Raw genomic sequence first — 279,806 nt, 5'->3', positions numbered from 1 at the left:
TTTGGGTCTCCCAGATGATACCTAGAGATTATTTATTCCCACACTGCATCATAACAGTACTAGGATCTGCTTGTTTTTTATCGTTAGTCCAATCAGTTGATAAGCACTGATGTACTGTTAGAGGACTGCCTGAAGCCTCTAGCTGAGTGGTAGGGCATATGGTTGCAAACATGTGATGGTTGTGGATGTGTGGTTAACTGGTTATTCTCAACTCTTTTGAGAAAAATATCTCACTAACAATTGGATTGCAAAGGTTTTTACATAGGAAAATACATCCAGGATTGGCTAGTGAGGAACTGAGCCTAGCTCAGTTGGTCGATGGTGTGGATGTACGCCTAGACCACCCAATTCCGATTCCTTGTTGAGGCAAATTTGGGTGCCAATTTTCTTGTTAGTACAATGTTCCCTAGTTCCTGCTAGGTTGATCCCTAGTTTTGTTAAAGATTAGCAGGTACGGTCTTGGACACTTGTCAGTTAGACATTATGTTTTTTACTTCCAGTATGCAGAATCTTTGTAGCTTTCTAGAGCACAAGATCTTTGTTTAATCAGATAAATCGGGACTACAATAAGAACTTGGTACAGCCATTTAGAAGTTCTGTGCACTATTTTGACCTAGGTCATTTGTGCATATTGCTTATGGCCTGTCCCCTTGAACATTCATATCCTTCAGTATCAGCGCCTCTCCTGACTTGGCATGCTAGAAAACTCTCAATACTTCTGCTAAGTTCTTGTGCACAATCTTTGTATTTTGTAGTGCTTTTGCTCACCACGCCCTTTGCAAATGTAATTCCTTTTTTGGTGGTTAGTTTGAATAGATGGCACTCAAATTTTTAATTCATGTGATAGATGCCGTCGCATAACTAAAATGTATATCTGCTAACAGACCAAATTAATAGTGTAGGTTTGTTGCTCCATGATACTTTGTCCAATATATGAAAAGAGAATTATTGATTGATCATAGTCATAGATATTTGAATGAACACATTTGATGTATCTTTATGTTTTCCCTGTTTGTAGTGATAACTTTTGTCCCATATCTGGAAAGGGATTTTTTTTCAGATCTTTGAATCAATACGTTTGTTGCATCTTCATATATTTCCCCTGTTTCTAGTGGTAATTTTGTTTTTTTTTTGGCAGACTGGTGCAAAGAAGGCTTATAAGAAATTTAAACATTTCAAGGGCACCACAGTTGATCAGAGATGCGGACCAATTACATATAGATGTGGTCTTTGTGGAGCTTCATCAAAGTCGTTCGAGTTGCTGCCTGTTGAACCTGAGCAAGAGATGAAAAAACATGATGTGAAAGATTCAGAGTTGAGCTTACCTGATAAGGTCAAACTGGCAATAAAATTGGTTATTTACTGTTCTGAATAAATTAGCCTAAAACAATAATTTTTTTTGGGAGATGAATGCAGGATTGTGGTGCTGCTTTTGTATTTTTCAAAACTCGGTATGCAGCCCTGGTCGTATCAGAAATTGTTCAGACATCCAATCCTATGGAATGGGTTACTAGTCTTGCTCCAGATCGAGATGACGTATATTGGTCAAATCTTTGGTTACCCTACAAGCAGCTTTGGATTCGCCGTATAGTTACACTTTCGGGTTCTATTGTTTTTATGTTCCTGTTTCTCATACCTGTGACATTTATACAAGGTCTAACTCAGTTGGAGCAGCTGCAGCAAAGGCTCCCTTTCCTAAATGGCATATTAAAAAAGTAAGTAATCTAAACGCTCAATGCCTACCTACTGCTTCTTTGCTAGGTGTCATAAAGAAAAAAAAAAGATTGATTTTCGCATCGAGCATGTCAGAGATTACTTGGATGTGTTTATGTACCCTAACTATTACCTTATTTGATTGGAGAGATATGGCTATGTGAAAGTACATTTTTACATCATATATATGTGATAATTATGTCATTTTTTACCTTTCCATGTGAAATCTGGAAGTCCAGGGTTGGGAGGTAGACTTGCTGTCATTACCGATTTCTTCTCCATTAGCAGTTTATTATAGTAACATATACATTTTTCTAGATCTACTATTTGGTGCTCAGGGCGTCCCCTGTCTGTTTACAGTCACAAGTCACAGGGGACGCATTTACTACTTTGGGGGATGCTTCTACTGTCGCTGAATATTTACTACTTTGGGGGATGGATTTACATTCTCAGGGGTGGGTCACTGTTAGTTCCCTTGATGCTAGTTAGCACTTCCATGTATCTTTGTTTGTGTTGCCATGCAACATTCAATCTGTTTTTTAGGCTTTAAAGTTGAGGTAACATTATAATTATTGCACGCACAGTATTATCTTCTGGCATGTTATTTTATTCCTTTATTCATTTGTAGAGGAACATAAAAATGTCTATTTCTCTTGCAGGAAGTACATAACCCAGCTAGTGACCGGATACCTTCCCAGTGTCATCTTGCAAATATTTTTATACACTGTTCCCCCAACCATGATGTTTTTTTCTACATTAGAAGGACCCGTGTCCCACAGTGAAAGGAAGAGAAGTGCCTGCTGTAAAGTATTATACTTCACTATTTGGAATGTATTCTTTGTGAATGTCCTATCAGGTTCTGCAATTAGCCAAGTGAATGCGTTATCAAGCCCAAAGGACATTCCTATGGTGCTTGCTAGAGCGGTACCTGTACAGGTGAATTGCATGCTCACTTATTTTGGCTATCAGGATGCAGCAAGTATTTCTGTTACGCATATACAACTTGTTGATTTGTTAATAGTGTTGTTCAATTTTACTATAATTTTTTAATACTGTTTTTATTTGTCTCAGGCTACATTCTTTACCACCTATGTACTGACTTCTGGTTGGGCTAGTTTATCATCAGAACTTATGCAACTCTTTGGTCTCACATGGAACTTTATAATGAAGTATGTTTTGAGAATGAAAGAGGATAGCTACTTTGTCCCGTCATTTCCCTATCATACTGAAGTGCCAAAAGTTCTGTTGTTTGGACTACTGGGATTCACATGCTCTGTATTAGCACCTCTCATCTTGCCCTTTTTACTGGTGTACTTTTTTCTTGGTTATGTTGTGTACCGCAACCAGGTGAGAAACTAGAGATTAAATTTTGATTCCAAATCAATAAATTATCTGTGATTATGAATTTTGTTGAACCTTAGTTATAGTGAAGATGACCAGACTAACTAATTATGGGAAGTTGGTATGAGTGCTTATGCATTTGTACTTTTTAGGTGAAAATGCAACTGATGCATTTTACATATACATGCTTCTAATTTTGTGTAAATTGTTGTTTCCTGGTTCATGAATGTAAATTCTCAGAGTGCAAAGTTTTGTGAAAGATTGGTCTGTTGTGCTTCTTTTCCCCGTTCCTGCAATCTTTTTTTGACGTAACCGTTCCTACAATCTAATGGGTTAACTTTTTTTCATTTGCAGTTCCTCAATGTTTATTGCACGAAATACGACACAGGTGGTCTGTATTGGCCGATTGCTCACTATACAACAATCTTCTCTATTGTGCTCACCCAGATCATCTGTCTTGGTGTCTTTGGGCTTAAAGAATCCCCAGTAGCTGCAGGCTTCACTGTACCTCTCATCATCCTCACTCTTTTATTCAACCAGTATTGCAGCAATCGTCTTCGGCCATTATTCAAGACTCTCCCTGCACAGGTTAGTATGAATTCACCTTTATATATTCTTGGAGGGATTTACGCTAAACTTCTTGCCAGTTTACATTTATGTGCTCTCTACTGAGAGTACATATCTTGCACTTCTCTTCTGCAAATGCCAAAAAGTCCTATGTCGAAGCATTATCCCTGGCTACCTGAAATGAAATCTCTTACATTAGTTCTCTCTTTCTATTACATAGGATTTAATTGACATGGACAGGGAGGACGAGCAATCGGGAAGAATGGATGACATTCACCACCGTCTTCATTCTGCTTACTGCCAGTTTGCTGACACTGACGACATACCTCTGAAAGGAGTTCACGTTGACAGAGATGCAGATGCAAGCGGAAGTTCCGGTGAATCTAGCTGCAAAGAAGACACCAACCAACCCACAACCAGTGACATTTCTCACCCTACACTGGAAGGACTCCCTGTAAACCGGCTACGGCATGCAGTGAGGTCGCTCAGTTCCATCATCAGGTTACAGAAGAGAGGCCTGTCACCACAGCCCGCTGGACCCTCCGCCGATGTAAATCCGCAAACTGCATAAGTTTTGCAGATAGGACATACATACAGTGACCAAAGAAGCATACAAATGAATATACAAAAAAAAAAGGCATAGAGATGCATATAAAAGAAAAGAAGCATAGAAATGAAAGAGAGCGCCATCTGTCCTAGTTGCTAGGGTAAAATTTTGTTTGTTTTAAGTTTTAACTAGTGCCTGAGCAACTTGTGTCAGATCCTTTTGGCCATACAAAAGTTCTGATTCTTCAATTGATTGGTGATACTTTTGGTCATATACTACTACTGTCTTCCACAACCTGGTGATGCAGTTATCTGGTTTCTTTTAAAATTTATTAAACCAGTTTCTTGCGCTTCTGTTTGCTGGGGGGCATATGATGTTTCAGAGTTCAGACATACGGGGAAGCTTTGAATACGGTGTAAACCAACTGGAAAAAAGGCACAGAAATTTTCACATGGTTTTGAGTACTCCTGAAATCCATTTATAACGGAATAGAATGGAGCATACAATTCACAGGGACTAATCACGCAAGTGGTTAAACGAACAAAAGATTTTTCCATTAATTGAAACCCGATACTACTACACAAGCACAAATCGCAGACGACGACGACGGCGAGCGGATGTTTATTCGGTGGCGGCGAAAGTCACATGATGGCGCAGAGGCTGGACGACGGGGCCTCGCCGGCGGCGTCGGTGGCGGCGGCGGCGGCCTTGTCGGCGACGCCCGGCCAGGCGCGGCAGGCGCAGTGCTGGCCGTCGGCGATCTGGCTGTGCACGGACGCCACGTGGCGGCCGCACCCGGCCCACGTGGACTTGCCGCACGTCCCGCACTTCACCTGGTAGCACATGCTCGCTCGCTCGCCCAAGCTTCTCTCCTCTCCTCTCCAGATGCAGCAGAAGAGACGACGACGACGAACACGATGACTTTGTGGTGGCGATGGGGGCGTGGCTGAAAGGGGGATAATATTGGGGCTTATTTATACACACTGACGCTGTGTCCATTCATTTTTTTCTTTCCCTCGTTTTGTTTGCTATTGGTGCTTTGTTTGTTCCGTCCAGTTTGACCGATCTGTTCGTAGCTTGCTACTCCAATACTAGCATGGTCTATAGAAGTGTCCGATCCTGTGAATCCAAGGTTGGTTCTGGGCATCGGTGTGGCTGGCCGGCTGGCATATGCTGTCCAAGGCTGACTGACTTCTAAAGATCAGCTGTTTCCCTTTTTTTAAAAAAAAAAATGAGTACGCTTTTAGAACTATTAAACAATATGTTTAGTTAAAAAATTTCTTTAAGAGAGAAAAAAAATCAAAATTACAAATTTATTGTAACTCAGCTCTATTAATCACGCGCTAATAGCTTGTTTTGTTTTACGAACCATTAAAAAAAACCAAAACAAAAGGTAGTAACAAACTTTGGCAATGTTGTCCGTTTTGCACAGTATGTTTTCTCCTCTCAAAGGGATACATGGAGTCGGTTCTTAAACAAACGCAAAGATTGTAAGCTTAAGCTGAAATGAGTTGGTGCTTCATCGAGTTATTTCTAGAAAATGAGATCATTGAATCGTGAGTTAACATTAATCCAAATTGGACCAGAGGAAAAGAATCCGTAGAAGATCCGGCCAAGAAACTCATTGCTGACATCACACACACAATTTTCGGGCAGTTGGGGTGTATTTAATCCAAATTTCCAATTCGTCCATACACGCGTTGACATAAAAATAGTGTTAGTAAAGGCAACGAAAAAGGTGGGGAGACAAACCCAGCCGTCCAACAACGGTAGCTACACATGTGTATAAATGGCCGACCTCTGATTGGTACAGTGGATTGCCACTGTCAGGCTGCGTTTATTCCTCGCTATTTTGGGAACAAATCTCTTACGCACCTAAAACAAAATAACACATTAGCACATAGTTAATTAAGTATTCACTATTTCTTTTAAAATAAATTAATTTAATTTTTTGAATCAACTTATTTTTCTCAAAAGATGTACTCCTATCTTTTAGCAGGTTGGGAAATGTGTGAGTGAAAAACGAAGTTGAGAACTTAGCAAAAGTAGAAAACCTAAAGCCCAAAAAAGGCCATCGTCTTGTGGAGGTTAGGACACATGAAGATTCACAGGATGTCCCATTTGAGGTCGTCTGCATTTTTCGATCAAGGCTTGGCCCAACCATCGGGGACACGGGCGGCGGCGTCGCCCGTTAAGGCTCAGCTAAGAAAATACTCGTTGGGAGGAAATCCTATTTTTTTTTATGGTTTGTTCATTTGATTTCATGAGAATGGGATTTGAGAAAATTGAGAGAACTAATGACACGGATTAACCGTACAAGATCTTTGGGCTTATTTCGCAGGCCATTCCCGTGAAGGGAGGCCCACTAAGGAAACATTTATGGGCTGGATAAAGTGTCCCATGAGGGCGTGCGGCCCGACCCGTCCGTTTCCATGGCTCTGCCTGAAAATTTCTCTACTAGAGCATAGCGTCGGTTCACTGGTTCAGTTGTTCATTTGTACGGCTGTTATAAACCAGTTAAACTGCCAGTTCAATTGTTTTGAACTGTATGAATTGAACCGGCCACAACTACTTGTAAATGTTCGATCAATGATCATAGATAAAAGTAGGCTCATAATATTACTCTTTGCAACAGCCGTTTGAGTACAAATAATCACGAGTTCGTGCATGCTGCAACTTTGAATCTCCAAATCTCTGAAATCTGAATATAACTAAGAATTTCACTAATTTGATGTCGCAATTTTTTTTATCCGAACTGAATGGACATTTGGGTTAAAAAAGGACTAATCAATTTCTGTTCGATCACACATGGCCGATCTCTTTGACTCTAACCGATAGCCGATTGATGATCAACAATCACTTATTCGAAGTCAAAGAACAAAGACTAGCAGAAATTAAGTACATGTGTGTAGCATGCTCTGCACATATTAGCCAGCTCTGACGGCTGAAGAACGTTCTTGCCAGCCGGCGTTGGCGAAGAACGGACGGGGAACGAAACGACGACTAGGAGTGGCCATTGGCGTTGGCAAGATGTTATTCTTCTGCAATGAAGAGACTGACCAAGTCGAGAGCTAGAGAGAGTAAATGAGATGTTCAAAGGGTGAAGCTAACGCCTGCCTCACCCATGTAGTTAAGCTATTTCTTTCATTTCTAATAAGACCCACATAACTAGATTTATGTCATTCGGCCAAGCTTTGTTAATTCACGCATTAAGTAAATCTATTCATTGTTAACCAGAACTTACCGTTACGCTAGGGCCAGTGCTCCAGTCTCTCTAACCCTACGGAGGATCCAGAAAAATTCTTAAACCCGGGCAAATTTTACTACATCGAGTATTTAATATAAAAATATTGCAAATTAAAAAAACAATATTAGTGGCTCACCTTTAAGGGTCTACCCATGCCTGCAAACAACCCCTCCTCGACCTTACCTATTTAAGAGCATCACCGACTTGTTTTCATTTTAAAATTTAGGGATTATTGGTGAAAAGTTGGATCTAACAGTTCCCCTAATTAACTGCTCAAAAATTGAAATCCCCTTCATCTTCTCTTCATTAATTAGTTGGACATCATTGGCTCTCAGTCCACCATGACCAAATCGCGCACACGGAGGGAGCGGAGATCAACAACTTTGATAGTAAATTTGGAGGTGGCCTAGGCTTTAAGGAGTCAAGTATAGACTATTTCTTGAAGAGAAATATATCTATTATTTCTTAAATCCTCACTAGAGATTTCAAAAGGTGTTTTATAGGATATAATTTTGAATAACTGTAGAGGATACTCCAATCCTCCCCTCACCCGATCTGTACGGGGGCTGCTAGCTAATTGGCGCCTGCGCGCTAGTAACGGAACTGGCGCCCGCGCCAACTAGCGCCTGCCACGCGCTGGCGCTTTCTTTTTTTTTTCACGTTTTCTTTCTTTTTTTTTTGCCATCATTTTCGTTTATCTTTTTTTCGCTTTCCCTCCCCTCACGGGTTTTCTTTTTTTCGTGTTTTTCCGACTTTTTTAATCGCTAGCATACGTGTTTTTAAAAATATTTGAATCAAAAATTTTCAAATTTTAACTTGAAAGTTTTCAATTTGAAGAAAGTTTCAAATCTCGAGTTGAAAGTTTTCAAATTTGAATTGAAAGTTTTTCAAATTTGAGATGAAAAGTTGAAAGTTTTCAAATTTTGACTTCAAAAAATTTAAATTTCGAGTTGAAAGTTTTTAAATTTGGGTTGAAAGTTTTCAAACTTTAACTTCACGTATATATTTCTTTTCAATCTGTTACTTCAAAAAATCTTTAAAAAGAAAAATCTTATTTTTATTATCGTCATTATCTAAAACTAACAGATTAGTTACATTAGATATACTCGTCTTCGGGGAAAAAAAGTCATGGAAAAAAGGAAATCCGCCGTGCCACGTGTGTATTGCCGGCGCATACGCGCCAGGTAGCTTTTCCGGATCCATGTAAGTATTACTGCTCAAATAAGACAAACAAAGGGTCCTAATCTGAAGGGAAAAAAACAAATCATCCTCAACTACCAAGAATAATTAGCAACAATATTTTCATCTTGAAGGTTTTGGAATCTTGGCCACAAAACAGCCGTCTCCCAGAGACAAAGTAATCCTGCTGTCAATTATTAATCAAGTGTCAACCCACATCAACCGTACAAGTGGCAGTCGTCGCCGTCAGTTGATAATAACGAGACCTAGCTTGGCTCCCGGCCAGTTTCTATTCCACGTGGTCGGCTGGTCGTGAACCTACAGGGTGACCGATCAGCGGCGCCTGTGCCTGCCGGCCATCAGTTTCACTTCGCCGTCGACAGTGGCGAACCTAGAAAAAAAATTACCCGAGGTCCACTATATAGTAGTCATCTAATTATTCACTAGTATACTAATCAAAATAGCATAAAAGTTAGAATTTAATAATTTTATCCGGTGTCTTGTGACACCAGTAAGTTGTACGTGGGCACGCCACTGGCCGTCGACGTACGCAGCCTCTCTCTCGCGGGCGCGCGCGCAGCGACGTCCCGACGGCGCCGATCGAGGAAGACGGTGACCGCGCAGCGTGTGAGACGGCGACGTATCCTAGCAACCCACGAATGGTGACCACAGACGTGCTAGCTAGCTGCCTACTTGATCCAAGGGACTGCGACGTATATGCAAACAACCATTGGCTAGAAGAAATACAACTACTATTTAGTGACAGACATAGCATCCTCCAGAAAATGAATGCCATCGCACTAGAACAGGATAGATATTTTCATGGACGCCGCCCCCTTTTGTTTCCATGCGGTCTGTACGTGGAACCGCATGGAAAAATAAGGGGACCGGCGGCGAGATATCGCCCGCACGAGAAAATCGATTTTCCCGTGTGGGCGTCCTAATCCGACCGCATGGGATAATCCTCATTATCCCGTGCGGTCGACTTAAGAGGACCGTAGGGAAAAATCGATTTTCGCGTGTGGGCTTTTTAAGTGAACCGTATGAAAAAAATACCTCCTTCCTTCCCTCCCACTCACTTCAAAATTTTCACATCCTCTCTCATCATTTTTTCCCTTTTTCTCCTTCAACCACTCCCCTCTCTCTCTCTACCTTATCTCTTCCTTTTATTCTCCTTTCTTAGCCACACACCCAGATTCCCCACACCTCTCCCCACCTTAACTCCTCCCCCCCTTCCCCTTCTGTTGGGCCGGTGATGGCGGCGGCCGGGTGCGGCGGCGACCGGACGAGGCAGCGAGACCTCCTCCTGGTCGTCGTCCTCGTCGTGCACGTCGTCGCTCGGCTCCGTCAATGACAGTGCCGTCGTCGCGTGCGTCGTCAAGGCAGCGAGCGGGCGTCGTCAAGGCAGCGGACGTCGTCGTCGTCTCTGCGGGGAACGTCCCCGCCGCCAGCCACTTCCTCACCGCCATCCACAACCACCCTCTCCACGCCCTCGCCGCTGCCCCTCGCCACGCTGCTCCTGGGCCACCTCCTCTCGCGCCGTCGCGTCCGCGAGGCCGCCTCCGTCGTCCGCTGGATCTGCCGCCCGAACTCCCCGCAGCGGCCCAACAACGCCACCTTCACCTTCGTCGTCGCGGCAGGCGGGCTCGACGGCGACGACGGCGACCGGGCGAGCGTGGCGTGGTGACGACTAGCGAGGCGGCGGCGAGCGGGCCCCGCCCAGATCCGACGAGTTGCGGCGGCCGGTTGCGTGCGGGCCGGCGATTTCCGCTTTTTTTTTTTTTTGTTTCGTGCGGGCGGAATAATTTGACCGCACAGGATAATCGATTATCCCGTGTATCCCATACGGTTGGCCCATCCGCACACGAAAATATTGATTTTTCCAGACACTTGGGTGTAGACGGACAAATCATCCGCACGGAAAAATCATTTTGACTGCACGGAAAAATCATTTTGACTGCACGGAAAAATGTTTTACATAGTAGTGTCGACGAAACCAACTTTCTAGAAATGCCACTGTACAAGCGTCTTTGCCCTAGAAATACTATCGTCGTTATGTTTCCGTTAGCACCCCTTCGTTAAGTGCTACAAAAAGGCCATTTTACCCCTACGAATTGCTAAAAAGTAAATTAAAACTTTTGCTCTTTTCATAAGCTTACACTAATATATAGGTTGTTCTTTACACTAAATTATTATAAATTATTATAGGTTGACTGGAAGAGCAAAAGTTTAATGGGCTTTCAGCATTTTGTAGGGGTAAAATTGTCTTTTTTATAGTACTTAACAGAGGGCTACTAACGAAAATCTAACGGTGATGATATTTTTGGAACAAAGACGCTTCTATGATGGCATTTCCGGAAAGTTGGGTTCGTCAGTGCCATTTCTTGGATTGAAGCTTCTGTTGATGAAATTGTTTTGATTTTCTCTATAAAATAAGGATGGACTAGAGATATTCGATAAAAATAACCAAACACAACACAACTATATCATATTTACATTGCAATCGTATAAAAAGTAGAGAACAATCACCAAATTAAGATAAAAAAGGAACATTCAACATACCAAATATAGTATAATTAATAATACCAGAGTCGCTTATCCATGCCGACTGTTTTCTAGGATACGGGATAGGCGGGTACCATATTACAGTATACAATGCAAGCGGACGGGATAGAGGCATATGACAAACGCCTACCGGATGGCTGGCATAGTCATTGGCGTAAAGAAGTGGACATGCTCGAGACGAAGGGGTATATATATAGTCACAAAATCCAAAAGATGAAACAACTATTGATTGTCTCATACATGGTCAGGATATACTTTAATTATCTATTTTATGGGTTGTTTATGGAATGTTGGGTGATGGTTAATATAGGCAGCTTGGTATTAAAAGGATGTTCTTGGGGATGTGGGCCGAAGCGGGATGTAGCTGGACCAGCCAACCTACCTCGCCTAATGAATAGGTCCCTCCGTGCTACTATTTACATACCTCTATCTCCTTAATCACTCATTATTTTTGCCAAACTTTCCTTATATCGTTTTCTCTAGCTAGATATCTATAGATCATATGTCTGATTCTTGAACGAATTAATAGCTTGCCCGTCGACTAGCCACCCTTCCATTTTCTAAATTATTTCTCTAACTAGAAAACTTATTTAATTTGTACATCTCATACTTTTATTATTGTGCGAGTTTAATTGGTATGGCAGGCCAATGCTATCACACTGATAAGAAAAAATCATGGCATGGCAAAGATTTTGCCACGCCTCTCGCGGTGGCGCCATGAACAATGACGAAGTTGCACTATGGAGCTTGGCACGACTGAATTATTCTGCCAAAATCCTGTGATTGCAACATATATTTTTGAAATAAGAGTATGAAAGGATTATTTTAATATTAAGAACCAAAAGGCATAAAAATAATAAATTCCATTCTTCATGTTACAGTGTTGTCGTTGATGCGGGGTAGGCCAGCCCAACAATCATCGCGGAATTGATCGGTCGTCCATTCGTCTAGTGATGTAACAGGGTGCGATGCCTACTTTCTCTATTATATATTGTAAGTTGTTTTAGTTTTTTTTTTCTAAATCAAAATTCTCCGGTTTTGGTAGAGTTTATAGTAACAATATAATATCAAACAACTTATATAATGTTATAGACACTAGTGTATTTGTCTGTAAATCCAGTTAAAGTTAGAGAAATTTAACTTAGTCCATAAGCTAAAACAGGTTACAATATGAAACGAAACAGAGGGAGTATTTATATGGGCCTGACTGCGAGAGCGACTGATTTGGGCAATGGACCTGCATATGTCCTTGCCTGAATGTTCCCTCCTTGTCAAGCATGAATGATTAACAAGCATGCTCAGATCGACCTCACACTGCTAGGATGGGAGATTAGTCGTCATGCTGATTTCGCGCGTTAATTTACTGGTTTTTGTTTTGATTCCTCGCCAGGAAATTAACACGATTGTTCAGTTAATTTGCGCATGAAATTAAATTAACTAACGTTTCACATAGATATCACTGTAAAAGTAGCTTGCGAAAGGTCTCGATCACACTGAATAAATTGCAGGGATAAAAAGTCGATGTACGATCGATGTTGAGAGGGTCAAATTAATTAAGCTGGTTTGCAAGAGCTTAAATCTGAAATGAGAGACTATTCAGCGCGTCTGAGTTAGTTCACCGTACCACTTTCAATTAATTTGATCGATTTAGAAAGCTGATCACCTTCAGATGCCACTGTAATGTGGACCACCTTTTATACATGCTATACCTAGGAGCATTCCAAATTTACAATGCACGCAAGCATATATAATATGCAAGCTACACTGTGAGAGAGTCATTATCTAAAAAACATGACCATACGCATTGGATATGATGAATAATTTTGGTTGCAAGATGCTTTGATTTGGAAAACTTAGGTGCACTAGCTAGTCAATATCGATGCCTTCTTTTGGCTAGCTAATAAGCAATCCGAAGCTGATTTTAAATTTTAGGATTTGAGTTTAAGATCAATTAATTGATCTATAAAATTCGAAGTCATTTTTGGGTTATATAATCCAGAACTAAAATAATATGCCTATATGCAATTCGAGGTTTCTCGTTCCAGTGTCAAGGTCTTTACTCCCTCCGTCCAAAATTATGGGGTGGCCTTTTTTTTTTCCTTAGAGAAATCAAACTCGGTGGTTTTTAACTAATAATTATACTAACAATATACTCCCTCCGTCCCTAAATATTTGACTCCGTTGGCTTTTTTAAACATGTTTGACCGTTCGTCTTATTCAAAAAGTTTAAGTAATTATTAATTATTTTCCTATCATTTGATTCAAATATACTACTACTACTCAAGTTTTTGAATAATATTCAAAAACTTTTGTGAATATTATTCAAAAACTTGAGTAGTAGTAGTATATTTGAATCAAATGATAGGAAAATAATTAATAATTACTTAAACTTTTTGAATAGGACGAACGGTCAAACATGCTTAAAAAAGTCAACGACGTCAAATATTTAGGGATAGAAGGAGTATATACTAAATATTATGCATGTTAGATCATTATATTCATATTTGGACTACTTCTTGTGATGTTAATTTCATATTCGTTGGGAACAAAACATGAAATAAATTATTAGTCAAAGTGTATGTCAGTAAAAATCATGTAAAAAATATATACCTTATAATTTGGGATGGGGAGGAGTATATCGGTAACCAATATGCATGCCACATAAATATGAGAACTGTCGACAACACTTTCTCTGTCAGTGGATAATAAGGAAGTAAATTGCAATTAGACGCTAGAAGCAATATCTTTAGCACATATTAATTGACATGCTCAATGGTAGATGGAGCCTAAGTTTGACCGTCCATCTTATTTAAAATTATTTTATTATTAGTATTTTTATTTTTATTAGATAATAAATTAAATACGAATAGTATTTTATGCATGACTTATTTTTTTTTCTTTTAGAAAATTTTGAAATAAAACGGACGGCCAAACGTTAGATAAGAAAACCCATAACTACATTTAAAATGGGATGGAAAAGTAGTATTAGATAATAATACAAGATTATTTCGAGACTATATGGTGTTTGGATCCGGATATTTAGACGCTAATTCGGAGTATTAAACATATAGAAACTAATTATAAAACTAATTGCAAGAGCTAATTTGGTAGACAAATTTTTTTAAGCCTAAGTAATTTATAATTAGCTTTGAAGCTTAAATTAAGCTCTTTCTATATGCTTTCCTTGAATTGAATCTCCTTGCTGACAGTACTGACTCACTCATAATTGCTCTTGTGATCTTTGTCATCGAATAAAGTGCATTTATGATTTCATGTCGTTGAATCGGTTGCCAAGTTAGCACTGTTCAACTGAATCGGCTGCAGGTCGATCGCAGAGACGACAATGCACGAATGGGACCATGCATGCGCTCCCCAGATGGCAAGCTAGCTTCCGCTGTCCTGCAGCATGCATGGATTTTGTCACGGTCGTACAGATGGCTATACACACACGCAAAAAAAAAAAAAAACAAACAAACAAACTTTCCGTGTCCAAGGTTTGACTGTCCGTCTTATATAAATTTTTTTTATAATTAGTATTTTCATTGTTGTTAGATGATAAAATATGATTAATATTTTATGCGTGACTTGTCTTTTTAATTTTTTTCATAATTTTTTCAAATAAGACGGACGGTCAAACATTAGACACGGAAACTCAAGGTTTGTCTTTTTTTTTTAAGGACGGAGGGAGTAAGCTGTGACGCTCATTAGAGCTAAAAGATAATTTATAAGCAAATATTTATTTATATATGTATTAACGATAATTAATGCTAAAATAATACATAAAATCATCGGAATTAATACTAAATTTAAGATTTAAATTTAAAAATATGATTGCGACTTATAAGCTAAGAAGCAATTAAGGCGCTGTTTGATTCAGTTTAGAATTATTATAATCTGGATTATTAAAAGTAAGCTGAAACAAACAAATAACTTATTATGATAGATTATTACAATCGATAAGCCAGATTACTATAATCTGGTAATCCACTCCAAAGGTGGTTTTTTTGATTATTGGGTGACTAACAACGAGCAAACAGTTAATAATCCAGATAAACAAACAGCTAACAACTTATTATATGTCAGCTTTTTATAATACAGCTTGTAGTAATCTAGCTCAATAATCTTATTCTGAAACAGATTATTGAAACAAAAAGGAGCCGAAACATATGCAGATTATTGAGCTAGATTAAACAGGATCTAAATTAAACTATGTTGCGGCTATGGTTTACTCCCTCCGTCTCATAATATAAGGGATTTTGAGTGGATGTGATATAATCTAGTACAATGAATCTAAGTTGTGTCACATCCACTTAAAATCCTTTATATTAAGGGACAGATCAGGAGTAGTATATATATGCATACACGGTTAACGTAGGTTGATAGATGATGATCATCAGACTGAATGACATTATTAAGCTCACTGGCAACTTTAATAAATCTGGATGAGTTTTTTTTTTTTTTTGGATGGAAGGAGTATATGTGTGGCGCCGTACGAACTGAAGAATGGTCAAAACGTTCTTGCAGATATGCTTTATGTCAAAAGAACAATTGGAAACAGTGTAGGAGTACATGATTCTTCCCCTTTTGGCAACCCATCCAAAATTAAAATAGCTTTTCATATCTCAGCCAGTGAATTATAGCCACGCGTGCGATGTAGTACAGTACATTTTCCGTCGGCAAAAGAAAAGGTAAGTACATTTATATATTTGTTGACGGTGTAGTGACGACTGAATTAATTAAGGCGATAGCAGGAATTAACGGCATTGATTAATTTAGTGGTGATATGAGATATATGTGCGTGCTGAGCTAGCTGACATATTTGTTGTGTAATAATATCTCTGCACTACAAAAGCTGGACCCTCTTGTGGTAAAAAAAAAAAGAAAAAGCCAGAGGCCTTGTCTTATATATACTCCAGAGTATTTAGGGGGGAAGACATTGATCAAATAAAGTTGGCAACTAGTTTTTTCTCTTTCTGTTTTTTAAACCAAGCCATCTCTCCTGTAATATCAATTTGTCTGAAAATGAAGCTTTTCATAGTATTGCATTCCTATGGTTCACTTTCATATATAGGGAAAATAGTAAGAGGTATTACAATTTTGTATGGAAATGTAAATCCTGTAGTATTGGACATGCATACCATTTTAATTCCTATGTTTTCTTTACTCTTGTGTTTTTATTATCCTATGAATTAAAAGGGGACTTAATTACGTGTGTGTTTCTATCCTCCGAGAGATACTTTTAAAGGCACCACAATCTTTGATGTAATTTTAGCATGTATTGAGGAGGAAAACGATGTAGTTTTTTTTTTCACGTAGCTGCTTGTTTAGTGTAAAATTTGCTAGAATTACAAATAATCTAAACGAATGGAGTATATACCTTCTCGGTATCACCTAAAAGACATAAAAATCTCCTAATACAATTAATAATGGAACTATAAAGACTAGTAATTTGCCCGTGCTAACGCTACAGTTATATTTAGTTTTATTTGGTAAGTTGGATATAAAAGACAAATGTATTTCAGCACTTACACATAAAAAAAATATAGTGAGTTATGTATTATTCTGGTCTGAAAAGACACGTAACTCAACTCATGAGTAGATCTTTTGCAAGTAAATTCCAACACAATTTCTGTCATGTTTTCATGTTGAAACACTCTATTTTTCATCATAAGTTTTTATTTAAAAATTTCTTATGGTCAGGCATTTTTAAAAATGTCTTTCATTTTTTTAGTAATTTTAAATCTATAAAAGATTCCTTTCATCCTAAACTCATTAATTTGTAAATGAAAAAGGCCCAAGTAATTGTACTCTAGCTACTTTCAACCGCAAACAGATCAAGAGCATTTCTACAAAAGTGCTAAAAGTGGCAGGGATATAGCAGTAATATTGCGGCACTCCCACGTGTTTGGAGGGGAGAAAATATGCTATAGTACCTACTACTAGCTAGGTTTTCCATGTGAGTTAGATGATGTGATATAGTACTGGATGGTGGGCAGCTTTGACATTTCAAGAAAGGAACATGATTACACCCTCGGTTCTAAAATAAGTTTATTTGTGGGTTTTTGTGCTTAACATTTGACTGTCCGTCTTATTTTAAATTTTTTATGATTAGTATTATTGTTGTTATTAGATGATAAAATATGAATATTACTTTATACATGACTTATTTTTGTTAGATTTTTCATTATTAGATTTTTCATTAATTTTTCAAATAAGATAGACGGTCAAACATCGTATATAAAAACCCAATGTTAAAATGAACTTATTTTGAGACGGAAGGTGTAGCTTACTTGCATTTGCTCATTTCCTAACTGGTGAAGCTTTACTGGATATAGGAAACTAAAAGACAACAATTACTAAGCAAATACCCTTAATTGAACAACCACCAAAATTGATTATTAATTACTCCCCTTATTAATTTTGGAGCACAATTTTTTTCCCTTATTTTGTAAGCACAAACCATGTCCTTTCCCTCTCAATCACTCAATATCTGATCCAAGTACTAAGAAAGGTGACCCAATGTACAGAAAGCTTCTCCTTGTTGCCCTAATGTTCCAATATATTGTCTCTAACCTCCTACCACAAACAATATTAATGTGTAAACCTCAGTGAGATAGCCTGGATCGATTGTCCCAAGAAGATAATTCACAGATCACACTCACATGGAGCAACTTCATCTTCTCCTTGCAAGCGGTGGCGGATCCAAGGCCAGCACCACAATTACTCCCTTCTGCCTCGCTCGAGATCATGCGTCCACTTCTTCGCCATCGCCGGCCGCCGTGGCGGCGCCGGCGCCGCCGCCAGAGGCGACCTCAGGCTCTGAGCAATCCATCCATGGCAGCGGCACCGGCCTGCAATCATCGGAAGCAATGATCAAGGCCAAGATCATGTCGCACCCTCTGTATCCGTCTCTCCTGAGAGCCTTCGTCGACTGCAAGAAGGTATATAAATTATATATACGTAACGCCGTTTTTGTTGGTTTCTCTTGTGTATATTTAATTTCCATGCGAAAAAATTGTGTTCGTCATGCATTAATTCTTTGTTGTACTACTGTGTGTTAAGGTCGGAGCGCCACCGGAAGTTGTTGGCCGGCTCTCCTCCCTCGCCGTCGTCACCGACGTCCCGCAGTACTCCGGCGACCGGTGTCTTCCTGCACAACAGCCGGCGGCTGACCCTGAGCTCGACCAATTCATGGTAATGGATGATACATGTGTTGATCTGTCATCTGTGTCTTATATATATACTACTACATCCGTTTCAGGTTATAAGAGGTTATAAGACTTTCTAGCATTGTCCATATTCATATAGAAATGTGGGCAATACTGGAAAGTCTTATAACCTGAAACGGAGGTAGTACTAACTAATTAAATACCCATACGATGCAACGGGCAGGATAACAGCAAAGCGAAAAGGGCAAAATAAAATCATTCACTCTCTAATCGTCGTACCATCTTTGATACAACTTTTTACAAGAGTATGTCGAGCTAAACAATTGCTCATAGTAATGAACAATTAATTGATATAAATTATACACATTTGTATTTGATTTATATGATGAACACTGATATCATGGACCCACACAGTAGTGGTAACGACGGTCAACATTTAAAATAGTATAGATATATATATTCTTAAGCATGATGCTGGAGCTATAATGCTATGTATCATAAAAAAAGTACTTTCTTTTTTTTTATCTTTTGTGCACAGGAAACGTAGCTACTGTTACATCAAATTAAGTATTTATTTTGTCTTCTGTGCACAGGAAACCTACTGTTACATGCTGACGAGGTATGGGCAGGAGCTAGCGAGGCCAATCCAAGAAGCTGAAGAGTTCTTCAGGGGCATAGAGGAGCAGATCGACTCCTTGGCACTAGGTGCATATACTCGCACTATTTGTCAATTGATCATTGGCTTTTCCCTGTTCAGATCTGAATAATGTTGCGACAGTGCGTGCCAGCAGCTTTTGCTGTGCAAATATCGTCCTAGTACACACGCTTATTTGTCGATTAAATTAAAAGGAACAAAAAAAGAAACCACTACATAACATAGTCCGTGGTCCCTTATCTCTAACAGTTCTAGTACTGAGTTATTTGGCTTTAAATCCACAAGTGAGCTTTGATTTACGCTAGTCTATAACAGTTTAAAACATGCATGAATCATTATTAAATAATCAGTTTTTTTAATTATGAACGGTTAACTAGAGATGCGCATATGGTCCCTTAATCTAGAATGGTTCTCAGAGAATTATTAAGCTGATAAAAACTAAACCCATGTGGCTCTAATCGTTAGAGGTCATGGTGGAGTGATAGATGAACCACGAATATCTATGATCTATCTCGTCATATATAGTCAACAAACAAATTAAAGTAAATTTTACAAAATTACAAGTACTTTAATTGAACAATCGCAAAACAATACATTTTTAGCCAATGTATCAACTACAGTTTTAATAGTAAATTTATCACGAAACTATACATTTAAGATAGAATATGATAAAACTATAGATGATTTAGTAACAAAACTACAAGTTTTACACCAATGTAATCACAAAACTATAACATATGAAGATAGTATAATTAGTGCTAAGGATTTAAACTAAAAAGTTTGTAGTTTTGTGACAATTAGTATTAAATAAATAGTTTTGTGATGAATTTAGTGCTAAATCTGTAGTTTTACGATACAACGTCTTAAATTTGTAGTTTTGTGCTACTTTGGTCAAAGTACATGTAGTTTCATGAAATTTACTCAATAAATTAAGATTATGTTGCTTAGATATAGTGTGCTCATTCACCCAAAGCTCTTACAAATCATTGTTGTACTTTGATCTAAGAGTTAAAATTACTCTTACCTCTCAGGTGCGTAGAGTGCATGTGTCAACGTACCATGACATGTGACATTCTACGAGTAGTAAATCGCACTTTGCACATGATAAAACGCATCATACACGCATGTTTTCCTTTACACCAACGTTAGTATATGTATTTCATCACTTCGCACAAGATGTTGTATTAAGTTTTTACTATATTGTCCTATGAAAAATTTGGGTGAAACCATGAAAAATAAAGTGTAAAGACTAATGGACCACGTGAAAGAAGTCTTATGAGATAAGATCTAGTCATTTTCTCGATTTGTGGAGAGAGAGAGAGAGAGAGAGAGAGAGAGAGAGAGAGAGAAAGAGAGAGAGAGAGAGAGAGAGAGAGAGATCTTGCTATACGAGGTTTCCACATGACATAGCAAGAAATTTGACTTGTTTTGATAATTTGACATATTGTGCAAAGTGAGAAAGTGCGTGTTAATTAATTGGTCAGGAGCAATGTGACACAAACAACAATTTACCTCGTGCAAGATCAAGTCAATTTGAGTTTTGGTTTTGCGATCGAGATTATATTGTCTCAGAGCCCATTGAATATATATTAAGAAACCAATTAATTAGATTTGATAAATCTACTACATGTTTGCACCATATATTTTTTAGGAAACCCTATACATATAAGAATCCATAATTTTCTTGATCGCTAAATCCGCCAAAATCTTCAAAGAGCCTCATAGCCAAAAATTCTCAAGCAGAGAAGCCATTTCTTTCTCTCTTTGATACAAATTCCCATCTCATGAAATTTCTATTCAATTTTATTTAAAAAAATATAGGGCTGGCCTTTAAGATAGGATTCCATAATTGCAAATTATTTTTTACTCAAAAAGAAAGCAATATGACTGAAAAGTGGATTTTAGACCTGGCTGACTGACATGTTTACGTCTCATATTGGCTAATGTATTTGGAAGCCCTAGGAACGTCTGTCAAATCATATTAAAAAACTTTCCAGGGCCATGCTGAAAAAGAGAAATTGATTATGGTTGTCCGTCCTCTATGGAGAGATACACTTAAACCAACCGCAAAATATATTTTGGGGGCCAGCCGCCAAGTGAAACCATCGATTTTAGAGTGACAGGAAAATACGTATTTGAATTGTAGTTTGATTTGCATCCATATGCAATTATGCATGCTTGTCATTTTGCTGGCATGACCCGTACGTGGTCCACCCAAATCACATGTCCAGTCATAGACTCATGGGTTTATGCATATAAGTATATGCTAGCTGGATCATATAGAGGCTGTGTTTAGTTCACGCTAAAATTCGAAGTTTGGTTCAAATTAAAACGATGTGATGGAAAAGTTAGAAAGTGGAGTATATCGTTATACCTCTGCAGCAGCAGCAGCAGAAACACTGTGCTTGACGTCATGGCATTAGCTCTCAAGCGCCCCTTTTCTTTGCCGGCCAAATCTGTGCATTATTAATTACTGCATCTAATATAATCGATGATTATTACTCTGTCCCCTGCATGTCCGCATGCATGATTAAATATTGGAGGTAGCTAGCTACAGAATTGGCTTGATTCATGCACGCATGAGCTCTCACGTTGCTATATATGGATCCATGCATGGGAATGGGGGTGTGCAACAGTGCAAGATTGAGTTTAAGTTCGGCATGTCTGGATTGGTTTGGGTATTTATATATTAATTAATGCGACAGTTTTGCAGATAGCAACAGGGAGGGGTTACTAATTGTAAACTGAAATTTGGCTTGCTAGTTTTATTTGCACCACTACAAATGCTACTTATATACTTTCCTTATTCCAAAATATAAGAGGTACGAGTACCATTAACACAAAGATTAAGAAAAAATACTATTATCTTCACCTTTGGGTAACCCTAATAAATATAATTTATATGCACCCAATGAGATAATTGAGATCTTAATAAGGGTGAAGGATTAAAATAAATAAACTTATGGAAGGGAAAGGTACTAGTTAATTGAATGCACACTTTATATTATAAAACACTGAAAAAATAGTTTACGCCATATATTTGTAAAATGGAGGATCAAGGGATTATGACACAAAATCAATATGAGAGTACAAGTTACTTTTGTTTTCTTTGCTTTTAAAGAAATGCAATTTCAAGAGGAATTTGACATTAATTCTTAATTGCTTTATCATGGTGATGGAGATACCTTTTTTTTCTCTCTCTCTCTCCTTGTGTACAAATTGCAATAGTATATGTACTCAATCATCATTAATATTCCTTCATAATAACACACAGTGCAGCTAGAGGATATATATACTTATCCAAAATATCATTGATCTGTCGTGATGAAGCGTATGTATATATATATATATCTCATCTGCAGACGAAGACGTTAGCTACGACTACGAGGACGAGGTCGCCGGCGGCTTGCCGGAGAAGAGCGCCGCATTTGGAGAGAATGAGGTGACGACGACGACGAGGAGGCACCTCATGAACAAGTACAGCGGCTACCTGAACAGCCTATGGACGGAGATCTCCAACAAGAAGAAGAACAGCACGGGGCATCTTCCCCGTGACGCTCGCCACAAGCTCCTCCAATGGTGGCACCTTCACTACAGATGGCCGTACCCATCGGTACGTATATATATCACACCACGCCATGGCTCTTAGCTGCTTTTGCTAGCTTGAGCTCGCGCTAGCTAGGTAAATGATAGTACTCCATACACTGATCTAGCCGGCCGGCATGGTGTACGTAACGTGTATGTGTTGTGCAGGAGGCGGAGAAGGCGGCGCTGGCGGAGTCGACGGGGCTGGACAAGAAGCAGGTCACCAACTGGTTCATCAACCAGCGGAAGCGCCACTGGAAGCCCAAGCCGGCGGCGGCCATGGACGCCGGGTTCTTGCAAATGCACCCGCGGTACGGCGCTTCTTCCAGCAGCTCTCCCGCCGCCGCGCTCCGGGTGGAAGACGGAGGAGGACGACGAAGTGCGTATCATCCGCGTGGTGGACCGTGATGCGAGAACACGTATATATGGCGCACGTACGTACGTACGTCGTGTGATCCACGTATAGTACGACGCGGGCGCGGCGCCATCGCCATGTTTTGCGCGCGAGCGCGGTGCGCGCGGCGGCCGCGGATCAGATGCATATTCTCCTAAATAATTTGCTTGACTAATGCTAGTAATAATGTTAGTGTCTATCTACAAAGCTGTACTAATTAACACTAGGGGAAAACTCCACCGGTGGAGAAATGCTTTTTAAGTCCCGGTTCGTGACCCCCGTTTTTAAATCGGGACTACTAATACGGGACTAAAGATAGCGATCTTTAGTCCCGGTTGGTGTTATCAACCGGAACTAAAGAGAGGGTAGCGGCAGTCCACCAGCTGGTCTTTTTTTTCTTTTTTATTTTCTCGCGAATCGAGTGGTATGCATATCGTCAAATCAAACCCCAAATCCACATCACAACTCCACAGCACGATTCACAGATTCATCACAAATTCATTCACAATATCCATTCACATATTCATTCACAACATCACAAATATATTCACAATATTGATTCACAGGTTCATTGACAACATCGAGTCACATACTCATTCACAACATCACAGATTCATTCACAATATTGATTCATAGATTCATTCACAGATCAAAACATCCAAACCACAAATTAAAAAAAATAAAAAAAATTCGACTCACCGGCCGGCCTCCCATCCCGCCGCCGGCCGGCCACCCATCCCGCCACCACCGGCCGACTGCCGTCAGGCCCAGCCCGCGCCCGGCCGCCATCCCGCCGCCAGCCCACGCCCGGCCGCCGCCGCCAGCCGCCTCTGCAAGGGGAGGAGGGGGATGGAAGGAGGAAAGGGGGTGAGAGAGGAGCAAGGGGAGAGGATGGAAGGAGAAGGATGGAGAGGATGGAGATAAGGAAGGAGAAGAAAAGGAGATAAGGATGGGAGAAGGAGAGAGAGAGGCTGCGCATGCTCTTGTGCGTGGGCTGGTGCGTGCGATTTCTTCCCGGTTGATGTTATCAACCGTGATTAAAGATCCCCGGGATCTTTAGTCCCGGTTGGTGTTACCAACCGGGACTAAAGATAGGTGTCACCAACCGGGATTAAATATTCTGGGGGCCCTGACAAGGACTGACAGGTTTAGAACCGGGACTAAAGATCATCACCAACCGGGACTAAAGATCAAATATGCCCGCTGTAGCCACCAACCGGGACTAAAGATCATCTTTAGTCCCGGTTTTTAGTGGAACCGAGACTATTGTGGATTTCGACCGACCGACCAAAAATGATTTCTCCACCAGTGCTCCCACGTGGTAAAAGTTATGTTCTGGTCCATGGATCATATTGTCATCACCATATACACTACTTAAAAAACTTTTCTTTTTTATGGCACCAACTTTTTATTTTTACAGGCAGATTGAAAAAAAAACAAATGCTTGTAAAAATGTATTGGACATATTCCTCACAAAACGTCAGCGAAAATTAATTTTTCCATGTTGTTACTTGAAAGGTCCGCTAGTAATAATAGAGTTATTTTTTTATGTTGATTTTTATCACTCAAGGGGACATCCCTCGTTATTTGCATGTCATCTAAATAGTTATAACAAAATTTGAAGAAAAATGACAATATAGATTAATACAAAATGACAATAATTTGCTTGACTAATGCTAGTAATAATTGTTACACAGTCAGGTGGCTTAATATACCCGTTTGGAAATACCGATTTTTGCAAGCGACCCTCTTAAGGAGACTGCCTATGAAAATTATTTTCACAAACAGTTACGATGCCCGCTACAAGTAGTTGTTGTGATGTAGCCGTGACCGTCTGCGTAAAACTATTTTGACTGTTTAGGTAGATCTTTTTTTAGTAATGAAAAATATTAGAATGTGTTATGTATATAATTTTGTAAGCGTTGGCTTCAAATTTTGGAATAGAACGAAACTGTACTGTTATTAAATAAATAAAAAAAGCAAAGTTCACAACTCCACATGTACACAAAAGTTATACTACCTCCATATTTTTATACGTGACGCCGTTGATGTTTTCATAACGTTTGACCGTTCATTTATTTTTAAAAAATAGTATAAATATAAAAAAATATAAGTTAAGATTAGAGTTTCTTTTGATAATGCAATATTTGATTAAAAATAGGTTGATAAGATAAAAGCCCTTGCATTAGCATAGCAGCCTTCAGTTAGCGGCGGCCATGTTATGACCGTCGCGCAGCTCGGCCCGTATGATTCCTCGTGGGCCGCCAGACGGCTGGCCGGCCCGCGCGCTACAAAGGGAAAAAAGAACCAAGGAAAGCAGGTCAACCGTCAAGGTTGTTGGAGGAATTGGTTATGTACATCGGCGAATCGATGAACAAATTAACAAACTTCCATACAAATAATATTACTCCCAACTGATCGAAAACGAAAATACATCACCGTTCACAGGTTAATAAAAAATCAAAAGTATACACGGACAAGCCAAACCAAACAACGTGCCAGCAGCACACGTCATTAATTATTCGTCCTCGTACATATATGTTGCTTGATTAATTAGGCGGAAGACGAACGCTCCCCGGCGGCGGCAGAGGTCGTCTTCCCGCCGGCCGTCTCCGCCGCTGCTGCTGCGGCGGTGACAGCGAGGTCCTTCTCGCCGGCTGCGGTGGCGACGCCCGGCCAGGCGCGGCAGGCGCAGTGCTGGCCGTCGGCGATCTGGCTGTGCACCGACGCCACGTGGCGGCCGCACCCTGCCCACGTCGACTTGCCGCACGTCTCGCACTTCACCTGCCGGCACATCCTGATCCTGCTACGGTTTCGATCGATCGATTGCTCTCCTCTTTGGAAGCTCGCTCGATTCCTCTCTTTGAATCCTATTTGATACTCCAAATTTGATTGCAAATTTGCAATGGTTGGGATGGCAAAGAGATTTTGGTGTTGGAGAGCTATTTATAGAAGAAGATGCCACGCAGGCGCAGCCATTCTTTTCTCCCCCCAACTCGCTCGGTGCAGTTGACAACTTTTTTTTTTTTATTATTTTTTGTTCGCGGTTTTGCTTCGAGAGGAACGTACGAATCCCGGATCCAGTGAAACCATTCTTGGACCAAGACATCTGTGTGGCTGGCTGACACGTACAAGTCACACAAACACAAAGAAAAACCTGTTGTTTTGGATATAGGCCCCGTCTGATATTGCTGAGTTTTAGTTTATTTTCAAACGGAAAAATAGATTTATCTGATATTATAGAGAAAATTCGATTTAAAATTTTCACACGAAATATGCACACTACTTCCGTTGTTACAGGATATTTTAGAGCAAATAGTACTACGAATCTAGCTGTCCTATATAGTATTGGTATCCTATGTAGTATTGTATTCTTATATTATGGGAAAGAGTGAGTAGTATTAATAAATAGTTTTCAAAACGCGCTAACAAAAGCGAAGGTTTTTTTTTTATAACAGGTAATTGATTGCCCGGCTTTTGGGAGAAAGCGAAAACAGAACAAGGTCTGAATACAGGAACTGGAAAAGAAAAGAGAAACGAAGGTATATGTTTTAATCAGTTTCAAACGGGCCAGTTAAGCAGATAGAAATACGAGGCCGCAGAGGATCCCACCATGCCACTCATCGCTGACGCCGTGTTGCGTCTCTCGCATTCTCTCCCTTTTTTTTCTTCATTTTTTGAAACGAGCGTCTCACGCATTCTCTCTCTCTCTCTCCCTCTTTCTTCATGCGGTTGTGCGTTGTGCCGTATTGAATTGTTCGTCGATCTACGGCGAATTCTTTCACACGACACGACCAACGTTTTTGTGAATGAATATCGCGAGTGCGTGCGATTCTGCGATGGCCTTTCTGAACCACAAGGCGACCAGGCTCGTGGTCTCGTACACAGGCCATGTTTCGGAGCGCCTGATGGGCCTCGGCCGCGTCTCCGTCTCGCCTGATTTTCTGGGCCATTAGGCCGAGCTGCACAAACTAGGCCCGTTGCACATCGTTCCTCCACCCCCATTGGGCTCCGTCCCTGCGCACAGTTTCGCTAGCAGAGGATCTTTTTTAATAAGAGCAAGTTTAATAATTGTACAGCCAACTACTATCTCCAAATCATCTATAACCAATGTAATAGCCAATTCATACATTAGTTGCTTACTATACTATTAATATATGGTCCCACCTGTCATACACACATTACGTCTTGGAGTCTATGCTGCAGCTGGCTACAGATCTGTAGCCAGCTGCTCCTCTCTCTCTTCTTTTTATCTCTTTAAAATATGTTTATAGTCTTCTCTCTCTTCTTTTATCTCTTTAAAATATATTTATAGCTGGCTTATAATCTACTATTGTACCTGCTCTAATCACATAAGCCAAAAACAGTCGTACTATCGTACTCTCTCCGTCCCAAAATACAAGTATTTCTGTGTGTCCAAATTCATAGCTAAAATTTATTATATTTTGGAACGGAAGTAGTACCTTTTGTTATAAAATTCATCGTTAGCCTTATTAATAAAAAATATGCAAATCTTAAAAATATAAGTATTGCTTAAACCTCCTTTAGTGATAAATTAAGCTACAACAAAAGAAAACATATTTAATTGAAATTTCCTATAAGACGAATGATCAAAAAGACGATCGCGTCATATATTGAAAAAGAGGCAGTTACCAACAAAGTCATGAGTCGTATATATTTCCTTCGTACCATGGCGCTATTGGATTTTCGACTTTTCGTATAATGTTTGACCATTTGTTTTATTAAAATTTTAGTATAAATATGTAAAAGTGTGAGTCAAGATTATAGTTTATTTGATGACAAAAAAAATCATGATAAAATAAATGATATTTTTTATATTTTTAGATTATATTTTTTTATAAACGATAGTCCAACGTTGTGCGAAATGTCAACGCGCGTCATACATTTTAGGTCGGAGGAAGCATTTCACTCCCTATTTCATACAACAAGAAACGGTTTGTCCAAGATGGAAGAATATATTTCCCTAGCTAGATTTGCCTGCTTGGTGATGATTAATAAATCGCTCAAGTTTTACTCTAATGGCCGCCCTAACATAGTAAAAACCCCAACAGCTATGCAATAATATCCACTCCATCTGCTGCAAAATATCTGCGTATGTCAACAGAACACTGAAGTAGATCATCTGACTTTAAGAATATAAATACAAGGACACACACCGTGAAAGACTGAATGGAGCATAGTATGCTACTATGGTTTGCAGTTGCCACAGTTAAGATACGGCAACAATATACAGTACTCCCTCCGTATTTTAATATACAACACCGTTGATTTTTCGACCAACGTTTGAGCATTCGTTTTATTTAAAATTTTTGTGCAAATATGAAAATATTTATGTCATGTTTAAAGAATATTTGATGACAAATCAAGTCATAATAAAATAAATGATAATTACATAAATTTTTTAAATAAGATGAATGGTCAAACGTTGAAAAGAAGTCAACGGCGTCATACATTAAAATATGGAGGTAGTATCATTATTGTGCCAATTCATTGTTTCACTGCAAATACTGTACAATAGTAAATATCGATCTCATCTGCTCGATACCAATCAGACTATAAGACCTCCTAAAATCACGGTATATTATACTACACCTTTGGCTTTACTTAAGTCAAGCTAAGGATCCAAATTCTACCTTTACACACCCAGCACATACCGTAATGTCTTGTAACCCCAAAACTAAAACAAAGACGTAAACAGTAAAGTAGTCCCCCTCTCGAAAATATGCTAGAGTGATTTTTTGTGTTCACGAATTTTGTTAGTCCCCAAAATTTTTTTTACAGTAAATTTTATAAAACCATAGATGTTATAGTTTAAGATTCACAAAACCACACATAATTTTCAACACATGCCACATTAGCTCAGGAATTATGGTCTTATAGTTTCACAATGCCACACATTTGACCAATTATCATTTAACCCACCATTTAACTGATTGACTAGCCGAAAAAGCTAATCCCTCCATACGAATCAAAAAATACAAGCAAAAACAAGATAGATGTAACTCAATTGCAGATGAATGATTAAGCACTCGAAATTGGGGTCGACGAATTGAAATGGCCTGAAGTAATATAGCAAACCCCAACTCTAAATTATGACGGCTACTGAATAAATATAATTAGAGATATTCTATGGTTAGCCTTAGGGCGTCCACCTCTTGAGCTTAGTCCACAATACAATTACAAGGCATAAGGCTCAAATCAGACTTAGACTGATGATGTATGTGGCTTATTTTACAGATTCCCGATAGCTCGATAGAAAAATTAATTTGACATGGAACTAAAATCATATAAAAGTAGACTCCATAAGCTTTCCAACAAGTAATTATGGGCCCCGAGATTCTTTCTAGATCCACGGCTAGATTCATTTAAAGTTGATACTGTCAGGAGGCCAAACTTAATCCAAAACGTGCAATACTTCATCTCTGGGTTCTATGGACAAAAAGTAACGTGGTAATGTTGGAGTAGGGAAGGTCTTGGTTTGGTCCCAATCAATTTTTTTTTGATTATACATGTATTCCTTTCTCTCGATATATTTCCCTTTACCTAAGCAAGTACCTCTACAAATGAAAATATACAAAACTCGCAGTGTTGTTTAAATATATAACACGTAAATCACACATAGAAAGCGTGTACCATTGATCGATGAATACATAAAATAACCATAATCATATCCGAGCTAGTGACGTCCTCATCAGGAAGGAGTATATAGATCGGACGGTGGAGAAGTGGTGGTGCCGGTACAATGAGGATCAGGGAGTAGACGAGGTGTAAAGGTTAGGAGGTACAGCATGAATCTAAAAGCGATCTAACGGTACAATATTCGCAAGAATTTTTTTGACATGTCAAATAGGCTATCCTAAAAAAAGATCTCCTTTTGCCTATATGCATGATGTATGGTCGTGTTTCACAGACAATCCTTGGGCTCCAACAAACCTTATCTCTTGGATGACCTAATGAGAAACTGAAACTTTCGCCTCTCCTTACGAAATCCGGATTTGGTGTTGCCACCGTACGTGCTAAACCTAGCTAGCTTGCTCCAACTAGGTCGGTCGATCGTCTCAGGGTTCGAATTCGCGCTGTTGAAAAAAAGGGACGGTGCACCGGAACCAGTACTGTACGTACACACAGCCAACAAGGATGAAACAGTGCCCGTCGTACTCACACGTTAATTGGAAGGGAATGTGAGGAGGAAGAAGGAAGCTGCAGGCTGAAGGAAGCTAGCTAGCTACATCGATCGATCGCCTGGCTAGCTGGCCGGCCGGGGCCCGGGTCGTCGTACGTTGGACCGGGCGCGCGCTGCGGCGGGTGGAAGGCAACAGCTAGCGTTAGCTAACTCCTCGATCGATCGATCGATCTCTCCTCCTTTTTTGCTGGGACACGGCGCGACGCGTACGTGCGCGAGGCCGGGGCGCGAATGTTCCTGCCGGCCGCGGCCCGGGGGCGTGCGTACGGATGGCGCGGCGGGTGGCGCGTCGCTGGTAGGCTCTTTTGCGCGCGGCTGCTGTCGCGCGCGCTGGCTACAGGAGAGGGGGTGCATCATTCCTGTGAGTTGTGACTGATTGATATCGCATACTCTCGTTTTCTTTTTTCTTTTCTTTTTTTTGGGAAGGATGGCGATTGCGATGACTTAATTTCAACCCCATTAACTATTACACAATCTATTCCAAAATATAAAGGATTTTAAATGAATGTTACACATCATATACTAATACAAAACATATTCCTTCAAAATCTCTTATATTTTGGGATAGAGTGAGTATGTTGATTAGGAGCTAGCTAGGGTGGTGCCCTGCGCATTTGCACAACTTAGATTTATTAAAAAGATTCTACAAATCAATATTGTATTGCATTTTAATTAATTAGATCACTGCTAAGCCCCTGGATGGGAAAGCCCATCAATATGTTTTTGATGCCTTTCCCAACCAGCACTACCCCTATAGACACCATTAGATTATAAGTGCTGGTTTTTTAGAGCACTAATTCACGTCCACAACCCCCACCCCACCCCCCCCCCTAAAAAAGTTTGAACCCCAAGCCCACAAAGCAAAACACAGAACTACGTAGCTAAATTCATGGATGAATCAATCACTAAAACACATATTAATCAATAACCAAATCGAATATTCATGGACGAATTAATCACCAAATCATAAAACTTGCAAAAAAAAAAAGTTCACCGCGAATCAATCACCAAAACACGGAAAGGGGATCTGGTGGCCTCCGCCGTCGAGCTCATGGATCTGGTGACCTCTAACGGAGGGGGATGAGGAGGTGTTGCCTGCTAGGGACCGCCGCTTCTCCTGCCCATCGTCATCGCAAGTGAGTCAAACAACTTAGCTCAGCTCGGGCTAAGTCATTGGTGCTGGTTCCTCTCAAAAACATTGTTTTAGTGTGTCAGTTTGCATAAATAATCAACAACGAAGTATATAGTCGGTTCATATAATAAATTAAACCCGCGCTGATGTGGGGTCATGATTGCGATGCTTCTTTTCCCGTGCATAGATGGGTGTAGAGGCCGGAAACCCTTATCAATGTTAGTTTTTGATTGGACCATAGAAAAAACACATGAATTTGAGAAGAGATAAATACTCAAAGGATTTTTTATGAGGTTCTACCTCCTGTTAAATTTCCTCCAAAACTTGTATGGGAATAGGCATTCTATAGGAATTTCATAGGATTCTATAGGAATCATTCCTTTGATTCAAAGGGCTTTGTAGAAAAAAATACTATGGTAATGAAATCCTCTAAAATTCCTATGAATTTTCTTTGAATCAAAGGGGGCCTTAATGTGTAAAAGGTACCTGCATAGTATTCCTATGTTGTAATACTACGTAGTTGGAGTATATCCAATTATTACTACATGTCTACGTAGACGTACGCAACGTACTACATGCATGCCCTTAACTCCTATGTACTCCCTCGTCCGTTTCATATTATAAGCTGCTTTAGTTTTTTTTATTTTTTTCTAGTTACATTTTTTTTAGTTTTAGAAAAATTTAGTAACATCTACTATCACACTAAACTAGTATCATTAAATATAACTGAATATATTTTGATTGTTTTGTATTGAAAATGTTACTGCGAACTTAATCAAATTTATAAAATATTTGACTAGAAAAAAAATTAAAACGACTTATAATATGAAACAAAGGGAGTAGTAGTCTAAGTTAGCTCATCAGCTAATAATCAGGTATTTATGTATCTTTTGCACAACTTGAATCAAATTAAAGCTCAAGAAGAACTTCATCGAGACGTTGCTCTCTCGATCCTAAAATATAGGTGGGGTGTTAGTTGTTTCCTTGTTGGTTTACGGGCAGCACACAAAACTTAATTTTGTTAAATTTGATTGGGTTTTTTAATTGTAGTTTATTTTTAAAATTAGATTTTAAAACGTTAAAAACAGAAGTATTGTTGATTTTTTTTCTCATTTTATCATGGAGGGGTAGATTAATTAGGAACGTTGTCGTCTAGTCGATCCACTACTAATTAGGAGTACGCCGTGGCAGATATTTAGGAAGAAATAACAGTGGAGCTGAAGAAACAAGACAAAACTTTAACCTCTATTTTCTACGGTTTAGTGGAGTGATCTCATGATCAGAGCGTAGTAGTGAGGACTCCGCGAGCCCCTCCACCCTTAGACCTTGTTCGATTAATCCCTATGAGGGAGGGATTCGAGGGGATTTATTTCCACACCTATTATAGTGTGGAATTATTCCTCCTTAATCTTCTATAATTCTCTTCAATCCCCTCTAAACCGAACTAGGCCTTTAAGGTCATACTTGACACTACCATGTGCTGCTTGTGCTGATGATCACGTGCCAACACTGAAGTGACCAGCAATGACGACGGAGCGAGCGACCTAGCTAGCTAGCCCTAAGGAAGCCGAGAGATGATAGATCGAGATGAGCAGCAGCAGGCAGCACCCGCGAATCGCGCGCTCGTCTCCGCTCAGGTCCCAGGCACTCGCATCTCGCGCCCTTTTGCCCCCCAAGAATATATACTCCCTCCGTTTCAAATTATTTAACATCGTTGACTTTTTAGCACATATTTGACCGTTCATCTTATTAAAAAAATTATAAAATATGTAAAACTATATGTGCACATGAAAATATATTTAACAACGAATCAAATAATATAAAAAGAATAAATAATTACTTAATTTTTTTAATAAGACGAATGATCAAACACGTATTAAAAAGTTAACGATGTCAAATATTTTGAAACGGATGGAGTAGTATTAATCCACTACTGGACTGGACCAGCCTGCAGCTAGCCTCCGCGCCCACAGATCGATCCATCCATCCATCGAGACGCCGCCATCGCCATGCACACGGCCGGCCGGAGACGGAGGTATTATGTGATTATTACTATGTCCCAAGATATATATACGTTGGTCCCGTACGTCTATCACAGGTGCCACTGTACTCAAGTGTGCTTCCATCCGCTGATTGATTGATGGATCCAATCGACGTGTTCTGCGGGTTTCTCCCCCCTATATATGGCTTTCTTGCTCTCTTTGCTTTGGATCTCGATCTCTACACATGGACCCAATACAAACTCCACCCATTTGTCGATCGATCGTCTATCATGGATCAACACACATATATCATGGATCGTCCCTGTCGATCGACCAGCTAGGCGCCGGCCGGCCGGCCACCACCCACCCGACAATGACTGATTGACACCAAGTATATATGCAACCTCTTACTCCTGTTCCTCCTCCCTCAATGCCGATGCCTCAACCATCATCCCTACCTCTAAATTTAACGCCCCGGCCCTCCTCATCGCGGCCATCCCTACCCTACTTACACCTACTCCTTCCGGCTTGCACCCCTAACACGAAAAAAAATTAATCTGCCGAATCTACTGCATGTCATTTGAAATTCATCCTTTTAACGTCAGAATGATCAAGTTCGTCGCTCGAGTTAATTGATCGAAGCAAATCCATATTGACGATATTTTTCTACCTCTTACTCCTAGCTAATACAACCTCCATTCTAATATAATTATACTTTTTTAGGTTATCTAACAAATACTAAGGTTAATGATGTATTTCCCTCGGCTCCCCAAGCACCTGATTGACTAAAGTGCGTACATCATAATCCGTGATAAAAATTACTTATGTTGTAGTACTAATTGTTTATCCTCATTGCTCGAGAAGTGGTTTTTATCACCAGTTTGTAACCCTCTCTAGTTCCGGTTATACAACTGGAGCCACGAATCCGGGATTAAAGATACCCATCTAAAGATGCCTAGACCCCCTCTAGGCCAGGTGTAACATCAACCGGGACTAAAGATGGTAGCGCCAGGTGGCGCTACCATCTTTACTCCCGGTTGCTACTAATTTTTTTCTTTTTCTTTCATTGTTTTGTACTGCATCCATCAATTAATTTTCACCCCAAATCCCCACAAATCATCCACAACAAAATCATATACAATATACAAATCATACACAAAATCATCCCCAAATCTACAAATCATTCACAAAATCGTTCACAAAATCTAGAAAAATGCCACAGCCCGCAGATGGGGGAGAGAAGGAGGAGGGCTCCTACCGCCCGCTGACGACGCTGCCCCAGCCGCCACCGCTCGACCGCCGCCTCCCCTCCCACTGGATCTGGCGGAGGGGAGGCCGCCACGTTGTTAACGCCAGAATTTGGTAAGCCCAAAATAATCATCGATCTAGAGTCAGTATCGGCTTCAGAGTCTTGGAATCGGCCGATGGGAGTCGTCAAATCGCCAGCAGTTGTGTTCTTGGTGGAGTCGGATCAATTAAAGGAAATTTATCTAGAAGAGTCCGAGTTCAAGGAGGATGCGGCATGGCAAGTGTATCTATTAATTAGGAATAGTTTGTTAAATTTTTTTTATCTTTAGGAAAGTGTGTTTAATGTCCGATAAGGACTTTATGTTTTTCTTTTATCTTTAGGAAAGTTTCTTTCTTATCCTATAAGGAATAGTATCTTCCCATGGGTATAAATATGTACACCTGGGGTCGTTGTAAGATATCTCTCGATCAATAAAACTACTCTCGGCGCATCGCCACCCTCTTTACCGAGGTTTTTACTTATCATCCGACGGAACTTGGCACCTGACGCATGGCTGCATCGGTTCAGTTAAGATGGGAGAAAGAAGACAATAGAAAAGGAAGGAGATAGATGGAAAACGTGACGGCAGTTGCACAGTCTTAATTTTGTAAAATTCCAATGGTGCGGTTAAAAATAGACGAATTATAATAATATTTTTAAGAATAGACAAATTTACAATGACATGAATCCAATTAACTAAGTAGACGAAATATTTTTTTTGCTCTTCGTTTATAGCATATCAGAAAAGATAGATCATTTATTTGCACGAGAGGTAGCATCTATTTTAGAAGGGAAAAAAAGGGGATATAAATAAAGTAGGAAAAAAGACATAATACCATTGGAGTACGTTCCGACAAAAACATACGTACTCGGTGATCTGCATGCTTATCTTTGGGCCTTAGTCTGACAATAATACCATTGATTAGGTTGCAGAGACGGTTAGGCATTAAACAACCATGTCTGAAGCGTCTCTCTCTCAGTACTCTCCCTCTACATCAGATTCAAATGATGATGGATGAGTAGGGCCTCCGCTTCTGAGAGCCTATGGGCGACACATGCATGCAACATTTGCTCCCTTTGTCCGTATAGTACTATTGTTTGTATATGTCTTGTATCCCCCTTCTTCTGTGTTTCTACTACTTCTAGACTGAGTTCGGAAGATGGAGTTAAACCCTGTTTAGATGTGACTAAAACTTTTAAGTCCTATCACATCGGATGTTTGACACTAATTATAAATATTAAACGTAGACTATTAATAAAAATGCATCCATAATCTTAGACTAATTCGCGCAACGAATCTATTGAGCCTAATTAATCCATGATTAACATATGTGATGCTACAATAAACATTCTCTAATTATGGGTTAATTAGGTTTAAAGAATTTATCTCGTAAATTAGCTTTAATTTATGTAATTAGTTTTGTAAGTAGTCTATATTTAATACTCTAAATTAGTGTCTAAATACAGAGACTAAAGTTAAGTTCTTGGATCCAAACACCATCTTAGACTTCTCGTACGAAAAACAGTGTTGTATATCAAATTAACGCGTGATTAGTTAAGTATTAGTCTAAAAAAATTGAGATTTTTTAAGCAATTTTCCTATAGAAAACCTTTGCATAAAAAGCACACCGTTAGCAGTTTAAAAAATATGCGCACGAAGAAGAGAGGTGAGAGTAGGAAAAGAAGGGATAAGAACACAGCCTAAATTCGAGCAGGCTCTAGGATGTTAGCTCTAGTTTGTACCACTAAGAGCATTTTCAACAGTCTCTCCAAATCTAACTCTCCAACTGTCTATTTGCCCAACTCTCCATCTAATTTAGCTAGTCAAACTCGTGTTTACTCCAACAGCCTCTCCATCTACTATCTCCATTATAAGTCTATGACAAATAAGACCCATATGTCAGTCTCTTCTACCCTTCTTCCACCCGAATCCCCCATACATCTCCCTTGTTCATCCCCTCTACCTCGGATGTGGTCACGCAGCGACGGGCCGACGGCAGAAGTCGACGGCGACGGCAACTCATGGAAGGCAGATCGCGCGAGGTGACGGCGGATGGCGGTGGTGACTCGTGGGCACGCAGGCGACAGCGGACGCGGGAGGCGGGCCGAGGGACAGTAGCGAGCGGCGACGGCACTGAGCCGGCGGGCTACAGCGTGTGGATCCGCTCCTCGCCGGCCTCCCTCGCTCCTCCCTCACTGCCGCCGCTGCTTGGGCCACGTCCCCATCCGCCGCCGCTCAGGCCGAGCTCGGGCTCCATCCCCATCCGTCCATCGCCGCCGCTCGGGCTCCTCCTGCCAGTGCCGCTCTAGCCGAACTCGCCATCGAGCAACACCGCGACCGCCACCGACCTCGCCGTCGAGCAACGCCTCCACCGCCACTCCCTCCATCCTCGCCCCAATCTCGTCCTTCCACAGGTTGATGCTGGGTAGAGGCGGCGGTAGGAGGCCGGCACCCACCACCGTGCCGTCCCGCCCTCGCCGTGCCACCGCTGTGCCGTCGGTGCGCCCTCCCGCTCTTGTCCTCGCCATGCTGCCGCCACCGCCATCATGGACTCGTGGTGGATTCGACTGGAACCTTTTGATGGGAGAGAGAGGGGGATAGAGTTGTGGGGCCCACGTTGGCCAGTGAGTTTGGATGGCCAAATTTGGCCAGGGAGTGGAGAGATTTGGCCAGCTGGATGGCTTGGCTATCCGGTTGGAGTGGCTATTGGAGCATATATTTTTTTGCTAGAGTTGTTAAATTTTAATTTGGAGAGGTAATTAGAGAGGCTGTTGAAGATGCTCTAAATGGTTGTGTGTTTTTGCTGATGAAAAGCGTCATGTATCTTAAGTAGCTCTATGCATGGGAAAAATATAGTTTAAAACAATAGAAACCCGAAATTAAACTGCTGTAGGATGTAATAGGCGTCTGAGATTCGTTTACTTCATCCAATTATTTTACAAATGGTTGAATATGATAGAACCATTTTACTCATAGTTTTTTTAAAAAAAATCAAACTATGTTTTTATTTTGAAATTTACTCACAGTGAAGTGGACAAATATTGTACGTCCATTGCTGCATCCTTGTGATATTGTGATCCACTGTGTTTTGTTTTCTATTTAATATCTTCATGCATATAATCAAGGTAATCAGTATCGAGATACTAGGTATGATCGTTTTTCGATTTGTATTATCATCGTATCATATTTTGGAAAGTACATATTTTTATATAAAATATATACGGAGTAATATGTTGTATAAATTAAAGCATATAATATTGATTTTGATAAATTTAATTGGTTTTTAGTAAACTTGAGCATATTTATCCATATTATTTTCAATCCACCTTATTTTAAATAATATTTGTTACTCCTTCCGTTACAAAATATAATGGATTTGGGGTGGATGCGACACATCCTAGTACAATGAATCTGGACCGAGAATATGTTCATATTTATTGTACTATGATGTGTCACATTCACCAAAATCTCTTATTTTTTAGACGGGGGAATATGATTGTAGGGATCGTAGTATCGGGATACTATCTAAGATTTATTAGGATGATGTGAAAATAAAAGTAAGATCGAGATACTACGAAAATTAGAATACTAGGTAGGATTGGTATCATTTCGGTTTCGTAGGATCATACTATTGTAAGATACTAGGATATGGATCGGGAAATTAACAATCTTGCATATAATCCCTCTAATTATCCTTCGGGCTTCTGCGCTTGTATATATAGTTGAGACGAAACTCTCCCGGTTTGAAGTAATATATTCATATGGACACACAGCAATCCGAAAGTGTTGTCTCCTTTTGAACACACATGCTTAGGACATAGAGGACCACGACCAATTTATAAACCCCGGCCCTATGGATATTTAATTAGACCAAGTACTCTTTTCTGCCTTTTTCACTGCTGTCATTTAAGAAAAATCACTACTGGGATATTTATCTATGGGGCCAAATTAACCTACATGGATCGGATAAGCCTCCCATAAGGAAATCAGAAAAGATATGTACTGTATTGTAAAGGTGATATAGCATCTTGATCGCCTGAAAACAGTAGGAAAACGATTTGAAAAAAAAAATATCTTGTACCGACACAATTCTTAATTTCCTTGTTCCACAATTACGGCATAGAGCACGACATTACACTGCACATTGAGTCCGACGTGCAGACAGAAACTCCAGATAATTAAGGCCGCAAGATGCACGGAAATGAGATGTGATCAAATGGCCATGTCGATCGATCTCGATCGACCAAATATTTCAGTTCTGTCCTAACTTTAATAAATCCAAGCTCTCGTGTGATTGGCGACCGGTCAGAATGGCCCAACCGTTCAATTAATCGATCGAAACTATCGCATAAATGCATGCAGTGCGATTAATTAGCTTGGTCGCTCTGTTAACTGATTGTTGGCCCAAGAAAGAAATTGATAAAATATAGCGTACGGCAAATTTATATAATATATAAATTTAGGACAGAATATAAAAATTAATTAATTAATGAACGTACGCCAACAAAAAATATTCACATGCACCGTCCTTTCTTCGATGGTACAAGGATATCAGATCGAACTAATTAACCTGTCTCGTCTGTGTGCCCACTAACCTTTTTCTTTCTTTTTGACGTGATGTTATATGACTACTCATCTGATGTATGTTACTAATTTCTTAATATTATCTGATTTAGTCCTGCTGTTTCTAGTGACAGTAAGGGAATTAACGTGACCGTGCGTACCAGCAGCACCGCTTTCAATGTACAAAACATGTCTCGATCCGTATACTATACGTTGCAAACAAAGAAAAACATACAGAAATTCTTAACCACAAAAATATAAATTACGCGATAAAAATGGATTTTCGCTTCTGTTTTTTCATAAATAATTATAGTTCCGATGACCAAAGCTCACACAGATACACACACATCACACTTTCGTCACACCACACGAACACTCTTGCATATCTATCCGGCTGGTACACATGATTGATTAGAATATGAAACACAGGTGTTATTAAGGCATGAAACACCTCTCCAGAATGCAACCTAAGCCCATATGCACTAAAACACAGGTGCACGCGTGGAAATTATCCAGTCACCGATTTTAGCCGCACAACCTAAATATCTACTAGCAATGGATTTTAGCCACCTATGAAAATTATGCAGCATTCCCGCATGCCTTTGGTTAGAGGCAATGAGCTTAATCACTTATAATGTAGTCCCCTGTGAAAACTGTTTTTAGGTTCTTGAAATTATAAGGGGTTGAATCCATGCACCGCCTCTAACCAAAGGCGTGTGGAAATGTTGCATAATTTCTATAGGCGGCTAAAATCTATTGGGTTGTCAGGTTATTGAATACTTCCTTAAAAAAGGTTCTTGAATGCTTGTTTATATTCTCTGTTGATTAATTCAGTGCAGTGCATGGTTTGCACTTAAAAGACACTAATTTGGGATATACTCCCTCTGAGGAAAAAAAAGGCAGCTTTTAAGGATGAATGTATAGCCATATGCATATCCACATTTATCCCAGACATTGTCTTTTTTCGATAGAGGAGTACATGTTCTTCGAGTGAAACCTCGCATCCAAGAAAATAAAATAATGAATACATATAAGCCTAAATATTATTATACAATAATGTCATCACAAGATAATTAAGTGCATAAATTTTCTTGAATAAATGTATAAATTATATATATTATATTACTAAGAGTGGTTGAAAAAGAGTTATCATGTTTGCTCCAAAGGACCATTTGGATTGTGGTAAACCCAGATTATAACGGTGTAGACTAATCTCATAGTTATATATAAAATAAAATTGTGTTCATAAAAACATAAAAAATTGTTATATGCTAATTAAACAATTGTATTTATTTTATATAATCGCATACAAAATACAAATTAATATATGGAAACGTAAGCAACAGTAATAGAAAAATAGATGTAATTATGTAAACATAAGCTAGAGTTACATATCATATATAATTCTATTTTAGTAGTAGCTAGCTCCGCAGAGTACTGCAAGGAAAAATCTGCATGTTTAATTTAATTAATAGTAGAAACTACAACAAAAATTGTGCTCCCTCTATTCCCAGAGCTGCACAATCCTAACACTTAAATTTTATCTCACAAAGATTGTAATTATAGAGTACTATTTATTTCTCAAATCACTCATCATTGAAATTTCTTTTATCTTTCACCCTAAACTAGGGCTGTCAAAAAAGCTCGAGACGCACAAGTTGCTCGAGCTCGGCTTGAGCTCCAAACGAGCCGAGCCCGAGCCTCTCCCAAAGCTCGTGAGCTTCTTCGAGCTGAGCTTGAGTTTTCAACGATTCTAGTAATATATGGTTTTTGTTGTTATTTAATAAATTATTATATTAAATATGTTATTTCTATACCTTGTATTGACGTTATATATTTATTTTATTTTTTTTCTTCTTCTATTAATATGATGAACTAGAAATTAACTATTTTTCAAAAAATTATTCTTAAAATATACATTGTTCTATTTAAAAATCAAGCTCGATAGTCGAGCTCGAACCGAGCCCGTCTGAAAGCTCGAATATTTTATAGGCTCGGCTCGTTGACAGCCCTACGCTAAACTACCCCCGCTCTCTACAACTCCTCATTTAACGAGAGACATCCAAGCCATTTTCATTCGTACTAATTTCTCTTTCAAATGCTATAATTTCAAATTTTTTTGTACGACAGAAAGTAATATACTAATATATTAGGGTGGGGATGGATTTCAGTTGTGGGACAGAAGAAATAATATTTTTTTCCCTTCAGGAACAGCAATTCCCTACTCCACAACAACTATTGTTCCCTTCCATTATTGGCCCCCTTTTCTCATCCGCATTACTGGCCGGCCACTGTATCTAGATTTTAAGTTCAAACCACACCCTCTCTCTCTATCTCTCTCTCTCTCTCTCTCTCCTCTCTCTCCCCTTCTCTCTCACACACACTCTGATCCAGGATTGGAAGACAATCCTATAGACGACTAGATTAGTGCCCCTTCTTCCCCTCCTTGCTCCCTTTAATCCCCCTCACTAGTAGATAATTTGGGATATTGTGATTAGCTTGGAGATAAGTACACCCATGGAGCAGCAGCTTCCTCTTCTTGCACCTGACTCTAAGGCTGCCACGTCGTCCCCCTTGTGCCTCACCTTGGACAACCCAACCTCCACATCCACCTCGCCGGCGGTGCCGTCGTCGGCGCCGCCGCCGGCAGCCGCCTTGGAACCTTCTAGACAATCTTTCCATGAGAGGGAAACGGATGCAATCAAAGCCAAGATCATGTCGCACCCCCTCTACCCGGCTCTCCTCAGAGCCTTCATAGATTGCCAGAAGGTAAACTATATATACTGAATTCCTCACATCCTAAGCACACACATGCATGTGATTAATATAATTCATGGCAATTGTTGCCTCTCTTTCAAATTCTTTTTTCTTCCCATCTTCTTTTTGAATTTATGTGTGTGTGGAACTGGTTTTGATTTTGTGAAACCTAAGGTCGGAGCTCCGCCGGAGGTCGTCGGCCGGCTTTCCGCCCTCGCCGGCGAGCTCGACTCGCGTGCAGAAGACAGGTACCTTCAAGGGCAGTCGTCAGACCCGGAGCTCGACGAGTTTATGGTAATAATAAGAAGATGAAGATCTCTGCATGCTCTCAATTGTCAAATATAGCCAGTTATAGAGTTCTCCCGAACAAAATACTACAAAATTCACCATTAATTAGTACTGTTTAATTTACAACTAACGCCTTATTTCACAAGAAGAAGGGGGGGTTAAATTTGCGCATATATTCGTGAGCAGGAAACCTACATTGATATGCTGGTGAGCTACAGGCAGGAGCTGACAAGACCAATTCAAGAGGCCGACCAGTTCTTCAGAAACATGGAGGCACAGATCGACTCGTTTACACTAGGTGATTATGCTTGCACTTGAACAGTTTTTCTCTTTCTCTTTTCTTTTCTTTTCTTTTCTTTTCTTTTCCTTTTTCTTTTCAGAGATGTGCAGTTTCTGAAAAGGATATATCCTGTTGCTGAGCAGGCATCCTAGTACATGTTTATTTGTTTGTTTCAGAAAACGAACACGCTATATATAGTGCTGCCTATGTAGCGTGCCGTGTGACCTGTTATCTGCGCACATATTTTGAAGTGGTTTTCAAAGCAAAAAAGGAACAAAATGCTTGTTTTGAAACCGCGATTCAGGTGGGCTATGAAATAATAAAGTGAACAGTTATGCGCCATTTATGATGTTTAAAACGATCTTATCCCTTGATAAATTCAGAGCGATGTAGAATGGTTAATTAATGTGAAGACATATAAGCCACTCAGGCATATGCATCTTTTTGTCATAGAACTGCTTAGCAAATTATGCTAGCTAGGGCATTTTGTTTGGACATTTGGAACGAAGAGAGTTCAGAGAATCATATCCCAGAGCAACCATTTCCTATAAGTAATATAAATAGTCTTTTCTCCAATGAATCGATGTCGCATGAAATTATTGAGCATATATACATAGTCCCCCTTTTGCAAGCCAATTAATTAAGAGATCTCCGAAGAGAAACGCACGTTCTAATTTTCTTGAACCGCTTGCATGCATGAATGCCTAGACGTACGGCTCCTCTCTAGAACTCCCGCCACAAATATAACCCCTTTTGCTCCAAAAAAAAGAGTCTGAATTCTGAAATGATCGCATCCCCTTTTAATTAATTTACTTGCTGCTTTCTCTGGCTCGCATGTGGATCAGTTCCCAGGAAATGGGTCCAACCGATGCTGCAGTCATGCACAGTATCACCCTGACGATTCTTGCAACAACTCCAGCTATTTCTCTGTGAATTAGCAGCAGCATACCTGCAGTGTATCTGCAGCTGGGTTGGGAGCCCCAGCTGATAAAGAAAAAGAAGTCCTAGGAAAACATCTGCAGAGAAAGAGAGAGAAAAGTAAATTAATTAAGGACGACACATCCATCACGAGTTCACTGCCTAGCTCTGGACTCATGTCATGCATGCGTTTCATTAATCTCCAAATTAATGAGTGATCTGTGCATGCGTTTACAAATTAATATACATGGATATGATGCATGCATATATGCATAGCCGGCCATATGTACATTGGTCATCAGCGCACACACACAGACACACACAATATATGATAAGTATATGCAGCCATGAGAGATAGTATTCAGAGATAGATCGACGTACGAGCTAGCACTGTGCACGTTGCCGGGCAGTGCAGTGCAGGCCGGCGTGGCTGATATCTGTCTCTGCACTGATCATGGCATGTGAATCCCTGATTGAGATGTTCGCTGCCCGTGCTCTCGTGTTGTCTGGCCGGCTCCGACCGTTCATTAGCCTAGCTTTGCGTGTGATTACTATTGGATCGCATTTGATAAGCCTGTTGCATATTGCAGGCTGGTGTGGGGAGCCACACTGACTCAGCTCTCTTTGGATTGTTTATATATGTACTAGTGTTCAGTACTCCTAATAGGGTGGTAATGACATGCAAGTTATAGGCTTATATATATATAGTATGTACTAGCAGTAATTGGATGGTAATGGCATGCAGTTCTGCTATATATATATTGCTTATAGACTTATTTGGCATTCAGAAAAGGATTTTAATTTATGGGGAAAACGCCGTAAACAGAAATGAAGTTGCTATAAAGCTAGTTAATGCTTTTATTTGCATGTACAGTGATCATGCGCATGCATATTTTTCAAGATCAGTTAAACCTTACAGTACTCCTCTGAGGCTCTAACAGCTAGCTAGGGCTTCCCAAAATCAACATTACACCCTAGCTGATGATCATTCTCGAAAAGATTACATATACCGTGGAGACCATACCTCCAAAATATTGCACACATCTAGCTAGCAGTTTTTATGTTTTGTCAAAAAAAAAAGCTTGCTAATGTGGCATTGCAAATAATTAGATAATGTTAATTAATGTACAAGCTAGTAATGCATATATGCGACAAAGAAAGATGCATGTAGAAGCACAGGTAATGTATATTACAGATCAAAGTTCAGATACTATATCTGACATATTAATTACGTTGTTAGGGCATATACTTATGTGTAGTGAAAACAGTATTCACTTGAAAACATATGAAAAACCAATTATTTTAAGCACAAAATCCATAACGCTGTAAACTTGAGTACATAATTAATCTATAGCATACACTAACTTAAAATTCAAGTCTACACTTAAAACTAGTTATAGGAGAAGAGAAAAGAAATTTATGTGATTAGTACATTTGTCATTTTTATGATCCTTTTAAGTTATATTATGTTAGTAAATTCCCCTTAGGGCTTGTTTGGTTAATCCCCATGAGGAAGGGATTAGAGAGAATTTATTCCACATCTACTGTGGCATGGAATTTTTCCCCCTCAATCCCCTCCAAACCGAACAAGGTCTTACTGTTTCCGTAAACACTGGTAGAATTTGAGCTCTAAGTTTGCAATAAAGGATGGTTGCTAAATTAAGAACTAATTTCAATAAAGGATGGTTTCCATTAAAAATTTATTTCATGTTCATATATTTTGTGTTCATTTTATATAGTTAGACATGCATCTAGGGGGTCACCATATATACCAATTGCATGTCCATTAAATGATATACTAGAAATTCTATGTTGAAAACAAACTTCAAGTATGATTTGATGTGCTTAATTATTTATCCACCCATGCTTGCCCTCATCGCAAGAAGGAGATTTTTTATCCCACAAGAGTATGTCCCTTCTTTTTTGTGCTATAAAAAAAAGTTGAGAATATAGATCAATATGTAATATTTCACTTCACAAATATAAACGTTTGAATTTGACTAATACAAGCTGAGGAAAAACAAATTGAATGTGAATAGTTCTTATGCAGTTATGTTCTAGCTAGAGTTCAGTTTTTTTTTTGCAACTTGTACTCCGTCTATTTTATATTATAAGTTGTTTTCATATATTTTTTTCAAACCTTTTTAAGTTTCACTAAATTTATAGAAAAAAAATAGCCACATCTAAAACACCAAATTAGTTTCGTTAAATCTAGCATTGAATATAAATTGGTAATATATTTGTTTTGTGTTAGAAATGCTATTATATTTTCTATAAACTTGGTCAGACTTAAATAAGTTTAACTAGAAAAAAGTCAAAATTACTTATAATATAAAATGGAAGGAGTATATATGTCGAATTCAAACTTACATGTTTTTACATTATCAATATTTTTATACCTAATTAAATAACCAGCAAGAAACGCGACCGATATATATCAAAAAGATTTCCCCCTGATCGCAAAAACATTACGTGCAGATGACAACGGCTCAGAAGGTGGCAATTCCTCCGAAGACGAGCAAGAGGCCGGCGGCGGCGACATGGCGTCGGCCGGCTTGCCGGAGATCACCAGCCCCTGCGCGGAGGACAAGGAGCTGAAGAGCCACCTCCTGAACAAGTACAGCGGCTACCTGAGCAGCCTATGGAGGGAGCTCTCCAAGAAGAAGAAGAAAGGCAAGCTGCCCCGGGACGCTCGCCAGAAGCTCCTCCACTGGTGGCAGCTTCACTACCGATGGCCCTACCCATCGGTACGACGATCTTGCTTAATTTTGATCTGTGTAAGAAGAAGAAGATGGCTGATCGATTGCAGTTGCTGTGGCGGTGCAGGAGCTGGAGAAGGCGGCGCTGGCGGAGTCGACGGGGCTGGACGCGAAGCAGATCAACAACTGGTTCATCAACCAGCGGAAGCGCCACTGGAAGCCGACGCCGCCGGCCATGGAGTACAGGTCGTTGCAGCCCGCAGGCGCCGCCAGCTACGGCGGCGCTAGCGCCGGCGCTTCCACGAGCGGCGGCGGCTCCGCCGTCGTCCGCGGCATGGAAGGGCAGCACTTCACCGGAGGGGGCGCCTACCCCCGCGGTGACCCGTGATCGATCGATGGCCCGCATTCATGTTTCATTGATCAGTACATGGTGTGGGTTTGGTGTGCTCATAATGTAGTATAACGATTTGGTCACATACATATATACTCCCTCCGATCCCGGAAAAAACCAACCTAGAAGAGAGAACAAGACATTTCCTAATACAACGAATACAAATAGTTGTCCAGATTTATTGTATGCCTCGTCTACTCCTAGGTTGGTTTTTTTTGGAACAAAAAGAGTATGCTGCATATATATACACATATACAAATAGATGCATCTAGCTAATGCCAGAGTTTAATTAGTTATAAGGGATGGTGTAACAATCAAAATGTTTCACTTGCTAACGCACATATATATGATTCAGTCATATATATATTATCCACTATGCATGGTAATGGTATACGCATCTATAAATTATATACAGATTTTTTGTGCCGTTGTAATTGATACACTTAATTTCTAACAGTTTATGTGTGTTATAATCCATTAATGTTATGTCAGAGCAGAGACTTGTGATGGTGTTTTATCTGTTTTTGTTTGTTCATGTGTAGGGTATGTGCGAATATTGGTTATGTTCTTCAGAGAAAACACTTCTATTGTAGTGGGGTGCCAATGCAACAGCGCCAAAAGTCTGACCTTTATCGGCGAAGTTGTCTCCGATGATATTATGACCTGTTTGGATCTAGTGACTAAATTTTATTCCCTATCACATCGGATGTTTGACACTAATTAGAAGTAATAAATGCAAACTAATGACAAAACTCATTCCATAACCCTGGACTAATTCGCGAGATGAATCTATTGAGCCTATTAATCCATGATTAGCCTATGTGATGCTACAGTAAACCTGTGCTAATTATAGATAAATTAGGCTTAAAAATTTTGTCTTGTGAATTAGCTCTCATTTATATAATTAGTTTTATTATTAATCTACGTTTAGTACTTTTAATGTCCAAACATCCGATATGACAGGGACTAAGATTTAGTCCCTGGATCCAAACAGCAACTATGCTAGAACCGATTATTTCGGCAACCTCAAGGTGTGTAAGGAAAAAGTTTATTCATGCATATATACGCAATGAAAATGTTTATTCTAAAACCCCAAAGTTCCATGAAGCTTTAAAAATCAACCACATGAACTTCATTTTTTTTTAAGAAACACACTACAAACACAGGTGGTCAATGGGTGTACACATGAAGTAGGATTTTATATGATGCCGCAAGAAATTATAGATAGAGGACAGTAAGGCCCCATTTGAAACTAAGGATTTTTGGATCAAGGAATTTTTTTAGATTCAAATCCTATAGAAATTTTCTATTTAGCCCTTTAAATAAAGGGTTGAAGCTTTTCCAAATCATATATAAGAAATTCCTAATGAATGGTTCAATTCATAAAGATTTTGGAGAGAAGTTAAATAGAACTCTAACATCTTGAACAATTTTCTCTGAGTTTATCTTTCTCATTCGATTCCTACATTCTTCGTGCAGTCTATTCAAACGATTATGCTTGTTTTTTTTCTTTATTTTGCAATCATCTATTTTACAATTGCATTATTCATGTCAAAATTATTTGTTTCTTCATATTCATTCATTCCCCCAATTATGTATTTCAAATAAGCCCTAAGATGGTGTCTTTGTATCATTGTATGGGCATAGCTCAAACACAAACTAGAAAGCTAAACATTACATATTGGGGTCTTGGGGATGGAATTATCAACACGTTTTTTAAGAAATATATATGACCAAAGAAGTAAGAGGAGATTAGAAGGATAGGGTAATATTTACTGTTGGTCCATTCATAGGCATTATACATTGACACATTAATTGTGATCCATATAAGTTATGTTTATGTGCCATAAATGAAGATGGATAACTTTATATAAAATTCACCATGGGGACTGCCCTAACTAGGCATTATTCAATTCCAAACCATCAAAACCACAAACTATTACACTTTTAAACGTTTATATGGCTGTTTTAATTAGCTGACATGGCGATCTAGGAAAGAGGCTACAATTTTTTTTGACTTAAAATTAATAAATAGCTTCAGAATTTGTTGTAAAACCATCCCTTGCTTTCTCAAGTTATTGTAACCTTTTTTTTTGTGTGAACTAACTATACAAAAACTTGACAATAGAAAACACTTTCGAAATAAAAGCATGAATTTACAAGAAAAAAATTATTTTGCTTCAAATTAATTTTATGTAGGTTTTAAGTACTCCCGTATGCAAGTGCAAATTAAAATTTTTTTTTGAAGCCAAAAGAAGAATTTACAATTATATCTTCAGCAATAACACACAGCAATACACACCACACAATTTTATATGTATATGTAGATATTCACGCTTGCATATATAGTTGCATATTCTTCGCGACAATTATGATATATATCCCATATTTTTGTGAGCGTATATATCATGATCAAGTTAATGATAAAAAAAATGAATTTGACTAGCCCATTATTTAGTTAATTGTTCTAGTAGCACGGCGTTCTGGGCTTAATTAATTAATTATGTAGAATAATAAACTTCATTTTTCTTCTTATTATCACACGGTGATGTTGAGCACGAGCGGCGCGTCATCCTTGTCGACGGTGAACTCCTGGGAGATCTTGGCGCCGGCGGGCGTGACGACGTCGACGTGGTACGCGCCGTGGTGGCCCCGGAACCTGAACTCGCCGTTGCCGTCGGCGCGGCCGTGCGCGCGGGTGAGCCACTCCCGCTTGAGCTGCAGCAGGCGGCGGCCGGCCTCGTTCACCTCCCCCTCGGCGTCGACGAGGTGGGCGTCGTCGCGGCTCATGGAGAGCTCCCAGAACCCCCAGAGCACGACGCCGTCCACCGCCGGGTGCGCGTACGCCTCCCGGAGCATCGCCTCCAGGTCGTCGGCGCGGACGTGCTCGTTCGCCGACGACACGTCCAGCTCCGTGAACCACAGCGGCAGGCCCAGCACGGCGAGCCGGTCGAGCGCCGCGCGCACGACGGCGCCGACGGGCGCGGTCACGTGGCCCTGCAGCCCGACGCCGCCCACCGCCGCGCCCTGCTCCTGCAGCCCGGTCACCTGCGCGATGTACGCCTCGGGCGTCGCGCGGACGTCGACGCACGCGCCCTCGACGTTGTAGTCGTTGACGAACAGCAGCGCATCCGGGTCCAGCTCGCTCGCCGCCCGGAACATGGCGGCGCGCGCGCCGGCGCCGAGCTTGTCCTGGTAGAAGGACCCGTGCAGCATCTCGTTGTTGACGTCGTAGTGCCGGAACTTGCCCTTGTACCGGGTGAGGAGGCCGTTGATGCGGCTGGCCACGGCGGCGGAGAGCTCGTCGGCGGGCAGCGCCTTCACCCACTGCTGCACCGCGCTGTCCACCTCCCAGAAGATGCAGTGGCCGCGCACGCACATGCCGTGGTCGGCGCAGAGCTTGAGGAGGTCGTCGGCGTCGGCGTAGTTGAGCTGCCCCTTCTCCGGCTCCGTCCAGTACCACTTGAGCTCGTTCCCGAACACCGCCCAGTTGAAGTGCTTGGTGAAGAAGTCCACGTAGTCCTCGTTGTCCATGTTGGTCCGCATGATGCACGCGCCCAGCGGGAAGCTGTTCGACACCTGCCGCACCCGCACCTCCACGCCGTCGGCGGCGGCGGCGCCGCCCGCCGCCGCCGTCACCTTCACCACCACGTCGCGCTTGCGCACCTTGTCGGTGAGCTTGCGGAGGTGCTTGGCGCGGGCCTTGCGGTCGACGGGGAACACGCGGAGGCCGGCGACCATGAGGTCGACGCCGGGGTCGGGGCCCTGGACGTAGAGCATCACGCGCGACGGCGGCGTGGACGACGACTCGACGCGGAACGACCCGCCGATCTCGTACCACCGCTCGTCCAGCGCCATGACCTGCCCGCCGTTGAGCCACTGGCTGTCGACGGCGACGGCGACGTTGATGTTCTGCGGCTTGCCGGCCGCCTGCTGCCCGCCGACGCGCACCCACGCCGACACCTGGTACGTCGCGTACGGCGTCACCCTGTCGGTGATGACCTGCGCGGGGCCCATCCACGTCTGCGCCCGGTTCGTGACGTGGATGTGCTTCCCGTTGAGCGGCTCGTCGCCGTCGCCGTCGTCGCCGTCGAGCGGCGACAGCGACTGCCGCGCCATGGGCGGGAGCACGCGCGGCGCACCGCCGTGGACGGAGAGCGCGCACGAGCCGAGCCCGAACCACCCGTTCACGCCGTCGTCCAGGTCGCTGTTCTGCAGGATGTTCGCGCCATATTCCAGGTTCTGCAAAAAAGAATTTAAAAAAAAAAACACGATGACGTACGGGTGCTTTAAGATTCGTGCTCCATCAGTGATGAAGCAGAGTTGGCCGGCGGCGAGGTGAGGTGACTGTCAGTCTGTCACCTTGAAGTCCGGCGCCGGCGCCGGCGTGGCCTTCTGGGCGTGCTTGACCACAAGGCTGTCGAGCAGCAGGTCGACGCCGGCAGGTGGGCCCTCGATGTAGATCGCCGCCTTGGCCACCGTGCCGTTCAGCAGGAACTTCCCCTGCAGCTGCACCCACTCCTTGTCCGACACCGCCGGCGACCTGCACCGCCGCCACCGATCCATCAGAAGAACCGGCGATCGAGGAGAGGATCGATTCGAGAGATGTGTGTGCGTGTGTCGTACTTGGCGACGCTGATGTATTGCTGCCGGCCGTCGGTGTTCTGCACGGCGACGGTGGCCCGGACCTCGCACGGCGACGGCGTCGCGGCGGCGCCGGAGAGGCGCACCGTGGCGGCGACCTCGTACAGCAGCTTCCGCTGCAGCCGCGACGTGACGTCCTGCTGCACGCCGTTCCACGTGTCCGTCCTCCCCGTCGCCGCCACGAAGTACTTGCCGCTGACGGCGAGCACCTTGCCGTCGTCGAGCGAGTCGTGCAGCTCGATCTTGCACCCGCTCCCGGACCAGTTGTCCAGCCCGCTGTCGAACTCCGGGTTCAGGATGATGTTGTCGTCGCCGGCACCGGCGCCGCCATCGCCAACCACCTGCCCCGCGTCGCCGCCGATCGCCATTGCACACAACAAAACTAGCTCGTCGATCACAACCAACTCGTCACTGCTCGTGATCAGTCAACTAATCAACCACGCTTGAGCTGGCTAATTACCAGATTACTGTGATCTGATCGCCATTGCCAAGAACTGGTGACCTATATATAATAACGACGGCCCAAACTCACAAACTCAAATTCTCAAACCCCAGGAAAGTGAGAGGCCAACGAATTACCAAAAGAACAAGAAATGTGCCTGGGATTGCAAGCTACACAAGATCATCAAATTCCCCACACACACACCACACCGGTCTAAATTTCACCTTGACGATCACTTGATCTCCCCATTTATCCATCGATCGATCTCGCCCCGATCCGGGCCGGTTAATCCATCCATCCATCCATGCAGGGATGTGATATGCCTTGTTCAGGATGGTTGCTTCAGCTTAGGACTTGACCCAGACACGCATGGTGCATTACAACCCCGGCCGGCCGTTAGCTTGTGCATGAACGATCCATCTATAGGATCCATCACCGATTAGCCTTGCACCGCACTATACGGCTGCAAAGGACTCTCGATCGATCGAGGAGTGTGGATTCGCAGTGCAGACGTTGGAGTGAAGGCAAGGACGAAGAATTAATCCCTCTGATATACACTTTTGTCACTTTCCATAAGCACGAAGAAGGGGATATTAGCTAGATTGCGTCCGAGCAAATGGGGATTAAGAGCGGGGAGATTACGGCATATGGCAGTGTCAGTGCGTGTGCTTTGCATGCGCGGACTGATCAAGTTGCATCCTAGTATGAATGACTACTGGATTTGGGCGTTTGGCCATTGGTCGGTGTCACCGAAAAGAGTGAGAAATGGATGACGGTCCTGGAGTCCTGGTAGGTTGCTGAACCGGGCAGGTTTTTATATGTAGCTTGTGAGGGGAAAGTCATTTCATCCCTCCAAGGGATATTCCTAGTTTCGTGCATGTTACCTAAATAGTCATAAAAAATATAAAAAAATTTGGCAACATAGATTAATATGAAATATATCACTCCATAAACATGTAAGTTTAAATTCAACTTCTACAAGTTGTAACAAAAATAACAAATATAGTTGCGAATGTGCGATAACTATTTTCAGTTTAATTTGTTATTTTTGTTACAACTTGTAGAAGTTAAATTTGGTCTTGCATGTTTGTGGAGTGATATACTTCGTATTAATCTATGTTGTCATTTTTTTTCAATTTTTTTGATAACTATTTAGATGACATGCAAACAATGAAGGGATGTTCGCTCGAGGGATGAAAATCTACATCCAGCTTGTGAGTAGTGTACAGTTTTTTGAGAATGGAAGTGTTTGTTATATGTGTGAACAGTGGTATAACATGGCTGAATATTCTATACTAGCTGATTCATACCTGTGTTCTACATGGGGTACCTTAAAAGGAACTGCAGGGGAGATGCAGTTTGATTTTGAAATGAAGTTCATGTTTCAAAAGAAAATGAATAAGTAACTTCTTACAGTGGTTTCAGTTTTGACATACATCGATGGAATAAAATTTGCAATACCAATATTAAAGAACATATTTTTAATATATATATATATATATATATATATATATATATATATATATATATATATATATATATATATATATATATATATATATATATATATATATATATATATATATATATATATATATATATATATATATATATATATATATATATATATATATATATATATATATATATATATATATATATATATATATATATATATATATATATATATATATATATATATATATATATATATATAATTTTCTGAAGTTACTAGTATGACACATTCTAGTACTAGAAATCTGAATACATATCATAGTACTACAAATTTGGATATATCATAGTATTACGAAATTAGATAGTAGATATGCAATATTTTATACTTTATTTATTTATTTTATGATGTAGGGAGTACTTTGTAAGGACTTGTATTACTTTTGTTGTCGTCTCCGAGTAGGAATAAGTTCACTTCGACTCCCTTAAAAGTGACCCGAATCTAATCCATGAACCTCATCCACAAAACCGTATAGGACAACTCCCTGAACTATTAAAACGTGTGTAAATTGACTCCCTCAGTGGTTTTGAAGGGCGGTTTCGCTAGCGTGACGGTATTGACCTGGTAGTCCTTCCACGTGGCGCTAACGTGGCATTCAAATTTAAAAATACTAGATGATACTCCGCGCGTGGCGGTGCCTGGGCGGGCCTCGGTTCAATCTTTTGCTGCGGGCATGATAGAGAAATTTTAAAAATGCAATATGGGCGTAGCATTTGCGACAGAAAAGGAAAAAAACTATTACCATATAATTGACTCGTAAAAACTTTATATATATAGTGGTCTGATGAAGATGGCGAGTTCATAAAAGTTGCATGTGATAGGCTTGAGATGACGGTTATGCAACTCTTTGCCAATTATGGATGGAGATTCACAAATAGGCTTCAATAAATGTGTTCTCTTAATCTTAGTTTGGTTTTTTCTTTAATCCTTTGTGGATGATTTTGTTGTTCGGTTAATTAAACTTCACTCGTTTGGAGTGCCAGTTTGTAAAAATTGGTTGTAGCTCTTTGAACAAAGGCCGGGATGTTATATTCTATTATTAAAAAAATACTTTTCCACGTTTAGGACTCTAAAGGCCCAGTTCCACCTCTGTTGATGGCTGTTGGTGTTTCCCTCCCATTCCTTGCACAAGGTTGATGAATGGAGATGTCTAGAACTGAAATAAGGGCATCAGGGCTGAGCTAGGCCGAACATATATGCAGATAGCTATAAGGACAAAGCGGTGGCGTAGTCGAGAGAAAAGCAGGAGATGGCGCTCTCATGAATTGCGAGAGAGCGCGCAACAGTGGATGCAACAATTTTATGGTTCATCTCTGTAGGCAAAATTTGCTACAGAATATTGATCAAAGTTTATGTGAGACACTTAAAGAACGTGTATCTTCTCGTGGACACTGCAAAAATATGGTAATTAGCTGCTGGACACTTAAGGCATTATTTTATTATTTCCGATGAAAACAGAGAGAGAAACATTGGTTAAAGACAAGTTTGTCCATGGGCCCATTTATCAATCTCACATATCATCTCTTTCTCTCCATTATCTCTCTCTTCCTCGTCCCCTTCGGCCGGGAGCGAGGCATCGCCGATGAGCACGATGAAAGAGGGGCGGCCGAATGGCGAGGCGGACTGAGGGGGGCGGCGCGGCGTGCGGTCGCCGAGCAAGAGTAAGAGAAGCACGGGAGGCGCGCGGGCCCGCAGTGGCGAGTCGCGCAAGCTGGAATGGTATCCGACGTGCTCAGCCGGTGGGACTAGCCGAGCTCGGAGAGGACGACACAGCTGCTGGGTGACGAAGGCGCACCGAGCTCACCATCTCTATCCATATAGCAACAAATGAAAGCATGCGGCGGCGCCTGATCTGGGTCGTGCTGCCCACAATGTACTTCCGCGTCATGGACAACGCACACTTCGACAACCTCGTCTGCCAGGCGTTGTTCGGGGACGGCGCATTGGTCGTCGTCATCGGTGCTGACCCTGTCGTCGCCACCGCTGGCGGCAGCGGCGGGGAGAGGCCGCTGTTCGAGCTGGTGCACGTGACGCAGACCCTCATACCGGAGACCGGCGGCGCCATCCTGGGGCTCCTTCGAGAGGTGGGCCTAATGTTCGGCCTCATCAGCGAGGTGCCGTCCCTGATCACCAAACATCGAGGCCGGGCTCCTCAAGATGGTCTCCAGCGCCGGCGTCGACTTCACCGACCATGATGACCGGAACGCGCTATTTTATGCGGTCCACCCGGGCGGGCGCGCCATCCTCGACAAGGTGGAGGGTGTGCGGGGCCTGAGGCTGGAGAAGACGAGGGCGTCGCGCAAGGTGCTCGCGGATTACGGCAACATGGGCAACGCGTGCGCCTAGTTTTGGGCGGTGGTCAGCCGGCGAAGCGTGCGGCACCACTGGCGAGGGGTGCGAGTGGGGCGTTCTCCTCGGCTTCGGCCCATGCCTCACCATGGACACCGTCCAACTAGCCCGTCACTGACCGCTGGCTCACCATTCTCTCCGCCTTTGGCACCCTCTTCCGCGCCCACTGTCTCCTTTATTGCCCGTTGCTGTTGCCGTTTCGCTAGAGCACCGTCGGCACACGCGGTGAGCACGCGCACCAGCTCCAAGCCCTCCTGCTCCGCCTACCCCTGCGTGGTCTGTGCCCGACAATGACGATGAGTCGGGCCGTCTCGAGCGAGTGCGACAACGGATAGCAGAGGTGGTAGACATTGGGCGACACCACTTAAGAAGAAAAGAGAAGAAAATAGAGGAGAATAAAGAAAGGAGAAGAGAAGCAGGACGAAGAACAGTGTCCAGGGGCATTTCGGTACTTTCAATACTCTTTCTCTCTTTGTTTTCACTGGAAATAATAAAATAATGACTCAGGTGTCCAGCAGCTAATTACCACATTTTTACAGTGTCCACAAGAACATACACATTCTTTGGGTGTCTCACAGCAAACACCACAAACTTTGAGTGTCCTGTGGTAAATTTTGCCATCCATATATTGTTGAATTTTTTTTTAAAAAAAAACTCTAGATTGATGAATTGGGGAACCGTGGACTGGGAACCTTAGATAAAGATAAAGATAAAGATGAAGATGAAGATTAAGTCATTTATGCAAAATGATGTGGTAATAACATATGATTGATTGAGTTGAAAAATGGATTACTCTGATATTTTAGAGAAACTTTCATATAAAAAGTTTTCGCACGAAACACACAATTTAACAGTTTGAAAAGCATGCTGTCGGTGACTTGGGACCGGGAGTATCATGACTTAGAGACTTGAGGCAGACACGATCACCCACGTGGCCTAACCCCCTCGGGGGGGTCGGGCCCGAGGGTGATACGGCCGCCCTTCTCTTTGTCTCCCCGAGGGTTCGGACCGCTCCCGTCTCGGCCCCGAGGGTCGAGGCGCCCCGACCCCTTGTGGGTTTTGCGCCGCGTATATGGGGTAGGTGAGCATAGCGGGGCTCACCTAACCACATTTATTGCGGTTTGGACGAGCGCGTCACGCCACATGTAACGCAGTGCAGCGCGCTCGTTTATCCGGTTAGTGACCAGTCACAGACCGATCAGATCGTGGATTAGGTGGCGACAGGCGGTCTGACGCACGCCTCGCCCCATCCCGTCAGGACGAGAGCCTCCAAGCACTCGTCCCTAGCCGGAGCCGGCGTGTTAGCTCCTGGAGATGGCACGTTGGTTCCGGTCAGATATATGCCAGGCTTCATCCTAATCATTACAGGCAAGATATTGTATGAAGAAGGGCGAACATGCAGATTGATAAACTGACGCGTGGTGGACAAGAATGACCGATTTGTGACCGGTCTGACACTGGTCATGTCGTCAGCAGACAGCCATTTTCCCACGTCGCGCCTGCTTCCGGCGGAAGTGGAGGTAGGTATGGGCTGTGACAGAGCGTGGGGCTCCTCACCGGGAGACCGCGCCGGCCCCCCTTTGCCGGTTCGGCCGGGGGCCCTGGGTGAGATTCTAAGCTCCTAGTCTTTGTGTGGAAGGTTCGCGACAATGGAAACACACAAGACACGGGCGATGTATACAGGTTCGGGCCGCTGAGAAGCGTAATACCCTACTTCCTGTGTTTTTGTGGATCTATGTATGAAGAAGCTACAAAAGAGCTGGAGAACCAGAGAGCTCTTACTCTCTCCCTCTCTGATCCTTCTGGATCCGAAAATCCTCCCCTTTCTAAGTGGGCAAGGTCCTCCTTTTATACCTCAAGGGGATACCACATGCACCATCTCTCTTTTTTTTGTGGAGACTTATCCTATCTTTTCATAAACAGACGGAGACTTGTATGGTTGCCGTCCGAATGACCTTCTGATGGGACAGCCCATACCTACCTCCACTTCCGCCGGAAGCAGGCGCGACGTGGGAAAATGGCTGTCTGCTGACGACATGACCAGTGTCAAACCGGTCACAAATCGGTCATTCTTGTCCACCACGTGTCAGTTTATAAATCTGCATGTTCGCCCTTCTTCATACAATATCTTGCCTGTAATGGTTAGGATGAAGCCTGGCATATATCTGACCGGAACCAACGTGCCATCTCCAGGAGCTAACACGCCGGCTCCGGCTAGGGACGAGTGCTTGGAGGCTCTCGTCCTGACGGGATGGGGCAAGGCGTGCGTCAGACCGCCTGTCGCCACCTAACCCACGATCTGATCGGTCTGTGACTGGTCACTGACCGGATAAACGAGCGCGCTGCACTGCGTTACATGTGGCATGACGCGCTCGTCCAAACCGCAATAAATGTGGTTAGGTGAGCCCCGCTATGCTCACCTACCCCATATACGCGGCGCAAAACCCACAAGGGGTCGGGGCGCCTTGACCCTCGGGGTCGAGACGGGAGCGGTCCGAACCCTCGGGGAGACAAAGAGAAGGGCGGCCGTATCACCCTCGGGCCCGACCCCCCTCCCCCGAGGGGGTTAGGCCACGTGGGTGATCGTGTCTGCCTCAAGTCTCTAAGTCATGATACTCCCGGTCCCAAGTCACCGACAGCAGCCCCCGGCGTTATGCCAGGGCGATCGCCCTCCTCGAGGGAAGCGGTCGGGCGTAACGCCACTTCCTAAGGCCTGGTGACAGGTGGGGCCGGTCCAAAAATCGGGACAAGCCGGTTCGTTTTTCCTGGAGATATGGTGATGGCGCTTCGGTCGGCGAGCGTAATTAACGCGCGCACGAGATGTTCCATCTCGACTGCCACAGCCGCATATCCACCTCATGCATCGCAAACGGGCGAATGGGATTAGTGGAAGCGTGGGCGCGAGAAACGAGGAGCCGGGCACAGCGTTGGCAAGGGTATAAAGTCGCCGAGGAAGAGATTTGCTTCCTTCCTCTCGCCATTATTCCCCTTGTCTTCGCCGCTTGCGCCCTAACTCCTTATTTCCTGTGCCCTTCCTTCGCCACACGCGCTCGCTCTCAAACATCTCTTCTTCCGGCGTCATGGCACGGGGCTCCGCTCCGCTTGACGGTAGCGTGCTGCCGCCTTCCCGCATCATGAGCGAGAGACAGGCCGGGCTGCCGCGCCGCTTCATGCCGGAATCTGCCACCGGCCGGGAGATAGTCTCGCTGGGCGAGGGATGCCCGGCGCCACGCTACCCGGGGCGGTCCGTCTTCTTCCTCCCTTTTGCTATGGCAGGGCTGGTTCCGCCATTTTCTTCTTTCTTCATGGATGTTCTGGAGTTTTACGATCTCCAGATGGCGCACCTCACCCCCAACGCGGTAATGACATTGGCCATCTTCGCGCACCTGTGCGAGATGTTCATCGGGGTGCGCCCATCCCTTCGGCTGTTCCGGTGGTTCTTCACCGTACAGCCGGTGTCGCCGCCGTCAGTGATTGGTGGTTGCTACTTCCAGCCGCGGGGGCCGGTGCTGAACCGCTACATTCCCTGCGTCCTCCGCAAGAAGTGGGATGACTGGAAGAGCGACTGGTTCTACACCCCCCCTCGCCGACGAAGCGCGCCTCCGACTTCCGAGCCAGCCTCCAGCGCAGGCCTCCAACTGGCGGGCGCCGGTAGATCTGGGAGATGGCTACGACGCCGTCCTCGACCGCCTGGCGGGCCTGCGATCCCAGGGGCTCACAGGGGCCATGGTGTTCGGCGACTATCTTCGTCGCCGGATCGCGCCACTCCAGCGGCGCGCCCGGGGCGCCTGGGAGTACACTGGGTCCGAGGACTGTATGAGGACTCACCAGGGAGTCAGATGGGACTGGGCTCCTGAGGACTTCAAGATAGTGGTCCAACGGGTGCTGAATCTCAGCTCCGTGGAGGCATCCCTCATTCCTCAAGGAGTCCTCCCCCTCTGCAGTGATCCAGACCGCGCCTCCATCCTGACCATCATGCAGGCGGTCGGGGCGTCGGAGGAGCGGGCTCCTCGAGGCCACGATGGCGCGGGCGGGAGCCGCAGGGGGGAACAATCTACCCCGGGAGGGGGTCGTGCTTCTGGGCCCTGCGACGGGGGCCCGGGGAGCGGCCGCCCTGCCGACGCCCGGGGGAAGAGGAAGCAGGAAGGAACCCCTCCCCCATCTCCTCCCCGAGGGGGCGGGGCGGCGCGTGCCAGCAGCAGGCGCCCGGAGGGGGCCACGCCGACGTCGCAGCCCGAGGGGGAGCGGAAGAAGAAACGGCCCCACAAGATGGGGGGGACAGAACCATCTCGGGGAAACCTTATTTCCCCTCCAAGGTGGTCGTTTAACCGACCCCCTCGCAGGTTCGTCCCACGCCCATCGTGGCCGTATTCATTCCCTCAATGCGAGTTTTCACTCATCCATCTTGTTTGTCTTCTGGTCTTTCTTCTGTTTCAGCGAGATCCCGTCGCGTCCCTCCCGCCATCCCAAGTCCGGCCAGTCTGAGGCCGAGGACCCGGCGACCACAGAGGCTCGGAGGCGGGAATCTGACCGGCGAGAAGCCGCGGATCGCCTACGGGAAGCCGAGGAGGCCGCCCAGGTGGCCGTCCGAGCTCGCCAAGCTGAAGAAGCCGCTCGGGAGGAGGCCAGACTTCGCCAGGCCGAGGCGACGACATCCTCCGAGGCGACCCGTGAAACTGACCGGCAAGAGGCCGCGGATCGCCTTCGAGAAGCCGAGGAAGCTGCTCAGGTGGCCGTCCGAGCTCGCCAAGCTGAAGAAGCCGCTCGGGAGGAGGCCAGACTTCGCCAGGCCGAGGCGACGACGACTTCCGAAGCAGCTCGCGACGAGGCCGCGGGCGCATCGCTTGGGCCCACTCCCTCGTGCGACGCTCAGGACAAACAAGGTCCGGGGGACATCCCCGAGTCCGGCACGTCCATCGGTGGGCCAAGCCGCGCGGCATCCTCTTCGAGGCGGCTCTTCCCCACGCCTTCCGTTGCTCCACTGAGCGCAGAACCTCTTCTGCAGGCCTTGGCCGTCGCTAACACCATAGTGTTGGACGGGTTAAGTGCCCAGATGGAGGCCTTGCAAGCAGAGCGGGTGGAGCTCGACGCCGCATGGGCACGTGTCGAAGAGGGGCGTCGCTCGGTGGAGGCCATGGTGAAGGTGGGCCGCAAGGCACACCGCCGGCACGTCTCAGAGCTCGAAGCCCGTCGGAAGGTGCTGGGGGAGATCGCCAAGGAGGTGGAGGAGGAGCGGGGGGCTGCCCTCATCGCCACCACCGTGATGAACGAGGCGCAGGACACCCTCCGCCTTCAATACAAAAGCTGGGAGGCGGAGCTAGGGAAAAAGCTCGACGCCGCCCGGGGGGTCCTTGACGCTGCCGCTGCCCGAGAACGGCGGGCGGCGGAGACCGAGGTGGCATCCCGGCGGCGCGAAGAAGCCCTTGAGGCCCGTGCCATGGCGCTGGAAGAGCGTGCCTGCGCCGTGGAGAGGGACCTGGCGGATCGCGAGGCCGCCGTTGCTATTCGGGAGGTCACACTGGCGGTGCACGAAGCCGCCTGTGCCGAAGAAGAGTCCGCGCTCCGCCTCCGCGAGGACGCGCTCACCGAGCGGGAGCGAGCTCTCGAGGAGGCCGAGGCCACGACGCAACGGCTGGCGGACAGCCTGTCCCTCCGCGAGGCTGCACAAGAGGAACAAGCGCGCCGTAATCTGGAAGGTGCCCGCGCCGAGAGGGCCGCGCTGAACCAGCGGGCCGCTGAGCTCGAGGCGCGGGAGAAGGAGCTGGATGCGAGGGCGCGCAGCGGCGGGGCGGCCGCGGGCGAAAGCGACTTAACCGCCCGCCTCGCAGCTGCCGAACACACCATCGCCGATTTGCAGGGCGCGCTAGACTCGTCCCCGCCGGGGAGGTTGAGGCCCTCCGCTTGGCAGGCGAGGTAGGGCCCGGCATGCTTCGGGACGCCGTCTCCCGTCTAGATCGCGCCGGCCGGCAGGCGGGCCTCTGGGGCGGGCGGACTGCGAAGTACGCCGCCAACCAGGGGGGCCTCGCCCAGCGCCTCTCGGAGATAGCCGGGACTCTCCAACGGTTCCCCGAGGAGCTCGAGAGGACGATTAAGTCATCCTCGAGGGACCTCGCCCAAGGAGCGGTGGAGCTCGTACTGGCGAGTTACCAAGCCAGGGATCCCGACTTCTCCCCATGGACGGCGCTGGACGAGTTCCCTCCCGGGACCGAGGATGGCGCGCGCGCGCAGGTCCGGGACGCCGCCGACCATATCGTCGGCAGCTTCGAGGGTTCGGCCCCTCGGCTCGCGTTCGCCCTTAACTCCGATGAGGAGGGCGATGACGGCGGTGTGGGCGATAGTGGCGACGAGGCTGGCGACCCGGGTGCATCGGAGTGAGCCCCAGGCCCCCGCCAATCTTTAAATAGTTTCTTCTTTTCTTCTTCCGAGGCCTTCGGGCCCCCTTCTTGAATAGACTAATTTAATCTGCAATCAAATAAAGAGGAAATTTTTTGTGTCAATTCTATTTGTTGTGTGTATGAGACGAGGATGCCTGTGCCGCGGTCCTTTTGTGTCTTGGCTTGAACAAGGGCTCGTGCCCAGGTACTAGTCCTCAAATGGCTCGGGTCGGGGCTAGTGCCTGGGGAGATCCACATGTCGAGACTGGCCAGGCCGGGAGCGTGGTGACCGAGGGTTATGGGTGACCCGATTGTGGGTTTTTGCCGATTCCCCCCCGGAGTTCACCACGCCCCGGGGCACGGCTCGGTTCTGGGCCCCGTTTGGCGATTTTAGCCGACCCGAGCCCCCGAGGGCAGGATTGAACACGAGTGACCTATTTCAAGTCAAGATTCTTCAAAAGGAAACGACAGCACAGATACAGCCTTTAGGAAATCGAAAATGCTTTTATTGAAATACAGATATAAGAGAAATAAGAATATGCATATGTGGTAGCCCCCGGCCAACCCTGCACGCCCGAGGGGGGTGCGGGGTTGGCCCGAGCCCGAAACCTGACACCCGATCCCCCTTTAGGGGTAGAAGCGACGAAGGTGTTCGATGTTCCACGGGTTAGGCAGCTCTGTGCCGTCGCCCGTGGCCAGCCGAACGGAGCCCGGCCGGGGGACGCCGATCACTCGATACGGACCCTCCCACATTGGTGAGAGCTTGCTCAATCCAGCACGCTTTTGGACGCGGCGTAGGACGAGGTCGTCGACGCAGAGTGATCGGGCTCGGACGTGGCGCTGATGGTAGCGCCGCAGGCTCTGCTGGTAGCGCGCGACTCGGAGGGCCGCGCGCCGCCTTCGCTCTTCCAAGTAGTCGAGGTCATCTCTGCGAAGCTGATCTTGATCAGCCTCGCAGTACATGGTGGCCCGAGGGGACCTCAGGGTGAGCTCGGATGGGAGAACCGCTTCCGCGCCGTAGACGAGGAAGAAAGGCGTTTCCCCGGTTGCTCGGCTTGGCGTGGTTCGGTTCGCCCAGAGCACCGTTGGCAACTCCTCGATCCACGAATCGCCATGCTTCTTGAGAATGTTGAAGGTCTTGGTTTTAAGGCCTCTGAGGATTTCCGCATTGGCGCGCTCTACTTGGCCGTTGCTTCTGGGGTGGGCAGGTGAGGCGAAGCAGAGCTTGATGCCCATGTCTTCGCAGTAATCGCCGAAAAGTTCACTAGTGAATTGGGTGCCGTTATCCGTAATAATACGGTTAGGCACTCCAAACCGGGTTGTGATGCCCTTAATGAATTTAAGTGCGGAGTGCTTATCGATCTTGACGACCGGATAAGCCTCGGGCCACTTAGTGAACTTGTCGATCGCGACATATAGATACTCAAACCCGCCCGGGGCCCGCCTAAACGGTCCCAGGATATAAAACCCCCAGACAGCAAATGGCCACGAAAGTGGTATGATCTGCAGGGCCTGGGCCGGCTGATGGATTTGCTTGGCGTGGAATTGACACGCTCTGCATCGCCGGACCAGGTCGACCGCATCATTGAGAGCTGTCGGCCAATAGAAACCTTGCCGAAAGGCTTTGCCAACCAAAGTGCGCGAGGCGGAGTGGGCTCCGCATTCGCCTTCATGGATATCGGCAAGAAGCTCGACGCCTTGTTCCCGAGGAATGCATTTCAGGAGGATTCCGTTAGCCGCGCGCCGATAGAGGGTCCCTTCTACCAGCACGTAACGTTTGGAGATGCGCTGGATGCGTTCACTCCCTTCGCGGTCCTCGGGTAGAGTCTTATCTGTGAGGTATGCTTGGATCTCAGTGATCCAAACAATCAATCTAAGGGAGCTGGGAGCGCTCCCCTCGGGTCCCGAGGCCTGGACTCCGACGGGCCTCGGGGGCCTGTCGGGCGCGTCCGTCTCCTCTAAGGGGTCGGGTCGCGCCGACGGCTGGGCAAGCCTTTCTTCAAAGGCGCCCGGTGGGGTCTGGGCTCGCGAGGAAGCGAGCCGTGAGAGTTCGTCGGCAACCGTGTTATCTCGTCTGGGCACGTGCCGAAGCTCTATCCCGTCAAAATGGCGCTCCATACGCCGTACTTGGCGCACGTAAGCGTCCATCTGCGGGTCAGAGCACCGGTACTCCTTACAGACCTGGTTAACGACCAGCTGGGAGTCGCCTAACACCAGGAGGCGGCGGATCCCCAGTCCAGCTGCCACCCTGAGTCCCGCAAGGAGTCCCTCGTACTCTGCCATATTATTGGTCGCCCGAAAGTCAAGGCGAACCAAATATCTGAGGACGTCTCCGCTCGGCGAGGTCAACGTGACCCCCGCACCGGCGCCCTGAAGAGACAGGGAGCCGTCGAACTGCATCACCCAGTGGGCGGTGTGAGGCAGCTGCGAGGGGCCCGAGCTGGCCTCGGGGACTGAGACGGGCTCGGGAGCTGGGGTCCACTCTGCCACAAAATCGGCGAGGGCCTGGCTCTTGATAGCGTGGCGTGGTTCAAAGTGCAAATCAAACTCAGAAAGTTCGATTGCCCATTTCACCACCCGTCCAGTACCCTCTCGATTATGCAAGATTTGGCCGAGGGGGTAAGACGTAACCACCGTGACCCGATGCGCCTGGAAATAATGGCGCAGTTTCCTCGAAGCCATCAGAATAGCGTAAAGCATCTTCTGGGCCTGAGGGTATCGGGTCTTGGCGTCCCGGAGGGCCTCACTAACAAAGTAGACGGGCCGCTGCACCTTTCGGTGGGGCCGATCCTCTTCGCTAGGGGCCACATCCCTGGGGCGCTCTTTGTCCAAGCGGCCTCGCGGGGCGCACTGGTCTTCTGTGCCGACGACCTCGGGGTCGGAGGACGACAGGGGCGGCCTTCCCACAGTGGCCTCGGGGCCGTCCTGGGGGTCGGGGGCTCCTGGCGTCGTCGGACAAGCGGGCAAAGGGCCAACTCCGGTCGTCAGGGGCCTTAGGCCACCGTTCGGCTCGGGGGCCTCTTCTCCCTGCTCTCTCCCGGGTCGAGTCGGCACAGGGTTAGCCTCGGGGTCAGAGGGCGATAGGTGCGGCCTTCCCGCAGTGGCCCTCGGGCCATCCTGGGGGTCGGGGGCACCTGGCACCGTCTGACAAGCGGGCAGAGGGCCTGCCCCGGTCGTCGGGGGCCTTGGGCCACCGTTCGGCTCGGGGGCCTCTCCTCCCTGCTCTCTCCCGGGCCAAGCCAGCACAGGGTGGGGGTGCGCGAAATGAGGATTGTCCTCATCGCGCTCCACAACCAACGCCGCACTAACCACTTGCGGGGTCGCCGCTAAGTAGAGTAGCAAGGGTTCATTTGGCTCCGGGGCGACCAGAACTGGGGGAGAGCTGAGATACGCCTTCAACTGAATGAGGGCACGTTCAGCTTCCTCCGTCCAACTAAACGGCCCGGAGCGTTTGAGGAGCTTAAATAAGGGTAGCGCCTTCTCTCCCAGCCTCGATATGAACCGACTTAGGGCGGCCATGCAACCGGTGACGCATTGCACATCCCTAAGCTTGCTGGGGGGGCGCATCCGCTCTATAGCTCGTATCTTCTCGGGGTTGGCCTCGATGCCTCGGGCAGAGACCAAAAACCCGAGAAGCTTGCCCGCAGGTACACCGAACACGCACTTATCGGGGTTCAGTTTTATGCGGGCGGAGCGGAGACTCTCAAAAGTTTCCGCTAGATCCGAGAGTAAGGTCTCTTGGTTGTGCGTCTTTACAACCAAGTCATCGACATAAGCCTCGACATTACGTCCTATTTGGCTACCCAAAGAAATTCGAGTAGTACGTTGAAAAGTAGGACCTGCATTCTTTAACCCGAAGGGCATTGTCGTATAACAATAAGTTCCTATGGGGGTAATGAATGCAGTTTTTTCCTCATCCTCCCTAGCCATGCGAATCTGATGGTAACCAGAGTATGCATCTAGAAAACACAAAAGGTCGCACCCCGCTGTGGAGTCGACAATCTGATCTATGCGAGGCAGGGGGTAAGGGTCCTTAGGACATGCCTTGTTAAGGTCGGTGTAGTCGATGCACATCCGAAGCTTGTCGTTCGCCTTGGGAACGACCACCGGGTTCGCCAGCCACTCCGGATGGATGACCTCGCGGATGAATCCGGCCTCCAGAAGTCGCGCCACCTCCTCGCGGATGAAGGCTTGACGTTCCGGGGCCTGCCGCCGTACTTTCTGCCGGACCGGCCTTGCGCCCGACCGCACGGCGAGACGGTGCTCAATCACCTCCCTGGGGACCCCGGGCATATCCGCCGGTCTCCATGCGAAGACGTCAGCGTTTGCCCGCAGGAAAGAGACGAGCGCGTCTTCCTATTTGCCGTCCAGAAGACCACCGATCCGTGTGGTCTTGGACGGGCCGTCGCCCAGGGCAACCTCCTTGACCGGGACCTCGTCGCATGTGACTATCCGCTGCCTCGGGGCGGCGGGGGCGGAGGTGCCAAGCCTCTCGTCGCCTCCCTCGGGCTTGGACGCGGCGGTGAGGTGGTCCGCGCGCTGCTCCATACAAGCAAGCGCGACTTTGAGGTCGCCATGGACAGAGATGGGGCCACCGGGGCCCGGCATCTTCATCTGGAGGTAGGCGTAGTGGACTGCCGCCATGAACTTCACCAACGCGGGCCTCCCTAGGACCGCGTTGTAGGGCAGACTGAGGTCCGCCACATCAAAGTTCACCCGCTCCGTGCGGAAGTTGGCGGATCCACCGAAGGTGACCGGGAGGTCGATATGACCTAGCGGCCAAGTGTGACCCGGCGTCACACCGATAATCGGCTGGGACGGCCGGAGCACCATCCCCGGGGCCTTGATAGCGTCAAAGGCTGCGGGGGAAAGGATGTTGAGGGCTGCTCCCCCATCAATGAGGACACGCCCCAGCTTCACGTTGCAAACAGTGGGGGAAACCACCATTGCGATCTGTCCTCCTCGGGCAACGCACGGTGGGTGGTCGGTCTGGTCGAAGGTGAGGGCAACCTCCGACCATCGCGCCCGGCGCGTCGCCTCATGAGTAGGGGCCGCGGCCAGAAGCTCTCGCTTCATGGCCTTGAGGCTCCGGCGAGAAACGTGAGCACACGCTCCCCCATCAACAGTGGCAATGGTGGCCCCAGGCTCTTGGAAGCCTAGGTCATCATCGCCGTCATCGATGTCCTTGGCGGGGGCCTTCTGCTTGGCCTCACTTCGCCGATTGCCGGAAGGAACCGCCGGGGACTTGCCCTCTTGGCGCTCCTGCCTCCTCTCCTCCTCCCACTTCCTCGTCCGCTCAGCCAAACTTTTGACTGCGCGGCAGTCCGCGAGGTCGTGAAGGGAGGTGTTGTGGACGATGCACCACTTGCCGGTTGGGCGCTCCCTACTGGGAGCGCCGGCCTCCTTCTTTTTGTCGCTCGCAGGCCTCCCCTTTCGGGTGGCCCGCGAAGCGCCCTCGACGGCGAGGACATGACCCTCGTCGTCGGAATGGGCTGACCTCTTCTTCCTCCTCCTGTCACGCCGCCCTGTCCGAGCAGCGGATCCGGGGGCGGCCGAAGCTGCCACACCGGAACCGGAGGGGTTCCAGGTCCATGCCTCTTCCTTACGAGCCACTCGGTCCGCGAGCTGAAAAAGCTCCGCGGTAGTCTGGGGCTCTTTGGAGGCGATCTTTTCGAGCATGCGGTTGTGCCGCACACCCCCCCCCCTGAACGCGTAGATCACCGCGTGTGCAGGGATGCATGGTATGGTGTTGCGGACTTGACAGAACCGCTGAATGTATGAGCGAAGTGACTCATCATCCCTTCGCTGGACTGCATGTAAGTCCGCTTCTTCACCTAGGCGCGGATATGTGCCTTGAAAGTTCATGGTGAACTGTTGGCACAAATCCTCCCAAGAGTGGACGGACGCGGGTGGCAAGTTCATTAGCCAACCCCGTGCCTGTCCCTTCAGGGCCATGGGAAAGAAATTCGCCATGACCCTGTCGTCACCCCCGGCGGCCTCGATCCCGGTCGTGTAGACCTGGAGAAACTCGGCGGGGTTGACGCTCCCGTCATATTTTTCGGCGATGGTGGGCCGGAACCTTGGGGGCCAACGGACGTTCCGAAGGCTCGCCACAAAGGCTCTACAGCCGACACCACCAACCGGGGGCACGGAGGGCTGATCCCCGCGTCCGTGTTGATGTGACACTCCGGACGAGGAGGCGCCCTCCGTTGCGTGGGCAGCACGTCGGCCATTACGCCGGCGCTCGATACTGATGCGGGCATCCGGCCCCCCACGCAGATCTTCCTGGGTCGGAGGTGCTGACGAAGGAGTGGCGGCTGAATGGCGAGCAACAGCCGCCGCTCGCCGCGCCCTCCGCCTTGATGACACGGAGCCGGTGGTAGCAGCGCCAGAGGTCTTGGTGGCGGAGGACCGCCCACCAGCACCTAGGCGCTGCCGTGCCGTCATGACCAAGTTGGCCACGTCGTCCAGCCAACGTTGGGCTGGAGACTCCGGGTCAGGGACAATGGGCGGGTGACGTAGGAGCGCGCCCGCAGCTTGGAGCGCGCCCTGGGGCGTGCTGCCGTCGCCGTAGACGAGGAGGCGACGCTCCCCATCTCGCCGCCCTTCCCCATCACCCGTGGATGTCGAAGTCGCGGATCCTTCGACCCTCTCGAGCGCCTCCTCCCGCCTAGGACTTTGGCGTGGAGGGAGCGGTGGAGTACGAGCTCGACGGCGTGGGTTCGGCTCCCCGTCGTCACCGCTAACACTCGGAGAGAGGTTGTGCGCCTTTGCTTGTTCGGCCATTGGGCTGAACAGGAAAAGCTTGGCGCACACGAAAGAATGCGAGAGCTTAGAAAAACACACGCAAAGCCCCCTACCTGGCGCGCCAGATGACGGAGCGTGGGGCTCCTCACCGGGAGACCGCGCAGGCCCCCCTTTGCCGGTTCGGCCGGGGGCCCTGGGTGAGATTCTAAGCTCCTAGTCTTTGTGTGGAAGGTTCGCGACAATGGAAACACACAAGACACGGGCGATGTATACAGGTTCGGGCCGCTGAGAAGCGTAATACCCTATTTCCTGTGTTTTTGTGGATCTATGTATGAAGAAGCTACAAAAGAGCTGGAGAACCAGAGAGCTCTTACTCTCTCCCTCTCTGATCCTTCTGGATCCGAAAATCCTCCCCTTTCTAAGTGGGCAAGGTCCTCCTTTTATACCTCAAGGGGATACCACATGCACCATCTCTCTTTTTTTTGTGGGGACTTATCCTATCTTTTCATAAACAGACGGAGACTTGTATGGTTGCCGTCCGAATGACCTTCTGATGGGACAGCCCATACCTACCTCCACTTCCGCCGGAAGCAGGCGCGACGTGGGAAAATGGCTGTCTGCTGACGACATGACCAGTGTCAGACCGGTCACAAATCGGTCATTCTTGTCCACCACGTGTCAGTTTATAAATCTGCATGTTCGCCCTTCTTCATACAATATCTTGCCTGTAATGGTTAGGATGAAGCCTGGCATATATCTGACCGGAACCAACGTGCCATCTCCAGGAGCTAACACGCCGGCTCCGGCTAGGGACGAGTGCTTGGAGGCTCTCGTCCTGACGGGATGGGGCGAGGCGTGCGTCAGACCGCCTGTCGCCACCTAACCCACGATCTGATCGGTCTGTGACTGGTCACTGACCGGATAAACGAGCGCGCTGCACTGCGTTACATGTGGCGTGACGCGCTCGTCCAAACCGCAATAAATGTGGTTAGGTGAGCCCCGCTATGCTCACCTACCCCATATACGCGGCGCAAAACCCACAAGGGGTCGGGGCGCCTCGACCCTCGGGGTCGAGACGGGAGCGGTCCGAACCCTCGGGGAGACAAAGAGAAGGGCGGCCGTATCACCCTCGGGCCCGACCCCCCCCCCCCCGAGGGGGTTAGGCCACGTGGGTGATCGTGTCTGCCTCAAGTCTCTAAGTCATGATACTCCCGGTCCCAAGTCACCGACAGGCTGTCCCATCAGAAGGTCATTCGGACGGCAACCATACAAGTCTCCGTCTGTTTATGAAAAGATAGGATAAGTCCCCACAAAAAAGAGAGAGATGGTGCATGTGGTATCCCCTTGAGGTATAAAAGGAGGACCTTGCCCAATTAGAAGAGGGAGGATTTTCGGATCCAGAAGGATCAGAGAGGGAGAGAGTAAGAGCTCTCTGGTTCTCCAGCTCTTTTGTAGCTTCTTCATACATAGATCCACAAAAACACAGGAAGTAGGGTATTACGCTTCTCAGCGGCCCGAACCTGTATACATCGCCCGTGTCTTGTGTGTTTCCATTCTCGCGAACCTTCCACACAAAGACTAGGAGCTTAGAATCTCACCCAGGGCCCCCGGCCGAACCGGCAAAGGTGGGCCTGCGCGGTCTCCCGGTGAGGAGCCCCACGCTCCGTCACATGCCACGAAAATCTTTATCTTTATCCAACTCTTGTTGGAGAAAAGAACAAGTCTTTATACAAATGATAATACAAATGAGTATGTGATAATACAAATGTACCCTTTCATTCAACTCATATGTGCTCTGAGCATCCCAGCAGCTCATTCAAATTTGATCCTTCATATTTCCATATGAATGGCCATAAAAAGTATTCCTTCTCCATATCCCTTCTCACTCCAACAGATCATCCAAATTGTATTCTCCATATCACATTCTTCCATATTTTATTAATATCTTCCAACTAACCATGCATTTATTTGTGTAATTTCTTTTACAAGGGTTATATTTTGAATGACTAAATATATGTTTGAAATGAATATATTTGTAATCATAGCAAAATAAGTAAAGTGTACAACAAGAGAAAAGTTATAACAAAATAAATATTTCTATTTGTTTCTCATTCTTCCCCCTTTTTCCTCTTCCTTTCCATCCACTACCTCCTCTCTTCACCTCACCATCCACTCTCTTCACCTTATTTTCTTCTCTTCCTCTTTCTCTTCCTTCGCCGGTAGCAACTCACGAGCGGAGGAGAGCCAACAGGTGAGGAGCGGCGGGTTAGTGAGGGGCGGCGCTAGGCGAGCTACCGAGGGGCGTGTGGCCGAGGGGCGGCGGCGGCTGGCGAGGGGCCTCGCGCACGCCGGAGGAGGAAGGCGGCGGGCGCAGGTCGACGGTGATTCACATTTGGTATGTCTCGCTCCACCAATTGCTGAAAAAAAAAAGCAAAAACAGGCACGGGAAACTCACCTTCGCCGGCTGGGGACGACGGCGATGGAGGGAAGTCGTGCCGGAGGTGAGGTCGTGCCGGAAGGGAGGTGGTTGCGGAAGTCCGGATGGGGCGGGATCTCGATCCAGAGGCGGCTGTTGCAAAATAGCGTGAGGAGAGAGATACGCTATTTTTGCATATTCTCTCTCCTAGTATGGCGCATGCGCCACTTTTGGAGGACCGGTTAGAGCATCTGTTGGAGGCAGTTTTTTCCCTTCTATACGCCAAATGATGGATGGAGGGACGGTTAGCGTATCCGCTGGCCATGCTCTAAGAGAGATGGTACTAGGCGGGTGTACAAGAGGTACCACCAAGTGGCCAAACATATAAGCTGTCCACTTAAACTGGATCAATAGCTAAACATACGAGTCATCTAATTATTACGTACCTCCCTCCCTCAAAAATGGTAAAAACTCTCTAAAATTATACTCCAAGTTCCTCCACCTCGAAACCTTGTACCATCATAAGTCACTCACAGACAACAATGGATATACTTCCTCCGTTTTATATTATAAGACTTTCTAGCATTGCCCACATTAATATATATATATATATATATATATATATATATATATATGTTAATGAATCTAAACATATCTATGTGTCAAAATAACTCAACCTAGGAGGGGACTTACTCCTCCTAGGTTAAGTTATTTTTGGGACGGAGAGAGTATATGAATATGGACAATGCTGTAAAGTTTTATACTCCCTCCATATTTTAATGTATGACGCCGTTGACTTTTTGACAAACGTTTGACCTTTCGTCTTATTAAAAAAATTTATGTAATTATAATTTATTTTATTGTGACTTGATTTATCATCAAATGTTCTTTAAGCATGACATAAGTATTTTTATATTTGTATAAAAATTTTAAATAAGACAAGTGATCAAACGTTAGTTATAAAGTCAACGACGTCATACATTAAAATATTTAATACGTAGGGAGTAATACGAAACAGATATTTTAATACGTAGGGAGTACTACGAAACAGAGGGAGTATATAGGAACCAGTCCATGCAAATTCGTGATGAGGCCCGGCGGAAACGGGCGATTCCCACTGGGCTGCTCGGCTGGCTCGACCGACCGATGCGCACCCGCGCGTGCAACTCGAGGGGATGGGAATCGCTCCCTCCCCGTCTCACTTTCTCCCTCTCGTCAAAAAACTAGGGTTTACCCTAGGCTCTGCCGGCGGCGCGGCGCGGCGCTGCTCTCCTCGTCACTCCGGCCGCGAGCGGCGGCCCTCTCCCTAGCCGTGGCGGAGGCGGCAGCAGCGGCGAACCCTAGCCCCTTCCGCGGGAAGGAGCGGACGGCGAGGCGCGCGGAGGGCGGCGAGCGGCGCAGGGACTTGTAAGAAGAAGCAGCGGGCGTTCGGGAGGCAGCTGTGCCCCGCGGACGCCGCGGACGGCCTCGATCCGCTTTGGCGCTCGTCGTCGAGGTAGCATCCAAGTAAGAATTGCGAAACCCCCCATGTCTAGTTCCATGCTTTATTAGTATTTGTTCCTATCTGTTTGGTGAATCATGCAATTGTTCAACTCATCTTGATGGTGAAGAATTGGGGACTTGTTTCGATTATATGATCTGAATTTTTCTTTTATTTGTTCAGTTTTGTAGTTCCAAATTGATGATGCAACTTAAAATTGCTATATAGATAATAGACTTAGCACTTGTTTTCCTCCCAAACATGCAGCTTAAGTGCGATTTTGATTCCACTGGTGTTTTTTTGGTACCCAAAACTTACCTGTTTTTTTTTCTTTTCTAGTATGCAGCTTCCCAATCAGGTCCTTACTGGTATTTTTACAATGTAGCTTGTGTGATCGTGTGCGCCTTATTTTCACATTGGATAAGTACTGTTGATCTTTTCTTATTTACTCAGTGTTGTAATTTTCAATGTTTCTAGCAAACATAATGTCTTAAGATTGTTAACACATCCACTTTCACTTAATGGATGGCAGGGTGTAGTCAATTTGACACTTTGAACTACCCTTGCAACATTTATTATGGAAGTTGATGATGATGTGGAGGAGGATGACATGGATTTCAACCCTTTTCTCAGAGAAGGTTCTCCATCTGAGACCTCATCGAGCCTTACCTCAGAGGCAGAATGCGAGGAGACTAGTTTTGATGATCAAAGAAGTAGTGAGGTATATCCTCATGGTAATTTTGTCAATGAACACACGGGTGACTGTGCACTCCCACAAAGTGCATTGCTTTCTGAAGATACCTGCAAAGAAACTAATCCAGAAAGCACTTCATCCCAGGTTCCTTGTGAGAATGGGGATGGTTGCTTGAATGGATTGGAACAAGAGGCCTTACCAAGTGAAGTTGCTTGCTCTCCTTCATTAAAGGATTCTCATAACCTCTTGCTTGAAGGTAGTGAGGAAGATGCGATCTGCCGGCGGACTCGAGCAAGATACTCTCTAGCGAATAAATCACTAGAGGAGTTAGAGACCTTTCTCCAAGAATCAGATGATGATGGTGACCTGCAGAATGTTGATGAGGAAGAGGAATATCGTAAGTTTCTTGCAGCTGTCCTATCTGGTGGAGATGATGGCACACAGGCATGTCAGGGAGATGAAAACCAAGATGAAGATGAGAATGATGCTGATTTTGAGCTCGAAATTGAGGAGGCCCTAGAAAGCGATGGTGATGAAAATGCCGAGAACTATGAAGACACAAATATTATGAAAGAGAAAGACGGCCGTAGGCGTCAGACCAGGAAAAATAGACCGTGCACAGAGTTGTCAGGAGCAGCCAATGAACATTATGGATCGACCAAATCTTCTTTACGACCAATTCTGCCATATATCTCGCCTGAACTGCTTGCTTCTGGCCAACCTTATGGGTGGCAGTATCCTTCACAGAGTACCTTCATCCCTTCGTCATTGATGCCAGTAAATGGTGCTGCTTTAGCAAATGGATTTAGTGACCAGCAGCTTGGTCGACTGCATATGTTGATATACGAGCATGTTCAGCTCCTGATTCAAACCTTCTCTTTATGTGTTCTTGACCCATCTAAACAACAACTAGCTACTGATGTTAAAAAGATGATAGTTGAGTTGGTTGGCTGTTGTGATCGAGCACTGGCCAGTAGAAGCACTATTCACCGGCAATTCTGTTTTGAACCACAGCATCTACGCTCTTCATTTGGTTTTTCTTCTTCTGAGACCTTACAATACCAATGGATGCCATTAATTAAGAGTCCTGTCATGTCCATCCTGGATGTCTCACCACTTCATTTGGCCCTTGGTTATTTAAAGGATGTTTCAGACGGTAAGTTCCTCAATATAGTTGTATGAGCTCTTGCATCAATATTCTTCCTTTTGTTTGTCATCACTTAACAATTATTCTTATTGGCAGCTGTTGTGAAGTATAGGAAAAGCCATGTAGATGGCACTGCTGACAAAAATCGCTTTAAGAAAGAGCCTCTTTTTCCTACAACAGTATTTAACACTTGTAAAGATGCCAACAAAGTTTCTCAAGGCAGATCAAATAGTGTGTCCTCATCACCAGATACATCTGGGAAGTCACAGCAGAAGAAAACATTAGCTGCTACCCTTGTTGAGAATACAAAAAAGGAGTCTGTTGCCCTTGTTCCATCTGATATTGCAAGATTAGCAGAGAGATTCTTCCCACTTTTCAATTCTTCACTATTTCCTCATAAGCCACCTCCTACAGCTATGGCCAATAGAGTGCTCTTCACTGATGCGGAGGATGGGTATGCTTACATCTTCTCTGACACTTCTTTTTTTTTAAAAAAAATATAAATTCATACGATGTGATTACTTTTTTATTAGTTCTAATCTATTGATCAAGTTTGATCAACACTTCCTTCCTATTGGCCTTAAGAATAAACAAGATCAATGTATGCTGAGTGTGCACTGTGCAGGTTTGGTAGTATTTGATCAAGCACGCACACTATTTCTGTTTTACTGGAATTGTATGAATTTTAGTCAATTGACTGAAATTGTTGTATTTGACCATTCCTTATATATTAAGATTTCCTTTTAATATGGTTAGTGGTATTATGTTTGCTACATATCACCACTTACAAGACAAAAAATAACATAACTGTCCCTTTTTCAATGCATGGTTTTCGCATACCTAATGTGACAAACTAGTGCTATTTTTGTCTTGACAGTTGTTTACGTTTTAGTTTATGTCCTGTCTGTAGATTATTAGCTCTTGGACTTTTGGAATACAATAACGACTGGGGAGCAATACAAAAACGATTTCTTCCATGTAAATCGAAGCATCAGGTATAATTGTTAGTATGTTGTTTTGTTTGTTTATCATGAAGTCTTACCTGGGCATGGAATTTTTTTCCCTGTTTATATTTTCTTTCAGTAATCTATCATTTTCTGTGATTCATTAGACATACCATCTAATAAAATACTTCATCCGATTACCTGCAAAATTAAATAGAACACCTTCTAAATATTTGTAGTTAGAGTATTGTTGACATGCTGGCACTAGTGATGACCTAAAATTTGAAAAGGAAAATTATATGTACTCCCTCCATTTCAAATTACTTATCATTTTAGCAAATCTGGCAAATTACATTGTTACCCTCATTAAGTACATCCCAATTGTTTCCCCAAAGCAGCCATTAAGTCTGATTAGTTGAGACTTGAGATGAGCCGATGAGAGGTTGTGACTGCATTGATGAAGGATAGGGAGGGAATGCCACCTATAAAGTACTTTGGTATGTGAGAATGACAAGTATTGTGATAAACAAAAATTGAATACTAGGGAAGGCAAGTAATTTGAAACGGAGGGAGTATTGTGTTTTCTTTGTGTTTCACAAGTGATCTGTGAACCGGATTCTTTATCTCTAATCCCTTCTGCAATTAGAACACCTAAGCATTTTGCTACATTCCAATTATGGTATATGCTTACTTTAGCCTTATCTTTAGCTGGTAAAGGTCTTTAAGGCTTTTGTGGGGTATGAGGCATGCTTGTTTGCTAAAATAATTTTTTTGGTGTAGATATTTGTGAGACAAAAGAACCGCAGCTCCTCCAAAGCTCCTGACAATCCAATTAAGGTAAATATTTTGGCCTCCACTGGTATAGTATACAAGATGATGGATTGATAAAGGGCTCAAGGATTTGTGCATAGTATGTGTAAACAATTCATTCTGTTATCCTATTTTGAAACAGCTCTAATAATGAACAGAATCATTTTAAGACTGTGTTCGCAACTTCGGGTTGGGAACCCAACTCCTCCGCACGGAAAACAGAGCGGTCCGTTAGCACGTGATTAATTAAGTATTAGCAATTTTTTTTTCAAAAATGGATCAATATGATTTTTTTAAGCAACTTTCGTATAGAAACTTTTTGCAATAAATGCACCGTTTAATAGTTTGAAAAGCGTGCGCGCGGAAAACGAGGGAGATGGGTTAGGAACCCAGATCAACGAACACACCCTAAATCCTAATTTTGTACTACTCTTTTTGGTAGTGAAGTTCCTAAGCAGATCTGCACTATCTTGTAGTATGATTTTGTCTTCCTTTTTTGCGCATTATTTTTACCATTGTGCCTATATGCCAACACTGACGTAGGAATTTACTTTAATTTTTTTTTGACTAAATTATAATGCGCGACTTTTGCACAATGGACCATATCACAGTTGTTTGACATCATACTGAGTGAGAAGCTGGGGAATTGTTCTTTGAACTGTTTTCATTGAACAGGAGAGTTCACTAGGATAAATATTTCTATACTTACAGAGAGCTCTATAGTTTTTCACCTTTGGGTACTTAAAATTTTGAATAACTACTCTTGTAGAATTGTGTGCTCTAAATATGTTTGGTCAGCATGCTCCCTTGTACCGAATGGCAATACTCTTTGGGGAGTGTAGTTAACAGGACACTTGGTGCTGTAGTGTCTGCTATGCTGTGGCTGGAATGAAGCAGTGGCGGATCTAGCATTTAGGATATGGGTGGTCCGACCTAATTTTTTTTTAAACACCGTAAATCTAACGATGCTAATATGTGCAATACATGTATAGATAATAGAATAGACCAAAAGTACACCATGATATATTAATAAAGTATCTTAAAACATATAAAATGTTAACTTAAAGAAGCTTATATGCCTATAAAAGTTTAAAGAAGATTACCATACTACTTCATCTTGGGTGTACGCCTTTCGATGGCCATGAAAGTGAAGGCGGAGGCGACGGGCGGCGAGACATCTTCCTCAACGTCGTGTACTTGAGTGTTCTCCTCTATATATCACAACGGGGGAAGAAGTCTATTTAGAAGCATTATTCTTTGCTGCAAGTTTTCGAAAAAGAGATGCAATATATCCATATTTTTCCATGCTTCAACAATCAACAATCTACAATATAGTACTACAATTTAATATCACAATGTACATTGTACCAGAGTTAAAATTTAAAAAATTAGAAAAGGTAGAAGACCTAAAATTGAGCGGTGGCGGAGAACAGCCAGCTGCTGGCTGGCCACGGGCGGAGGCGATTGGCACTCCTTGTGGTCGCGGGCGGCAGGACGGCCAGGCCAGGCGGCGGCGGCACTCGGCGCGGCGATCTTGGCTTGCAGAGCGCGTCGTTTTCGATGCTAGCGTCGCGGAGTCGGCGTCTCCTCTCGGCAATGATGGCGAGTCGCGCCTGCCCCTGTGAGTCGACGCGGAGTCATGGAGCCGGAGTCAGGGCGTCGTGTTTACACGTCGTGACTCGTGTGGCCGTGCGAAAAACGAGGAGTCGCGATCGCGATACTGATTCTTCGGTTTCCAATTCCTGTGCGCCAGCGCCAGTGTTTTTTTTTTTTTTTGATACGTAGTGGGGTCAGTCGCCCTTTCTTATTTTTGAAGGTCTATGGTCTTCAGTAATGTCAACATACTTGCCTTCTGAACTTGTCATATTTTCCCATATTAACACAGGACGTTCGCCGTATGAAGACCTCTCCATTGACAAATGAAGAACAACAGCGTATCCAGGAGGTGATTATATTTTTTACTCCAGCCTACTTTCTTTAGCACGTGCTTATCACTGTTGATGCCAGGGACTCAAGGCATTCAAAAATGATTGGGCATTGGTTTGGAGGTTCGTTGTGCCACATAGAGATCCTTCACTGCTCCCACGCCAATGGAGGTCTGCCACTGGCGTCCAGAAATCCTACAATAAAAGTGAAGCCGAAAAAGAAAAAAGGCGATCATATGAGGCTAAGAGGAGAAAACTTAAAGCTTCAATGCCTAATTCACAAGCGGTTCATGGGCAGGAGGTTATTTTTTTTTATCAAACCTGCGATGTATCCATATTATATTCAAATTGATAAATTCCATGTCCATGTACAATGTTGTCACTGAACTAATTTTAGTACTTTCATGATAGGCTGACAACAATGGCTCCGAGGGTGCTGAAAATGATGATGATGATTTGTATGTCAATGAAGCATTTTTGGCAGACACAGAGAATAGGAGCATAAACTATCAGCCTTATCAGCTGTCATTACCAAGAAATGCTGGAAATGGCATGATGATGCAGTCAGGCAGCAGCCTCTGTGAAGAATCTGGTGTTGCAGGTGACTCTGCTGAACAGCAGAAAGGAAACAGCACAAATTTTGATGTGACAGCTTCATATTTCCCTTTTAGTTCTTGCACTTCTGATGGCCTTTCATCTAAGCGAAAGGTACAAGGTGGCTCTTTGGACCAACCGCAGGCTTCGCAATTTTCAAAAGAGAAAGGTAGCTGTGTGGTCAAGTTAGCCCCAGATTTGCCTCCTGTAAACCTTCCTCCTTCTGTCCGTGTGATATCTCAGGTGGCATTCCATCAGAATGCAACACAACTCAATGGCACCTCAGATAATGCGGCAAAGGATCTTTTTCCTGTACCACCTCCAACCTTTTCAGAAAGTGTTTATAGACAACTAAATCTGTTCCCTGATCATAGTACTAATGTTAGATTACATCAGAGTGGGATTTCTAATGGAAATACGACAGAAGATGGTGCTGAGCAAGATTTTCAGATGCATCCTTTGCTTTTTCAGTACCCAAGAGAGGTGCTTTCATCATATAATCATCCGGTTCAAAACCTTATCAATCATTCAAGGGATCTTTTCCCCTTTGAGAAAGTCCAAACCGAGAAAAGTAACAATCAGACTACAGATTGCATTGAGACGAGAACTCCTGTAAATGCTAATACTATTGATTTCCATCCTCTCCTGCAAAGAACTGAAGTTGATATGCATGGTGAAGTACCAGGAGATGACTGCAATCGCCCTTATAATCAATCTGAGTGTAACATGAGGGAAGCCCCAGCAGATGATCAGTCAACAGCTAGGAAAAAATCCACAGGCCCTTGTGAGAAGGAAAATAATATTGACTTGGATATTCATTTATGTTCTTCAAGGGACTACATGAATGGAAATGATACCGGAGGTACCAGTAGCAAATTGAATGATAGGGCAGAGGTGTCTAGGAAGGACAAAGCTAGTGTTTCAGAGCTGGAGGATGGAAATGTTTGTTCCCATCATGGCATTGAAGAGCCTAATGAAGAATCAATGCAAGGCATTGTAATGGAACAAGAAGAATTAAGTGATTCAGAGGAAGATAGCCAGCATGTCGAATTTGAACGTGAGGAAATGGATGATTCTGATGAGGACCAAGTTCAAGGTGTCGACCCCTTGCTGGCTCAAAATAAGGTAATATTGCAGTTTACCATGTATCTGTTATTCTTGTATCATTTTATTGTTCGTTTCTGGTTGTAGAATTCTACTGATTTCCCCCTTTTCTACAATGGTTTCACCAATGGCTTTAACATATCTATTGCACTCTGTTGCTTATATCACGGAAAGTTACCTTTGTATGATTGCTTGCGCATTTCTTGGACTTACATGAACAAACAAGTGAAGCATCACATTGTCACATGTTCAATCAATAATTGGTGACAACGCTGCAATTTTCCCTGAAAGATCTCATGCTTGAACCTTTCTTCTATGAATTAATGCTTGCAATATGTTTTTTCTCCTCTTCCTTTTGACATGCTGATAGGCTGATAGCTATAGATGTTTCCTTGTGCAGGAGGTTTCAACATCAGTTGGTTGTGGGGAGTATGAAGGCAGTAATAATCAGAGCCAGAACCAACAAAGGTTAGTACAGGTGGGTGGTAAACAGGGTGCAGCAACGCAGAAACCACAGAGGCTTTCTAATGCCAGACCAGCAAGAGAGAAGCTGAAGGGGGATAATGCGAAACGTCCAGGATCTAGAACAACCCAACGATCATCCACGTCCCCTACAACTGAACCTAGCCAAACGAAAACTAGAAGGCCTAAAGCTCAGCAGGTACAGATTGGTGCTGAGCGCAAGTCCAGTGATTCAAGAAGAAGCAGAAAAAAACCTGCTCCAAGTTAAGGTCTTTCCAACATTTCGTCTCATTTGCACATCAGTTACCTGTTTGCCTGGCCGCAATATTCTCCAGATGATAGCACGGTAATCTGCTGTCATTCGCACTTCTGTGAACGGAGCAGCAAGATCAACATGCGAAGGCGAGACCTTGTAAGTACATGTCCACTGTTGAATAGCATGACTGAAGCGGCGATCCATGATTCACCTCTGACACCATTGACACATTAGCCTGCCATTGGCTCGTGAGAAAGCGTTCTACTTATGGTGGGCACACAGAGATCGTTGAGTAGTTAATTGCTTTTGATTGACTTGACTGAGTTTGTGTCCTCGTCCTCTCCACTCTCCAGGAAAGTCTCAGCGAGTCATGCGTTGTGTTACAGCTTGTAACATGAGCCAATGTGTTAATAGTTTTGTGAAGTTGGCGTAGCGCCATGGCCATTGACGCTATAATGTTAGTAAAGTTGATTAGTGCATGGCTTATTTGGTTGCACATCCATTTTCCTACCTGCACGCGCACATATCTTCAACCTGTACGCTTGTTATGTAGAGAGCTCACTGCAATTACATATTGCAAGCTTGTAAATATTTTTCAAGAAGGCATTTCATTCCTTAAACTGTTAAACATTTTCCCCAACTGAAACCGTTGGCCGAAATTGATTTCGCCCTATTTTTAGAGAAATAGCATACACACAACAAAAAGTACTGATGTATCTACAAGGGTTAACGTCGTTGTGAAACCGCTAATGTTTTTTGTTAGTGAAAACTGATACTAGTAGCTGTTTTTTTTTTTTTACGATTTTACTGGTTTTTGGTAAAGTGGTTAATTTTAAACGGCCGGAAAGGTAAACCCCGGGAGTACAATTCAGTCGTTGAAAGAAACAGAAAAAATCATCAGAGCCTCATAGGCAGAAATCACCTGTAATATGCACATGTATAAATCATAGAAAAATCATCAGAGCGTCAGAGGCAGAAATCACCTATAATATGCACATGTATAAATCATTGTTGTATGTATGAAGTATATTTCCCTATTTTTGGCATAGCTAAATTAATCCTTCACACAAAATCTATGGCTGTCCAGCGTAATTATGCGCTCATGTCCACTCGTCCAACAACAGCATGCTAAATTTGCGTCTTGCAAAAATGATTTTTTTTAGTGTACCTTTGAATGGAATATGAGCCGTTGAAGAGGTGAGATTTAAAGGTGAAAATTCGTTGCTACTACACCTAAAATAAAAGTGTAGTAGTGTAGTACAAGAGTAATTGTGGAAAAATTACCGTGGTATTCTTGTAGATTCAGCATCAAGAGGGGTGTATTATGTAATTGCGCGTGCACTGTAATTGGGCCGGCTCAACTGATTCTACGCTCCAATTTGGGATTAGTTGATTAATTAACATACTATACCTGAAGAAAAAAAAAAGGGCTGCAGATCCTCGTGGCTGTGGCGCTGGTCGTCGTGGATGGCTGCAGATCGTGCTGGATGTGGCGCATGCAGTGGAGGTGTCGACTGGCGGCGGCGGCCACATCGGTAATGAGTACCAGCGTTCGCCTGTGATTGACGGCGGAGGCGGAGATTAATCATCACTTGGGCTGCCAATAAGATGGGCCTCCCAAAGTACAGGGCCAGATGTACGTACTTGGACTCAAGCTCCTAAATGGGCTTCACTGATCCAGCCGATAATACATGGACTTGAAATAAAATTGGACAAGCATCTCTATCCTCGCATGTTCGGTCCGGCTGGTTCGAGAGTTTGATTTTTTTTAATAAGATAATTAACCCAAAAAGTCCCGGTTGTAATCCAGACATAACATAATTTCTCCTAAAATGGTGGTTCTAGTTTAATTTATGTGATCACGATGAAAAACATGTGTTTTTGGTTGCTGACCCGATCAGGACAGATCGAATGAAATCCGGACGTACCATACATTGTGTATGTCTTAAAATGGTAGTTCTAGTTTAATTTATGTGATCACGACGAAAAGCACATGCTTTTGGTTGCTGACCCGATTCGGATAGATCGGATGAAATCTGGACATAACATATATTGTCCTAAAATGGTATATCTTGTTTAATTTATGTGATCTTGACGAAAAAGACACGTGTTTTTCGTTGCCAACCCGTTCCAGACATACCGGATGAAATCCAGACGTAACATATATTGTCCTAAAATGATATATCTTATTTAATTTATGTGATCATGACGAAAAAACTGAGTGGTTTTTTGTTTTCGACACGGTCTGTGCATTGCCTCCACAGACCGACTATCTGGGAGCTGTTTTGCACTGTGTTTGGAGTACACGCAATGCATTTTGTGGCGAACTGTAACTACCATCACTAACTCCGTGCACATGAACATGTCAAGAAAATTCTCAAATTAAGCGCACAACCGGCGGCTTCACAGGATGTAGGGAGTAGCACCTGATGTAGCCAGGGAGCAGCGTAGTACGGAGGTAGGGAAGAAGGGAGGAGCGTGGGACGGAGGCAGAGAGCGGCGTCGGTGAGTGATTGAGGTAGGGAGTGGCACCGGCGCGGGAGCGGGACGGAGGCACGCCGCACGCGCATTGGCAGAGCGGCGGACGGAGGCTCGATCTAGGCGTGAGAGATGAGGTGGAGTTGCGGCGGCGTGGAGCGATGGAATTGGGGAAATAAGAAAGATCAAGAGAAAGAAAGAGATCGATGTGATGCGTGCGCTAGGATTGAAGGGCATTTAACTATTTGCCACATGTGGGTCCACATATGTGTATGACATGTGAATTTAGTGGCAAATAGTTAATTACCGCATATAGAGCTTATTCGGTTTGTAGGATTTTCAAACCGTAGGAATAGGGAAAACATATGAATAATATAGGAACGCATGTGTAAACCTATGGATTGAAAAAAATTTCCTATGGTTGTGTTGCAAACAATCCAAAGGATTGAAAAGATTGGGTTGGAGTGGATTATTTTTTTTCCTTTGTTTTCCCCCTAAAAGTGGAGGGATAGGAATTTTTCCTTTCATGCATTCCTTTGAAACGAATGATAGTATAGTGCTCATTCCAAAGGATTAGATATTCCTGTACTTTTCCTTTACAAATCCTTTGAAACGAATAAGCCCCTAAAAGTGACAGATTGGATTGAAGCCTAGGGTTTCTTGGTTGCTATGCTACCGAATAGGCCTGGTGACCTATGGGCCTTGTTGGGCTATAATCAAACCAATAAACTTCTCATTATGCCGTGTTTAGTTCCCAAGTTATCTTCAAACTTCTAACTTTTCCATCACATCAAAACTTTTCTATACACACAAACTTCCAACTTTTCCGTCACATCGTTCCAATTTCAACCAAACTTCTAATTTTAGTGTGAACTAAACACAGCCTTAATTCATGGGCTAGATGGCTGTTGGTTTGGTTCGTTTTGGCTCACGAAGCCAACTCGAGCTGGCTCGTTATAATAAACGAGCTAAAACCTTGACTTGGCTCGTTAATAAATCCAAACGAGTCGAGTCGAGCTGAGCCGAGTGAGCTAACGAGTTACGAGCTTTTCGTCCAGCCCTAATCCACTCTAAGCTCATGTTTTTGCTATGTCGCGTAGTATCAAGGCAAATCTCGAAGCTTATGCCACTTGTCTATTCAATTAGTGTAGGTTAGATGTGTGTAAGTAGATAACCAACACAATTTTATCTAATAATCCAAATCTATTCTTGTGTTTTTCTTACGGTTCAATCAAACACTCATTATTATATTTTCTAATTCTTTTGCATATATGTATTTCTATCATGTTTCTTTGTTTTTTCTATTCCTATTTTTTATCAATCCTACGTTTCAAATGGGCCCTAAAAGTATTGCTACTCATCCATCTAGTATTCTAGTGAACTAGTATAAAAAAGGGATAAGTCCATTTTACACCCTCAAACTTTTGTGTTTGTCTAAAATACACCCTCAGACTACAAAACCGGGTATCTAACACCCTCCAACTATTAAAATCGGGCAATTTACCCCCTAAAACCAAATCAAAGTGGTTTTTTGGTTACGTAGCATCTACGTGTCAATCCAAGTCAGCAAAATTATTGAAGCAAAATCCTCTCCTCTCCTCTCCCTCTCAGCCTCTCACTCTTTCCTCCTCTCCTCTCTCTCTCTCTCACCGACGGGAGCTGCGCGGCGCAGCGGGCTGGAGCGGCGGGCTCGGCACCGGCAGCGGGCACGGCGACGACGACGGGAGCGGTGGCGGCGGCGGCGGTTGCAGCTGCGGCTAGGTCGGCCGGCGTCCGAAGGTCGTGGGGCAGCGGATCCGTCGGCCGTGGAGCCGGCCGCTGGCGATGACGACGACGGTTGTGGTGACGCCGGATGCGGCGAGCTCGGCCGGCGGCATGGCCTAGGGAGGAGCTCGCGGCACTCGACGGCGACGGCCATGGTGCAGAGTTTGCCGGCTCGAGGAGCAGCAGGAAGAAGGAAGAAGATGGGGGCGTGGATGTCGCGGGTGTGGTTCTTGATGTTCCCGGCGAAGAAGTACAAGATCGTCGTTGTGGCAGGAAAGCGGTGGGAGAGAGCTTGCTGGGGGCTGGAGGGAGTGAGGCCAGTGGAAAACGGGATGGAGGCTGAGACAGAGGGAGCTCGTCGGCAACTTCGGCTGCTCCATTGAGATTTTCAGGGAGGAAGGGGAAAGAGCAGAGAGGAAAGAAGAAGAAGAAGAAGAAGAAGGGGGTGTACTGACTAGTGGGACCCCCTCTCCCCCTTGGTGACGTGGAATTCTGTTTTAGAGGTGGCATCCAATTGTCCCAAAACCAGCCTAAAACTGCTTTGAGGGGGGGGGGTGCTTTGAGGGGGGGGGGGTGGTTAAAGTTTCCAGTTTTAATAGTTCGAGGGCGTTAGATATGCGGTTTTACAGCTAGAGAGTGTGTTTTGGACAAGGTAAATAGTTGAAGGGCGTAAAATGGACTTATCCCTATAAAAAATGACCATGACTTGGTCATTTTTGAAGCTTCAAGTTTATGGTGCGCTTTTGCAATGTTTAAAGTATTGTGTTTATTATTTAAGGTTGTTTTTTATACTATATTGTCGATGTCCTTATTACTGTTTAAGATGCTCGAAGAAAAAAAAATGAATAGGTTCTCTGCGTATACATGGACATGCAGTACGTTTCTACTACTACGCACACGGGCAAACTAGTACCGTCTGGCTGTACACCGAAAGCAAGCTGTGAGCTGACAAAAGGGTGAGCATCAGTAGGCGTAGGTGTAGACGGGGGTTGGTCTCTCTCCGGTGTCTTCTTCCCGCGAGAATCCACGCATAAAACGGCCGCACGCGCACGCGCAACAACTCCTCTGCCACCGTCGTCAACCCCATCATCTGCACGGCTGAACCGGGGGACGGACGACGACGACGACGACGACCGGAAGAGACGGCTGCTGGCTGGTTCCCCCATTCTTCGCCTCATCTCACCCGGTCGCCACCCAACTTTTGCCTCCCAAATCATCGTCGAAATGGCGGGCCATCTGCTCCTGCTCCTCCTGCTCGCTCTCCTCCTCGCCTCCTCCGTCCTTGCCAAAGCTGCCGCCGGCTTCACCGAGGTCAGTAAGATGACAGATCGAGCTTGCAAAGATTGGTTAGCTAACTCTATAGCTGGGAGGCTGACAATGTGTAATGGTTGTGTGTGTTGCAGGAGAAGGGCGTTGCTGGGATCAGAGGCGTGATAGGGTCGAGGCCGCCGAGCTGCGAGGGGAGGTGCAGGTCGTGTGGCCACTGCGAGGCGGTGCAGGTGCCCATAACCCCACAGCAGCTGCAGAAGAAGAGAGGCCAAGGCGACGACAGGAGGAGGAAGAAGAAGCAGCTGCTCGGCCATGGCGACAGAGCTGCTGCTGCCGGTGGGAGGGCAATGCCTGATTCCTACGACGACCACTCCAACTACAAGCCGTTGAGCTGGAGGTGCAAGTGTGGGGGAATGATCCTGAACCCATGAGGAAAATCGATCGATCTCCACCGGTTTGATGAACGAACCTGAGGTCGATCTTGTGGATATATAATAGTACAGGGGATTTCGGGATTCTTGTTTGCTGATTTCCATCTTTGAATTTGTTGATGATCCTTTTGTTTTTTGGGGGCGAGAATTGAAGTTAGCTTCCAACTTGCTGCCGTTTATACGGGCCCTTTGTAACGATCACTAGCTGCTACTCTAGCTTTGGTGAAGTCATGCTCTTTTGATTCAAACATGTGCAGGATGCCTGGTTTATTACTATGCTCGCACTTCGTTGCAGAACACCTGAGATCTCTTAATCTTAAGGTGCGAGGATAAAGCTTTGAGCAAAGCATATCTAATTACAACTGCGGCAATGTGAGAGCTGTTCCGGTTAGGAGTACAGGGATTCTCCTTGTGTTGTGATGCCGAGCTTGACTAGACGTGATCACAAATGGACGAAACCTACTATAGTACTAGTAGTAGGAGCACTACTTCTACTCTAGCTACTCCTCGAGCCCAGTTATTCCATCCATCGGATTCCTTCCACAGATAGGCAGAAACTAGCAAGCCTATAAGTTTTTTCTTTCTTTTTTTTTCTGAAATAATTACAGAAGGCCCTAATAAAAAAAACTAATTATAAAATCCGTTGTTAAAACAGCGAGACGAATTTATTAAGCCTAATTAATTCATCATTAGCAAATATTTACTGAAGCACCATATCGTTAAATCATAGAGTAACTAACCTATATTTAATATTTTATGTGAGTGTTTAAACGTTTGATGTGACATATTGTAAAATTTTAGCGTGAGAACTAAACAGAACTAAACAGGGCCTATAATACTTCCTAAGTACTGTACTACCAGCTTAATACTCCGAGAAAGACGTTTATCAATGTTTGAAGTACTATTACTGTACTAGCTGCGGCAAGGGGTGGTGTTCAGCTTATAATACTTCTTACTTTACTTCGGCTGTTTCTAGTTAAGCGTAAAATTTAGATTTTGTTTGAAATTGAAAATGATGTGACTTAAAAGTTATGTGTGTATGATAGGTTGATGTAATGGCAAAGGACTAAAGTTTGGATCTAAACTTTAGATCTAAACACAGCCTTCCTCTGTCTGCTAGTAGTGTAGTATTGACTTTGTCCCAAAATATATTTTTAAGTTTTGACTGATATACAGTTATCCAGATTTATAATCAGAAATGTTTATATTTATATTTTTGACGGTTGAAGCAGTTGTGAACTGATCGTTACAAAGTCTCATTTATTCTAAAATAAGCTAATTTTTGAGTAATTATTATATCTAAATTTACGAAAGTAGTAGAATATATAGATATACTGGGAGTAGATAAAATAAATAATAATGGTACTGGAATTTAATAAGGTAGAGGTACTCTTTTCAATTTTTTTATTGGTGCAAGAGAAAAATAAACTTACTTTAAAAAATAAACGGCTTCAGTACTGAGATTTAATAAAGTAGAGCTATCATACTATTTTTAATTTCATATTGGTGCGAGAGAAAAATAAACTTACTTTAAAAATAAACGAAGTCAGTACTGTATATATTTTTTTTACTACCTCCGTTTTAAAATTATGTTCATCTTTCAACCATCTCACATATACCAATACAAAAGAGCCTCGTCGATTACTTATATTCCCTAATAAATCAAAACAATTCATTAGAGAATAAAAATTAATTTATAGATAAAAATTTTATATATTTGTTCGTAACGATTTAAAAGCCAATTGAAAAAGGAAATTACGTTGAAAACATCTTTGCATCAACTTTAAAATCAAGTTCGAAAATTCAAATTTTAGTTTTTTCTTGGCTTATTAGGCTATCTCATGGGGCTCTAGAATATCCATGCTTTATCAAATCTCAATGTAACTACTTTTTATTTTTATCTTTTCTCAATACAATAATTCCTTACTTTTATATACTTTGATGTAATGTTTACTCCAAAAATAAATTTATTAACTTTTGTATATATTTTTTTTATAAAAACATACCCGTTTAGGGTGTGTTTAGTTCCTAAAAAAAGTTGAAAGTGTGAAGAAAGTTGGGAGTTTGGATAAAAAAGTTGGAGGTTTATGTGTGTAGAAAAATTTTGATATAATATGATGTGATGGAAAGTTGGAAATAGGAGAGAAACTAAACACGGCCTTTAGTAGTTTGAAAAACATGCAAGTGTAAAAGGAGCGAAGTGTTCATTCAAAACTTTTCTACTTACATAAACTCCTAATTTTTTTTCTAAACTACCAACTTTCTCCAAACTTCTCCCCAAATTCAGAAACTAAACACAGCCTAAAGTTGGATAAAAAAACCTATAGTCGCTCTTAAAATGGGACAAAAGAGTACTTCCTCCGTCCCAAAAAAAGACAAACCTTGGTTTCCGTGTCCAACGTTTGACTGTCCGTCTTATTTGAAAAAATTATGAAAAAAAATAAAAAGACAAGTCACGCATAAAATATTATGTTTTATCATCTAACAATAATAAAAATATGAATTATAAAAAAATTTTATATAAGACGGATAATCAAAGTTGGATACGGAAACCCAGGGTTTATTTTTATTTTTATTTTTTTTGACGGAGGGAGTATGGCTAGTGCTACTACCCCTATTAATTATGCAATGTGGAGTTAGCTACTAGCTCTAGTGTAGGGAGACAAGATTTGCATCGCTAGTCTAGATTTTAGATAGATCGAGTATTATATATGGTGATGCATGGGTGTTTGACCATAAAAAACTAATTACAGAATCCGTCGGTAAACAGCAAGATAAATTTATTAGGTCTAATTAATCTGTTATTAGCAAATATTTACTATAGCACTACATTGTTAAATCATAAAGTAATTAGGATTAAAAGATTCGTGTCCCAAATTAGTTAATCTGTGCAATTATTTTTTTTTCTATATTAAATCTTCATAGTTCCGTTGTCGTGTCACCCGGCGCAACACGCCACCATGACCTGTCCTGTCCAATTGAAAGGCCTTTTCCATAGCTGCTTCTGCTGTAGCAGCAGAGCGAAAGCAGCCAGAGGCCCAGAGCTTCAGCTTCAGCCTACTACTAGTACTCTACTACTCCCAACTCCATGGCCTTCGTTCGCCTGCACGACGGCACAACCAAAATGCGCAGAAACTCCCAATACTCCTGCTACTGAACACAGGAGGGGACATTGCAAGAAAATTATACTAGCCCCAGCATATACTAGCCTGCACACAGGAGAGGCAGCAGCTGAAGAAGGAAGCAAAACAGTCAAGCTTTTGCATTGCAAGCAGCCGATTCTGAATTCTGAAAGCTGTGATTCCTTGCTTGCAAGGCAGGGAGTCGCACACGGGCAGGCAGGCAGAGAGAGGCAGTGGAGAGCGTGGGTGGCTGCATCCTGCAGGCAGGAGGAGGGGAAGCGTTTTGCTCCAAAAGGAAAGCTGAAAAGGCCTTTGGCCTCGCGCTGTGCGTGGCCGTGTTGATGTTGAGTAGCGCCCGGCCGGCGGGCGTTCCCCTCCAAGCTGCGCGCCAGTGGACAGTGGTGGCCATGGCCATTGCACTACTGTGCAGCGATATGGCTGGGCGCTTTAAAGTAAGTGCACTGCACTGCACTGCGCCGATGGGCTCTTTCTTTCTGACCTCCTCGGTTGTTCTTTACACGAGCAAGTTGATAGTATAGCCAAATACTACTAACTCCAAATCATTTATAGCCAACGTAATAGCTAATTCATACAATAGTTGTTTACTAAATAATTAATATCTGATCCTACTTTTCATACACATATTACGTCTTCAAGTTCGTGCTGTAGCTAACTACAGATCTATAGCCTGCTGCTCCTCTCTCTCTTTCTTTATCTCTTTAAAATATATTTATAGCTGGCTTATAGCATGCTATTATACCTGCTCTACAGGGCATTTTGGTTTTCGATGGCATGTAATTTTAGTGCCCTTAATGAAAGGATTAAAATGTTTTATGTAATTTAAGGCTGAGTTCTTCAGGTAACTTTCCCAAATTAATTTTCTCATTTTTCGAGTGCATATTTTTTAAAATATTAAATGGTGCGATTTCTAAACAAAATTATATAAAAGTTGCTTTAAAATATAACTAGCATAGTGGCTAGCGCATATTACGCAGCTAGCATAATATATTTTCTGTAGTATAATAGCATATATGTTTTCTCATTATATTATTCAAATATATTAAAATGACAACATAATTTTAAATTTTGCAATAACTTTACGAAACTACTAATGTGTAATATTCATATTGTATTTTATATACGTGTTAGTTATTAATTATTTTTAATATCAGATTTTAGTTATTTGTTATTTATATATATTCCTATATGGACTATAGACTCGTCTTTTAATATTTCTTTTTTAAATTTCGAATTTTCTGTAAATTGTATTTCTCTTCTTCCAATATTATTTATTTTTATTTATGAATTTTTATTATTTCTAATTATATTTCTATGTGGACTCTAAACTCATCTTTCAATATTCTTTAATTTTTAATTTTGAATTTCAGTTACTTCTAAATTGTATTCCTATATTGACTTTAAACTCATCTTCCCATGTTTTTCTTAATTACGAATTTTAGTTATTTGTAAATTGTATTTTTATATGGACTCTAAACTCTACTTTTAATTTTATTATATTTATTCCGAATTTTAGTTAGTTTTAAATTCCTATATGGACTCCATACTCTATTTCTAATATTCCTTATTTTGTAATTCCGAATTTCTTTTTTTCTTAATTGTAGTCTCCTCTTCTAATATTCCTTATTTTTAATTCCAAATTTCAACTATTTCCTAATTGTATTTCTATATGGACTCTAGTCTCCTCTTCTAATATTCCTTATTTTTTAGTTCCGAATTTCAGGTATTTCTAAATTGTATTTCTATATGGACTCTGTTTTTTCTTTTTCTCCGATTAATGTGAGAATTTCTATGCTATGAGAGCGAACGTGGAGGCTCCTTTTTCTATTCCTTTAATAATATAATAGATATTAATTTATTTTTAAGTTTTTTAAGTTAATAGTACTTAATTCATCATATATTAATAAATCATTACATATGCTAATTTTACTAGAACTCTGTCAAAATAAGTGTACTTATTAAGTACTTTTTTAAAGAACTTGGAAAATAGATTAAAATATTAATGAAAAATTACCTTTTTGACCTTATGATATACTCCCTCTGTTTTATTTTAAGCGCACTGTAACTATGAGTTTTTTTTTTGTCCAAATTTGATTGTCCGTTTTATTTGAAATTTTTTTATGATTAGTATTGTGTTGTTATTAGATGATAAATAAGACGAACCATTCAGTTAGACATGAAAACTAATGACGTCAATTAAAATGAGACAAATGGAGTACTCTATCCGTTAAAAAAAGGCAACACCTCTCCTAGTACACTGTCGCTGTGGAGGTCCTTATATACGCACGTCCCGTCTCGTTTGGTCCGATCCGGTGCGGTGCGGGTGCGGTCACGTCGTTGGCCAGAGGGCCTGTCCCTTCTCTCGGGTCATCTCAGCGACGTCGCCACCTGCAGTAGCCTCCATGGTAACCTGTGCGTCGTCACGCTACGCAGATGCTACCCTCGCTGCCGTAAAAAATCCGTCGATCGATCGCCGAGATGATACCGATGATCGATGGGAAAATGTGCCTGATACCGCTGGCTCGCTCGCTGCGCGGCGAAACAGGGATCCCAGCATGTGACTCGCCAAGTCGAGTCGCCAGGGTGTAGTCGGTCAGGCCAATTGCAGAGATCGATCGATCGGTTGGTCAGATACGTTGTGCCGGACTGCCGGTGTGTGTGACTGCGCGTGGTTGTGGTAGATCGGAAGAATTCAATTCAACGGTGCATAGACACAAAAGTTCCAACGAGAGAAGACGAGAACACAAAAGGAATTAAACATAAACTAAACTTTAATCCATCCAAGTTATATCGGATGAATTTGAAGTATTAAACGTAGACTACTTATTATAAAACTAATTATATAAATGAGAGCTAATTCACGTGACAAATCTTTTAAGCATAATTAATTCATAATTTGCGTATGTTTACTGTAGCATCACATAGCCTAATCATGGATTAATTAGGCTCAATAGATTCGTCTCGCGAATTAGTGCAGGGTTATAGAATGGGTTTTTATTAATAATCTACGTTTAATATTTATAATTAGTGTTCAAACATCCGATATGATAGGGACTAAAAAGTTTTATTCTCATCTAAGCAGGAAAGATTTTGGGACTGAAATTTCTCCGTCGATTGGCAGTTGTGTTCTTTTTTTAAGTGTTTCCTTCATCTAGAATGTAGCAATTTAAGATGGGATGAGATACATCCTTAGACAATATATCTAGATATACCTTATGTCCAAATATATTGTCCTAAGATCCTAGATGAAGGTAGTAGTTCCTAACTCACTTTCTCGTCTCTCCTGTGTACGTTTCCCAAATTCTTAAAAAATATTTATATACGAAAATTACTTTAAAAAAATCATATTAATGTACTTTTTTAAAAAGAAAAAAAGTTTCTTATATTTTGTAACAAGGCTAGTAGTACTCCGTGGTATATGACCAATTGTTGGTGTCCTGCGCCAGAGTGACGCCCCAGAGTAAATTGGACCGGAATATTGTTGAGGCCCGAACAGCAGGCCTAGATTTAGTTGGGCCCGACCTGGATAGCGAGGAATGAACCAGCCCAGAACTAGTCGGCTAGGTCGGGATGCGATGGGATCCCGATGTACGTGTTGGACTTGGACCCAGCCCAATACTCCCAATATTCAAGTTTGAGGCAGGCCACTAATCCGTCGCAGCATTCGAGCCCATTTTCGTTTCGAATCAACGTATCTGCTTTGGTTCACAGGAAAGATTTAAATATCCACGCATTTCAAACGTGTTAAAACTAAAAGGCCATATGATTTTTTTTCTCAGTCCTGCGAACACGCCTACGAGGTTACTAGTGAGTCTATGGTGGCAACTTATTACTCATTTTCTGTTAGCTAAACAAATACGCTTTCTTATTTTTTAAAAAACTAAATAGACCCATTTTTATTTGTTATAATTGATATTTAATTAATCATATGGTAATTACTTGCATCGTTTCTGTGCCACGAAAAATCCAACTCACTAGGGTGTGTTATTTTCTTCCACTCTTTAGTTTTCACTTTTTGATTTTCTGCACACGCTTCCCAAATCGTTAAATTGTGTGTTTTTTTTAAGAAGAATATGAAAGTTCATTTGAAAGTATCATATTAATATATTATTTGATCTTTTTAATATTTAATTAATCATGCGTTAGTACCTATTTAGGTTTCGTGTGCCTAGGAAAATGGTATCCAAACCCCTCAAAATAACACAGCAAAGTCTGTGACCCGCGTGGTAGATCCAGCCATCCAGGAATTTTAACAATCGTGCACAAACATTTTATAACAATAGTAACAATCTGTACGACTGTACCTTATTTGCGCTTGTAGGTGTCAACGGTCGGTTTGGAAAAAAAAAAAACTTCCAACGGCCGGAATCCTTCTTCCATCTCCTCATCCAAATCCCAACGGTCATCTCTCCGCCCTTCCCCCCACTTGTCCCCTAGCTCCGCCGCGATAAAGTCTTGTAGCCGTTGGAGATCAAAATCACCAAGCAATCCCATCCCCCGCGGCGCCCCTTCCCCCCCAATTCTCCGCCTCGAATTCACCCTCTCTCTCTCTCTCCCCCCGAATCCACAGATCGAGATGGCTGCGGCGACGGCGAGGTCTCCGTCCCCCGGCCCCGGCGCGAGGCCGGGCTGCGCCGTTAGGAGGAGCGCCGACTCCAGCCCCGCCGCCTCCCCCTGCGGTAACGTCTCGTTTTGATTTGTTTCCGGTTTCGTTTTCGAACAAGCTTTCCGTTTCTGCGGCGAGCGGATCTGATCTGATGGTTTCGTGGTGATTTTGATCGAGTCGTGTTTTTTTTTGTTTTTGGTTGGATGCGGCAGATTTGGCGGCGCTGAGGAGCTCCGTGGTGTGCAGGAACGCGTCGCCGCGGGCGTCGTGGTGCGCGGAGAAGGAGAACAGCGGGCAGCGCGACGCGGCGGCGAGGGCGGCGGCGGCGCCCAAGCCCGCTCGCCCCGCGGCCGGCGCCGCGAAGAACTTCATGGCGCCGACCATCTCCGCGGCGTCCAAGGCCTCGCCAAGGAAGAAGGTGCTCGGGGAGCGCAACGAGCAGCAGCAGCTCTACCCCGTGGCCTCGTCCCCCGTCAAGCCCATGGCGTCCGAGGCGGGCGCCCCGCGACGCCTCCGGCTCTCGTTCGATGGGGCGCCCAATACTGCCCCACCCGCCGCATCCACGCCGGTCACCGCGGCGGCCGGCTCCAGGCACTCGTTCGGCGGGGAGGAGGAGCGGAGGGTGGAGAATCCCCCGTGCAAGAACCACCACCACGCCACGGCCTTCGACGACGCTGCTTCCGCGGAGGCGGACCAGGGTGCGGCTCCGTACGATCCCAGGACGAACTACCTGTCGCCGAGGCCTCGGTTTCTGCACTACAAGCCCAACCCCCGCATCGATCTGTACCGGCAAGGCAGCAGCGGTGGCGTGAGGCGGCTCGAGGACGGGTTCGCCTCCGAGAGCAGCGAGGAAACCGTCACCACCACCACCACCACCAGCAGCGAGGAGGAGGTGGTTCTTGTAGACGAAGAACAACAAGCGCATCTGTCGTCTGAGCTCGGAGATGGCGCCGCTGTTCCCGCGGCTGATGCTTGTGCCCTGCCGCTGGAGCCTGCGTCGGGTTCACCGCGGGCTCGCGTGCTGACGCCAGAGCCAGCGACGCGTTCCCCGCGCGCTCGTGTCCAGACACCGGAGCCGGAGCCTACGGCGAGCTCCGAGCGAGCTCGTCGTCCCAGGAAGAGGTCTTCCCTGAGGTTCCTGGTTGCTCCCCTTGCGCTGGTCGTGTTCATGGCTGCTGCTCTCATCTGCGTGCCGCCGCCGCCGGTGGATTCTCCGGTCATGCCGCTAACCGCCCTGTCGAAGGTGTCGGACTTTCTGTCAGTTCAAGAATTGCATCCTGTGGAGTTGGCTGCTTGGCTGAAGCAATGGTCAAGCAGTTCGTTGAATCTGGTCACATCCTACTGGGAATCCCTTGTTTGGGCGCAAGAGCAAGAGTTCTTTGGTCCGCACTTCGCAGCCAATTTGAGTGCTGCAACTGCAAGTGCGCACGAGGGTGTTGATCTCTACTGCAACTTTGTTGAAACAAGGCCAGTTCTAATGGAAGATATCGGTGCCAGTGCCTTTGAGCAGGATTCCAAGATCCAGGAGGCTGTTTCAGCAAGTGATTCTGAGTTGATTTCAGAGATCAGTGATGTGGAGCAAGAAGATATCACTGATAAGGGAGATGTGATCGATGATGGGTTCTTAGCAGAGGAGCTTAATGTTGAGATGCCGGAAGAAGACGCTGAGATGTCACAAGAAGTTTCAGGTAGCAATGGTGAAGAGATGGCATCCTTCAGTCAGGATCTGGAGCCCTCCCAACCTGCAGGAGAAGCTGAGCCACTAGAGAACATTGAAACTAGCACTTCTTCCTTGAAGCAGGATGTTCAGACTGATGATTCTGAGGGTGATCGTGCTGCCGACGGAGAGGAGAGCCCAGAGGCGGATCATGGAATGAAGTCAGAATTGGGGATGTGGCCAAGCTACCTGGACAAAATCTCAAAGCCTGCTGCTGCTGGCGCAGCTCTGGCTGCCGTCATTGTTCCAGCTGCACTGGCCTTCCTCCTCATGAGCAAGAAGCAAGATCAGGCTGTCGCAAATGCTGCCGCTGAGGCACCAGCTGATCAAGCTGAACCGGTTGTCGAGAAGACCCTATCTGGTTCGGGGAGCAGCGAGGGTCATCTTCGTGTGAAGGGTTCACAGCTTCAGACTCCTCCTGTGGCAGATGAAACCGAGAGATTCGGCGGCGGCTCCGGCGCTTCGATGTATAGCAGCAGCTTGTCTTCTGGCTATGGCAGGAGGAAGAGTGCCAAGGAGGACGAGAGCCTGAGCCTTGATCCAGTGTCCAGGAGGGATTCTGCCGCGCAACCCACATCGTCCTATGGTAGTTTCACCACCTACGAGAAGATCCCTGCCAAGAAGGTATACAATTAAGCGGTTGCTGTTTATATCCTGAATTCATCCTTTGAAAGTTTGTTTGTGCTAGGTTGCATGCTTAATTAATTTAACTTTGTTTGTGCAGAGAAACAAGGATGATGAGGCGGTGACCACCCCAGTCCGGCGTTCCAGCAGGTTGAGGAATCAGGTTAAATCACCGGAGGCGTAAAGATGGGCAGCCCCAGTGCTAACTACGATCTGTAGGGGACCTAACTATCAGCTTGATTTTAGCACTTGCTGCTTTAGCTTAACTGCTCCTCAGCTTTCATTGACATTGCTTTAGCACTTGAATTCGACTGATGTATGATGATAAATAACAGCTCTCTGCTGTTCTTTTCATCGAAAAATGGATTACGATTTCTGTTTTTTCCCCCCTTCTTTTTAGTTGTGTCTGTTGAGATGACTGCTTTCGTGCAGCTTTGTTATGTTTGCTACCTGAATATGAATGTATTAATCCAGGACATCGCTTTGTTACCATTCTGTCAGTTTCTTTGTGACCGTGACATCATCTATTGTCTTCCGTATTAATGTTTCAGAAACATGCTGTTTTTCGTTTGGAGTATTTCGATGGATTTACGATTATGGTACTAGTAGTTCTGTAGTAGCCACGACAAAACACTTTGAAACTTCCAACTTTCCATCACATCCAAAACTTTTCTACACACATAAACTTTCAACTTTCCCCAAACTTCTAACTTTTTTTAGGAACTAAACATAGCCCAGGTTAGATTCATATTGAAATCAGAACCAAGCCTGCCAAATTCACTTAGCATTAAAATTTCAGATTTACTATGCAAACACTTGGAAGCTGTGCTGTAACAATCGTTCGTGTTTCTGCAAAACCGTGTGCAAATTCACATAAAACTGCTCGAATTCATATTCCATTGTGATGGGTGTGAATTTCAACGCTGCTAATATTTGACTTTTGACAAGTTGCCATCCTGTGGCGGGAAAAACAAGCTTAAAAAGAAAAAACAAACTCAAACAACATTTGCCTACCGGACCCACATGTCAGCTTCCAAGTAGCCCAATCCGTTGGCTCCCTGACAGGTCGGACCCACTTGTCATCTGCCCCAATTCGGTTCAACTACCCGCAGGAGTCGGTCTCCCCGCCCTCCTCGCATCGCATCCTCCGCCGCCGCCGCCGCCATCACCCTCCTCTCCGCCGCATTAGCAGTAGAATCCTAAGCCATAATGGCAACCTCCGCCGCCGCCGCCGCGAGCACCTTGCCTTACCTCGTCGCCGCCGCCTCCTCCTCCGCGGCGGCGCGCCGCCGCGGGGCCCACCGGATCCGGGCGTCGTCGGCGGCGGCGGAGGTGGAGGGGGCGATGGACGTGGTGTCGGAGGCGGAGCTGCGGGAGAAGGGGTTCATGGGGCTCCGGAAGACGAAGCTGGTGTGCACGGTGGGGCCCGCGTGCGTGGGGGCTTTGCCGGCGCTGGCGCGCGGCGGGATGGGCGTGGCGCGGGTCAACCTGTGCCACGGGGGCCGCGGCTGGCACCGCGCCGTGATGCGCGAGGTGCGGAGGCTCAACGAGGAGGAAGGCTTCTGCGTCTCCCTCATGGTCGACACCGAGGGGTCCCAGCTCCTCGTCGCCGACCACGGCGGCGCCGCCTCCGTCAAGGCCGAGGTGTGCTTTCTCCATTTTCTTGTCGATTTGGTTCCCGGCATTGACGTCCGGGGATTATTTCATATAATTGCGCAACAATGCCCCACACCTTCAAATGTGCATCCTAGAAACATCCAATTTGGTATTTTGGTTGTCCAAATTTGAAATAAAAACAATTGGTGTTTTCTTGGGAGTAATTTTGTCAAATTTGATTGAATTTGATCTAGCCGGTGACCAGATTTGAATCATAACATTCGGGTAGGATGTCCATTCATTTGGGATTGTTTTGCTAAATGACAATTGTTGTACAGAGACATTGTTATGACTTTCATTTAGCAGATGGCCCTTTGGCATTTGATTTATTTGTATGCATATTTTATACATCCTTTATATTGCAAAAGACTAAGATAAATTCAGTCTTAGTTAGATAGTATATTCCTTAATAAAAGGATAGCTGCTAGTGTATTTCTCGAAAGAAGGACAGTGGCTAGCCCTTTCAGCCTTTGTAATGCTAAAGCAGATAAGTCTTCACTTATGTTCCTCCATTATGCCGAAGAAGCTGAAGTAACTAGATTTTTTGCTAACAGCATTCTTAATAGGACATATTCATGGTTAAAAAGTTTTACGGACTTGGTACTACTAGAAGTACTAGATTATTATTTCGTGCTTATAGCTTAGGTTTCATTAGAGTATGGCACTGCAAGTAAAAAAAGATGAACTTTGGTCATCTCGATCTTTGTAATTTACGCCTTCAACCATTCATCAAGTTATTGTGTGAGGTAGCAAAATTTATCGAATTAGTCCTGATCTATTACCATACACTGTTTGAGTTTTGGTTAGTATCTACTCTTCATTGATACTATCATTTATCTGTAATTGTCTCAGCATCTCAATATCATTGTGAACATATTTTTGTTACTCTCTTTCACACAAATCATTCCATTGTTTCCTTGTTTCCATTAAATATTGCAGGATGGCTCTGAATGGCTATTTACAAGTAAAAGAACCGATGAATCTCATCCATTCACAATGCATGTTAACTTTGATAAGTTTTCTGAAGGTCTGAAGATTTGCATGGCTTTTGCTGGTTTTCCATAACAGGAATTTAAATGTTCTTTTCACAAATTACATACCATTTACAGACATTCTAGTTGGTGATGAGCTTGTAATTGATGGAGGAATGGCAACATTTGAAGTTATTGAGAAGGTCGGAAATGATTTGCGCTGTAAGTGCACAGACCCAGGTTTGCTTCTTCCTCGAGCCAAACTGTCATTCTGGAGGAATGGAAAATTAGTTGAAAGGAACTTTGGGCTTCCTACATTGTCAGCAAAGGTTAACTTAAAATGCAGTACTTTATTATTGCTATTTGTTCGCTTTCAATGTAGTGTCGCTTTGTTTTTTCCTGAAAAAAACAGCATGTTTTCACTTATTCATGAAGTATTTCTATTAATTGAATTATTGCATTTATACTGTTTCCTTAAAGTTGCCCATTTTTTTTGTTTTTTCCCCTGAAGACTGCAACAATTTTTTTGGCTTATTCATGAAGTATTTCTGTTAATTGAATTAATACATTTGTACTGTTTCCATGTGACAGTTCTTAAGAAGTGATAGAATTTCTGGATATTTCCATTTCATAAATTGTTCTCTCATAGCATGCTTGCTGCGTGCATATATTATCTTGTAGGATTGGGCTGACATTGAATTTGGGATAGCTGAAGGAGTTGATTGCATCGCTCTTTCATTTGTAAAAGATGCTAATGACATCAAGTATCTCAAGACTTACCTCTCCAGAAAATCATTAGAGTGAGCAGACAACTGACATATAAAGTCCTTTTATAGTTTGCTAAACTGAATTTTCTTTGCATTATTGTAAAATGGTGTACAATTATTTGTTTCACAGGATTGTTGCGTAATATATATGTGTCAATTTATTATTATTATAGATGTCTATGTGCTAAAGGAGAGTCCTAGAAAATTCTGGAGCTGCTGCAGTTAAGCTTATAAATCAATGCATCACATTGTCTTATCTAGAAATGCAAACCTGGTAGAAGTGCAGAACGAAAGAAAATCGATGCTATTATTTCACAGCAGAGCATATTAAGTCAATTGTTTGGAAGTATTCAGCTGCAATACAGAACCACAGAACTAACTTGTGTTACTGATGTATTTATGCCAAAGTTACCACCCTATTCAGTTTAGGATTTGCAGTTATGTTACTGTTGGATAGATCTTTATGCAACTGCTAGCTAGTTGCTGTACTAATACAATCTTGCTGTATACCAGACACATCAAAATATTCGCGAAGGTTGAGAGTCTTGAATCACTCAAGAACCTTAAAGACATCATAGAGGCATCTGATGGAGTTATGGTAGCACGTGGTGATCTTGGAGTTCAGATTCCTTTAGAACAAATCCCAGCCATCCAAGAGGCAATTGTTGATCTTTGTCGACGGTTGAACAAGCCAGTGATAGTTGCCTCTCAGCTTCTTGAATCAATGGTTGAGTATCCAACACCAACTCGTGCAGAGGTAATCTATTTTTTTAAGGAAATAAAGTTGATATAACCACGATGTACGGATAATACATTTCAAAAAGAAATTTTAATTCCATCTACCTAACCTTTTTGTGCTTCTCCTTGATGACCTGGCATTATCTTTCTGAAGGTAGCAGACGTTTCTGAAGCAGTACGGCAATATGCTGATGCCGTAATGTTATCGGCAGAGTCAGCTATAGGTGCATATCCCCAGAAAGCTCTAGCAGTCCTCCGTGCTGCTAGTGAGAGGATGGAATCATGGAGCCGTGAGGAAAACATGCAGAAACTTCTTCCACAACATCAGCTTGCAATAGCTTTGCCTGATAGGATCTCAGAGCAAATTTGCACCAGTGCTGCAGAAATGGGTATTTTTCTAATTTTCTTGTTTATACATCCTTTCCAGATATCCACTACCTTTTTCTTTCGATAAGCAAATATATATTACCTTTTTATAATATCATCTGATATTCGCTCATGGTTACTCTCCCTGCAGCAAACAACCTTGCGGTGGATGCCATCTTTGTTTACACAAAGTATGGTCACATGGCGTCGCTTCTTTCGCGCAACCGGCCCAACCCTCCCATTTTTGCTTTCACTGATAATGCCAACTCAAGAAAGAGCATGAACCTCTACTGGGGAGTAATTCCACTTCAGCTACCACTGTCAAATAACATGGAAGATAACTTCAATCAAACCATCAAGCTTATGAAGTCGAAGGGTTCAGTGAAATCTGGAGACACAGTCTTGGTCGTCGCCGACTCTGATCTGAACCGACCCCGTGCTGCTACCTCAGTTTTCCAATCCATTCAAGTTCGAATAGTGGACTAGGTTAGTCATTGCTGAGCTAGTTGCTAGCAGCTGCAGATCTGGATGGATATTTACAAATTATACGATGATTCTTGAAATTGTTCTGATGCGAACTTCTTGTGGTATTTGGATTAGGGGTCTTCATCTGCAATAAGTATCGAATGAAAGTGTTGCTTGTGCGCACCTGGTATTAGTTTGTATACATTCCAATCATGAATCATCTCCCCTTTTTCATACTAAAAGGCTTCAAAAATAATTCTATGTTCAAATGTTAGCGTTATGTGCAGAATCTAAAATGTACGACGTTCTAAACTGTGGCCCACTATGTCTATATCCAAGCCACCATGTAATCATACAATTTTGATTCTGATACCTTTGAGTCGTTCTGATAACATACGAAGTGTATGAGTTCATGGGTATTGGCATTGCAAGCATAATGCCGAAGAGCCCTAATTTAAGAACAATACATACAAAAATTTAAAGAAAAGCTTTCGTATCTCAGTTGGTTAGAGCACCCGTTTGGTAAGCGGGAGGTCTTGAAGTTCGACTCTCAACGAAAGCATAATTTATTTGCCCATTTGATTTTTTATGAAATTTTTGCCACGATTTTGTTTGAGTTTGTGCTAAGGGAAGCAATTAAATAACCATGGGTTTGAGACGATTTACTTGAAGTATATATAACCACGATTTCATTCGAGTTTGTGTAAGGAAATCAAATAACCAGGATTTTCTTGAGTTTGTCTTTAGGAAAGCATATAACTAATTAACCACAATTTCGTTTGAGTTGTGTGTTAAGGAAAGAAATAACCACGATTTTCAAACGCTGCGCGCGCCACACATGCATGCCTGCAAGATAAATTTGTGCACTTGTGCAGTGAAATCTATTAGTACTATTCACTGTATAATTGGTAAGAAACAGCTAGCCTACCATAATCTGCAGAAGCTTGCTACAACGCCGTTTCGTCTATGTTCATTTTAAGTTAAAGTAGAAAAAGCCGTTCCTCTTTAAAGAAAGCAGTAAAACTGTGGAACATATACTACATTCGTTTTATAATATATGACGTTATATATTGAAAACGAAGGGATTATTATTATCATCATCATCATCATCATCATCATCATCATCATCATCATCATCATCCTCCTCCTATCAATTCCTTTTCAATCATTTTGTATGGTTTTTATGGTCATGCCTCATACTTGTCTTCATTAATTTGCAGAAATGAGCTTATCCATGCTTGAATGCATCTCCCCATTTTCGTTATATGGATGTGAACATTACAACCTAATATCGCTATGTCCATGGACGTAGAACAACTAGAGGAAAGTTCAAGAGTGAGTTGGTGTGCCTACATCAATTAATGGAGGAGCACGCAGCAAAATGATTCCTACGTACCCCCGATCCACAAGGATAGGCAATCATATCTTCATTGACTCAATCGGACTTATAGGTTGATTCTTAAAGCATCATGGATTAAAGCGGATATAGCACAAGAAAGATCATCGGGGAAGGAGGACAACACCTACGATAGGAGGTCTAGGATTGGAAGCCAAATTGAGCTTGTGCCTGTTAGAGATCGAGTTGTAAGGATCCTAACCATTGTAATATGAGTAATTTTACACTCCTTGAGGAGATAGTGGGAGATAACATATTTTCTAATGTAAAATTTGGTACCTCTTGGTACCTCCAATACTAAGAGGTATGGAAATTTACACTAATTATTTTTTACCTCTTTGTGTCTCTCAAGGACTACAAAATTTCTCTTGTAATGTTACATCTAGAAGTGATATATGCTAAGCTTCCAATACTTTTGTGCTTGTAGTCTAGAGAGCTTATTAGAATAGTCAACGACGTAGGGCATGCGCTTGGACTTAAGAGAGGAGGAGAGCAAACAGAGAGCACTCCGTAATATGCTAGAGGTAAATTGTCAAACTATTTTACAATTCAAACTTTGCCAAACATGCTCTAACATCACTTTGCATTAATTCATTATTGTGGAATGGCATGTAGAAGATGTTGCAAAATGGCGGCTCGCCTTGGATGTCATTTAGGTGGAGTATATGTTTTTATCCCTTGCCACCTCTATGAAAATCCCTTAATTGATATGTCCAAGTGTAGCTAGAACATCCCTATCGAGCTCAAGACACCAAGAAGGCGATGCTTCTTCATCTCATACCCGGAAAGGCCACGGCTCCAAGTGATGACGATGATGAAGAGGAGAAGGACAACGGCAAGGATTACATCGTATATTGTGCTGACGAGATTGGGCCATCTCAACTTGACAATGCACCTCAGCCATCTCAACCTACTCAACAATACAACACTTGTTGTAACCAATCGATAAAACTTAATACATTGCAAATTATTAGACTTCCCTTCACATTCTCAAAAGTAAGTCCTTACAATATGTAGGTACACTCTTTGGATGGATGTTATTCGACATCAACATAAAAAGTGAAGACATGTTTTTACAAATTGTGTTGCAATGTACGTTGATTACTAATTGCTTGTGATGGACTACGTGTTGTAATATCATGCAATGTGAAAGACTATGTTTCTATTTGTATCGACTATATGTTATGGTAATGGATATGTTATGAATTGCTATGGTCAACAATATCCCATGTGTATAATTGGGATATGGTAATTTTTTATGAGATGTGCTATATTGTTATATCTGTTGTGCTTACACAAATATGTATAAATGCATGTGGTTCATGCCAAATTTTACTGTCAAGTTGTTCTAGGAATAATATCTTCCTAACAAAAAAAAAATTCCAGGTGTTGCCAGGCTTGGCACCAGCCTCACCATGTGCCTACTTCCACACCTTGGCACCAGAGGCCGCTTGAGGCAGGAGGGGAGGTCGCCAGTAGGGGTGAGAATTCGGTCAGACCAAACCAATAGTTTGTTTTTTTTTTCAAAAGTTTATTTATCTAGAAAGGATAAATGATTGGTTCCTAGAAAATGTCAAGGCTGAGTGTTTTTGAGTCAGTTAGAACCGAACTAAACAAACTATCAGAGACCACGTCAAAAGGCAAATCATAAAACACGATAGTTTACATTGGATTTAGAGATCTAGAATAGATATGAGAGACAACATACAAGCACCAAATCCAAAAACAAATCACCGAATCACCATAGTTTTTACAATGGAAAGAGAGAACAGATCTAAGAGCAATTAGACATGCATGGGAGAGACATGATGTTGCCACCTAAGGATAGCAGCTGGGATCCACCACCAGCCTCTCCTGACTCCATCGCTCGAGCCATCACTGCTGGTCCCTCCATCCTCGACATCGGTTGTGACGAGCAGACAGGGTCGCCCGGAGGGAAGGTCGGAGCGGCGGATCAAAGGAGGAGGAATGGAAATCAAGGAGGCGGAGGAGGAGGCGAGCCACTGGGCGACTGCTGCTTGCAGCCTCATAGGGGCGTAGGTTGGCAGGATGGTGGCGACGTTTTATGTGTGGTGGGAAGTGGATGCCAAGTGGGAGAGGACAGGAGGGGAGGGGAGGGGAGCTAACCAAATATTTTGGTTTTGGTCAATTTGGTTTCGGTTTATTATGCCTACCCCTAGGCACCAGGGCCTTGGCTGAGATGCCGGTTGGGGGGGGGGGGTCGGTGCCAGCCTCCTTGGCGTCGAGCTGCAACACCTCGACGTAAGCTTCATTGGCATTGAGCCCTAGCCACCGCATCAACCAACTAGGCATGGGTGCCACGAAAAGGGCCAACGGGGGGAGGGGGTAGAGGGTCGGCATCGAGCCATTGGACCTCGGCGCCAAAAAAGGGTTCGTTCCTAAAATAAAATTTTCAGGGTCTATTTATGAAATAAGTATTCAAAAGGGCCAAAATGTAAAGATTTTAGGCTTGTGAGCACTCGTCTTTATGTCATGTACTCTAGTAAGTAATAGTGTACATGTATAGGCTTTTAATGTTGATATTTTTCTATCCATATATGAATCAAAGGTTTTATGAAATCGAAATCGATTCTTTCTTAGATATATAGATAGATGGATGGATCTATCTTTCTATTCAGATATCTTTTGCAATTATTCCTAAATCCTTGATTTGGCCAGGAAATAAAGCACTGCTTTGGCCCTAGGAAGCGAAGGGAATGAGCTCGGCTGCTTCTCCTCCACGCTTCTTTATTTCTCCGTGCCCCTTCTGCATGCACTTCACGCGCCATTGGCCCTTTGCTCTCTTCTTGTTTCTTCATTGGAGTGTTCGGATGGACTTCGCTGTTCTTTCCCAATGAAAATGGAAAGGGTTGTATCACATCGAGGTGTCAATCCGTTTTCCGCCCCAAATGAGATGGGGAATTAGTCACCTTTGTCCCTTCATCTTTATGAAAGGAATCAAGGCCCAACCAGGCTCGCGTTGTTCCAGTAGCGCCTCAGTATACTATCGTGCACAGTAACTAGGAGTCCTATTACACCTAAGGCCAACTTCCATTCACCAAACCCAGGTTCATCTCGTGTAGTGATTGTGGACTCGTACAAGGATATGGAGTCGACGGTTGATGTATCAGACTCGACCCTGTCTTTCGTAGCATGCATTCCCATCCGTGTTGCAACTGATTTGGTAAGCTACGTGTCCGGTGCAAGGAAAATTGCCTTCGGTCTTCCAACCTTACTCATGGCAACCTTCTGGCCGCTCAACAACCTATAATGCTAGTCACTACTCCCACTGGGGCTAGGAAGTAAGCCCCACAACCCAAAGCGGCGAAGAACAAATAGAATTTGCTACAAAAGCCTGCTAACGGGGTATTCCCGTATATGAGAACATTGTAATTGAGAAGGTTATAGCCAAAATAGGATTCGGAATTGATAAGTATTGTGTTCCTTTAAGATGTACAATTAATTAAGTTCTGTCAGGCATCCACAGTTTCTCCATGTATAATCAAATTTTGGAGGGTTTGGTTCCTAAGGAAATAATTCTTATATGATCATTTGGAACAAAGGAATGGTTTCCCCAAATTCCTTATTAGTATTGTCTCAAATCATAGGAATTTTGAGGACTCTCAACATGAGGTTCTACCATACTAGGTAAAATTCCTTTGTATCTATATATATCTCTTCTGATTTTTGTGTTTTTCATGTGCTCCATCTTTCTGTAGTTTTTTTTTAAAGTTTTTATCTATAGGATTGGAGATGACAAGGCACTCGTGACTCCTACGTTTTCCATATTCGCATGTTTTGAAAATCCGTCATTCCAATGACCAAACAAAGGAGCCCTAATTGTTTGTTTTCCAACTTCTAGCTTGAATTTTCTAATTTTGATTAGGTTACTTATTATTCTGCAGGGAAATGTCCATTTAATGCGCAATTGTTAACGTGTTTTCACTTTCAGTTATTTCGGTCGTATCAGTACGTGAACATATTGACATATTACTAGCTACAGATTGAACAAGTGAATGTTCATTATATTGTACAAACATCTTAACAAGTCTTAATAATTATATATTTATTATTTCACTGGTACTCTGCTAGTACCCAGCCTTCTCACCTCTCAGATCCAACAGCCTATATATGTGCTACAGCAAACATCATGAGAGCATCTTCAGTGCCCAGTACTACCTAACATAAAGTACACTACTGCAGCTTCAAGAGACTTCGCTATATACATGAGCTGATAATTTGGCCGGATATATACATCATTGAGTATGTTGCTGGATTAAATTCCATTAATTATCCAAAAAAATAGCTGACAGTAGCTTATGGAGATACTCCTATGAAGCAGAGATTTAATTAATTTCCGTCTCTGCAGTGAAAATTAATTCAGAGGTACATATATATACGTAGTTATACATCACTAACATACAAAGGGCCATCATTGCCATTTCATATATAACCGACATCGCAATATTGGTTTTTAATCCAGCAGCAGGGCAATCGACTGTGATAGTATCACTGCCACGAATATGCAGTGCAGCACTGTATATTCTGTGCACTCGTGCAGTACTTGAGCCCTGGAGATGCTATTATGTATGGATCTTGGGTTAGATTCTGATCCTACTGTATATTATATATATGTATATATTTAAATGGTTCTTTCCACAAATTTCGTTAGTTCCAACACACATCGACCGTGCAGTAAACAATATATTAAAGCAAATTTAATAATATAATCAACTACTAGCTTCAAAATTGGAACATCATCAATAGCTGACCTAGGGCCTGTTTGGTAGGGCTCCAACTCCTAAATCCTAGCTCCAAACTCCAACTCCAGTGGGAGCTAGCTCCTGTTGGAGCTAGAGATACTCCTGAAAGCGTTTGGCAAGCCTGCTCAGCTCCAGAAATTCTGAAAGAGATGATAAGGGGGAGATAGACAATACTACCCTTATTGTTTTCTTGTTTATTTGACGTAGGATTAATAACAGTTATTTCTCCTTAATATTTGAACACTAATATGGAAGGTTAAAATTTAATTAAAATAAAATTGATAAAGTTCTAGTTGGTGCATGACATATATGTAATAATACAAATGTTTAGAAATAATAACCGGTAGCATTGTCATCTAAACATAGACCAAAAGAGTAGAACAGCCATCATCCTGCAATAGACCAAAAGAGTAGAAAAGCCATCATCCTGCGATACGGCCGGCTAGGTCATCACGAAATGCATCCATGGATACATCACTTTGACCCTCGGTAGATGTATCCGATGCATCTTGAGAAATGACATATCTCCTAAATCTAGATGGAATGGTAGGCACATAATCCGGATTCCTTTCAAACCTATGAAAATGCCTATCCGGAGCATTATGGTCACGAATAAAATTATGCAATGCCATTGTTGCCGCCACAACCATTTTTTGTTTCCACAATGGGAAGCTAGGCATTTTGAGGAGAACTCGCCACTTCATCTTCCATACACCAAAGCATCTCTCAATTATAGTGCGCACGCTACAGTGTAAGAAATTGAATTTTTCCTTCACTCCACTTGGTGCTGAACCTCTTCGAAATTCCGGGACATGGTACCTTTGTCCCTTATATGGTGCCAAGTACCCAGGACGATTTGGATAGCCGGCATCGACAAGATAATATTTTCCTAGTATACGAATAAACAGAAACATATCAATTTAGAATGTGCAAAGATATAAAAGAAATATATAACAAGTGGTAGTTACCTTGGGGAGGATGGGGAAAGATATCTATATCGGTTCTCAATGCATTAAATAGCACGGTTGTGTCATGCATCGAGCCAGGTTGTCCAATAGATGCATAGGTAAATCTCATATCATGGTCACAAATAGCCATCACATTCTGAGTGGTTGATTTTGATCTACCAATATATCTAATCTTATCATCATCTGGAACAACTGCAAGGATATGAGTACCATCAACCGCCCCAATACAATCTTTGAAGTGTGGCCACATACGACGATCCTTCCTAATTCTCTCATGGACATTAGAAAAGTTTGGATCCTTTGGACGAACAATATCACGTCCCAACTCCACAACAGCAAACAATACTTCTTCAATTTTTCTTGATATTGTCTCACCAGAATGCTTGAAACAGTTTTGTGCCCTTTGGTTTGATGAACCATCACCTAGAATGTACAAAAAAATTGCAAGTGCCTCCATTGTATGCATGTGCACAGTAGGTGCCAACTTATATTTATCAACCAAAAGATCATGTAATGCAAGAAAGGTGTTGCCATTCATGCGAAGCATCCTATAGCATTCACCTGGTGTGGCCAAAGTTTCTTGCACCCATCCCATTCCACTAAGTCTTGATGTCCTAGGCGCAGCCTTATTCATGTAGAGAGAGTGATAACTCTCTGCCATTCTTCGAGTTGAAGAAATATTGCTTGTCACAGTTTCAAACAATTGCATGGCAAGCAAATCACAATCATATTCTTCATCTGATGAACCATCTTCACTCTCACTTGACATCTACAAAGGGAGACATACAAAATCAATTAGAATAGTACTGCATATCTACAATTAATCGAACAGTACTGCATGCCATACATATGAAAATAATCCAAGAGATATATATCTGAAAATAATTCAATAATAGTGCATGACATATATATGAAAATAATCCAACAAGATTACATGACATAGGTCTGAAAATAGTAGTTCAGAACCCATACAACAAGGTGATACAATCCAATAATAGTTCAGAACTGAAAATCAAATAACCCATACAAACATGTCTCTTCAGTAGATAGTTCTGAAATTAAATGACAACTAAATTAAAGTGATACATTTCATGGCCACATTGCATTCATCTAATTTCCATACTTCACATCATACTTCTTCTTAAGCCATGCAAAGCGTCCTGCAGGAGTGCGCAATGAATTAACAAACATCTCTCTTTGATCCTTCTTGATGAAAATTTCAGTTGCAATGAAGTGTTCATTTGTCCCTTCAACAGCACCACACTCCTCCACCAAGGTCATAACATCCTTTATAGAACAACCCGGTGGATCCTCTCTTATTTTAGTGAATGATTGAATGGATGATAAAGTTTGTGCAGAGAGCTCGTTACTCTTTGACATCTCCTCCACCATCTTTTGGGATCCACTCTTTGTTTTTTTCAGCTTATCCACCTTCGAGCTATCTCCTCTCTTTCTCTTTGCGCTTGGTTCATCTTCATCCGTCTCATCGTCAATCTCATTGACATCGGCAATTTGAATAGTGCCATTAGTGGTGGCTGATGGTATGGTGCCTTGCCCTAAAGACCAATGGTCGGCACCGGTATTGCGAATGTCTTCAAACATCTTCTCAAGTAACTCCTCATTTTGCAAGCCGGCCTTTCTAAATTTGAGGCAGCCTGCTATATCCTACATGACATGACATTATAAAAATAAGTTAATACACAATTTTGGTTCGCATTTGCATAATTTAACACCGTACGACAAAAACTTACTTCTTTAAGTTGTTTCCAACGTGCTGCTGTAGCTGTGACGGTTTGCCTTGCGTCATCCCATCCCAAACCTGTTTGAGATTTCAACTTCTTCCAACAATTGTACTCAATCCTAAGTTTATCCCATTTGTTCTTAATTTGAAGCCTAGTGTACCTCAGCCCTGTCTTTGAGGCAAATTGCTCAATGACTTCGTCATACCCAGAATTGGATAAATGGGTATTTGGACGATTACCCGCAACTACTTGATCAGCAAAAATCTCACACACAACTCTAGTGTTGTAGTCATTCCAATCAGCATAGTCAATTGGCATTTTAACACTCTTCGATGGCACATTTTCAGCCATGCCTGCCATCCACTCACACCATAGTTTCAAAGTTTAGATAAAGGTTCAGAATGCACTACTATAATTTCACATTGTGTGTTCATGCAGGGTTATAATACATTTATACACCTATGTATCAATCTGAAATCAAGTTATACATTATCCTCTCAAGCATATACATCAATCTAAAATCAAGTTATACGTTATCCTCTCACACTGCAAGAGAAATAGAGAACATAACATCAATCTGAAATCAAGTTACACATAGTACTCTGCATATTTTTACAGCACGCATCTTTGCAGATTTTTACAGACCATAGCAAGAAAACTCAGGGCCTCCTCATGGACCACTACCCGTTAGATCTACAACTCCATGTGACACAAGATTGAGCAAATATCAAGCAATCATCCACCCAAAAAATTAAATCCACTCCACAAAAATCATGCTGTCATCCGAAGGAAAGATTTGGGGGGATTTCTAGGGTTTTACAGATTTGATACCTTGTGGTGCTGGGGGATAGGGACCGGCTTCCTCGAGCTTCCGCCGCCGTGCGCTGCCGCTGTGAGCCTCCGCCGTCGTGCGCCGCCACCGTGCGTTGTCGCCCTCGTCTGCAACAAGGTCCGCCGGAGGTCAAGAGAGGGGGAAGAGACAATGGGGGAGGAAAGAAAAGAGGGGAAAGGAGAGGGGATTTGAGAGCGCACCTGCTCACCGCTGCCACCGGTTCGTCGCCGTCGCTGGTGTGCCTCAGGCAGATGCGCTGCGCCGCCGCCTCCTTTTTTTTCGCAAGCGAGACTCGCTGGTGCGGCGGACTGAGGGGATGCGATACAGGCAAGGGGAGGGGGAGGGGTGGAGGGAGTAGTTCGATGGCATTTGCGGGTAATTTTTCTTAAACTTCAGTGGTACTTCTAAAATTTGGTTGGAGTTAGAGTTAGGGAGCGGGGGGAATGCCGCTCCGCGCCGCTAGTACATTTTTTCAGAGCGATCCGCCTACTCCGCTCCATTTTTTTTGTGGAGCTGGACTGTTTGGTTGGACTCTAGTTGGATCTGAGATGAATCTGGGAGTTGGAGCTGCACCAAACAGGGCCCTAATTGCCAACTCATTAGTTGTAGATATATACTGCGTCATTAATATTTAATTCACCAATTTCTCTCATATAGATTATTAGAGCTCGTGTTACATCTAGCTACAAATATATAGTCTGTTTTTCTTCTCTCTCCTTCACATATGCACAAATATGATATGCCAATGTATACAACCTGCTTGTGTTACTATACTACACCCGCTCTTAGGAAGTACTACCTCCCTCTTAAAAGACTGTAGTTTTGCACTATTTATATTCAACGTTTGGCTGTCCGTATTATTTAAAATTTTTTTATGATTAGTATTTTAATTGTTACTCCCTCCGTCCTAAAATATAAGCACTTTTAGCTATGAATCTAGACAACTGTGTGTCTAGATTCATAGCCAAAAGTTGTTATATTTTGGGATAGATGTAGTATTATGTGATAAATATAAATAGTAGTTTATATGTGACTATTTTTTAAATTTTATAATAAATTTCTTAAATAAGATGAATGGTCAAACGCTGAACACAAAAATTCACAACTACCTACTTAAAATGAAATGGAGGTATATATATTACTACTAATAAGGGAGACATGGCACGTGTGGTTTTAGCATGGAATCTGATGCATCTCCCAAAAGGTGGTAAATGTGGAGGGCCATGCATTGCCTGCGGGAGCAGCATCCATCAATCATACTACGTACTAGTTTTGTAGGTTTAGTACTGATGCACCATGCACAAACATGGCCAAGGACCCGACCCCTGTAGTAGCACGTTTCTCTGTAACTCCACCACGACGGTCGTTGGGTCCTAGCTAGCTTTTCTGAACGACATGGACTAGTGTTATTTTCTTCTCTCTCTCTCTCTCTAGCTCTCATTTTTTTGGGAGGAGATTAAAGGCAGATGGATTAATTAGCTGAAATTACGTACATAGAGTTACAATACATTCTTCACTGTATATATGAACGAGAGGATATTAATTGGCAAGCTGCTCATCTATCCATGCTGGAGAGCTTGTAAACCCTACTAATTAATTACATTACATTGATCCCTCTTAACCTTCTGAAATTCTCACCTCAGAGGATCGAGATCAGTTATATCATCTTGTTCTACGTTTTCCAAAACTAGGATTTCGGAGATGCATGTTGGCATTTTGTATCCTAATAAATCATTTAAGTACTAAAAATTTCAGCAAAATCTATAATCTTTCAAAGCAATTCATCCTTTTTATCTCATCACTAATGTGTCTCAGAAACCAGCTTGAACTAGCCCACCACTATAGTATGTGGTGATGTCCGCCATAGCTACCAAAAACATGAGAACCTCAGCTTTCTTGGCTTCTCTCACCCTCTGCGCACAAAGGACGAGGCATTTATTATATAAAAAACCCATCGCTTGTATGTTAAAACATACATCCTATCTAACATTAGCTATGGTAAAGTAAGGCATAGAAATACAAAATACTTCCCGACAACTTGTAGCCAATGTATTTCTTGTAAGAACTGATACACACAACACTAATCGACTACATGTTATTTCAGAGATCCATTCTTTAATATGGTGTAGCTTTATCGTGATCTGCATGTCTTTCACGATCTAGGATTTAAGAGAAGCATATTAGGACAACAACATTTTATATCCTAACGAATCATTTATATTATTGGAAAAGTTAGATAAATCTATACATTTTGAAAGCAAGCTAGTTATGCTCGGCATCACTTAAATAATGTGTCTCAGAAACCCACGCTGGAATTGATCCACTAGAATAGTGTGCAATGACCACCATTGTTAACCAAGGACACGAGCGTACCCTAGCTTTCTAGGCCTCCCTCTCCATATGAGCAGGAAGGCTGGGATGACAAGACCTTTATTACACTATAAGTTCTAGAGTTATGCATGTGCGTACGTATGACACTAGTTGCAACATATGAAACACTTATATCAATATTAGTAATGCATACAAACAATTTAAAATTAGTGCTTCATTATAACATGTAGCGAATTGAATTGTCTTGCAAGAACTAAGTGGTTGTTTTGCAAGGCTCAAACTCCTAAATCTAACTGTAGGAGTGAAGGCGAACCCTGCTCCACTCTTCTAGTTCTTTCTAGATCAACTTAGCTCAGTCCACTCCAATGGACTATGTAAGCAATTGGTCTATGGAGAGAGAGAGAGAGAGAGAGCATATTTTCTTATTTATTTTTACACATGGATTAAAAAAAAGACTAATATGTGAAAGTGCAACTAGGGATTCTAGTCATAGGTCACCTGTGAAAATTATTTTTTATAGGTGCCTCCCTTATGAGGCCGAACATAAAACTCAGACCATTTTTACAGGCAAACTTCTCAAAGATCCGCTTGTGAAAATCATATTTCCCAAACCCTCGCTTCCTCTCTCCTCTCCCCTCAGACCCCTCTTCAATCACGTTCTCTCTCCCCTCAAACCCCCCCTCTCCCTCTATTAACCAGGTTTGCAGGCGGCGAAAGATAGGTGGCGGCAACATCTGTGGGGAGGGATGGACCCTTCCTCTCTCTCCCTTACCATGCTCACAGGAGGCGGTGGCAATGGCAAAGTGGAGATGCGGTGGTGTTGGAGGATGCGGATGCGCCATCACGGCACTTGGAAGAAGTGGATCTACCAGCGGCTTGGTTGGGAACTCCTTCCCTTCTTCCTTTGCAACCACTGTGACACCGATCGACAAGCTTTGCTGAGGCGGATTCATCGGCAACAACCTTGGAAACACCGGATCTATCTGTTGTGGGCTGCGGAGTGGAGGTCGGCGGCAAAGGTGCTCAATGAAGGTGATGATGGTAGTAGGCAGATCCAGGCGAGGCGAGGTCATTAATGGCGTCGGCGGATGGATCCAAATGAGGCAAGGGTCATCCAAGACAATGAAGCTGGGGGAGCCCTGTATGCAACAAGAACCATGTCTTCGCTCCACTTCTTGTCTCCAAATACTTGGTCATTCCTCAAGCTTACTTGCCTTTGAGAACCATCTTATCCGCCTCCAGGAGGACCTCGTCTTTGCCCTCGAGGAGGACCTCCATGCAAAACAGCTGATCACCTCATCGAACTTCAAGGTACTAGCCAGGCTAGCTTGTACGGAGTGGCTTCAAGGGGAACATTTTTCTCTACTGCTGAAATCTGGGTTTGTTGGAACCATGCCACCCTAATTTTGCAAAATTTGAGATATGCCACCCGTATGAATTTGGCATGTACAATGGATGCCACAAGCACTAGTGGTCTCAAGACGCCACATATGATAGAACAACACAAAGGTCACACTAGCCGCAGTGAAACCACTGCAAAACGTATTTTGCTTTTCAGCCCCTATCTATTTATATGTCAGTCCTTATATTGTATGTTATTATCAAACCTATTAAAACTTTATATTTTGGACCCTATAACAACCAAAATAAGTACATATGCACCCCTAAACACTATACGGACCCACTGTCAGCCTCTTCCCCCCTATCTTTTTTATTCTCTCTCCCTCTCTCCCCCCTCTCTCCCTCTCTCCCGAGCCATCTCTCTCTCTCCCTCTCTCATTCGCCATATTCGCTGGTGAGCTCCCCATCTCAGCGGCGCGGACAAGTTCTCGGTGGCGGATCCGGAGGCGGGCTCGACGCCGCCGTCCTCCTCCCCCACGACGGTGCGGACGAGCTCGCCGACGGCGTGGCGAGCTTGGTGGCGTCTGGCTCGCCGAATTCGGGCGCGAGCTCGCTGGATCTGGCGGCGGGGGCCACAACGGCGGCGGTTCCTCTTCCCCTTCCTTCTTCTCGAGCGTTGGCAGCGGATCCGGATGCGGGCTCGACGCCGCCGTCCTCCTCTCCCCACGACGACGCGGAAGAGCTCATCGATGGCGGGCTCGCCGGATCCAGGTGCAGGCTCGCCGGATCTGGCGGCGAGGGCCACAACGGCGGCGGTTCCTCTCCCCCTCCCTTCTTCACGAGCGTCGGCGGCGAGGAGCAACGGTGGCGGCGATGCGACCGGACGAGGCAACGCACGGGGCTCCGGCTCCGCCAACGCGTGGCCTCGGGCTGTGGCTTCGCCCTTCTCGAGCCCAAGCGCGACGCTTCGAGCGGTTCCTCTGCAAGCGCGAAATCGGTCTGCGGAGCCACGGTCCCCACTGCCATGGATGCGCGTGTCCGACATGGAGGGTTAAGACCACAAGCCAGAGCCACGCTTTGTACATGGCCTGACAAGAAATCGAAAGTTTTATCACCTGCATTGACATGACTTGTGCACTATTTTTGCACGTACGCCAGCACATGAAAGACTATCACCGGCACTGTGCCGTCACAAGCTGGTTGTACCAAAATAGTCTTGTCTTGGTGTTCTTCCAGGAAAGATGCCGCCAACTAAATTTAGTAACGTACTGTACGTACAGACTACAGTAGTTTGGTCCAACGTACACGGTATCACAGGATCAGGTACATGGCTATTCTCAATAGTATTCTTTTAATTAAACTCCGGCCACTTGGGTAAAAATTCGGGTCTTCTTTGATCAGTATAGCTAAGATATTTTGTAAAATCCGTACGTGTAAACAAAATTCACAAAGCTATATATATAGAGAGAGCTATGATATTTCTTTAATAATGAAATGAATTATATCTTGGGACATATATAGGCTGTGTTCTTCCTGTACACTTTCCCAACTTCTACTCACTCATTTTTCACGCGTATGTTTCTCAAACTGTTAAACGATGTTTTTTATTTTTACAAAAATTTTCTATAGAAAAGTTGCTTTTAAAAGATATATTAATAATCCATTTTTTATTTTTTAGTAAATACTTAATTAATGATACGCTAATATGTTATTCCATTTTGTGTACCGTGCGGAAAGATTCCCAACCGCCACAATCGAACATATAGCTATAGATGATAACTAAACTTGTGCCGTTCAAAGGACTCATGTAATAGTAGCTTCAATCAATCCTGATATATACAATTTAATTAAAAGAACTATCCTATAGTTGTAGAGTCTGAATAGATTTCCATTATCCAGTAATGCACCTAAAATTCGAGCATGAGATGACTCTAGCTAGCTTGGATATTGGTGGCGGCGAGCTAACTTGGTTTCTCACATTAATAATTTACTTTTAAAAAATAAACATTCGCTCTAGTTGGTTTGAAATAAAAAAAAAATTGAAGTTACTGAAAGCTGAGCAATTTCTTCAGGACCCCGTATTGAAAATAATTAATACTTCCTTAGAGCGTTGTATATATGCACACGTTAGGTTAGCACGCGATTAATCAACAATTAATAGATTGGCTAGCTACTAGTTGCATCATGAGATGTGGATATCTTTGCATATGATAATCTGACAGTGGGTTACGAGTATCATTTTGGTAGGATTCGGCCAGATAATCGCGATCGCCAGAAATGATTTGTATATTAATTCCGTCGCTTTTGGTTGTCCTTTGTGGGGAAAGGGAAAGGTGATCGAGAGTCGTATGCATAATATTAGCGGCAATTTTGGAGGAGACATAGCACGTCAAAATTAAATTTAAAGCTAACACACAAAAGGCATCTGCTTCACGAGTGTAGTTACTGCACGTTTATTTTTTGTTTCCTAAAAGTAAGTCCAAAGTGCACGTTTATAAACTGTTCTTCCTTTTGTTTAGATTCTATATCTAGCAACGATTTTGGCGCAGTCGGTTTGATTCATGACAAAGGCGAGCCGATATGTATAAGACGAGGTGATTCAGCCAAGAGTACAAAACAAAATGGCTCATTTTCAAATGAGAAAATTATTTACAGAAACTTTGGAGCTATATAGCCATCCAAAGTTCCTTTCTAAATACTACAAACACATGCATACTTTTTTTGAATCTCTTTCAAAATGTAAGGTACATATGCGTGTAGGATCAATATGACTTTCTGCCTTTTACTATCATTTAACTATAGTCTGTTGTGTTAGGTTTTTATATTTTGGGATGGATGAAGTATTAAGTCCACCGCCCCCCCTCCCCCCCCCCCAAAAAAAAAACCGCGCTCACACACATTTCGTATCCTCTTTTGGTTCAAATCATTAACTCCATAGGTACACTGGCTGTTCATGAATGTAGCTAGGAGACACTGCACGTGAGATATTTCACTTTGTTAATCTATATATATGGTACTGTATAGTACAATTGATGGTACTACATAAATACCAGAGGTAGCACATGCAAATCAATGTTTTGTTTAGGGAGAAATTTTATGGTCCTTACAAGCTGTCAAAATGCCAATACGAAAAGGTTAAATAAATTACACTAAAAAATTGGTACCTTTCGGTATCTACTTAAGAACTACAAAATCACTCATTTTAAGGTCTATAATGTTAGTGATACCTTCCAAGTGTTGAGGTATCAAGAGATACCATAAATTAGTATAGCAAATCTTTGGATTATGACAACTCCTAAAGTACCATGAAAAATCCCATGATTGTTTAACCAAAATATATGCAATTGACTAAGCAAAAGGGAGCAGTCGTCCTAGTGGAGGTGCTCTATATATGTCAAAGAAGAGAAAAGCCTCTGACATGATTTATATGGAGAGAGGTGGTTAGCCAGCTAGGCCAAGCACAAAAAATCCTCGACTAGTCTTGAATGGTGTTCTTCAGAGTGACTCTCTCTTCCATACATTGTCCCAAATATTATTTGCATGTTAAGCAGGATCTGAGAGATTGTTGATAGATCTGCAGGTAAGTGGTACTGTCCCACTGTCTTGGCTACAAACGATTCTGTGTGTTTCACGAGCTCCAATTCAATGGGCAATCTGTAGTGGCATCAAGTCAGCTACTGTTCTTGTCTGTGATTGATAGCTGTATATGTCTCCCGGATGCATGGATGATGGATCTCTGTGCTTGTTTGCCAGTAGACCAGTAGCCAAATAGTTTTCTCTTCAGACTGGCTGCAAAAGTTTTTGTTCGACCATTCACATCTCGACCAGTCGATTTTCTGTTTGAATCATGTAGCTTAGCTCTCGCTCGATCGTCCAATTAATCTTGGATTCTTGGAGATATATAACTCTCCGATGTCTAGATCGACATTGATCAGACTCAAGAGTGAAATGTTTGTTTGTTTGTTTGTTATTTTGTCTAGGTAGATAGCTAGTAGAGTTCTTTTTCTTTGGAGACATGGAGGACTCGAGCCTGTTCATGGAGTGGGCCATGGAGACGCTGCAGCACCTGCACCCGCTGCCGGCGACGCCGCCGCCTGCCGGCGGCGGGTACGCCGGCGACAACGCGACTTTTCCGTCGCTCCAAGCGCTCCGCGAGTCGTCGGTGTCGCAGAACGGCATGGCCCCGCCGGAGCCAACGGCGCACGAAGGCCACCGAGCCTCCAACAGCTGGAGCTCGGGCGACACGGACAGCGTGTCCGGTGGCGGCGGCGGCGCGGTCATGGAGCACGACGGATGGTCGACGTCGCCAAATTCGGTCAGGTGCGCCGCTGGCGGCGGGGGCGGCGGCGGCGGCGGCGGCCTCTGGCCCGTGAGCTGGAACTTCTCGTCGGCCATGACGCAGCCGTGCAACGATCAGGCCACGCCGTCGAACCCGCCGACGACGACGAGAGCGCGCTACGGCGGCGGCGGCGTTCGATACCTGCCGGCCGCCGTGTCGCCATCGCCATCTGCACAGACACGGAGAGCCTCCTCCAAAGGCAACGGCGGCGGTGGCTCCGGCTCCTCGTCGGCGGCGCCGTACGCGCAGGAGCACATCATCGCGGAGCGCAAGCGCCGGGAGAAGATCAACCAGCGGTTCATCGAGCTCTCCACCGTCATCCCGGGCCTCAAGAAGGTATAATACATATATCTCCATTTCTCGCTCATTTCTCTCACCATCTTCTCTGAACACGAAGATCGATTTGAACAGATGGACAAGGCGACGATCCTCTCCGACGCGGTGAGGTACGTGAAGGAGATGCAGGAGAAGCTCAGCGAGCTCGAGCAACACCAGAACGGCGGCGTCGAGTCGGCAATACTCCTCAAGAAGCCGTGCATAGCCACGTCGTCGTCGGACGGCGGCTGCCCCGCAGCGTCATCGGCCGTGGCTGGAAGCAGCAGCAGCGGCACGGCGAGAAGCTCGCTGCCGGAGATCGAGGCGAAGATCTCGCACGGCAACGTGATGGTGAGGATCCACGGCGAGAATAATGGCAAGGGGTCGCTGGTGCGGCTGCTCGCCGCGGTTGAAGGGCTCCACCTCGGCATCACGCACACCAATGTCATGCCCTTCTCGGCATGCACCGCCATCATAACCATCATGGCAAAGGTAAGACAAATTAATTCGTCGTTTTAATTCGAGAGAATTTAACCAACTTGTTTTGTGTTTTTTTTTGTAAATGCATGATATGTCTTGTAGTTAATATTCCACTCTGGTCAAATATATTTGATGTTGGGAGAATCATGCATATGTATTAATTTACAGCTAGATCTCTCAATGTCAAATATAACATGTCCAAATAATATGGACCAGTATGGCTTATATGCTTTAAAATTTGTGGCACCAGTCTTAGGGCCCATTTGAATCGTAGGATTGAAAAAACGGATGAATAGGAAAAACACAGGATTTTGATAGAAATGTAAGTGTAAAACAGGGGATTGCAAAACACAGGAAAAATATAGAAATGACTGTTTGATTAGACCGCAGGAAAAATGCAGGAATGAGATGAGAGAGATAGACTCAAGGAAAGTTTTCCAAGAGGTCAGAGTGGATGTTAACTTTCCTACGTTTTGCTCTATAATTGTAGGAATAGGAAAGTTTCCTACATTTTTTCTTTTTCTTATTCCTATGAATCAAAGGCATGAATAGTGTAGGATTTCAATTCCTTTGTTTTTCCTCCATTTTTCCTCCAATTCAAAGGGGGCCTTAAACAATTTACAAGATCAAGTAAGGTTATGACCACACAAGCGCTTCGATTTAAGAATATTTCGAATTGATCATCTTCAACAAGCACGGACAAAGCTGTAAGTAAGTAAAAATAGTTTACACTTGGTGCTGGAGCATAAACTTTTGCTACAGCTAGCATATGGGTTTGCTTTGTGCTGAGAAACGTCTAGGGGTCTTTCGGCTAGCTCCACAAGGTGGTGGGCTAGACGACCTGGGTTCGAAGCCTCACCTCTTCTAATCAATTGATATTAATGGTCATTCCCTAATATTCACGTCTGGGTTTGCCTTGTGCTGACTGCAGGAGTAGTAAGAACACTAAAATTCATAAGGTATATCGTGATGATAATCATGTTATGTAGTACAACATATCTTATGACTACAGTCATTCTTTATGCACTTCTTATATACTTTCTAGTTGCAAGATTTTCAATTAAAAAAATGCTGGGCCTGTCAATTGTAAATTTATTGCTTTATACATGCATAATCATAGTGGCTTATAATTAGGTGGAAAATATTTTTTTAAGAGAGGTGGAAAATAAAATTGATTGGGATAAAACTATAGTACTTGGAGTAGCTAGTATAGTTAACTAATTAATATCACTGAAAACAAATTTTGGCTATGATATGCTATATAGGGTAATATTTATCACCTAATCGGAACTAGATCTTATACATATATAATGGCTTCTGTAATCATCACAGTAAGAAAAATGGCTTCATGTTTCCGAACTTGCCACATCAGGAATCACTAAAACTAATATTTGAGTTTTAATTTCTCATATCATATACTATATATAATAATATTTATAGCAATAAAATAATAGTTGTACGAAATAAACTAAATGCAAATGTTGATCTAATGATATTGTTTTTACCAAATACAGTTTAATTTATATTATACTCCCTCCGTTTTATAATATAAGTCATTCTAGCATTTCTCACATTTATATTGATGCTAATGAATCTAGACATATATATCTATCTAGATTCATTAACATCATTATGAATATAAGAAATACTAGAATAACTTACATTATGGAACGGAGGAAGTATTAGGCTAATTGTCAGTTATATATTTGAAGACTTAAATTTCAAAATGTCCGCCCATCTTATTTAGTGGAAGGAGCAAGTAAATGCATAACTTCCCCCATTAAATTTACATAGATTTAAATTCTTGTGCACATTTATTTTCGCTAGAAATTACTCCCCCCATCCCAAAATAAGCGCAACCATAAGTTTTCGTGTCCAATTTTAATCGTCCATCTTATTTAAATTTTTTTTAAAAAAACTAAAAATATGAGTCACGCATAAAATACTATTCATGTTTTATAATCTAATAAAAATATCAATTATAAAAAGATTTTAAATAAGACGGATGATTAAAATTGGATACGAAAACTTATGGTTGTATTTTTTTTAATGGAGTACGTGTTTATTGTTGATTCCGTCGTCGTCCACTTAACTATTGCATATGTACACGGTGTCAAACAAAATATTACTCCGGAAAATTATGGCAAGCTGAAAGACAAGTGATAATTGATTAATTGATTTATGCACCGGAACCAAAATAATTAAGAATGCATCTACATTTATTTAATACGCTTGCGTGGCAGCACCGTTATTTTTTAGTCGATAGCAGCGGTCCTCAACAATATTAATTAATTGATGAAAGCGGCTGTGAGGAGATTTTTAAAATTAAAAGTCATACTTAAAATCAATTAGAATGCCAAATTCATCTTTTCGTCGTATCTTCCACAAAATCTGAGTACTATATATAACTGGTCGTTGAGTGGATATGTATAGCAGGTATATATAAATGCGCGTCCACTAATTAAGTTTGAAAGCTGTAATATACATTGCACCAAAATTTATACCAGTACTAATTTCTTATACGGGTCGCTTATAAAACCCTTCACGAAAATTCGTCAAAACGTACTGTCATGAAATTAAGTTCTCGCGAGTTTGCATTCGTAATTAATATATATGCATATTAATTATACGATTTAATTTGCATCAGGTGGAGGACGGGGTGAGCGTCACAGCTGAGGACATTGTAGGGAAGCTAAACACTGTGCTCCAGCAAAACAGCAGAAATAGCGCGCGAGAAACAAAAAGCTGACAAACAGCAACAAACGACAGCTGCTAGCTAGCTTGGCTAGCTACTCAATCAGGCATGTTGCCATTGATTCCAGAACAGTGTAAACACACACTCTCTCTCGATCTGCTCGTCGTGTACTTGCGTGCATCTGGCCCGTGATGCATGCATTTGCACAAATAAATCTAGCACTGGATACAATTTATCTTAGTGCAATAAGTTTAAATATATCATATTTAGTACTAGATTTAGTTTTTTGGACGGAGAGAATACTAGCTAGAGCTACGAATGCACTCTCTATAGCCGAATAATCTTAAGATGTACCGGTTCAACTTTTTTTAAAGATGTTCATAGGAGATAAGATGTGTGCATGTACATTTATATCAATGAGTGTTTTGCATGTTATGAGTATCATCATTTGTACAATGTTTTTTTTAAAAAATATTATGCTGATGTTGATCGATTGGTCAGGAGGATTCATGCATTTTGCACATATATTTGCGCTTATATATGTTGACACTGCACGGCCAGCGACCGATCGATCGATATACGAGAATCTCTTGGATGATGACCATTGGATTGATCGACCGGCAACTAGCTACTCTGGCTAGCTAGTTTTATTAGCTCGTTCTCATTGCTCTCCGGCACCATACTTCCGCTCAGATGCAAATAATTCACTTTTCAAAAGTTTCCAAGCTAGGGGCCGGCCTCCATGACCATATTCCCAATGCATGCATGTGTTCAGCATAGTCTCCATCTTCATGTTACTATTTTTTAAAGAAAAAGTACGAATTACCGTCTTAAATTATCATAGTCAACCGAACTAACCTAAACATAAAAACCAGACATCTTTCACCCCCAATTTTATAAACCGGATAAATAATCCCCTAGCTTAATCCCGGTAGTTTTGGTCCTATGTGGTATACACGTGATAGTCCAGTCAGTATTTCTTTTAAAAAAAATCAGTGCGGCTCACTATAAGATCTCTCCCCTCCCACCTCTCTCCACCACCACCACACGCTGCGGCCGACGAAGATGCTGCCCCCTCTCCCACCACCCCCCCTCTCCTCATCCTCCTCCTCCTCACCCACCACCGGAGAAGCTGCCGCCGCGGACGACGACGATGACGAGGGATGCCCTTGCATCTCCTCATGAGACAACCTTCCCTACCGAGCCGAACTCCTCAGCCTTCGCCACGGTGCCCTCCTTCTCGGCCTCCGCCGGCACGTGTGTGCAGATGGGAGAGGGCTGGATGATGCCCTTCTTGTAGAGCTTTGCACAGCATGGGCTTGGGTGCAGACGGAGGTCGCAAGTCCCAAGCGGGCAGCGGCATGTCGTCCCTATCCATGAGGATGTGCCACTTGCGGTGGAGCTCATCGGCCTTGACGCGGGGCATGCTACGGAGGCGCGCTTGAGCTGTGTTGCCTTGACGAAAAATTGTTGATTGGACTGCCACACATATACCACGTAGGACCAAAACCACAACGGATTAAATCGGGGGAGGGGGGGTTATTTGTCTGGTTTACATAGTTGGGGCGAAGGATGTCTAGTTTTCGAGTTTGGGGGGGAGGGGTAATTCAATCGACCGCGATAGTTCAGAAGGCTAATTCATACTTTTTTCCTTTTTTTAATAAAGACAGTTTAAATCTTGCGCCATACCTATTCGATACAATAAATATTAGTGTAAGAAAAAAAAGACATATCTACAGTGGTAGGACAAACCCCCGAACTCACTCGAAAAGATGACCAATCAATTTAGCATTTCCATATATTTTTTTTAGATAATGAATTTTCATTAATCCGATCTTTATATCTATGAAGGATATACACAGCTAAAAATATACAAGAGCACTTAGACTCACACCTCAACAAAGAGGAGAACACACAACAAAAAAAAAAGAAAAGAAAAACCTACGACCTCAGCACAACCCTGCTTCTCGACATCCTCTCCTGAAATGCCCAGATTCGGCGAGTGGAAGTTGTCTAGTCATCGCTGCCCCTAGTGTGCCGTCATTGCGAATCTCCGCTAGTGCCATGTTCATCTACTTCAAGTGAGCTGACGCCACGCGTTGCCGGTTAGCCCACCTTCATTCGTCATCATCCAATCAGAACTAGCCGACCAGACGCAAGCTGACAGGATCTGCTTCCGCTTCGTCGGATTCCTAGGCCTCTGCCACCCATAGGCCATAGGGCTGCCACCTTCGACTATATCCTTCTCCGTCTCCCAGATTTCTAGCCCGCCGCTACCCCTAGGGCCGCCGCTGCCACTGAGGAAATCCTCTTCCACCCGGACTCCGAGGCCTTCCACACCTGATGGGATCCGCCTCCTCATCGTTGAGAACCTTGCACCGGTGCCCAGGCTACCGCCGCCCCTAGGGTTGTAGCCGCCGCCGTCGAGGAGGTCTTCTGCCTTGATGCCCAGGCCGCCGCCGCCGCCTACAGGACCACCTCCACCGGATCCGCCTTCTCCCTGTCGAGGACTAGCCATCGACGCTTAGGTCGCCGCCGTCCTCCGCCACGTTAAGTACATGAAGATAAGCCCTAGTATAATCTTAACACTTAGTATTGTTAAAAAGTATTATCGTTACAACAACGATGAATTCAAGATCTTTCTATTGCGTACCAATGAGTTCATCATTGGGTGCACTCAGACATACAACATTGTCATCTCTACAAGGTTGAGGATACCGATAGGACTTTCTCTTGCTACTATGTCACCTATGGTGTTATTTTGCAGATGCTTGGTCGAAATATTGCATCAAGTCAAATTGTTGTAGTGGTTTGTTTTCATCATGTTGTGATATTTCATTGCAATTGTTCTTTCGATTTGTTGAAGCAAGATATTGCCCATTTTGCATCAAGTTTTTATCGTCACCATTTGTGTTGCAGGCTTATTGTGGACATTTACAAACATAGTACTTGCTAGATTGTAATATTAATTGTTGCGGCAGGATTTGAGATATTGTATCTACTATGGGGAGAGATAGAGTTCTTGTGATATTTGATTCTTTTTTTCGATTACACGGCACATACTACTACACAACACACACCATACTTATATATATATATATATATATATATATATATATATATATATATATATATATATATATATATATATATATATATATATATATATATATATATATATATATATATATATATATATATATATATATATATATATATATATATATATATATATATATATATATATATATATATATATATATATATATATGTGGGGCACCATGGTGCTCGGGCACCATGGTATGAAATTCACAAATTCGCTCAAAATTTTCAAATTGTGAGTATATACCTAGTTATAAGTATTCGATTAATACCTATACCAAGCAACAAAACAACTCAAATTTAACTTTATTTCACAATCCAATATTACATACCTAACTAATTATATGTTTGGATGCTATATACATAGAATCAAAATCTAACAAAATCATGTTTAAATTCAGTTCAAACTTGTTTTGAACTAGTTAATGTTAATACCTAGACATTTTAAAAAATTTCATACTCATTTGAATTGAATATATACTCAATTTGAATCATGAAGCTCGGGCACCATGGAGCACCCAACATACACACACATATATATATATATACCCACGAGTGCATCCCCTTCTAACACATGCTCAATAGATGGACTGATAGAGAGCCAAGATAAATTCATGAGCCTTACTAAAACATTATCAAAAGGCGGTGAACCTGAGTGTGTGCTCATAATTATTTATTTACAATAGTTTTTGTGTAGAAATATATTTACAATATATAATTAGTATTGTTGCATGATCGAGTCCTAATTGTTGGTGTATCTTGTGTGTGGGAGTTCATTGTATTGTATTAGGTGGTTCAGGTAAAGCCACTTAAGTGAGTCAAACGATGGAATGGACAGTAGTATGATAAAAGTTGTTCTGTGGATGATGTCCGATTTGTAGTTGCGTCCTTTCATTTCGTGGATGAAAATGACTGTTTGATACGCTAGAAGCTTTATAAATAAAGCTCCTGCAAGTTGCAAATATCAATGGCTTCTCTGCAATTGGATGATATAATAATTTATCCATCATTTAATTCACAATGTAATAGCTGGGTCTAATATATATAACTGATAGAAAGGACAGTACTTTGGATTGCCTCTGTATATACTATTATCAACTAGATTAAAAAAACGTGTAATTGAATCAGTATCTGCATTTGGACGATCCTGGCGCACCAGCATATATATATATATATATATATATATATATATATATATATATATATATATATATATATATATATATATATATATATATAAAAGCTTCTAGTATCCAAATATAATACACGCGCGGTGTATAAACATACGTAATATATATGCATGTAGTTTTGTATTGCAGTTTTGAAATGCACATATAGCAGAGTATTTTGGGACATGCATCTTAAAGTTTTTGGCACATATATATGCCGTCTATACATCAGCTGTGAGTTGGTACTACAAGAATCTGTAATTTTCTTAGAGGCAAAAATCGTTAAGGATAGCATAAAAACCGCCAAGGTAATGACGATTTTTGTATAGTATATACATACGTGTACGCATATAATACGCATGTCCTTCCATACTGTCTACATATGCAAAATGATTATGCAAATCTACGAGCATAAGGCTTTTTCAGTTAGCTTATATTATGTCATGTTTAATTAGCTTATTATATATGCTCTTTGGAATATATATACAGCTTGGCTAGCAAAATAATCATGTCTTTTGTTGTGCTGCATTACATATATATACTGAAGAAATTAGGAAAGACTCAAGCATCGACGAAACCAACATTTGGAGTACATATTTATTTTGCTGCAAAAGATTGAGATTTCGCTGATGGCTGAGGGTCCCAGCAGCTTTGCATGCATGCATACATGCTCGATTATCTTTAATTAGAATGGTTAGGAGCTCTGCCAATTTATTGAAAAGAGTAACTTGAAATAAAGTTACAGCAGCTATCAAAGATGGATACATCAACGCCATAACATAAAGGAAACATGCATGCTTAATTATCTTGAGATATGTTAAGTTACCAATACTTTGGGGATGTGTCCCCATCTGAAACTGAGGTGAGGATATTCACAAGATCAATCTGACAACCTCTTAGGACATTGAACCTTGCTTACCAAAAAAATATATATACATGATACATGCAGACAGAGACACATGCATGGCCATGCTAGGTCGATATCTTGGCAATTAGTGTGAAATAGTCCCTGACAAGCAAGTCACTAATTTCTGGGCCAGGGCAGCTAGCTGAATGTCAGCACGGTATATACCATGGAGTAGTATAACGACAAGTAGTTTGTTCGCTTGATCAGATGGGCCGTGCACCACCTAATTAAACCCGATTGAGACCAGCCAGGACTACTGCTATCTGATTTTTTTACTTGACTTTATTCATTTTTTCGATGTGATTGCCACATTCATTCTATATGATTTTCTAGTTACCCGGAACCTCCTGTCCCTGAACTCCGGATGTTTCGGGCTGCCTGCCAGGAAGTTCCGGGCCCTGTTTAAATTTGACCGCCGCGATTATTTTTAGTGTTTTTCAGTTAAGCCTACTCACCCTCCCCCCCTCTCTAGGTTACATCTTCAGCTTTTATGTCTGGCAGCGGTGAGTACGGTGTCAGTGAGCGTGGATGGCTCTTCCTCCTCGCCCCGACTCCATGCGACTCCGGGATAGTGGTAACGTTGGCCATCTCCTTGCTCTAGCGGCATAGCAGGGCTTGGGTCAGCCTTCCCCTTTCGACCATGGCACGGGAGCAAGCAGGTGCTCTGCAGCAGAGCAAGAGGACGAAGCTGGGTTGGGAGGGTGAGGTGGTGCGGCGGTGGAGATAGGGGCAGGTACGTACTTTTATCGCTATTTCTCTCTCCATTTCCTCCTAATATAATAAAATAATACCGCAGGTGTCCAGCAAATAATTACCTTTTTTTTGCGGTGTCCTCTAGCAGAAACACGTTCTTGTGGTATCCTCTAGCAAAGAGAGCCATTGAGTGTTGAGTAAATTTTGCTTTGTAAAGCTGCATTGGAGGGATTCCTCACCGACCGCACTCGCGAGAAAATTAATTTTCGCATGCGTTCGCTAAAGAACCGTAAACCATACTAAAATCCCCACCCAATCCCTCATCCCCTATCTCACATCAAGTCCCCACCCCTACCTCACCATGCCCTCTCTCGGCTTCCTCCTTCACTCTCTCTCCCTCTCCCTCTAGGTCGCTAATGCGCCTCGTGGGGGTGACCGGTTGCTCGCTCCATCCCTACCCTAGTCCAAACCTGTGGCAGTGCTCATCAAGAGAATCGGCAACGATGATTGGACGAGGCAATAGATTTGACAATGGCGTGTCTAGAGGTGACGAATCTAGTAGTGGTAGTGCCTGTAGGTGGCAACCTGCAACGGTAGGTGGTGACAAAGAAAAGACACTACTACAAGAACCCTAATTGGTGTCGGTTGGGAAACTCCCTTAGGTATTGGTTTTCCCAACAGGCATCACAGAACCGGCACCGCTGACCTTCATTGGAACTCTTTTCTTCTTCATTGTACTATTGCTTCCACCGTCATCATCCCTGTCTCCACAATTATACCGAGAAGCCTTGCATACTGGACATTCATCAAGATATGCAAAATCACCCCGGTAAAGAATGCAATCATTTCGACAAGCGTGAATTTTATGTATCTCAAGACCAAGGGAACATATAACTTTTTTCGCTTAGTACGTTATTTCAGACAAGACATTATCCGCAGGAAGAATTTCTTTCAACAACTCTAGCAACTCAGTGAAGCTCTTATCAGACCATCCATTGCTTGCCTTCAGGTGAAGTAGAGATAGGACCACCTGGAGCATGGTGTGCTCCGCCTTACATCCATTGTAAGGTGGAGCTTTTGAGTCCTCCACCATGGTTTTGAACATGCGATATTTCCTATCATCAGTGTCAGCCTTCTCCCCGTCGCGCATCATCTGATCTAGATTAGCTTCACTGTGATCGACACATGTTTGGTCCTCTTGCTCACAGCCGACATCCTCATTTGGCATGTCACAGTTGCCTGCACTTCCCTCGCATTGCTCCTCTTCTCCATAGAACTTGTCCATGAGCCGCCTTATAAGAAGATGTGCATGGACTCGATGCGCCAGAAATTGCCTGTCTTTCTTGCAATCATTCAATCAAAGCATGGACACCACAGATAATCCGGCGTATCCACTGAGTTTGTGCTCGTCACCATGGCAACGAAAGCCGTTACTCCCCTGATATACTCCATAGAGTCACGATCCGCTTCATACACCCATCGTAGATCCATTACAACAGGCGGGTACATACAAATATTACTTAATGTAGATTACTCTGAATCATACAAATTCAATTTACCCAATAACAAAACCGATAGATCTTATAAATGAACAAGAAAAGATAAGCAACATCTATAACACCAAATTAGTTTTGTTAAATCTAACATTGAATATATTTTGATAACATGTCTTTGTATTGAAAATGTTATTATATTTTCTTATAACCTTGGTCAAACTTTAAAAAGTTTGACTTAGAAAAAGCCGAATGACTTATAATATGGAATAGAGGGAATAATAATTTATCGTTTATTAAAAATCGTGCAGAAAAAAAATACAATGAGGGTTTTGTAATTTACAAGAACATTGGAATAAAATACAATGAGAAATGATCATTTTATCCCTAAGATAAAATTGATATTTTTTTTGAAAATGCCATGTCACATTAATTATTCATGGTTAAAAAAAGAAAAATAATTTATATTTTCCATCAATGAGGAAAAATATCGGATCATGCCATGGGTACACATTTTTCCATAGCGGTAAAATGGATATTTTCTTGTCCTTAACGGTGTTTCACTAACATTTGACTAACATCGATGGCATAGATGGTAGAAAACATCAACTCAAATTTAGCATATCATCCAAGAATAGATCTAATGAGATTAATGGACACAAAAAAGAAAAAGAGTTATCCCTAAAAACGACACATAATTGTTTCGATCATGTATTTTACATGCATACGTAGCACACGGTATTGTAAATCAACAAGCAAAAGTGAAACGGAGTGAGAAATAATGAATTTCACCTTGTAGGCTTCAACCTTCAACCAAACCCCAAAAAAAATCGAGCAACCACCCCCTCCCCCCGCTTCCAGCTAATCGGGCAAGAACAAGAGGCGCTGCTCTGTTCTTACTCAATCAGCTCGAGTGGGATGATATATATGTAGTTGGCTCATAGGTGCCGGGGTTCTACATCTAAAACTAGCATCTATGTCTGAGAGGTACCAACAGTTAGTACAGGGGTGGAGGTAGAAAGGTGTTGGCTCTTAACTAAAATCCAGCACTTATCTCTTTCACCATAAAGGTGTCGGTTCTAGGGTGGGCCCTGCGCCAACTAATCCGATGTGATGGGAAATAAAAGGTGCCGGATTTTAGAGAAAAAACCGACATATTTCTCTAACAGGGATAATAGGTGCCGATTCTATTTAAAAACCGGCACCTATTAGGAGAGATAGGTGCTGGTTTTAGGGTTTTGGTAGGCTGGCGGAGGGTGTGGGCAAGATAAGCACTATAGGTGCCGAATTTACCTACTCCAGCACCTATAGTATCGGCACCTATTTGATGTTATGTAGTAGTGAGGGGCAACACGGTGGAGGGAGCGGAGTATGGCGTAACAGCGAAGACCGCTCCTCCCTCTAGGTGCAACGGCAGCGGCACGATGAAGGGTCCTCTCCTACCACTGCTCGTCCACTCCCCCTCCCTTCCCTCTCCCAAATCTTGCTCACGCTCTCTCGCTCTACCAGATCTTTTGGTCGAAGGGGGAGGAGACTGCATTGCTCGGCGACCGTCCTCGGTAGTAGCGGATCCAAAGAGCCATCGTGCTTGGCAACAGCAACCGCCCCGTCTCTCCCACTCTCTTCCCCTTTGCCGTTGTTCATGTTTGCATGCATGCTTGGCGACAACGACCTGATCATTGTATGTTGATGTTTGCATATTCATGTTGGCTGCCTATTGATGGCAAACAGATCATGGATGAATTTTCTCTTCACACTTTGGTCGCATGCGGCTATCCCCAGACAGAATGAGAAACTTGTTTTCATGCACTGCGCGATCTGCAATAGCCTGTTGCATACGAGATTGCTAAGGGGCGATCGATCGCCCCTAGCGATCAGCCGGTCCCCCCTCCCTCCCTCCACGTGGTTTTCTTTTTTGGCACCGTATTACTTTTCTATTTTAGTAAATTTATACACCTAAAGTTTGTACACCTCAAGTTTACACATCTAAAGTTAAGTGACCCAAAGTTTATAAGTCAAAAGTTTTTATATCCGATTAGAATTTGAATTTGAATTTAAATATTTTTTATATATAGTATTTCTATACATCTAAAGTTTATACACCTAAAGTTTATAGACCCAAAGTTTATAAGTCAAAAGTTTACATACCCATTTCAATTTGAATTTGAATTCAAATATTAGTTTATAGACCCAAAGTTTATAAGTCAAAAGTTTACACACCCGTTCAAATTTGAATTTGAATTCAAATATTAGTTTATAGACCCAAAGTTTATAAGTCAAAAGTTTACATACCCGTTTCAAATTTGAATTTGAATTCAAATATTTTATATATATATATTTCTAAACATAAATTTTTCCAACTTTATTTTTTTAAAAAAAATTATGATGTAGTAGGAAGAAAAGAGGGGGAGGAGGAAGGGGGAGAGTTGGGAGCGTATAGGGGGAAGGGGGAAGGGGCGGGTTGATCGCTCCCCGCGATCACCCGCACATTAGATTTACCCTGTTGCATATACTAGGGTGATCGATCATCTGCCGACCTTCGTTAGCCTCGACACTCGAGTTTTGGCAAAATTTAATTTGAAGCAAATGGCGTGCACAACCACGTGCGTACGTATGCAGAGCTCGCTGTGCAAAATGCGGCTGTCCAGTAAGATTTGACGCACGCAAAACACACCATCCATTGACAATTGGATGGAATAAATATTATATATACTCACGTGGTACTTATCTATAATTGGACGTTTTCTTGTGTGCAGATCAGTGCATGTTAGCGTCGAAGTTACCGTAAGGAGTGCAGGGGAAAGGTTAGTTTCTCCACAAAATCTGGGGAAGATCTAATAAAATATGCAAATGAATTTTGGCAAAGGAGATCTCGATCAAGGTGAAATTAAGTCATAGAGTTGCAACTTGTCAATGCCAATTGGACGCTACCAAATTAAGGTTATATCTATTTTAGAATCGTGTGGCCAAGTGGCCAACATGTCTAATTAAGGTTTTTATTGTTAACATGTTTGGAATTATCTATATTATTTTTTATGAAAATTGTATTATTGTTTTTGTTGGTAGAAAACTATTCCGGAATATCATTATTATTTTTTATGAAAATTGTATTATTGTTTTTGTTGGTAGAAAACTATTCCGGAATATCATTATTATTATCATTATTTTTATCATATTATAATTTAATGGTCTTGAAATTTCTAATTCATGCTAATAAGGAGATAGAAACAAACGTCAGTATCTCTCTAGCGTCGTTTCTCTTTCTTAACTTATTTTCAGCAGATGTTTTCTGCTTTAATATAACCACAACTATGAATATAATTTCTGCAGGCCTCGACTAGTGATGGGTCCTCCATATAAACGGATTACCAATCGCCTGAAAAATATACTTTCTTTATACCACCATAGATATATGTTGTGTCAACATAATCTAATTATTTATATTTTTCGAGGTTGCACCGGGAATATACCCTCTAACAAGTGAATTTTTTTTATTTATAATTTTTCTTATTAAAAGTTTTACAAAAATAATTTTCCATTTTGAAAATTGACGGAAATAGTCGCCTACCGCCCTCTGGGAGGGCGATTTTTAAAAATCGCCCTCCCAGAGGGCGGCGAAAATGACGTGGCAGACGGCCGTTCGCTCTCGGGCGACGGCCGTCAACGAAATTTGCAGGCGGCCCCCTTGCCGCCCTCCGCGAGGGCGATTTTGTACTGTGCGGGGGGCCGCCTGCAAATGGGCGGCGAGGGGGGGCATGGAAATTTGCAGGCGGCCCCCTTGCCGCCCTCCGCGAGGGCGATTTTGCACTGTGCGGGGGGCCGCCTGCAAATGGGCGGCGAGGGGGCATGGAATTTTGCAGGCGGCCCCCTTGCCGCCCTGGGGGAGGGCGATTTTTGCCTCCCCCCTATAAAGCCCAGCCCCTCCCCTATGAAATTTCATTATATTCACTAAAAATCCAAAAAAAACGAAAGAGAGAGAGAGGGGAGGGCAGCAGAAGGGGAGCGGCGAAGCCCTGCTGGTTCGCTCACTTCATCACAGGTATGCTCCCATACATCTTTTGCATTTGTACTAATATATTACGTTTGAGTACATATGTTGCGTTTTAGTTTTAGTTCCATATATTTTAGCAGATCTGTAGCACACAGCACATATGTGTAGATCCAGAGCATAGAATATAATAGTATGAATTGAGACATAGACAGTAGTGTTAATTGTAAGATGTAGTTTAGTTTGATCTGGAGAATGTAACCTACTTTTAGAAATTTAGAGAACAATATTGTAGAGAATGTAACTTAGGGCGTAGTACAGAAATGCGAGGTTAACGCAGTTATTGTTTTCATCAGGCACAATGTCAAGTAAGGTCACATTTCAGATAGTTCACGGTGAAGGAAATATTAGATTTGGTCCAGATGGTGTTGATCTGTCAGATTTTGTAATGACATCTAAGGGCATCGATAGGCCTGCGGAGAGAACATTTCAGTCAATTTATAGTTGGTTGTTGAGAGGATTTAGAATAGACCAAGAAGTCTACACAATGTCAGTATCTGTTGTAGTGAGTCGTGCAATAGAAGGTTATTTTTGGGAACTAATGCCGATGGACAGCACTGCTGCTTGGAGACGGTATGTGGAAATGGCTTTTGAACGGTCATGGCCCCTCGTTATATTTGTGTCGGTACAAGAGAAAGATACAAATGTTTCAATGCAAACCGAAGATGTGGAGGGTCCTAGCAATGCAGGGGATGTTGTTGGACCATCGATGCAAAATGAGGAAAATCAACCAAGGGAGGAGCAGGCCATGGGCATGGCGGATGAGGGGGAGAGAGTCGGTATAATTGTTAATGAAATGGAGAGGGAAGATTCGGATAATGAGCAAGCGGAGGACGACGCATCATCCGATGAGGAAGGTGATGTAATGGCCACTGATTGGGCAAATGAGGACTTCTCTGGTCTTGTTATATCAGAGGGTGATCATGTACCCTGGGAGTATAAGGAGTACGAGGTAATTGAGGGTGCAAGGTATGCTCATAAGGATGAGATGAAGGAGGCGGTGAAGCATTGGGCAGTTTCATTGCAGAGAGAGTTTAGGGTGGTCAAGTCAACAAATTATGTGTATGAAGTGAGGTGCATGAAGGAAGATTGTCCGTGGCGTGTCCATGCATATAAGGGTAAATGGAATGATTATTGGAAAGTTAGCATTGTGACCGAGCACAAGTGCTACTTACAAGGGGTGGAGAAGTATCACCGAAACATCACTTCAGCTTTTGTGGCAAGTGAGATGTACAGCAGTGTTGTTGGTAACATTGGCTTTGAACCAAAATCAATTATTAGGCACATCGAGAACAAATTCAAGTACACCATAAGCTATGCAAAGGCCTGGAGAGCCAAACAAAAGATCATTGAGATGAGGTATGGCACATTTGAAGCTTCTTATGATAATTTGCCTCGTTTGTTAGCCACCATTGCCCAGAGGAATAATAATACTTACTATGACCTACATACATTTACATCGGTTGAAGATAGAACAAAGAGTGTGCTGCAAAGAGCCTTTTTCTCATTGGGTGCTTGCATCAATGCTTTTGTGCATTGTCGACCTGTTCTATGCATAGATGGAACTTTTATGACAGGTAAATACCGAGGTCAGATATTGACAGCAATTGGGTGTGATGGGAACAACCAGGTTCTACCTATGGCTTTTGCATTTGTAGAGAGTGAGAACACTGAAAGCTGGTACTGGTTCCTAGAGAGAGTGCACATTGCAGTGGTGCGTATGAGGCCCAACGTTTGCCTTATACATGATCGTCATGCGGGTATGTTGCGGGCTATTGACTACTTGCAGAACGGTTGGGATGAGAAGGGACTTCCAGCTAAGTGGCCTGATGTTCGGAGTCGGTGGTGCATGCGTCACATGGGTGCAAATTTCTACAAGCAATTCAAGAACAAGCATCTTATGGAGCTCTTTAAGAGGCTCTATGCACAGAACCAAGAGAAGAAATTTAATGAGTTGTGGGACAAGTTGGATGAGTTGACAACGAAGCAAACAGATGAGCAATCTCGCAGACCACAAGTTGAAGGTGACGAGCCTCCCATACCTCTTGGTGCATTACATGATGACCCACCAACAATGAGAAGGAGGTCAGGGTCGGCCATCAGAAATTTCTCTCAGTGGATTGAGAATGAGCCTAAGGAGAAGTGGGCTCTATTGTTCGACACCGATGGATCTCGGTATGGCATAATGACAACCAATTTGGCAGAGGTGTACAACTGGGTAATGCGAGGAGTTCGGGTACTTCCATTGGTTGCTATTGTTGAATTCATCCTTCACGGCACGCAAGCCTACTTTAGGGATCGATACAAGAAAATTGGTCCGTCCATGGCCGATAACAACATAGTGTTTGGCAACGTAGTGACAAAGTACATGGAAGATAAAATCAAAAAGGCACGGAGACATAGAGTTGTTGCTCAAGGCACACAAGTGCATCGGTATGAAATAATGTGTGTTGATAGGAGCAGGCGTGGTATCTATCGCAAGCAAGCCGTGCAGGAATGTGTCTTGAAGGCGGATGGTGGATGTACCTGCAGTTGTATGAAGCCGAAGCTTCATCACCTTCCTTGCTCACACGTTCTTGCTGCTGCCGGTGATTGTGGCATATCTCCCAATGTGTACGTCTCAAATTATTTCAGGAAAGAAGCAATCTTTCATACATGGAGTGAGGAGATATATGGGTTCGGGATCTCAGGATCTTACACAACGCTGAGTGCCCAAGTTTTTTATATTCCAGATCCATCTAAGTTTAGGGTGAAAAAGGGTCGACGCCAAACTAGACGCATCAGAAATGATGTGGATGAGTCAGAAGCAGGTGGGAGGACTTTACGCTGCAGCAAGTGTGATCTGCGCGGCCATACTTACAAGACATGCCCGAAGAATGCAGAAGTTCCAAGCGGCGCAGATGCTAGTCCATCTGGACAGGCAAGTGATGGTAGGCGACCACCTGGTGAAGGAACAACAAGCAGGCGCGCAAGGCCAAGGCGTCGTCGCGCAGCAGGCGATTCCATGGTGTAACAATGCTTTCGATTTAGGAAATAAAATGATGTAATGAGTGTTCGGACTAAATACTTCTATCGTGTAATTTCAATTCAATCTTGTTGTAATGAGTACCTCCGACTATTGTTGTACTAGTAGTATTGCGAACTATTCGGTGTTGTATCATAATGTTATCGTGATGAGTGTTCGGACTAAACACTTTTGTTTGTTTGTACTCTTGTTTAATATGTGTTAGTAATTCGCTTATGAACATTTATTACTTATGTTGAACTAATTATTTATATGTTTCTGATCAACCTATTTGATGCAGGTATGGCGTACGACACACCGGCGCTGTTGAACCGTGGGATTGACAGGAACCACCGCTCGTTCCTGTCAGCAGTCGAGGGTGCACAGCTCGGCACCTTCCGTCCACGCACGTCGCGCGAGTGGTTGCGTGTCGACCCCCGTCACGTTCCTTGGTACGCGTATGTTCACATTTCAACTCAACTTTGCTTTGTTTTATACTTATGTTTGAAGTTTGCTCTATACAGGTTGCGTGCGGCAGGCCTTCTACCACTTTGTAGGCTTGTTGAGGCGGCGGGGGACGACCGTGACCCAGCGAAGCGGTGGGATGCAGACCGGTCACTCCTTGCCGCTCTTGTAGACCGCTGGAGACCTGAGACGCACACGTTCCACCTTCCCTGTGGGGAGATGGCTCCGACACTGCAGGACGTGTCGTACCTGCTCGGGCTACCGCTGGCGGGAGCACCAGTTGGTCCCGTCGACGGTGTTTTTGGGTGGAAGGAGGATATCACTGCGCGCTTCGAGCAGGTGATGCGCCTTCCACACCTAGGACCGACCACCACCCTTCCTCTGTACTCTACAGTCGGGCCTAGCAAGGCTTGGTTGCTCCAGTTCACTGTAAGTACATAAGTTGTTATTATCATACGTGCTTATTTGCGACCGGATCAGTGTTTTGTACTAACATTTCATTCTTAACTGTAGGCGGACCTTCTGCACCCTGACGCTGATGATTACTCGGTCCGACGCTCCCTTGAGGCGTACCTGTTGTGGTTGTTCGGGTGGGTGATGTTCACTAGCACCCACGGGCACGCTGTGGACTTCCGGCTGGTCCACTACGCACGGTCCATCGCGGATGCTCAGCCACAGGACGTGCCGCAGTGGAGCTGGGGTTCTGCCGTGCTAGCAGCCACGTACCGTGCCCTCTGTGAGGCGTGCACGAAGACTGACGCGGGAGCGATCATCGCTGGCTGTCCTATGTTGCTTCAGCTTTGGGCAGCCGAGAGGTTTGCCATAGGGCGACCAGTGGTGGACAGCGCACCCTACGGGGTTGGTCGCAGCGCGCAGTGGCCAGAGGACGGTCCCACGATGGGGACTTACTGGTGTCGACGTGGGGTTAGTGCAACTTCGCTGCGTTATAAGTTTATCAGTCCTCTTCTTTTTTTTTCCTTCACATAACATGTCTAATTCCGATCATGTTTATTGCAGCGTCGTTACGCTCACGTCCAGGTGAGACGTGGTTACCCGGACTTCGTGTTCGAGTTTGACCGTCTCCAGCCGAGCGACGTCATCTGGGAGCCGTACACAGAAGAGGCCGTCGCTGCGAGAGCACCGCTAGGACTTTCGTCCTTGTGCACACGCGACCAGGCTTACTGGCTCACCATCCTGCCGATGGTGTTCGACATTTTCGTTGAGCCTCACTGGCCGCAGCGTGTGATGAGACAGTTCGGACTTAGGCAGGTGTTTCCCGGCAACGTGCAGCCGACCGTCCCCCCTGCCGACCACTCGTGAGTTCGGATTGTTCATTTCTAAATTTTTATGATAATTACATCATCGAGCCATACAATTTACCTCTCTTCACAGGTTGACTCGACGGGGACAGCTAGCAGGCGCACTTTGGGCTCCACGTGTACAGCAGTACGTTGACGACTGGGTGTTAGCTACAGAGGAGGTGATCAACGAGCTCTTCCCACACACGGAGGAGAACTACCGTGACTACCTTCGCTGGTACCTTCCTCGCACTCGTGCGCGTGTGACCTTCACTCCAGACGCCCCAGAGCCGCACGTTGCCGCTGTCACGGACGCGTATCCCACGCACCGTGACCGAGACTACTTCGTGGCGGTACGTCCAATTTGTATTACTTCCAACAATTATGTCATTTATCTTGCATAATATAGGACAACTACTGAATTTTTTATTTCCATCTTGCATAGGCTGATGCGGCACGGGATATCAGTGCCGATATCACCGCAGTCCAGGTGAGGTTGAACAGAGGTTTGCACTTGACTGACGTTGAGCAGAGGTCGACCTTCGACCGGATGCAGGAGAAGATGCGTGCGGTCATGCGCGTCTTCTCCTGTCGCAGCGCCGTGGACGTCGTACCTCCAGCTGGTCCGGTACACCCACGGCCTCGCGGTCCTACCGTCGGAGCAGGACCTCGTTTGTCTTCGAGCGCCCCTAGCTTCGGAGCAGTGCGACCTACAGCACCGGTTTCGCACGGTACAGTTCAGCCCAGATATTAGTTCATTTTTGTTTCAGCTTTTGCACGAATGTGTCACCATGTTTTAACTGCACGTTTCCTCATCGCAGGACCTCGTATGCCTTCGAGCGCGTTCGCAGGCACGACCGGCGCTTCCGCGAGCTCCGCAGGGGCGTTCGCCACCTCTTCAGGCGCGTTCGCCAGCTCTTCCTCTCACGGAGCGTCGATCCCTCGCCCACACGGTACTTTACTTTTTATTAATACTGTTAAATACCTATACGAAACTGATGGTCCTTGTCCAGCAGGATTTGCAGCCGGGATCTTCGGTACTGGGGCCTCTTCGTCTCACGCCGGTAGGACTGGTCCTACTAGCCAGTTCTACGACGACGACTTGCACGGTGCAGACCACCAGGACGTACTAGGCTCCTCTCAGCTTGGAGGAGCTCCAGAGGCGCACACTCAGGAGCAGCCAGAGGTCACACCTGTACAGGCAGGACGGGTTGGCCGTGCCGTACCCCCGGACCGACTCACGTACTCCCAGGGGCACATTAGGGCGCAGGGTAGGAGGGACAGGGGTAAGAGGCCTCGTCAGTAGTGTTCTACCTCTTCAGTCCTTATGTGACCGTTTCTTTTGGTTTACAAACTTGTAAAGCAGTACTACTTTTGCTATTACTACTGCAGTACTACTTGTGTTTGTCTCGTCTACGTAGTTCTTTTCATTCGTATGGTGCTTGAACAACTTATGCTCACAACAACACACTTTCGGCGCTTCACGGTAGTGCCATATCCAGTAGCGCGCACAGTCCACAACAGCACACATGAAAAGCGGCAGCTCGAGTTATCACTATCAACTTTCGGCGCTGCCTGTTGACATAAAGTGAATCACGCCCACGCGTGATCGTCTTGTCACATCTAATGAATAATGTATCTCATTGAGTTCACATATATTGCAGTGAAAACGACGCTATATAATTGACAATCTGAAGGCAACCTCTTCATATCTTCTTTCCCACTACCACACCACACACGAAAATGGAAGCCTATTAATTGGTAATACGTAATCTAGAATTGAGATTATGTACAACATTCTTCACTACAATTTTACATTTTGGCAGCAAACCAAATATGATCAAATGCAATTTTACCTTACCAAATATTTGGTAGTGCCAAAACTTGCTTATATTTTGGCATTAACAAAATATTTGTACGGTAACATTCCAAATATGCCCTAAAAAATAATAAAATTGTATTTTACCAATCTTGGAGATTTTAATCTTGTATAGTTTTCAATATAAAAAGATTTGATAACTATTGATATTTATATAAAAAAAATATAGAGCACAGTACAAAATCGCCCTCCCCCAGGGCGGCAAGGGGGCCGCCTGCAAAATTCCATGCCCCCTCGCCGCCCATTTGCAGGCGGGCCCCCGCACAGTGCAAAATCGCCCTCGCGGAGGGCGGCAAGGGGGCCGCCTGCAAATTTCCATGCCCCCCCTCGCCGCCCATTTGCAGGCGGCCCCCCGCACAGTACAAAATCGCCCTCGCGGAGGGCGGCAAGGGGGCCGCCTGCAAATTTCGTTGACGGCCGTCGCCCGAGAGCGAACGGCCGTCTGCCACGTCATTTTCGCCGCCCTCTGGGAGGGCGATTTTTAAAAATCGCCCTCCCAGAGGGCGGTAGGCGACTATTTCCGTCAATTTTCAAAATGGAAAATTATTTTTGTAAAACTTTTAATAAAAAAAATTATAAATAAAAAAAATTCCTAACAAGTTCTCGTGTGCAAGGAATTTGTACGTATGTGCCGTTTTGCATTGAGGAGTTCTTGGCATGTTATCGTGAATTATTCGTACTTCCCTCATATTAAAATAAATAAATCTAGTCCGTTTCTAAATATTTAACACCGTTGACTTTTTAGCATGTTTGACCGTTCGTCTTATTCAAAACTTTTGTGAAATATGTAAAACTATATATATGCATATAAGTATATCTAATAATGAATCAAATGATATGAAAAAATTAATAATTGCTTAAACTTTTAAATAAGATGAATGGTCAAATATATTTTAAAAAGTCAACGGCGTCAAATATTTAGAAACGGAGGGAGCATATCAATAAGATCAATTTGTTTATTTTGAAACGGAACGATGACGTATTATTAGTGTGAAGCTGATCAAAAGCTGGAGGCAAAGTCGTAGCACGTACGTACTTATCAGTCAGCAGATCGGAGCAAATCCTGCCAATTAGAGCAGAGGCCACTACAATCATTCAGCTTGGTTTACTAAACTAGATGGTGAATCTCGCCATGAACTAATTTATTCAAAATGGATAATCTTGATTGATTGGCTGGCTGAACCAACGTTTGGCGACGCTTGAATGAAATACGTACTAAAAATATACTGGATTCTATTCTTTTTTTAGTAATAGAAGTGCCAACTTCCGGCCAAACAATATGGATTTGATTCGAGAGAAAATATATTAATGACGAAATGGTAGGCGGCACTGAGCCGTACTTATTCAGTCTCATGCATAGTAAAAAAGCCGGACCGGAGGTCAACCCGCTCTAGTCGTCGGTTCACCGGTTCACCGGTCGAACCACCGGTTTTTTATTTATTAATATTATATTTGATTTGCATTATTTTAAATATATAATCATCACAAATTAGTGAAAATATGTATAAATAAACTAGTATATCTATTATTATATCGCCACAACATAAAAAAATATAGCGTTGTAACATAATAAATTCATAATGCCATACTGCGAGGATAAATTTTAAACCAGTTCGATTATTAAAAAACAACTACCGGTTCACCGGCTCCCATAAAAACCGCCCGGTTCACTGGTTTTTTACTTGTTTGATTGCAGGGGCGGTCTTTTTTTTTAACCAAGCCACCAAAGTCGCCGGTTCCGGTTTTTTCCAGCTCAACCGCCGGCCCGATACCGTTTTTTTGTACTATGGTCTCATGGCACATGCTGTGCTTTTGCATTGACATATGGAGCATAGTCTTCCCTGTTTCAATTTACTTATAATTCTAACAAAAAAGGACAAATTACATATACAGTTACCTTGATTAATTATGTCCTAATTATTTTTCTTGTTAAAACAAGTACAAAAACCTCGTGTGAAGTACTCCCTCCTTCCAAAAATCTGAGACCTATTTCATTCTTTGGTTTTTCCAAAAATCTAAGTCCTATTTGTAATCACTATGTGCTAAATTAAATGGTTGATCAGAAACCAAAAAGTATTCTAGTACTTATTGGTTGTATGTTTATTGGTTTTGCCACATGGTGAGTGAGTTAATTACTTCTTAGTTTTAATGAAAAAGAAATAGGTCTCAGATTTTTGGAAGGAGGGAGTAACTAGTATTGTTGTGGTTGTATGGTAGGAAGGGAAAGTTAGCTCTCTAAAAATAATAAAATATGAGTATCTATGACAAGTATTTTGATAGAAGAAAATTAAATGCTTATTGGAACAGATGGAGGAGTTATTATCGTCGTACAGTATGGAGTGATTAATCTCAATTAATGACAAATTGACAAGGACAAGGACAAGACAAGTTGTGCCTATTCTTGACAGTTCCATATATAGGTTGTGTTTAGTTCCTGAAAAAAGTTGAAAGTTTAGAAAAAGTTGGAAGTTTATATATGTAGAAAAGTTTTAAATGTGATGTGATGTATAGAAAGTTAGAAGTTTGAGGTAGTTGAGGGTGAACTAAACACGGCCATATATATATATATATATATATATATATATATATATATATATATATATATATATATATATATATATATATATATATATATATATATATATATATGGAGTGTATGCAATTATTTGCTGAAGATAACGACAACATCTAGTAGTGCACGCCTAATGGGCGCCCGTCCGTCCCCCTACTCCCCCTCTCTTCCCTCCTCCCCTTCTTAAACCACACAAAAAAAAATTTAAAAACAAAAAGTTAGAAAAATTTATGTATAGAAATACTATATATAAAAAATTTGAATTCAAATTCAAATTTGAATCGGTTATATAAACTTTTGACTTATAAACTTTGGGTCTATAAACTTTAGATGTATAGAAATACTATATATAGAAAATATTTGAATTCAAATTCAAATTTAAATCGGGTATGTAAACTTTTGACTTATAAATTTTGGATCTATAAACTTTAGGTGTATAAACTTTAGATGTATAGAAATACTATATATAGAAAATATTTGAATTCAAATTTAAATTTGAATTGGATATAATTCAAATTTGAAACGGGTATATAAACTTTTGACTTATAAACTTTAGGTCTATAAATTTTAGATGTATAGAAATACTATAAAAAATATTTGAATTCAAATTTAAATTTGAATCGGATATATAAACTTTTGATTTATAAATTTTGGATCTATAAACTTTAGGTGTATAAACTTTAGGTACATAAATTTACTAAAATAGAAAAGTAATGCGGTGCCAAAAAAGAAAACGTGGAGGGAGGGAGGGGGAGAGGTGGTGATCGCTACCGAGAGCGATCTCGGTAGCGATCCATCGCGCATTAGACTTTCCGACATCTAGAATGCAGTAGCCTTTGTATTAGAATATAATACCTACGGCCCACCCAAACCATGCATGGAATGGGTCATAGCAAAATTATTGTCAGAATACAGATCAACGAAGTTTTGGGTTGGCAATAAATAACAAAGAGTGGACTTATTAATCAATACTGTTATAAAAATTGATCGAAGATGTTTTTATCAGTATTTTGGTACGTCATCTGTGTATAAATCGGTTTTTAAATTTATTTGCTTTTGTAAATACAGATTCATATTTGAGACGGGGTTTTAAGTTCGTTCACTTTTGGAAATACAGATGGAGTCGTATAAGATATTTCTTTAAAAATACTCGCATGCTAACTTAACATGATCGGACTACTAATTACAGCTTATGATTTTTTTAAAAAATATATATCCAAGCGAATTCTCAGAGTAAATTTCATCTTAACTAAACCGTATAACTATAATAATATTAAAATAACCTTCACCCATTGCAACGCACAGATATTTTTTCAGTTTGGGAAGAAATGTAAAAAAAAAAAGATCAACGTTGTATCATAGTTAGCAGGGGGGTGTTTTAATTTCGAAAACACCAGATCGGTCCAGTCTTAACGGCCTATCTATGACGGATTGAACTGAGTTGGCATCGATGGTCAAGAATCACACTAATGCTGAGCTGGAATCAGATCACCTAGTCATGATCTAGTGACCGAGGCGAAATGTCAAACGCATTTCATAGACAAGAAATATATGATCCCATTTGACCATATATTGACGTCTTTTAGTTTGTTTTTTTTTCTCCCTGTCCCCGGACAATGGCTCTCTGGCTAGCTACAGTGTGTAATCGAATTCTCCTTCTTCTAATATATATTAATGTATGTGTAATCTTTTTACGCATGCGTGAAAAATGATCCCATTTGAGCACATATTGATTATGTAATCTTTTTGCGTGTTCGTGAAAAATAATCCCATTTGAGCATGAGATTTTCTTCGTAAAACAACATAGTACATGATTCCTATAAAATCATGTCAAATCCATGCTTCAAATAAGCTACTTCACAATATGATGGTCACACATTAATTAATAAGGAACGATATATGCTCATTGACATGACCCATGAGTCTTACCAAATTAATCAGATCTAGAGAGGGTGATGTTGCTAGCATGGAGCACGGTTAATTCGGTCTCCTTTTTATATCAAATTCATGTCAATATAAAGACGACTGCATTAATGCTGCATGCAGAGCCTCGTTCGCGTAAGCATGGAGCGTTCAGTCTCCTTTTTATTTGTGTTTTCTCTTCTCTCTCTCTCTCGCTCGTTTTTCTCATTTGCCCATATGAGAGAAACGGCCAGGTGCAGGGGCGGATCTAGGAAAAAAAACTGGGAGGGCTCAATTACACAGTTTTTTCAACCTCCAGCCATTTAGAGACTTTTAGTTTATCATTCATGGTGAAAAACCGAAGGGGTGCTCTGGGGGTATCCATGGGTTTTGTGGGTGAGTCTCCCCTGCACCCACGTTGGATCCGCCCCTACAGGTGCATGCAGTACATGTACTATTGTTGACTTGTAAGTTAATTGGGTCAAAGTGCTATATTTGGGCCTTCGGCACGTATAGATAGAGCTGGGCTGTTCAATGCACATACTTGAATATAGATATTATATACTTCCTCCGTTTCATAATGTAAGACTTTCTAGCATTGCCCATATTCATATAATATGTGTCTAGATTCATTAATATTATATGAATGTGGGCAATGATAGATGTTAAATATTAATATTAATATTATGAATAGCATGGAACTACTATTTATTTTTTCGATCACATTTTTGTTTGTGACGTATATTCAAATTTGTTTTTTCATTGAAACTTGTAGATGTTAAATATTTATCACATTAATTTATCTTGTTGATTTTTTTCAATTGTTTTGTAACTATTTAAATGACATGCAAACAACGAGGGGATGTCACCTCGAGTTTAGAATAATTTCCCGTATCCTAGTTACATTCACCGTCATCTTCACATATCTCTACTCACTATTCTTATGTAACAATCGGTTGGCTTGACATCTTCTTCAATTCAATTCGTCTACATAGCAGCGTGAGGATACAGTGATCATCGCCACTGTTATATCAAGTATTCTACTCAATTTACTCTACTTTTATTCACTACTACGGAACACCACATCAGCATCGTATCGGTTAGTTAAAACCTGACACTAATATGAGATTTTCTGCCATCCGAACCTGTGCGCATCCCGAGAGTGGAAAACCTCGCACAAGTGACGGTCATCAGTGTAGGGTTCCTAATTTAAATGAACCAATACTGATGTATTATTTAGCATCGGTTGTTTAGATGAATTGTATAGAAAAATAAGTATTGGTGTCGGATTTTTAGTTGAACCACATAAAAAACCGGTTGAGCCAAACTGGTTTTGAGGCAAGGCGAGGTGAGCTGAACCGAAGGAAATAAAAATCTCTCAATTGCAGCTGATCCCACGGTCAACACGCTAGGCTCCACTACATCGCCCTTTCCTGTCCCCCTCCCCTCTAGTTCTCTCAACCGCACACTCGTGGAGAAACCATCTTTGATCGGTCCGGTAAAATCCACAATAGTCCCGGATCCAAAAAGAACCGGGAGTAAAGATTGTTTTTAGTCCCGGTTATAAAAATTTTGATCTTTAGTCCTGGTTGGTCGGTTCATCCCCTGTCAGATGTATGTCAGGGGGCCAAGGATCTTTAGTCCCGGTTGGTGTCAATAACCGGGACTAAAGATCACCACTTTAATCACGGTAGGTACTACCAGCCAGGTACTACCAACCGGGTCTTTAGTCCAGGTTGGATAGTACCAACCGGGACTAAAATTAAACACGTAGTATATAATCCCTATCCCTTATCCTCTCCTCCACAATCCCTATCCCTTATCCTCTCCTCCACAGTTACAACTTAACAGATCGAAACTCACCCCCTCTCCTCAGATCTATCCTTTCTAACTCTCTTCTCTAACTCCTCCCCTTCCTCCTCTCCTCCCCCTTCTCTCTCCTTCCCGGCCGGCCTCCCCTTCCCATCCAGCGGGCCGGCCAGTGGCGGGGACGCGCACTACGGTGGCCGGCGGCGGCCGGCGGGGTGGCGCCCGGCGGAGGGCGGCGGGCGGCGGGGCCGCGCACGGCGGCGGGCGTGGCGGGCGGCGGGGCTGTGGCCGCGGAGGGTGGCGGGCGGCGGGCGGCGGGGCCGCGCCCGGCGGCGGGCGGCGGGGCCGTGCCCGACGGCCAGTGGGGCCGCGCCCGTCGTTCGTGGCGACCAGCGGCGGCAGCGGCATTCTTTTTTTTTCTAATTTGTGATGATTCACTGAGATGTATTTGACTGAGAAGTTACAAATTTGTGATTCATTGTTTGGATCTGTGATGTATTTGAGTAATTTCTTAGGATATTGTGATGTATTTGATTTGTGATGTATTTATTTGTGTGTATAAGTAACTTTGATTTTTGATGTTACTTCGATTTGTGGATTGGGGGTTTGATTTGGGATATGTATCCCACTTGATTTGGGAGAAATAAAAAAGAAAAAAAAAAGAAAAAGGGGATCATCTCACTGCCGCAACCCTCTCTTTAATCCCGGTTGGTGTTACTAACCAGGACTAAAGATCTATTTTTAGTCCCGGGTATTTGAACCGGGACTAAAGATAGCGATCTTTAGTCCCGGATTACTACAGAGGGTTGCGAACCGTGACTAAAAAGCATTTCTCCACCAGTGGCATCACCCTTTGCACTCCTAACTGTGCTCTTCGTCTTATCCTACTCCGGGCATTCCACTGCCACTACCGCATTCGCTACTGAGGAGGCCAAGGATGTCGGATCTGCCGATCCCAGCCTTACCACTGATGGATTCGGCTGGCTGTAGTAAGGGCGCATGCGGTTCATAGCTCGGATGGCAACACGCTCATTGCAGCTCAGAAGCTGACGACACTCATCTCCAAGTCGCCTTCCCTTCGTCCAATCCTGGCTTCGCCCCATTGTCGTTGCCCCGGTGTCGCTTCTGTCTCCTCCTTCGCTCTCCTGTGTTCTCATCGTCTGGAGATGAGGGGCAAGAGATTTGGTGGGTGGGCAATGGCAAGGGAAAGAGCGGCAGCCTCCCCCCCCCCCCCCTTCGGACAGAAGATGACGACGACCATGCTAGAGGAGGTGGATCTGGTGACCCTAGATTTGGCAACCCCAGATCAACGACGGTCGTGGCTTGATGACAACGATAGTCGCGTCGATGAGTTTTGTATGAGCTGTTGATTTGTGAACAGACTAGCTACAAGAGTTCTTGATGTGTGTATTGTGATATTTATTGGTTGATCAAGTTCAATCCAATTGGTTCTAGTGTTATTTGTTCTTGGAATGAGGATCAATATTGTGTTCTTGATATATTCTTGGGATGAAAATTGATCGGGTGACTTATTAGATTTTCTTTTATCTGTTCTTGGATGGTGATGGAAATTGATTACCGTTATGGACCTCCAAAGGCCGGCTGAGCCGATTCTTGGAGGAGGGAAGCATCCCTTTTTATTTTTTTGACTCGTGTGGGCACATCAGTGCTAGTTCTTAAACCGGCACTAATGACGTCCCCCTCCCCCAACAACACCTCATCAAGATTGGTGCCGATTCGATAACCGCACTTTTACGAACCAACACCAACTAATGACATATTTTATTGAAGCGATTGTTTCCTGTAGTCTAACCCAGCTTGCTGCCTTGCATCAGTTATATCAAATATTCTAAGCTATACTACTGAAATTGAGTGTTTATTTGGTATCAATTATTAACATGCCTATATTCAGGATTTTTTTTTCATTCCAAATTATACTATTACTGAAATTAACATTCTTATCGGTTAGCCCGTGGATGCATATATATGTCGATTCCTCTGGTCTCTTCTCTAGCTTACCTAAGCTTTTCCACAAACCGAGCATGCAAATGCCAGTTGAATATGCGTTAAAATTAAGTTGTAACAACTGTACATTATTCCACGTTCAAGTACATATCAGACACTAGGACAGTGGTGCCCGATCTGCGCTGCACACACACATATATTGTCTGTCATGCTTTGAACTGAACATGCAGCAGACCGGTTTACCGGTTTTAGGCTCCTTTGAATCGCAGGAATGAGAAAACATAGGAATAGGAAAAATATAGGATTTTGATATGAATACAAGTGTAAAACAGAGAATTGCAAAACACAGGAAAAACACAGGAATAGCCGTTTGATTGGACCATAGGAAAAACACAGGAATTAGAGGAGAGATAAAGAGTCTGGGCCCCTTTGAATCAAAGGATTTATATAGCAATTTCATAGGATTCAAATCCTATAAAAAATTTTCCTATTTGGCCATTTAATTCAAAGGATTGAAGCTTTTCAAATCCTATGAAATTCCTATGGAATGGCACATTGCATGTGGATTTTGGAGGAAATTTAGCAAGAGCTCCAACCTCTTGGAAAATTTCCTTTGAGTTTATCTCTCTCATCCGATTCCTGCGTTTTTCCTGCGCTCCAATCAAACGACCATTCCTGTGTTTTTCCTGTGTTTTTCAATCCTCTGTTTCACACTTCAATTCCTGTCAAAATTCTGTGTTTTTTCTATTCCTCCGTTTTTTATACATGTGATTCAAAGGGCCCTAAAAATATATAATGGCAGGTCTGCATGAAATCTAGGTAACTTTGTGCAGCACAGTAGATTTTAACCTAAAAAGGAGAGATTGCCGACATATATATGGATGCAATTTTTTTCATAAAAAGAAGTACTATATCGATCCCATACATTGCATACTAGTAGTACATACTCCTAGAAAGCTTGTTGAATTCTATGGTACTCATTGCATTATTTAATTAATTAATACGTCATTTGGAACTCGATCCCCCCTGTACTTTTAAAATTAAAGGACAGCTTGACGAATCCAATGTAGCCGCAAGGCACACATCTGCAAAACCATATATATACGAACCCCATTATCTTTATTAACTTTAGGTAACAATTATTTGAGCCGTTCCTGTCAGCAGAAAACGTCTGAAAAGAAGGGTGTCTGTTGTTAGCAACTGCGTCCAATGCAAAGGACAACGCAATTTTGGCTCACAGGTCTTATTATATTATGAGAGGTTAGGAAATAATCGCAGTCAAATAAATCTTGTCTCTTCACCACTAATAAACTAATTAAACTATCGAGTTCAGATTCAGATCATTGAGCGCCTTTTAGTGTGATGAAAAAGTATGCAATAATACAATTCGATGAACTTCTTTTTGGAAAGAAAAGTAGCTATAGCAATAATTCGATCGTGCTCTATGTTCAATCGAATTATATGAACTTTATTTGCCATAATAATTTGACACTCATTTATAAATGCCAATTCATTGGACCCTTTCCCATCTTCGTGCGATGAAAAAAAATAGAACCAACACCTTTGAGCACTATCGGTGCCGATTTTAGAGAAAAAACCGGTACTAATACAATAGGTACTTGTTTTTAAAAGAACCGGCACATATAATATATTATAGGTACCAGTTAATTAAAAACCAATATCTATAATATTTTAAAAAACTGGTACATATATAAAAAAACCAAGCCGGCCAAAGAGAGGGCTGGCAGGCATCTATCCTTAGAGCAAGTTTAATAGTATAGCCAATTACTAGCTCCAAATCATCTATAGTCAACTTAATACCCAATTCATACAATAGTTACCTATAAACATATGTACACTATTAATACATGGTCCCAACTGTCATACACACATTGTGTCTTGGAGTCCGTGCTGCAGCTAATTACAAATCTGTAGCCTACTGCTCTTCTCTCTCATTTTTTATCTTCTCGATATGTGTTTGTAGCTGGTTTATAGTCTGCTATTGTGCCTGCTCTTATCCACTCAACACCGTTCAATCGCACAATCGCTACAACATTTCTCTCTCTCTCTCCTCCTCTCTCTCCTCCGCATCTCTTACTCACACGCAGACGCACTACTACTCTCCCGACGGCGCTGTCCCTCCTCCTCCTCCCTCTCCCGTACCGCCACTCCCCCTCCTCCTCCTATACCGGTAGCGCCGCCCCTCCTCCTCCTCCTTCCTCTCCCCTCGCTGTCACTCCTCTCCTCCTCCTCTCCCCAGCGGCGGCACTGCCCCTTTTTCTGATGCCGTCTTTTCCTCCACCTCCCCTTTTCCTGTCCTCGACGACAATGGATGAGAGCAGCCATCGTGGCCGCAGAAGCGGCAAGGAGGTGCCCCCGGTGGGAGGGCTTCCTTGCCCGTCGGCTCCGGAGCGCAGAGGAGAGGGGGACGGGCTAGGGCGCTGAGGCACGGCAGCGTCGCGGCGGACGCCCCCTCCATCGCCTCGACGAGCTGCGCGGCGGTGGCTGCGGGCGCTTCCTCCATAGCCCGAGCTCCGCCCGCCGCCATCCTCAGCTCGCTCTACCGCCCCTCCACCTCCCCGAGCATCGCTAGCTGCGGGCGTCCCGTCCGCTGCCTCGACGAGCCGCGCGCCGACGGCTATGGGCACCTCTCCGCCGCCCTGAGCTCCGCCCTCCGCCGTCCCCTCCTCCCACAGCCCCGAGCTCCGACACCCCCTCCTCGTGCCGCCCCCCGGCCCCAAGCTCCGCTCGCCTTCATCCAGAACACCGGTGGCTGCGAACGCCCCCTCCGCCGCCTCGAGTTCCGTCCTCCGCCGCCCCGAGCTCCGTAGTCCCCTCAGCCCCAAGTTCCCCGAGCTCTGCCCTCCGCCGTCCCAGCCTCCCGCCGCCCCGAGCTCCGGCGCCCCCTCCTCGTGCCACCCCCTCGGCCCCAAGCTCCGCCCGCCGTCGTCCCGAGTGTCAGCGACTGCGGGCGCCCCCTCCACCTCCTCGAGCTCCGTCCTCCGCTGCCCCGAGCTCTGCAGCCCCCTCGGCCCCAAGCTCCCCGAGCTCCACCCTCCACTGCCCCCTCCTATCGCCGCCCCGAGCTCCGCCCACATTAAGTGCTATGGGTAATAATACCACCTTGGAAATCTAAGTGAAGAGGTCTCAACTTAAATACGGAGCTAGTGGAGAGTCTCTGTTGACCGGTTGAGATGGTGCGCGGACAACCAGGAGGGGCGAGGCGAGGCGAGGCAGACAGCAGCTGCTGCTGTACTCTCTCGTTTTGTAACGGACGGTAATAAACACGGAGAATTGATTTCGTATCAATAAACACGTCGGTTACGGAATTAAACATCGTGAATTGATTCCGTCAGTTACGGAATTAAACGTCGTGAATTGATTCCGTCGGTTACGGAATTAAACGCCGTGAATTGATTCCGTATTAACGAGCGCGTCGGTTACGAAATTAAACACCGCGGTTGATGACTCCGAACGTTACTGTCGCCCTCGCATATATATACTCCGCAGCGACCAGAAGGACGAACGAAGTTCTTCACGACTCTTGCACTTCGAGTTCCTCCTCCTCTGTTCCTGAGCTGCAGAATCCTTCCCCGGTTCTGTTCACCTGCGCGCACAGATGTACGGGATGAGCAGGTGCCTCCGGAACTCCGTCCGCTTGAGAACTTGCACGGGTAGGTGGGCGATCAAGTTTTTGGGTAGCGCTTCAAGCGCGACTGCTCTTGTTCTTCGCGGCTACTGCTACTGCATCGGCACCTTCACCAAGATGTCAACGGAGATTGGAGACAAGAAGATGAACAACATCAACGGAGGCAATACTGCCTCAAAATCCAGCGGTGGGACGTTCTCGGGGTATACTTTCATTCTCCCGATTCTATTAGATGTTTCTTTGTTAATACTCTTCGCAATGGCAACATTGCGTTACTATGTAAATGTTGATGCTTATTTTATATTAAGCATACTCAAGTTGTATACATCTAGCACTGTCACTAGATCTACTCATATTGCAAATGTCATGTTTATTGTCTTAATATTTTGGATTAAAATATGCTGAATTATGACCAAATTTCCAACAGTCCAAAAACTTGATAGGTCTTTTTCGGTAGTTGGCTTTGTTGCATCACTAAAACCACATGCTTTCGATGGTTCAAATTATAAAAGATGGAAAGCACATGCACTTTTTTGGTTGACGGTGATGCATTATTTCTTTGTCTCACGGGGCAAACCGAGTGAACCGCCTCTCTCTCCTGAGGAGGAGGCTAAGTTCGAGGCTACGGATTGCTTGTTCCGTGGAGCATTGATCAGTGTGCTCTCCGATAATATTATAGATGTGTATATGCACATACCTTCAGGGAAGGACATGTGGGGTGCTCTTGAGGCCAAGTTCGGGGTTTCCGACGCCGGCAGCGAGCTGTATGTCATGGAGCAGTTCTATGACTACAAGATGGTCGATGACCGCTCTATAGTGGAACAGGCTCATGAGATTCAGATGCTGGTAAAGGAACTTGAGAACAACAACTGCGAGTTGCCGGACAAGTTTGTGGTTGGAGGCATTATTGCCAAATTGCCACCTTCTTGGTCGGACTTTGCTACTTCTCTAAAACACAAGAGGCAAGAGTTCAGTGTTACTGATCTCATTGGCTCTTTGGGTATTGAGGAGAAGGCGAGGGCAAAGGACAACTGGGGCAAAAAGATCGAGGGAGGTTCTAGCGCCAATTTGGTGCAGAAGAACAACAACAAGAAAGTCAAACCTGACGTAAAACCCAAAGGCTACAACCAATTTTAAGAAGAAAAGCAAGGGAAAGGAAAAAGGAGATTGCTTTGTGTGTGGCAAGCCTAGGCATTGGGCCAAGGATTGTCCTGAGCGCAAGGACAAGAAGTCTGCAAACATGGTTATTAGTGAGGGTGGAGGAACATTGGGGTATGGTAAATTTTTACCTACAGTTCTCTCTGTCTGTCACTCACCTGATTGGTGAGTTGATACTGGTGCTAATATTCATGTGTGTGTGGACATTTCCCTATTTTCTTCTTATCAAGTCGGGAGAGGTTCCTCTTTGTTGATGGGAAACGGATCGCTTGCGGCTGTTCATGGTGTTGGTACGGTCGATCTGAAGTTTACTTCACGAAAGATCGTGCAGCTAAAGAACGTGCAGCATGTCCCTTCAATAAAGAAGAATCTAGTTAGCGGCTCTCTACTGTGTGAGATGGTTTTAGACTTGTGTTTGAATCCAATAAATGTGTCGTATCTAAATATGGAACGTTTATTGGAAAAGGTTATGACAGTGGAGGTTTGTTTCGCTTTTCCTTGGATGATATGTGTAATAAAGTTGTGAACCATGTAAGCGATGATGATGATGAGTCCAATGTGTGGCATTCGCGACTTTGTCATGTGAATTTTGGTTGTATGACACGCTTAGCCAACATGAGTTTAATTCCAAAATTCACTTTAGTCAAAGGCTCTAAGTGCCATACTTGTGTTCAATCGAAACAACCTCGCAAGCCTCACAAGGCATCTGAGGCGAGGAATTTGGCACCACTAGAACTTGTTCATTCCGATCTGTGCGAAATGAACGGCGTGTTGACTAAAGGGGGAAAGAAATATTTCATGACACTGATAGATGATTGCACTAGATTCTGCTATGTGTACCTATTGAAAACAAAGGATGAAGCATTACATTACTTTAAGATCTATAAGGCTGAGGTAGAAAACCAACTGGAAAGGAAAATCAAACGGTTAAGGTTTGATAGGGGTGGAGAGTATTTTTCCAATGAGTTTACTTCTTTCTGCGAAGAGTATGGAATTATTCATGAGAGGACGCATCCCTATTCACCCCAGTCAAATGGGGTAGCCGAAAGAAAGAACCGCACTCTAACTGAGATGGTGAATGCCATGTTAGACAGTGCTGGACTTTCCAAGGAATGGTGGGGTGAGGCAATATTGACTGCGTGTCATGTCCTGAATATAATTCCTACTAAGCATAAGAAAGTAACACCATTCGAGGAATGGGAAAGGAAGAAATTAAATCTCTCTCACCTGCGCACATGGGGCTGTTTGGCCAAGGTAAATGTACCTATAGCCAAAAAGCGTAAACTAGGACCAAAGACCGTAGATTGTGTGTTCCTTGGTTATGCTATCCACAGTATGGGATATAGGTTCTTAATAGTTAATTCTGGAGTACCCGACATGCGTGTTGGTACAATTACTGAGTCTAGAGATGCCACATTTTTTGAAAATGAATTTCCTATGAAAAATGCACCTAGCACTTCTAGTCAAGAACCTATTTTATCCCCTGAGCACTTTGTGCCGATAGAACACATTGATCAAACGCTTGAGGAAAATCCTGAGGAGGATAACATTGTAGCAACTCGAAAGAGTAAGAGACAAAGGACTGCAAAGTCTTTTGGAGATGACTACATTGTATATCTTGTGGATGATACTCTAAAAACCATTGAAGAGGCATATTCATCTCCTGACGCTGACTATTGGAAGGAAGCGGTACGCAGTGAGATGGACTCAATTACATCTAATGGTACTTGGGAAGTCATCGAGCGTCGATATGGGTGCAAGCCTATAGGATGCAAATGGGTTTTCAAGAAAAAACTTAGGCCTTATGGTACAATTGAAAAGTACAAGGCAAGGCTTGTGGCCAAGGGTTATACCCAAAAAGAAGACGAGGATTTTTTCGATACTTATTCATCGGTTGCACGCTTGACCACGATTCGAGTACTACTCGCTCTGGCAGCCTCTCATGGTCTACTCGTCCATCAGATGGATGTTAAGACAGCTTTCCTCAATGGAGAGTTGGAGGAGGAGATCTATATGGATCAACCAGATGGGTATGTACTAGAAGGTCAGGAGGGAATGGTGTGCAAGCTGTTGAAGTCCTTGTATGGTCTCAAACAAGCGCCTAAGCAATGGCATGAGAAGTTTGACAATACACTTACATCTGCTGGCTTTGTTGTGAACGAAGCTGACAAATGTGTGTACTATTGCTATGGTGGGGGAGAGGGAGTGATCTTGTGTTTATATGTCGATGACATATTGATCTTTGGGACCAGCCTCAATGTGATTGAGGAGGTCAAGGACTTTCTGTCCAAAAGCTTTGAAATGAAGGATTTGGGAGTGGCTGATGTTATTCTTAACATTAAACTACTGAGAGGAGATGAGGGTGGGATTACATTTGTGCAATATCACTATGTGAACAAGGTCTTGAGTCGCTTTTGTTATAGTGACTGCAAGGCAGCTCCTACTCCTTATGATCCTAGTGTGCTATTAAGGAAAAACCGAAGAATAGCAAGGGATCAATTGAGATACTCCCAGATCATTGGTTCATTGATGTACTTAGCTAGTGCAACGAGGCCTGACATCTCATTTGCTATGAGCAAGTTGAGCCGATTTGTTTCAAATCCGGGAGATGATCATTGGCATGCTCTTGAAAGAGTAATGCACTATCTAAAAGGGACAATGAGCTATGGAATTCACTACGCCGGGTACCCAAAAGTGCTGGAGGGCTATAGTGATTCAAACTGGATATCTGATGCTGATGAGATAAAGGCCACAAGTGGATATGTGTTCACACTTGGAGGTGGCGCTGTTTCCTGGAAGTCTTGCAAGCAGACCATCTTAACGAGGTCAACAATGGAAGCAGAGCTCACAGCTTTAGATACTGCCACAGTTGAGGACGAATGGCTTCGTGAGCTCCTTATGGACTTGCCGGTGGTTGAAAAACCAGTACCAGCAATCATGATGAACTGTGATAATCAAACAGTGTGATTATTAAAGTGAACAGTTCGAGGGACAACATGAAGTCATCCAGGCATGTTAAAAGAAGACTGAAGTCTGTCAGAAAGCAGAAAAACTCCGGAGTGATAGCATTGGACTATGTCCAGACGGCTAAAAATCTGGCAGATCAGTTTACCAAGGGGCTACCACGTAATGTGATAGACTGTGCATCAAGGGAGATGGGCTTGAGACCCACTTAGAGTTGCACAATGGTGGAAACCTATCCATTGTGATCGGAGATCCCATGAATTTGGATGGTGAAACAAACTATTGTGTAACTGAGAGAAGAGACCCTAAAATGGGCTTATCTTCATGATGCACTTCTCTTCTAATCTGTATGGTAGGATGGTATACACCTTAATGTGATCCGAGTGGCTTTTCATAAAGCAGAGATATTGGCCTACAGAACATCTTAGAGGGAACACACCTATATGAGTTCGACTGCTAGTCACAGTCTATGAGATCTAGGTGATCTCTAGATACTCATGAAAAGGCCAGGAGTATGACTTATATGCTCCAAACAGAGGGGATGTAAACGGCAGCCTAGTACCAGTTAAGGGTTTGAGTGAAACCTGAATCGCACAAGACTGACAATTCAAGGCATAGTCCATTGTTCAGTTGTGATCTGGTGTAGCTCTTTTCCTAGGTGGAAGTTCAACTTAACAGTCTTCACCGAAACACTGGTATAACAAACAGGATCAGAATCGAGAACATTTCCTGTGAGCCATGAAATTTGGTGGGGATTGTTAGATTAATGGGCTAGGCCCAATTAAATCCTAATAAATTCCATTGGCCCACATTAAGTGCTATGGGTAATAATACCACCTTGGAAATCTAAGTGAAGAGGTCTCAACTTAAATACGGAGCTAGTGGAGAGTCTCTGTTGACCGGTTGAGATGGTGCGCAAACAACCAGGCGGGGCGAGGCGAGGCGAGGCAGACAGCAGCTGCTGCTGCACTCTCTCGTTTTGTAACGGACGGTAATAAACACGGAGAATTGATTTCGTATCAATAAACACGTCGGTTACGGAATTAAACGTCATGAATTGATTCCGTCGGATACGGAATTAAACGCCGTGAATTGATTCCGTATTAACGAGCACGTCGGTTACGAAATTAAACACCGCGGTTGATGACTCCGAACGTTACTCTCGCGCTCGCATATATATACTCCACAGCAACCAGAAGGACGAACGAAGTTCTTCACGACTCTTGCACTTCGAGTTCCTCCTCCTCTGTTCCTGAGCTGCAGAATCCTTCCCCGGTTCTGTTCACCTGCGCGCACAGTTGTACGGGATGAGCAGGTCCCTCCGGAACTCCGTCCGCTTGAGAAGTTGCACGGGTAGGTGGGCGATCAAGTTTTTGGGTAGCGCTTCAAACGCGACTGCTCTTGTTCTTCGCGGCTACTGCTACTGCATCGGTACCTTCACCAAGATGTCAATGGAGATTGGAGAGAAGAAGATGAACGACATCAACGGAGGCAATACTGCCTCAAAATCCAGCGGTGGGACGTTCTCGGGGTATACTTTCATTCTCCCGATTCTATTAGATGTTTCTTTGTTAATACTCTTCGCAATGGCAGCATTGCGTTACTATGTAAATGTTGATGCTTATTTCATATTAAGCATACTCAAGTTGTATACATCTAGCACTATCACTAGATCTACTCATATTGCAAATGTCATGTTTATTGTCTTAATATTTTGGATTAAAATATGCCGAATTATGACCAAATTTCCAACAATTCGTACTCACCCAATGGTTCACGGGGTAATTTGTAATTTTTCCTAAAATTATTTTTTCCTATAGTACGTTAGTACCCCGGCCACCTGGAGTTGTCGATTATATAATCAAAGTAAAGATCTGCATGTCAATACATCAGCAAATTAAGGATTTGATTAACACAATTTGATCTTTATTTATTGCAGGAAATTAAGTCGATCCCGATGGATGCGAGCACATTGCAACTTGCAAGAGATGTAGCACATCAATCAATATGTCATCATTTTTCTTTTTGCATGGTACTAGTAAGATGCAATAATTAACTAACAATTGTATTATTTGCACACCAAATATGTGAGTTGATGATGCCCAATTAAGCTGGCCAAGTTAAAATTTGCATGTCGACCGATCGTACCGATTCTCATGCCGCAAATTTGCAATCTTTTATGAATATATGTACGTGCAACTGGGATGCATCCGTTCCAAAGACGACCCATCAAATATATATACCATGACCGTCCAAGTACAAGCTCCATTGTATCCAAGCATATGTGTATTTTCACGTGCATATGTATACCGCGTATAGGAAGTCTATACATACGTACTTCCTCCGTTTCATATTATAAGATTTTCTAGCATTGCCCACATTCATATATATATGTTAATGAATTTAGATATATATGTGTGACTAGATTCATTAATATATATATGAATGTGAGTAGTGTTATAAAGTCTTTTAACCTGAAACGAAGGTAGTATATATTAATTAACCCCTGATGTAGATGTACTATATAGCGTTCTCCATCTGATTTCAAGTTCAAGTCATTTTAAACTTGTGCGATATATAGTTCAAATGACTTCTTGCTCTTCATACGTATACTGCATTATTGGGAAAGAATAGTCATTTTTTTTCACAAGGATGAATAATCAAAAGGAAATTAAGATGAAAAATGCAAAGAAGTTTAAAATGACTTGCATTTTGGGGAAGTTGAGAAAGCTAAAACAACTTACATCTTAAATCGGAGGGAGTACGAATTTTAGTTTCTGTTTTCCTCAATAGCAGTGCTGACGTCTTGTTTGTATAAAGCTGAGTTAAGCCTGCCTACAATCTCCTCTGCCTTGACTGTGAAGCCTTCCTCTACCTAAAATATTTATGGAGTTTATATATGAGAAAGAATGATTATATGAAAAGAATGATTTATTCTGAGCAATTTCATTTCAGAGAACTAAGTACAAAGTTTTCTTTTTAAAAAAGGGGTAATTTTTGAATTATATATATGTATGATTGTTTTTGTTTTAGCACACGATTTTTCCACAGTAGATATTTCCTCTCCTACCTATAGCTAGTGGTATGTCAAATAGAAATAAGATTTACAATATTGAACTCATCAATAAATTACTCATAAAAGAGTAGAAATGTTAGAACTCCATTAATTTACTCTCAACCTTAAAAGCTAGGACCCAACTCTTTGGAATGTAAGAATTTAGGTGAAATTGCTCCAGCTCTTTCAAAGATTTCTCCTTTGTAATGTAGGAATTAACACAATAATATATAGGGAAAATGTTGGGATTTAGCATGAATACATGTGGCCATGTGCACAAAAAGGGATTGCAAAGCATAGAAAAAAAATGTAGAAATAGACAAAAAGAAAGTATAGGAAAATACAGACCAAAGTAAATTCCATGAGGTTGGATCTCACACTTCCCTCTAAGATTCCTACGTATTGATCAATTATATAACTGGGTTGGGAATTTCATAAGATTCTAAAAACTAACCCTGATACTAGCTTTGTTCCATAGGATCAAATAGGAAAAGTCCTACAAAATTCCTTAATTTATCAACCATTTGTTCCAAATAAGTGGTGTAAACACTTTTAAGATGATAATATACACATAAGACAATAAATGCAAGCAGTATGTCTCTTCAAGAAAAACGGAAACAGTATATGTTGAGTTGTTGACACTTGACAATGTTCTTCCGCAAGGAATTAACTTACAAAAAAGTAATATAGCTCTACACATTTCAATAAGATGTTATATATGGAAGATGCAGCAAGTCCGCACCTATCTTTTGGCTTCTTTAGAATGTGAGTTTTTTTCTAAAAAAAAAATAGTCCTGAGCAAAATGCACTATTTATTGTGAAACTTATGCAAAAATTTCAGTGAAATTCATGGCAAACTGTTGCATTCCACAAGGAGTCCATAATGGCTAAAATGTGCTCCAACATCTCAAAAAACACAAATTCATCTTGCCATTGATTGAATTACACATCCGTGTCCGAAAAAAAAAAAGGTCACCATGCCACCTCTCCTAATTAATTAAGCTCAGCTCAGCGCTATCTCCCTCTCTCTCATCTTGGATAACGCTATTTCTCTCATTTCTAATAGCCATATTGTTGCAATGGCGCCTTCTCGAATCGATCTTGCTCTAAATCTTGAACTTTAACCTCAGACCGATTGATTTCTAAATATCACCATGATTACAGATCTATCGATATATATAGCTACTTAGCTAGTACTAATACTTTATGTTACAGATAAGATTATCTGTACACCTATTAATGATGCTAGAGGCTAGTGATGCATGAACCGTGGTGCGAATCTAACAGCTAGATATTCCATTGATCTCTTGAGTGTTGTTAACCAAAACCCAAAACAAATGCCAAAAACAACATGACTCACATGAGATGCATAATATACCATATGGTACCATATAAGAGCATCATCAGCAGTGACGTTATGCGTGACGGATGTGACCGATTAAAGCATTCACTAATCTGTTTTTGGAAAGACACACGAGATAGTGTACAGATAACATAAAATATTACTCACAAGTAATATATATTAATTACTCGTAATTAATATAATAATGAAGAACTTGCCTTTGCAGCGATCGTTATGATCATCGTGGCGCCCTGATCCAGAAATGGCATGACATTGGCGTTGATGATTCTGAGGTGGATCTCCTCGACCTCGGCGAGGATCCTCACGATCACCCCCTCGCCGTTCTCGCAATGGATCCTCACCATCACAACGTTGTTCGTCGGCGAGCACCGCACCTCGATCTCCGGCGGAACTGGAAGGTGGTTCATCGCCCTCGCCGGCGACGGTGTCGCCATTGCTGCCTCGGTGACCCTGGCAGCAGCCTGCTCCTCTAGCGCCTTGAGCTTCTCTTGCAGCTCCCTGATGTAGCTCGCCGCGTCGGAGAGGATCGTCGCCTTGTCCATCTGATCATCAAATCGATCACGAGACGAAAGCAAATTCGATCGGAGCATTTCATGTTGAGGAATTGGTGAGATTTTTTATACCTTCTTGAGCTTGGGGATGACGGCGGAGAGCTCCATGAACCGCTGGTTGATCTTCTCCCGCCGCTTCCGCTCCGCGACGACGTGCTCCAGCTGCGCGTACGCCGCCGCCGCCCCACCGTGGGCGCCGAGGTCTTCCTGGTGGTGGATCCCCCGGCCGCCGGCGGTGACCCGTACGCCATCTCCGGCGCGCCGCCACCGCCGCCGCCGTTCGGCTGCACCTGCACCGCCACCGAGGCGGCGCTGAAGTCCCAGCTCATCAGGGGCAGATTATTGCTGCCGCATCCACCAGACGGCGGCCTGGCCCCCGGATTCGGGGACCTTGACCAGCCTCCGTGCTCATCCACGGCCACGGCGAGGCCGATTCTGCTGGCTCCACCACCATGCGCTTCCGTGATCACTTCTTCCTGGACCGGGACAACAACCACCTCCTCGGTGTCGCAGAGCTCCTGGAACGAGAAGAACGTGGCGTCGTCGTCGGCCACGACTGCGACGGCCGCCGGGTGCTGGTGCTGCAGCGTGCTCACCGCCCAATGCAAGAAGAGGCTCGAGTCGTCCATGCCGCTGCTTGTATAAACCCTAGGAGAGGTGAAGCTTCTTGCAACTTGCAACATCAAAAGCAGAATTAGAGAGAGACATGGAATTAATTAAGCTCACAGTATTTGCAAAGCAAGAGGGGGGGGATCATGCATATGGATTAGAGGGAGATTCACACAAGTTTGGCTAGATTTTGTCTTAATTAATCCTCTCCTCACCTCAGATCTCACTATACTTAATGGATTAATTATGCAGAACACAAAACCTTAATTAGCTTGCTTTTTTGTTCCTTGAATTTATATAGAAGCGCATCATGTCCTAACGTTTGTTCAATCGAGGCCTTTCAATTGTCCCTTTCTGACCTCAAAGAGCCAACAAGGCAACAATGAGTATAATACAAGTAATTAATCACTCATTGGGATACTGGTTGTCTGGGCTAAATCCGGTGAAAATGATTTCCGATGTACCCAAAAAAAATGACCAGTGTATATGTAGAAATATGCATGGTGATGTGGTTGATTTGACTCCCCTGTCCAAAATACGGCGCATATACGTTCGGCTTGCTTGCTTGTTGAAGCTTTTCCTAACTGGTGCATGATTATGGAAATAATTTTAAGAGTAAAATACATGGTCGATACTTAAACTTGAGCATATGTATCATATAGGTCCGTAGACTTATCAATTACGTATTAAGATCGATGATCTTGTTTTAGTGAACCATAGTTGGTCTAAAGTGCGTTTGACCAGAGTTGACCGCTTATGTGGCGCTCCATGTAGGCTGACCATAGTCCAAGTGCGACATAGGACAAAACAACCATCTATAGTGCCTTCAGACTAATGTTGCACCGGTTTTAATAGTTGAGGGGCCCATCATATCTATTTTTTGGGTTCAAAGATGAAAATCGAATTCATAGACAAACTAAGGGACCTGAACTGAACTTATATCTAAAAGAAACCCATACAAAGTTTTGGGTTGGGCATAAATTAGTAAAAGGCCGAAATGAAATCAATAAACCTTACGCAGGCCCATTTTGAAAAAGAAAAAAGCCCACCAGAGCACGTGACCTCACAGGCCCATATACTCCGATAATCCCCTAGACTCCCCAAGACTGAATGGAAAAAGTTCATCTGAGGTCCCTTAACTTATGAACGAGTCCGATTTTCGTCCCTCAACTGTCAAAATCAGTGCAATATAAGTCCCATGGCAGTTTGGACGGCGGTTTTAGCTGACGTGGCTAAATATACTCGGTCTTCATCTGATGTGGCATTGACGTGGTAATTTGATTTGGAAAATAATACAACTATGATCCCACATGTCAGTTAAAAAAAATAATTAAAATGATGTGGCCCACATGGGCCCCACATGTCATTCTCAACACCCCCCCCCCCCCCCCCCCCCCTCCTCTCTCCCCTCTCCCCTCTTCTTTTCTCTAGGTGCCATGAGGTCACGGGGAGGTTTGGCGGCGGCGACGCGGGAAAAGGGGAGGGCATCAACGGTGGGAGCGCAGAGAGCCGGAGAGGGGGGCGGATGGGCACCAGATGCGGCCAGCGGTGACGACGGCGGCGGAGATGGAAAAGAGCGGCAGGCGGCTCCACCGCCGTTACTTGAAGGGAGACAAGGTCGTCGCCCTTCTCCCCGATGGCCGCTTCCTGCCACCCTTCTCCCCGTCGGCCGCCGGCCGCCAACCACCGGCCATCTCTTTCTTGCGCGCGCTCGCCGGTAGGCCAGGGAACTCGAGGAGGGAGGAAGGATGCCAGGAGGGAAAGGGGAGGAGGCAGAAGGATGTAGGGAGGGAGAGGGAACATGAGGTCGTCGTCGCTCTTCTCCCCCATGGCCGCCGTCCGCCGCCCTTCTCCCCACCGGTCATTGGCCGCCGTCCTTCTCTCTCTACGTGCGCTCACCGGCAAGCCAGGGAGCTCGGGGAGGGAGGAAGGATGCCGGGAGGGAGAGGGGAGAAAGGCGATGGGCGGATCCACCGTCGCCGCTCGAAGGGACATGAGGTCTTTGTCACCTAACTCCTTCCCGCTGGTCATGCCCTCATCCCTGTTGGTCGCCATCGCGGCCCTTCTCCCCACCGGCGCCGGCCGCCGTCCTTCTCTCTCTTCGTCTATTGGTTAGATTGCATCTGGACGTGTGTAAGGCAAAAAAAAAATGCAGAAAAAGCACGTCCAAAGAGTATGTTACTTTTATATCATACAAAGAAAAGACAGATTCTCCCAACTAAGCTTTTTCAACCAAAACAGAGTAAGCCTTCCATGTAAACAATCAGACAATGGATGAGCTGAGAAAAAAAATGCAGGGTGCAGCATGGAACAAATTAGCAGGCTGTCAATTCACTCGCTATATAATTTACTATGATGCAAGACTGATCGGTAGATGAAATAAGGTATAAATATCATCCATAAGCCAGAACTATAGAGTAAATCAAGAGAAAAAGATCATGAGAAAATGTGCACCACTTACACTGACCATCATGTCCAAATCCCTTTCACTCTCCTCCAATTCCTTCTTCAGATCTGCTCTCTTTATCAGAGCTTAAGCCATGGTGTGAGTTTCTGCGGCTGTTCTACCCGGTCATGGTTTGAAGTGTTGAAGAGGATGGCTCGGCCCCGTGGTGCGTCGTCCCTCTCCCCCGTTGGCGATGGAGGGCGGCTGCAAGCGGCGAGAAGCTGGAGGCAGGGTTTCACATTTCGGACTGAAATTTCCTAAATTATTTTGGAAATTTCGGAATGATCAAAATTTCGGAAATTCGGGTCATTTCGGACCCCTCCAATACGATATTATTTCAGCTGAAATTTTTAATTTATTTTAATTTTTCATGAATTTTGGTAACATTTGTTCAAATTTGATTAGATTTTGTTTTAAATTTTAGAAATTTCGGACCAAAATTATTTCGTCATATCGGCATTGCCCGATACAAAGGCCGAAAACGAGAAAGTGAACCCTGGCTGGAGGTGGGGAAGAGGGTGAAGACTGAGGAGGTCTGGAGTTAGCGATGTCTGCGTCGGGTTTGTGACGGCTCGATCTACCTGTTCGTGATACTGGACCAGGCGTCCAAGAGGAGGAAAAAAGATGACATCATGGTGGCGACGGTGAATGTGGCCATGACTCCGCCCACCCAGTGTCCTCGGCGGCGGCGGCTGCGGCGGCCGGCGGCGACGTCCCGGCCCGTACCCCAGCGTCGCCAGGATCGCCGATTCCGACTGCTTCCCCAGTATACCACCTCCCTCAAGCGAATCCATCCGTCCTAATCTTCACTTAACGACCCTCATCTCCTCGACCCCCTTCACAGTCATCATACTTTTTTGGAGAGTTCCATGCATGTGTGGTTAATCTCTGATGAACTTCATGTTGGCTCTGCAGGTTTGGAAGCCAACCAAGACAAAAGCAAGGGCCAGCAGCAGTTTGAACGATTATAACGAGTGTAAAAAAGAGAGAGGTATGCTATTCTCCTAATTTCCCCTGATTCGCCTTCAGTGTTTAGTGATGATACTGTATGATTTTCGTCGTTTGCTGATAGTTGTTTGTCTGGCCAAATGCATTAAGCACTTCTGTTGTATCCTAAATTACAACTCTTGGAACAGCTTGGCCAAAGGTAATCCTGATCATACCACCATTAGTGTACATCTTGCTCTTATGGTTCTGTCATCGGCTGCTTCAATCACACCAAAGTTGTACCTTTTTTCACAAATCATTTTTGGATCTCTGAATTTGGATCGACACTGCTAAGGGCGAAACTGAACAGATCCAAATGGCACGAGCTCTCCTCTTTCTTCTCCATCATTTCCTTTTCTTCCATTTTTCAGTCCTTCAGAATGAATCAATGCATCTTGGTTCTTAATTTGGAGGTGTGTGAACAACTAAATCTCCAAACTGAAAGTAGAAAAGAATTTACTTACGTTACCATGTGGTCATGCAGATTTTTGGTCATTAAGCTCAAAAGATTCTACACTCTGCTGAGTATTTTCCTAATGAAGCGGGCAAAGGCTTGAGATCATGATGATGTCTTTCTGTTGACCCTTTTATCCTGGAACATAATGACATTGCATTTCTTCTTGCCTTACTGAAAGTCTATATCGACTATACTCCCCTACATTTTCAATCTCTCATTTAAACATACTGGCATATTACAAGCTTTAGTTGGCATGCTAAACTTTAGATATTATTCATATAATTGACATTTGCATTGACTGCTTATCAACATTCATTCTTTCTTCGCAAATTGATAAAAGGACAATTATAAGCTTAATTAAGTTTGGATGAAGACATGGAAAGAGTAGATCCTATCATCTCTGCTGTTTTGAAATCTCCAATGTGATGGTTGTGTTAAAAAAGTATGATTGTTTCTCTGAATTCTTGGAGAAACAAAATTTTTGCTCCAAAATATTGTTTGCATAAATCATTTTGGAATCAGTATTTTGTTCTGTAATCCAAGAGTTCCTCAAAACAATATTTTGGGTTGAGGTCGTCGGCAGACATATACTACTATCTAACTTTTGCTCCAAAATATTGTTTGCATAAATCATTTCCCTAACATGGATAAACTGTTTCCCAAATCTTGGATTACAGAAACAAAGCTCCATCAATGATAAAAATCCTCACTCTCTTGAAGGTTCTTAGCATATATTCGACAATCAATCAATGATAAAAATCCTCACTCTCTTGCAGGTTCTTAGCACATATTCGACAATCAGTAAGATGCACACTTGGGATTGACCTAAAAGGCTGATTGTTGTTCTCTATCTTGTGCAAAATGGAAATGCTGTGTCTGTATGGACTGTAAATGCAGCGAAGGACAGTGAATAGCTTCTGCCATCACAAGAATTTCTTTCCAAGTTCTCAAGCATTGCAGCTTTCGAAGGAGATGTAAGCTACACAGATGTTCAATTAAGGTTCATGCTATTGAAAATCACCGACCACCAGTGTAGTTTGAAGTACCAGTGTAGCAATATATTTATTGTGTAATTGCTTGCTGCAATATCGATCAAACAATCTTGCTGCTGAGCGAGGAATAAACAGCGCGCACCGGAAGGAAATATATGGTATGCGAACAAAACTTTCGAACTCTTTTTTTTCTCCTTGTTTTCTATTTCATTTCATTCCGATAGATAGCAACAAGCAGTTCAAACACCATAACCAAAGCGAACTCAATTCATGGTAACATCACGGACGAAGAACACCTAACACTGGATGGATGGATAGAGGGCTTCTCGACTCGAGAGAGCCACTGGACACGATAACGACTCGACTCGATGATAAGATGATTCTGACACGGATAGCTAAGGATAACTGGCCACGATGGGCCCCACCAATCAGTTCCTCCAGTTCCCGCCGGAGTCGCCGCCGTAGCCGCCGCCACGGCTGCCACCGTAGCCGCCGCCGCCGCCGCCACGGCCGCCGCCGTAGCCGCCGCCGCCACCGTAGCCGCCCTCACGGCGCCCGTAGCCGCCGCCGCCACCTCCTCCGTAGCCGCCGCCTCCACGACCGCCGCCGTAGCCGCCACCGCCGCCGCCGTAGCCCCCGCCTCCGCCGCCGGAGCGGCGGGACTGGGCCTCATTGACGGTGATGTTGCGGCCGTCGAGCTCCTTGCCGTTCATGCCCTCGATGGCGTCGCGCATCGACTGCTCGGAGGAGAAGGTGACGAAGCCAAACCCACGTGACCTCCCCGTCTCCCTGTCGTTGATGATCTGCAAACAACCAAAACAAAAACACACAAATCCCCATCAGATCCACCCAAAAAAACCACCAAATCAACCCCTCCACACAGATCTGGCACCAACGAGATCAGAACAGCACGAGCAAAACCCCCCAGGATCACAGATCCGAGCAAACCAACAAAAAAACCCAAACAAATTCAACACAGATCCAGCCAACACGAGAAACCACCCAAAAAAAACCCATCACAAGACACGGCGTAGGAGAGCGAGGGCGAACCTTGGAGTCGAGGATCTCGCCGTAGGTGGAGAAGGCGGCCTCGAGGGAGCGGTCGTCGGTGGCCCAGGCGAGGCCGCCGACGAAGCAGCGGTACTCGACATCCGGCGCCGCCATCTCAACCCACTAAACCCTAGACGAACCACGGAACCGAACCGAGGAGGAAAAGGTAAAGAGGGGGAGGAGAAGCCAACCCACCTCAAAGAGAGCACGAGGAGGCACTGCTTGCCCTACCCCCCCTCCTTTTATAGCCCCACGCGGCCGTCCTGATCTGATCGGACGGCACCCCGCGCGAGGCGGAGGATAAGGATCCCGAGGCGGGGGAGAAGATATTTTCTGGCGCTACATGGGCCGCCTAGATATTTCTTTTATGGGCCGCCGCGGCCCACCACACTCGCTGGTGGGCGGTGGCGTCGGGTGCAGCAAAAACCTAGCCGCCGCCGCCGCCGCCGTTGTCCTCGCACACTTGGGCGGCTGTGGTCTGTGGAGCGGAGTCGGTTGGCGCTGAGGATTTTTGTCCTTTTTTTTTCTGAAGGCGCTGAGGACGATTTTTACCTCGTACTCCCTCTATAAAAAAAAATAAATCCTAGATTTTCGTGTCCAACGTTTAACTGTCCGTCTTATATGAAAAATTTTTATAATTAGTATTTTCATTGTTGTTATATGATAAAATATGATTAATACTTTATACGTAACTTGTCTTTTTAATTTTTTTCATAATTTTTTCAAATAATATGATCAAACATTGGACATGAAAACTCAGGGTTTGTCTTTTTTTGGGACGGAGGGAGTAAACTCGTAGTACGTCAGACGCGTAGCATACTCAATTATCACAATATATGTTTTGGTGTGGAAAAAAATCAGGGGAAGGATAAATAAGCACAAACGAGTTCTCTCTCCATTTCACAATGTAAATCATTCTAGCATGAAAATTTTCATAACAGAGAGAGTAAAAAATAGAAACTTCAGGAGAAGGACAATATCACACTAAGCTCTCAAACGAGTAGAATCGACGAGTTTGATACATTTTTCCGGCAGAGAAAATAGACAACAACAAAAAATCAGGAGGAGGACAATAAGCTCAGGCAGAAAATAAAACCGAGAAAATTAAGGTCCCACCGAGATTTGAACTCGGGTTACTGGATTCAGAGTCCAATGTCCTAACCGCTAGACCATGGGACCTATTTGTTCCTTGTTTGTTTGTCACCAAATTAGACTGTAATGAACCAGGACGCAAAATGGCACGCCAGTCGTCTCGTCAAAATGGGACGCAAAATGGTACTAACAAGAGTACAAGACCGCTACATATACAGAAAAAAGAGTCTCGTCCATTCTATAAAAAGAGAAGTGCAGGGATCATATATATAACGTGACGATGATATGATATGACAACCTTAAACTTTATCTCAGTTAGACAGTTATATGAGTAACAGATTTAGAAGGACTTAGACCCTGTTTAGATGGGACTAAAACTTTTAAGTCCCTATTACATGGGATGTTTGGACACTAATTATAAATATTAAACGTAGACTATCAATAAAACTCATCCATAATCTCGGACTAATTCGCGAGACAAATCTATTGAGCCTAATTAATCCATGATAAGCCTATATGATGCTACAGTAAAAATTCTCTAATTATAGATTAATTAGGCTTAAAAAATTTATCTCGCAAATTAGCTTTCATTTATGTAATTAGTTTTGTAAGTAGTCTATATTTAATACTCTAAATTAGTGTCTAAATATATAGACTAAAGTTAAGTATCTGGTTCCAAACATCACCTTAGAAGAGAAAAAGGGAAAGGGGATTTAATTAAAGATATCATGCATTGATCAATAAGAAGGGTTTTATAGAAACGGTCATGCCATTGATGCCAATACCATTCTTTCCATGGCCAGTTAAATTAAACAATCTATTGATACCTACTAACAATTATTAGAAGCTAAAGCTTAACATGTAAGCATACCACATCATCACCCACTAGCGATTACTATTCTAGCCCATTTAAAATCCCATACAAGCATGCCACATCTTCACTCACTAGCAATTAAACATACAAGCATGCCACATCATCACTCACTAGCAATTACTATTATTATAACCCATTTAAAATCCTATACAAGCATGCCACATCTTCAGTCACTAGCAATTACTCCATCTACTTTTGATAGTCATATGTTATCTTAGTACACAGACTAAGGATAAGTAATTCTACTTATCATCCATTTAAACATGCTACTAATTATTCCTCGTAAACAAGCGATTCATTAATATTTACATTTCTCAATGCTCATGTAGCCAATCCTGTGTGAAAGAATAAAGAGTCACGCATTAAATCCGAGAAAGTCATTAAGAGGATAGGTTGTTGGATTGAAATATGCCTATCAAAAATAAATTTTTCAGATTTAGAAATATGACTATCAAAAGTAGATGGAAGGAGTACTATTCTAAACTATTTTAAATCCCATGTAAACATGACACATCATCAACAAGTTAATTATATGAATACACAGCAGAAAAGCACTTACTAGACTGTTTTTGTATGTGTTGCAGATAAGCAAACACTAGACCTTTTTAAACGTTGGCACCTACTAGCTAAGGGTCCGTTCGTTGCAACGGAGTTTCTTACAGATTATTTTTTTTCCAGTTTTTTTACGTAACAACATTTGCTTGTTAGCTTATAAGCTATAAGCCTAAAATAAAATTTAAATTTTAAAACTTATCTTTTTACCTGATTTTGAAGTTGTCTATTTTCTAACATCGCTTTTTAAACCGAGAACAACATAGATATGAAAGTTGTAAGTATGTTTTTATGCTTCATTTTTTTTCATGGCTTAGTAAGTCAATTAATTAGACACGTAATAAAAAAAATATTATGGTTCACATCATTTCCACTGTTTGTTTGCACTCTGGATTAATGTTGGAAATACATGTTATCCACTGAATCGGTAAACAACAGGTTAAAGGTCTTTACTGTAATTTACTCAACTAATGTTTGGATTCAAAATTTTGATTGCAAAGGAGATTATTGACAACTGGCTAGATACCATCGTTAATCAATTTTTCATTCAAATAAAATAGTTTTAAATGCTTATTCTTAGTGATTAAATGCGTGAAAAAATTGGCATGGTGAAAGCAAAAAAATTTCCCAGATCCAATATATGATTAATATGTTTGTACATCATAAATAGATAAAAAAATAAAATACAAAATAATATATTGTGGGCGGTTATATATAAAAATATCAATTTCTCAACACCTAATTAAAAATAGCGAACCCTAGCTTTATGTGAATGAAATAATATGGGCCAATTCATGTTTTTCTTAGCGACCCCGAGTTGATTTTTGTAGGCAGTAGCAGCAGCATCGGCATTATTTTGATAATATAATTGCTTTAATAATTGACAGCACTAAGCGCCTGTAGCTCAGTGGATAGAGCGTCTGTTTCCTAAGCAGAAGGCCGTAGGTTCGACCCCTACCTGGCGCGAATTTTTTGGAAAGTTCTTACCTTTTAAATTCAACATTAATATTTGATCCGGTTTTACTTTTTATCCATACATGATCACAGCACATTGATCATGTTTTACGTTCAATTTTGATTCTTTTTGGTGTGTTTTTCACTCATTTATCTCATCTTTTTTTCACAGCACAGTGCTTTTTATTTGTGCATTTTGGTACCTTTGTTTCACTTTTATCTCTATCATTTTCACAGCACAGCGGTAATTTTTTTTTTGGCAAAATTCGTGCATTTTGAATTCAACATTAATTTTTGATCCGGTTTTACTTTTTATCCATACATGATCACAGCACATTGATCATGTTTTACGTTCAATTTTGATTTTTTTTTGTGTGTGTGTTTTTCACTCATTTGTCTCATCTTTCTTCACAGCACAGTGCTATTTTATTTGTGCATTTTGGTACTTTTTTCACTTTTATCTCTGTCATTTTCACAGCACAGCGGTATTTTTTCCGTTCATTTTGGCACCTATTTTTCGTTCATTTTTATGTCTTTCATTTTTTACTCTCTTTTTTCTTCAAAACACATATGAATGTGTGCTCATAAGTGTATGTATATGCAGTGGCGAAGCCAGGATTTGGGTATAGGGGGTGCTGGCCAGGAGACGTAAGAACTCACCAGCGCCTCGGTAGATAATATAGCGTGGATCTTGGTGTATAAAATTGAACTTATTTTAGAATGGAGGATGTATGTCCGAATATATGTTAATATAGTATAAAAAGAACCATTTTTAAAGTCACTAAATAGCACCAACTTTACTCAATACAGAATGACACACGACATCATTTCTATTCATCCTTTTTAATTTTGGAGACTTGCAACCACATCGCTTAGTTACATTAATAGACTTGCAACCACATCGTTTAATTACGTTAATTAACTCAGGTAATCACGTAAAGCTAAAACCTATTGGACAGCTAGGTAGGTATAGGCTCAACTTGCAACAAATTAATGAGCTAATTTTATGGATTAGATGGCTAATCATCCGGGGGTGGGGTTTGCAGCGCATGGGGATGGGGGGTGCCAGGCCCACCCCGGCACCCCCTGTGGCTTCGCCACTGTGTATATGTACATACACTTGTCCTTATAAACAGCACGTCATAAGTATTCTTATGAGCAGCTTCAAAAACTGACAGATATATTTTAAAGACACTTCACTATCGGCAGGTAATTTGTCTTTCACTAAAAAATAGTTAGCCATAAATATAAACACCCGTATATGGTCTGGTGCACAGTTGTATTTTCGAGTTCATTTTTATGTCTATGTACAGCTGCATTTTTCTGTTCATTTTGATCTCTATCATTTTTGTTCCCATTTTAATCGCAGCAGGGCGTTCATTCGCACGAGTTGGCGAATCTGATCTGCATCTCTCTTTTTCATCTCCATATGATAGTTTGTTTAATGTAAAAAAGAATGGATTGAACTTTTTTTTATTTATAGTTAAAGTTAAAAATGTTTGACTTGTTACTATTCTAAAAATACTTGTATTTTAGTACGGAACGAGTAGTGGATAAAGAATAAAAACAATGGAAACTAATACACTATCCAGGAAAAATAGATAAAAATTAAAACCAACCCGACCACGCTGGGACTCGAACACACAATCTCCCGCTCCGGAGGCGAGCGCCTTATCCATTAGGCCACGCGGTCGTGTGCTTCGTTATGTTTTCATTTTTTTAAATAAGGATGTAAGACCAGTTTACTAATTCAAACCTCTCACTGTTTCTACGCAAATCTGACTTGTGGGGTCCACAGCAGGTTGACATGGCAAATACATATAGGCACTTAACTTAGTGGTGTGTATCATGGCTTCGAAAATACTCCCTCCGTTCCATAATGTTGGATTAGACACGTCTAAATGATGTCTAATACAATACTAAATTGCTATATTTTATTACATAGTTAATATTTGTTTCGTGTGGGCTCCACTAAAACCAATGTCACGAAACTCCCTTTACCTCGTGTGCATTCTCTTACGCCGTCGAGAGAATGGTTGCCACCACCCTCCCAAGAGATTGATCGACACCTCCCTTGCCAATTTGTCCCCATGAGCACGATCATGCACTGTCGCTGACACCCCTCCCCCCTGTGTGCGGTGCTCTTGTTGAACCCATCAATGTGGATGGTTAAAAATTGTGGCACGTGCTTTCTAATATACATACTTCCTGGTTCATGTTTCTGCAAATTAATTTTGCGTCGAGATCTTGCAGCTTTAGGAGTTTGCTGCTTTGTTATATCTCACCATATATGATGCACAATGTCTAGGTTTTGGGAAGCTATATTGTCATCTGAACTTTTCGTATAAAAAAATTGAAAATACAATGTTTTTCGTGTGAATGTGTCATTGTGTGAGTTTGTAATGGGCATTAGGCCAAGTGGCAAGGGGACAAGGACAAGGCCGTGGATACCCCAATACCAAATAACTAGGCAATTGCATAGTGCCTCGAGGTACTATAGCATGCTAAATACCGTAGCATTGGTTAGAGTTAGAAACAAGATTAGGTTAATCCCTTAAGTGTTAAGTTGGACCATCTATATATCATGTTTTAAGTTAAACAATAAATCAAGATTAATCTAATCTCTCCTCTAATGCTCCTCTCCAACCTAAAGTCTAAATCCATTCCCTAGCAACCAACACCGCCTAGCTATCCTCTTAGTAGTGTTTACCCCGTTATGGCTCAGGTTATTATAACTTGGTATCATAGACATTCAACATAACTTACGATTCTGAGGGAGTTCTTCATGTCACGACGAGCCATCTACACCACTCAGTGATGGGGGATTTATTCCATCATGTGCTTGATGCATATGGAGTTGAGAAGATCTACACGCACTAGATGGAAACACATGTGAATACCTTCGTTCATTTCCAATCTTGTTTAGATATAGTGTTGAAATTATAAAAACATGATGATTTAATTTATTCCATAAATAAATCATGATATTGCAAACGTAAACTAGCATGAACGCATCATTAGATCTACACATGTAAACTAAGTAGTAAAATATGAACAGATTAAAAATACGCAACATGTCGAACACGTACCGAGGTGGCGGAAAGACCGGTTGCTCGGTAGGAACTATTCGCGGTTGCGGGCATCAACGAAGGCACACAGCACGCGAGCGGAGAGGAAGGCGAGCCGTCGCGGACGAACTGGGAGCAGTCGCGCGAAGCGCTTCCCAAAAACCTTATTGCCACCTTCTCCCGATGCAGGACGTCAAAGGCAGAGGTTCCGGAGACCTGCTTTCCAGATCGCCGGTGCACGCCGGTGAGCGGGATGGAGTAGTCTACGAGCGACGGCGCAACACAAAGTAGGAGGCAAACCCTAGATTGATTTCGCGTGAGTTGCGTAAAGGCGGCGGCTCGGTTTATATAGAGATAGGTTGCTTGATCAGCGCACCCACACGATCTCCACTCCGCGTAACCGAACCGGATAAGTCACGCGTAACTTATCCGGACTCCACGCCGTTTTCACGCATCAGATTTTTCAGAATGTTTCCAAAACAAAACAAATCCGAATTTCCTGCAGCAAAACAAAACTGCAAAAGGAGGCTACATCTGCACAAGGATGAGGAGCCAATTTTGCAGACCATTCGACACAAATCCGAATTTCCTACAGCAAAACAAAACTGCAAAAGGAGGCTGCATCTGCACAAGGATGAGGAGCCAATTTTGCGGACCATTCGACGCGTACGTCGTGCACGCGCCGCCTGACCTGCCCTGCCAGGCCAGCAAGCGCGCGCTTGTGTTCCCCCTCTTCTCTCCACCACACACGCTTCAAGTGGCTAGGAGGGCATCCTCCCTTTTAAGGAGGTCCCCCTCTCCTAGAATAAGTAAGGTAGTACTAAACTCCATATGCATGTCATCCCATGAGGTGGGCTTTTGTGATTTTCCAAAGAATTAATTTTCGAGTGGGCTAAGGCCTATCCATTAATTCCAACATATAGAGTATGCTCAGAAAGCTTTCTATGGTTGCGCCAGCTATAATGACTACTGCTGGATGGATACTTAGATTGGATTGTCATCGCCGGCCACATCTAGCAACAATTCGGCTCTGGTGACACCTCTTTCCTAGATCATCAAGGAATTAAAGATAAACATGCTAAAGTTAGTAGCCATGTTGCAGGTGAGGCGTCCCAAGCAGAAGGTGGCAATGGAGAGGTGCACCAAGTTGGAGGCGGCGGCGGGCATGATGGTGACAACTTTGGTTGCAATGCTATTGTCCTAGCCGTTAGCGTTGAAGAAAATTATTATGCACAATCAACCATCATCACTACAACCACGGCAATATGTCTTCAATTGGTGCGGGAGGAGCACCGTCCTATGGAGAGTGATGAGCCACAGGCCGCGTCCGACAATGAGGGTGATGCCACTTGGCAGCACAACACCCAGGTAGCCTCGTCGCCACTGCCACATCTTGCAATCAGCGGCCTTCGGCACAAAGTGATGGATAGATCTACTTGCGCCAGCAAGAAAATCTCCCAAGCAACCCTCAACCTTGTTGTTGGTCTTGGCAAGGCAACGGCCCCGCTGTGGCCACCCATGGCATTGATAACCACATAGGGTGGCATAAAAACCTAAGTATTGTGGTCGATGATGCACAAACCACATGGATTTTAGCACATATCACCATGCTGCTAATCTTTTTTTTTACTGGAACCATGCACAACCAAATATAAATAAAGCTCCCCGTTTCCCGAAGAAAAAAAGCTCCAACCAAAATACTCCCTCCGTTTCAAGTTATAAGATGTTTTGACTTTGATCAAAGTCAAACTGTTTTAAGTCTGACTAAGGCCCTGTTTGTTTCAGCTTAAGATTATTGTAATCTAGATTATTAAATCAGATTACTCTAAGCTAGATTATGATAAGCTGACATAGAATAAGCTGCAAGTTGTTTGTTTCTCTGGATTATTAGAGGCATCTAAGAGTAGTGGGTCTTTAGCCACTCAATAATCTAGAAAAAGCTCCTCTAGAGGAGATTACTGGATTATACTAATCTGGCTTATAGATTATAATAATCTACTTGTTTGTTTTAGTTTACTCCTAATAATCCAGATTATAATAATCCTAAGCTAAATCAAACAGGACCTAAGTTTATAGACAAATATAGTAATATTTACATTACCAAATTAGTTTTATTAAATTAATAATTAAATATATTTTTATGATAAATTTATCTTGGATCAAAAATATTACTATTTTTTCTATAAACTTGAAGCAGTTTAACTTTGACCAAAATCAAAATATCTTATAACCTAAAACGGAGGGAGTAGAAAAAAAAAGTTTTCCCTCTCCAAAGCAACTGCATTTTCCAGACTTACCATACAACCTAAGACAAGAAGTTAATAGTACAAAACCAACCAAGCCGGGTCTCAGGGTTAAAAAAAAAAAGAGCAAGGATGCAAGTCGCATAAGATACTAGTAGAACATTAAAAAGAAAAATCAGTATCCATGTCTCCAGAAATACATCAGCTGGTAAAGTAATAAAAAAGAAGGGTGGTATATGCTATTCCTTCTTGGCAGCAATCTTGCTTGCAGACTTCACCGTTGATGATGAGAAGAGCGGAGTGAACTTGTGGTGGTTGATCACCATGAGCATAACAAAGATGTTTGCAGCCAGGAACATGAGACCTGCTGCCCAGAGCGGTATGAAGACGTTTTGGCCCTTGAATTCAAGCATGTACGCCCACATCAGCCAGTGCAGTTGGGACCCCATCCACACCAATATACAGGCCAGACCCTTCCACTTCAGCTTCATGGTAGTCCAAGGGAGGATGAGGGGTAGCAGGCAAAAGAACCACACAAAGTATTGTGCTGTCATGACCTGTTTGATGGTAAACTTAACAATCAATATCAAGTAGTCCAGGGTTTTAAAAACGAGAAATGCCCGTGACTGTGAGACATCTTACCTTGTTAAACGCAACAAATGCAACTGTTTGGAGAAACAAACAAAACGGAAGATCCCTAGAGAAGCGTAGAATGAGTGCCAGTTGCACGATCAGCTGTGGCAGAAAAGAAGCGAGCTTCTGTATACTTGAGAACCCTTGCTGATGATGCAGATATATGTGGTAGAAATATATCGAGAAGTTATGCCTCGGGTCAGTCCGAGAAAGATGGTAAAGTAGTGCCTCATTTAAGAATTCCCATCCATAAAGGTAGAAGAAAACACCAGTCCAGAGAAAGAACATAGATCCTGAAAGTAATCCAAACAGGATCGTATTTCTTGTTATAAGGCTTGTCAGAAAATTCCATAAATTAGTTAACAATGATGTTGCCCTTTCCACACTTGGACTGGATTTATCGCTTTGTAAATGTTGCTTAGAAGTCCACTGTGTAAGAATAGGCCTTCCAGCAGGACCAGCATAATTCTTGCCCAGAACTATAACGAAAGGAATTGCATATATGATTGGGTATATTCTGAAGTGCACAATCAGACCATACCAGAATGATGCCTGCAATACTCTACCTACAGTAGACAATCAAACTGTAAGACATTTGACAGTAATATCAGTAATGCTCAGTATTATCCAAGTACTACAACGCAGAGGAAAATTATGTACAACTTCTTGTTCAAGTGCTTAATAAAGTAGTAATTTAGCTTTTCTGACTTTGTAACAAGCTCCACTAGACAATAGTTTAGACTGCTAAGACATAAAACAGGATGTCTTATGTTCCTATGCTTTGTATGAGAAGACCAAAAAACTAACTAAAAGATTCCATTATTAAAGCATTTAAATGATTATTATCTACATCAATACAAGATAGAACAAAACTGAACAGATAGAAACAACAGGTTTAGAGCTTACACCATTCATCAAACATATCAGGATCCAAAGTATGACAGCGCAGACTATGGGCTCACAGTTTCCTCTTGTGCCAATTGTGAACGTGAAGGGGTTGAACAACCAAGCTACAACAGACCAGATCCGAGTGCTGTCAGGGACACCACGTAGTTTCAGAATGGTGTCAATGAACAACCCAACAAGCAAATCTGCAAAACACATGATGCACCGCCATCTCAAAAATCCAACGAGGTAATTACGGACAATGTAAATAGGTTCATGTTCTCCCGACATCACGAAATCAGGAACTTACATGTCGATTATTAAACTCTCCCTAATTGACCTTAGTGTTGTCTTTGTGACAAATAAAAAAAAGGGGAAGGTTATTGTCTTACTGAGCACCTAAAATGTCTGTCTTATCATTTCAAACAAAAACATAAAATTGAACAAGCTCTTCATGTGATTCGTCTCACTAGGCCAAATTCTGCAGAGTTTTACATGCAATGAAGCCACTGGCTGAAAATGAACAAGAATAAATTCAGATAGATCACTCAGATAACTTCTGGCTTTCAGAAAGTCATCCCCAAGTTCTAAACATTACTTGAACCGCAGGTCACAGAAATCTACCCCCTTAAAATACAAATTTAGCTACAAATATTAAATGTTCTTCACCAATGCTACTACAAGAGTGAGCTATTAGTAACAAAGACAGCAGGCGTGTGTGAACAGCGGAATCACCTGCTGCGGAGAAGAGGAGCTTCCCCCACGTGGGGTGGAGGAGAGAGTTGGGGACGAGCAGGTAGGCGAGGAGCGGGGAGTATCGGTAGGTGGCGCGGGCGAAGGGGGACCCGCCCGCGGCGACGGACGCCGCGGCGTCGGAGAAGACGAGGTAGTCGACGTCGGTGTACCGCACCTCGAGGTGCGCGTCCTGCCACTCCCCGAGCGCCAGCATCGCCGCCCGCACCGCGGCCGCCGCCAGCATCACCCGCGGGAGCGTCACGGCGGCGGAGGCCATCTCGCCGCCGGTCGGCCACTCAGATCGCCACCGGAGAAGAGAAGAGAAGAGAAGAGAAGATTCGCGGGGGGAGGGACAATTGGGTAATTACCGCCGGGATCAGGATCCGACGCCCAGATCCTCTCCCCGCGCGAGCCGCGGATCGGTGGGGCCCACATGTCAGGTTGCCACGTGGGGGAAGAGAGGAGAGAGAGGAGGAGGAGGATTCCATCGGGTTTCCCTTTCTTCTTCCTCGCCCACGCGCGTGGCGCCGCCGCCGCAGAGCTCGATTCAGACCATGGCGTCGCCGTCCATCCCGGCGGCTCTCCGCCACCCGCATGCCCACGCCGCCGGCCTCCGCCTCCTCCGCTCCTCGGGAGACCCCTGCCCGCCCTGCACCCTTCCGTTTAGGTAAAAGAAAAATCATGGCCTGAATCTCTTCTTCTTCTTTTTTTTTGTTTCTTAGATGTTTTGTCTAAGTTGTTTTGGAGCATCTCTCCCGTTACCTTGGGGTTGCGATTCTGTAGGGAATACAATTGTGTTGGCAGATCACGGCTTGTTGTTGAATTGCTCGAGCTGCGTGAGTAGATTCTTTGCTTTCATCAACAGTTCAGAGGAGGAGAAAGGGAGAAAGCGATTTTGCACTGTAGTTAAAAATTTCTTTGCGTTTTTTGATAGCTGACCCCGATTAGGCTGAAAAAATTGCGAAGCGCGGTTAGTTTGGCAGCTGGTTAAATTGCTCATATGAAAAGGGAAGAATGTGGCTGTTGTGCTGTTCTTGTGTAGTACTATGCTGGTTCATCCTGTGCCATGTTCATCTTTGTGAATATTTATCTGCAGTATTGCGTCCAATGTGATTGGTTTTATCAAATGAGATATGGTATTCATATTTTGCATATGTTCTTGCTTAGGCAGGTTATGTGGAGTGCCATTAAAAAAGGGCCATGTGTACGCTGGTGCTGTATCTGCTACCAGGAGTCCTGGCTTGGGCAATGCAGAGAATCTGCGTGAGGTATGCTCTTGCAACGATGCCTTGATCCTGATATAGCTTACTTGAATTGCGGTGCCTTGGAGTTTGGGGGTGATAAATTGTATTTTTGTTCCCGTCATGCTTTAGAGTCCAAGCTTGTCAAGGAGCTGGGGTATGAATGGGCAGATTGGCGATGATCATGATATTCTTATAGAATGTAGGGATGTGCACAAATCCTTCGGTAACAAGAAGGTATTGAATGGCATTAGCTTCAAGGTAAGTTCTTTTTCAAGCAATTCTTTCCAGTTTCCAATTCTCATTGGTTCTCTGGTTTTCTACATCTTGGGCATTATTTGTAATCAACTACTTGGGTGCCTAGTACATATCCCATTTCAAGTATTGGAGCCACTCAACTGCATCTTCTTCAATGCTGATCCCAGAGTTAATGTACTTTACAAGTATTCAAAGCAAATTGGAAGCACAAATCGAATTGTTGTCATTCTGAATTTCTGTTTCCTTGCTCATATAGTCGTACCACCACAAATTAACCACTAGTTCTCTTACGTTGATCATACTCTCCATTATCCAGTCACTAGGAATCATTACTTAGTTGATTATTTTATAATCTTTTGGTTTCATTTATTTTTAGCCTGCAGTTCAGTTATGGTTCAAATTATTATTATGTAGATTAGACACGGAGAAGCCGTTGGAATAATTGGTCCTTCGGGAACAGGAAAGTCAACTGTTTTGAAGGTTATGGCTGGGCTACTGGCTCCAGACAAGGTTATCGCATCTTCTTGATTATCTTTATTAAAACAATAGGCTTTTAGGAGGTTCCCGTTTGATGTGCTGATGGCTGTTGTATTTTTATTTTAAATCTGTGATAATGAGAAGGGCGATGTTATTATTTGCGGAAGAAAAAGACATGGGCTAGTTAGTGATGAAGACATATCTGGTGTCCGAATTGGCTTGGTATACTCTTTAATTACTTCAAATCTGCCGAATAAATACCATGATAATTTTATCGACCAACTGTTCTCGAAAATTCTAAAATGGTCTTTGCCTATGAAGGTGTTTCAAAGTGCAGCTTTGTTTGATTCTCTCACGGTTCGTGAAAATGTTGGATTCCTTTTGTAAGAACAATTACCTTCCATAAGTCTATTGAGAGTAGTCAATCTACTTGTATTTACTAATCTCGGTTTCCTCTGTCCTTTGGCTTTAGATATGAAAATTCCAGCCTGCCTGAGGAGAGAATAGCTACACTAGTGACAGAAACATTGGCCGCAGTAGGCCTAAAAGTAAGTCAAGTTTTTTTTTTTTCATGTTGAAGTTAAAACTAAGCATAGAATAGTCCCAAATTTTGGATTAGCGGTAAGCCAATCGCAGGCAATGCTTTTATGTGATTGTGCAAAGTTTTTGTCGGAGATAATTTAAGAGGCAAAATTATAGCTTGGATTGTTGAGGAATTCTAGATTTCTGTATTAGCTTACATAGGATGAAAGGATTATCGGTATTTTTCTACTCATACTTGTGATTTTAACATAGACTTAGATATATTATCACCATCGGTCTGTGCAGGGCGTTGAAGATCGAATGCCATCTGAATTGTCTGGTGGCATGAAAAAGCGTGTAGCTCTAGCTCGTTCAATAATATACGATGATACAAAGGAAACAATAGAGCCAGAGGTATACCCTGACTAATCTCTTCAGTCATTACGAGTAAATTGCTGTAATAGTTCACAGGAAAAGGAGATCAAACAGCTTAACTTACTATTGACTGTCTTCTTGATATTATACATTTTTTCCATTACAGGTTATTTTGTACGATGAGCCTACTGCTGGACTTGACCCTATTGCATCCACCGTTGTTGAAGACCTTATACGTTCCGTACATGTAACAGGGAAAGATGCTCTTGGTAAGCCTGGAAAGATAGCATCTTATGTGGTTGTCACTCATCAGCATAGCACAATAAAACGAGCCGTTGACAGGTAATAGCAGGCATTGTTTTGCTGGTGGCTTCCAGCTTTCTGTTGTCCATTGCTAAGCTGAGACTCTTGTACTCAACTTTCAGGTTGTTATTTCTCCATGAGGGGAAGGTAGTGTGGGAAGGAATGACACAAGAATTTACTACATCAACAAATCCTATTGTAAAACAGGTAATGCAGTAATGTCTTAACTGTGTGCCTCACAAGAACCAAGTAACCTTAATATACTCGATCTTGTGTCTCACTCCATCGCCATTTGATATTTGTAGTTTGCATCTGGTAGCTTGGATGGACCGATACGGTACTTCTGAGAATTATAATCCAAGTTTTCTTAATGCTCCCTGCCCTACCAACCTGCACATTCTGCCATATCTACAGAAGGCATCCCAGAACAAGAGGACGACATGTGACTTGTATCTGGTTACCTTAGGCAGGTCTGGAGGTACACAGCAAAGTTTCTGCCTTGGCATTATTAAGCAACCAATAGTTGCGTTAGCACACAGGAATATAACCCTTGAGATTTGTTGGACCTTGTTAAGTGAAATAAACAGGAAGAAGAGCTTGTAAAATGGAACAGTTTGTTGGTTGAGTTGTGTAAATGTAACCTTGATTGTAGCAGCTGCTTGGGTGTTGGTGTCATAGATGAGAGATTCTATATTCAATTATTGATAAAGGCTCTACAATTTTGCGAGCCAAAATCGATTGGTTGTATTTGCAGGCCTGACTGCTAGTACCATAACATGGAGACAATAGATGAGATATTGATCTAATTTCTGAAAGACTTCTATGGGCCTGTTTGGCACAGCTCCAGCTCCAGCTCCACCCCTCCTGGAGCTAAACCAAACAGTCAGGCCCCACCAAAACTGAGAGTAGAGTTAGGTGGAGCTCTCTCACAAAATGTACTAGAGTTATGGAGCTGGGTTTAGGCAGCTCCACAACTCCACTCCAGACTTGGGGCTTGTTTGGTACAGCTCCAACTCCTAAATATAACTCCAGGAGTTGAGTCTGGAGTGGAGTTGTGGAGCTGCCTAAACCCAGCTCCACAACTCTAGTACATTTTGTGAGAGAGCTCCACCCAACTCCACTCCCAGTTTTGGTGGAGCTGAAACTGTTTGGCTGAGCTCCAGCTCCAGGAGGGGTGGAGTTGGAGCTGGAGCTGTGCCAAACAGGCCCTTAACTCCTGGAGCTAAATTTAGGAGTTTGAGCTGTACCAAACAGGCATAGCGTTCTGAGGATGGACACATGTATGTTATACAGTTGAGTTGCTTTCACAGAGTTTCCTACACTAACAGACATCAGTCAGAAACCAAAATTCTGATGGTACGTAGCTCAACAAATTATCCGAATGGGGTTTAACTTACCTTTTAGAAAGAAATTTTAATCCCATATCTGAAAACCACAACATGTACACTGAACAGAACTAAATGTTGCAGCATATAGAAGATCGGACGTGACATACACGATTTCAAAGAAACTAGCCAAGAGATGCCATTTATATGCCACACACATTCACAATGCATCCGTGAGAAGAATATATGGTTGAAATTTAAGTGCGGTTTCACAGAATTGAAACTAACATTCAGTAACTGCACATATAGCTGGAGCAGGAACACTGAATAGCTCTCAACCAATTGATGAATGTTTTCAGAGACACCATGATCTGTATATATGGGTTATAGTAGCATCATTATAGGAAAAGAACAAAAGAGAAGGGCAAATTACCACCAGAGTTAATCATTAAAAGTTTTATTAGACAGAAATTCATGCATAAACCACTGCTTCCTGGTGCTCATTTTCATTTAGTCTTGACAGGGTTCCTAGATGGATACCCCGTGCCAACAATCGAAGGCTGGTATTAAACCAGCCCCTCCCATAATCAAATAAAAACTGCTAGAAATAATCAGCTTGTATCCAGTGAGGGAGCGGTGTCGAGTGCTTGCTTGCAAGTAAAATCCTTGGGCCCACTAAAATAAACAGAACTGTGAATTAGTGCACAGAACATGGTAAAAGTATCTTTATGTTGTGCAAGAGCTTCTATTACAAATGGATATAACAGGGTTTATACTTGCAGCAGTCTACCATCTAATAATTACATATTGCAACTCTATCTTGTTAAAAATGGTAAAATCCTTGAAGAAAAAAAAAAGACTATGCCCAGGGATTTTGAAATGGAGCTTTTACTAATTTGGAGTCCTCAAAACACAATATGAAAACAGATGCATAATTTTAGCTGATGAAAATGAAAACATTTAGCCCAGTGATGCAGCACAATAGTGAATTGATGTTCTTTCTAAAGTTCACAATGTTTCATCTGGGAAAACTATTAACTGAAGCCAAGGGATGGAAGATTAGAGGATAAAATTTGAAAGATGTCTGTGCTAAACAATTCTTAATGTTACCCCGTATGCAAAATACAATTCTAGCACCACCAGCCCACCACACAGATGACACTATGGGCATGCACCATTGCAACACTTATTCAATTAGAACTGAGGAACAACGAAAACCAAATGAGATTATGAGACCCCGCCCGATGTTTCAAACTTATTCATCTACATTTCTGCCATAGTAATGTGACAGCATACATCAACAAAGCACTAGAGCCTGAAAATCTAGACCAAAGACCTAGACATAACTTAATACCATAATGATACAGCATTTTCATCTAATAATAATAACGAAATAGTAAGACTGAATCAAAATGAGCTACAGAAAAGTGTCTAACAATTCAATACACGGAGCAATCCACCCCCATTTCCGCTAGAGTCATGGCAGCAAGCAAGCACAGTAACACACGAAATGGTGAGAAGCTACTCGCAATCGAAGCGGAGGCGGAGGCGGAGGCGGAGGAGGGTGTTCACCGTGCGGCGGCGGCGGCGGCGGCCCGCTCTATGTCTGGCGGCGGAGGCGCTTCCGTAGCTTGCGGAGCTTGTGCTTGTTCATCTTGCGCTTCCGCTTCTTCTTCACGCTGTCCGCCCACACCTCCGCGCCACCCCCCTCGCCGTCCACGCCCTCCTCCACCTCCCCGAATCTCGGATCGAGGGACGGGTAAATCTGGAGCCCGGGGTGGAAGGAGGAGATGACGTCACGGAGATTCCTCGCCGGGGCTTGGCTCGGGATCGCGCCTGGGCAAGGAGGCGCGGCGGGGTCCCCGGCGGCCTGTGCGGTTTGCGGCGTGATATGGGGCAGCAGCGGAATGGGCAGCGGCGGCGGCTTGCCGAGGCGGAGGAGCAGCCTGCGGAGCGGCGCGGCGGCGGCGGCGGCCATCGGAGATTTGCGGGGAGAAGCAGAAGCGGAAACCAACACGGCGAGGGTTTCTAAGCTCGGACGAGCCTGGGCCGCATTAAGGCCCATGGGCCCAATACGACATGTCTCCGGCCCACGAAACGTGCTTGGGGTTTAAAACGCACATGGATCGATACGCGGCGATCTGAATCTCACGCTTCGCCGCCGCCGCTGCCATCGCCGTCGTCGGAGCGATCGCTGCGATGGCGAGCGAGAGAGCGGGAAGCAAAAGGGCGGCGAAGGGAACGGAGGGCACGACGGCGGCGGCGGCGGCGGCGGCGGCGCTGCAGCTGCACGGCGACGTGCTCGGGGAGGTCCTCCGCCGCCTGGCGCCGCGCTGGCTCGCGGCGTGCCGCTGCGTCTGCAAGGCGTGGCGCGACGCCATCGACGGCGGCGGCCTACTACGCGCGGACCTCCTCCCGCTCTCGCTCGCCGGGTTCTTCCTCAACTTCTCCTGCCACGACTACTCGGAGTACTTCTCCCGCCCCACCACCACCACCACCACCACGACGACGACATGCCATCGCCATCTGATCACCGGCAAGCTCGACTTCCTGCCCTCGGAAGGAGAGTGGCAAATGGCGCTGGATCACTGCAACGGCCTCCTCCTCCTCGAGAGCGGCTGCGTCGTGAACCCAGCCACGAAGGCGTGGATGGATCTAACGCCATACCCACCACCACCTCCTCTCATAGAAGAAGAACAAGAAGTAAAAACCTACCCAGAAGAGCACCTCGTGTTTGATCCCACCTTGTCGCCCCACTTCGAGGTGCTGATAATCCCCCATCTCTTGCCGTTCGATAAGGATCGATCCAAGAAACAACCACCTCAGAATTCTGCGTGGCCGCCATCGCCGCTCGTCCTGAACGTCTTCTCGTCAAGAACAAGGGAGTGGGAGGAGAGGCCGTTCGTCCGAGAAGGAGAGGCCGCAGGAGCCATGGCCGACGTAGCATCGGTGCGGGGCACGCATTACGCTGCCTACTGGCGAGGAACGCTTTACGTCCGTTGCCAAAGTAATTTCGTTATGAGGTGATTCATCCCTTTGCTCTATTATACTGTAGCAATTATATAAGTAAATTTCAAAAAACTACAACTGTTTCATCAAACCTATCACTTTGAACTTTAGCCAAGCTTTTCGGAGAACTAAAACAATACTAACATAGTAGTATATTTTTTTATTAGAAAGCTATACAACATTAATTATTTATCTGACTAGTTTGAGCACACCTGTCATACACAAATGGTTAGCCACATATGTCATATACTATAAGATAAAGTTGCACTTTTATGAAATCCCCGACTAATTAAAGTTGTAGCAAAGTGATAGTTTTGACCGAATAATTGCAGTTTTGTGAAAAAAATTACTCTAATTATATATTTGTGTTCTTTGTTGTACCGTGTACCAATGAATTTCGGTTTACAGATTATCCTTGTTAGACAACAAGTATCGAATTATTCATCGGCCGGTGGATGCGGAAGCGAGGGAATTTTCGAGCCGTTATCTAGGAAAATCAAAACAGGGCGTGTACTTTGCGTCACTCAGCAAAGACAGGCTTCTAGTTTGGCTTCTCGATGAACCATGCGGTGACATGAAGTGGGTCTTGATGCATCAAACTGACCTCGGCCCCAGCTTGGCAACAAGCCATAAGCTTGATGGGCATTGGATTCTGGACGATATTAACTACGAGTGTAGTACTTGGCTTTTCCCCAAGGGAAGAAAGCCACTGACGCTAGCGAGAGAAAATTTTGAATGGAATTCCGACGATGATGATATCGTCAACGACGCAGCCGAAGATACTGTCAAAAGGAGGTACGATGAATACGCTCTGATCCTTGGGTTTCATCCCTACAAGGAAATTCTCTTTATCGAATCAATGGACAGAGGGTACGCTTATCATCTAAGCAGTTCGAAATTCGAAGAGTTGGGTAAATTGCACCCAGTGAGTTTGCACGGTATACCTAATGAACACCTCGATGTGGAATTATCTTTTCCATATACACCTTGCTGGATCGAAGAGTTTCCCCAACCAGAATTGGATTGTAAGCTCAATTCGATTTGGAAGCCGTGATAAATTAAATTTGTTACTGTTCGTGAAACGCTTGACATATATTTATAATGTTTGAGCCTTCTTTTAGTCTATAACTTTGTCGAATCCCTGATTGCACGGAGCTAATAGAATCATATTTAGCGATCAACTCTCGCTCTATTTTTGCAGTATTTCTTCATAAATATTTGTGGTTAATTTATCATCACTTTATATACTCGTCAAATTTTAAATTCCTTTAGAACTTATTTGATTAGTCCTCGAGAGGAAGAAATAGGATGGGATTTATTTTACACCGTTGTGATGTGGTATCATTCCTCCTCCCATCCCCGACCTCCAAACCAAATAAAATCTTATGTGCAATTATTCTCCCTCGATTCCTTCCTTTTAGAATTAACCTAACGAGCTCAGCCAGCTACAGCTAAAACTACTCTTCTGGCCAGTACCAGCCTACTAGGCCGGCAACTTATTCCATCCGATAAACCCCGTATATCTCCTGATATCTCTGCACAAGAAACGAATTCATCCGGCAGCGAGTGAGACGAGCAGTAGGCAGCTAGGCAAACATAGAGCCAAGGGATCAAGAAGAATAAAGCAAGTGGGTACAGTATTTAGGTGACTGAAATCTTGTGATTTTCGACATTTTCTTTTTACCTTCTTTCCAGGGGCGAAGGTAGAGTATCTCAGGGGCACCCAGGAACCCGGTGAAGAAAACTTTTTAGCTGTATCTTACCTATTTTCATCATGTGTGTACATTCTCAATACAAACTTAGACACTCATGTTAGCTTAAACTCGATGTGAAGCAGAGTAAATTAAGCAAGTGGCACCCTCTACATTTCATTCTAGCTCCTCCCCTGCTTCTTTCGACCATCTTTTTCCTCCATTTACCACTCTTATTATTCTCCTCATTCTGTAGCTACGTAAACTTCTCTTCTTTCATAGATAAAAGGGAGGACAAATGAGGTTACTTATACTTTTCAGTTTTTGGTAACCTAAAAACTTCTAATGTTCACCATTTAAATGCCTAAGAGAGACAACTTGGACGAGTTTATATATCTAACCATCTGCGGCAAAATTCTTATATAAAAGAAGGTTCATATGTGTGTCATTTCCATATTGATGTATTGTGCTATAGAATATGGCGAAGATGGTAACGTTTTTTTATTACCAGTAAACCCCTAAGTTAACATCAATATGGAAATGAGACACATATGGCGAAGGAACTTTTTATTACATAATAAAATGCTTAACATTGTAAAAAGCTTATCGACCCAAAGCGAGTAAAATACTACTCGCCAAGAGCCCAAGAGCCATCCCGCGATCATCACAATCAACAATAAGTAGACCTTTAACTGGAAAAAGGACAATATGAACAAGCGAGAAATAATCAGATTGCAAAATGCCTCGAAATAGAACCTCTGACAGCTTTGTTAATTATCCTGTGATCCTGTCACGTCGCCACAGAAATGCGATGCTCCATTAATAGTACAAACAAATACAGTAACTTACAGACAAATTACTCAAAACTATAGTACTATCCTCCTGAGCATGCGTTGATCTCAGACAGAATCGGCAGGTTGAAGTATGGGACATGAAGAATTCAAGATACCGAATGCAAATGAAATCCACTGTCAGGTGAACTAAATAATGTTCAGAAGATACAATATTTCTTACAATGAATGAATGCACGTATCACTGCACTCTGCACTCCTATCCGTGAAAAGAATCATTGGTCATCAGCATTTATTTGTATATACAGAAAATGACCTTGAAGAGCGTCCTCACGGCTCACAAGTCTTGAGCCTATCTGCTTCCAACCCAACCCCCCCCCCCCCCTCCTCCTCTGCCGATTGTGCTTTTTTCTAACTGAAACATCAGTCTTCAGAAGTTATCAAACGATTATGAAGACGAGCTTTTGGACAACTTATTAGGCAAGTGATGCCAACTTCTTCTCCAGCCGCTTTGCTGATCGGAGGGCCTCCAGAGCCTCTGTCTGTTTCCCTTCACGCTTCAAGTTTAGAGCCTTCAGTTTCTCAGCCTTAATATGTTCCTCAAGCTGGGTCTTCTCACTCTGAGGCTTGGTTGTAGCTGCCACAGTTGGCTTTGCCTCAGCTTTCTTTGAAGGCTGTGCGTTAGAAGATTGCGCGGACAGATCAGCATCACTCCAACCAATCGATTTTAAGGCAGACATGATCTGCGGATCAAGAAGATCCTCCACAGCTGCATCGTTTGCGTCAGACGACTTGCCTCCAGAAACCTGGCTTTCTGATTCTTCCAGTTGGCTCTCCAGTGACTTAGCCAACTCGAATTCCGCATCTGCTTCTGCGGTCTTTCCTTCTCTCCGCAACTTGAGCGCATTGCGTTTGTGAGCAAGGGATTCACGTTGGATTTTGAGACGGTCTCGACTAGACAATGCTTTCGGAGGCTGAACTGGCTTTATTTCTTGTGCTGGAGGGGCAGAGGAAATGTCATCGGTACAGCTCTTGGCACTGGCAGATTGTTGGATCAAGTTGGTCTCTTGCACAACGGGTTTCATTGATTCATCCCTACCATTTGCACTGTTCTCTTGAGAGACTTCAAGACGTTTTTCTAAGAGTTTTGCCTGTTTCAATTCTTCTCTAGCTTCTGCCATTTTACCTTCCCTCTTAAAAGCAACTGCTTTTCTCTTATGATGTAAGATTTCATCTTTGAGAGTGTCATGTCCGTGCGGAATCTGAGGTTCTTTATGATCATGTACATCAGAAGGTGAATGCAATCTTTCTGCTGTTACCAGCGGATCAGTAAAGGATGGCCGGGACAAGGTTGAACGTGTTCCTTCAGAATGAACTTTTGATGCATGATCTGGTTTAGGAATGATTAGTTCGGTCGGTGGTATGCTTTGGGAACTAGCTTGAGCATCCAGAGATGCAGCAAGTTCAGCAGCATGCACTGGCAACGAAATAACTCCCTCCGTTGCATTTCTTAGTTTAGGCAGGTGTGCACTAGTATCAGGACTGGAGGCAGGATCAAGTAGAGCACCAGACTTATTTCCCCTAATTTGTCCAGCAGACCTTGCACTTTGTTGACTAGCAGTCAAGTTAACTGACTCTTCCATCTCTGACAGTTGCTGCTCCAAGACCTTTGCCTTCTCAAGTTCCTCCTCAGCTTCTGTGTTCTTTCCTTCCCGTCTGAATGCAAGAGCTTTCCTTTTTATAGCAAGTAATTCCTTCTGAATCTGACCCTTGCTCTTTGTTGGTTTTTGAGAAACTATACGTGAACTATTTGATGGCATATTAATTATGCTCGCAGTGTCAGCATCCTCATCTTCCCATCCCATATTTTTCAGCACAGATAACAATGCTGGATCCTGCATGTCATTGTCAGTTACCTCAGGTTCATACCCTTCATCAGCAAGATCCAGAGTTGGAGGTTCAACCTTATATGGGGGAGTTGACCCAAAGTTCCTATTTTCCTTGACCACAGGTCTCGCAGAAGAATTTTCAAGGTCTTCAAGTTGCTTCTCAAGAACACTGCCTTTCTTTAACTCTTCCTCAGCCTCATCCACCTTTCCTTCCCTTCTCAACGCTAGTGCCTTCTTTTTCAAGGCCAGCAGTTCTCTCTGAATTGCAAGCTTAGATTTTGGTGCTGACACAGGCCGGGTATTCATCTCTGCGACTGTGATATCTTCAGTGCGTGTGCTCCTGTGTCCTTGTGGGGAAGGAACTTTTGATTCTGATTGTTCAGTTTCCAAATCCTTCTCGAGGAGCTTTGCCTTCCTAAGCAATGACATGGCCTCTGCAACATTACCAGCCTTCTTCTGTGCAATAGCCTCTCTTTTAAGAGCAAGCACTTGCTCCTTTAATGCCTCTTGATTCAAAGAAGAAACAGGACCATGACCTTCCATTTGTATCTCGTCCTCTTCACTCCAGCCAAATGATTTTAGTGCAGCAGTCATATCTGGGTCATTCATGTCATCATCTGTAATATCAAAGTTGCCATCGATGAGAAGATCATCAGAGGTGCCCAGTAGTTTTTCAAAATTAAAATCAGGGAATCTTGGATTGTCCAAAAGAATGTCATCCTGATTGCCATCGTCCATGTTACGAATAAGTGCAGCCAAATCATCATCAGACTCGTCTGCTTCACCCAGAATCTCCTGCTCTTCTAGTTGTCTTTCCAAAATTTTAGCCTTCTTCAGCTCTTCCTTTGCTTCAGCAAGTTTACCTTCTCTTTTCAGCAACAGGGCCTGTCTTTTCAGAGCATTAACCTGAGACTTGTCTATACTACTGGTTTTGTTGCCCTCTGATGATTTTGGTGTTACCTCTCTAAGAATCTGTGACAACTCTCCTTCCACACTCATAGCAGTTGTTCTTGTTTCATCATGAAGATCTGCATCTGACCAGCCTAAATCTTTAAGTTCAGAGGCAAGATCATTCTTTTCTTTCCTAACCCTTTTCCCAGGCAAAGACTTTTTCGATTCAGCCTCATCAGAACCCTCCAGATTCTTGGTACTAACCACAGCACTTACACTGGGAGCTTTTGTAGCCATTCTCCTGTTCTTTCTCAATTCTAACCCCAGTGCGGCGGCTTGCCTCTCAAGCTCTTTACCATGCTTGAAAGCCCGAAGTGCTTCCTCAGGTTTACCTTCAGACTTCAGAGTTTTGTACTTTTTTTTCTCTTCTACTGCTTGCTGGCGCAATTCCTCTGGGGTAAAAATTGATCCAGTATTGTTGAGTTCATAATTTTGTGCTTCAATAGAGAGGCTCTCACCTCCATTACCATCCATACTGAAAGCACCAGAAGTTCTTCTGGAACTGGAACTAGAACTAGAGGCGCCAGGAAGCTCAGGATCCAGGGACTCCCTGCGAGAAAACTTGGTCTGCATTCCATCCCCTCCAAGAATTTCACTAAGAACATCATCCTCTGGGTTAGAAGCTGCTTTAGCATTAGCTGCAAAACAATGTACAAAGAATATAAAAAACTCCCATGAACAAATAAATAAGCCATTCTATTGTGTTCACAGCTTGGTGAGACCAGCAAGTACTTTGGCATTCAATTATGCATTATTAGTCATAGATTAGTATTACATATGCACAACTGGGAGTTTTTTTTTTCTGCTATAGATGTTTGCTTCTACGGATCTTGGCATTGAAATTTTACATTTGAAATATTCGAAATAATAAACAAATCGCTGCATGGATATGTTAAAAATTCAAATATGTATAAACTATAATCTACAGTAAATAACACTTTTCAGAACAAGGACCAAAACTAGTTAGAAACTCCAGCACTTGAAATTTTAAGTTGTAGCTAAGGATAAGATAGATCCCATTTGATTGAACACATCTTGTAAAAGTGCTTAATTCTTTATCAGTAAGAAGCAGGAAGCACCATTATACATAATGTCTATTGTCTTTTCTGATCTTGACATAAAGCATGGCCAAAATTCACAAAGGGGGAAAAGGGATGTTGCAAAGTTCATTCCTGCAGCTAAAGTAAAGTTTGCACACAAGCTCTTGACTGTGCTCTGAAATGGAAACAATGCAAATTCAAAGGCAGTTGTGTCCCATTTCCATGCTGACAATCACATTTTATTTAACCAGAAATCAAATACTTTAAATTGATTATTTGTTTAAAAACGCATTCATTTATATAGCAAGCAGATTAGAAGTGTCAATTCATCAACCAAATCATAATTTCTTTCATCAGAAGATATAACTTACAAAAAAAAAGGCAAAAGATATTCACCTTTTGAAGCTCTGTTTTTGTGTCCATATCTCAGCTCGTAACGTGCTGCTTCTTCAAGCTTTTTGCAAGGATCACAAATTCGAACAGGTGAATCACCCTGTCCACGTAAAACCATCCTCTGCTGGGTACAGTTGCTGCAGAACAAACCTCCACATCTTTGGCAATGATGCTAAATATTAAAAGAAAAAAAATTAAGCAGATCCTGCTGCAAACATAAGAGTACAAGAAACTGGATGTGTGTACCAATGGAAGATTAAGAATAACATAAGAATACATTCAGATATATGATGGCAAAGTCCAGGTCCACAAAAGTTAACCAGTACGGCCAATAGGATTACAGAATATAAGGTCTTCATCCAACTAGGACAACAAAATTTATGTGGCAAGACAGAAAACATCAAAGCTAGTAACAACCAACATATGGTTATAGTTAACATAGTTTTGTGCCATTGTACCTAGTATTTTTTCAGGTAAAGGGAATTAAGGAAAAAGAGTGATCCAGAAAAGGATAATATATCCATGAAGTGCAATTGAGGTCATGATATGACATTGGAACAAGTGCAGCACCATCAGCAAATTTTGAGCAGAACCATATCCTCGTCTACAAGGTTACGGTAGAGGAGTATGATGTGTTTCGCTTTCAAATCTTCATTGCAAGGCGAAAAAAAGAAGATAATCGAATACCTTCCTAGTGAACAAGGAGAATTGAACAGAGCAACCCTGGCAGTGGGTTGCGTCCACCACCCAGCTAGCCCCTCGCATAGATGGCTTTGGCGGCAATCCGATCTTCTCCAACATGTTTACAAGTACGAAGAGAACTCTCCCACCTGCAAACAGCAAGAACTTCACATGATTAAATTTGCCTTTCAAGATAAGGACCTCAAATCTAGTCATGAAATTATATATATGATAATCATATATCATGGCTAGTCATGAAAGACATAAGGTCATCCTCAAATCCTCATAGGACACTGGCCAGCCCATCAACTATTCGATTTAAATCACCACGAAAGTAAATCATAAGCTTATGTTAAGCTATCAGTACTAATAGCTTGTTCGGAGCAGATCAATCCCCAACAACCAACGGTGGCGGCAGCAGCGCAGATCGAGCCTGGCCAAGTCACGGCGGCGGCGGACGGCACAGATCGAGGCTGCTCCGGTCGGTGGCGGCACAGATCGACTTCGTGGGTTCCCGGATGTACCCAAGTAACCCAACGATGTAGCCGACGATGTGGAGCAGCAATTTCTCAAAGAGAAGCAAACCAAAAAACCTGCGCGAGTTCGATCCAATCACCTTGCGAAGTGCTCGTGGACGAAGTCTATACGGCCGCCGCCGCCGCCGCCGCTGCCACTTGAACTCGGGGGACCACCGGAGACGACTCTGGGAGGACCGGAGGACCGAGCGGCCAAAACTAGGGGCAGTGGAGGATCGAGGAGGACGCGATGGCCCTCTCTAGTAGTCGGAACAGGTCCAGCGCCGCGGGCGGGCGGGGGAGGGGGGCGGGGGAGCAGCGAGGCGGCGGCCACCGGCGACGACGAGAACGCGGCGGCGAGAGGGGGGATGCGGGAGGAGGAGAAGGGAGACGCGAGGGGAAGGAAGACGGAGGAGAGAGGTAGTGGCCTGACACGTGGGGTCCACGTCCACCCCACCCGGGTGTTGGGCTAGAAGCCCAATCCACGCCCAGTCCAGCCCAGCCCAACACCGCAAAGTGCTTGGAGGAGGCTGGGCCGCCACCTGGCTTTGATAGATGGGCCCTGACGGATCTTGGCCTGTTGCGGGTCAGGCTCCATCTCCGCCTCCGATTCAAATTCAAGCGGGGATTTACCCTTTCTTTTTTGCGGGGAAAGGGAATCAATTACTCAGGAATATAATCATTCATTACAATTTGTGATAAAGCATCACACTCAGAACCAACCCAAACTTTTGATATGACTTCGCACCTAGCTTTATTTGCTAAGACATGAGCAGCAAGATTTTGGTCTCGGTTAGTCTTCCTGAGCAGAAATTCCCTGTTTCCGGACAGGAGGTCACGCACCTCCCTGACTAGGAAGGCTAGTTCCGATAGATTTCTCTCCTTAGCCTGAATTCATGTTCAACGCCTCCAGGCAGTCTATCTCCAAGGAAAAAGGAAGGAGAGTCCATCGGAAGGCCAACAGACAACCCTCCTTGATTGCTAGAAGGAGGTGATTTACCCGAATTTTCACTTCGATCTCCGCGGCGGCGAGCGCGAGCGAGCAGCAAACAAAGCAAAGCAACCCGAAGGAGGTGATAGAGCCGTCGGAATCGGACGACGACATGACGGCAGCGCTCCCCGACGACGTGCTGGCTCGCGGTATCCCGCCGCGTCCGCAAGGCTTGGCCTGTACGCCACCTGCTTCGCGCGGACCTCCTCCCACTCTCTCGCTCGCTGGCATCTTCATCAACTTCTACTGCCACAGACAACCGGAGATCTTCTCCCGCCCTCCTCCACTGATGTCACGCCTCGAACTAGCCCCGAGCGGGACTAGCCCGTGACGCTCCAAATTAACCTGTTAATCGATACCAGTCCCAGGAAACAGTGCTGGTATCACAGGAAGACAGAATATCACAGCAACAGAGGTCTTTTTATTATAGAGTAGGAGTATAGTCATGTTGGGTTACGGACAGATCCCGAGCTCACAACTGCATTATAAAAGGGAAGCGAAAGCCAAGACTTGGACCACACATCACAGGCGCGACTTGGGAACTAGGCCGAAACCCTAAAACTCATCGTAGCCGGCTTGCTCCTGGAAGAACTCCTCGTCAGCGGGATCCGCTTCATCTTCCTCAGCAACTGGGGGGGATTATTTATATAGAGCAAGGGTGAGTACGGGAGTACTCAGCAAGCCATGGGAAATAAGTGTTTAATGCAGGCTTCAAGGAAAGGCTGTTGTTTTTGCAATTGATTTTATTTAAACTCTTTTCTGAAACAACTAAGTGAGTGCTTCTCAAACCACCCGGGCCTGGCTGATCTCATCAGCCGCAGATTTTCAAAACATCAAACCCAAACCACATCAGCAAATTTCACAAAGCAGTAGTCAAACAAAACTACGCTAGGAATCACCTCACATCCGCCCATGACCGTGGGCACGGCTGTTCGAACAGTTTAATAACCTCTGCAGAGGGGGTACACTTTACCCACACGGCATTACTAACCCGGATCATCCAGCCCGTGCAGAACGGCCACGACTAGAGACCTTAAGGCTTTCATGACAAGGCATTTCGAAAGCCGACACAGGTTCACCATATGCCAACGAGAGGGGTCCCAGACCAACAACAGGTTAGGTCCCAGACCATACTGTGCCAGGAAACCCGGGGGTTCTCCCCGACACCACCCCATTGAATCCACATGTCTCTTGGCATCATGGCTCCCCCGTTTAGCTAGTTACTCAGCCAGGGGTGTCCCATTCCACCCATGTGGTCGCACTTGTCTTATGTTCGGATGAAATTCCAAGGAAACGGTCCTTAAGTGCAAGAGCGGAAAACCGTACACCTGGTACGTTCCCCGGTCCGCGATTTTGGAAATTCATTTAGTTCGCAAGCACCGACCCAGGTGTCGGGTTTTCTAAGTCTTCTGTAAAACCCAAGTTTTACCCAAGATGTTTCTCAGATTTTAAGTTTGAGGCGACCGTCAATACTCGTGCAGAGTGCACGATTACCGAGGCGCAACTAGGTGGTTACAAGGGAACATGGTATAACAATTAACAAAGGAAGGATCAGATGCAATAAGCTAGGTAGGCCCATCGGTCTGCCTTGCAGACGGGGCAAACAGATTAAGGGCGATCCTATCAATGCATAATATTTTTCAAGCAACATAATTAAGTTCAAATTTAGGCTCAGGATGTTCAAGGGTGGCTTGCCTCGCTCGAGATCTTGAGCTTGATCCTCGAAATCTTCGCACTGTGGGTCTTCGGGCTCCGAAACTACACGCGAAACGGAACAACTCACAAACGGCGAAAATAAAGCCCTATTATTGACCTCTAAGCGTGCCATTAGATAGATCTCAAGATTTGAGGAATTTTGGAAGTTGAACGGAGTCAAACAGACTTACGGTTGGGAAGATATTGAATTTCTAAGATTATTGGATTTTTGGTCTAAAGGAAAAAGGATTTATTTAAATCCTTTTTGAAAAAGAAAAAGAAAAGAAAAGAAGGAGGGAGGGAAATTAGACTTCCCTCAGGCGGCTAGGGCGCGGCCCGAGCGAAAGGGGCGGCTCGGCCGAGCTTAATGGGCCGGCCGGCCCAAGAAGGCGGCCCAAGGCGTGCGCGCGGGCTGGGAGGGGAGAGAGAGTGAGCCGGTGGGCCGGGTCTATCCCGCGTGGTCCCGGGTGGGTCCCGCTTGTCGGCGACTCGGCTCACCGTGAGCGAGGTGCACGCGGGGCGTGCTAAGGTTTGGGGAGGGAGGCGCGGCGCATGCGCGCGGTTCGCGGAGGACGCGGTGTGGCGGGCCCACGCGCAGCCTCACGGCTCGCGGTGGACCGCGCGCGCGAGGGGGCGGAGGGAAGCGGCGGACCGGGGTCTGCTTGACCCGGTCGCGGCCGAGGTGGCGCCGACGTGGCGCCTACGTGGCTGCCACGTGGGCCGGCGGGAGGTAGACGACGACGCCGGCCGGAACGGACGGCGGACGACAGCGGCGAGCGGCGGAGCGAACCATGGCGATATAGGTGAAGGCGAGCACACCGGGATATTGCAAAGGACGAGGGGAGACGAGCCAACGGCTCGGATTCGCCGGGGGATGCTCGACGGCGGCGGATTGCGATGGCGGCAACCGGCGACGGGAGAAGGGGGAAATGGCGATGAGGTCACGAGGGGCCGATTCCCGGTGGCGAGAGCATCTACGCGGCTACGGGAACCCACCCCTTGCGCCGGATTAGGAGGAAACGCATCGAGGGAGGCCGGCGACGAGAGACGCTTCCGAGCTCGGGCGGCGACGGCGGCGAGCACACGGCGAGCGACGGCAGCAGTCGGGGCGGCGCCAGCTAGCTACTAGGGTACTACTCGAGCGGCTACTCAAAGCTAAGGAGAAGAGATGGAGCGAGGAGGGAGAACGGAGGGATGCACTACCATGCGGGACGGGGCGCAGTGACGAGGGGCCGACGGCGCGGGAGTGATCTCTCCGGCCTCAGGCCGGGGAAGAGGAAGGAGAGGGTGCGTCCGGAGTCCCCTTCCGCGTCCTAACGCGCACCGACTCCTTCGGCACACGTGACGGCGGCGGTCGGCGAGAGGGACGGCAATGGCGCGGGCGAGAAACGGGGAAGATTGGGAGGGGAAAGAGGAAGGGAGGGCGCCTGGGTTTAAAGGGCGGCAATGTCGATTTGGAAACCGACCTTGGGCGGTCAAGGGAGAGGGCTAGCGCTCGGCGGTCGCGGCCAAAGCGGCGACAGGGGGGATGACGCCGGCGGGAGGGAAAAGGGAAAAAGGGGGGAGAGAAAGGGGGCTTGCCTCCTTGCCACTTTGGGGAAAAGGAGGAGGGAGAGGGAGATGCGGTAGAGGGGGGGGCAAGCTCTGCCTCCGTCCCTTGGAGGCACGCGCGGGGAGAGGCGGGGCCGAGTCGATGACGACGGCGATGACGGCGGGGCGGTTTGGAACGGAGCGGCGACACGGGCGGCAGACGCGGGGCAGGCGCAGCAGGCGCTGACGGCGGCGGCGACTGGCCGGTCGGCCACCACGGCGCGCGCGCGCGGGCGGCGCGGCGATTTGGGCGGCATCGGCGGGAAGCGGCGGCGAAGGCGGAGGGCGCTCAGCTCGGCGTGGCTCACGCGCACGCGTGTGCAGCGCACGGGCAGAGCGGGGGAGAGGGAGAAAGAGAGAGAGATGGGGAGGGAGGGAGAGATAGGCCGAGAGGAATTTGGCCCATCGAACCCGAGGGAGGCAAGATAGACTTTTGCGGAGGGATTTGAGATCTGAGATGGCACGGACACTAGACAACAAGCAAGGAAACATATTTCGCAATTAGGGTTTTTAAGAGATAGTTTTCCCGCTAGGCGCCACGACGGAACGGGCGCTACAACTGATCAACGGCAAGCTCGACTACTTGCCCTCCCAACACAAGACGTCTGGTAGTGGTACTGGTCCGTCCAAGACCATTGCGACGGCCTCCTCTTACTACACACCGACCACGCCGGTGGGCAGCGGCCGCGAAAGAAGACATCGAACACAAGTACGCCGTGTTTGACCCTAGGGATGAACACGGACCGATCCACGGACCTACTTATATGTTAAATAAAAAATAACCCGTGGATTTTCATGTTATGGCTCGGCTTGCCGCGTCGTAAAAATGCAAGTGAGTCAACCGATAAACCCATTAGTAGGTAACCTGCGAGTCAACCCGCGGGTTGCTCACTAATTTTATCTATAAACGGGTTTGCGGGTTAGTCCGCTGGTATCCCTATTCGATCATGCCGTGTCCCACCACTTCGAGGTGTTCATATTAATCCCCGGTTCATATGCCCAAGAGAGAACCAAACAATCGGTTCATGAAACAGACAGCCAAACGTAACGGAGATCGATCCGGATGATTCTGTATGGCCACCGTCGCAGCTCGTCCTACACGTTTCTCATCAAGAACTTGGAAGTGGGAGATCTTTCCTCCGAGAAGGAGAGGCTGCAGGAAACAATCTCCAGCCTAAGGCCGGATAATTTTGGTTCGATCATCCAATATTCCAATATGGTGTGTACTGGTGAGGAGCACTTCATGTGCAATGCCAAAGAAATTTTATTATTGGGTAATCAATAATCCTTTCCTACTAGATTAATGTCTTGTTTGGAAATTAAACTTAAAATTCCAAGAAACAACTAATGAGAATCTAAAAATACAAGATTATTTTTCTTCAGATTATTGGACTGCACCCAAGCATCCGAAGACAGCGCCCATCGATTTTTTTAAAAAAGAATTTCTTTTTAATTTTTAATTTTAAAAATAAATCATACCGAGACTTATTTTTTAAATCTAAACCTTTTAGCCATGCTAGAAAAATTGACATAGCAAAATAACGTTGTCACGCCACACTAACTATTATCATACCAGTATTATTTTACCACGCCACTTTGTCATGGCAACGTTATTTCGCGATATGGCGGGTCAGCGTTGTCTTGCCACGCCAATTACTTTAGGCGGGATGACGTGATAAAGAAGTTCAGATTTAGAAATAAATTTGAAGATGGTCTATTTTTCAAATTAACAATTATATAAAGTTAAAAAATAATAAAAATTCCTCCCCACCGAGCCTTTTTTTCCCCTTTTCCTAAGCACCCTACTACCCTTTTCCTAAACCGACGGCACCGATGAGTCGATCAAGATCGCCACGCCTCGATCCCGTCGAACCCTTCGGCAATAAATACGGCGTCCCATCAAAATCGACTCCACCGATCGAGATCGATCGACGAGTGCGGAGGCGATGGCGGCGGCGGCGGTGGCGGCGCTCCCCGAAGACGTGCTCGCGGAGGTATTCGTCCGCCTCGACCCGCGCTCGCTCGCGGCGTCCCGCGGCGTCTCCAAGGCGTGGCGCGCCGCCATCGACGCCCGCCGCCGCCAGCTGTGCGGGGGCCTCCTCCCGCGCTCGCTCGCCGGGATCTACATCGGCCACCAGTCCACCGCCTCCGCCTCCCGCCACGTCCCGAGGTTCTTCGCCCGCCGCCCCTCCTCCATCTCCGGCAGCCTCCACTTCCTGCCCGCCGTCACCGCCGGCGGCGATATACCCGTACCACCACCCGGCCGCCACGAGATCCACGACCACTGCAACGGCCTCCTCCTCCTCGGCGGCGACCCCGACCCCGACACCCACCGCCCGGCCATCGTCGTCGTCAACCCGGCCACGCGGTGGTGCTCGCCCCCGCTGCCCCCGCGCCGCCCGCCGCGGATGGGCGCCAGCACCTTCCCCGCCGACTTCCTCGCCTACGACCCCGCCGCCTCCTCCCGCTACGAGGTCCTCTCCGTCACCTGCTTCCGCCGCAGATGCAGCGCGTGCAGCTGCTGCCTCCCGCCGCCGGGCTCTGGCACGTCGTCGTCGTCGGGCGAGGAACGCGTCCTCCTGGACGAGTTCTCCGAGTGGCCGCCATCGCTGCAAACCCTAGACGTGTACTCGTCGAGCACCGGGCGGTGGGAGGAGAGGACCTTCCATCGGCAAGGGGAAGCCGCGAGGACGACGATCGCCGACATGCGGATGGATTTTTCAGGTCACAAGTGCAAAGCCGTCTACTGGCAAGGAGCACTCTACGTGCATTACAAAACATATTTTATCATGAGGTAAACCATTTATTACATGATCTCCCTTCGTTTTAAAATTTATTGACTTTTCGCATAATGCTTCATCATTCGTTTTATTAAAAGATATATATAGATAAATACTCTCTCCATCTACTTTTGATGGTCATATTTCCAAATATGAAAAGTTTATTTTTGATAGGCATATTTCAATCCAACAACCTATCATCTTAATGATTTTCTCAAATTTAATGCGTGACTCCCCATTCTTCCACACATGATTGGCTACATGGGCATTGAGAAATGTAAATATTAATGAATCGCTTATTTACAAGGAATTACTAGTAACATGTTTAAATGGATGATAAATATAATTACTTATTCTTGGTCTGTGTGTCAAGATGAAATATGTCTATCAAAAGTATATGGAGGGAGTATTGTTTATTTTGTTATGACCTGCTTTTTCATTAAGAAAAAGTAATCTTAACTTATACTTTTAGATATTTATACTAAATTTTTGAATAAGTCAAATGGTCAAACGCGGTATAAAAAGTTAACAGCCTTATACATTTTGAAAAATAAGGTACTCTCTTCATCCCAGAATATAAGAAGTTTTAGAGTTAGACACGATTATTAATAAAGTAAGTAGAAGTGAATGGTGAAGGGTTGTGATTGGTTAGAAAGAGAATGTTGGTGGAGAAATTGTTAAATTTTGAGATAAATCGTGATGGCTAAAAGTTGTTATATTTTGGGATGGAGAGAGCAGTATATTACATCCTCTATTATATTAGTGAAACAAAAATGTTATTACTCAAGTTATGGGTGATTTGTTGATATCATATTTTCTTTCGATTATTTGATTCTGCAGGTTTTCCTTGTCAGATGATAAGTACCAAGTGATTAAAATGCCAACGGTTAGGTCGAATGGCCACTCGCATTTCTGTCTAGGGAGGTCAGAGAAGGGCGTGTACCTTGCATTGATCACAAAGCCACGCTCGCTTCAGGTTTGGGTTCTCAACGAATCGTGCGACGAAATGGAGTGGGTGCCGAAGCACGAAAACAACCTCGATTCCGTGTTTCCCCGGCAAACTCGCCGCCGATGGATGCTCTTGCAAGATCTTGATAAGAAGGACAGTACTACATTTCGCAAGGAACATGACGAAGAGATCGATTTCGAATGGAGCTCCGACGGCGACGATGACAGCGATCATCGCGGTAATGTTCCTGAGTACAGGCTCCCAGCAACGATCTTCCAGGGATACCATGGAAACGTTGATAATAATGCCCTCGGATTTGGTAATTTTCCACAACCGCCGATCCCAATGTTCTATCATGGATACCATGGGAACATCGATGTTCTCGGATTCCATCCGTACAAGGAGATTGTTTTCTTATGTGAAGCGATGCAGACTGGACTAGCCTACCATTTGAAGACCTCAAAGATGGAGATCTTGGGCAAGTTACCTCTGGTCAGCAGCTGCGAGGAAATTTTATCCAACAAAAGTTTCACCGGTGTGTCTCTTCCATATACACCGTGCTGGATGTGATGGTGCTTGAGAAGAACAAATTATTCTGGAAGACACATTGATCGCTCTGCTGCAATATATATACAGGATAATATGTCAAATGGATGATGGATCCATGGTGATCTGGCGAAGATAGCATTTGTGTTTGCAAGATGATTGAGCTGCGAAACAAAAATGCCTGCTCACTTTGGAGTTCTGATCAAGCCGTTCTCTTTTTTTAATATAAAAATTGTTTGCTACTATCAAATAACCGTTCAAGCTGTCTTAATCTAGTTCCGTTTCTTCTTTATGTTTCTTGTAAGCTATCTTAATTTAGTTCCGTTTATTTCTTTTAATACTATCAGCATTTTAGGAGTATAATCTGATTTGCGACGATAAATCTTGTTTTCCCCCTTCCTAATGGGTAATTTTTAGGAGCGACATGTTTTGTTTATATATATAAATTATTATTTCTTTTTCTAGGTAATGTATATCTTGTTTTGCTTATAATATGTTCTGGAAACGATGATTTCGCAAGACCAATTCATTGTTTTACACAATGCCATAAGGATTTGGCACTGATGCGATGAGAGACAAGAAATGGTTACTCCATCCATTCTAAAATATAGCAAGTTAGCAATATAAAGCTCTTATCATGATTCGTAGTATTAGCATGTATCACATCTTGTACTAGTTTGCTATATCTTGGAACAAATTAAAGAGGGTGTGTATTTGCCATGGTGACAATGCAATCAGTAGAAATGGAGATAAGAATTATGATGTAGACATGTTTTTTCCTGGCTAGTCGACTCATTTCCTTCCATCGGTTTAATTTTGTTTACTATCATAATTTAAAGTAAATAATGATTCAATCTGGTGATTTAATAATTAAAAAAAGTCCAAGCATATAAGGGAATATGAAGCGGTCACAGTGCGGTGAGGTGGCGTTTGGCCTTATCTCGCCACCTTGGAGATTCTAAGCCACGTTGGCATGGGTTGTGCCCTAGTGAGGAGCGCGAGCCTTCACTTGGACATGCGAACCATGTCAAAAATTATCAGATTTTTTCAATAGGAAGGTCCCTTCTTGAACTTCCTTTGCCGATGTCGTCAAAGCTTCAACCAAATCTAACAAAGTAGACGAAGCGAGTGAAGGGAGATCCCGCTGCCATCGTCGTCGAGTTGTCGTCGCCTCCTCTGGAGGCCAAATCCGGTTAGCTCAGTGACACGGAGTGGCCACCGCCGTCAACTTCGAGATGTTGCTGCCGCCATCGTCGAGCTGCCCTTGCCGCCATCATTGAGCTAACACCACTACTGTCCGAGGCCCGATCCGGCAAACCACGTGCCAAATTTGCACGAGGTGGGAGGGGAGGGGGTAGACAACAGCGCCCCATCAAGGAGTTGGATAGGTGTGGTGCCGGCGGAAGGTAGAGGGAGACTGGCGCCCTACGGAAGGTAGAGGGAGACTGGCGCCAACGCTGGAGGAAGAGTTGCGCGACGAGCGGTGGGGGAGAGCGTGACAGGGATGACTAGGAGGATGGGTGGGTGAATGTTTTTTTTCTAATTTTTAGGGTGTTTGGTGTAAAATATTGGATTGCCTGCAAATTACAAAATATGAGCTAAAATAGGAAATAGCAAGGCCTGATATGCAAAATTGAAACACGTCTAGAGCTACTTTGCACTGTGGGGAAAAATGATTTGAGAACCCGTGTATTTATCCTAATAGCACTATGAGGTTACTCGTAGTAATATCTTGTACTGTGAATGGCCTAAAAGCACTTTCATCACAGCCCACTGTAAACTTAGTTTCTTCCCTACATTTCTAGATACTAGCCTCCCTACATTTCTAGATACTAACCAAGAGCCTGTGTGTTGCAACGAAAAACAAATTGAGTTTCTAGCTTATTAATTCAATTAAACATATATTTAGTGCTAGTAGTACTCTTATGATTCCTGTTATTAAATAAGTAGGTGGTTTCGAAGATTGCAGATTGCCAGTGGTGAAACGGGAGAACACTCGTTGGAGGATAGTGTAATAGTATAGATTTTTAGGCCCAAACATCAATGGTAGAGGTGGTGTGGCAGAACGGACACCACCACTACTAACATTTTAAGTGGTAAAGAAGTAGTATTGCTATAATTAATCCATGAAATGCCATTGACAAGCGTCTAAGTCCCAGAAATGCCATCGGCAAGTGTGAGTTCTAAGAAATGTCATCGTACAAATGATTTTGTCCCAAAAATACCATCGCCGTTAGGGTTCCATCTATTCCGTGCCGTTAAATACACTGTTCATCCTATAGAACTTAACGGCACGAAATGAACGGAACCCTAACGGCGATGGCATTTTTAGGACAAAATCGTTTGTACGATGGCATTTCTTGGAACTCACACTTGTCGATAGCATTTCTAGTACTTAGACGCTTGTCAATGGTATTTCATGGATTATCTCTTGCAAAATTTATGAAGAGCCAACAGTGAAATGGAAGAGTACTCATTAGAGGGTGATGTAATAGTATAGATTGTGAGGCCCAAACATAACATCAGTGGTAGGGTTGGTGTGGCAAAATAAACACCACCACTACTAATATTTTAAGTAGCGTAGATTTCTGATTTTCTGACAACGAAAAATGATTTTATTTAATAAATAAAACGATTTAACCAGACTACTGCTGAATACTCAATGGGACTTGCAATGTTCCGATCATGGACGTGCCTACATTCATTCACAGCACTAACAGTAAAACCATTTTGTAGGTTTCCATGATCGGCACGTCCATGATGGCATGATAGCAATGTAGGCACGTCCAAAATAAACTGCCTCTTCTGACAATCTGAATTTCTTAGGTTTTCATGAATAAGTCTCTGTACTGGCAAAAGGTAGCCGTTCTTAAGAAGGCCAGTAGATGCCTGGATTAGCATCACGCAGCAATAATATGTTCAAGAACTGCAGCTACACTTGTATTTCAAGAATAAGAAGAAAGCATGGCGTTCAGCAAAATTGTCAAAACAATATCAGCTGGATGAAAAAGAGGGACTGATCATTCCATGCACACATTCTAGTCCAGAAACAGATTGGAGTACAAGTAACTAGGGTGGATATGGCTTACAAATTCAGTATCAAAACAATCAGTATCAGTTACAAAAGTGTGATGCCCAAGGCAAACACGTCTCACCCTGCAAGCATATAAAACCCCAAGAAGAAGAAAAAAAAGACTGTAGCAGAGACGGATGGTACTATACCCACCAAGCATTGGAGATTATATACTCGCACAACATTGAGCTCAGAAAAAAATGATGATATATCTTCTAGCACTTCAGTAGAGACTAAAGAATGAGATGTATATTGAGGCAGAGTAACATGAATGAAGAGTGTGTAGCAAGCCAAGAATGTGGATTCTACATGGCTAGAATTAACCAGAAAATCAGGGAACCAACCAACACTCTTACATGGAGAGGGGCAGCAATAATCTTCTCTCTCTTTTCTTAGCAAGCTTTCTCTGCCTCAAAATGTAAAGGCCAGCAGGAAGAAGAATACCGAGTGAGATAATAACAGCGGACAGCCAGAAGTGCCTGAAGTACAACGTCATGTACGATGATATTATCAGAAAGCAACACAGCAAGCCCCATGAGACTGCTCCAATTATGTCACGCCTGCAGAACAGAGAAGCAGAGCCATTTTCAGTTCATTGAGGTGGTAGTGCAGTTGCGTTTGATCGAGGAGCGACTCACATGGAGGAAATCATTTTGGATGAATACAAGATAATATTTTGTTTTGCACGATTTCATGATACATCGAGAGAACTATTAGCTTCTGACTTGAAACCATTTATAACAAGATAAGGTGGTCTGCTAGCAAATTTTGGGGCTTGAATCCATTTATAACAAGATAAAGTGGTCTGCTAGCAAATTTTGGGGTTCGTATTCAAGAAACAGCAAACAAATTTAGCAGAGCACACGGCACATTCTCAGAACCTTATCACTGCGGAACACTGACCACCACTCATCAGAACCAAGTAAAGAAACTTGGAAACACGCTCAGCGAAAACACATTAGCACGTGGTCCTTCGAAAGGTACCAAAATTTGGTAACTGAGATGCCAAACAATGGCGCCTCACAACTTCGCAAGTTAGAATTATCAATACCCCTGGTACCTTGAACAAGGATGGTAAAGAACTAGAACTTCACTAACAAATTATTTTCACTCCCACAACCACAAACCAAATCCAGAGGAAAGAGCACCTCAATGTCTTAAGGAAGATCCACTAGAGTAGACTTGATGATTTAGCAACTGCTGCAAACTTCCTTCTGTACTACTAATGTTATTGAATCCAAATTTATAAAACAGCAATGCTTGCTCGCATAAAAAAACAAGCAGCCATATCGTCCACCAGGTTACAACTAGGGAGCAAATCGCATTACTACCAATCAAGAACACTAACTTAGCCCAGTGCGACTTCGAACCAAACCCTAGCTTAGAGACAAAGCCTACCGGGGGAGCCCGAGATCTGATTATGCCAATTGCCACAGAATAAAACTGGGAGTCCTAATTACGGTTGAGTTTGCAGAGAATGGAGAGTGAGGCGAGGGGGGATTTTTTACTTGTGTTGGGATCGGATCTGGTAGTCGCGCAGCTGCTCAACCAGCTTCGACCGGGTTATCATCGCAGATACCCCAGCCGCCGCGGCCGCCGCCGACGCCGACGACTTCGCCACGGCCGCCGACGCCGCCGCCGCCTCCTCCTCCTCTTTACGCCGGCGGCAACTCCGGTTGTTCTGGGTGCTTTCCCGGATCTCCCGGTGATCGGGGCGCCGGAGATTGGGTCGATTTGGGGTTGGAATTTGGAATCTGCCTGCCACGCCGCGCGATGGGTCGGAGGGTAGACGGGGGAAAAGTCGTTCAGGCCGTCCGCAGACGACCACGAGGGAGATTGCAAAAAAAAAAAGAAAAAAGAAAAGAAAGATAAAACAACAGATCGAAATGTGCCCTTACTTATTACTCTCTCCATTCAAAAACAAATGCAGCCATGAGCCCATGAGTTTTCGTGTCCAACTTTAATCATTCGTATTATTTAATTTTTTCTTTGAAAAACCTAAAGAAAACATAAGTCACACGTAAAGTACTATTCATATTTTATAATCTAATAACAATAAAAAATACTAATCATAAAATAATTTTAAATAAGACGGACAACGGAAACTTATGGCTGTGCTTATTTTGGGATGAAGGGAGTAGTATAATGCAGTGCTTGTACCGCAATCAATTTCCAAAAACTTTTTTTAACGTTGTACCCTTATAAGCATATTAGTCGCAGTATATTACTCCATCCATCCCAAAATAAGTGTAGTTTTGCGTTGTTTACGTTAAACGTTTGACCGTTCGTCTTATTTGAATTTTTTTTATGATTAGTATTTTTATTGTTCTAAAATAGTATTTTATGTGTGACTAGTTTTTAAATTTATTTATAAATTTTTCAAATAAGACGGACAGTTAAACGTTGGACACGGATAACCACGGCTGCATTTATTTTTGGGACGGAGGTACTACTAGTTAGTATGTAAAAGAAATTATCTACTCGTCCTATAAATATTGGTATTTTCTTTGACCAAATATATTTTGTCGTTGGACAGACTAATACTTTCGAAGTCAAATATACTTTGACCAGGAGTACTATTATGTTTGATAGGTACTCCGTAGTGTTTTATATACATGTGTCTATAAACATACAAACATATTGTATCTCTATGGAACGACCACCCTAGAGCATGAGCCTAGTTTTAGAAAATCCACAAATCATGTGTGTTTATAAACATAGACATAAAGATCTGAAATACACCTACAAATCCACCATCTCGGTGAAGAGATGGCTTCATATATCAAAACTCACTGTTGGGTGTATCTAAAAAATTGCCACAAGTTTGTTGAGTCAAACTATAGTACAATTGAAATGTAATTATATTATAACTATATTGCAACTGCATTATAACTACATTAAAAGTACATTATAACTATGATATAACCTATGCAGAATTTGCATTCAACTATGGTTCGATTAGTTAGCATTGGGATCTTACGCGTGACATGTGTAAAAATTTCTTTCTTAGCAATTTTTTTCCTTCGTGTAGAAATCTCAAGGTAATCCGATGATCAAAAATCTGAAAGTTTTGGAGGGAAAAAAAAACTTGTGAAAGTTTTCTAGCAAATCCGTTCACTGTTTTGCGTGTGATAATGTGCTTACACATTCTTATCTATGATTATCTATGTTTGACTTTTCTTAATGGGCATGTACTTAATGGTGTTGCTGTTTTTTATGATTGATATTTCACCATTATTCAATAACTTGAGTTGAGATGTAGTACTGTATTTGAGAGTGCAGTGGCAAGGTTTCAATCTCAAGGTCCTGTATTTAATTTTTGACATGCTCATATTTTTTTTAATTATTTAATAACCAAGTTTCTCCTTGTCCACATTGTTTAATAACTTAAGCCATGTTGTTGGATCAATTTGCAAAGGATTACATGTTCCCTTGACGTTAAACTAGCCCACTCGCTAGTGTTGACATGCGATAAGACAGAGGAACGCCAACAAATCCTCCTTCCTGGGTAAGTAACAACCATCAATATTCAGTAAGCAACTAACCTCCCTCAATAAGGTTGTGTTCTTTTCAGCAAGTTCCCAACTCGCCTCCCTCATTTTTCGCATGCTAGACTTCAATCTCATGTGATGTAAGGGTGAGAAGAGGGGATGACCGAGGATTGCCTCAAGATCCAAGTAGTCTCATTACTTCTTATATTGTTAATACTTATTACATGGTGAAGAACGTGTCAGAATAGACATGGAATCCCCGGTCGGTCTCGATCATGACCCAACTAACCCAATCCTAGATAATCCCTTGATTCGGTGAGAGGGGAATGGTTATAGGGTGGGGGTGAGAGAGGATGAGCTTGGCAATGTTGGGGGCTCTTTTGAAAAGCTGAATCATCCAAATGAAGGATTAAAAAAAGTAAATATAATATCATGCCTATTCTATTATTATACTCTATGATTTATAAGTACAACAAAGTTTCAAAACTGTTGTTTGAAGGACACATAGGAAAAACAACTCAATATAAAAAGAAAATTTAATGTGAGAATTTTTGCTTATTTTCCTAAACAATAATCTAGAGTAGCTTATTTCATATAAAGTTTAATGGGGTTTATATATAGGGATCAATTATCTATTCCAGGGAGGACCATAATTTAGAGGAGAAGTCCGGAAAGCGGCCGAAAGCTCGACGATACTCGATAGGCACGAAAACACAGTGGACAGAGGCACAGCATCCTGACCGCCAAATGCCATTGAGACTTGATATTACTGAAAGCATTTCCACGTTTTAGAGTGTTATTAAAGTGTGATATGCCATATGTTTAATTTTCGTATGCACTGAGAAAAAAACCATTAATTTGAATACACAATATAAATTGTTTATTTGAATTTTAGAGATGAGCATGTTGATCGTCACCGTCTTGCCATCATTCCCAATTTTCTTTTTTAGAACTACTCTTTTAAACTACTACATCTATTTTTTAATATATGAGCATACGATGCTGTAGAGTTTTTAAAATACGTTTAACTATTTGTATTATATATATATATATATATATATATATATATATATATATATATATATATATATATATACATTTAACTATTTGTATTATTTATTATTGATTTTTTTTATAAACATTTAACTATTTATGTTATTTAAAATCTTAAAATACTTAAGTCGTGCTTAAGAAACAATGAAACATTTAACTATTTATGTTATTTAAAATCTTAAAATACTTAAGTCGTGCTTAAGAAACATTTAATGATAAATTAAGTAACAATGAAATAAATGTTATCATTAAATGTTTCTTAAGCACGACTTAAGTATTTTAAGATTTTAAATAACATAAATAGTTAAATGTTTATAAAAAAAATCAATGGTGTCGTATATTAAAAACCAGAGTTCAATCCATCCAACATCATTTCCTATAGCACTCGACAAATTAATCAATTAAGCAACGAATTGCATGCACTTCGATCATGGAAGCACACCACACCTAGCTACTAATACTACTAGTACCGATCATGTCTGCCGCCGCTCGCATGGGCTCGCTCACGGCGACGGCCTACCGGCGGAGATGATCACCGGAGCCGGTGGCGTGGACGGTGTCCGAGGGTGGATGCAGCCGTCGGCGATGTCGGGGCCCACGGCGCGGAGGCCCCCGCAGGCGGTGTACATGGCGAGGAGCGCGGTGGCGTTGTTCGCCCCCGCGGCGGCGAGCTGCGGGTCGGCCAGCACGCGGCAGAGGCAGCTGGGATCGCCGCCGGCGAGGTCGACGGATGCCACCACCGGCTCGCAGCACTCCGCGGTGGGGGCGTCGGTCCGGCAGTACCGCGCCACCTGGTCGGCGAGGTTCACCGGGTCGCACGCCGCCTCCGACATGTCCCCCGTCTCCGCCATCACTGGCCAAGCAACACGAGAAGAATCAGGAGAGAGAGAGAGAGAGAGAGAGAGAGAGAGAGAGAGAGGATCAATGGATCGAGGTGGAAGGCGCAAACCTCCGCAGGCGGTGGCGAGGCGGGAGTCGACGGGGCGGCGGCCGCCGCAGGAGGCGTAGAGCGCGAGGAGGCGGGTGGAGTTGAGCCCACCGCCGATGACGAGCTGCGGCTCGGCCGCGGCGGCGCAGAGGCAGCGGAAGCCCGCGTCGAGGTGGACCGCGTAGCCCACCGTCTTGCAGCACTGCTCGTTGGGTGGCGCGCCGCCGCCGCCGTCGTCCGCGTCGGCGGCGGGCAGGCAGTGGAGCGCCAGCTGGGTGGCGACCGTGTCGAGCTCGCACCGCGCCTCCACCGCGTTCTCCTCCCACGGCGGCTGCGGGGCCTGCGCCTCGGCGACGCCCGCGGCGACGAGGAGGAGAGCGACCAGGCCGAAGTGGTGGCGGTGGCAGCGATCCGCCATGGCGCTCGCGAGTCGTCCAAGTACGTGGCGATTCTTGCCGCGAAGATGTAGCTCTTGTGTTTACGTTGCGAGGTGCGGCGCGGTGCGGCGCGCGGGACACGCCTGCAACCTAACTAGAGAATGGTGATTAGCTCACGGTATTTTGCCCTCGGAATGGAAAACTTGTGCGCTCCTCTCGGAGTTGAGAAGAGTTCCGAGCTGCTCTGAACGTTCGGATCGGTATCGGACGGTTTCCGCCTCAAGACCTCCTCAGCGGGATATGGGCACAAATTTAGACAATTTGACCTTTTACAAAAATTAATTTTACAAATAAACCGTGATAAAAAATTATTTTAAAAGTGATCCTTTTGTTTAGTGCCAAATCATATGACGCTGAATTTAGACATATCAGCGTCACGTCAACTGGCGCTGAATACCGTGCCACCGCGGATGGGAGGCTGAGTCGGCGTGCCAACGTGCATTCATCCCGTGCTATTTGACGCTGAGGTGTCTAAATTCAGCGCCATATGATTTGGCGCTGAATAAAAGAGTTATTTTTTAAATAGGTTTTGACCACGGTTTATTTGTAAAATTAGTTCTCGCAAAGAGTTAAATTGTCAAAATTTGTAGGGACATGGGTGGCAAACTGGCAATTATTCCATGGGCTTTTTGTGCGACAAGTGTTGCCAGTTAGACGAGCCGGCCCAGCCCATCATCCAGCTCTTGCATGTCAGGCCCTCAGGCTGGGCTTCCAAGGACGACATCTTTAGTCTCATCGTTAGGCTTAGGTTTATACTTAGTACTCCCTCCGTCCCATTATAAGTGCAACCATAAGTTTTCGCGTCCAACTTTGATCGTTCGTCTTATTTGAAATTTTTTTATAGTTAGTATTTTCGTTGTTATGAGATGATAAAACATGAATAGTACTTTACTCGTGACTTATGTTTTTAAATTTTTTCAAAAAATTTTCAAATAAGACGGACGGTCAAAGTTGGACGCGGAAAACCATGGCTGCACTTATAATGGGACGGAGGTAGTATAAGCTAAAATTTAAATTTAAAATTGATTTTGTAATTTCTTTATCTTATTTTATATCGCAGTATTTGCTTCTTCATCGATAAGAACACATACATGGATAAAATCCTCGTATTTTTTGTTGTTACAAGCGGTACCAAATAAACGAAACTACGTGGCCACCTTAATGGCAGAATCAGGGTTTCCCAAATCGCCGGGGCCGGGGTTACCGCGCCCCGGCGGTAAGCACGGTTACCGCGCGGTAACCACGGTAACCGCGAAAAACCGTATAAAACCGTGCAAAATTTTTCAAAAATTTAAATTATTTTTTAAATTTATTTGAATTTAAGGAGGTTACCGCGGTATTTATATTACCGTACCCCCGCGGTAAGCCCGGTAACTGCGCGGCGGTAACCGCGCAGTTACCGACGGTAAGTTAAACCCTGGGCAGAATTCCGCCAGGTAGGATGGTTTTGGCTCTTTTCTGGCAACTCAATAATTTTGCGGGAAGTTCGTTTATTCCGCAAATCAACACAAACTTATCTAGATTCTCCATTTCGAGAAAGAACATTAATTTAGCCTTTGACAGTTTGACTTCATATATATGTTCCCCGTTTGATACAGCTCTAGCTCTCAACTCCAACTTATCTAGAGCCGGAGCTGTGCCAAACGGTCTAGATTCTCCATTTTTTAAAGTGGAGTTGACGGAGCTACTCCTAGAAAAAGAACTACGGGAGTGGAGCTGGGTTTTCGCTACTCCACAGCTGCACTCCACCTCAAAAGACCCACTACTCTCTAAATTTTTAGTGTATTTATATGAAAATGCCACTCAACTACCCCCATCTTCCTTTCCTCCCGTTCTCTCTCCTCCCCCATCTTCCTCCCAATCCCGATTTACGGTGGCGGCGGTGGGACGATGACGATGACGATGACGGGCGGCCGCGGCCAGGATGACGATGTGCGGCGCGTGGCGGGACGGGACGACGGCGGGTGGCCGCGGTGGGACGACGACGGGCGGCGACGGGCGATGACGGACGATAACGGGTGGCGGGCGGCTGGGACAACGACGACCGGCACGGCCGGGACAAAGATGGATGGCAACGGGTGATGACGGGCGGCACGCGTGGCCAGCAGCGCGCGGCGCCGCGGAGATGACGCGCGGCTGGGGCCAACGGTGGCTTGGTTTCTTTTTTTTTTCATTTTCTTTCGGATCTAGAGCTGAAAGTTAGTCAAACACTTTTAACGAGTTTCTAACTCCAACAGCAGCTAGCTCTCACTGGAGTTAGAGTTCGTAGTTAGAAGTTTTAGTTTGGAATCCTACCAAATGGGACAGTTGTTTCTTTTAATCCCGTCGACGTCGTAATAAGGAAGACTCGATATGAGATTAACATTGCCTTGCGAAAATGCGAAAGTCTTTCATCCAATACAGGGGACGTTGTTCCGTATGGCCTTTATGGAAAGCAATTCGCCTAGTGAGATTAATCAAACATATGAGTTCTTAATTAATTAAACACATCATTTCTTTAGACTCTCTTCGCCCCTTTTTGATTAACTTGTTAATTAACAGGAGGCCGGATGCATATGCTTCTTCATTCCTTCGTTGCTCGTTTTTTAAGCTGTGGTTTTTCCTGGAGAGAGACGCCCAAGAACCCGATTCAAAGTTGTAGTAGGAGTAGTAGCACGTAGTAGATCGATGCTAAAGTGCCCCTACATATCATCTCTTTTGCATGACGCTGTACATGTACACTGTTCCACTAGCTAGGGCGAATCCGACATGCTATGATTTACACATGCAAAGAGCGAGTATATATAGATCTTGTCCGCTTTCAACTTATTATAAATGGACGTAAAATCTAATTAGAGAGGCCTCTCGCGATAGCGCTATCGTGCGACGCTGAGGCATCCGTCCATCCCGCACATGTGGCGACGTGGCGTCCATCCGGCGCCGCTCCACGTTAACTAATCAGCGAGGCCTACTGAGCCATTACTCTACTAAAAATATACTATCAGACCATCAAGTAAATAAGAACCACCTATACTTCAAATAAAATTTTCTCTTAAACTACTTATCCGATCTACGATCCGATTACACCATCGTATTCGTAACAATTAAATATTTATAACAAGATCTCACATGATTAAATTTTCATGAAAAATTACAAATTACTTTTATAATATATCTATATTACTTTTAGATTTCCCTAAATACTTCTTAGACATATAAAAGTAAATTCAATAAAGTCTAAAAGTAATTTACATATATTATAAAAGTAACTTAAAACAAAAATAAAATAACTTTGTCACAACATTAGAAGTAAATTTGTTATAGGGATAAAAATATGACTCTATCTAGAAATTAAATTTAATCAGCACAGATCAACACAAGTAAGTTTAACAATTTTTAAAAGTAACTTCAATGTTGATTGGAAGTAACTTTTGCATGGTTCGGAAGTAACTTTCTATGCATCTGTTTTAAGCACTGATTGCTTTTTCACTTTCACTTTTGTTTTTTATGTAGTATGAGAAAATAAGATAAAACCTTTGATAGATTGTAAATAACATTGATAGAGTAACTAATGAGAATTAATTATGTATAAGATGGAAGTTACTTCCTAACATGAAATAATATACTTTTAAATTGATAAAATGTTTGAATATATTTAATATGGATCTTGTTTTGTCACATATTTTAAGTGGAGTATAATAATGTAAATAGATAAAAAACAATATGTGATTTAAAAGATATAAGTTATTAAAAAGGTTAAAATGCATGCGTGGTGTCCTTTTTGAAAGACTCACAGGAGGCTACGTGTGATGTTTTCGTATTGACACGCACGTAAGGAGTACAGTTCTATTTATAGAAAGAGGTGGAGTCGCGCGTTTGGACTAACGCGCTACCACACACGATGTAGCCACGTTCATAAATGGAAGTCAAACAGCACATGAGAGCGTGGGTTTTCAATACAGAATATAGTTGGTTACCACTACTAGTTGATATCAAGAATAAGTAGGGTGAACGATCTATCTATCTATCTATTATATACTAAAAGTCTAATAAGCTTCCTACAAACGCTCTCAAGCCGCCACGTGAGATTCCTATAATTGCTCCTAAGCTGCCACGTGACGCAACAAAAGTAGGCGAGGACCCACATCTGCAGTGCATATATCTGTGGACAAAACAGATAGATCTCTACCATTAGATCTAAAAAAATTCCCAAAACAAAAGAAATGCCGAAATCCCCTCCGAGACCCCGCACATACACATTCGACATACGACGCCGCTTTTATTCTCCAGCTTTTTTTTTCCTGCGGTAATTAAAAGATACTCCCTCCATCTACTTTTGATTGTCATATTTCATCTTGGCACATAGAACAAGGATAAGTAATTCTACTTATCATCTATTTAAACATGCTACTAGTCATTCCTCATAAACAAGCGATTCATTAATATTTATATTTCTCAATACCTATGTAGCCAATCTTGTGTGGAAGAATGAAGAGCCATGCATTAAATCCGAGAAAGTCATTAAGATGATAGGTTGTTGAATTGAAATATGCCTATCAAAAATAAATTTTTCAGATTTAGAAATATTACTATCAAAAATAGATGGAGGGAGTATTTGGTAACAAAGTTTCTAATAGATGGATTGATCTAACAAAAAAAAAATCCGAAATCCTTTCCATGGGCTCCCGCATGTACGCACGCATGCTCCTTTTCTTCCCTGCTTTTTTTTTCTATTGCAGTTAAAAGGTATTTACTGCACTTTCATTTATGGTAAAAGAATTTCTGCATGTTCCATATTGATGTCTCACACACAAATTGTTCTTCATGGGTTTTATAAACAAATAAGCGAAGTTTAAATGATTATAAATTATATACCCAATATATGATCGGTTTAAACCATTGTATATTTTAAGCAAATTAATAATTTATGATTCATTCATATTGACTATTTTCAATGCTAAAAAAGTTATTACATGTTGGACCCACCTATCATCTTGAGGCCTCAACCGACTTAAAAGGAAATCTAAAAAATCTCATTGAAATCAAATGCCAAACCTTATTTTTGTCACTTACGGTTAGACATCTAATAAGTTTTTTACGAACATAATTATTTTACTTCTAAATGTGTGGGAGAAACTATAACCTATACGCATGGATCATCATGCTTTTATAAATAAGCAATCGTAAAATGATCATAGCATCTAATACAATACGTGAAGTCTCTAATAATTAGAGGGGAAAAAATCTTAGAATGATCTCATTTTTTTACATCATAGCGTGTTCCTTATCAGGAGACTAATTTTCATAGCCAACAAATTTAAAATACAATTATGGACATTCGGCATCATGATGGGTCGTAGGAACCACGTGTGTTTCAAGAAGGGATTATGGTAGTGAAACAGCTATGTGGTGCCATTAGCGATCACTTAAATTTGTGGTATATACCATACGCCACTTCAGAAATATGAATATGTGATAGGAGATTCCGGTTTGGTTTTAATTTATTACTACCTCAGTTCTCAAACAGATGCAGCTAAACCTCGGAATATTAAATCATTAGCAAATAAAAAATAGGGTTTGATATGGAAAAAATAGTATTAACAGAATGTTACTACCTCCGTTCTCATATATGTGTCATCCTAGAAAGCGTGCAGTCAAATATCAAAATCTTAATTAATAAAAAAAATATTATGCTTATGTGGAAAAATAATATTGATAATTTTTTTTATGAAAAATGCTTTTATACAGTTATATTTTTATTTTTTTTGAAATATATAGCTAAAAAATTAATGATGGAACATGTATATTGGAGACTGTGTTGATGTGCAAAACAGAGAACAGAGGAAGTAAAACACAATCCATATAATATTTTTGGCTCAATTTTGGTGGTAGGGTTAGGACGTCTTTAGCCTATACTGAGTTGTACATTCAACACAATTTTGTTTTCTTCCAAAATTTTAGAGATCAAAAGCATTTCAAGGATGATTGATATAACATAAATCTCCAATATTCCATACGAAATGGAAAGGAAAACTGGAATTTGAATAAAAATTGGGCCAAACTTAAAATAAATTTTGTTGAATCCAAAGGCCGATATAAATTGCAGAAATAAAAAAACACTTCTGCAGGAACAATGTAATTGGAATATGTGATTTTTATAAAGAAAATCATACAAAATATTATATTTCAAATTTTTTGGTTAAATTTCAACAACTCTTCTCAAAAAACTATGTGGATTTCTTAAAGTATAGATGTCCAAAACGAAGATTTGCTAAGTATTCCAATAAAAACACATATAGTAAAAATATTAGTTCATAGGAGTCAACTCTATTATTGTGGCACAATATTTTCCTATAATTCAAGATTTCACGGTTTTAAGTAATTTTAGTTTAGAATTTATATGTTGTGAGGGTAATTAGAAGAAAATCATAACCAACATTCAAAATAGTCACAAATGATTTATTGGGAAAAAGGTTGATAATGGAATACAAATATTTTAAGAAAAAAATGACTCATATTTTTCAAGCAACATTAAATAAGATGCCAGCGCATATGCGCGGGCTTGCTTCCTAGTTAGTTACTAACAAACCCCAACAAAGTTCAACTTTTGTTTATTTTTTTCAAACTTAGTCAAAATAACGAGCGGTTTCATTACCATACCTCAACAGTATTGAAAACTCTAAAAAGAGGTTGTTCAGTATTGAAAACTCTAAAAAGAGGTTGTTCAGCCTGATTTCCACTTTATATTCATAACATTTCATAAGCTATTTGGGGCGTCAAAATGAAGGATTTATCCTAGGTTTTTCTATTGAGGTTGTTTGGTTTGTAGGATTTTGAGTTGCAGATTTCCTTTGAATGCATTCCCGTCCTGCGCCTCATTTTAATATGAATTTGAACATGAGCTCTAATATCATGGTTTTATTTCCTTAGAGAATTCCAATGCAACTCTCTTTGCTCACTCAATCTAACTGATATATAACCTAAAAAATTTTGTTTTTTTTCTTATGAGCCATCCAAACACATGTTTTGATTATTTTTTGTGGTTTTATTTCTTAAAAGATTCAACATTTTAATCCTTTGTTTTTTTTCTATCCATATATCTTTGTTTCATGCAAAAGGAGCCCTTGAGTAGTACTCTCACTGTTTTTTAATACATTGTGTTATTGACTTTTGTTATAATCTTTGATCTTTGTTTTCATTCAATGATTTTGTGGAAATCTTAAAAATATAAGTAATGCTTAAAGTTTATTTAGTGATAACTCAGACCACGATAAAAGAAAACATATTTACTTAATTTTTTTTAAATAAGACTAATGATAAATAATGTAAAAAATTGACGACGTTATAGATTACAAAACGGAGATGGTAAAAAGCAAGGGGACAAACAGTCGTTTATGCTACCGGTATCAAGAATGAACTTAGGGAGGCGACACTTTCGAGCCGAGGGTAGTAGTAACAGTGTAGCACTAGCAGCCAAGTTATTGCTGCCAGAACAGAAGCGACCATCATCGCAGCCCTGGATTTTTCACATTTTGGTCCTTTTAAAAAACTTATTTCGTAAATAGACCCCTAGAAAAACTTATCCTAAAAATGGTACTTTTTGGGGCGCCAGAGTGGCTGGCGCCGTCGTCCAACAGGACGGCGCCAGCCTCTCTGGTGCCGTCCCACCGCCGACGTGGCGGGGCGATGCTGAGGTGGCTAGGGGGAGTGCGCCAGAGTGGCTGGCGCCCCCCCCCCCCCCCGAAATTTTTTATTTTTGTTTTATTTGTTTGATATTTTTTTCACGCTTAGGGACACACAAGAACCAACCATAGAAAAATTGAACTCAAATGGACGTAATATATAACATGTAGAATTTTTCCTCTCCTCTCCTCTCTCCGAACTAGTGTAGAGGAGAGAGATGTGCAACTTTTTTATTTTTATTTTATTTTTTTGATATTTTTTTCACACTTAGGAACTCACAGGAACCAACCACGTAAAAAATAAACAAACGGACGAAATATGTGGCATGTGGAATTTTCCAAAGCTCTACCGAAAAACTTCTCTCCTCGAAAACACAATCTTGTATGCGGAATTTGGAGTTTTTAATATCGCCGAACCTGGCAAAGCTGGGGAGAATCGGATGTAACTTTTTCTGTAGATGTCCGTTCATATATTATTTGCCTGATTCCGAGTCCGTATGAGAAAGTTACGCCTATTTTAATAGATGGCATATTTTTTTCCGTTTCGGTAGAGTTTTGGAAAATTCTACATGTCACATATTTTGTCCGTTTGAGTTTATTTTTTATACGGTTGGTTCCTATGTTCTCTTAAGTGTGAAAAAATATCAAAAAAATGAAATAAAAATAAAAAAATTACATCTCTATGTACTGTTTAACTTATATATGTCATTTCATGTGGTTATATTTTGAATTAGATTAAGTAATTTATATAGTGGTAGAGTGCATTATGTTTAACATGTTGATCAAAGGGTTTTACTAAAGGAGTTATGGTCTAATTTTAGTGAATGTGCAAAGTAGACTAAGTGGTATGCTAGATATTTTCAGACTTAGCTAAGTGGTAGTTCGTGTTTAAATTTTTTTTTTGTGGTTGGTTGTATCGTGATCCTGAGTGTGAAAAAACATCCGAAAAAATAAAATAAAAATAACACCGTTGCAACTCCATACAGAGAAACAGGAATGGAGGCGGCGGCGCCAGCCATGCTGGCGCCCTCCGCCCTGGGGCGGCGCAAGCATGGCTGGCGCCCTCCTCCTGCCACGTCGGTTCGTGTGCGCCACGGTGGCAGGAGGACGGCGCCAGAGAGGCTGGCGCCGTCCCGTTGGATGACGGCGCCAGCCACTCTGGCGCCCCAAAAAGGACCATTTCTGGGATAAGTTTTTTCAGGGGTCTATTTGCGAAATAAGTTTTTTAAAAGGATCAAAATGTGAAAAATCCAGCATCGCAGCCTTGGCATCTCCCGCATCATCATCAATCTATCCTGCGTTTCACCCATGACGCGGCATCCAAAAATCACCTCAAGATCTAGGCTCTGTTTAGTTTCACGCAAAAATTAAAAGTTTGCTCTTATTTAGTTCACAACTTTTTTTCAAACTTCCAACTTTTTTATCACATCAAAACTTTACTACACACATAAACTTTCAATTTTTTTCTTCAAACTTTCAATTTTAGTGTGGAACTAAACACACCAACGATGCGGCAGAAAAGTCGGAAGTCTGTGTGTGTAGAAAAGTTTGATGTGATGGAAGAGTTGAAAGTTTGAAGAAAAAAAATGGGAATCTAAACATATGCCCACTCTAACAAAGCAGTAAGCCCCTCTTTAGATTCCTCCCTAAAATTTTTCACCCTTTCACATTAAACGTTTAACATCTGCATGAAGTATTAAATATAGGCTAAAAATAACTAATTACATAGATTGCGACTAATTTTCACCCTTTCACCCTAATTGTTCCATGATTTGACAATGTAGTGCTACAGTAAACATTGCTGATGATAGATTAATTAGGCTTTATAAACTCGTCTCGCGATTTACTGACAAATTATGTAATTAGTTTTTTTAGTGCCTGAACATCCTATATAATATCCGATGTGACACGTGAAAACTGTAGATCTAAACATCCCCTCAAACAAAGCAGTAAAAAGGTTGGAGAAAATGTGATCCGTAATACCCAAACGGGGCCACCCCGATCACACACTCACAGTCCACGGGCGTGCAGAACCGCAGGCCTGCAGCTACCCAACCATCGCACCGCCACCATCGCCGGCACGGTGGCCCGCGCTTGCTTAACAACGGCTACTATCTCCATCTCTACCCCATCCGGGCCGTCCAACGCCCACCGGCCTCCCCACCGATCCAACGGCCATCCCCGCCTCCACCGCGGCGCGCGCCCACACACACACACACACTCCCCCGGCCGCCGCACGTGGCCACAGCTCAGCACACGTACGTCCACGAGTACTTGTACTCCTATACTACTCCATTTGTTTTGCACACCAAATAATACCTTACCCCCGCCACGAATCCGCGGCTTTCCCGGCGGGCGGGCGCACGCAAACGCAACGCAGCCGCGCGGGCGCCACCGGGTAGCAGCAGCCGCGTCGCGTAGGGGGTAGGCTCCATCCGCGTAGGCATATGATTCTTGGATGATTTGGTCGGCTTCCGTTCCTTGGGTCGTCGTCATCGCCGTCTTCACTCTTCACGCCACACTTGGCCGCCGCGTCCATATCTTCTTTGTTCGTCTGCTGCTGCTGCTGCTGCTTTCACACTTCTCCTTTCTGCTCTGGGCGCGGCGCGAGCTCGAATCCATGGAGGCCGAGTCGAGAAAGCTCCTTTTGGCTCTGGCCGTCTCGCTCTGCTGCTTCGTCGCCGCGTCGAGTAAGTAGCTTTTGGGTGGTTTGATCGGTCTCGTGTCCCGAGGAAATTGCCGGATCAAGAAGCTGTAAAGCTCGGGGAATTTTTTCTTTCCATGGCTTTTTGGTTTTTGATTGGTTGGATTGGGTGCAGGAGCGCAATCGTACATCGGGGTGAACTACGGCGAGGTGGCGGACAACCTGCCGGCGCCGGAGGAGACGGCGAAGCTGCTCAAGTCGACGACCATCTCCAAGGTCAGGCTGTACGGCGTTGATCCGGGGATCATGCGCGCGCTCGCCGGCACGGGCATCTCGCTCGTGGTTGGCGTGGCCAACGGCGACATCCCCTCGCTCGCCGCCGACCCCGCCGCCGCGTCCCGGTGGCTCGCCGCCAACGTGCTCCCGTTCGTGCCGGCGTCGACCATCTCCGTCGTGGCCGTCGGGAACGAGGTCCTCGAGTCCGGGGACGCCTCCCTCGCCGCCGCGCTCCTCCCCGCCATGCAGAACCTCCGCGCCGCCGCCGCCGCGGCCGGCGACGGGGCCGCCAGGATCAAGTTCTCCACCGTGAACACCATGGCCGTGCTCGCGCAGTCCGACCCGCCGTCCACCGGCGCCTTCCACCCGGACATCTCGCCGCAGCTGACCCAGATCCTGGGCTTCCTGAGCAAGACCACCGCGCCATTCATGATCAACCCCTACCCCTACTTCGCCTACCAGTCCGACCCGCGGCCGGAGACGCTGGCCTTCTGCCTCTTCCAGCCCAATGCCGGCCGCGTCGACGCCGGGTCCAAGATCAAGTACACCAACATGTTCGACGCGCAGGTGGACGCCGTCAAGTCGGCGCTGGGGCGCGCCGGGTACGGCGACGTGGAGATCGTGGTGGCGGAGACCGGGTGGCCGACCAGGGGCGACGCCGGGGAGGCCGGCGCCACGGCGGACAACGCCAGGGCCTACGTCTCCAACCTCGTCTCCCACCTGCGGTCCGGCGCCGGCACGCCGCTGATGCCGGGCAAGCCCGTGGACACGTACCTGTTCGCGCTCTACGACGAGGACCTCAAGCCCGGCCCGACGTCGGAGCGCTCGTTCGGGCTGTACCACACCGACCTCACCATGGCGTACGACGCCGGCCTGACGTCGTCGTCCGGCGGCGCGGCGAGCCCGAGCAACGGCGGGGCATCGCAGCAGCAGCCGAGGGGCGGCGGCGGCGGGTGGTGCGTGGCGAGCGCCGGCGCGACGGAGGCGGACCTGCAGGCCGACCTGGACTACGCGTGCGCGCAGGTGGGCGTGGACTGCGGCGCCATCCAGGCCGGTGGCGCGTGCTTCGAGCCCAACACGGTGCGCGCCCACGCCGCCTACGCCATGAACCAGCTCTACCAGGCCGCCGGCCGCCACCCCTGGAACTGCGACTTCCGCTCCTCCGCCACGCTCACCTCTGACAACCCCAGTACGTGCACACATTCAAGCTCTTTTTTTTTTCCAAGTTTTGCATAAATTTGTCAATATTTCAAGATTTTTTTTCCAAATTGCTCACATTCATTCATTTATTCATTCATTCGATCGACATTGCTCATGTGCTGAATTGCTGGGGCACTTGCAATGTGGCTTCCTGCACTGCTGAGGCAGGCCTTTTCTTACTGAAATGTCTCGCTTTTTTGCTGCAAAAGCTTGCATTTAGTAGGTAAACATATGCAATTTGCAGGACTAGTGTTTTCCATTGTTAATGTCAGGGAATGAATGGATTCTGTAGGAAAGTGGTAGTAGTGCACAAGTTAACTTTGCTCATCTTTCAGCAACAGCTCTCTGAACTCCGAAGTTATCTACTGCGTGCCTTTACCTGCTTTCTTGCTGTTGGTATAGAGCTGCTCGTTATGATTGTTTACTATAAGTTTGGATTAGTGGATAAATTCCATCTGTTTAGCTAAAAATCAATTTTTGCAGCAATGTAAACAGTCTCTTTTCCACATAATATGCTGTTGGTCAATCAAAATTAACTGTGCTAATCTGAAAAACTCCTCTATGATTTTTCTGCAGGCTATGGCTCATGTGTGTACACCGGAGGCCAATGATGAACACCAACCATCACGGACTCAATTACCTATTAACCATTTTATCCTCCACACAGCTCCAGTCCATGGCCCATATATAATTCGTTTTCTTCTGCAGCTATCACCATATATGATGATCTACTATACAAGTTTTCCGGCCCTACAAACGCCTGCGCGAATCGAATAAAGCCACGGACAATAATGTAACGTTTTATGGTGGCGGTGGTTGGCTGGCTCACTGTGAGGATGCATATCGTCCTGTCTCCGTCTTCTTCTCGGCGTAGCAGATGCTTCCATTTCCTCGGTTTGCCTTTGTGGCTTTTGTGCCTTTGTGCGTGCGTGTGTGTGACTAACTGTGCATATGGCGTCTCTTCTAGTGCAGCTTTGGGCAGGTTGGCTTTGTGATGACTGTGTAGAGGCGTGTGAGTCGTTGTCAATGGTGATACAGGTTGTTTGGTGTGTAATCTACCTATGCTTATATGTATATGCCTATATTTATAGTCGATTATGTTGCATTATTTGTACGTGCATGTTGTCATGCTTGTCTGGAATATGACAGTTTTATCGGATTTTTGGAGTAATTTCTCGTGAGGTAGTATAATGTTCTTTGATGAATGTGGTTTCTATTTTCTTGCGTGTCCCAAACATTGCATTGGCTTAAGTTTTTAACCCTTGTGCATACTTGTAACGAAAGAGATTTGTGGATTTCAAAAGACAATATAACATCAGGGTCGTAATCTGAAATTGAAAGGTGCTTTTATCCGTCAAACGGAAGAAAAAAAAAAGGTACCCGTAGTGTCATTTTCGATGTTGTGGAATTAGTTTGTGGGATAGCAGTTGGTAGGCCAGATCTTTTGGCCATTTTCCTTCGTTGGTTTTTCTTGCCATGTGGCAACATGATTGACCTTTCAACATCATTCTTCTGTAAGAGCTGAGTTGTTGAATCAACCTTGCAAAGGGATCCCATACACATTGTAAAAAAAAAATGGTGGCGATTTAGAAAGAAAAGTATTGACGGTTACAAAGGGAAGTGTTGTAATTCCCATTTTTGAGTCATACTGTATTGACTTGTGAGCGAAATATAATGAAATCTAAAGAAATATTCTTTTATATGAAAGAATTGAACAGTTTTACAGTTACTTAAAATACAGATGTCATCATTCCATCCATTCTCACCGTGCGTAGGAGGTCGCGAAAAGGCTAACGGAGGATCGATCGCCCCTAGCGATCACCCCCTCCTTCACGTGGTTTCTTTTTTTGGCACCACATTATTTTTCTATTTTAGTAAATTTATGCATCTAAAGTTTATACACCCCAAGTTTACACATCTAAAGTTTAGAGACCCAAAGTTTATAAGTCAAATGATCTTTTCTATAAATTGATTTATAGTTCTCTATTTTACACATTGTATTCCGATTGAAATTCAATGTCATTTCATAGGATTTAGCCTTCGAGAAATCTCGTATCAGCATCGATGCATCTTCTTCTTCTTCCGAACTCTCTACACTCAGTTGAACAACAGAGAAAATCAAGCCACAGATACTACTAGCTGACAACAAATCAACAATAACTAGTTTCTCAAAAAAAAAAACTTGCATAAACATGTGACAGTCGCCCGCTCACACAACGGTCACTCCCCGGTGGTCCCTTTACCCCCACTTCTCCCCAGTCTGCCATAAAACCAACCCTACTACCGCGGGCCCCACGTTCAGGTGGGCCCCACATGTCATCCACATAAAAACAGCCTAGTCGGACACCTCCTCCTCTTTCCTCCTCCTAAACCCAACGCAACGCGTCCCCCAACAACTCGCCCCCCCCCCCCTCTCTTCCTCCACCCCATTTCGGCGTCCGTTTCTCGCCGCCGCCGCCGTGGTAGTATCCTCCTCCTCCTCGCGAGCTCCGGAAAGCTCCAGCCGAGGCCATTGCGTTCCTCGCCTCCATGCCCGGATCCCAGTAGATCCCCCCTCCCTCAACCAGCGCGAGGTCGCGGGGGGCGTGCGGGCGGCGGCGGCATGGCGTCCGTGGCGGAGCTCAAGGAGAAGCACGCGGCGGCCACGGCGTCGGTGAACTCCCTGCGGGAGCGGCTCCGTCAGAGGCGGCAGATGCTGCTCGACACCGACGGTGAGGTCCCCCCCCACCCACCCCTCCAACCCCCACAGGCGGTGGGAGCTCTCGAGGGCTCGGGGTGAATTTAGCGGGGTTTATTTTTTTTGCTGATTGTTTTGGGGTGTGTGTATGTGTATGTGCAGTGGAGAGGTACTCGAGGACGCAGGGGCGGACGCCGGTGAGCTTCAACCCGACGGATCTGGTGTGCTGCCGCACGCTTCAAGGCCACAGCGGAAAGGTTGCTGATCAGTTGACTTTCTGCCTCTCGTATCTCAATTTCGGTACAGCTTTTGCGAATTGGGGTTCGGTCGTACGGTTTTGGAGGTTGAATTGTGGAAGAAGAGATGGATGAAGTACTAGCACTTGTTTGCGATTAGAAATAGTTGCAACTGGTGCTAGACGGGGTGGTAGTGTAAGCCCAGTTAATTTCGAGTGAGTAAGATTCGGTGATTGGGTTGGTACCTCTAGTTAAGAAACTTGACATTAAGTTGAATGCATCATTTTTGGGCAAATATTGATTATTTGGTCTAATTTTGTGTGGATTTTAGCATGTTTTTAATACTGGTCAAGTTGCATTGTTGTAGATTAGAGTTAAATTATCTTGTGTTTAGGAATGTTGGTAGGAGGAACTTGAATTCGAGATGCTATTCAAGAAGAAGAAAGTTAATTAAGCACTTATGTCATATTTGCTGTTTTGCATGCTTTTGTTGCTTTATTTGCCTTATGTTATATAAATGGTAATACAATTAGTTGAACTGTGTGGTGTGTAGCTACTCTCTGGTTTTGAGGAGGTTTGGTTCTCCTATTTCTAAATATAAAGCCACCATTTGCCTTGAGGAACAAACTTTGTAAACCTTTATTGGTCCAAGAATGTTTTGGTCTGCTTATCCTTTACTGTGGGAAGCGGAGAAAGTCTTCTTTTATGGAGGTTGCTCTTGTTATAAAGGATAAGGCTCAAGACCTTTGGTTCACAGGAATGAGATGAAGGTGGATAAGTAGAGTAACTTTGTTAAATGCTATATTTTGTGTGTAATAATAAAAAACCTGTGTAGGTAGATGCACTTTTGGTTGCTTCCATCCTTAGAATTCCATTCTTTACCTGTGTATTTCATTTTCAATCAGAGCAGGGGTTAGTCCTTTTCCTTCTAAAAAGTGAAATCGCTATGATACTTTACAATATTTAAGCATGTGTTGGCTAATATTTTTTTATAGATGGCATTACATCCTAATCAGATAGTACTACCCATAGACAGAACTAGGTTGAACTAGATTGCAATTTTGACAACCAGTTCATCATTTACCTGTTTAGAATTCTATCGTCCCCTAGAAATGTTGTTTCACTTGTGTCCATTGAATCAACCAGAGTCATATTCTAAAAAAAGTGCCAAAAATAGGTTTTGTTAGAATGTATTCCCCATATAGGCAATACTGTTTTTGTATATTTTATGGAATAAAATTCCACTAGTTGATTTGCAGAAGCAATGTCACAGACAACCATCGCTGGCTGCCTCCCTCCCTTATGCATGGAATGGTAACATGCTTATTGCAAAACTTGGACATGGTTGAGTGATTTGGTATACAAACATTAGTCTCTCCTAGGAGGATAGTTCAGTGTTTATTTCTCCTTTCTAGTCACAGCTGCATGTATTCCCTTTGTTCACTTTTATGCGGCATGGTTTGACTTGTCATGGTCTCAAAGATTGTTACCATTGGTTTCTCTTATAGTATATTGATTTTTTTTATGGTACTCTTAATTACACCTTGGTCCAATGGATGGCATTCATATTACCTCATTGGAGGTAATAGATCGCGTAAAAAGGAAAGAAAAATAAAATCATGAACCTGCAATAAAAATTGTTTGCCAATAAAGTAAGGGACAATTGTGTTTGTACTCCAGCTTTCAATCTCCACTGTGATTTTGCCCTCACTTTTTAGGGTTTGCAAATTTACCCATGTTTTTTCAAAATGAAGTCACCGTTTACCCCTACTATGGATGGAAGTTAGGTGGGTCCCACAATAATGAGCTAAGGAGACATAAAAAAGGGGGAAAAACGATTTTAGAAAAATGAGACTACCATTCTACCCTTGAGCATGTTCAGTCTCCTGTTATCCTCCACCGTTTCCATCAGATCATCCACAAATCCTAGACCTAGAGCATGCGGCAGCGGTCGTGAGCCTGTGCGGAAACACAAGCAGGTGGTGGCTCCTCGGCGCAGTGACGCCAGCAGCAGTTCGCGGCAGCGGCAGCGGCTCTGGCGAGCCTGTGTGGAAATGCGAGCAGGTGGTGGCGGTGGCTCCGGCTAGCCTGTGCGGAAACGCGAGCAGGCAGCAGTTCCTTGACGCGTTGAAGCAAACGGCAGTCCACGGAGGCTCCGGCAAGCAGGCGGCGGTGATTCCTCGGCGCATCGATGCAAGCAGTAGTCTGTTTTTTTATGGCGGCAGTGGCTCCTCGGCAACAAATCCTAATCCTAAGTTGTGGCTTACAGACTCTGCATAACCATGGCTCTGGGCTAGAAGATTGCAGAGTAAACCAACTGAAATCCATGGTCGATTCTTGCCTCTCTTGAGTTCATATGATGCGACTGTCCAGCTGTCCTTCCTCCGTTCCCATGGTTTGTCAGGGTTCGGCAAAGGCCCCATACCAATTTGGCTTGTTTTTGTCTGATTCTCCCACTGAAAATTTCTGTTGTCAAGAACTCTTTATGCTTTAAGAAAATATTCAGAGCAATGCTCTCCGGTCAAAATAGAGTAAAACACGTGTTATAGAAAAGGGACAAATATGCAATAGCAAACGGGGGTATAAATGTCTTTTCGTGCTCCATTTAAACTGACCATCCAAATTAGGGGTAATGCTCTGCTTCGTTTTCAGAAGGAGGGGGGGGGGGATGAAAACGCAAACCCTAAAAAACAGGGGCAAAACCACAGTTGGACTCCAAAACAGGGGTAAGAACGTAATAGCCCCATACAGTAAATATTTAATGCATAATTTTGCCTCCCCCCCCCCCCAACCCCCACCCACACCACCATCCAAAAAAAACTGAATTACTGTGTTGGTGTTGAATGTAATTCGAATTACTTTTATTTGTCATATTAAATCTTGAGGTTTCAAAAGTCACTTGTTTTTTAAAACCAGCAGCTGTTTGCTTTGTAAAGTATGCAATTTGTTTTGCACATTCCTGGTATGCAGAAAGAATAATTAATTAATTACAGGCATTAATAGTTTCCTCTTCTGCTGTGATTTATTAATTATTAGATGGAATTATATCTATCACTAGATAAAGCAAATATACAAACTAATGGTTAGGATTTGTTGCTTGCTCTTACCACTCTACATGTAAGATGGAGCGTCCTAAAAGACCTCATAATATATATGTTAAACTACAATACGGTGAAATATATGAATATACTTGAATACAAATAATGACACCACTATTACATCACTAAACGTACATATAGTCCAACAAAATATCGCTAAATTACATTACATAGTGCATATATGCCATCTAGCAAAGTGTATTCCGTAGCTGCACCAGTTACTTCTTTGTCAGCGCATATTTACAAAACTTCATACTTGAACATGCGAAGACAGTTTCAGGTAGTGTACAATCACTGATTGGACTCGGATCCTCTGTAGCATGAATACTCCCTCCGTTCTAAAATAGATGCCTTTTAGAATCCAGTGCAGTCAAACCTGGAAATTTTGGTCATGAATGTTCCCCAAAATATTAAAAGGTGTCATGACATTCTAGAATTGTCTTGGAAAATACTTTCAGACCATTATATTTTTAATATTTTTTTATGGACATACGATTAGAAGTAATGGTCAAACATGTAATTGGAGATCGTGTCAGTTTACTAAGCAGAAGTGGAAGAATGCAATTGGAGCCTCTATTAATGTTAATGCAGTAGCTGTTTCAATGATTATTGTGTTTGGTCAGATCCCTTGGTTATGACTTGAAACAAGATATGAGCGTAACCCTATTCGCCAATACGTGCTTCCACAGTTGCTAGTCCAGCAGATCTACATTACTATTGACACATTATTCAGTCCCCAGGATCTTATATGGCGTGTATAGCATAGCTGGTTGACAGATGTGGTTGCTAGAAATAGTGTATTTTTCATAATCTTTAATACTCAGCTCAATTCAGGATACTTTTCATCAATTCATTAAAGAACTGGCCTTCTAATGGATCTAGGGTGTATAAGTTAGTGCTCGTAAGGCCGCAACATTGACATATGATCACCGGTTACGGATAGTCCGCATAATCAGGTCAAATAAGCAATATGACCCCTAGGTTGGCAACCAAATGAACACAAAGTCACAAACTACTGATGTTTATAAAGTTGCAATACTAGAAAAATTGGAATGCAAGGAATTTATGATCTGCTGTTGGTTCCAAGTTCCAAGGTCCAACTGTTCTAAGATGCCTTTTTTTTTGTTCTGCTACTTTGCTGTGGCAATTGAACACTTCAAATTCCTCTGTGGTACATTGGTCGGCAAAAATAAATGCTTTTATCAAATGATTTCATGTTTTATGCCTAGCATTAACTCATTAGTCACTGCAGGTATATTCTCTGGATTGGACCCCTGAAAAGAATTGGATAGTCAGTGCCTCACAAGATGGAAGGCTAATTGTATGGAATGCATTAACAAGTCAAAAAACACATGCCATAAAGTTACATTGCCCATGGGTGATGACATGTGCATTTGCACCCAATGGCCAATCTGTTGCCTGTGGTGGTCTTGACAGCGCATGCTCTATCTTCAATCTTAACTCACAAGCAGACAGAGATGGGAATATACCAGTATCAAGAATACTTACCGGACACAAAGGCTATGTTTCATCCTGTCAGTATGTCCCAGATCAGGAAACCCGCCTAATTACTAGCTCTGGTGATCAAACATGTGTCCTGTGGGATGTTACTACTGGCCAAAGGATATCAATATTTGGCGGTGAATTCCCATCAGGGCATACGGCAGATGTTTTGAGGTATTTTTCTTTCTTTCTTGACTTGGTTCATTTGGACATCCTGCTTACTATTGCATAGCATTTAACTGTTCTCCATGCACTGAATTGAAATCCTCTTCTCACATATGACAGCTTCAACTTAAGCTACTGAATGCTAGGTTTCCGTCTTCAGTAATATGTGAATACTGTTAGTGCGATAGATATATCTTGTTTGTTATCACTGTGTTTTGCCCTTGTTCCCTAATGATGTGTCTTAGCTATGTTCACTGCATCAATTAAGTGGTACAAGTTTGCTTGCAAGATATGGCTATAAATAGTATGCCCTCCGTATAAAAATATACAGAGGGAGTATGCAATGTTGTCACATGGTAGCAGATGAAGCATTTGGTCTTAAAAAGGTTTGTGAAACAATTTCATGAATCTAGTTGAGGCACAAAATAGTAATGAATTGGCTTATACACGTGGCATAGAAAACATCTTTGTAATGTAGCAACATGCCTTTTTTTCAAATGAACTGCTGAAAGTGATTTAATTTAATTTGGTTATTGTTTTGAAATATATAAGCTGCTATGGTTCTGTTTGCATAGGTGTTTTTTTTAGTGCTCTAATATATCTACTTTCTGCTGCAGCTTGTCCATAAACTCATCAAATTCGAATATGTTTGTTTCGGGTTCATGTGATGCAACTGTAAGGCTGTGGGATATCAGAATTGCAAGCCGGGCAGTTAGAACATATCATGGTCATGAGGGTGACATTAACAGTGTCAAGTTTTTCCCTGATGGCCAGAGGTTTGGTACTGGTTCAGATGATGGAACGTGTAGATTATTTGACGTGAGAACAGGGCACCAACTTCAAGTATACAGTCGGGAACCTGATAGAAATGATAATGAACTCCCAACTGTTACATCTATTGCATTTTCGATATCAGGAAGGCTTCTTTTTGCTGGATACTCCAATGGTGACTGTTATGTGTGGGACACACTTCTCGCTGAGGTTTGCATCATTGGCCATTTCTCATGAATTTTACTACAGCTTAGATAGTGTGAAAACAGAACCTGAAAACAATATTGACCAAATTACTGTGGACTTTAATATATTACATAGTCATGCTTTCCATTTTTTGAAAAAATATCGCAAATATTGTATTATACCTGTTATATACAACTATACTATTATATTACAGTCAGTTGGAAGATATGCTATTTGAGTTACACGACCTTAACTCTGTCAACAATGTAAACATGCTTGTATGTCGGCATGTTGTAACTTTTCTGGTTTGAAGATAACTACTTCCTCCGTTTCACAATGTAAGACTTTCTAGCATTGTCTGCATTTATATAGATGCTAATGAATCTATATATATAATAATGTCTAAATTCATTAGCATCTATATGGATGTGGGCAATACTAGAAAGTCTTATATTGTGAAACAGAGGGAGTAGCTGAATTCGTGCTTGGAGGGTCATTTTCGCCTTGTTTCAATAATGTAACTGATAGGGGGTAGGCTTTGAATATATATATTTCTTCTCTCTTTATATATTGGTTTTACTGTTGTAACTTGTAAAATCGGTTCACTTGTGAATTCTTTTGTTTCTGATAGGTGGTACTTAATTTGGGAAACCTCCAAAACTCTCATGAGGGGCGTATAAGCTGCCTTGGTCTTTCTTCTGATGGGAGTGCATTGTGTACAGGAAGTTGGGACAAGAATTTGAAGGTACGAAAGCTTCTTTTGATAATCAAGTGCATGCCATGAACTGTACTACCTTAACACTGTTAAATTATAATCACGCTGGAATGTAATTATCAGTTGTAAGACCTGCTGTCCTTATTCCAAAATTAATAGCTTGTGAGTTGCTTTTTAGAAACAACAACTAACTTCTGCACTTTGTACTAATTTGACATCCTTACTAACTGAAAATGTTCTTATATCATAGATTAACACTTAATATTAAGATACAGAAGAACACTTTGGTCGGCAATATTTGCTAGTTTATCCGGCCGTTGTGCTGTGTAAGGAAGTCATGCATTTGTTGATTTTGACAACCGTTACCCTTTAGTTGTAGCTTTGCCATGATTAACGTGGTGCTTTTTTATCTCATAAAGATCCCAGCGGAACTTACTGAGTTTTGTGTTTAGCATTTGCCATGTTCTAGAAGTGAAAGCAAAAGAAAATATTTTGGTGCAAACTCCAGCATGTTAACGTTTGAGTTGCTGCTTGTTGAACATTTTCAGATTTGGGCCTTCAGCGGACACCGGAAAATAGTTTGAAGGACAGTTTTCTTCCTGTGTTGTTGTAAGTTCCTTGTGTTAAGAATTACGACCAACTCGATGGGCTATGGAAATCAGTTTGTTGGTCTTGTAGCATAGAATCAGGCAATCAGCTGTATCATATCCTAATGTCCAGTGGAAAAATGCAATCTGTTGTCTTGGCAAGACGTGTGCTCTGACTCACCGTGTTAAGTTGATGTAGTGTTTATATTACCAGAAAGCATCATCCATTCGGATCGGTCTCTTCTTGTTGTATAACTTCTTTTTGTAGTAGAAAGCTACCAACTTTTGCATTTGTATTTCACAACTGATTATGAATTTGTCCCTTTCCAAGTCAGGCATATCAGCTGTCCATTGTACTGTGCTGCTTGTGCACATGTTTAGTGTATTTCCTACTCTCTTTTTAGTATTGTCCACATTCATATACTCCCTCCGTATTTTAATAGATGGCACCATTGACATTTTCTCATATGTTTGACCACTCGTCTTATTCAAAAATTTTATGCAAATGTATAAGATATGAATCACACTTAAAGTACTATGAGTGATAAGATAACTCATACAAAATAAATTATAATTACGGAAATTTTTTTTTGAATAAGACGAATGGTCAAACATGTGGGAAAAAGTCAACAACGTCATCTATTAAAAAACAGAGGTAGTATATGTCAGTGAATCTAGACTATATGTTTGTCTAAATTCATTAACATATATATGAAATATATATGAATGTGGGTAATGCTAGAAAGTTTTATAATATGAGGGTAAAGCTAGGAAGTTTTATAATATGAAATGGAGAAAGCAGTAATATTATGCTTACCAGGTTGACAGTTGTGACAACTGACAGCACTATGTTTCGTATATTTTGATTATCGGGTTGGTCAGTTGTTTGCCATGGTGATTACGAAATTAACATGTAGTACTACTAGTTAGCCCTGGTACTTTTTCGAACCCTTTGGCACCTGATATCTGTCACTCTTTTTTAAGCCTGTTCACTTTGATGAAAAAAATCTTTGTCAAAATTTTGGTATAGTTGTCAAAATTTTGGTAAACAGGATTTCTTATATAGTTAGCAAAATTCGACAGCAAACTAAATGTAGCCACTTTTTTAGCAACTTCACCGAAATTTGGTAAGGTTGAAAATGACATTAAAGTGAACAGTCCCTTAAAAGTCGGAAAGTTCGCTATTCAGATAAAGGTTATACATATGTAAAACGGTCAGTAACTCAGGATAAATGCATTTATGCATCCTATGGGCTTATATGGACCCTTTTATCTGGGATTATAATAAGCGATTCGTAATTTTTTTCTGGCAAATTATCCTTCATAAAAAAACAGTAGCATATCAGATGAGAAAAAGAAAATCATCCTGCCAATAACAAATCACAGGAAATCCGGCGAGATTTCCGAAAAACTGCCCCGCACGCGCACGCATCCATATCCATGCATTTAAAACAGCAGCGACCGCGTGGGAGACCAAACCCTCCTCTATTTAACTCGGGCGCGGCGTTGGTGGGAGGAGAAATATGGCGGGAAAACTTGGCGCCATCTGTTCCCGCCTCATCTCCCCTCTATTTAACCACCATTGCCGCCTCCGCCGCTTCCCCCAAATCCACTCACCTCCTCCACCGTTCGTCCCCTTCTCGCGCCACCACCGCCTGCCGCCGAGAGCTCTCTCAGCCGTCGCCATGGCCACCGCTACCAACGGCAACGCCTCCGCCGCCGCCGCCGCCGCTGACTCCGCCGTCCAGGAGCCCCCGCACAAGATCGCCAAGGTTGCTCCCTTGCTCAAGGTCAAGAAGCTCTCCGAGAACGCCGTCCTGCCGTCCCGCGGCTCCGCCCTCGCCGCCGGCTACGACCTGTCGAGGTACGCGCCCGGCAAGGTCTCCCCGTGAAAAACAAAAATGGCATCGCCGTTGGTGGTTGTTTACACCGTTTTTGTGGGTTTTTTTTTCTGATCTCAGCGCGGCGGAGGTCGTCGTGCCGGCGAGGGGGAAGGCGATGGTGCCGACGGACCTCAGCATCGCCATCCCGGAGGGCACCTACGCGCGCGTCGGTGAGCATTTCCTCTCTTTATTCTTTTCCGTCCATTCCTTTCTTGCTTGCGCACCAGGTGTTTGACGAAATGCCTGTCCGGTTTTAGCGCCGAGGTCTGGGCTGGCGTTGAAGCACTCGATCGACGTAGGCGCCGGGGTGATCGACGCCGACTACCGTGGCCCGGTAGGGGTCATCCTCTTCAACCACTCCGACACCGACTTCGCCGTGAAGCCCGGCGACCGGATCGCGCAGATGATCATCGAGGTGATCGTGACGCCGGAGGTCGCCGAGGTGGAGGACCTCGACGCCACCGTCAGGGGAGAGGGAGGGTTCGGATCCACCGGCGTCTGAATGAATGAAGCATCGTCGTCGTTAGCTCCAGGAAGTTGGGGGAGTTCATTTGGTCTGTGATGGATGGATGGGTGATGTCGTGATGAAACACTTGTATCCTCTTAATGCCTCGGATGCTTTTGTGGTGTCGAATGGAATCATCTAGCCTAATGAATCTAATGAAATTCGTATGCTTTTGCGGTGTTGAATGGAATAATCTAGTCTAATGAATCTAATGAATTGGAATGGCTGTTTTCTAGTCAAGGGGAAGATGTGCAGACTTGTCACAATGGGCTTGTATGGTTTGTAGCCTTTTTCAACCAAGCTAAAAAATAATGTCAGTCTGTCTGGTTTATAGCCAGAAAAAAAAATCATTGCCGTCTTATTTGGCTTAGTGACTTACTCAGATACTAACTTTTACCAAATTTTTTTCGGCAATGACCCAACTTCTGCCATTGCCAAAATTTTGTCATCGTTGCAAATGGCAAGGAACCAGACAAGCCCAACATCCCCATTGGCCATTCCTCACCCTTGTGCTGGGATAGTGGGATGTGCATTTTCCACTCAACAAGCACGCGTGCGTACTGTTTACTGAAGTCTTGGCAGAGGTTTTGGCAGAGCTACACTCTGCCTCTCTCTGACAGGTTTTGCTTTGACCTGTTCCATGCTCCAAATCCTCCATGTATAGTATAGCACGCCCTCTTGCCCTACAGTATTGGCCTAAAGGGTAACACGCATTTTAATAAAATCATCCTGATTAAGCCTTAAGCGTATCTTTCATCTCAAACAGCAACAGCTTTGCATCCTCCATTGATACATCAACCTGTGCCATGTACCTCCTGAATCGTACTTCACCTGTTGGCAGAGATGCAACACCTTAATTTTGGGGATAAGACCTTTGTTTTCCACATCTTCTCTATTTTTTGAATCTGAGAGTACCACAATGCTCTCTAGGCCTCTACCCGTGTTTCCCTTCTTTTCGTTTGCACTAGTACTATCATCTTATAACACAAAGAAAATCCCTCGTTTGTCATAATGCCAAGCGCCAAAATCGTAATATATACCCCCGTCCTCTATCGAGATTTCTAATACTCCCTACATCCCATCTTGAAATTAATAGATGGGCTACGGCCCATTCGAAGATTAATTCTTTAGAAAATCACAAAAGCCCACCTCATGGGATGGCATGCATGTGGAGTTTAGTACCACCTTGCTTATTCTGGGAGAGGGGGACCTCCTTAAAAGGGAGGATGCCCTCCTAGCCACTTGAAGCATGTGTGGTGGAGAGAAGAGAGGAAACACGTGCTCGCTCACCTCGCCTCGCCTGGCAGGGCAGGCGACGCGTGGATGATGTACGCGTCGAATGGTCCGCAAAATTGGCTCCTCACCATTGCGCAGATGCAGCCTCCTTTTACAGTTTTGTTTTGCTGCAGGAAATTACGCGCGACTTATCCGGTTCGGTTTACGCGGGCGCCCTGATCAGGCGATCTATCTGTATATAAACCGAGCCGCCGCCTACACGCACGACTTATCCGGTTCGGTTTACGCGGGCGCCCTGATCAGGCGATCTATCTCTATATAAACCGAGCCGCCGCCTTCACGCAACACACGCGAAATTAATCTAGGGTTTGCCTCCTACTCTGTACTGCGCCGTCGCTCGTAGATTACTCCATCCCGCTCGCCGGCGTGCACCGGCGATCGGGAGAGCAGGTCTCCGGAACCTCTACCTTCGACGTCCTGCACCGGGAGAAGGCGGCAATAAGGTTTTTGGGAAGCGCTTCGCGCGACTGCTCCCTGTTTGTCCGCGACGGCTCGCCTTCCTCTCCACTCGCGTGCTTCACGCCTTCGTCGACGCTCGCAACCGCGAGTAGTTCCTGCCGAGCAACCGGTCTTTCCGCCACCTCGGTACGTGTTCTACATGTTGTGCATATCTGTTCATGCTTTACTGCTTAGTTTACATGTGTGGATCTAATGATGCGTTCAATCTAGTTTACATCTGCAATGTCATGATTTATTTATGGAATAAATTAAATCATTATGTGCTTATAATTTCAACAATCCAAAAAACTTATTATAGGCGCTGTGATTTTACTATGGCTGGTTTTGCCGATGCACTGAGGCCGGATAAATTCACCGGTGTGCACTTTAAGAGATGGCAGATCAGGGTCACTCTGTGGCTGACGGCTATGAAATGCTTCTGGGTGAGTACTGGCAAACCTGAAGGAATTCTTACTGTTGATCAGCAGAAGCAATTCGAGGAAGCCACTACTCTCTTTGTGGGATGCATTCTTAGCGTTCTTGGCGATCGTCTGGTCGAGGTGTATATGCATATGACCGACGCTAAGGAGTTGTGGGATGCACTGAATACTAAATTCGGTGCTACTAATGCTAGCAATGATCTGTATATTATGGAGCAGTTTCATGACTACAAGATGGCTGACAACCGTTCTGTAGTCGAAGAGGCTCATGAGATACAAACCATAGCTAAGGAACTCGAACTCCTTAAGTGTGTCTTACCCGACAAATTTGTGGCCGGGTGCATTATTGCGAAACTACCTCCATCATGGAGAAGTTTCAGTACTGCACTTAAACACAAGAGACAGGAATACTCCGTTGAGGGGTTGATAGCGTCTCTTGATGTTGAGGAGAAAGCTCGGGAAAAAGACGCCGCGTCTAAGGGCGATGGTGGGCAGTCCAGTGCCAATGTTGTGCACAAGGCCCAGAACAAGAGCAAGGGGAAATACAAAGCTCAACAGACCACCAACTTCAAGAAGTAGAAGAAGAACAATATCAATCCTAACCAGGATGAGAGGACTTGCTTTGTGTGTGGGCAACCTGGTCATCTGGCTAGGAAGTGTCCACAGCGCAACGGGATGAAGGCACCTGTAGGGCAGACTTCTAAGTCTGCTAATGTGACCATTGGCAATACTGGAGATGGAAGCGGGTATGGTAATTTACCTACTGTTTTTTCAGTTAATCAGTCTACTAATTGGTGGGTTGATACTGGGGCCAATGTACATGTTTGTGTTGACATCTCATTGTTTTCTTCTTATCAGGTCGCACGGGGTTCCACCGTCATAATGGGGAATGGGTCACATGCTTCTGTTCGTGGTGTTGGCATGGTAGATATGAAGTTTACTTCGGGAAAGATCGTGCAGCTGAAGAACGTGCAGCATGTCCCTTCTATCGACAGGAATCTTGTTAGTGGCTCCCGTCTGACTAGAGACGGATTTAAGTTGGGTTTTGAGTCTAATAAAGTAGTCGTGTCTAAACATGGATATTTTATTGATAAAGGTTATGAGTGCGGAGGCCTGTTCCGCTTTTCCCTTTCTGATTTCTGCAATATGTCTGTGAACCATATTTGTGGCAGTGTGGATGATGAGGCTAATGTTTGGCACTCACGTTTATGTCATATTAATTTTGGCTTGATGTTTCGGCTTTCCAGCATGTGTTTAATTCCTAAGTTTTCCATTGTCAAAGGTTCTAAGTGCCATAGTTGTGTGCAATCGAAGCAACCTCGCAAGCCTCACAAGGCTGTCGAGGAGAGAAACTTGGCACCACTAGAACTCCTACATTCAGATCTTTGTGAAATGAATGGGGTGTTGACGAAGGGTGGAAAACGATATTTCATGGCATTGATTGATGATGCTACTAGATTTTGCTATGTGTACTTGTTGAAAACGAAAGACGAGGCTCTAGACTATTTTAAAATTTATAAGGCAGAAGTTGAAAATCAACTTGACAGAAAGATAAAAAGGCTTAGGTCTAATCGTGGTGGAGAGTTTTTCTCAAACGAGTTTGACTTATTCTGTGAGGAACATGGCATCATACATGAGAGGACGCCTTCCTATTCTCCCGAGTCTAATGGGATTGCTGAAAGGAAGAATCGCACACTGACTGACTTGGTGAATGCCATGTTGGACACCGCGGGACAACCTAAGGCATGGTGGGGGAGGCATTGTTGACCTCGAATCATGTGTTAAACAGAGTTCCTAACAGAAATAAGGACAAAACACCATATGAGATATGGATTGGGAGAAAACCATCACTTTCTTATTTGCGCACATGGGGGTGCTTGGCGAAAGTCAATGTACCAATAACGAAGAAGCACAAACTTGGACCTAAGACTGTGGACTGTGTCTTTCTGGGATATGCTCATCACAGCATTGCCTACAGATTTTTAATAGTTAAATCCGAGGTACCTGACATGCATGTTGGTACAATTATGGAGTCTCGTGATGCTACCTTCTTTGAGAGCTTTTTCCCAATGAAGGATACACATAGTAGTTCGAGTTAACCCTCTGAAGTAATTCCCAGTTCAATCACACCACCAGAACAAACTGAACATACACATGAACATGTCACTGAGGAGGATGTCAGTGAAGCTCCTCGAAGGAGTAAGAGACAAAGGACGGCTAAGTCCTTTGGTGATGATTTCACTGTGTACCTCGTGAATGACACTCCTAAGTCAATTTCAGAAGCATATGCATCTCCTGATGCAGACTAATGGAAGGAGGCTGTCCGTAGTGAAATGGATTCCATTATCGCTAACGGGACTTGGGAGGTGACAGAGCGACCCTATGGGTGTAAACCTGTGGGGTGCAAATGGGTGTTCAAGAAGAAGCTTAGGCCTGACGGTACTATTGAAAAAAGTACAAGGCTCGGCTTGTTGCTAAGGGCTATACTCAGAAAGAAGGCGAAGATTTCTTTGACACTTACTCACCTGTTGCTAGATTGACCACAATTCGTGTGCTACTTTCCCTAGCAGCCTCACATGGTCTTTGTCACAGCCTGATTTTCGTTTTAGGATTTATAAATTATCTAATAAATTATTAATAGAATTTATATTAAATGTTCTTTAATTTACAAGTGAAGTTAAATGTGGGAAATAAAACTTCCTAAATATAAAGCATGGTTGGATTTAATTTTTATTAAATTCTCCATGATTAATTTTACTCTCTGAAATTTTCTCGGATTTTTTCAGAGCTCAATTCCTAAATGATACAAAGAACAGTTCAGTAATTATTTAATCATTAATGATCTAATTATAATTGTTAAGAGCTTTTCTTGTTTAAAAATCCTTAAATTATAAATTGTTGTTTAATTGGAATTATTAGAAATAATTATAAAAGCCTACAAGAGAAGCTCTAATTTTAAATAATAAATTCCAATATAAAAATGGGCTAGATAAAATTTTCTTAAATACTTTGCTTGATTCTATAGTTCCTAGATTTTTCTGGGATTTATTTGAGCAAAGGAAGTATTTTTAATAAATGAAATTGCATTTCATGAATAATTATAACTGAAAAAGGTTTTAAAATCCTGGGCCGAAAGTCGGCCCAAAACCCTCTCTCTCTCCTCCCCGGCCCAAGCCGGCCCGCAACCGAGCCGCCGCTCTCCTCTCTCTCTCCTGCTGACAGGTGGGCCCCACCTGTCAGGGTCGTCGTCAACCTCGCGCCGCCGTAGCCGTGCCCTAGCCGCGCGCAAGCCACCGCCGCCCTTCCAATTTCCGTCGCTCCTTTCCATCTCCGGCCGAATCGATAGAGGGGAAATGATCCCCGGGATCCCCTCTATCTTTTCTCTTATGGAATCGTCGGCTATTTTCGTTTGGAAATCCGTGGATTCGAGTTCGATTCGGATCGATCTCTCTCCTCTGAACCCTAGACTTTCCTTCGCCGTCACCGGTCGCCGTGGGCCTTCGCCGCCGCCTTCCAACCCCTATATAAGGACCCCCGAGCTTCCCTCTACCCACCGCCACCCTCGCCTTTGCCCGCCGCCGCCTGTAACGCCCTAGCCTCGTGAGCCCGTGCGCCGCCGTCGCCGCCGTTCGTCCAGCCGTGCGCCGCCGTCGCTCCGGTCGTCGTCACCGCTCGGGGAGGTCACCGCCGTGGTCGCCAAGCCGTCACCAATCTCGTCCGCCCCTCCGTCATCGCCGGAAGACCACCGTCGTCGTCAACCCGACCGTCATCGCCGCTTCTTCCTCGTAGCCGTCACCGTCCGGTCGCCGTCCGCCGCTGTTCGTGCCTCGGTAAGGATCGCCGCGTCGCCCTCTACCCGTTGGTGCCCTCCGTTTGCGCCGCCGCGCCTTCGTTCGCCGGCGAGCATGCGCCGCCCGAGCCGTCGCCGGTGATGACGTCATCGCCGACGTCATCGTCGCCGTGTCCCGTGGACCGCCGTGGTCTGGATCGATCTCGGCCGTTCGTTGTGGATAGGGTTGATCTAGACCGTCCGTTCCGTAGACCGTTCCTCTGCACCCGGTCCACCGTGAACCCGAGCCGCTGACGCAATAATCTTCTTTTCCTTTTCAAAAATAATTCATTATTGCGTCATAATTCAATAAAAATCCATATAAGTGTTTTAATCCGATTTAATCTTTAAAAAATCATAACTAATTCATCTTAGCTCGGATTTAGTTGGTTCAAGTCTCTAAATTTTTCTAAAATTGAGATCTACATGTTAAAAATATCCACATGTACTGTTCAGGCTTGTTTATGTGCTGTTTTGGTGTTTTGCTCCTTTCTGTTTAGATTCCGACGTTTCCGGAGAGTTCGTTTTCGCAGGAGAAGAATTTGAAGAGTTCCAAGGCCAGCAAGGCAAGTCACACAGACCCCAAACAACCCTTTGAGCATGTTGATCCCGTTTAAAGCTATTGTTTCTATTCAACTATTGCATTTATTTTCGAATGTCATTGGGTGGAATTAACCTATTGTTTGTTATAGCCCTTTTGTTCTTGATTACTTTATTCCTTGATACCTTGGGTTATTATAACTTGACTAGTTGGGCTATATATATTGGTTCAGCTAGATATTAGATATGATTGCTTAGCCATGCTTAGAAACATTAGCACACTATTGGGATAACTTATGACTCACTATTATTTAATGATGGCTTAATGATAGCTCACGATGGCCAATCGTGATTGGTTAATTAATTACTTGCCAACTAAAACTTGATAATGGTGGGTTGTGAGCACATGGTTTTGAGAGTCGTGCTCATGACAATTAAGGACCGGTTCACGATTTTCGGTTGTGAAACATTAACCGTGCCAACCACAAGCCAGCGTGGGCAACGGCTTTACCTTTTGTATAGCATGGTTCGTTGCGGAGCACCAGTCTGAGAAGTGGTGGAGATAAGCCCACGGGGGTCGCTGGGGAGTCCATGCCTTGTTTATAAGGGGGTGACTATGATCCGGGAACGGTGCACTGTGGTGGATTGTGTTGTGCGAGGGGTAATGTGACAGCTCCTTTCCGAGGTACCGTGGTGGTATTGAGGCGCATGGTGACATGTTGTGGGGCTGTGTCTTGTGGGTACAGTGGTACACCTCTGGCCAGAGTAAAACTATTCGAATAGCCGTGCCCGCGGTCATGGGCGGGTCTAACAATGTCTTTCGTGATTAGTCTCACACTTCTCACCATAATAAATGATGATATAATTGGTAATAATTTGTTTAGCTCCTGGTTTGGAGATAGATTTGTGCAGCCGGGTATGGTTGTTCAGGATGGTTGGGCCTGTGCAGCATGGGTGTGCTGTTCAGTGTTGATTAATATTGATGATTAATTACTCTATTGTTTTATAATTCTCAAATGTTTGCTAAATGCTGCTTTTGCAAATGAGCCCTATATTATGCCATCCTTTGGTATCCATGTGCACTTGCATATTTGCTGTGTGGCTTGCTGAGTATGTCATATGCTCACATTGCAATAATCAATCAAACCTCAATTGAAGACAAGTTGCGAAGGAGAAGACGTTTGGCTTATACCCCAGTTGAGCTGCCTGTGGGAGTGGAGCCGGAGCTTCGCTAGACCGTAATTCCGCTGTTGTTTTCTTTTCTTTTGTAAGTATGTAACGCTATTATTATGATGGATTTGTATATTAAATTGTCAGTTTGTGTACCTCGGCTGATTCCTGGACAAGGATTTTATGCACAAATAAGTTCAGAAATTACTAGTGAATTTCTGGGCGTGACAGTCTTCTCGTTCATCAAATGGACGTTAAGACAGCTTTTTTAATGGAGAGCTGGATGAGGAGATCTATATGGATCAACCTGATGGGTTTGTAGTTGAAGGTCAAGAAGGCAAAGTGTGCAAATTGTTGAAGTCTTTGTATGGTCTGAAACAAGCTCCTAAGCAATGGCATGAGAAATTTGACAAAACATTGACATCTGCAGGCTTTGCAGTCAATGAGGCAGATAAATGTGTGTACTATCGCCATGGTGGGGGTGAGGGAGTTATTCTGTGCTTGTATGTTGACGACATACTGATATTTGGGACAAACCTTGAGGTGATAAATGAGGTTAAATCATTCTTGTCTCAAAATTTTGATATGAAGGATTTGGGAGTAGCTGATGTTATCTTAAACATTAAGCTAATTAGAGGTGAGAATGGGATTACACTCTTGCAGTCCTATTATGTGGAGAAGATCTTGAATCGCTTTGGCTATATTGATAGTAAGCCTTCTCCAACACCTTATGATCCTAGCTTGTTGCTTTGCAAGAACAAAAGAATTGCTAAGAATCAACTGGAATACTCCCAAATCATTGGCTCGCTGATGTACCTGGCTAGTGCAACTAGGCCTGATATCTCCTTTGCTGTGAGCAAGTTGAGCCGGTTTACCTCTAATCCGGGAGATGATCACTGGCGTGCGCTCGAGCGAGTAATGCGCTATCTGAAAGGTATTATGGAATTGGGGCTTCACTATACTGGGTATCCTGCGGTACTGGAGGGTTATAGTGATTCTAACTAGATCTCTGATGTGGATGAGATCAAAGCCACTAGTGGATATGTCTTTACACTGGGTGGTGGTGCTGTTTCGTGCAGGTCTTGCAAACAGACCATTTTGATGAGGTCAACCATGGAAGCAGAACTGACAGCACTGGATACTACTACTGTTGAGGCAGAATGGCTGCGTGATCTATTAATGGATCTGCCTATTGTTGAAAAACCGGTGCCGGCTATCCTTATGAACTGTGACAATCAAACGGTAATTGTCAAAGTGAATAGTTCTAAGGATAATATGAAATCGTCTAGACATGTGAAAAGACGATTGAAGTCTGTCAGGAAATTGAGAAACTCCGGAGTTATAACGTTGAATTACATCCAAACAGCTAGAAACCTAGCAGATCCCTTCACGAAAGGACTATCACGAAATGTGATAGATAATGCATTGAAGGAGATGGGTTTGAGACCCATGTGAGTTATACTATGGTGGTAACCCAGTCTATATGATCGGAGATCTCGTGAATTAGAACCTGGGAAGAACAAACCATTAGTAAACTAGAGGAGAGTACCAATCTATACCCTCTCTAAGTGAAGATGCATGTACTCTCGTGAGCTGCAAGGCAGGTTGGCTATGCCTTAATGAGTTCTGTTGGCTTTAATTAGCGAAGATGCTGTCCTGTAGAGCATTCTTGAAAGAACTCACCTTTGTAAGCTTGACTGTTGGTCGCAGTCTATGGAGATTTTGGGTGAATCTTCTAGGAAGCTTACAAAAACCTAGGAGTATGACTTATACGCTCCACCCGAGGGGTAGTCTACAGACGGTCTAGTACCAGATAAGACTATGAGTGAAACTTGCTTGCACAAGACTTGCAATTCAAGGCGTAGTCCATTGTTCAAGTTGTGAGTAAGTGTAGCTTGGAGTTCTAGGTGGATGTTCAACCTTAATCGGTCTCTATCGAACCGCTGGTATATAAACAGTACATTGGAAAAGGCAAATCTCAGTGGGATTTTGAGATTTGGTGGGGGATTGTTGGAATTAATAGATGGGCTAAGGCTCATTTGAAGATTAATTCTTTGGAAAATCACAAAAGCCCACCTCATGGGATGGCATGCATGTGGAGTTTAGTACCACCTTGCTTATTATAGGAGAGGGGGACCTCCTTAAAAGGGAGGATGCCCTCCCAGCCACTTGAAGCATGTGTGGTGGAGAGAAGAGGGGAAACACGCGCGCTCGCTCGCCTCGCCTGGCAGGGCAGGGCAGGCGGCGCGCGTGCACGACGTACGCGTCGAATGGTCCGCAAAATTGGCTCCTCACCCTTGCGCAGATGCAGCCTCATTTTGCAGTTTTGTTTTGCTGCAGGAAATTCGGATTTGTTTTGTTTTGGAAACATTCCGAAAAATCCGGTGCGTGAAAACGGCATGGAGTCCGGATAGGTTACGCGCGACTTATCCGGTTCGGTTTACGCGGGCGCCCTGATCAGGCGATCTATCTCTATATAAACTGAGCTGCCGCCTTCACGCAACACACGCAAAATTAATCTAGGGTTTGCCTCCTACTCTGTACTGCACCGTCGCTCGTAGACTACTCCATCCCTCTCGCCGGCGTGCACCGGCGATCGGGAGAGCAGGTCTCCGGAACCTCTGCCTTCGACGTCCTGCACCGGGAGAAGGCGGCAATAAGATTTTTAGGAAGTGCTTCGCGCGACTGCTCCCTGTTCGTCCGCGACGGCTCGCCTTCCTCTCCGCTCACGTGCTTCGCGCCTTCGTCGACGCTCGCAACCGCGAGTAGTTCCTGCCGAGCAACCGGTCTTTTCGCCACCTCGGTACATGTTCTACATGTTGCGCGTATTTGATCTGTTCATGCTTTACTGCTTAGTTTACATGTGTAGATCTAATGATGCGTTCAATCTAGTTTACATCTGCAATATCATGATTTATTTATGGAATAAATTAAATCATTATGTGCTTATAATTTCAACATCCCAAAATATAAGAACAACTATTTCTTTCGATGTTTCACAATATAAAACGTGCATACATGCATAAAATTAACTAGCACCATCATCTTCTCTCTAATTCATTCTTCTAAATCCTTTATCCTCAATATCTCTAACCTCATTAGATATGTGTATTGTATTGTATTTATTAAAGTGATCCAAACAAAAGGGTGATAGTAATTGTTTACTGATCTTTGCGTTAATGATGATTGTGCCCTATATTTTAGGATGAAGGAAATAATAGTAGGATGTGTCAAATTCAGTTTTAAACAACTATAGTACTCCTATATTTTAGGACAGTCCTGATATATGTGCCTAGGATCTCAAAAAGAAAAAAAGATATATGAGCCTAGGAAGCTGCAGAGGGTTGGGCAGAGCTGGGCCCATTTGGACAGGCCCAATATCTGAGGCCCATAAAAATCTCCATCCATCGAGGGTTCCCCTCCATAATCTCCACGCCTCCTCCTTCCTTCTTTAACCGCCGCCGCCGCAGCTTCATCGCCAAGCCACCTCCGCCGCCGAAGCCACCACCGCTTCCCTCCCACTCGGGCGAGCTCCCCCGTCTCTCCGTAGCCATGGCGAAGAAGAAGGACGTGGAGGTGGAGGAGTTGGATGAGGAGGTGGTTGCCGCTGCCGCCGCCCCCGCCGCGGACGGTGGCGAGGAGCAGGAGGCCGAGCCACCGGCGCGTCGGCCGTCGACGTTCGCGGAGCTGGGCGTCGTCCCGGAGCTGGTGGCGGCGTGCGACGCCATGGGGTGGAAGGAGCCCACCAGGATCCAGGCCGAGGCCATCCCCCACGCCCTCGAAGGTACGGATACCTACCCTAGCGCGCCACCGCCGCGGCCATGTCGTCGACGGCGATCCAGCTACTGATGGGCGTGCTGTGGTTTGCTTGCAGGGAGGGACCTGATTGGGCTGGGGCAGACGGGCTCCGGCAAGACGGGCGCCTTCGCGCTGCCGATCATCCAGGCGCTGCTCAAGCAGGACAAGCCCCAGGCGTTGTTCGCCTGCGTGCTGTCGCCTACAAGGTTGCCAAATCTTTAGACAAGAGTTCTCCATGTAGTACTGTACTTGTTTTTTTTTTCTCCTCGAGAGAAGATTCTCCGGTTGGTTTACTGTAACCATGAGGGGGTGTGCTTGTTCAGGGAGCTGGCTTTTCAGATTGGACAGCAGTTTGAGGCACTCGGGTCCGCGATCGGTCTGAGTTGCACGGTGGTGAGTGATTTTGTTACAATTTATTACAAGTGACAATATTTTTTTTGGATTATGGATAATGTGTATGCTTTCTCATCTCTTTATGCAGTTCACCTTTATCACATACCAAACAATCGATTGGTGTTTTATGAATGTTGTTAACAAGTTTTTAGAATAGGCTATGTAGCTGGTTAGTGCTCGCAATATAGGTTTTATCTAGCTGGCTAGTCTTTTCCCTGGATTTTGGTACACAATTATGGTCAATTGGTGTTTCGGTTGATGCTGATGTGCCAATCTGTGTTGGCTTCTTCCATCTGTTGGATGAGTGTCCACTGCAAAATATTTCCTTTTGTTTTGGTATTGCATCTGTTGGATATTGTAACACCTGCAGGAGCTATATTTAAATGCATTGGTTTATATTCTCTCTAATGTTAGTTTTTTTCTTCTTCTGACTATAATTGAATTTGCTGCTATTACATGCATAGATTCCTTGGTTATTATGCTCTTGTATGATTAAAAGCGAGTCCTCATATTTTCATCCATTACAACTTGTTGATGTTTTATTGACCACTATCAATTGAATTTCCCTTTCCCCAGCTTGTTGGAGGAGTTGATCGGGTGCAACAAGCAGTATCCCTTGCAAAACGCCCACATATTGTGGTATGTGTATTTTAGTAAATGATTTCCTCTACCTCATAAGACAATGTGGTTTTGGTCTGTTAACATCATTCCTATCCATGAGAACTTTGTTACATAAACCTGCTAGTACAAATGAGTGCTTTCATCCGGACTCTCAGGATATTTACTGTATCATTTCCCTCAAAACTTAGGTTGGAACTCCTGGACGTCTTTTGGATCATTTGACAGATACGAAAGGTTTTAGCCTTAATAAATTGAAGTACTTGGTATGTCCCCTCTGTTCTTTTTTTCCCCATGTTGCTTCTTGTTATTATTCATACTTCATTAAATAATTTGATATTGTGGCCTTGGATATATTTTTCAACATTTTCTAGTTCCACATATCAATATATTCTTGTCAAATCCATCTTTTATGACACCATGGTTTGCCCATCTTTAAAATTATGCTCCTTTTCCATTGTGTCAATTTTTCTTCTGTTTCATTCATACTCCAACTATTATCGACATTTTTGGGTATAATTTTTTACTTAATCGAGGCTCTGTCTGAATCTTGTGAGTTTTAGCAAGGCTGGATTTTTTTAGTCTAGATTTTGTTTTTTAAACTTAAAATATCATCTTTGATTGCTGCAGGTACAGCCTTTAAAAATGAAGGCTTTAGTAATACCTTTTTACTTGTTGAAATATATTTTTCACACTCTGTGCAGCAAAATTTAATTTTCATTTTATATTAATTTCCACCCCTCAAGTTTAAGTGTTACAATCACTATTAATAATTGTAAATATGTGTGATGCAATGGTAAGTACCTTGTCAACTATGTCATGACATTTGTAAATATGTGTTGAATATGGATCAATTATATTAGTTTTTCTAATTAATTGCTTTTTTTTTATGTGTCCTTATCTCTTTTTTTTTGGCTAGGTTTTGGATGAAGCTGATAAGTTACTTAATGTGGAGTTCCAGAAAGCCCTTGATGATATTCTGAATGTTATCCCTAAAGAACGGAGGACTTTCCTTTTTTCAGCCACAATGACCAATAAGGTTGGTGAATTGGTAGTTTTCAGAGAAGAATTATTATTCCTCTGGATTCAAGAAAGAACGGAATTAAACATTGCTGGTATCCCATCAATAGATTGTTTACTTTATCAGATTGATGTGGCCATGCTAGCAGCTTAGGTTAATATTATAATTATGACACTGGTTTATAAATTCTTGAGGTAATGAAATGGTAGACATTCTATTTATTCTGACGTATGCTGTATTGCTACTGTGCTACCATTTACTGATATTTTGTATTTTCTAAATCATGGCCTATTTTTATGGCACCTGATGGCTATTATGCTATCTATTTGTTTACATTTAGACTGAATTTGGTTTTCTTTGCAATAACGTCTATTTTCTCCAGGTTTCTAAACTGCAGCGTGCTTGTCTAAGAAATCCTGTTAAGGTAACATTCTTTCTCCATCTTTCGGGCATGATGGGGACCTTTTCAGGTATCTTATTGTTTGCTAATAGTCTCAACTTTTCATTTCTGCGATCAGGTCGAGGTAGCGTCCAAATATTCTACAGTGGACACACTTAGACAGGAGTTTTATTTTGTTCCTGCAGATTACAAGGTCAATTCTTATCCCTTATAATTGGTCTATTGACGTCCATGTGGTTTTGATCTTATTAAATTGGCTGCATGCTGACTGATGGTTCTACCCTTAATGTCCTTATTAAGAGTCATAACAAAGCACCATCATTGGTTGTACACACGCAACATCACTTTGAAACTTATCCGGTACATTTAATAAGCAATCCTGAAAAATGTTGCTCATGATGAATTGAAAGCCTTGCATAAGTCATTACATGATGTTGCCCACATCATGGTAGAGTGCCATTTTCATTCGATGTTCTGATCTTTCTTATTTATTATTCCAGGATTGTTTTCTCGTTCATGTTCTGAATGAGTTGCCAGGGAGCATGATCATGATCTTTGTCCGGACCTGTGAATCAACAAGGCTCCTTGCTCTCACCCTAAGGAATCTTCGTTTTAAAGCTATCTCTATTAGTGGCCAAATGAGTCAGGTTAGTATGCTTTCCTTTCAAATAGAAATTGTTCGTTTTCTCATTGAGTTATCCTTCAATTTAGAACTTACAAGGTAGAAGTGAATGCAAATGTTTGTTTTTCCCGTACAATGCTTATCTTACATTTGTCTTCTTCTTTTTTTTTAATTTCTTAGGATAAGAGACTAGGCGCCTTAAACAGGTTCAAAACGAAAGACTGCAATATCCTTATTTGCACCGATGTGGCAAGTCGTGGTCTTGATATTCAAGGAGTTGATGTGGTTATCAATTATGATATTCCAATGAATTCCAAGGTTTCTACTTTAGTACCTTTCTCGATTTACATTTTGAAGATGCCTTTTTGTATGTGACTTAACTTCCTGTGCCAAATGTAGGATTATGTTCATCGGGTGGGTAGAACAGCACGTGCAGGGAATACAGGATATGCTGTATCTTTGGTGAATCAATACGAGGCCATGTGGTTTAAGATGATAGAGAAGCTCCTTGGTAATTCTTATCCTTGTTACTTCTCCCTTCTTTCCATTTGTAACTGGAGGGCGTGTCATTCTGAAATCTGTGGATCTGTTTATCAACTATTTTTTTGTAGGATACGAGATTCCTGATCGTAAGGTGGATAACGCAGAAATCATGATACTTCGTGAACGTATCTCTGACTCGAAGAGGATTGCGCTGACGGTATGTGCTCATTCTCTGACTGTACTGTCAATTCGAAGTGTTTTACTCTTGTGTCACCCTGGCGGTGCCCCCTCAATATTCTGCAGAACGGATGCACACCTGCTTCCGACGACCTGAATGTAGATAGTTCGTCTTGTTCTTGTTGTGGTAGAGCCTTGTGTCTTGAATCGTACGACTTCTTATGTGCGAATTGATTTTTACTTGTTCTTGCTGTCTGATGCAGACGATGAAGGAGGGCGGTGGCCACAAGAAAAAGCGGAGGAAGAACGAAGATGATGAGGAAGAGGAGGAGCGCAATGCTCCTGTTTCCAGAAAATCGAAGTCCTTCAACAAATCAAGAAGACGGTGAAAGCATTGGAGCAAGTGATCGTGAGGCGAGCTTGGGATGAGTTAGATTAGTATTATACTGGCATACCACCGCCACAATTTTATGTAACCATTCAAGAATAGATATTTATGTAGGTCCATTTCGACGAATTAGCTATTTTATTATTTGTGAAGCTGGATCTTGGAAAATTTGCTCATCTGTTGCTACAAAAGCATATATGGAAAATTTGCTCATCTGCTTCCACAAAAGCCGGTGGCATCAGGTGATCTGGACGAGAGTCATTGTACTATAGTACTTTCTCCGGATTGATAATACTTATCGTTTTAGATTTGTCGTTTTAGATAAGAGCACGGTCTTTAAAAATAACTTTGACCATTATTTTTTATTATAATATTTAAAAAAATGTTAACAAATATATGATTTTATTAAAATACTTTTCTAAGACTAATCTATATATGTAATCAATATATTTGAAAGATAAATATTTTAAAAATGATTCATAATTGTCTAGTTGTCTTAAACGAATGTATTATCCGCATGGAGAGGGAGTATATCTGATCAGGGAGCATTCCGCCCAATCTTACAGCTGTCTTCCAAACTTGGGGTCTCGGGCCTTTCACGGGAGTGTTTTTTTTTTACAAAAACTTTATTTATAAAAGGTTTTTTTTAAGAAAATCAAATAAGCTGAAATAAAGGTCTTAGGGTATCAAAATACTCCCGCCATTCCAAAATATAAGGTATAACCGCCCCTAACTCAAAGACCAAGAAAATAATTATTATCATCTTGTAGTTTGGATCATCCTAATAAATACAATACATGCATCTAATAGAATTAGAGAACATGAGAGTGGAGGATTTAAAAAATTAATAATTTAATAGAGAAGGGGTCATAGTTAATTGCCTACATGCATACATGCCTTATATTATGAAACATCTGGAAAAAGTGGTTGTCCCTTATATTATGGATTACAATTTGTCGTGGTGGACGCACGCAACCCTTACGCATGAGTTCTTAATTCCCTCCCTGCGGTCGTGGACATTGTCTATTTAAAGTTTAACTATGTGGCCATGTGGGCAACGTGAAAAAGAAGAATATTTACTTTTCAACCATGATATGCTAGTTCATCATCCGCATGACCAGGCCCAGAACCAGTATTTCAATTAGCAGCATCGGAAAGTCACAGAAATGTGCAGTAGTACATCAGGATATGTCCAAGTCCTGAATTATAATTAGAAAACCTTTGGCAACTTGGCATCTAAAAAGAACAGCTAAATCTTCTACATCAACAGAAGGAAACGCCTCAAAAGGCTCAAAGCCCTCCAAAGAACATTGGAGGAAAAGCCTCCAACGACCAGCCGCAACCATTTCCAGACCCAACCAGATCAGTTGTCTCCGTTAGCATCATCTTCACTGTCCCTCTTCCTTTTGTTTGGCTGAGCTGATCCTGAAGACCCTTTGCTTCCATTCGCCACTTTGCTTTCATCTTCTTCATCGGCACCAGCTTCATCCTCTTCATCTTCAGCCTGAAAAAAGGTGCAGATTAAGTTAGCTGACACAAATATGGAGCCATAAGTAAAATGTGATCTGCACTAAGACCCACAAAGGAACAGTATGAGCGTGCTACAACAATGTAGACTGAGATTTCACAACATTACAATCCACAGCAACTGCCTCGCCATTTGGCTACCAATGAACATAAATCAAGGACACAGACACCCATTCCATGTTAATTTGAAGGACCAAGCATATCCTATTAAATGACGAGCTACCTCTCCTACTACATTGAATAGGGGTATATATAGTTGAAATGCTGCAACAACCATGTTTTTTATTTCCTCAATGGACAAACATTTTGAGAAGGCGAATTCCTGAGTCAACAGACAAGAATTGTGAAATGGAGGGAAATAGTGTCTTTATGGGAAAAAACAAACAAGCAAACTAAAGAGGTCCTGATGCTGTGATAACAACATATTATAATTGATGAAGCTTTTGAGTTTTGAGTATACAAAGATAAACAGCCTGACAAGGCATAAAAGAGCAATGAATTACACTATATGAAGTCTTACCCTAGAAATTATTTTTGGTTGATTCGTTTACTTTTCTAGGCTTATCAGCCATAGCTCAACCAATCAAGCATTGATAGTTTATAGTAGTGCAGCTAAGATGTGCTATCGCAGGCCCAAAAACTATTAACAAAAAATAAAAGGATGAGAGCGCAAATCATCCATGTGGAAGAATGATTGATTGGTCAGGAACCATTTCTTATCAAGCTTGTATGATAAAAATTCCAAATTTTCAAAATTCTACACTAAATGGAGTGCTCTCTTGGACAACAACATAACTAAGAAGCAATATTCGGTTAGTCCTAAGATTTCAGCGCAGATTGGCGAAAAAAAAGGAACAATCCAAACAGTATGATAGTTCCCAACACCAAACAACAAATTACTGACTAATTAAGTGAATCAAAAGGAACAAAGAGTACTAATATATAATTGATCCCATTTATCGATTCGCAATTTGCAACTTGTCAACTATGCAAGACCTACATATATTTACAGTAACTAGAACAAAATTCTCACCTCCTCTTCACCTTCTTCCTCATCCTCTTCTTCATCTCCTTCCTCTTCGTCATCCTCATCACCTTCCCCTTCCTCTCCACCCTCCTCTTCTTCTTCTTCATCACCTTCCCCTTCACCCTCCTCTCCCTCATCCTCCTCTTCATCCTCCTCGTCGTCGGAATCCAAGCAGTCGTTGCCCTCGGCGTCCATGCCGTCCAAGAACTTGAGGCTGGGGATCAGCGCGAACACCTTGTCCCTGTACCCCTTGGCCTTGGTGACGGGGCACTGGTACAGGTCGAGCGACTCGACCCCGTGCGGCGCGAGCGGCGCCAGCTCGGCGACGTCGGCGAAGCGGTTGTTCCCGAGGTCGAGGTGGCGGAGCGTGGCGCCGCAGGACTCGGCGACGGCGGCGAGGGAGGCGGCCCCCGAGAGGCGGTTGTCGGGGAGGGAGAGGCGGCGGAGCGCCGGGAGGCGCGGGAGGCCCGCGAGCGAGGAGAGGCGGGCGCCGGCGACGGAGAGCTCCTCGAGGGACGGGTAGCGGCCGAGGAGCGACGGCGAGGGGAGGCGGCCGGTGGTGGACTTGACGGCGCCGTCGAGGGTTAGGGTCTTGGGGGCGGAGAAGGGGGCGTTCTTGACGGCCGCCGCGATGGCGCGCTCCCACGCGGCGTCGTCCTCTCCGGGGGCGGCGGCGTCGGCCATGGCTCGCGGCGGCGGCGGCGGCGATGCGGGGGACACAGAACCCTAGCTAAAACCCTGGGAGTGGGAGCTTCGGAGTCGAGTGGTTTGCGTTCGAGGGGTGGATGCAGCGGTGGGCCTAACTAGAGTGGGGTTCTCTTCGGCCCATTCTATAGATTTCTAGTAGCCCAACTTGAATTGTACTCCTACATTGGAATAAGGATTTTTTTTTATTTTTAGATTTTTTTTTAAATATTTACAGAAATAATCTATCGGCAAAAAAATTACAAAAATAGACCCTGCCGCCCCAAAGGTGGGCGGCAAGCTGACGTGGCAGACGGCGGGCCGACCGCGCCGTCTGCCGCCGTCGGCCAAAATTGCATTTAGCCCCTTGCCGCCCCGGGGCTAAATGCAATTTTGGCCGCCCATAAAGAGGTTGCGGCAAGGGACCCAGATGAAAAAGTACCACCAAATGATTTTTCTATGTTATGTTAATAATAATTAAAGAAGTATTTATTGGTAAAACTTGTTAATATTGTTATAAAAATGTATTGAAGTTGGTTGTTTCGCAATTTCATATGTTAAGTAAGGTATTATTTTGTAACTTATTCGACGTATTAGTACTCGGATAATTAATATAGGCCTATCGCAGTGTCGGTCGTAGAAACATTGTATGGATTTAAACAAGGAGAATTATGTAACATGAAGAAATAGTAGTACAATTTGAACATGATACAACTATTTCCATTGCGGTTACATAGATGATATTAGATTCGAACTAGGAGGGAGGTAGTGCAATAGTTGAACACAACGATGATGTAGTAATGGGACAAGGAAGCATGACAGTAGAAATTTCAATATGCCAATTTGTCCGATAATAGCTAACCCCTACGTGAGGATCCCTCTCCTCTCTCAAACCGCGCTTTAGTAACCCTGTATTGCTCTGGTAGTTCAAGCTGCACAACACGGCTAAGTGGAGTTAGAACTCTTCTGGTGTTTATCCATTCTCTGTATTGATATCTCCTTGGTGGTTCCTGGGAGGAAAGAATAGATGTGAAGCGAGCAACGTTAGTAAATGTTGTGGGAAAATAAGGATTCATGTAATCAAAATATTCTTACCATGAAATCGTCGTCAAGAATATTTGGACAAACAAAGAACCTTCGACCCAATGTTGTAGGCTTTATGGAACGAAGAACCTGACAACGATCACCACACCTGCATCTTGGACGGGCTTCCCATGGAGGGAGTGCCGTAGTTAGCACCCGCCAGTCGCTCTGTTGTTCACGACATTGTCGTTCATAAGCCGCTTTTCTCTTTAAGTATTGCTCAGTACTTTCGGATGCGAAATACCAGCGACCTTCTTGTAAACAAGTGGTTAGGTCGAGAACGGGATTTTCTGTATCGACCCACTCAATGTATGCGCAAGCCGTAGTGCGGGTCTGCCGAATAGAGTAGTGTTACGAAGAATAAAACGATTGCCCATACGGAATGAATAAGTATATGTAGATAATAAAATACCTCACGGTCATAGTTAGGGCACCTAAAAAAGCGCCTTCCTCGAATATCAGGATTCCTCGAAGCCATTAGTTGGCATCGATCACCGCAGAGGCAGAGAGGACGCTGGCACCAAGGTGGTAGTAGGTATACACAAGGATCGCTATGCCAGTTCGGATCCTCAACGCCCCGACGTCTAGCCATTGACGAAAGCCGGTAGGATTTGTAATGAAGGAAGTGGGGAAGTGGGGAAGAGTGTACTGAATGTGACTGAGTTCTGAAAGATTGTGAGGCCTCACTCGTTAAGGCGACTTATATAGGTACAAAAAATCGAGTGATATCCCTGACATGTGAATGTGGCGGGTCATGGTGGGTACGCCTGATTGGCGCCAAAAATTACATGCCTGATTGGCGCCGAAAGTTACATTGGTCGTATGCGGCAAATGGCGGGCAAATACTCGTATCGCACGCGAATAAAGGAGGCTGCATCGGTGCGGCAGAAAGTAGTCATGCATGTGCCGAAAGGTATCGTGCATGCGCCGAAAGGTATCGTGCACATATAACAACAACGTATTCATGACACAAGCATACAGTACTTGCATGTGAAGCAAATAAACAAAGAGAAGTCTGCTCTACTGGCCCTGCCCCGTGCCGCGACCATGCTTGGTCCTCCGGGCCTGTGCTCGCACGTGGTCCTGGGAGTAGGTGAAACGATCCGGTAGCACAGCACGGGTAGCACGAGTGTCTGGCGGCGGAGTGGCCTGCGCCTGGTCCTGCGTCTGCACCGGCGGTGCGCCTCCCAGCTGTGAGGGGCCGATGACGTCCTCTGTCGAGCCTGAAGCAAAGTCGAAGTCAGTGATGTCGAAGAGCAAGGTGGAAGGCACCAAGTGGTCCGACGAGGTCCCAGCATGGTCCAGTGGTGGACCCTGACTCGACGTGCCGGCTGCCTGTGACGAAGTCCCGATGTACTGCCAGAACTGCACTGAGTGCGATGTCGACGCAGCTGCCTGAGACGCTGACCCTGCAGCCTGGGAGAAGTGGGCGGCCTGCGTCATAGCGAACTGGGTGAAACCTACACATCGACAACGGGACCCTTGTAAGCTAAGACATAAAATGCATGTAAATTGATTATCGAAGTAATGTTTTTTTAAGTACCTGTGGGGGGCACAACAGAAGGCCTAGCCGAGGAATGCGGGGTGCTGAACGGTGCATGAAACCCTGGAGCAATCGGCAAGTGAAACGGCTCACATAGATGTGCGAGGCATGTACAGAAAAATCCTTAAAAATACTTACCTCCGTGCGGAGGGGGAGTCGGCCTAGGAACGTGCGCAACTGGACAGGGACCAGTCGGTACGGGTGGCCGCTGTACAGCTGCGTCTGCCCGAGCAATGTCGTCTGCATGACAAGTGAAAACTCGGAGAATCGAGCGCATCGACTCCACCATCCGCGTGTACGTCGTCAGGTGCTCCTCTACGGGTACCGGAATCCCCGCGCCTAAACGTTGGATCGTCGTTGAACCGTCAACGACGACTCGGTTGATGTCGTCGACCTGCATGGTTAATTTGTTCGTACATATTCGTAAAATTTGACGAAGAGAAAGACCTGAAAACATTAAGGAATGGTGCGATGCAGGGTACTCACAGCACGAGCGAAGTCGTGGTCGCGGTGCCTGGCGTAGAGGTCTCTAGTGCTCGCAACGTGGGCCTGCTGCTCCAAGGGAGCGAAACGTGCCGTCAGATCGTCCTTCCAGTCCACACCCGTGGTCACTAGCCCAACAGCGTCTCCCGCGAGCGGTAGCCCCAACAAGTACGATACGTCCTATAGGGTAGGGGCTACCTCACCACACGACAAGTGAAAAGTGTGCGTCTCTGGCTGTAAGTAGTCGTGAACCGTAAGTAGCTCACCACACGTCCGTGCCCGGAACGTCCCAAGCTGAGCCCCCTACACCGCAGTAAGGTGAGACCGGTGTCGGTGATCTATCGCCGGGTCCAACAACTGAGGTGTATCCTGACGTTCCATCTCTGGAAAATATAGTGTTTCGTGTTAGAACAATTCAAAAAGTAGTAATGTAAAACAAAAGATAACTGGTAAAATTATGAAATAGTAATAAAATCATAAGAATAATTATGTACAGCAAGAGTACAGGCTATTTAAATATAGCAAACGTTACTAAGGGTACATAACGATGACGTGCAATTTAACATATATGTAGAGTTCGATAATATAACATAACATAACATAACATTACGTGTCGAAGTCCGACATTACATCAGCATACCTAAAGACACTATGCCTTAGTCTGACGTTACATCACGAGACCTAAAGACATGACATACCAAAGTCTGACATTACACGACGAAACATAAACACATCGATAAGTTCGAAACAAATTACAAGCAAAGCCACATGGCAACATAGAACACAAGAACTACACCACGTAGCCAGACGTGGCACGACGACGCCTAGGACGTGGTCGAGTGGAGGTAGTGCCTTCACCCGTAGGGTGAGCTCCATCTGCTGCTGATCATGATAGTCCTGCCTCCGCCGCACTTGGTTTCTCCTTGTCTTTAGGACAATGCTTGTAGGTGTGCCCACGTTCATCGCATTTGCTGCAACGCTTCACCCTGCCAGCCTCCAACTCGTCCATATCGTTGCGGATGCGACGAGTCTTCCTCCTTCCAGCCTTGCCTCGGAGCTTCGATGGGTCACGAATATTGAGTACTTCATCATTAGTCTCTGTGAACTCCCCAGCTATGCCGAACCCATAAATCTCGTCGCTCCATGTATGATATATTGCTTGCTTACTGAAGTACTGTGACACATATACTGCATCTGGTATGCCACACTCCGCTGCGGCAGCAATGACATGGGTGCATGGCCTGTGGAGCAGCTTCGGCTTTGCACAAGAGCAATGACATGTGTCGTCGGCTTTGAGAACACACTCCTGTTTCACTCTCTTGCGGTAGATACCCCTGCCTGCCTTATCTTGACATAGTATCTCAAACCTGTGCTATTGGGTACCTTGCACTAGAGCTTGATGTTTCATAGCCTTTTTACGCAACTCCTCTAGCTTTTTCTGCATGAAAGTTCCGAACAAAATGCTGTTGTTCGGCATAGAGGGAAGAACTGCCTGGAACCGATTCCTAAAATACCTGCATGTCCCATGTAAAATGAACTCCACTATGCCAACTAGTGGCAGTCCACGGACACCGCGCATCACCCAGTTGTATACTTCTGCCAAATTTGTTGTCATTATTCCATATCTAGCACCACCTGTGTCATACGCCTTGGCCCATTTCTTTTTTGGTTCATGCAGAATCCACTGAGAAAATTTCCGAATCTCCACTCCAGTTCTTCTAACCAATGTTGGACTATCCGTTGGGAGAGGTCCAAGAGCTTGAGGAGGGTCAGCAACGGCGGTCGATGGAGCCGCTGCACGCTGATCACTGCATTTGGCTGTCAACTCATCTAATCTCTTCCAAAGCTCATTGAATTTTTTCTCCTGGTTCTGAATGCATAGCCTCTTGAACATGTTCATGAGCTCCTTGTTCTTGAATTGCTTGAAGAAATTAGCTCCCATATGACGCATGCACCACTTACTCTGTACATCTTCCCACTCACCAGGGTATCCTCGTTCCATACTCCCAAACTGCAACTCTTCTATCGCTCGCAGAATGCCAGCGTTTCTGTCATGTATCAGGCACACATTTGGCCTCATACCAACAACTTTTGTTTTAACCAATTTCAGGAACCGGTACCAGCTGTCGGTATTCTCACTCTCAACAAAAGCAAATGCCATGGGCAATACCTGATTGTTCCCATCTACCCCTATTGCTGTTAGTATCTGGCCCCGATACTTTCCTGTCAAGAATGTCTCATCAATGCAGAGAACAGGACGAGAGTTCACGAATGCCATCTTGCATGCATGTAGAGCTAAGAACGCCCTTTGCAGCACACTCTTGCCAGGATGTTCAATTGAGGGGAATTTCTTCACTGCGTAAGAGCTCCCAGGGTTTCTTTCCTCGATAACACCAAGCAGGCGTGGCAAATTGTCATACGAGGCTTCGTAAGTTCCAAATCTCATCTCTATTATTTTCTGTTTGGCCCTCCAGGCCTTGGCATAGCTAATAGTATACTTGTATGTCTCTTCGATGTGTCGGATTATTGACCTTGGTTCATATGTGAGATTATCGATGACATGCGCATACATCTCAGATGCAACAAATGCACATGTAATGTTCCTGTGGTATTTCTGAACACCAGGTAGAAAACATGTATGCTTGGTAACGACTGACACTGTCCAATAATCCTTCCATTTCCCCTTATAAGCGTGCACTCTCCAGGGACAACCATCTTTTTCCTTAACACACCGAACTTCATATTGTGACCGGTTGGACTTGGCAACCCAAAACTCTCTATGAAGTGACACTACAAAATGTTTTACCGCCTCCTTCATATCTTCTGCTCTACTATAAATCGCTCCCTGAATAACCTCATTTTCTTTGTACTCCCATATCACACTATCCTCTTCAGAGACGACCAGCCCAGAAAAATCCTCACTAGCCCATTCTGCTGGATTAATATCCGTCTCATCATCTGACGAATCACCTTCCTCTACACGCTCGTTGTCAGAATCCTCCCTCTCCATTTCATCCACAATGGCACCGACAGTCTCCCCCTCGTCGGCCACTCCACCTGGTTGAATGCCCACTGGAGCTACTACGCCCCTGTCCTCTCGTGCGTTGACCTCCTCCACAGAAGTCTCATTTACTTCAGCACTTGGTCCCTCGCCATCATCCATGTTCATCTGCACACCTGGATCCTTCGGGTGAACAAACGGAACCATACCTAGAGGCCACCCGCGTTGCAATGCATTTTCCACATACCATCTCCACACTCGAGAGTTTTGAACTGGCATTAGTTCCCAATAAAAACCCTCAGTTGCCCGACTTACTATAACATTGATTGTTATGTCACTTGTCTGTGGATCAACTCTCAAGCCCCTCATTAACCATCCTTTTATAGAAGATACACTCCTCTCATCCGGTCTATCAATTCCCCTTTTTGATACAATAAAATCTGATAGATCTACCCCAGTTGGCCCGTAACGGACATTTCCTGGGCCATGGTAAACTTGGAATATTTGTTTGTTCGACATATCTGTCAATGAAATAACTAGATCATATTACTCTTTCATGCAATAAACATCTACAACGTAATATCTTCTTGTGTATGCCAATGCAACGGTAAAGTATTGATTCCAAACTAGCAGATCTACGTAGTTACTGATATCTACAATACGCACTTCTAGATTAGTACAACTAAAACCCTAAAAATATAATGCATTTATTCAAACAAAGTTTTAAAAAATACACAGTATTTAACTCAATAGTCACATATAGGATTTATGAATATTACCTGAAATCGGCGTCTGAATCTGGCAGGGCTTCGCCCCTTCTTCTCTTCTCCTCCCCTTTCTTCTTTTTTTTTCAGTGGATTTGTGGGGGAGGAATGAGGGCTGGGGGCCGGGCGACAGGACTTTTATAGGCAGCGAGGCCTACCGCTCGGCCAGAGGGCGGCAAGGGGCCGCCTGCAAAATGGCCGGCCCCGACTGGCTTTTTTGCATTGGGGCCCCTTGCCGCCCTCTTTTGGGGCGGCAAGGGTTTTCCTGCAAAAAAACCTCCCTCCGTCACCGCTCGTCCCTCCCCCGTTTGCCACGTCAGCTTGCTGCCCCAGAGGTGGGCGGCAGGGTCTATTTTTGTAATTTTTTTAGCCGATAGATTATTTCTGTAAATATTTAAAAAAAATCTAAAAATGAAAAAAAAATTCTTGGAATAAGTTCACCGAAGGTCCATCAACTTAACAGCGAGATTTTTTTTGAGGTCCCTTAAGCACCAAACCAGAAATGTGTACCTCTAAACTCACACAAACCATGCACTCAAGGTCCTATGGTAGTATATGTGGATGATTTCGCTGACGTGGCATCCTAGTCAGCAAAACAAAATGGTACATGGGGCCCACATGGTTAGCTGCACATGTTTTTTTTCTTCTCTTTTCTTCTCCTTCTCTTCACTTTTCTCTTCGGCGACCAGTGGGCGGAGCGGCGGGTGAGCGTGGCGGCGGCCGCCGTGCTGTTGTCTTTGGGTGCGCCGAGGGCGACGAACCTGGCGCCGCCGCTCGACGGCGGGCAAGGCAGGACGAGAAAAGTGAAGAGAGCTACCCCAAAAGCACTGCCATCGACAACTCTGAAGACCAAGCCGCTGAAGCTGAAGAAACCGGCCATTTCTAGATGCCTCGAGTCGCTGAACCAACCTTCGGAGAGATCGACGGCTGCGACGAACCAACGGTGACGAGGAGGGTAGATTCATCGTCAGTTGTTGCTACTGTTGCTGAGAACACTAAAGCCGAGGAGGAGGGTCGGCGAGCAGGTGCCGGTGCCGAGGGAGAAGAACCTGGAGAGGATCAACTCCAAGAGGGGGATGAGGTCGTATCAGCTCGGGAAGCAACTCTCCTTCCGGTGGACGATTGACACCGGGCCACGGATCGGGTGCGTGCGTGACTACCCATCGGAGCAACAGCTGTGGCCACTGGAGTAGGTGAACCTGTCACCGAGGAGCGCCACCGCGTCCGCTAGGGCTGGGCATTTGGTTTAACCGAAAATTTTGGTCTCGGTCTTCGGTCTTTCGGTCTTTGAAAAGTGAAGACTGAATTTCAGCGCAAAAATGTCAGGACCGACAAATTCGGCCTCAGTCTCGGTCCTGACCGAAATTCAACAACATTTTCATATATACAAAGAAATAATGGAAATTTTCAACACAAAAATCACAAAAAAAATCGTAAGCACTTATGAGTAAAGACTCTTATTAGGTTGCATGCCTAGAAGAAGTAGGGATGTGAAAATTAGAGTTTAATCCTATTAAACATAGTGGATTGTAGGTTGCATTTAGACATTTTTTTGATAATTCGGTCTTTTCGGTCTATTCGGTTACCCGAGGAGACTAACCGAATGACCGAACAAAATTCGGTCTTTCACTATCTAGAACCGAATTGATGACCGAATTTCTCGGTCTCGGTCTTTTCTGTTCGATCTTTCGGTTCGGTTTTTTTCTGCCCACCCCTAGCGTCCACGTCCGCGTCCTCCCGGTTCTCGTCGCCGCAGTAGCGGAGCTTCCACGGCGCTGCTGTGGCTAGGGGGTGCGACGCGGCGGCGCCTGCCATGCCGAGAGAGGTGCTTCGGCCGTCACCCCTGCAGCATGCGCTCGACGACGAGCGAGGCAGGACGAGTGGCGCGCCGGGTTCCTCGCCCTCGACGTGCCCAACAGCAGGAGCACGGCGGTTGCCGCCGTGCTCGCCCACCACTCGCCCATCGCCGCTCTGCCCGCCGGCCGCCGGAGAGAAAAGTGAAGAGAAGCAGAAGAAAAGAGAAGAAAAATAGATGTGCAGCTGACATGTGTGCCCCACGTACTTTTTTTTATTTTTTTTGCTGACTAGGATGCCATGTCAGCGAAACCACCCATATATACTGCATGGTTTGTGTGAGTTTAGGGGTACACATTTTTTGTTTTATGATTAAAGGACCTTGAAAAATCTCGTTGTTAAGTTGAGGGACTTCCGGTGAACTTATTCCTTTAGGAATAAGTCTATTGTGTCCCTCATTTCTTACTCCAGGTTGAATTGCTTCCCTTAATTGTAAAACCAGATATAACACATTTCCTATCTTCGAAAAACGGTGTGGTTTGGAAAATGGTTTCTTTTGATGTGGCAGTTTGACCAAGATTTACTCGTTGAGTTAGTAGATGGGACACGTATATTATGGTCTTTCTCCTTATCACTCGTGTTACCGATGATAAGAAACATGCGATACACACGGGTCTGATGATCGAGATGATATGATGATATCAGATTTGACGGCACCTGTTCACACTACTAGGCTATACTACCTACTACTAGCCAACAAAAGAGCCCCGCCGCAACAGCCCACACACGTACGGGGCAGGCATCACAAGATGTAGCATGCGCAAGATGACTAAAAACTTAAAAGAGAGAAGGCTTCTCACATCTACCGCTTTAGTGGTGCGTGACTAGCATATCGGCCGGTAGGAGGATGAGGTTTAATGTATATGTCAGTGAGTAATACCAAATATCTATGACGGATGGGAGTAGCTCTTGAACATGATAATTTGCACTAGGTACCACCACTGAAAGGAAAACAAGAGGGCAAAATTTTCAATAAAGAATCACATCTTTAATTCTGATGCATTTAACTATTTGCCACTTTTAGATGTTGTATTTAAAATTTATTATTCACATGTCTATAACATGTGGACCCTTACACGTATATGATACATAGGCTTATGTGACAAAATATTAAACGCCATATCTAAAAGTGTCAAATAGTTAAATGTCTCCATTCTTAACATTGCTGAATATTCTGGAGAGAGGTTGTTCCAGAAAACCATACCACAATTGCAGTACTCCAGCTAGGGGAGTGTTTCCAAGAATATCTTCTTTGTCTAGTGAGCCACAGCTGGCACAATAGAAGCAAACATCATGACTCCTATAATAAGGGGTTTATTGAAGAGCTCTTTTCTTTTTATTGGGATATTTTTGTAATAATTGATTAAAACCCAACCTATACATCAACAAGGGTGTACTTTATCATGAAAGGATGTAAGCAATGCATCTGATTCTTTTTTTTTTCAGAGGCGGATCCAATATGTGGGCTAAAGCATCCCCTCCCGGTTTGCCCGCTTTGGCCCTCTTTTATTTTATTTTTCATAAAAGACAATTTGTTATCATCTTACCACCCCTAGTATGTTTAGTCCCTTTAATTTTTTTCGTGCATCCGCCCTTGATCGGCAAAAGTTCTTCCAAGCTTTTTTTTTTAAAAAAAGGAAGTACATGAGTTAATTAGAAAAATAAAACAATAGCACCCCGATTGCCCCAAAGAAAACTCATCGAGTAAACACAAATATAATTCTAATATAAATTTACACTATAATAACATATAAAGAATAATCTATAATCTACTAATCGATGCAAACATATCGTGCATTAACCAGTTATCTCAAGCACATATGATCTAACCGTCAAAAAACCTATCAGAGGCTTGGTGTTTAACCTTGATAAAATTTCAAAAACCACATGGTTGTCACAGTTATATCGTTTGAATAATTCCATTGAATCATGCAAAATCCTATTGATCATTACCTTAAAACCCGAGCTTGGGAGTAGCAATGGCGGTGGCGTTAGACTGTCTAACGTATATAATAGATGCGGTGGTCACAGAACTCTTTGCTGCAGCCATGGATGAGTATAGTATGACGGCACAATTGCAAATGCAAGCTTAAGGACTGCCTGGAGCAACGAGTGAGCTAAAGGTGAGGCGACAACAGTCTAAGAGAAGTAAAGAACATAGTGTTTTTAGATTTGAAAATCAAGAACATGATGTTTTTAGATTAATTGAAGAGCGAAGAAAGAAATGGAAGTAAAATTATAAAAAAAAACGTGTGTGCCATGCATGTATATCATATCTATCCCAATTTTTAAAATTTTTAAAACAAGCTTAAACATGAATCCAAATCTGACCGAGCAAGCGAGCGATGCACACACGTACGTTAATATAGACGCATGTCGGCATGTGATCCACTATCGTAAACCCATGTTACATTATTAAATTTATCACGATGAATGTCCGAGAAATCTTACGACTAGGTGATCATCGTTTTGTACTCGAATTTTGTTGTATTATCCGACCGAACTATATCGAATCATGTGAGAAATTCTTCCGATCATTCGCATCGATACCACCATCCGTTTTAGTCAACTGAGTACGTATATATACCATGGAAACCGAGCGGTTTAATTTGATCTGATCAGTCCCAATCGTCGGGCGGTGTAATCTAACCCCCTATGCACCTGTACTGCCCATGCAACGCCGATCCAAAACCCACGATCTAACAAATTGCTAGGCTAGGTACGTACCTTGGCCGGCCAGTCGACGACGACCTTTCCCATCAACACGCGCTCTTACGACGACACGTATATATACGAGATATATAGACTCCACATGTACTGTACGTACGGCGGCGAACCAAATTACTACCTCCGTCGTACCGTGTTCAACTTTTAACCGTCCGTTTTATTTAAAAAATTTATAAAAAGAAAATAAGAAAATTAGTCACACATAAAATACTATTTATATTTTATCATCTAATAATAATAAAAATACTAATCATATAAAAAATTGAAATAAAATGAACAATCAAATAAATGTTAAACATGAAAATTGTATTCTTTTTGGATGGAGGTAGCACTACCGAGGCATGTACTACATCTGCGTCCAATCATAGATGTGTTAGTGAATAATAATGTGCAATTCGTACTTGCATTGTTGTTTCCTTATTGTTACTACTGCTGTGTACGTAGAGATATCGATCTGAATCTGATTGTGTATGTTGTCTGTCTGTCACCTGCTGCTACGCTGGTGACCGATCGATCGATCTGCTGCTGCTGATGCATGCTATGTGTCGATCGATCTGCAGATAATATAAGCTACTGCAATTTGCAAAGCACTTATCTCTGCAATCAGATGGATGTAGAGGCCGGTAAAAAACTACGCTTCTCTAAACAAAACTCTGCATCAGCTAATTAAGCTGGTACAGTATACAGGGGGCCACTGCCAGCCAGGCTCTATATTTCTACTTCAGCTATACCTTTGCTACGTTAACTACCGTTGCAACCTAACGGGGATCTCGTATAAAAAAATCATTTCTATAATAGTGTCATGTATACACATATTTATGTGTATGTATTCAAGCCCATGCATCCCTGCTTCTTCCTTCGTCTCTTCTATTCTTTTCTCTTCTCGATCGATCTGTCGTGCGTGTCGATCGGCGACTTAGATCTCTTCATCTTCTTCTCTACTTGCTATCAAAATAGCTAGTATCAAATTAATTAAACATATCTCTATTCTAGTAAAATGTATGAATCCAACATACGTGTCACGTGAAATTGACGCTACAAATGCTAGCTCGCTCGATCTGCGTATATATATATATATATGCACAGTAGTATATATTTAATACCAGCAGTAGTCGATCAGATCATTTCCTTTGATTCTTTGATTGATTGCTTCTTCTTGCATGATCTGATCATGACCGATCACATATACATCAATATATGTGTTATACTATATTTTACGACTGTCGTATTATACTGCACGTGTTCGTGAAAAAAAAGTCTCTCTTACTACCATTGTGCCACGCGGTTTGCAGTAAATACACCGGCCGGGAAACGACTAATTAATTAAACGCGGAAATCCGAGCAAAATATATTAAAATTTAAAGCCCTGGTCTCTGGAGTCTGAAGAAAAAACAAATTGGCATCAAGTAAAACGACCGCATGCAGATTAGCGTAATGTACGCGTATAAATGCAGAGTTTTCAGGTAAAACTAAAATGGTTGCATGCTTGCATTGCATGAGAAAAAACAAAGTTAAAAATGTTAAAGATATATTTTTTGTATATTAGACGTAAGCGAATAAGTTACAGCCAACCACCATGATGACAAAAGAGAGGCACATGGTACGATGTCTATGATTCGTCAGACTTCTTTCTTCTTGGAAGATAGACGAAGTATAAATGTCAAAGGATTTTTCATCTAGCAGTTTGGTTGCGGATCAAATTCGAGTTTGAAAATATTGTAAAGAAAAAAAAACACAAGTATCCCGTGCATGCAGCTGATCAGTCATTTCTAATGTCATGTATATATATATCATGAAAATAAACTAAAAAATATAATTAATTAAGGAAGCTAGAAAATCGAAGCAACAATTTTGATTTGAAGGTTACCAAATTCCTATGTTTTTTTTCCTTGTTGATCAAATTGATCCAACACAAAAAAGGAAAACTCATCCCCTCATATCCACATCATTAGACCATATCGCCCTATTATCCCCATCAGCTAAACCAAAACAGAAAAGAAAAAAAACGGAGGAGAGAGAGAAAAAAAAGAAAAGAAAAGAAAAAAAATCTAGTCTAATTGCTATTACTCCTTTCCCTCCGCCATCGCTCACGAAAAGTTGACGCTGACGCTGCCATTCTTGGCGCACCCGCACGCCGGGCACGCCGCCGCCGCCGCCGCGCACGGCGCGCACGCGCACAGGTGCCGGCACGGCAGGAGCAGCACCACGGCCGCCGCCTCGCCGCACCCCTTGCAGCGCCGCTCGGCCGACGCCGCCTCGCCGTCGCCGGCGGCGCGCGCGAGCACGTCGTTCTCGCCGTAGCAGCAGGACTCGGCGTCGTCGCCGTCGCCGTGGTCGGCGCCGCGGCGCGCGTGGGCGTCGAGGACGTGCTCGAGCTCGCCGCGGAGGGCGTTGGCGGTGGCCTCGTTGGACTGCGCGAGGTCGCGCCACACCTGCGCCTCGACGTACATGCCCTTGAGGCGCTCCTCGAGCGCCCAGTTGAGGCGACCGATCCGCTCGATCTCCTCGTCCTTGGCCCTCAGCCGCCTCGCCGCCGCGGCCTCCACGGTGGCCACCATCTGCCTCGCGTGCCTCCCCCTCTGCTCCGCAAGCTCCGCCCACATCTTCGCCGCCTGCACGCATCGCCACGGGATCAGCAACATGCATGCGCATGGCGGCGAGCGCGTCGCGCCGGAAGGAGAAAAACCAACTTACATGGTGGAGCACGAGGCGGTCGACGTCGACCAGCTGCTGGCGAGCCTGCGCCGCCACGGCCACGTCGCCCGCGGCGCCAAGAACCACCGGCACCTCGGCGCGCTTCCTCTTCCTCGGCGCCGCCGCCTCCTGCCCGCCGCCGAACGTGACGCCGCTCTCCGCCGCGTCCGCCGCCGCCGCGCACACCTGCGAGTACTGCCTCATCACCTCCGCCGCCGCCGGCTGCCTCACCCCACCACCTCCAACAAACACCTGGCGGTACCCCTGCACCAGCTGCTCCTCCTGGCAAAGCCCCGCCATCACCGCGCCACCGGCGCCGCCGACGACAACCTCGCCGGCGGCGGCGCCGAAACAAGGCTGCCTCGGCGAGAACATGGATTCAGCAGGCTGGATCGGTGGTGGGAGGCGGTGCAGGTGGTGCGCGTCGACGGCCATGGCGATCGGGATGAGCACGCGTGCGGTGCGCGCCTAATATAAGGAGGAGGAGATGAATGACGCGAATTAGCTAGGCAACAAATGAGGCGATTGCAGAGAAGGGAGAGAAGTATTTATGGTGGTCAGGTTGGCTGCCTAGAGTGAGAAAGCAACCAGAAACAGAATAAGAAGGAAAAAAAACCGCCTGGAGTAAATAAAATTCATTAAACCTTTCTCCTTTTTCCAGGAGATCTCCAATTTTTATATTTCTTTCTTAATTGACCGGTGCGGTTTTCACTCAATTATGGAGACCCGGGTAGGCAATGTAGAGAGGATGAAAAGAGATTTTTTTTTCTAAGGAGTAAAAAATAGATTTCTTAATTTTAACACTTCTTGTATCCATTAAATCACATTGTTTTTATATGTAGATATTGTCTTTAAAATATGATGATTATATCGCTAATTTCTATTGCAAAATATTTTAGAACTCAAAGAATTAGAATACTGTGAAATTAGTATTTGAGGCAACCTGTATTGATGCATATATCAAATCTAAAAATTCCAAAAGATACGGATTATTAAAGTTTGACATGAAAAGTGTCCAAAAATAAAACGTTTCGTATCGGAGGCAGTAAATTTGCTTTAAAGAGATATACGTTTGGTTAATCTGGACCAGCTGTACGGGATACAAATCCGCTATACACTACTTCATGCATTAAAATACATTATCGCATACATATTAATGTTATTGCGGAGAATCCCGATACATCTAAAGTTTCATAGCTACATATAATTATATTCCAATTATATTCCACTATATGTTCATAAGCGAATGGGAGTGAAAAGAAAAAATATCGAGAATTAAGGTATCGAAAGGCAAAAGTATACTTTTAAAAATGGTGTACCACCTCCATTAAAAAAACATGTTTCCCACTTGTGAGCAACGACATTGTCTTTAAAATAATTTTAGTGGCTAATTTGTATTACTAAATGTTTTCAACTGACAAACCATGGTGTTATAAAAAAAACTATTATAAGAAAATATAGCATATATGCATATTAAATTCATATGCCCAATCTAAATATAAAAACATATAGATGTGAATATATATAATTTTAAAGTTTGACTTGAAAAGTGTCAAAAACAACATGGAAGTTTTTTTTATCAAGGGTAGTGATTTGCTTTAAAGTGACAAGCGTTTGGTTTATCTGAGCCAGCTGTACAGGATACAAATACAATGGGCGCTATTTCTTGCATTAAAATACGGTAGCGGACTCATATTAATGTTACTGTAGAGAATCCAAAATACAGCTAAAGTTTCATAACTATAGACAATTGCATTCTAGTTGTACACCTGTACTAATTGGATTAAGAAAAAAAAATTCAAAAAGCAAGGTATGGAAAGACAAAATTATTTAAAAGAGGTGTATTGCATCCATTAAAAAAAGTATATGTTGTTACATTGCGACACCTTTTAAATAATTTTAATTGCAAAATATTTTTCAACTGATAAACAAACGAAAAAATTTGTCATACATCAGAGGGAGTAACGCATATAAAGGGGTCAAAATTAGCAGGAAGGGAAAATAATAAATAACGAGGCCATAATTTTTGGTGAGGAAAGCGTCCGTTCATGCATGTGTCTTGCCTAAAGTTTTTGCGGAAATTAATTGATGATCCAAATATATATCGTCTCTATATTTGGTGTAAAAACTTAATGTGCAAATCCTCCTAGCTAGCTCGCGCATGCTTTCTTCGTTGTGAAGTTGCATGCAATTGCTGTCTTAACTTAAATGGGAAGAGATAAAGATAAATAATTAATCAAGCTATAGTTGGTGAAAATTGACGCCAAAACAGAATAGTATCGATCACCCAACACCGACCATATCGCGTCGCGTCATAGATTGGAGAATATCAAACTAGAAAGTAGGAACATTAGGCATGTAAAACCTTATTGGTTTTATTATAAGTTTTAGATGAGCTGATAAAATGATTTAAATAGCAATGTTAGAAAGGCAGCATCTATTATAAAACTTAACGTTTTCGTCGAAATAAATATAGAACTTTGGTTTTCCTCGAGAAAATACCAATTAAACCATTTGTATGTTATACTAGCTAGCGAAATAACAAACTCATAATAAAGGTTATTTAATAGCTAGCAATACAGCGGCAATATATAGCTCGATGATGACATTGCACGGGTATCAATCTCTACTCTCATCTAGTCTAGTACCCCCAATTTAATGAACTATACAACGTATATTTGGTTTAGCAACCGTACACTCAACAAAAAAAAAAGCAAGCAAGCATGGTGGATATGTTACATGCTTGGATCAGTTGTTCATACATCCTACGATGACCAAATGCCCAACGAAAAAAAAGTAACAAAAAGACAATAAACATGGTGAGAAGAGACAACCGAGATCATTTATGACCTGCCCGGTTAGCTATATATGATCTCCCCCGTTAGCAAAGAAAACGAAGTTGCTGATCAGACACACAGATCGATAAGTAAAAGTATGGAGTTAGCTACTCCCTCTATTAGAATAAGTTTATTTTTTTTATCTCTCCCATTTATCTTAACATAAGTTTATTTTAGCAATTATTATAGCGAAGTTTGTGAAAGCAGGCTATAAATACATTGGAAGTAGATAAAGAAATGAGTAATTGTATTGGCATTTGATAAGGTGAGGTTATTTTAGTTTTTTTTATTTTGTACTGATATGTATGGGATGGGTGAAAAAAAACTTATTTTAGGACGGAGGAAGTGTAGCACAATCGATAGATCGATCTAGCTAGGAAAAAAAAGAGAGAAGAAAACAAGGCAGATTTCGTTTCTAGAAGTTAGCAAAGCATGACGATACACAAGATGTGTACATAGCTAGAGTACTTATTGATAGATAGAGAGTGAGGACCAACGGGCCGCACCGCACGGGGATGCTCGGTGCATCCATCCAACGGACACGCGCTATTCATAAAGTACGTGTCACGCACGCTGCTGCTCTCTATCAGGAGCATGCCACCTTTGCGATCCACGGGGAGGACGCAAGAAAGAGCCGCAATAGCGTTCGGTTGGCTGGCCAACTCGATTTGGAGGGCGGTTTGTTACATTGTTTTTGGCTGCTATTGATTATTTCCTTTCAAGAAAATATATGTTTCACTATTGACAAAAAGTCAATTGTGCGAATTGTCATCGACGAGGGTGGGATTGCGCAGAATGTCATCACACAAGTTTTTCTTTCCTTGTTTTTGCTATGGTGGGCATATCAGATTTGACAAAAGATTATTGACATTAGCAAAAGAGAAAAAAACACTTGTGCGATGATATTTTATTTTGGTTTTGCTATATATATATATATATATATATATATATATATATATATATATATATATATATATATATATATATATATATATATATATATATATATATATATATATATATATATATATATATATATATATATATATATATATATATATATATATATATATATATATATATATATATATATATATATATATATATATATATATTGGATCTCAATCCAATGGTTGGGACATTCCGTTCTATCTTGAGCCGCCCATGCTGACAAAGAAGGCGAGGAAAAGACAAGGGATAATGGCCGAGGATTCTTACTCAACGATGCGAAAGCGGTGGTGGTGACTAGGCCAGAAGCATATTGATTATATATGTCAGGAAGTGTGATGTGGTGAGCGTTGTGTTAGTATGTGTGGGAGGAGAGGTCATCATAATCATGGAGGCTAGAAGAGGAGATTGAGAGGCGAGTCCACCTAATGAAGAAGTGAGACGACAACGTCAAAGGCGAAGAGAAAGGGTCTTGCCAAAATGCTCCAGCGTGGGACAACTATTATGATGATGACGTTGAGGGAGGTGGGACTCAAGGACAAAAAGAAAAAAAATATTACACGAATCTTGGAAGAATTTAAATCATACAAATATAATGTATGGAATGAAACAATATTTTTTTTTCATTTTTGACTAGGATATTGCTATTTTCAAAAATCTTGGTTTATTGGAAATAATCGTCCATGAAAAAAAAACTATAAAGTAGAAACTGTATAGTTTATCGAAAAATAAACTACCTAGCCCATATGTAAAATTTGAGATTTAACCAACTAATTAACTATATACTCCCTCCATGTCTTTTCGTAGTTAGAAATAATTATATTTTATTTTAGGAGGGAGCAATATAAAACCATATAATATAAAGTCAGATTTGCAGGTAGAATGAATGAATATATAAGACCATCGTTCACGGTATGAATATGTCAACATATAGTACCATACCGAATAGGTAGATGAATCCATAGCCCAATTGGTGAGATATCGTAATCGTGTCACAATCTGTCCATTCCTAGCCAATTACCACCTATTTTTTGGAATATGTCTATGTCCTCTCTTTCTCGTAGTAAATTCAAATTTCGGTATTTTTCAGTTGTCCATGTATACTAAAATTGAAAAAAAGAAAAAAAGGGGTTGAGAATATAATGCATATACTTTAAGAGGGGCTTCATAAAACAGAACTCTTTATCCTTATCATGTAGGTGATGATATAAAGTTTTTATTCGGTACTAGCACCAATGCTGACCATATACACATAGATGCCTCATGTGGGTATGCGTATAGACACTTGAAAAAAAGGGTGTGCACAGAGAGGATAGTCTTAGCTATAGATTGGTACATGCCGGATGGCAATGTAGGTATATGGCTATTTTTCAGATAATGATGTAGGTATATGGCTATGCATGTTGACATAAATGAGATCATATCTTTCTTCAAATAACAAATTAATGAATTTTATTGTATTTATTGTGCATAGATGCGTAAGAAACTCGTAAGCTTGTTGAGGCATACAAAGTGCAATAAAGATAATGGTTGGGCGATGGCTTCACAATCAGCTTGGCGGCACACTTTTTTTTTATAAAAAAAATAACATGGCAGCTTTATATATCAAATTCAATATCTCATGTCTCAACAACATTTTTTTGAAAATATATCAATATAGTTTGATTGGATTCACTGAGCTGATACAAGGTTTTTTGTCAGGGTGAGAGTGAATGCCAGCACTATACTGTCCTCTCATTTCCCCTCTGATTCTTTCATGTCGTGTGTCCACCAGAGTGGTTAGCACACCAGATGTCATATCGGTTGTCTTTCATTTTCTCTCAAGCAAACACACACACACACACAAAAGTACAAGTGTTTTTGTTATGCTTCATTTTGCAGAATTGAAAATGTTTTTGACTAAACGTAATATCAATCCATATCATGAATAAATCAGTAGTAATACCTCTATAAAAATTAAAGATCGATTCGACACCGGTAGAATTGATACGATAGATGTGCTACAGCCACACAGGGCACAGTACGTGGATAGGACGCCGTCCTTTTCTCTCTGTCACCTTCATGGAGGCTCATCTAGGTTCCATCCAGTCATTGTCCAGTGTCCTTGAGTCCAAGTACATTTGTCCTGATTAGCATGGAGCCTTGTGATTTACTAGTAAACTCCTTCAATTGATTGATTACTACTTCTAATTAATTGAGCTAGAATAGATTATTGGGATGTGGTTAACTGTCATACATCACCCATGTGTAAGAAGAAAGATATATAGTACTATTCATTTCAGGGTAGTCATGCTCACACATTGCATACAATAAAATGTCTCTCTTGTGTCCCCTTCACTTTAGTCAACTAATTAAAGGAGTAAAAAGGTGATTCCTCCATTTATCTAACAATATTAATTGTCAAAGCAAAAGAAGGCAAAAAGGTGAACTATCGAGTTAGCCACCACATCATCAGTGCTAATAAAAATCTTAATTTGTTCCTAAAAAAAATTCACTGGTTCACGTGTGATCGATTGGGACAAGGGAGATTCGGCCATTATATATGCCAATGCGCAATATATATGTAGAATATTTGATACTCGATAGCTTCAAAAATAGAATAAAGAAAAAGGAAGGATCAGATGTATACCCCAAGCAGTGGCAATTTTTTAAGGCATTGAATTGTACTCTTATTATATACTGTATCTCTCTCTCTATATATATATATATTCTGTGTGTATTAAATTTATAATATGGATTTTGATATCTTATAATCTATTTTTTGGATGTACTAAGATCATGCATGCAATTTCACGGCACTGCTGCTAGGAACCCAAATTTTAGTCTCCTTTTGATTCGTCGTATGATGGCTTATAGACTGCTTTTTCATGTCGAAATAAACTTTTTCGAAGCACAAAAATGCGTTAGGAAAAATGCAAGCATGAAAAAGCCAATAGTTATTATTCAACCATTGGAATTATTCATGCATGGCATTTGTAGGTGGGTAGCTTTCACAAAGCAAATTCAAATTCACCTAATGTTAATGACAACAATGGTTTTTCTAATAAGGGTGTCACATCTAAAACCTAATGCAACTAGAAGTGACAGTTTCTATATTAGCTATCTCAAAGGTGAATATGGGTTGTTCTAAAAAAAACGTGAATATGGGTGAAAGGAAAGAGATGGAACATCGTTTTGACAAAAGAAAAGGTTTGATGGAGGGAATTTTCATCCACAAAAGAAAAGAAAGAAATATCTTTTTGTTCCTACACATAGTAGTACTACAGTTCATGCCACCACTTGATCCTTTAGTACTAGCTTCTACATCATTACACATGGGACTTAAATTATTCCTCCTTGGAAGCCAGAACAGAAACAACACCCAACAAGGATGGCACATATTTGTTCTCATGTCCATATGCTATTATTAGCCTTTTGGATCTACCAAGCATGCATGCATTATATTATTGGGGCCTACTAATTGAAGCCAAAAGATTATCCCATGATTTTATACCAAGCAATGTGTGCCAAATGTAGAGGCATAGCATTCTTTGTGGGCAAAATCATGGACAACACCACTTATCCTATCCACCTTTTCATGCATGGTTGCAGAGATTGGTGGCCTGCTAGTAGTAACCAACATTGCTCCCCACACTAGCTAATCTGCTGATCTCTCCACCCTTCTTAATGCCTTGTGACTCTGAAGGAACCTGAAAAAAATGTTTAATTAAATCCTTGTGCTTTAAGATACCATCAACTAGTCATGTGTATGCAAAGACCGTACGGTCACACGATAACATCTAATGTATAGGTGGGACCTACAGAAAGATGCAAGTTAAGAAAATTGCTTCCATTAATTGGTGCCAATGGAATCGCTTCTGCTTTCAGCCTAGCTATTCAATGGGACAGGGAATTGGGATGATGAGAGGTGAAAGGGATAAAAAGTGGTGTAGTAGAAATAAAAGGAAATGCCTAACTATGCCAGAATGTCTATATATATAGACATGGTGGTGATAGGGTTCCATTCCCTCTAAAATTTGCACAATTCTATGACTCTATTATTGATCCCATCAACCCCAACAACGCATACACTTTGGTTATCTACTTAAAATACCTCATCACGGTAGCCTAATGGAGGATGCAAGAAAGTTAAATAAGACTAGGAAATGTTTGGGGAAAAAAGAGAGGTTATAAGCTAAAGAAGCCCATAGAGTAGCCCCACCACACCTATTTGGGCAAATCTGACACGTTTGTAAAGTGGTTACGAACAATCCTATCGTTTCACTTATGCTTTTGTTTATAAGTCAAAATCTAAATTTTAAAACTTAATTTTAAAGTTGATTTTATGATTTTTTTTATTACAGTCTTTTTTAAAATATTTACTTTTGCATTACTAGAAACATATTTATGGAAGTTTTATCCATAAATCATTTTTGAAGTGCTACTATAGATGAGCATAATTATAGCGAAACGATGAGACGTGTCCGATTCTCGCACCTTAGTAAATTGAAAGAACCGAAAATAGCATAACATTATTTATGCTCATGTGCTTCCCCCAACCATCGGCAAATTGGCATCGAACTTACAAATATTCTTGTTCTGATCGTCACTCCCAAAACCAAAACAAAAGAAGGAATTCCCATCCAACTCACAAGTTGGATGATCCCTTTTGACACAAATGATGACTACTATCTTGGTGAGAATCTAACTCAACCCATCCTCACCCTCCCCTGCCCACCATCTTTATTTTCCCCATCATTTTCTCCCCTTTTCCTTGCTACTCCAGATCAGATGCCTAGCTACCCCTCCTCTTCAAAATAAATAAATAAAAACAGGAAAAAAAAAGAAAGAGAAAAGCAATGCATGTGCAAGTTGGGGCCCTGATCCCTTGTACTAGGGGGGCACATGATTTGTTGTCAAAGCTAAGGTTGCATATTGTGGACTAGCAGTACTCCCTCCGTCCCATAATGTGGGTATCAATATCTAACTTTGACCATCCGTTTTATTTAAAATATTTTTATTATTAGTATTTTTATTGTTATTAGATGATAAAATATGAATAGTACTTTATGCGTAACTTAACTTTTAAAATTTTTTCATAAAATTTTTAAATAAAACGGACGGTTAAATACGTTGGACATGAAAACTTATAATGCGACGGATGGAGTACCATATATAGGGTGTGTTTAGTTCACGCTAAAATTGGAACGATGTGACGGAAAAGTTGAAAGTTTGTGTGTATAGGAAAGTTTTGATGTGATGAAAAAGTTGAAAGTTTGAAGAAAAAGTTGGGAACTAAACCAGGCCATATTCATATTCTGAGTTGAGCTCACCTGACCTCCATGGCCTGCAACAGAAACTGAATGGCATATCTAATCGAATCACTGTGTGGAGGTCGTACGTGCACCTGTACCTGTTTGCCTTGCCTCGCGCCACGATCGTTGATCGCGACCGTGACCTCGCCCGCCTGTGTATGTGTCTCGATCCGTCGGTTGGTCCACGCATTCACAAGCCCAGCATGATACAACCTCCGCGTCCTAATAAAAATCTAAGTTAATTAGTAGCGTTTGGTTTGTGATTGAGGTTAGATGTGAATTAGACTCATCCATATATTTTCTCTTGATAGGATATATTTTCTCTTGGCAGGATGATCACACTATCTGGTTGGTATGAGAGATAGAGTGGTTCTGTTTTTACGAGGGACGGGAAGGTGTGACCTGTATATTAGTGAGAGAGAAATGAAGTGAGTTGGATCGATCAGTTTTTAAGGTGTGAAGTTGACCCGGATCTTGCTGAGCATTCTCCTTATAGGATCAACCATCCCATTTATTCTAAACGTAAACACTCTGAAAAATAAGTTCGACCCAATTAATCCGATCCATCCCATCCACTAAATCAAACACATGCTAGGGTTTGTCTAAATCGTTGTACTTTACGGTAAAGATAGTACATCGCTATATATAATAGTATATTGCACGATTTTCTAGCTAATTTGGGATACAGAGTTATGAATTTTTTTTTACGATTACATGGCAGACACACACCACCACACACGCTACACCACTCACACTCACGAATACACCCTCGTGCACATGCTCAAAGAGATAAAAACCAACGAACATCCCTGATGTCACTATATTTCCATCAGAAATCCACTTGCGTGTGCATAATATTCGTGGCCACCAAAATTTAAACCCCGTTGCACATCTCCACCATCACACGATCAGTGCTTTCCCCAAAGTTCAGGATTTTTGACCTGATCTTTTTCCGAAAATTTCTTTTTTACTGGTGGGTTCTGGCCTGGTAGGATGTCAAAATACTCTGCAATTGTTTCTGAACTAAGCGAAGATTTGTTCAAATATCAAATTATTTTGTGAGATTTCGGTCTCCGAGAAATGTTTGTGCATTCCAAAATAGTGAACCCCGGTGCTACGTGTAGCTAGCTGCACTGTGCTAAGGACGACCTATCTAGCTAACAGACGAGAGGAGATCAGGAAATACATGTAGAATTGTAGATAGGTCAAGTTTCCGATGCAATGCATATGTTTCTCGCTTTGTAGCTAGCTCTCTAGGGCTTAACTCGAAGCAACAGACTCAAGTGCACCCCACGCCGTGTGGGGAGGTAGTTGTGTGGTGATTTCCCCGTGTATATTTATTTATACTTGCCACCCGGTGCTCGTTTTCAGGAATTAATGGTAATCTTTGTTTGTTTTGGTTCCGTGAAAAATGAAGTTGATTTCGTGTGGAATTCATGTGTT

The 279,806-nt window shown here is 43.5% G+C and overlaps 30 protein-coding genes, 2 long non-coding RNA genes, 3 other non-coding genes and 1 pseudogene across 42 annotated transcripts in view; 23 read left to right on the top strand and 13 right to left on the bottom strand.

Annotated features, from left to right (window-relative positions):
- LOC4333702 (CSC1-like protein RXW8) overlaps positions 1–4,439 on the top strand; it is an 8,576-nt gene extending 4,137 nt beyond the window's left edge. For 3 of the 4 annotated variants that reach the window (XM_066308632.1, XM_015777100.3, XM_015777101.3), the window contains 6 exons: positions 1,139–1,333; positions 1,417–1,715; positions 2,373–2,649; positions 2,785–3,060; positions 3,409–3,642; positions 3,842–4,439. In XM_066308632.1, coding sequence (XP_066164729.1) covers positions 1,139–1,333; positions 1,417–1,715; positions 2,373–2,649; positions 2,785–3,060; positions 3,409–3,642; positions 3,842–4,192 — 1,632 coding nt within the window. In that variant the 3' untranslated portion in view covers positions 4,193–4,439. The remainder of the gene's footprint in view (positions 1–1,138; positions 1,334–1,416; positions 1,716–2,372; positions 2,650–2,784; positions 3,061–3,408; positions 3,643–3,841) is intronic. The other variant, XM_015777103.3, reaches the window with a different exon arrangement.
- A 5,357-nt stretch (positions 4,440–9,796) lies between these two features.
- Positions 9,797–10,556, top strand: LOC4333700 (uncharacterized). Its single transcript, XM_015773199.3, has one exon. It carries the CDS (start codon positions 9,945–9,947, stop codon positions 10,527–10,529), a length of 585 nt encoding a protein of 194 aa, XP_015628685.1. The 5' UTR covers positions 9,797–9,944; the 3' UTR covers positions 10,530–10,556.
- Positions 10,557–17,782: 7,226 nt separating this feature from the next.
- On the top strand, positions 17,783–19,095 carry LOC107275599 (putative homeobox protein knotted-1-like 5). The gene is made up of 3 exons (XM_026023926.2): positions 17,783–18,100; positions 18,222–18,353; positions 18,922–19,095. Exons 1-3 carry the CDS (start codon positions 17,822–17,824, stop codon positions 19,093–19,095), a joined length of 585 nt encoding a protein of 194 aa, XP_025879711.2. The 5' UTR covers positions 17,783–17,821.
- Positions 19,096–22,205: 3,110 nt separating this feature from the next.
- On the top strand, positions 22,206–23,233 carry LOC136355793 (putative homeobox protein knotted-1-like 5). The gene is made up of 2 exons (XM_066308815.1): positions 22,206–22,596; positions 22,737–23,233. The coding sequence occupies exons 1-2, from the start codon at positions 22,453–22,455 to the stop codon at positions 22,974–22,976; spliced, it is 384 nt and encodes a 127-aa protein (XP_066164912.1). The 5' UTR covers positions 22,206–22,452; the 3' UTR covers positions 22,977–23,233.
- Positions 23,234–25,312: 2,079 nt separating this feature from the next.
- LOC134737521 (uncharacterized) lies at positions 25,313–25,881 on the bottom strand. The gene has a single exon (NM_001428264.1). The coding sequence runs from the start codon at positions 25,756–25,758 to the stop codon at positions 25,516–25,518; it is 243 nt and encodes an 80-aa protein (NP_001415193.1). The 5' UTR covers positions 25,759–25,881; the 3' UTR covers positions 25,313–25,515.
- Positions 25,882–41,424: 15,543 nt separating this feature from the next.
- Positions 41,425–46,879, top strand: LOC4333698 (homeobox protein knotted-1-like 4). Its single transcript, NM_001418404.1, has 5 exons — positions 41,425–41,901; positions 42,064–42,183; positions 42,364–42,475; positions 45,854–46,122; positions 46,202–46,879. Exons 1-5 carry the CDS (start codon positions 41,650–41,652, stop codon positions 46,460–46,462), a joined length of 1,014 nt encoding a protein of 337 aa, NP_001405333.1. The 5' UTR covers positions 41,425–41,649; the 3' UTR covers positions 46,463–46,879.
- A 1,895-nt stretch (positions 46,880–48,774) lies between these two features.
- On the bottom strand, positions 48,775–51,589 carry LOC4333697 (endo-1,4-beta-xylanase 1). The gene is made up of 3 exons (XM_015774503.3): positions 51,092–51,589; positions 50,828–51,008; positions 48,775–50,707 (listed from the first exon to the last, which is right to left on the bottom strand). The coding sequence occupies exons 1-3, from the start codon at positions 51,475–51,477 to the stop codon at positions 49,004–49,006; spliced, it is 2,271 nt and encodes a 756-aa protein (XP_015629989.1). The 5' UTR covers positions 51,478–51,589; the 3' UTR covers positions 48,775–49,003.
- A 3,310-nt stretch (positions 51,590–54,899) lies between these two features.
- On the top strand, positions 54,900–55,410 carry LOC107280331 (chalcone synthase-like). The gene is made up of 2 exons (XM_015774125.1): positions 54,900–55,148; positions 55,222–55,410. The coding sequence occupies exons 1-2, from the start codon at positions 54,900–54,902 to the stop codon at positions 55,408–55,410; spliced, it is 438 nt and encodes a 145-aa protein (XP_015629611.1).
- A 16,735-nt stretch (positions 55,411–72,145) lies between these two features.
- On the top strand, positions 72,146–81,006 carry LOC4333696 (uncharacterized). 3 transcript variants are annotated; one of them, XM_015775740.3, is made up of 10 exons: positions 72,146–72,456; positions 72,770–72,788; positions 72,963–74,280; positions 74,368–74,725; positions 75,182–75,266; positions 75,996–76,052; positions 77,911–77,970; positions 78,033–78,251; positions 78,362–79,669; positions 80,049–81,006. In XM_015775740.3, the coding sequence occupies exons 3-10, from the start codon at positions 73,008–73,010 to the stop codon at positions 80,376–80,378; spliced, it is 3,690 nt and encodes a 1,229-aa protein (XP_015631226.1). In that variant the 5' UTR covers positions 72,146–72,456; positions 72,770–72,788; positions 72,963–73,007; the 3' UTR covers positions 80,379–81,006. The 3 variants fall into 3 exon arrangements, with proteins under 3 accessions (XP_015631226.1, XP_025879553.1, XP_015631224.1); XM_026023768.2 differs by having other exon boundaries at positions 72,770–72,854; XM_015775738.3 differs by lacking the exon at positions 72,770–72,788.
- A 4,578-nt stretch (positions 81,007–85,584) lies between these two features.
- On the top strand, positions 85,585–86,578 carry LOC107278124 (EPIDERMAL PATTERNING FACTOR-like protein 2). The gene is made up of 2 exons (XM_015773870.3): positions 85,585–85,919; positions 86,012–86,578. Exons 1-2 carry the CDS (start codon positions 85,833–85,835, stop codon positions 86,306–86,308), a joined length of 384 nt encoding a protein of 127 aa, XP_015629356.1. The 5' UTR covers positions 85,585–85,832; the 3' UTR covers positions 86,309–86,578.
- A 7,374-nt stretch (positions 86,579–93,952) lies between these two features.
- LOC4333695 (uncharacterized) lies at positions 93,953–96,887 on the top strand. Its single transcript, XM_015777782.3, has 3 exons — positions 93,953–94,127; positions 94,267–96,395; positions 96,496–96,887. Exons 1-3 carry the CDS (start codon positions 94,025–94,027, stop codon positions 96,577–96,579), a joined length of 2,316 nt encoding a protein of 771 aa, XP_015633268.1. The 5' UTR covers positions 93,953–94,024; the 3' UTR covers positions 96,580–96,887.
- A 571-nt stretch (positions 96,888–97,458) lies between these two features.
- Positions 97,459–101,541, top strand: LOC4333694 (plastidial pyruvate kinase 1, chloroplastic). Its single transcript, XM_015777781.3, has 7 exons — positions 97,459–98,039; positions 98,991–99,078; positions 99,161–99,351; positions 99,704–99,822; positions 100,303–100,546; positions 100,682–100,916; positions 101,045–101,541. The coding sequence occupies exons 1-7, from the start codon at positions 97,605–97,607 to the stop codon at positions 101,377–101,379; spliced, it is 1,647 nt and encodes a 548-aa protein (XP_015633267.1). The 5' UTR covers positions 97,459–97,604; the 3' UTR covers positions 101,380–101,541.
- Positions 101,542–101,845: 304 nt separating this feature from the next.
- On the top strand, positions 101,846–101,920 carry TRNAT-GGU (transfer RNA threonine (anticodon GGU)). Its single transcript has one exon. It is a non-coding gene; the product is annotated as a tRNA-Thr (tRNA).
- A 5,846-nt stretch (positions 101,921–107,766) lies between these two features.
- Positions 107,767–111,394, bottom strand: LOC107280495 (uncharacterized). Its single transcript, XM_066308378.1, has 4 exons — positions 111,260–111,394; positions 111,059–111,166; positions 108,486–109,254; positions 107,767–108,406 (listed from the first exon to the last, which is right to left on the bottom strand). Exons 3-4 carry the CDS (start codon positions 109,252–109,254, stop codon positions 107,940–107,942), a joined length of 1,236 nt encoding a protein of 411 aa, XP_066164475.1. The 5' UTR covers positions 111,059–111,166; positions 111,260–111,394; the 3' UTR covers positions 107,767–107,939.
- LOC136355598 (uncharacterized) lies at positions 109,362–110,580 on the bottom strand. Its single transcript, XR_010739895.1, has 2 exons — positions 110,237–110,580; positions 109,362–110,150 (listed from the first exon to the last, which is right to left on the bottom strand). It is a non-coding gene; the product is annotated as an uncharacterized lncRNA (long non-coding RNA).
- Positions 111,395–118,160: 6,766 nt separating the features above from the next.
- Positions 118,161–122,990, top strand: LOC4333691 (transcription factor NAI1). The gene is made up of 4 exons (XM_015774466.3): positions 118,161–118,311; positions 118,712–119,406; positions 119,482–119,877; positions 122,513–122,990. Exons 2-4 carry the CDS (start codon positions 118,747–118,749, stop codon positions 122,612–122,614), a joined length of 1,158 nt encoding a protein of 385 aa, XP_015629952.1. The 5' UTR covers positions 118,161–118,311; positions 118,712–118,746; the 3' UTR covers positions 122,615–122,990.
- A 14,956-nt stretch (positions 122,991–137,946) lies between these two features.
- LOC136355826 (uncharacterized) lies at positions 137,947–140,045 on the top strand. Its single transcript, XM_066308967.1, has 6 exons — positions 137,947–138,365; positions 138,459–138,757; positions 138,834–139,092; positions 139,185–139,470; positions 139,561–139,692; positions 139,756–140,045. The coding sequence occupies exons 1-6, from the start codon at positions 138,039–138,041 to the stop codon at positions 140,043–140,045; spliced, it is 1,593 nt and encodes a 530-aa protein (XP_066165064.1). The 5' UTR covers positions 137,947–138,038.
- Positions 140,046–151,049: 11,004 nt separating this feature from the next.
- LOC136355677 (uncharacterized) lies at positions 151,050–151,964 on the bottom strand. Its single transcript, XM_066308502.1, has one exon. It carries the CDS (start codon positions 151,962–151,964, stop codon positions 151,050–151,052), a length of 915 nt encoding a protein of 304 aa, XP_066164599.1.
- A 521-nt stretch (positions 151,965–152,485) lies between these two features.
- Positions 152,486–153,652, top strand: LOC136355676 (uncharacterized; annotated as a pseudogene).
- Positions 153,653–159,317: 5,665 nt separating this feature from the next.
- Positions 159,318–162,330, bottom strand: LOC107278374 (transcription factor bHLH19). Its single transcript, XM_026024450.2, is given in 4 exon segments — positions 159,318–159,512; positions 161,253–161,597; positions 161,679–161,888; positions 161,891–162,330. Coding segments are annotated over 4 exon segments (1,005 nt in total). The 5' UTR covers positions 162,236–162,330; the 3' UTR covers positions 159,318–159,407.
- A 2,668-nt stretch (positions 162,331–164,998) lies between these two features.
- LOC107278378 (uncharacterized) lies at positions 164,999–167,283 on the top strand. The gene is made up of 3 exons (XR_001544572.3): positions 164,999–165,427; positions 165,577–165,652; positions 166,882–167,283. It is a non-coding gene; the product is annotated as an uncharacterized lncRNA (long non-coding RNA).
- Positions 167,271–168,356, bottom strand: LOC4333690 (glycine-rich RNA-binding protein 2). Its single transcript, XM_015775416.3, has 2 exons — positions 168,148–168,356; positions 167,271–167,900 (listed from the first exon to the last, which is right to left on the bottom strand). Exons 1-2 carry the CDS (start codon positions 168,259–168,261, stop codon positions 167,526–167,528), a joined length of 489 nt encoding a protein of 162 aa, XP_015630902.1. The 5' UTR covers positions 168,262–168,356; the 3' UTR covers positions 167,271–167,525.
- An 898-nt stretch (positions 168,357–169,254) lies between these two features.
- On the bottom strand, positions 169,255–169,326 carry TRNAQ-CUG (transfer RNA glutamine (anticodon CUG)). Its single transcript has one exon. It is a non-coding gene; the product is annotated as a tRNA-Gln (tRNA).
- A 2,232-nt stretch (positions 169,327–171,558) lies between these two features.
- Positions 171,559–171,631, top strand: TRNAR-CCU (transfer RNA arginine (anticodon CCU)). Its single transcript has one exon. It is a non-coding gene; the product is annotated as a tRNA-Arg (tRNA).
- A 5,315-nt stretch (positions 171,632–176,946) lies between these two features.
- On the bottom strand, positions 176,947–179,552 carry LOC4333686 (GPI mannosyltransferase 1). The gene is made up of 4 exons (XM_015776860.2): positions 179,184–179,552; positions 178,472–178,654; positions 177,573–178,129; positions 176,947–177,487 (listed from the first exon to the last, which is right to left on the bottom strand). Exons 1-4 carry the CDS (start codon positions 179,458–179,460, stop codon positions 177,170–177,172), a joined length of 1,335 nt encoding a protein of 444 aa, XP_015632346.1. The 5' UTR covers positions 179,461–179,552; the 3' UTR covers positions 176,947–177,169.
- A 117-nt stretch (positions 179,553–179,669) lies between these two features.
- On the top strand, positions 179,670–183,165 carry LOC4333685 (protein TRIGALACTOSYLDIACYLGLYCEROL 3, chloroplastic). Of its 2 annotated transcripts, none has more exons than XM_015776861.3 (11): positions 179,670–179,850; positions 180,355–180,451; positions 180,557–180,685; positions 181,097–181,192; positions 181,304–181,381; positions 181,481–181,542; positions 181,632–181,707; positions 181,988–182,095; positions 182,223–182,398; positions 182,482–182,566; positions 182,665–183,165. In XM_015776861.3, exons 1-11 carry the CDS (start codon positions 179,738–179,740, stop codon positions 182,704–182,706), a joined length of 1,062 nt encoding a protein of 353 aa, XP_015632347.1. In that variant the 5' UTR covers positions 179,670–179,737; the 3' UTR covers positions 182,707–183,165. The 2 variants fall into 2 exon arrangements, with proteins under 2 accessions (XP_015632347.1, XP_015632348.1); XM_015776862.3 differs by having other exon boundaries at positions 180,351–180,451.
- A 948-nt stretch (positions 183,166–184,113) lies between these two features.
- On the bottom strand, positions 184,114–185,683 carry LOC4333684 (uncharacterized). Its single transcript, XM_015773041.3, has 2 exons — positions 185,257–185,683; positions 184,114–184,359 (listed from the first exon to the last, which is right to left on the bottom strand). The coding sequence occupies exon 1, from the start codon at positions 185,660–185,662 to the stop codon at positions 185,285–185,287; it is 378 nt and encodes a 125-aa protein (XP_015628527.1). The 5' UTR covers positions 185,663–185,683; the 3' UTR covers positions 184,114–184,359; positions 185,257–185,284.
- A 105-nt stretch (positions 185,684–185,788) lies between these two features.
- Positions 185,789–187,829, top strand: LOC136355809 (uncharacterized). The gene is made up of 2 exons (XM_066308901.1): positions 185,789–186,707; positions 187,102–187,829. Exons 1-2 carry the CDS (start codon positions 185,884–185,886, stop codon positions 187,745–187,747), a joined length of 1,470 nt encoding a protein of 489 aa, XP_066164998.1. The 5' UTR covers positions 185,789–185,883; the 3' UTR covers positions 187,748–187,829.
- A 1,301-nt stretch (positions 187,830–189,130) lies between these two features.
- Positions 189,131–195,079, bottom strand: LOC4333683 (uncharacterized). Its single transcript, XM_015776321.3, has 4 exons — positions 194,746–195,079; positions 194,136–194,278; positions 193,452–193,620; positions 189,131–192,653 (listed from the first exon to the last, which is right to left on the bottom strand). Exons 2-4 carry the CDS (start codon positions 194,247–194,249, stop codon positions 189,652–189,654), a joined length of 3,285 nt encoding a protein of 1,094 aa, XP_015631807.1. The 5' UTR covers positions 194,250–194,278; positions 194,746–195,079; the 3' UTR covers positions 189,131–189,651.
- A 5,754-nt stretch (positions 195,080–200,833) lies between these two features.
- Positions 200,834–203,657, top strand: LOC9267467 (uncharacterized). Its single transcript, XM_015774123.3, has 2 exons — positions 200,834–201,714; positions 202,541–203,657. Exons 1-2 carry the CDS (start codon positions 200,867–200,869, stop codon positions 203,217–203,219), a joined length of 1,527 nt encoding a protein of 508 aa, XP_015629609.1. The 5' UTR covers positions 200,834–200,866; the 3' UTR covers positions 203,220–203,657.
- An 18,699-nt stretch (positions 203,658–222,356) lies between these two features.
- On the top strand, positions 222,357–225,045 carry LOC4333681 (glucan endo-1,3-beta-glucosidase 7). Its single transcript, NM_001418401.1, has 3 exons — positions 222,357–222,528; positions 222,658–223,947; positions 224,535–225,045. The coding sequence occupies exons 1-3, from the start codon at positions 222,459–222,461 to the stop codon at positions 224,567–224,569; spliced, it is 1,395 nt and encodes a 464-aa protein (NP_001405330.1). The 5' UTR covers positions 222,357–222,458; the 3' UTR covers positions 224,570–225,045.
- Positions 225,046–226,381: 1,336 nt separating this feature from the next.
- On the top strand, positions 226,382–234,233 carry LOC4333680 (guanine nucleotide-binding protein subunit beta-like). Its single transcript, NM_001418402.1, has 6 exons — positions 226,382–226,669; positions 226,798–226,892; positions 231,222–231,646; positions 232,255–232,618; positions 233,226–233,339; positions 233,858–234,233. Exons 1-6 carry the CDS (start codon positions 226,561–226,563, stop codon positions 233,891–233,893), a joined length of 1,143 nt encoding a protein of 380 aa, NP_001405331.1. The 5' UTR covers positions 226,382–226,560; the 3' UTR covers positions 233,894–234,233.
- Positions 234,234–235,414: 1,181 nt separating this feature from the next.
- Positions 235,415–236,522, top strand: LOC4333679 (deoxyuridine 5'-triphosphate nucleotidohydrolase-like). The gene is made up of 3 exons (NM_001418403.1): positions 235,415–235,760; positions 235,858–235,949; positions 236,037–236,522. Exons 1-3 carry the CDS (start codon positions 235,420–235,422, stop codon positions 236,279–236,281), a joined length of 678 nt encoding a protein of 225 aa, NP_001405332.1. The 5' UTR covers positions 235,415–235,419; the 3' UTR covers positions 236,282–236,522.
- A 10,897-nt stretch (positions 236,523–247,419) lies between these two features.
- Positions 247,420–252,166, top strand: LOC4333678 (DEAD-box ATP-dependent RNA helicase 10-like). 2 transcript variants are annotated; one of them, XM_015772514.3, is made up of 14 exons: positions 247,451–247,781; positions 247,872–248,001; positions 248,119–248,188; positions 248,765–248,827; positions 248,998–249,072; positions 249,726–249,845; positions 250,210–250,251; positions 250,346–250,420; positions 250,728–250,874; positions 251,030–251,167; positions 251,249–251,360; positions 251,461–251,549; positions 251,636–251,696; positions 251,773–252,166. In XM_015772514.3, exons 1-14 carry the CDS (start codon positions 247,550–247,552, stop codon positions 251,823–251,825), a joined length of 1,407 nt encoding a protein of 468 aa, XP_015628000.1. In that variant the 5' UTR covers positions 247,451–247,549; the 3' UTR covers positions 251,826–252,166. The 2 variants fall into 2 exon arrangements, with proteins under 2 accessions (NP_001405328.1, XP_015628000.1); NM_001418399.1 differs by lacking the exon at positions 251,636–251,696 and having other exon boundaries at positions 247,420–247,781; positions 251,773–252,165.
- An 840-nt stretch (positions 252,167–253,006) lies between these two features.
- On the bottom strand, positions 253,007–255,223 carry LOC4333677 (acidic leucine-rich nuclear phosphoprotein 32-related protein 2-like). Its single transcript, NM_001418400.1, has 2 exons — positions 254,458–255,223; positions 253,007–253,401 (listed from the first exon to the last, which is right to left on the bottom strand). The coding sequence occupies exons 1-2, from the start codon at positions 255,133–255,135 to the stop codon at positions 253,261–253,263; spliced, it is 819 nt and encodes a 272-aa protein (NP_001405329.1). The 5' UTR covers positions 255,136–255,223; the 3' UTR covers positions 253,007–253,260.
- A 13,130-nt stretch (positions 255,224–268,353) lies between these two features.
- LOC4333676 (BOI-related E3 ubiquitin-protein ligase 1) lies at positions 268,354–269,802 on the bottom strand. The gene is made up of 2 exons (XM_015773317.3): positions 269,285–269,802; positions 268,354–269,202 (listed from the first exon to the last, which is right to left on the bottom strand). The coding sequence occupies exons 1-2, from the start codon at positions 269,717–269,719 to the stop codon at positions 268,678–268,680; spliced, it is 960 nt and encodes a 319-aa protein (XP_015628803.1). The 5' UTR covers positions 269,720–269,802; the 3' UTR covers positions 268,354–268,677.
- Between the last annotated feature and the right edge of the window lie 10,004 nt (positions 269,803–279,806).

Source organism: Oryza sativa, chromosome 3 (assembly GCF_034140825.1).
Source record: "Oryza sativa Japonica Group chromosome 3, ASM3414082v1".
Taxonomy (NCBI): domain Eukaryota; kingdom Viridiplantae; phylum Streptophyta; class Magnoliopsida; order Poales; family Poaceae; genus Oryza; species Oryza sativa.
Note: the sequence above shows the minus strand (reverse complement) of the source record. Positions and strands in the feature narration are given on the sequence as shown.

What these genes read in the sequence shown, in the direction of transcription:
- LOC107280331 (XM_015774125.1), top strand. Translation starts at nt 54,900, where the DNA reads ATGCGGCGGCGCCTGATCTGGGTCGTGCTGCCCACAATGTACTTCCGC. An exon ending in TCCTGGGGCTCCTTCGAGAG is followed by an intron (nt 55,149 to 55,221) that starts GTGGGCCTAATG and finishes GGGCTCCTCAAG; the next exon opens with ATGGTCTCCAGCGCCGGCGT.
- LOC4333685 (XM_015776861.3), top strand. Translation starts at nt 179,738, where the DNA reads ATGGCGTCGCCGTCCATCCCGGCGGCTCTCCGCCACCCGCATGCCCAC. An exon ending in TGAATGGCATTAGCTTCAAG is followed by an intron (nt 180,686 to 181,096) that starts GTAAGTTCTTTT and finishes ATTATTATGTAG; the next exon opens with ATTAGACACGGAGAAGCCGT. An exon ending in AGGAAACAATAGAGCCAGAG is followed by an intron (nt 182,096 to 182,222) that starts GTATACCCTGAC and finishes TTTCCATTACAG; the next exon opens with GTTATTTTGTACGATGAGCC.
- LOC4333677 (NM_001418400.1), bottom strand. Translation starts at nt 255,135, where the DNA reads ATGGCCGACGCCGCCGCCCCCGGAGAGGACGACGCCGCGTGGGAGCGC. An exon ending in AGGAAGAAGGTGAAGAGGAG is followed by an intron (nt 253,402 to 254,457) that starts GTGAGAATTTTG and finishes ACCTTTTTTCAG; the next exon opens with GCTGAAGATGAAGAGGATGA.
- LOC4333690 (XM_015775416.3), bottom strand. Translation starts at nt 168,261, where the DNA reads ATGGCGGCGCCGGATGTCGAGTACCGCTGCTTCGTCGGCGGCCTCGCC. An exon ending in GCGAGATCCTCGACTCCAAG is followed by an intron (nt 167,901 to 168,147) that starts GTTCGCCCTCGC and finishes GGTTGTTTGCAG; the next exon opens with ATCATCAACGACAGGGAGAC.
- LOC4333683 (XM_015776321.3), bottom strand. Translation starts at nt 194,249, where the DNA reads ATGTTGGAGAAGATCGGATTGCCGCCAAAGCCATCTATGCGAGGGGCT. An exon ending in TCTCCTTGTTCACTAGGAAG is followed by an intron (nt 193,621 to 194,135) that starts GTATTCGATTAT and finishes TTTAATATTTAG; the next exon opens with CATCATTGCCAAAGATGTGG. An exon ending in CAAAAACAGAGCTTCAAAAG is followed by an intron (nt 192,654 to 193,451) that starts GTGAATATCTTT and finishes ATTGTTTTGCAG; the next exon opens with CTAATGCTAAAGCAGCTTCT.
- LOC4333691 (XM_015774466.3), top strand. Translation starts at nt 118,747, where the DNA reads ATGGAGGACTCGAGCCTGTTCATGGAGTGGGCCATGGAGACGCTGCAG. An exon ending in TCATCCCGGGCCTCAAGAAG is followed by an intron (nt 119,407 to 119,481) that starts GTATAATACATA and finishes CGATTTGAACAG; the next exon opens with ATGGACAAGGCGACGATCCT. An exon ending in TCATAACCATCATGGCAAAG is followed by an intron (nt 119,878 to 122,512) that starts GTAAGACAAATT and finishes AATTTGCATCAG; the next exon opens with GTGGAGGACGGGGTGAGCGT.
- LOC4333676 (XM_015773317.3), bottom strand. Translation starts at nt 269,719, where the DNA reads ATGGCCGTCGACGCGCACCACCTGCACCGCCTCCCACCACCGATCCAG. An exon ending in ACCGCCTCGTGCTCCACCAT is followed by an intron (nt 269,203 to 269,284) that starts GTAAGTTGGTTT and finishes CGATGCGTGCAG; the next exon opens with GCGGCGAAGATGTGGGCGGA.
- LOC4333679 (NM_001418403.1), top strand. Translation starts at nt 235,420, where the DNA reads ATGGCGGGAAAACTTGGCGCCATCTGTTCCCGCCTCATCTCCCCTCTA. An exon ending in GCCGGCTACGACCTGTCGAG is followed by an intron (nt 235,761 to 235,857) that starts GTACGCGCCCGG and finishes TTCTGATCTCAG; the next exon opens with CGCGGCGGAGGTCGTCGTGC. An exon ending in GGGCACCTACGCGCGCGTCG is followed by an intron (nt 235,950 to 236,036) that starts GTGAGCATTTCC and finishes GTCCGGTTTTAG; the next exon opens with CGCCGAGGTCTGGGCTGGCG.
- LOC4333694 (XM_015777781.3), top strand. Translation starts at nt 97,605, where the DNA reads ATGGCAACCTCCGCCGCCGCCGCCGCGAGCACCTTGCCTTACCTCGTC. An exon ending in CTTTGATAAGTTTTCTGAAG is followed by an intron (nt 99,079 to 99,160) that starts GTCTGAAGATTT and finishes TACCATTTACAG; the next exon opens with ACATTCTAGTTGGTGATGAG. An exon ending in TTCCTACATTGTCAGCAAAG is followed by an intron (nt 99,352 to 99,703) that starts GTTAACTTAAAA and finishes ATTATCTTGTAG; the next exon opens with GATTGGGCTGACATTGAATT.
- LOC4333680 (NM_001418402.1), top strand. Translation starts at nt 226,561, where the DNA reads ATGGCGTCCGTGGCGGAGCTCAAGGAGAAGCACGCGGCGGCCACGGCG. An exon ending in CATACGGCAGATGTTTTGAG is followed by an intron (nt 231,647 to 232,254) that starts GTATTTTTCTTT and finishes TTTCTGCTGCAG; the next exon opens with CTTGTCCATAAACTCATCAA. An exon ending in GGGACACACTTCTCGCTGAG is followed by an intron (nt 232,619 to 233,225) that starts GTTTGCATCATT and finishes TGTTTCTGATAG; the next exon opens with GTGGTACTTAATTTGGGAAA.
- LOC4333684 (XM_015773041.3), bottom strand. Translation starts at nt 185,662, where the DNA reads ATGGCCGCCGCCGCCGCCGCGCCGCTCCGCAGGCTGCTCCTCCGCCTC.
- LOC4333678 (NM_001418399.1), top strand. Translation starts at nt 247,550, where the DNA reads ATGGCGAAGAAGAAGGACGTGGAGGTGGAGGAGTTGGATGAGGAGGTG. An exon ending in TGCGTGCTGTCGCCTACAAG is followed by an intron (nt 248,002 to 248,118) that starts GTTGCCAAATCT and finishes GTGCTTGTTCAG; the next exon opens with GGAGCTGGCTTTTCAGATTG. An exon ending in ATATTCCAATGAATTCCAAG is followed by an intron (nt 251,168 to 251,248) that starts GTTTCTACTTTA and finishes TGCCAAATGTAG; the next exon opens with GATTATGTTCATCGGGTGGG.
- LOC107278124 (XM_015773870.3), top strand. Translation starts at nt 85,833, where the DNA reads ATGGCGGGCCATCTGCTCCTGCTCCTCCTGCTCGCTCTCCTCCTCGCC. An exon ending in CTGCCGCCGGCTTCACCGAG is followed by an intron (nt 85,920 to 86,011) that starts GTCAGTAAGATG and finishes TGTGTGTTGCAG; the next exon opens with GAGAAGGGCGTTGCTGGGAT.
- LOC4333697 (XM_015774503.3), bottom strand. Translation starts at nt 51,477, where the DNA reads ATGGCGATCGGCGGCGACGCGGGGCAGGTGGTTGGCGATGGCGGCGCC. An exon ending in CAATACATCAGCGTCGCCAA is followed by an intron (nt 51,009 to 51,091) that starts GTACGACACACG and finishes GCGGCGGTGCAG; the next exon opens with GTCGCCGGCGGTGTCGGACA. An exon ending in CGCCGGCGCCGGACTTCAAG is followed by an intron (nt 50,708 to 50,827) that starts GTGACAGACTGA and finishes TCTTTTTTGCAG; the next exon opens with AACCTGGAATATGGCGCGAA.
- LOC136355677 (XM_066308502.1), bottom strand. Translation starts at nt 151,964, where the DNA reads ATGTGGGCGGAGCTCGGGGCGGCGATAGGAGGGGGCAGTGGAGGGTGG.
- LOC4333686 (XM_015776860.2), bottom strand. Translation starts at nt 179,460, where the DNA reads ATGGCCTCCGCCGCCGTGACGCTCCCGCGGGTGATGCTGGCGGCGGCC. An exon ending in GCTCCTCTTCTCCGCAGCAG is followed by an intron (nt 178,655 to 179,183) that starts GTGATTCCGCTG and finishes TGTGTTTTGCAG; the next exon opens with ATTTGCTTGTTGGGTTGTTC. An exon ending in CCTGATATGTTTGATGAATG is followed by an intron (nt 178,130 to 178,471) that starts GTGTAAGCTCTA and finishes TGTCTACTGTAG; the next exon opens with GTAGAGTATTGCAGGCATCA.
- LOC107275599 (XM_026023926.2), top strand. Translation starts at nt 17,822, where the DNA reads ATGGAGCAACTTCATCTTCTCCTTGCAAGCGGTGGCGGATCCAAGGCC. An exon ending in CCTTCGTCGACTGCAAGAAG is followed by an intron (nt 18,101 to 18,221) that starts GTATATAAATTA and finishes CTGTGTGTTAAG; the next exon opens with GTCGGAGCGCCACCGGAAGT. An exon ending in CTGAGCTCGACCAATTCATG is followed by an intron (nt 18,354 to 18,921) that starts GTAATGGATGAT and finishes TTCTGTGCACAG; the next exon opens with GAAACCTACTGTTACATGCT.
- LOC136355809 (XM_066308901.1), top strand. Translation starts at nt 185,884, where the DNA reads ATGGCGAGCGAGAGAGCGGGAAGCAAAAGGGCGGCGAAGGGAACGGAG. An exon ending in CAAAGTAATTTCGTTATGAG is followed by an intron (nt 186,708 to 187,101) that starts GTGATTCATCCC and finishes TTCGGTTTACAG; the next exon opens with ATTATCCTTGTTAGACAACA.
- LOC9267467 (XM_015774123.3), top strand. Translation starts at nt 200,867, where the DNA reads ATGGCGGCGGCGGCGGTGGCGGCGCTCCCCGAAGACGTGCTCGCGGAG. An exon ending in AAAACATATTTTATCATGAG is followed by an intron (nt 201,715 to 202,540) that starts GTAAACCATTTA and finishes TTGATTCTGCAG; the next exon opens with GTTTTCCTTGTCAGATGATA.
- LOC134737521 (NM_001428264.1), bottom strand. Translation starts at nt 25,758, where the DNA reads ATGTGCCGGCAGGTGAAGTGCGAGACGTGCGGCAAGTCGACGTGGGCA.
- LOC136355793 (XM_066308815.1), top strand. Translation starts at nt 22,453, where the DNA reads ATGAACAAGTACAGCGGCTACCTGAACAGCCTATGGACGGAGATCTCC. An exon ending in ACAGATGGCCGTACCCATCG is followed by an intron (nt 22,597 to 22,736) that starts GTACGTATATAT and finishes TGTGTTGTGCAG; the next exon opens with GAGGCGGAGAAGGCGGCGCT.
- LOC4333695 (XM_015777782.3), top strand. Translation starts at nt 94,025, where the DNA reads ATGGCTGCGGCGACGGCGAGGTCTCCGTCCCCCGGCCCCGGCGCGAGG. An exon ending in CCCCGCCGCCTCCCCCTGCG is followed by an intron (nt 94,128 to 94,266) that starts GTAACGTCTCGT and finishes TGGATGCGGCAG; the next exon opens with ATTTGGCGGCGCTGAGGAGC. An exon ending in AGAAGATCCCTGCCAAGAAG is followed by an intron (nt 96,396 to 96,495) that starts GTATACAATTAA and finishes TTGTTTGTGCAG; the next exon opens with AGAAACAAGGATGATGAGGC.
- LOC136355826 (XM_066308967.1), top strand. Translation starts at nt 138,039, where the DNA reads ATGTTCACTAGCACCCACGGGCACGCTGTGGACTTCCGGCTGGTCCAC. An exon ending in CTTACTGGTGTCGACGTGGG is followed by an intron (nt 138,366 to 138,458) that starts GTTAGTGCAACT and finishes TGTTTATTGCAG; the next exon opens with CGTCGTTACGCTCACGTCCA. An exon ending in ACCGAGACTACTTCGTGGCG is followed by an intron (nt 139,093 to 139,184) that starts GTACGTCCAATT and finishes CATCTTGCATAG; the next exon opens with GCTGATGCGGCACGGGATAT.
- LOC4333681 (NM_001418401.1), top strand. Translation starts at nt 222,459, where the DNA reads ATGGAGGCCGAGTCGAGAAAGCTCCTTTTGGCTCTGGCCGTCTCGCTC. An exon ending in CTGCTTCGTCGCCGCGTCGA is followed by an intron (nt 222,529 to 222,657) that starts GTAAGTAGCTTT and finishes GATTGGGTGCAG; the next exon opens with GAGCGCAATCGTACATCGGG. An exon ending in GCTCACCTCTGACAACCCCA is followed by an intron (nt 223,948 to 224,534) that starts GTACGTGCACAC and finishes ATTTTTCTGCAG; the next exon opens with GCTATGGCTCATGTGTGTAC.
- LOC4333696 (XM_015775738.3), top strand. Translation starts at nt 73,008, where the DNA reads ATGGAAGTTGATGATGATGTGGAGGAGGATGACATGGATTTCAACCCT. An exon ending in TTCACTGATGCGGAGGATGG is followed by an intron (nt 74,726 to 75,181) that starts GTATGCTTACAT and finishes TCCTGTCTGTAG; the next exon opens with ATTATTAGCTCTTGGACTTT. An exon ending in CTCCTGACAATCCAATTAAG is followed by an intron (nt 76,053 to 77,910) that starts GTAAATATTTTG and finishes ATATTAACACAG; the next exon opens with GACGTTCGCCGTATGAAGAC.
- LOC4333698 (NM_001418404.1), top strand. Translation starts at nt 41,650, where the DNA reads ATGGAGCAGCAGCTTCCTCTTCTTGCACCTGACTCTAAGGCTGCCACG. An exon ending in CCTTCATAGATTGCCAGAAG is followed by an intron (nt 41,902 to 42,063) that starts GTAAACTATATA and finishes GTGAAACCTAAG; the next exon opens with GTCGGAGCTCCGCCGGAGGT. An exon ending in CGGAGCTCGACGAGTTTATG is followed by an intron (nt 42,184 to 42,363) that starts GTAATAATAAGA and finishes ATTCGTGAGCAG; the next exon opens with GAAACCTACATTGATATGCT.
- LOC4333700 (XM_015773199.3), top strand. Translation starts at nt 9,945, where the DNA reads ATGACAGTGCCGTCGTCGCGTGCGTCGTCAAGGCAGCGAGCGGGCGTC.
- LOC107280495 (XM_066308378.1), bottom strand. Translation starts at nt 109,254, where the DNA reads ATGTCAAGTGAGAGTGAAGATGGTTCATCAGATGAAGAATATGATTGT. An exon ending in CTTTCCCCATCCTCCCCAAG is followed by an intron (nt 108,407 to 108,485) that starts GTAACTACCACT and finishes TTCGTATACTAG; the next exon opens with GAAAATATTATCTTGTCGAT.